We start from the raw sequence: 256,517 nt of genomic DNA on the forward strand, positions 1-256,517 counted from the left end.
GTGTAATACTTTAGTTTTAACAGAACTCGCGTAGAGCTCTGGGGTTAGCAGAGATAATGTTCCAGTTAGCAGTGCCCACCACTGTACGAATGAAAGTGACGTGGGCGTCCCGTCAGCCTGTCAGTTTCCGAAACTACGCAAAAAACTAAAAACTTCATAAAAGCGCACACAGGGTCAGTGCGGCCTGCCAGGACCATGCAGAGGGTAAAAAGCTTACGGAGTCCAATGAACCCCATCTGTTAGGACTGCGGGAAGTTTAACTGAGTGATACTGATATGGTGACTAACATCGGCTGGTTACAGGCACACAACCAAAATCTCCTTATACCAGTTTGTTGGTAAGAGCCCTGGCTCCTAACCAATGCCGTCATCTTATTTAGCTAGTCCAATAGGTTTTCTAGAGGATTTAGGTCTGAGAACTGAAAGCATAGAAGAAGCTCCTCCATCTTACCCAATAGAGTCAAGAGGGTCCTTTCCACACAATCACGGGGAAACCACTTGGAGTGGTTATAGCCAAAGAAGCTCAGCCTTAGTCTTATCTGACCAAAGGATTCCAGTTAGTCTTTGTAACATTTAAACTCCACGTGTTTGCATTTGTGGGCTGGTATTTAGATGATGGTTGTTATGGAGACCTGGTGAGGCCAAGATGTCACGCTTTGCTGCAGGAGTCTAAACACTGAACGTTGGAGGATTATTCCACTCCCTTACAGTCCTGCTCACTTGTGGCGTAGATGAATAATCATCCCGATTAGCGGCCAGCGGCTAAAAGAAACAGGCCTCTGAGTCACATCATATTTAAACCCCACAAACACAGAACATCGTTCATTTCTAATCAGAAGAAAAACTCTCATCCAGTTCAAAAAGTGAAGTAAAACTACACAAAATGCTTCAGCTACATACATCAAAATTATTACTCAAAATGGCAAAAAAACAACAACAACAACAACTAAGGAATAAAACAACAACAAAAAACTATATATGTATATGTATTTATTTCTTTATTGGGTTTTACATTTATACCATTATTGAAGAACATGCTTATGTGTGGCTGAGTGAAATTTACGTGATTATCTGGGGTGCCCAACATTTTCCAGGGGTGGCCGTGGGCCCCTCTGGCCCCCCATATGGAGACACCACTGGTGGAATAAGGCTTTTTTTCCCCCCTCCCAGACTTTGACGCAGGCTTCACTTTGGGTGCCAACAGATTTGTCCAAGCCAGTATCGACATGCGAGTTGAAGCTGACTAGAGGTGAAATTGACAATAAATGCAGCAGCACTGAAATAAAATGACAGAATAAAAAAATCTAAAGAAAAAAAGCACTTAGAGTAAATTATGATATATATAATATTCTGGACTGTTTCAGGAGCTAACTACTCTTCATTATTATTATTATTATTATGAGCCCCATTAGAGATGTTTTTCTTGGTTCTTAATTTTAGCCTGTTAAATATAGCCATGATTACCTCAGACCACAGTGGCACCATCCAGACATTGGTTGCAGGTTCAAATGCGTCTGGATTCAAACCCAAAGAGAAAAAAAAAAAAAAAAAAAGGAGACAAAAAGGTTGTGGAGCAGGAGCCGGGTTCCAGTGGCCCTGCCAAGGTCAGCATTCCTCTCTGAGCTGTTGCCGGGCGGAACTTTTGTTTCTCTGTTTGGTGTAAACCTCCGAGGCCGAGACAGCAGCTACATATTTACCCCGGAGCAAAGACACGCAGGACGTTTGGATGTTTAAACGCAAGAATTTCCGGCGCCACATTTTGCTTCTTTTTTTAAAATTCATGCTTCCAAAAAAAAGGAAAAAAGGATTTTGGAGGATATCAAATATCAACCATGAAAAGTTCTTAAAAATTTGAATCGAGCACATTAGTTTTTTTTTAACGTAATGTTCATTAATGTGTAAACACTACCAATATTAGCTACTTTATTCTGGTAACAGGCCCAACCTAAACATTTTGGTTGGATATTAGCATTTAATGTGGATAAATCTGAGGCTGATATGTTTATGTGGGTTGTGTTATGAATTAATATGTCAACTTAGAAGTAAAGGACTTGTGTTTGAGAAAGTTTCTGGGTTGGGACAAGAATCCGCGTTTTAACGATGGCTTTTGGGTCAAGCTTGCCAGCAAGTTGGAAAGAAACAAAAAACAATAATTGCCTCATGATTAAGCCATTAAATAGTTACAAACCTTTTTATTTTTTATAAAGTTTATAGCTTTTCAGAAAGTCCTCATTTTCAGTGACGACCACAGCCGAGTTGGAGGTTCACAACATTTCAGGGACATTTTCTGACACAAACCATAGAAACTTTTCAGTTAGTTCAGTAAGTACTTTTTTTTTTACTTTTCTTTTCTTTTTTTTACACAAAAATATTCATTCAAATCTACACCAAATAAATTGCATGCGTTCTTCTAAAATCAGTTTCAGTGAATCAGTTCCAAAAATGAGTTTGATCCAATTTGTTCCTGGCCAAAGAGTTACTGTACTGGTCTTGTCAGTTGCAGAAACAAAACAAAACGACAAAAAGTGGCGCAGTTGGCAAACAAACGGTCAATACAAACACGCAGAAAACGAGACTAACAGAAAAAATAATAATAAATAATAATAATAGTAGTAAAAAAAAAAATTGAAGAAGGAAGTTTGCGATCGGTGCGTAAACCAGAGTTCCAGAATGAGGTCAGACATGCGCCACGTCTCTCCAGCTTCTTCTTTTTTTTTTTATCGTTGTGCTTTTGGAATAACAAAAAGACGAAATGCTGGATCGCCTCGTTTCAAAACGAGAAACTGCGGCTCGTGGCGGGCAGCAACATGGCGGGCCGCACACAGAGCTCATTAGGAGCGCAAAGGCGCGAGCCAGCTTGTTTTCTCCCACAGAGGCCCCGCAGCTGCAGGCCGCACACTGCAGCGGAAAGGGAAGGCCCCACGCCCTCACACACACACACACACACACATTAATATTTACTAACCTAAATTATTCATTGCGTCTCGTAAAAATAGCTGCAAATCAGAGCAGCCGAGAGCAACGAAATACCTGGACTGCAGCAAACGCATTCAGATAAACAGCTGTGAAAATGACCGGAAGTCTGAGTCCTAAAATAAATCAAGTGAATATTTCGTATTAGAAAATACTAACTTTTTTTTTTTTCGCCACAGAATCGAACTGTATAATTTTTATTTTATTTTATTAAATCAGTTGTGTTTTTATGTGTGTTTTTTATACTTCATGCCCAAACAAAGTGTTAGGGTGGCGTTGTGGTGTTTTTTTTTTTTTGAGGCATCAAAAATATAGTCATGAAATTGTGTTTCTAAATATGTTTACTGTCATTTGTTAGGCTCATATGTTGTTAAAATTATATTGGAAACAAAAAACAACAACAACAAAAAAACCCCTGCTTGGAATCAGCTTCAAACATTTAGGTTTGCCATATAAAGATGAATAAAAAAACGCCATTAAATAATTTATTAGTAATTTGTTGATATTAATAATACAAAACCTGTTTTATGTTTCATGTTCATGCATACATGCTGTTTGGTATACAAATAAATCATATGCTTGACAATATTTATTTATTTATATAACGTTTGCAAAGAAAAATATATTTTTATTTCTTTATGTTCAGTTTTATTTAGCTGTTTCAGTAAACCTGGCGGCAGCAGGAATCCACTTTACTCGTCACTGTTGCTATGTGACGTCGGCGGTTGCGCACGTGCGTAAAAAGTGCTGTATTTTCCATAAAAGGTAAAGGGAGAAGAAAAAAAACAAACCCAATGCTTCGATTTAGGTGATTTATTCATGCATACAGCATGGACGGTAGCTTTATCTCTGCGGAAATTCTTCCTGATTTCCCCAGCTACTTTTTTTTTTTTTTTTTTGGCTATTTGTGATGAATTAATATCGTGTTTTACCAGAGGCGCTGTTCTCCTGCCAGGAGTCGCGCACCTGCGCATACGCCAGCATATTTGCGCCTCTTAACTTCTTGCCCAGACTGCTCGCTTTATTCGTGACCAAATGAAACACATGGTTGGAACGAGGCGGGGCTGTTTGGTTCGGATTTAGCTCGGATGGACTCTTGGGCCCCGCAGTGTGACTTTGCAGGGTTGGCTGCAAAAAAAAAAAAAAAAAAAAAAAAGCCTACATGAATCAAAAAAAAAAAAAAAACATTTTTAAATAAACGCTCAAATTATTAAAATATGTTATATAATCAAGTCAGCTGAATGTGCTTTTTTTTTTTTTTTCTTGCCAAGGTTAAGCAAATGACCGGAAATGTGCAAAACTCCACCTGTAAAACGTTCAATTATCGATGAAGATGCGCGTTATCTGCGCTGAAAAATACATTTTGGAAGGTGTTAACGTTTCCCAGTACAATAATAATAATAAAAAAAATGATTCAGGCACATTAGTACACGTAGTGGTGTGGTTCAGTTCAAACGACGATGATTTAATCTTGCTAACAAATCCAGCCAGGATGTTTGTTGGTTCGGCCCAGTTTAGCTTACGGTGTCCGCTAGGGGGCTAAAGTCAAAACTTGCTAGCAAGCCGTTTCATCCTTTCATATCAAACGAAACAAAAATAAAGAACTGGTTTATGGTTAAAAAGGTTAATAATTTAGCAACAAACATTTTAACCTCATTCTACAAAGGAGGTATGTTGGTCGTAACCCTGACAACCACCGCTAAAACCTGCTTGTTAGCAGGTCAGAGTTGATCGTTTGGGGGGGAAATGATGACCAACAGTCACGTGGCTCTTCTTAGCGACGCTATTTTTGATGTACTAATTTATTATAATATCAGCCACATAAACATATCAGCCTGGCCGATCTGCTGTTGGGCGTCGTGTATCGTGCACCGTAGAACAGCCGCTAATTGGCTAATGAAAAATGTCAGGTGAGTTTTGTTCCAAAAACAAGCTAATGTGGGACTTGAATAATTCAATACGTTAATATTTAATATTCTCCAAATTTCATTTTTATGGTATAAGCATCTCAACCCTGCAGGGGAAAATGTTGAATGAAGAATTTATTTTAAAAAAATAAACATTTCATCGAGGTTTGGTAAAAAAAATAAAAAATTCCATTTCAAAAATCCGTAAAATTTGACTGATTTAGTTGAATGAGTAAAAAAGTATATATATAGATACTTGGAATTTTGCGTGTTTTAGCTGTGAACTTCACATTTCCACCCACATTTATTGAACAAAACCGACAAATAAATGAAATAAATGCTTCTTTTTTTTCCCACAGCAGTTTTATTGGTTAAATTAACAGCTGGTTTTATCAGCGTGTTTCAGCTCAGCGGCTCTTTATGTTAGAAGTTAGTTTGCTCAGGTTTGCAAAAGAAAACCATTTCTCCGACAACCTGCGACTCCCCTCCGCTCCCTCCCTCCCCCCGCCGTCGAGCCCCGAGCTGCCCCTACACTGTAGCCGGTGAGAGCCTCTAATCCCCTGCGTCCACGGTTTACTCTGAGCCCGTATTTAATTCCTCTAAACCCCCAGCTGCCGCCCTGCTTACTCACTGAACGCGACAGACTGCGGACCGCTGCGGTTATTAATAATTCACCAGCCTCCTCTCCTCTGCTCTCCTCCACGCGCGCAGCGCCGCTCCGCTCCTCCGGCCGCGGCCGCGGGACATACCGCAACGCTCCCTCTTTCCTTCCCCCTGGTTGGCTGCGTGCGTGCAGCCGCGCCGTGTTTCCCCCCCCTCCTCTACCTCCCCCCCCCCATACTTTCCTGCACTTTGTTTACTCGATTTCAGCTGCTCGGTGTCACTCACACGCCGCGGTCACGTCTCCGTCGACTGGTAACAGGCTCCGCTCCGATGTCTACGATTTCGGGACGGGGAGTTCGGTCTGCGCGCGGACTCTGAGGGAACAGGTGGAGGAAGAACTGCACGCTTTCAGATCAGCGCGCGCACGCGCACACACAGACACAAAAAGGAAGGAAAAAGCCGAGGGATCGAGTCCGTGCATGAAGGGAGAGAAAAGCGTCCGAATCTGCAGGAGCAACAGCTGATCGAGTGAGCGCGGAAAGAGAGAGAGAGAGAGAGAGAGAGAAGGCTACTTACTGTCCGCCTCCACCGCCTCGGGGCTCGTCACGGCGGCCGGGTCGGCGGTCGCTGCTTTCCGCTGCCGGGGGACCGACGGAGGTTCGATCATCGAGCTCAGCTGGGAGTTGGAATGTGATAGGAAAACAGAGGAGCTGAAAGCGAGCAGAAAGAAACTCTCCGGACGAAGAAAGCCGGTTCGGATAAGTAACGAGAGGAGGAGGAGGGGGGGGAAGTTGACCCGCAGACTCCCCCAGCATTGTAGAATGTTTACCGGGCAGCAGGCCGAGCATTAGGCCTGGTCAACAGCACAACAAGAACCAGGCACGTTTCTATCTCCCACCTTTTTTTCCCCCCCCCTCTTTTTTTTTTCTGGAAGCTGAACTTTGGAAAGTGGAAAATGGCTCTTTGAGAGTGTTGGCACATTTCCCCACACCACAATGGTACGTGCTGTGTAAACTAATAATCTGCTAATTTTTCTGCACTTTATTGTACTTTTACAATTTTGAAATATAAAAACCCAGATCATTCCTGTGTGCCAAGCCCCCGGCCCTCCACCCCCAGCAGCATCATCATCATCATGCAAAACTGAATGTTTTTTTTTATGATTTCCGAACTTTTTCCCAAATCAGTGTCCAAGCAGCCCACCCAGAGCTGCTTCATCCACACTGAGAACCTGACTCCTCTCATTAGAGGAGTCCTAGAAGCGAGGCAGCCTGCGCTATTTATAGCCATACATACATATGAAGCGCACTATTGCGTGTCATGCAGAGTGAGGAAAGATGGGCTTAGGTTACAATGATAAAAGATGGGCTATTCTGCCCTGCGCCAGTTTGACTTGCGCGTAATTACGCACAGCGCTTGGGACATGTTTTTTTTTTTTTTTTTTTTTTTGTACCTGTCAGAGACCGGCACCTGGTATAATGGTTTTTATTTTTATTTATTTATGTATTTATTTATGTCATACATTTCGAAAACTTACTTAAGATTCATGCACAGTAAAGTTCACACAGCCTGAACTTCTATTTTTATCAATTCAATAAAATGAGTTTTAATTGGGAATAGACTGACACACAGTAGTGGATAATTGTGAAATGTAAGGAAAACAAAGGCTTTGCAAATTTTTTGATTTCACCAATAAAAATCATAATCAGTCACAGCTGCAGGTCTGTAGCGCTGAGACTTAGTTGTAAAAAATCATTAAAGTTCAGTCAGTTTGGATAGAAAGCGCCTACAAACATCAACTTCCCCGTCTTGCAAACAGATTCTTAATCAAATTTAGGTCTGGACTTTGACTGGGACACTCTAACTCAGGGGTGGGCACTCCTGGTCCTCGAGGGCCGGTGTCCTGCAACTTTTAGATGCATCTCTACTTCAACACACCTGAGTCAAATAATGAGGTAGTTAGCAGGACTCTGGAGAACTTGACTGCACTTAGGAGGTGATTCAGCTGTTGGATTCAGGTGTGTTGGACCAGGGAGACATCTAAGAGTTGCAGGACACCGGCCCTCGAGGACCAGGATTGCCCACCCCTGCTCTAACTCATAAATATACTTTGCTCTAAGCCATTGCTGTATGTTTCAGGTTGGTTGCCTTGCGGTAAATGGAGCTTCCTGGTCTTGGGTGATGATTTTATCAAACAGGTTTTCAGCCAAAACTTCCCATCAACTCTGACCGGCTTTCCTGTCCGTGCTGAGGAAAATCTTTGTTTCTGCCATTACCGTGTTCCACTATGGGGATTGTGTGTTCAGGATGATGTTTGTTGCTAGTTCTCTTCCACAGCGTTTTGCGTGAAGGCCAGAATGTTCTGTGTTGGTCATCTTATTATTATTACTCATCCATAAGGGGCCAGGTTTCAACAATTGTCCTGTGGTTTAGGAAGGCGACTGATTGTGTCTCTTGCCATTTTTCCGACATCGAACTGAACAGAGTTTTCTTAGATGTTCAAAGCAGATATAGTTTTATACCCTAACCCCACATACGCCATCATGTTACCTGTCTGTTGCGTTTCTTGCTCCTCATATTGCTGTTTGTTCCCTCATTCTCTCTAACAAACATTGATTCAAGTAACACACGTACGCTAGGCTAGTTTGTTCACTGGGTTCCTTTCAAGGGTATCAGAGTGATATTTTAAAAGGTCAGTATTATTTAAAATCAGCGTTTTTTTTTTAGATTTACGTCATGTTATAATGTTATTCCCTCATCAAGAACGCCTGTTACTTTGATTCTGCCACGCATGTTTGAGAAATCCTTTTAATCTCCTGTGGCAACCATTCAGACTTGTTGAAGCTAGCTACGCCGTTAAGGCGAAGCTACTCCTTGGAGCTGCAGCTTCCCAGCCGCTCGCCAACAACTCACCCGCTCAGCTCCTTCAGACTAGCCAGCAGCAATTAGCAAACACCCGGTGGAACAGCGCACCTGCTGAGCTCGTTATGCTAGCTACTTCTCGGTGCAACGCTGGTAAAAAATAAAAACGTTATTAAAGGGTTAACCGAGGCGCGATGCTTTGGTGACTTCCTGATGGCGGAGTTTCAGACCAGGAGTTTTTAAAGAGACAGAGGCCCAATTTCATGGCTTTAAAGTACGAGGTAAAATTTGTTTTCACATCTTATTTGATATATGCAGAATATTATATCAACTGAAGGTAAGATAATTACTTGATTGTGGTATAAAATTGCACTATGTGCCTATACTGCCTCTTTAAAATAATGCGTCCCTAGCAATGTCTGAAAAAAGACAAATAATACTATGTTGTGTGGTCTATCACATATAATACATTAAAGTTTATAATTGGAATGTGACAAAAAATAAACTATTTAAAGGGTGTTTTATAAAATAGTTTTCTTCTTAATATTCTGTTTTATATTCTGTGAGCAGATATTCAAATATTCAGAGAACGTCCTTTTTGCTTTTCCATTTATTAGTAAAAAAAAAAAAAAAAAAAACTCTGCTCAGGCAAAACTCTCATATCTGGCCAGAACATATCCTTGACCCTCAGACGGACTCGTTCCTGGCATGAAATGAGTCGAGTCAGGCAGTAGTTAGAGGAACCTCCCACATACAACCTTGAAGCCGCTGCGATACCAGGGAGGGATCTTATTTGCACATGAATATGGAAGATTATTAGGATGAATAATTATTTGTTTATGAGCATCCTCGCTTGGCGTGGCAGTCGCCCAAGAAAGCTCATCAGTTAAAAACGATACAGAATTCAGGACAGGCCTCACATGGGATTATCTCCACTTGTTGTTCTCCTACTTCCAGCTCCTCTTTATTTAGTTATTTTATTATTATATATATATATATATTTTTTGCAGACACCCTGCGTGGTGAAGTTGTGCCAAAACATTCCAGCTGTACGTCGGTTTAGTCAGAGATGCGCTGGAGGAAACCTGTCAGTCGGTGTCGAGATGAATCCGTTTTCCCCCTGATGACGAAGGTCCGACCCATGTCTGCAAACGGGATCGTTATCTGAGACATTAGCAAGTTCTCCATGTTGTCTTTGTAATTGCCGCAAGGTAAACAGAGAGTGGTTTCTGTAAACCATCAGAGGGAGTTATGATCTTTTAAGTCGCAAATGTACATAAATTAGACCTTGGATTTGGTTTATTCTCTTTTAAACATCGAGGTAAATGACGCGCCTATGTTGAGTTTGCCTTTAATACAAGATAAAACAGAAAAATACATAACTAATCCTGTAGGGTTCTTGAAAAGTGATATTCAATGTGCGTGTGTGTGTTCGTGGGGGTGGGCGTGTGTGTGTGTGTGTGTGTGGATAGTGGTCCATATGATGCTCAGGCTGGAGGTTTTTTTCAGTCATGTGTGTCTCGGTTTTGGCCGTTTTGCTGCCTGTGATGTCATCCCTCACTGTATATACAGAATATGATGCCGTTCTGTTTGTCCTGGCCCCGACGTCTCCTTGGAAAAATAAATAAGGCCCAAAGCCGGCTGGAATAGCTTATGTGGCGTGTAGCTTAAAGATGGAAAGTCTGATATAAGCTCAAACGGCACAAATCTCAGGATGGTGAGATCAGACCGCCTTGTAAGGCTGATTGGTTTTGAGATAATCAACTGGGTTTTTTTTGGATTTCATTTGGAAGTCACCCTTGATGAAGTTTATAGGTTAATACGATGACAAAATTCCTATGAAGCTTGCAAAGCAATCTCTAGTTGTTGGATTGGACAGGATTCATGAGGGGTATTTTAGAGAGCCACAAGTTGTTTGTCTTATTTGTGACTTGGCCTGAAAGAATTCAGTGAAGTTTTGTTCACTTGAATGTAATTATTTGACGAAATCAAGCCCAGAGATTTTACTTATCAATTCAGTTCCATTCAAAAATACTTTTTTGATCCCAAAGGAAAAAATTACATATGTTGTTGTTACAAAGAGTTGTTGTAGACGCTGATAGCTGTCAGTGAGAAGGTTCTCCTGTAGCAGGTCTTTCTAGAAAAACAGAATCTTCTGTTTTTCTACACAGTCTCAAGAAGATGCTCGGGATTGTCTATAATTGTTTTGATTTTATGTAAAATTCTCCAGAGGTTCCACAGTCGTCCCCAGAACAGAACCAGCCTTCTTTATCGGGTGGATGAGCCTTTTTATGTCCCTGGTTCTGATGCTGCTGCCCCAACAGATGACGGACGAAGAGGTGACGCTCTCAACAACAGACTTACAGAAGATCTTCAGCATCTTGCTGCAAACCTTAAATGATCTTAGCTTCCTCAGGTAGTACAGTCTGCTCTGTCCCTTCTTATAAACGGCTTCACTGTTGCGTCTCCAGTCCAGTCTGTTGTCCAGACGAACACTGAGGTATTTATATTCCTCAGCCACCTCCACTTCTTCTCCCGTGATGGAAGTAGGCTTTGATCTAACCCTTCTTTTGAAATCGACAATCATCTCCTTTGTTTTGCTTACATTCAAAATGAGATGATTGTTCCCACACCCATGACACAAAGCGCTCCACCAGATCCCTGCACTCAGCCTCTTGTCCATCTCTGATTCACCCGACAGCTGCAGAGTCATCTGAGTATTTCTGCAGATGACAGGAGTCTGTTTTGTCCCAGAAGTCTGAAAGTGTACGAAATGACGAGTCACAGTAAGAGGACAGCCCCATGTGGTGCTCCGGTGTTACTGACCACCTGGTTAGACCCACAGTCCTTCAGCCTCACAAACTGTGGTCTGTTTGTGAGGCAGTCATAGATCCAGGTGATTGTTGAGGCGTCCGCCTGTGTCTTCTGGAGTTTCTGACAAAGCGAATCAGGCTGAATTGTATTAAATGCACTGATGAAATCAAAGGAGATGATCCTCACAGTGCTGCCTGCTTAGTCCAGATGACGGTGGGTTTGTAGAAGGAAGTCATCTTGAACTTCAACTCCACATGAGCAAACTGCAGGGCGTCCTGAGATGTGCCCGTTTCTTACCCAGGCGATCTCTCCAGGACCTGCTGTGGCGTTTTAATGTTACAGATAGGAGATCTTGTTAAAGCCATAATGTGTACGAACTGAAAGACAGGCAGAACATTTTTGGTTTGAATCTAGGTGCTGTAGCAATCCTACACTTTTAGTAAATGAAACATTTAGTCTTATTTTATATGGCTCAAACTCAGTCCAATCACACGACATCTTAACCTTTTTAATATTACTTTTGATTATGCTTCATTCTTGTTATTCATTTCTCAGATGAATTGGTTAAGGCGCATTTGACTGCATTCTGCTGTGTGTTAACGTTGTCAACTTAATTTGTGAAGGTGTTGGTGTCTTCTTACATAAAACCGGGTTGAAAAATCACAACAACACGTGCATTTCCTCCGTTTGCTCTCCTCTTTTTAGGCTTTAATTAGGAAGGAGAGCCGATAGCATTATTCATTAAACAGAGCTTGCCAGCTATTTATCGCTGGGCAAAAAAAACCCCTCTAAACATTAGCATATTTGTTCCATTTTCAGCTGTTTTCCGAGCATTCGGAACCGGGTTTAGCATTCTTAATAACACAGCAGCGAATGGATCGTACCAACCCGAATGCTGGAAAAAGAAACAACCGGTGGCGAGCCCCGAAAACCTACAAACAGATCCGTGTGAAGCACGCACACACACACACACACACTCTTCTAATTACTGCACCCGCAGCCCCACCCCTCCCACCATGTCTCCTCATATTCTGCACCTCCTGAGATGCAGGTGTAAAATATCACATTTTTCCAGCATTTCTCCCTGAGGTGACGCTGGCTTGGACTCACACAACGTAAATTTCCCCTTTCATATTCTCCAGCACATTTTTTTTCTTCTACAAACAAGTCCTTCCTCCCGCCCCCACCACCCTCCCCAGCCCTCCTACTCTTTGATGTGCCTGCCACATCTGCACAGGTCTGTTAGCTCGTTACCAGGTGAAAAACGAGGATACAATTAAGGGCTGAATGTAACGGGACTCGGGTCGGTTATCTTCCTCGGCGGAGGAAAGCCTCTGATGCTCTAGAAACCGTCGGTCGTGTCGATGCTGCTAATGGTTAGGATGGTACGGCGGAGTGATGAGAAGGCTGTTAATCAGCGACTGTGAAGATACCCGCCTCTCCTGCACGCATCAGAAATGTGGAGACCCAGGTGGTTTCTGTCCTTGTGTTTCGGTGCGGAGAAGACAATAAGCGAGACAGGGAAAGGCGGGAATTATGTATATGTGTTCCAATTAATCCATTTGAAAGCGAGCCAGCCCTCGGCACCGAGCCCTCCTCTCCAGATCTGACTTATTGTGTTTCTGGTTGTCGGAGGAAAACCGAACAGGCACTGTTGAGAAAAGGTGCTGTGCAGGTCAGTTTCTTATTCAAAAAAAAAATCCCTCCTACAGTCGCCACAGGCTATTGAGAAATAACTCGTTTTGACTTGATTTGATTCCTCAACCTGCAGAATCCCAACAAATTCCGTGGCAATGTCCTAAAATACAGCTGCTTTCTAAAGCTTTCACAGCCCTTGAACTCTTCTTGTTGTTCTGTGAAGACTTCAGAGGTTTCTTAGGGTGTGTTTACATGAGACCGCTGCCTGGAAACTGCTGGTATTTTCGGATGTTGTTTGGGGAAGAGTTCCACTTTCAGACGGCACCACTAAGACACCTTGAGTCAGTTATAGACGTCGTGTCAAGCCAGATGGCGCTGTGATTTTAGCATGTCATTGAGCGCTAATGCGCTTTTGACCCTTAGCTTCTACCACATTGTAAATACAACAGGCACCAATTCCCCAATTAGCTTTAGAATGCTAATGTCGTTCATTGGAGATTAGCACTCCGATGAGCAAAGTGCTAATGTGACACATACATTACTTAGCAGAAGTTGTTTTAAAACAAACAGGTTAAGTAGCACAATGTAGGACAATCCGCCATTGTTTTATAGTTATCTGCAGACGTAGAATAAACCCAACAGTCATGTGTCCTGCACATGTGCGCTTTCGTTCCTGTGAAGTACTTCACACTCTTGAGACCTGATTTCAAAATCTGCCGGTGTGAGAGACTCCGGTCACTTCTGTCGTGTAAACGAGCGGCTGGATTGCAACAAGTTGTGGAGTCTCGACTCCAAAATAACAACCCTCAATTTGAGCATATTACAAGAAGCTGTTGTTCCATGGTCCGGAAATGGAAACGCTACGGAAAAACACGAGCTACCTCAGGAGGTCCTGCAGAGATCAACAGCTCAGGTTCGAGAATCTGTCAACTGGACAACTAGTGGTCGTCTGCTCAACAAACCTGGTCACTATTCAAGAATGGAGATGTGTTGAAGAAAAGCAATGCTGCGTATCGTTCTGAACACACCATCTGTGGCTGTGGCATCATGACTCTATTTGGATACTTTTCTTCCACAGGGATGAGGAAGCTGGTCAGAGTTGATCAGAAGATTGATGGAGCTAAATACAGGGCAATCCTAAAAGAAAACCTGCCAGCAAAAGACTTCAGACTGGAGAAGATTGTCACCTACTATCAGGACGTTGACCCTACACACGCAGCCAGAGCTACAATTGCATGGTTTAGGTCAGCGGCCTCAAGCTGCATTGCTCATGGACTAGCATCCTTCAACTTTTAGGTGTTACTTATCCTACAAGCTTGAATTAAATGGCATCACATATTCAAGTGTTGGAATTGCCAACTGACAGTCCAGACATAAATCTAATTGGGAATCCATTGCATGACCGGAAAATTGGTGTTTGCAAAATGCTCACTGTCCATTTTGACTGTGTTTGGGCTACTTTGGAAGGAAGAACCGGCAAAAGTTTCAGCATGTAAATCCCCACACAATAAATCAAAAGTTTGTGGTTGGAATGTGACAGAATGGGGAAAATGTTTAGGAATAGTTTTGCGAGCCATCGCGGCTCTTGCCAATAGTTGCGTGTTTCAACATGTGTTCAGAGTAAGGTGTACCTCTCTTGTTTTCTGAGGTTAGCGTTTATCTTTTGCAAAGTCTGTATTAAGTAATGATTTATCTCTGGATCAAGTTTTAAAATGTGGAGTTACATTAGATTTCATGCATGATTTGCTTTGGAGCTATTTTTTTTATGGATCCTTCCAGTGCTTATTCTTCTCTTCTCCGACATGCTGAATGAAAGGTCAGAGCCAGTCAAGCTGAAAAATCTACTGATTCTGTTCACCATAAAACTTCTTGGTGCACCTTAGTCATTTTGCTTTGTCCTCTGCCTTTTTCGTGAATAAGGAAATGACCATATTTGGAAGATGGAGGGAATGCTAACTGATGGTACAGCTTCCTCGATTAGAAAGATAAATCTGCCAATGGAAATTTAATTGTAGAAGTTTTTTTGTTTTTATTTTGCTCACAGTTCCTTTAAGCGACAAATGAAAGTCAAGAAAGTCAGGCAGAAAAACTGGTAGACTGAGGCCTCAAGGTTTGAAATCCTAACCAGTATCAGTCGCCTCATTTTAATTAGATATACCATTGGACGACCCTTTGAGGTACCATTATCATTTTTATCCAAATCCAAATGATCTTGTTACCAAAAGTGTTATTTTTGTGTGCACAGACAAAACACGTAAAAACGTAGGAACTCTGGGAGTCCTGAAGGAGCAATAATAATTTGATTTCTCACAGTGAATTGACAACTAAGGCTACGTTAGTTCTGTCCATTTCAAATTTTGCTGAAATCTTTTTTTTTTTTTGAATACCTAGAAGAAGAAGATTGACGTCACACAGCAGCACTCGGTTTACGGAAATAACAGGATCGACTTTAAAAGTTATTCAGCAACTGTGGCCGATCTTGAGACGAGATGAAGGAGGCTAATAAAAAGACAGCAGAAGTGAGAGCGACGGCCCTTGTAGCGTTGATGACAATTTCTGTAGCGCAGTCTGTTTGGATGCACAGCCAGAGCCGAGAGTGATGGAGTTCTCGTGTGATTCACTTCAGTAAAACAGACTCCATTCACAACTTTAAATTTTTTAAGCCGTTGTTTCTGCCTGCTCTGGCTTCTGCTGGTGCAGAACGACGATGCTCGTCTCCAGTCAGTGACGTAAAAGTCGGATTAAATGCATCATAACCGTTCAGACTTCAGACGTTTGGAAACATCTGCAGAAATATACATTTGCAATTTAGTTCCAAATATGGAAGTGGTTCAAGTCAGATTTTATTTTTATTTTATTTTATTTTTTGGTGGAAAAAAATCTGGATTGGGTCGTCCCGTCAATACTGCCATGGAAAAGTCCAATATGGGTCGCACAAGGGCATAAAAATCCGATTTGGTCACATTGGCCTGCTATGTGAACGTAGATTAAGTCTCAAAGTACCAAATTAGCCAAATTCATCTTATTAATCAAATCATGGAGGGCTCCACATGTTGAATATCTCATCTGTTCATAAACCTTATTAGCTTGGAGGATTAGGTTAGATTTTTTTTTGTCTACTCCTTAATTATGTTGCCAGGTTTTAGTGAGGTGATTCCTTTATTCTGTGGGTCAGGCAGTAAACAGGGCTCTGGGTATGGATGAGAAAATTCAGCCAAAAGTAATCCTGTAATTCAGCAACGTTCCCTGATGATTTAATAAGGACAGATACTTTTCTCCTACTAAATCAAATCCACATGTAAAAAAAATAAAATTAGTTTGGTAGTCTAAACATTTACCAATGTGAAAAATAAATAAATAGGAGAAATCTGTAAAGGAGCAAATACGGTTTTGGGGGCTCAGTTTGTGAATTGTAAATTGTAAAATGACAGAGAGGGGAAATAAAGTATTTTTGAAATATTCAACCTCCAACAACACTGCGGTGTGGAGAAAGACTCCCCGTGTTTCATCCTGTCATTTTTTTCCCGGGGTGTTTTAGCCACACCGATCCGGCGCAGGTCATTTTTCATCTTCAAATGACTGAAACGTGCCAGAAAACACGAGGCGGGCGAGGACTACCGTCGTGCCACATTTTGTGCTGCTCTGTTATTATCAGCAGAGTAAAATATATCCCTCAGCTGGACTGGGTCGTTTTAAGAGCTTAACAGAAAACCCCGAAGAGCTTGACAAGGGCACCATTTAGTGGGACAAATGGTTTTCCTCCGGTGTTTCCTCGCGTATTAGCCGTGACATCGCCAGAAAGTTTTGGGCGCTGAGGCCGAATGCGACGCCTGGGGCTGGGGGGGTGTTTTCCCAGATTATCGGACGGCTCCACTTCTAACTTTCTTCGTGCTAAACTCTGGGCTACGTGAAATCTGTGTTATTCTTATGCTAATCAGCCCGCCTGAAACCTTTGGCCACAAACTCAGAGTGAAATCACACGCGCACATTGTCCTTCCTTTTGCTACAGTAAAAGGAAAAGGACTCGAGCTGTAACCTCTCATTCTGAAGGATATGAATAGCCTGTGTCTGCAGCCGCAGCTCGGTTAGCCCAAGTCTGGGACTTATTATAGTGCTGTGTTTATGCATGTGTCTCTGCATGTATTTGTTCAAGGGCAATCCCGTGTCACACCCGCGCGCGAGCGTATTTGTGTGCATATGTTAATGCTTAAGCAAGCTAATGTCTGTTTGAGTTCCCTCCGAATTGTTTATCGCACATGCCAGTTTCAATAAGTTTACATTTTTTTCTTGCCGGCTACGAGCAAAGTTTGTTCCTGTTTTTTTTTTTTTTTTTTGTTTTTTTTTTTTTTGGAGGGAGGGTGTGCACGTTCGCTCCAGCTCAAGGTAACGCTAGGAAAGTTCTGGAAAACAGGATTATTTCCCCCTGTGTTCCTCTTTCCGGTAAGTCGCAGAGTAAAACTTAGCGAGTGAAGATTGTCGCCTCCAGCTGATTGAGTTATTTTCATTTCCCTGCAGATTTTTAGCCTCAGCCTAACAGTTTTTTTTTTTTTTTTGTTTACTCGATTCCAAGGATTTAAATTTGCTCACTTTGTACCAGTTTAGATGCAAAGCTAATACCTGGTGGTTTGTGAGCCAGGCAGAACTCTCACCCTGACCCAGATTTCCCTGCTTTCAGGTTCCCGGCCTTCCATGTTGTCTGGCCTGCCTGCTTCAATTGACTTCAGAACCGCCCTGGTTGCTCGTTCAGAGCCTCCGCCGGTGCATCCCGGTGCATACAAATGAACTGCGCTGAATAGGAACAAACGCTGGATATAAACACTTTAGCTATGCAACACAGAGGCCGTAGTGTGGCCGGGCTGCGTCTGGATGGCAGATGCGTGGTCCCCGCTGCACACCAAGTTGTGAAAATTTGCAAAGTTGATTATCTGTCATTTTATTTCTCATAGCACGCCTGTTGGTTTATGACTCTGTATTATAACATGCACTTTGGAAATTAGCTCAAGCTTAGTCAGATTGGGTGGAGAGTGTCTGTAATCATCAGGTTTTTTCAAGTCTTGCCACAGGTTCTCAGTTTGGATTTGGGTCTGGACTTTTGACTGGGCCATTTTTCATCACTGTTTGCTGTGTTCCTTAAGTCTTCGTGATGCTCTTTGTTCACAAATATTCATCCATCCATCCATTTCTGTCCACCCTTTGTCCCTAATGGGGTATGGAGGGTTGCTGGTGCCTATCTCCAGCTACGTTCCGGGCGAGAGGCGGGGTTCACCCTGGACAGGTCGCCAGTCTGTCGCAGTGTTCGCAAATATTCTCTAACAATTCTCTGAAGCCTTTGTAGAATAACTTTATTCATACTTAAATACAGTCCACATGTAGGTGGATATCTGGGAAAGTAAATGCTTTTTTTAAAACGTTTTGGCCTTTCATCCACACAAAATTTTTTGTTTTATATTACTAAAAACGATTATTTATGGACCCTCAAACTGAAGTGGAATAATTTAGCAAAGAACTGTATATATGGCTTTCTGCTGAGTTTGTGTAATATCAGACTGTGTGTGTGAATGTTTTTTTGCTGAATCAGTGCGCAGCAACAGAAAAGTGACGAGGCAGGTGAAATGGCATTGAGACAGGAAATGCCGTTGTGTCTGAGCATTATGCGAGTTGTGCCAAAGCGAGACACTTTTCTCCTCATTATACAGCAAGAGTTGACGGCTGGCGGGGCGAGGCCTCGGAACGGCACCGCTCCGCTCCGCACACGGGCACGGCCGGGCAGCGCGCTCTACCTGTGCAACACGTCCGGACTGCAACAATGAAAAGATTGTCTGCTGGTGGGACTTGGAGAAACGGGGATGGAAGGATCGGGGGGCCGGGGGGGAGCTGTGGTGGGTTATATAGGTCAAGAAGGATGAGGAGGATTTTTACAAAATCTGATTCTGCAGCATTGCAAGTAGCTTTTCTGTGTCTTTTTTTTAAAGTTGCGTGATTGTAAATGCCTTGTCACTGTGAGTGAGTGAATGACCGCTGTGTTATGTTTCAGGCAACGGAGTCCTTTCTGTTGAACGAAGAACCCTCCAGAGCTCCTGGGATGCCTGAGTGCTATGTAGTGTCAGATTCATACAGGGTATGCATCTATTATTATTATTATTATTATTATTATTATTATTATTGCCATTAACATTATTTGTGGAATTATTACCATCATCACTTTTGCATTTGTGTATGTGTGGATCTTTGTTTTGATGTTAATTAGGGGTGTAACGAGGTCCTATATTAAAATCTTAGGATATTTCTAATCAAGATGAGGTCTGTCTCACAAAGTGCTATGTAATTGCTTCAAGCTAGTAGTTCTCACTTTCATTAGCATCAAAGAACAATAATTTTGGCTTTCACATTAAACACTTTTGGTAGGATACATAGATATATAAAGCAACATTGAGAATGTGAAAGACGAGATACAATATATGAAGGCTTTTATAACACAACTGCCAAACCTTTAGCTGCTAACAACACTGGAGTTTTCAGCCGTTATCAGCTGTGACCGGCTAGCTGCTAGCTGCTAACAATGCTTAAGTTGACATCTGTTTTTTAGCTTCTTATTAGCACAAAATTAAGAACTCTTTCACGTGGGGTGCATTCACACCAGTCCTGTTTAGATTGCTTTTATTAAACTCTAGTTTGTTGCTTACAAAGTCCGGTTCATTTGGGGAGGTGTGAATGCAAATTCTGATGCGGACCAAAAAAGTGAACTATGGTCCGCCTGCAAACCGCGCTCTCAGTTCGATTGAAGTGAACTCTGGTGTGGTTCAAATGCATATATGAATGTCAATCAGACCGGAGACTGCTCCGAAAGCTGGAAGTAAACCATAGAGCGTAGCGCATTCTGGGTAAATACAACTAAAACAGGCATGTGTATCTGGGCCCAGTGGGGAAAAATGGGTCGTGGTCTTAAGCCAAAAACGAAAGAGAAATTCTATAACTGCTAAAATCTGAGGCCGCTCCATTTTTGTTTACATTTGGTGAAGAAGGACGCTGTGCTCGGTGTCTTCTTCAGAGGTTTTGCCCTTGTTTTCTTCGGTGGTTCTTGGTGCAGCGCCACCACAGGCGAGGGAGGTGAACTGTTTTTTCACAGTATTCGTTTGACACAGGAGCTGAAAATGTAATAAATGTTGCAATTTTGGTCCCCAGTCGAGCCAAATCTACCAAACTATCAGGTGTGAAAATAACGTTAGTCGCTTACTTGATCAACACGGATACTTTTGAAAATTGCTCTTCTCTGTTTTGTTGCAGTTTTCATGAAACTGTGGTGTCTTAAAGATGAGGAAAACTAATATTTTCAAAAAGCTTAATGCAGCCATTTATGTTTTTATTTATTTATTTTTTTGGTAATCAGTCTTACTTTATCATGACAAATGTGGGCTGGAAAGGTTACTAACACCACCAGAAAACATTAAAACTAGTCTGTGATTTGCATTTGCAAATTTTTCTTTTCACTGTGACTCAAAGTTATTCACATAAATTCTGCCTATTTGCAATTTTCTCTCTTGGAGCATATCTGAGTTATTTGGAAGAACATTTTGAATTCCAGCTTGTGAGGCTGCTACTTGACATGCTGTTAGCTGTGGTGGAAAAAAATCTGGACTGGGTCGTTTCGTCAATACTGCCATGGAAAAGTCCAACATGGGTTGCATAAGGGCATAAAAATCCGATTTGGGTCACATTTGCCTGCTATGTGAACGTAGATTACGTCTCAAAGTTTTCGAAAAAGCCAATCCAGGAGCTGCTTTTACTTTCCTCGGTGCTGATTGACTGAACATCCAGGTGCGGAAATAAGGAAGACAGCATCTGCGCTAGCAGCTTAAGCAGTTCCCACTGTGCTTATTAATGCATATTACAGTATATTTGGTCAAAATATGTCTAACTACTTATTTTTATAGTTCAGAATCTGAGGTAAAAGTTTTATTTTAAAACCACAATGTAAGGAAGAGTTAACGTTGGACCAAAATATTCTACACTAAAAACCAAAGTGGTTCGACAAACCTTTCCACTTTTTGAAAGGCAAAACTGGGAATCTTAATTTACCCCTACAGTTTTACTAAAAATCCCTGTTACTTTGTGAGCCTGTAGTATCACGTATTGTTTCATCTCGTGAATTGGATGTTTCGTTACACCTCTAGTATTAAATGTGTTCAAGTCATTACTCTGAACTCTGTCCGTCTGTTTTCGAGCTCTTCGTAATTACACTACAATCATAATGTCATTCACAGCTCCCTCCACTCATCTGCAAACCATTACCATTATTATTTCCACACACACACACACACACGCCCACACACCCCCACACGCACACACACACCCACACCCAACCACGCACACACACACCCACACACACAGGCGCGTAAGAGAAAGAGAGGAAGAAAAGGGGAGCCTTTGCAATTTTGCCCAGGCTTCTTTGCCCCTATGGGTTAAAAATCTAGAATCTTAATGTGCAACTTGCCCTGTTATGTGAAAGGAATTAAAAAGTTTAAGGCAGCAAGTGGTTTCTGTAGAAAAAAAAAAACAAGTACAGAATTTCCCTGGTGGAATCGTGATCTGAGACACATTTTCTACGGCTGTTCTCGCTTTGTTAAACACTTTGCTTGTCCCGAGTTAAACACCAGCGGCGAGTGCTGCGCCACGTTGTGTGCTTCAGCGTACAGAAAAGCACATTTCTAGGTCGGAAGCCGTGCGACACTATTAATTTTCCTGCGTGAAACTCGTACCGAGACTGGAACACGTAAAGCGTTTAGATTTTTTTAGGTAGCAGACCTTTTTTTTTTTAAAAAAAGTAAAAACTATAAAATGCTGTGCTCTTGAACTGCTTTATCCTCATTGCTTTTTACAGTGCTATCCGTTAGCTGCTGCTTCGCAGCTAACAGATAGCCGACAATATTTTCAGCGGCATTGCACAAAAGAGCCATTTTAGTTTTCTTTTAAGTTCGGGTTGCATTTAACCACCTCTAGTTCTAAATATTCTTCCTTACATGTTCCTTCTTTTTAATTGTTTTTTTGTTGTTAAAACGGGACTTTAAAGGCTCCGGCTGCACGGGTAACTAAATTTAAAAGTTCTTAGCCGGGGATTCCCCTTCGGTTGACAGCCACCACTTTAAGCAGAAGCCCTGCATGTGCGAGGTGTGTAAACAACGGGCTGGCGGAGCTCACATCTGCTCAGCCAAACAAGCCCACCGCACTTTTGCTTATCTCCACTTTCTGCTGTTATCCCATCTCCTTCTACACCCCAACGCACAGGTGTGGTGTCGGCTGCGCGATACTGTGTGTGTGGATGAGCTGTTTATGCAAATGTTAGGTCGGTTACCTTGAATAACCTGTTTCACGCACCAAAACTGCCTCTTTATTAGACAGTATTGCAAAATGTGCTCACGCCTATTGAACTCATTCCCATTTTGTCACCAAAACTCCACAGCGTCAGTGGATTTTATGTTATAAACCATGAAAAAGGATGTAGGATGTCTTTTTTTTTTTAGCAATTAAAAATCTAAAAAGCACGCCGTGGATTGGGTCCCCTTTATTTTGATCCCTTGCAGCGAGCTGACTTCTGAATCTTTCATCTTCCCACAAACTCAGATTGGCTCTCTTACCTCTGTTGAGGAAAAGCAAACATACAGCATCATACTTTCCCTGCCATGCTTCATCATGAGGTTTAGTCTGTGCAGAGTTCGCTGTACTTATACTGAGGTAGCGTAAGATGTTATGGGCAGGATTTTTCTTTTTTAGCAGCTGGGCCAGACTTTAGAAAGGGTTTACAAGCGCACTAGCCCAGGGCTCCAATTTTCTTGTGGGCGCCCTCCAATGTTTAATTTCTTCTCTATTTTTTAATGAATGCATGTTTTTCAGCCATTGTACTTTTAGAAACGTTAGAAAGGGTTTATAGGGGCACTAGCCCAGGGCTCCAGTTTGTTTGGGGGTGCGCTCACAGATTTTTTTTTTCTTTTAAATAAATTCATGTTTTGCAGACATTGTACTTCTTATTAGTCATATCAGGTGAGTTGTAATAATTTTTGGGGGGGATTTTAAAAAAATAAAAATAAACAATTCTCAAGTATTTGATTAGAGTATTTGTAATTTACTTCAAGAACAACATGGAGCTGTTGGCCAAGGGGTATATTAATCCTACCATCATCAGTTCATACCAAATTATGCATAGAACCATGCACAGCTGTACTGTAATCTGCATTAGCAAAATAATTGTTCTCAGTGGATAGGGCACCAAAACGGTTTCCAGCTCAGGCCGCATCCTCGTAAATCCGGCCCTGGGTATAACATTAAACAAAATGTCACATTTTTTTGCAAATCCTTCACTTTTCAGTTAACTGTGCTGCGTGTTTAAGAGGTCCGAACACTTTCGGACGGCAGTGTACGAAGAGGACGGCTCTCTGAAAGGTTTTTTTTTTTTCTTAAATAAAAAAGCTTCAGATGTGACTTTCCCATACAGCAGCACCAAGCTGGTGGGTGAAGCTGTTACTGGGCTGGCTGCTCTGGAGCAGTGGTAAATATGTATATTCGAAGCGTGTGAAAACGCAGAGCCACAGCAGACCCACCAACCGAAGCATATGGCTCTACCATGTGTTACTTAATGAGAGATTTACTCACACAGACCACTAAATGCGTGGCTCATTTAAGGAGCCGCAGCAGAGGAGTGTTATTGCGTAAAGCGGAGCGGAGGGCTGCGAGGACGCGCTCTAACCTTTTGCACTCTCGCGTTTCGGATGACAGCTGCGAAAGTTAGCCGAGAAACAAAGGGGAAAAAAAACCCCTGAAAAGTTAGAGGGAGTTCTTAGGAAGTCAGTGCACCTCCATGAAAAGACACCAAAAAGAAAAAAGTATCTGTGTGTGTGTGTGTGTGTGTTATTGGGTGTGTCTGTGCATGTGCTTTTCATATTAGTAATCGTATTCGCAGAGAGGAATGCCGGCGTTCTAACCTCACCGGTGAGGACATGAGGTTGGGGTTCTTGCGGCGGTCGTGTTGCTCACTCCTGCGTCCTGATTCCCCCCTGGTCCCCCTCCTCCGCCTGTTTCTGGCTCGCGTCTCTGGCCTCGTGCGGTAATTGGCCACACAGAGCCCAGATCCCTTTGTTTCGCCTGCAGAGGCTTGTGGTGGAAAACGCACAAGCGGCAGGCCCCTCGTAAATCTGCGGGACTCCGATTGTCAGACCCAAAAAAAATTTCAGCTCCGTGTTATCTTTGATTTTATTTTTAGTACATATATTTTTAATTGTCAGGTCCTACCTTCATTCACAGCAGAAAATGTTTTACTTCACAAACCCCACTCGCCCCAGCGTACGGAGTTCCACTGCAGCTCAGAGACTGTGATTATACGTCCGTCCTCGCCGTGTGCTACTTTTCTTCTCCAGTGAATGCTGCAGTCGCTGTTTGGCTTGGACTTGCCCTGCTGGTTTCTGAGCCTCCAGACTGGGTCAAACAGGGTTCAGCAAACAAACAGACTTAACCCTGCGTGCCGCGATGAGGAGACGCATTTATTCAGATGCCTGCGAATAAATTCGAGTGCCTAATCCAATGTAAACCGGGGGCAGGAGGGGGCATCCTCGCGATCTGAAACGGAATATTTCAGAGGCTGAGCGCTCTAACCTGGCCGTGACCACAACAAGCGTTAACAAAGTCATTTTTTCTAATTAGAAGCCTCAGCATGTTCAGAGGTTTGCACCAGTCCTCATAATGCAAGCCTTAAACTTTTTCCCACCCGCCCAGAGCCGGCCCAAGGCAGAAGCAGGATATGGCCAGGGCTTCCCCCAGAAAACTTGCTAAGCCCGACGGTATTGGCCCCAGGGCAATCATCCAGCGGACTGCCGAGGTTTTGAGTTAAAAAAATGGTCAAAGTTGACAGGAAATTTGAAACAATCATTAGGTGTTGTTGGAAGACGTTATTAACAATACCTAAACACCAGCTATCAATCTTAAAAAAGGCAAACACTAAAAGAAAATAACAAAAGAAAAAAACAATGCTTAGCCTAGATGGTGGGCAAGTAAAGCCTGGTGGCCTGCCAGGCTGATAATACACCAAGGGAAACCCTGATGGGGCAGCGCACAGCCCATCAGATCGCTTTAAATTTCACTGGAGACGTTGAAAAATGTGCCACATAAATAGAGATGCACCGATCAGACTCTCTTTCGGACCGATACCAATTTCAAATCCTTTTGACTGATTTAGATTCCATTTCCTTTTTTTTTTTTTCACGCCAAGAACTAAAAAGGGAAAACACAAAGTGTACTGAAAGTTCTTAGAATGAAGTGGTGTTTTTGAATACAACAGAAAATGAAGAAATCACAACATTATTCCTTATATATGCATCCACACATTTATCCCTAAGCAACTTATGCAAAACGTAAAGTGCATCAAAGTACATTGAAAATAGTTTTAATGCAACTTTTCTGATCAACAGTCAGAATAGATCAGGGAAAAATCGTGCTATTCCGATTTTGGTCTTAGTAAGATCAGTGCATACCTTGTTTTTTTTTTTTGCTTTTTTTTTAATGATCAGCAGACCATCTGACATCTTTTAGACGTTCCGGACTCATAAACTATTAGTTTGCTTGCAAGTCCAAACAAACTGCTCCAATGTCAGTGCCAACCTGGGCCGGAGTTAAAAGGAGTTTAGTGTTTAAGTGTTGTTCTCAAGGATTAAAGCTTGAATCAACGTCATCACGCTTCCTTTACAGTTAAATACCAATTTTTCCACAATCTTCATGTTGAGAATTATTTTTGTAAATCCCCCCCCCCGCCCCCCCCAAAAGAAAACAATTTTTTTTTAAAAGCAGTTGGTTATTTTGCTTCTTTGCCACTTTGAACGTTTAATTTCTTAATTTTCTATATTTTGTACTCTACTGTAGAGAAGTGTAGTTAACTGCTCAAAATAAATTTAAAAACCTACCAGCAGAAAGTTTCTGAGAGTAATTTTGATTTGATCGGAGGTTATAGTCAGGAGGTATGAGAACCGAAATAAATGATAACCTAGTGTAAGATCATGTTACATAAGAACACAAAGTCTGAGGGAGATGTTAGAATTTTCCACACAATTTATTTTCAGAATTCATGACAATATTACCCTAAAACTAAAGATAAACTTCAAACGGAGTGATTAAAGTGAATGGGGATGAAATTGCTTGTGTTCAAGTCGAAATGGATAAAATGGCAAAGTGTGCAAACAGAATAGGGGTTAAAATTTGTGAGCTGACCTGCACATTATGAATAGTTTTAAATAGTTCATTAGCTGTTAGCTTGTCTTCAATTTTCTACAAACCCAGTGGGACGTCACAACTTTCTAATGCAAGCGAGGGAACTGTTGGTAACAACTTCACCAACACCTCACTTTCAAAAAATGTGAGCTATCCCTTTAACTGCATGTGGTATTGGGGGGCCAGCAGGGGCCCCCCAAATCAAATTCTGCCGAGGGCTCTGTGAAACCTCGGGTCGGCTCTGTTCCCACCTCAAACAGTAACTAAAGACGAGCAGAGCGACTGTTCACCCCGTGCACACATGAAGGCGACGCCGAATGCACGGGTCAGTGAACGCAACGTTAAGAGACGGAGGAGGAAAGCGCGTGCGCTGCCGTGAAGGGCGTCGCGCGCCGACCACGAATTAATAACAAAAATTATCTTTTTTCTTTAAATAAAGCTTGGATTTACACAGCCTTATATATTGCCGCGAAATCTGCGAGCGCGCGCGCGCTCGGTAAAAGCAAATCATCTTTCCGGAGAATTCAAAGGAAAGCGGTTAAAAGTCCTGCTAGAAGGAAAGAGGAGAGCAGAGGGGAGGGAGGCGAAGTTTTTTCCCTGAAAAGTTTGTGCAAGCTTTCACTTTCTAGGCGGGGTTACTGTAAGCTGCTGCAGCAGCAGCAGCAGCATGGAGTGAGAGAAACAGGACGGCGAGCGACTGCCATGCAGCACCATATACCGAGCTTCCATCCAACTTAAATAAGCTCTCCAATCCTTCCCGCTAAAAATAACCATGTACTCGCCGTACTGCTTAACACAGGTAAACTCGCTTCTCTTATTTCATTGTTTGGGGACCTACTATGCTCTCTCTCGGTGTGTGTGTGCGTGTTATGCGTGTGTGTGTGTGTGTATGCGTTTTAAAAGCGCTGCCTCTGTCTATTATTTTCCACACGTCTGTTAGTTTTTGTCAGAGCTTGTTTCTGTTCGTCTGACTCACTCCGAAACTTCGTCCCGGCTCGTCGCGCTTCCATGCCGCAGGAAACTTTCCTGAGCACCGCGGGGCTTTTTCTTCTTCTTTTTTTCTTAAAAGAAGAAAATGGCGTTTCTTCTTCTTATGTGTGTTTTATATGCTAAAAACAGTATTAATGATTGAAGAAGATAAGTCCGAATAAGGAGGGAAAGACGGGAAAGAACGTAGAGAGAGAGAGAAAAAAAATTGCAGTCGAGTTATTTATTTTTTTCCCCAGGCGTCGAGGCGGGTCTAGATTTTGACCGGTGAGAGGAGTGTGAGCGCGGGGGAGCGGGGCGCACAACGCCCGGCCCGACCCGGCCCACCGGGCTCCGTGCGTGGGGCACTTTCTTCTGAGACTGGGATGTTGACCGTGAGACTGAGGAACTTGTGTGGGCGTGTGTGTGTGTGTGTGTAAAATAATAAACGGTCCCTTGCGATTGTGTTTTCTTTCCCTTATCTGCTGCAGTGCTCAGTTTTCCAAGTGCTTGCACTTGAATGCAACACGTGCACACTTGCAGTTACACGTTAACTACAATAAGGCACCTGGACGTCATATTGTGACCATTCAGTGACTGTAGGATTCTTTTTAAAAAAACTTTTTTCATACACATTTTTTAAGTTAAACATCTAATATTACCTGCTTTTCATATTTTTGCCTAAGCGTAAGATGGCCCTCATGTTCCACGCCTTTCATTTTTAATCCTCACGTTTCCTTATTTAGAAACAGAACAGTGATATGTAAGATATCTGGTCATTTTTTTGTGACTGTTGTCGCTTGTTGCTTTTTTTTTCAGTTATTTTTAATACTAAGATCCATCTGAGTTGCAGCAAATGCCAGATTAACGTTTTTCCTTCCTACTGTCTTTGTATCTCGTCTCATTTTCAGGGATAATAGCTCTTTCTCTTGAACCAGTGTCTGATTTATCTGTAAAAGTTTTTTTTTTTAAATATTAGGAATTTTCAGGGTGAGACAAAGTGACCGTATTTTAGTTGACTATAAATCTTGTTAAATTATTTGTGCTTTCCTCTGTTTTTTTTATTTTTTTATTTTTTTTTTTAGAACACTACACCAAAAAATGAACATTGGAGGATATTGAATATTAGCCAAAAAATAATTTGTTTTAAATCAAATATATTGCATATTTTAAAGGTAATGTTAAATGCCGGATTAGCATTTAAATTCAAATTTAAATGAAGATGTCAGTTCAGCGATTCCCTTTCGGAGCAAAGAATGGTCATTTTTATCTTTTATATTTGGGTTGTGTTATGAATAAATAGATGAACTGAAAAAAGTAATGTAATATAACTATGGTTGACAATGTTTCTGTGTTGCTTTGAGCATTTAGCTAGTTTACCAGCAGCATTAATGCTACTGCTAACATCCTTTTTAACCTTGAGGCATTCACCCCAATGATCCTACCTGTGGTTGTCAGGGAAGCGGTTTACCTGCCTCTTTGTAAGTTTATTACAAGTTCAACACTGTTTTACACCCTAATTACAAACTTAGTTTTAGTTTCTTTTTAGCTAATAAGCTTAATGCTCTTAGTAACTAATTTTATTCAGGCAGTTAGTTGGTCATGATTACCTCTTTAACCTTGGTAAAAACAACCAACCAAACAAAGTGCATGGAAATCATTATAGAGATTATTTGAGCAAAATCTCTTACAATTTGCTTTGTCGGTGTAAATTCCAGACCCCTAAACTTTACCCCCATCAAGGTTTTAAAGATCTCGCTGCTTTTACTGTGGCCTTCTCGTGTTCTGCAGCTGCTGCAGGTCTTCTTCCAATAAAGCCGACTTGTTTATCCCCAGTTGGCTTCTCCTGACAGCGGACCGCCGGGGCCCTCCGTTTGATGCCGTAATTCATCCCCTGCCTTTTACTGTGGCTTTATTAAAGAAAAAAAAAGAGGAGCTTTTCCTCCCCGTCTCCGCAACGACTCGGCCGAGGGGTCCGCCGCCGTTCCTCGGCTCCTCTCGTGCGGGCGCGAGTCGCCGTCTGGTTTTCATTTGAGAACACTCGCGGCGCTGCGATCATAATGTTCGTCCTCTTTCTGATTGTTTCCACTTTAATTCTTCCCTTTATTGAAGAAGCTGTTAAAAGGCCGCGTAATGTGCTGACTTTAAGAGCCCAAAAGGGGTGAAGCGTCGACGGCAGTGGAAAGAAAATAGAAGCTTCCATGGAGCCTTCGTGTTTGTCTTTTCTTATGGGTTATGATTTGCTCTGAGGTTGTTTACTTTTAAAATATGGCTTTTGCTTGAGTGTCTGCCTGTTCTAAATAGGCCTTTTAAACGAGACTTTATCTGATTTAAAACTTGCCACGGCCAAACAAAAGCCCTTTTCAGCAACATAAATTCCCCTTAATTAAAATTAATTGGCAGCAGATTCACATAAGGGCTAATCTAGCACATATGTTGCACAGAACCTTCAGAAATGTCACTGACTGGGCATGGAAGGGTTTCATATTTTGTCTTTTAAAAAAAGGAAAGTTGAAGGGATTTCTTTTTTATGTACGGCATTAAATCAGAAAAAAAACAGCCATATAGAAATTCTTCGCAGCTCTCCGCAGAGAATACCCAAATTGTGATAGATCAAACTCTGGCTTTTAAAAGCTATTTAGACAAATTGAAGTTTCATCGATCGTTTGTTGGCAACACGCTATGAAGACATAAGAAGTGTGTGTTACCTTGTTTACAGTAATGCTAGGTGGGATGACATTGAAGCGCTCATGAACTGATGATTCACTTAGAAACTGTATAGGAGTGTCAAACTCGTTTTTTTTTTTTTTTTTTACATTAATGTAATTTGGCACTATACAAATAAAAATTGGCTTGATTTATTTGACTGATAAAACCACAACTGTTTCTGTGGTCTTGAGGGCCACAGAAATAGCTATAGCCGGCCGAATTTGGCCCACAGGCCTCGAGTTTGACACACATGCTGCATGCTGTATGGTAGCAAATATATTAAGTATTCACTGTGGAATAACACAATTTAAACCAACAATTTCTATATTAGACGTTGCTCAAAACTGTGTCCAGGATTGCTGCTTAAATGTTCTAACATATTGTTACTATAGCTACAATAATACATAACTTACACAGACACACATAGTCACAGTGAGAAAATGTTCACAGTGTCTGTTTAAAGAATCAGCCATTTCACAGAGCTAGGAAATGGTTCTCATGAGATTTTAAGTCAGTCTCAATCATAAAGATAAAATTTAAGGTCAACGTTAGCCAAAATCCGAGAGAGCTAGCAGCGTGTTTGCTGGTCGGACCGCCCGGTGATGGAAGACCTGAGCGAAACCGAAATTAAAACCCAGCTAAGAATCTTCTAAAGTAAACAAGTTTATTAAACTGAGTTTTTAATGAGCAGTAATTAGCTAGCTTGGTAGCCAGGTCACCTGCTACCAGAACCACGCTGCTGTAGGCTGTTTATTTTACCGACACTGTAGCGCTTGTAAATTGTTGCTAATTTTAGTTTTTAAAACCGTTACCTAAAAAAAGGAATGAGCTCAACACTCCTTTTGGCGTCTGAGTCATGGCTGTCCGTGTATTTTCCTGACTGAAATTATTTCCAAACAGCTTTTTTTTTTTTTTTAGCTAAGCCAAAATGAGAAAAAAAAGATAATTTTCTTCAGCTAGCTAGCTGGCTGATAGCAACAGAATTGATTTTCTAAGTTAATGAAAGAAATGATCTATAAATCAGTACAGGCGTTTTTAGAGAAGCTAAGTTGTATTCGTTAATATATGTGTTTGCAAATGTACTGGGGTCATTGTTATCTATGCGTAATTACAGCAGAGCAGTTTGAACTTTCACCTGTTTGAGATTTTGTGTTTCTAACCCATGTCCATCTAAAGGTCATTGTTATACTTTTGCATTAATAATCCATATTTTTATTTCTGTGTAACACACTAACCTTATACCCACCGCTCTGTGTGTCATTCCTTCATGTGTGTCGACGCTAATGTTGTCATCTGAGTCTGTTTTCACTGCTGCGACATTTTAACTTATTCCTTCCCTCTACCCCCCCCCACCCCGACCCCCAACCCCTCCCCGCCGCATCTCTCTGCCTGCCTGGACGCTGACCCCTGCTCTCCTCGCCTCTTAACACCCTCTCAACTCTAAAGTATTACCCCACTCACCTTCTAAACAATGCCTTAGTGGTAAGTCCCGTTGAGTCACTTTTTTTATTCAACGTCAGGTGTTTGTGTCTTTATTTTACTTCTTTTTTTCTTTTTTTTTTGCTTTATTTATCCATATTTTTGCACCTATATTCCATACTGAGATTTTGTTGTATTTTTTTTCTTACTCCACACACAAATCGATATGCTTCAGCTTAAGCAGAGAACATGGCGCAAAGCGGCAGAGAGAAACAAAAGCAAGAAATACTGAAAGCGTTAAAACGTCATGAGTGTTGCTGCTAAATCTTCATACTTTGTAAAAAAATTCAGCCGTATTAAACTCACTTTTCCTCTCTCTGTCTTTTACTGGTTAGGCCTTGTTCTTGGGCTGGTCGTTTTAGTTGGAAAGATTTTGAGGCCCCCTGTTTTCTTAAACGTTCCCCTTCGTGACATTTTGGCTTCTGCGCTCAGCTGGACCCTTCGCTGTTTTTCCGCTTGCTTTACGAATGTTTTAGATTTAGACGCCGTACCTCACCGCTTGCCGTTATCTGGCGTTATAAGGGTGCAGCGCTCTGAATGAAAACATAAAAAATTAAATAAATACTTCGTGTGGAGCGGGAAAGCACAGCTTAGTTTCTTTTCTGTTAAGACCTTATTCAGTCTATGTGATTATTATCTGGACTTACTGCGCTGCATTAAATGTACGTTTCTGCAGTTCCGTCTTCATCTATCTCTTCCCATGGCTTGAGTTGGAACAGCTGTTGAAAGGATTAAACAAAATCTGGTGGAAATATTTTTATATGCGTGTGCTCGTGTGTAACTATTCCATAATTTTTTTTATTTTACAACCACAAAATTCTATGCGTTTGATTGGAATTTTCTGCGGTCGTACGCTGTGGGAATGCTTTTTTTTCCCCCCCAGCTGGGGCAGGAAGGATGTAAAATCTGAAAAGTGTGACGTGCATCTGTACCACACTTCACTCCAATCCCACTAAGTAGAATTTAATGATGCCTCAAAAGGTCACCTATTTAGTTTATAAAGGCCACTTGTTTGGAATTAAGGGTGCGTTCACACCAGCCCTGTTTAGTCCGCTTTAATTGAACTGTAGTTCGTTTGCGAACTCTGGTCCTCCTAAAAAACCTAGGTCTCGGTTCGGTTGGAGTGAACTCTGGTGCGGTTTAATGAATATGTGAACGCCAAGCGGACCAGAGACTGTTCCAGAAGCAGGTCGTGCTCTATTGGCGAGAGGATTCTGGGTAGAAACAAGCGCACATGTGTAGCGCTAGCAAGGCTCATGGTTTTTTTTTTATTGAAGACGAAAGAGAAATCTCACAACCACTAAAATTTTAGGGTATTTTTAGTGAAGAAGGAATTTGCACTCGTGTCTTTTTCTGACATGAGTGTATTTTGTTCTGCAGTTGTTCTTGATGCGGCGCCACTACAGGTGGTTTGTCCGCAGTCAAACCAAGTTCATCGATATCTGTGCTCAAGATAAATACATCAATTTAGACACACAATCACGTTCACCTTTGAGGAACCACCCTAAACATACAGCATGGTTTAAATCAAATGCATACATAACATGAAACAATCATGTGTTGTCTCTAGTCTAAATGTGCAGCCCGGCCTGTTAGGCATCTGAACAATTCGTTCTTTGTAGTTGTTGAGTCGAAAGCTCTGAACGTCTTATAGGTCTGTTAGATATACTAAACAATCAAATCCCTGCAAGTTCTGGTTCGACTGGATTGCCTTTCATGGCTTGACATATGCGGTCACAGTTTTAAGTAGGCAAACGGCTAAACCACATCAGCTCTTGTGAATATTTTGAGCGAGAGAAACTGATTCAGCAGCCAGTAAAGCTTTTTGCTTCTGGACTTTCCCCGAGAGATTCAGTTTTATCGGACATTCTGTCGACATGCGGGTCTAATCTATTGTGCGTGAATACAGTTTTTACCTCCATCTGAGGCCACCAAGAGGTCAGGATGCATAAAATAAAGCATATGGATTTGAATAAACCACTAAGCTGTTAAGTTTCCCAATTTTCTGACACCATGAGGAGGCACTCCTCTGCTTCCAATATGAGCATTTTTCTTTGTTTTTGCTGCTTCTAAATTGGTAGCATGTTGTGACTTCTCTGCATTAAACTCGCGACTGAAAGGCTTATGAAGGTTTTTGTAATTAGCGTCTTTGTCAGTCATAAATTCTCTATGTTTATTGTCAGCTGGTGACTGCAGGCCACCATGTGTCAGCAGTAGGAAATTTACTGTCGTTTTTCAGTTTTTTTTTTTTGTTTTTTTGTTTTTTTTACTTTGCAAAGACATCGGGAGCTCTCCACAGCGGCAGAGACAAAGATGGGGATGAGCCGGGCGCGCGTTGGCAGCCGGCGATATAGATTTGAATTAAGTAGCATGTAGTTTGTTTTTTGTTTTTTGTGTGTGTGTGTGTGTGTGTGTATTATTATTATTTTTTTTTTATCTGGAGCCGCATGCGGAGAGATAGAGAGGCAGAGCCCACTGTGTCCCATTCAGTATCAGCACAGCTGTCCCAGCGTCCGTGGAGAATGGATTCCTGCTGCCACTGCCACGGGAGGCTCCAGCCAAGAAGAATGGGAGGATATCCACTGTGTGCGCTGGTGTGGCTTAAAAGGAAGGCGAGGAGCGAGAGGAGAGAAGGGGAGACGGATATGCTTTTCTTTTCTCTTCTGCTTTTTTTTTCTCCTCTCCTTTACGTGTGTGCGTCTCCGCGTTGTCTCCGCCTGCTTCGGTCTTCCATCGCTCATGTCACCTCTGGCACGGATTAGTTTTTTTGGCACGACCGCGGCTGCACCCGCGGCCTTGCTGCGACTCTGCGGTTTCCCGATATGTTGTGCCGTTGCCATGGCTGCTTGAAACACACGCACATGGGTGCTAAATTACATAATTGAGCTAGAATATTCAGGGTAGCAAAAAAATATAAATAAATACTGTGCCTCGCAGAAATATTCACTCTTTGAACTTTCCCTACATTCATCGTATCGTTTTATCATTTATCGTGGTAAATGACTAATGATAAGAACTTAGATTTAGCGTTTGAACAATAAATTCCATGTTTAAACTCTCCCAAAAGTGTCCGTATCCACAGTTTGTTCAATGAGAACATCAATAAATATCAGCACATTTTAAAATATGATTAAATACATTTACTGTGATAGAAATCACCGTTGTACGTTTTCTGCTGTGCCAATCAGTCATAGCCATACAATTGCCTAATAAAGGTCTAATAAATAGTTTTTATCTCCACTTTTATTATTATCACGACTTTAAGTTCATATTGCTCACCCCTACCCACCAAGTTCAGTGTATTTTGGGGGGTTTGGTGTTTGACACATAGAAACCTGTTTGTTTTAAACCCCATCAAAAGACAACTTAATCGATCCACTGTTTCCTACAATTGAATCTGAAAGTCTTGTGTGGAATTTCGTAGCAAAATTTCAAGTCATGCAGATTTTCAATTAGTTTTCAGGCCTCGATGTTGACTGGGCCATTCTAACACATGTATGTGCTAGCGGTGCACATACATGTGCAGTTTTCTAGGCAATTACTGATCTTTAAAAAGCCTGAATTGCCAATACCGATTTATTTTTTTTGTTATTCTGAAAAGTTGCTAAATATAGCCACAGAGTTGCTAATTTGGCAACATTGAAGTGACTGTTGTTAACCACGAATGTGCAGATGTGACCTGGTGGTTATACAATTGATCCCCATTTATCGGTGCACCAGTAATATGTGCTTTGGTCTAAACTGCTGGCTTTGGTTGAATCAAAGGATGGTACAGAAACATTTTTATACGTTATAGGGTTGTCACAATGTTTTAGTATAGTTAATGCTAAAGGTAGTATTTTTGTCGATGCTCATTTATATCAAAACCAAAACTTTGGTAAACAGTTTTGCAAAGCATCACTGTAGACATAAATGAGTGTTAAGCAAAAAGACGAAAGCAAACCAACAGGAAAAATCAAAGGCTGTTGATGAAGCCTGAGTATGAGTCTACCTGCAGAGCGGCGAGTACAAAGGCAATCAACTACAAGCTAGGCTGATCGAATATTTAGGGAATTTCCAGACAAAGAACATAAGTGTGGGCCAAAATCAAAATCGGCATGTCAGAGCTTTTTAAAAAATTGGTGAATCGGCCAGAAAACGACAATCGATGCAAACATGACATTAGCATAAGTCACATTTATTCATTGAAATTTTAGCACCTTGCCAATAGCAGTAAAGTAGTAAAACATCTGATTAATGTCTGTTCATTTTAAACTTAGCCTTTTGTTTATATGTGGTGCACATTTCAATGGTAATGAACAGCTTTAAGTCAGGTGATTTAAGGGTTTTCTTTTTTAAACCAAACCTGTCAAGTAGAAACAAGTCAGAAACCATGGCAACATAACCCACTGACTGCTTGACCACCCAACAAAATGTGATATAAAAATGTTAATGATCATGAATACATTTGGCTGGAGCAGTTAAGAAACTTTGTTTGCAAAAAATTGTTCAGTAACCTGCGGTTTTTCCACGTACCTTAAGCTTTCTCTTTTTGTTTCCTATCAACAAAGCTGCTGAGTTGCCCACTGCTCCACGGTGCCTGATTGGGTCCTGAAATTTGGGAGCCGATTTAGAAAAGTGGCAAACACAGCCCCATCACCACCATGTCATTTGCCCACCAGCACCATCAAGAAAAAGTCCCATCAAATAAAATTTATGAGATTCTCTGTTTGATGGATGTGATTCCCCCACATTAACCAAATATTTAACAGCTAATAAATCAACGCTTGTGGAGTCAACGGTTAACAGGTTATAATGTTTCACGTGGCGGCATCGAGGTTTACACCGCCGCCTCTACGGCTCCACGGGTCCAAACTTCAAAGTTTGTTTAGTTTCCCTTTTTTTTTCTTTCTTTTTTCGTCTGCTGTGTTGGTAATACGTTGGTTACGTTTAAAGATTTTACATATCGATTAGTTAAAAAAAAGAAAAGCGTTTTCTTTTTGGAAACCCAGCCTGATGTTGGCAAAAGTAGACCAGAAACCACGGCAACCAAACCCACCGACTCTGTTTGACCGTAAAGCAAAACGAGATGCAAAAATGACACGGACGTGGAATGAATTTGGACTGACCAGGTAAATGTTTACAGTGCTACAGAGCTTTGTTTATAACTAGTTGTTCAGTAATCAGATCTGATGTACTTCGTCATGAATATTAACACCGTTGCTGCTCCCGAAGCATTTTTTCTTTCTGTTTTTATCAAGATTGCTGCTGATTTATTGACGGCCCCTGGGGGCCTCAGTATGTTATAAAAATGGGGAGCAGTTTTAGAGAACTATCATACCATCAACACCATGTCATTTCCCCCCCCCCCAAAAAAACATCCCATAAAATTAATATAATTTTCTGTTTGATAAATTTGTGATTGCGTCACCCAGATATTAACCAGAAATGTAACCGCCGACAAATCAACATTTGTGGACTCAACTGTTAACATCTTAAGGTTTTTTACTCCTTTTTTTTTTTCTTTTACTCCGCTGTGTTGATTATATGCTGGATAAGTTCCTTAATAAACTTTATGTATAGTTTATTACAAAAACTAATAGGATACTGTTTCTACGGACACATTTCTACTTCACTTTACCAGATTTGTAATGTGTGATGCATTTAAAAATGGATGATCAGAAACATAAGTTTGTTTCTTCACTTTTAAAATGAGGGGGAGTTGTTGGTTCACTTGCTTCATCATTTAGTTTCCTGCTCTTTGCTTTACTGGGCAGGAGCCCAGAGCAACAATTTTTTTTGGGGGGGGCACCCAAAATGTTTCATTTTTTAAAATATTTTTTTTATGAATGTGTGTTTTGCAATCAGTGTATCAGATGAGTTAAAGCAGTATATTGGAATTAATAGGAAAATGTACTACTGTCAAGTATTTGAAAATCACTGCGTTGTAGTTAGGCTTGTCGTAATAAGCAATAAATCCATTAATTGCATTGCAAATGAAAACAAGATAGATTTTTCTTGTGCCTTTTTCTCTTTCTGTCAAGGACTGGATGACTAAAGTCTGCGTTGGTCTCAATTAGCCCCGTTTTTGAAGAGCAATTTTGTCTAGAGACACTTCAGGAGCCATTTTATTTGTTGTTTTGGCTGCTTTGTTTATTTGTCTTGTGTATTTAAAATGTCTTCCACTTCCAATGTTAAACTTCTGTTAGGAATTAAAAGTTTATTGATTTTTTAGAGGGTGTGCTTGCATTATTATGCCCATTACATGAAAATGGTCTCAAAACCACCATGTATCGCCATAATTTCTGGGACAATTTATCTTCCAGCAAAACTTGTTATTGTGACAGGCTTAGTTGTAAGCAATGAAACGCTTGTATAGGATTACCTATGGATTGGGCACCACAACTATGAATTGGATAAATATCAGTTACAACAGCAATATTGATATCGGATGTGAATATCGACCCAAATTTTCAAACCTGTGCATTCTTAGTTTTAACTTGACAAACTGGGAAAACGTTCAGGCGGTAGGAATACTTTTGCAAGGCCCTCTGTGTGCAGTGAACCACGAGAACAGGACTCAGCACAGGGGAGGAAGAAGGTAATGAGTGTATATGTGTGCGTGTGCGTGTGTGTGTGTGTGTGTGAACGGAAGAAAGGAGAAACCACCATAACAAAGTTTGATTTCACCAGAATGAACCACAAGCAGATCAACTCGTGAATATTTAAGAGCTCTGTCATTTTTGGGTTTCGAGCACAGCATGTTCTGTCCCCAGATTTTGGGCCATAAAAGCGAATAAGATCATGTGGTTACTCCTAATTTTGCAAAGCAAGAATTCGAGAGGTTGGTTGTGGAAGAGGAAAAGGTTGCTGGAGCGCACACAAAGTACATGCGAAGAAGGGGGTATAGGCAAAGGGTGCGGCTCCCGGGATTTTTATACAGATACAGTGTGAGACAATCGGCAATTTATAGTTCCGTCTCCGAGTTCGCTCTCAGTTTCACGTCATCAAGCCTCTCGAAGCCGAGGTATCGTTTCCGATTGATGAACTGTTAGCAGTAACGTAAACCTCCGCTGGGATTATGCGAGGACATAAAAATTCCTAAAAACTGCAATTACCGCCCCTCCCCTGACATCGCACCTGAAGCTCAGAGGTTAGACGGAATGTCACATAATCAGACCTATATGATATAAACGCTGATTTTTATCGGGTGAACGGGAACAGATCAGCCGGAAACCTAAGCAGGCTCAGGGTTTTTTTCGGCGTGGCGTTTTTAAAATAATTGAAAAAGAGAACTGGCAGAACCTTTGTAGTCTCAGCCGAACATCATCTGTTACTAGGCGGGTCCTCGAAAATGTTTTCACACTCTTAAACCTCAGTGGAATTTCATGGGATAGATCGACACAAAGGAGCACAGAGTTGTGAAGTGAAAGGAGAACGGTAAACGGTTTCCAAAAATCTTGAAAGGTGCGGCCATCTTTACTCTGCTACCCTTTAATTAAATTAACAAACGGCCTCTTGAAGCCCAAGGAACAGATCGTACAAGTCTGTGATAAAGTTGTGGAGAAGTTTTACAGCGGGGTTAGGTTGTAAAAAGAAACAAAAAACAATAGCCATAAAACATGGCAGTGGCCAAATTATGCTGTGGGGAAGCTTTTCTTCTGCTTTTCACGACCTTCAGTGGAATCTGTTGGGATATTGTGTGAAAGAAAATGTTAAAAGTTGATAAGAAATTTCACTAGGTAATGATGCGTTATTGGAAGACATTTTTAGAAATACTTAAACACCAACTACTGAATTTTTAAAAAAAAAATCCATCTAAACTATAGTTATTTTGCACTTCAGTTAAATTCTAGTTTAGTAATCATCCAGTGGATCTTAAAACAAGCTATATAATGCTAATCACTTTTAAAAGTTAAATTAAAAGAAGTATTATCTAGAATGGACAATGATCAGTAAGCATATTCATGTGTTTTACTAAACATTTTTGTAAGTTTTCTTGCGTTTTTCCTAAATCCACCCGTTTTGCTTCGCAATATTTTGCTTTGCTGGTTGTGATTGGCTGTTTATCCAAACCAATCCAGTATTTGCAGGGAAGACTCTGGATGCAAAAGACCTGTCTGTGCTTGGCTGGTAGTGCGGTTCATTTAGATTAACTTTATCAAGTTGCAGTCACAGACCAAGAGTCAAACACGTGCCAGAACATGTATTGCGCCAGCGTGTGTGAGGTGTAAACACAGACGCCACGTTATTTTTTTGTTCACCATGTGTATGAGCTCACATCAGGCTTCCGGCACGGTCCACCCAAACCTCTAATAGTGCCATTACAGTTCTTTTAAAGGTCAGCTTTGAATGCACTCTAGATGATGGTTTATGTAGAGAAACTGCTCATTACCTTAAATTAATATTTAGCATTAAACTTTTATCATCGGAGCAAGACCTAGAAAAACTCCTGTTGGTTTACAAATCTAGAACAAACTTAGAAAATACCATCCACTTTATAGGATCAAACATGAAGAACTGACATTTAGTTTTAACAGAATAAGAATCCAGAGAAACCCCTACAAGTGTTTAAATTGCGTGATACTTATTCTTATTAAACATGGGGAACCAATATGTAGTTTTTACCTTTTAGACTTTCTTTTCATTTGTTGTTTTGTTTGTATTTCCTTCTAATTCATGTGAAGCACTTTGAACTGCCGTGTTGCTGTTTCCTTACCTTACCTAAATATTTATAGTTGATGCCATTACAGGCACTGGAAACCAGCTTAACAGTTTTATACACTGTTACTGGTGTATAAAAATTATGGCTAGCCTGGAGGATGAGGCAAGTAAAGCCTGGCAGCCCACCAGGCTTATGATACGCTGGGGGACTCTAAACATCCAATGACAGCTACAATGAAACATTCTAGATCACAGTGTCTTCATGTGTTTGAATGGCCCAATCAAAGTCCAGACCTAAATCCAATCATTAATCCGTGTCAAGACTTTATTGACGTTCACAGAAGAAACTGTCATACTTTCCTTCCTCTTGATGAATTGAAGCTACCTTTTGAAGACTCTGTATGGAGTATACCAAGTTGTTGCATCTTCTTAAGACTAGTTTACGTGATTCTAGTCGCTTAAAATGTCAGCGTTGCAGCAGATCTGTGGACGCAAAGTCATGCTGCACCTTGTAAAGTAATGAAGAAAAAAGAAAATCACATTTCCTCATGTTTGCTTAGTCTTATTTCATGTCTAGACCCACAGAGGACCGGGCGAGAAATGTTTCTGAGCTCGCTTTGTTCCTGTAACGGAGTACATTTGAACGATCGCCAGCGTCAACAGTCGTGGCGATCGTTGACAGCAAGTCATTCTCCGCTCTCTCGTTTTAACCAAACAACCGTCGATGCCGTAGCAGACACACGGCGATGATGTTGAACTGTCATTGCGAAATCCACAGTTTATGATTATGTCCCACACTAAGCCACCGAATCCGTCTGCCAGAGAGCCACAGAAAACAGATAGAGAGTTGTTGTTGCGGATCATCGGCGGCCCACTCAAGGTCACTTTCGTGTGGGCAATCTGGCCGTGCCGTTTGGCCTGCTCTGCCTTGTTGTGTGTCTGACCCACATCTCACTGCGCTTGCTAAATATATACAGTAGACCTCTCATTACAAAGCATCCGGATTAATCTAGATGAAATCTGAGCTTACCTCAGCCTGCAGCTTGCCATCATATATGTCCGCACACGCTCAGTCACTCATGAAAATAAAAGCAGAGAATTGCAAATACAGATTTCTACATAAATTGCAGTAAAACCCCCCAAAAAGAGCTATATTGTTTGTATTTTTTTTCCCTGAAACAATCTGTCTCCACACTTGCAGGAAAGGTGTGCATGGTCTCAGTTTTAGCTACGGTTTGTGTCCCTTCATGCATAACGCACCTGCACATGTTCAATCGCATGAGGCACAGGTGTGCATTCTTTCAGGAAAACAAATCATACTCATTATGACTGCCTTAGAGCAGAAAACAGTGTGTGTTCTGAATGCGATGTGTTCTGACAACTCTGTCAGACGAACGTTATCATGAAACGCAAGAATGTTACTTTCCAGTGTTGCTGAAAAGAGGTCGGAAATTCTGATACTATCTCTTGTAAAGTATAGCACAACTAGCCTTTGTTGTATAATGCTGATTATTTAATCGCCGTTTCCTTTTTAATGAGATCTTATGCCATGATATCTTCTGACACTGAAAAGCAGTGATAATTCTTTTATTTTGTAGTAGAAAATGAAGTAGTTTTTGAGTAGCTCTATTTTGTTGTAAAAGTTGTGTAAGGTTATGTTTAGACAGTGCAAAAGTGATCCAAATCAGATTTTTTTTTTTTTCTCTGTGTGACCCATATTTTTCATGACTAAATTCTTTCATATGTGGCTCTAAAGTTTATATGCGTCTTATGTTTTTCAAAACGACGTCTTTGCGACAACTGCAACACGTGAGGTCAGGCGACATTAAAGCTTCTTTTGCGCGTGCACTACTTTCCGGACCGTAGTCTGTTCATACAGCATCCTGATGGATGTTATGTTTAAATTATAATGTGAGAAACCGGTTAAAAAAGTTTTTCACCTTCCCTTCCATATTCCATATCTTGAGCCAGCCAAACTTTGGCATCAGCTTAAAACATTTTGGCTAACTGTTTAGCCGAAACAGTTAGGGGGTTTGTAAGTGGGAAATTCAAGCGCAAATGATGTATGGAACAAGCTGGACAGACACCGTTGATGAAGACGGTTTTTAAGTTTGTCGGCACAGATTGTACAAGAATTTCGTTAAAACCTGAGGCCACCATGACGCTGAGGCTTCTTTTGCGCATGCGGTACCTTCCGGACCGCAGACTGCTCATACGGCAATCTGTTGGATGTCATCAATATCGATATCTTTGACTAGCCAAACTTTAGCATCAGCTTTCACCTTTCTAGCTAACTGTTTAGCTAAAGAAACTACCTAAACTCTATAGCTAACTGTTTAGCTTAAACAGTTAGCGAAAGCAGGTAGCTAAACCTTGACTTTGTGGAATTAAAATAAGGTTTATTTGCCTAAGTATATCACCACAATACACTCTGCTGTACCTACTAGAGGTTACATTAAATTGATGTCCTTAGACGTCTATCTTTATTGGTTGCTATAGCTACGAGAGCAAACATTTAGATTTCAGCCACCAAGCCTCCAAGCTGAGACACATCTGGAATTGCATTCGGAGGCACCACCAAATGCGGTTTGGATTTAATTTTTGAATATTGGATTTCCAGCTGAAGTTCTCCATCCAGTCCTTGTCAAATCCACCTGGATCCATTCTAGAAATGTCAAAGAAAAAAAAAAATTCAATTTGGCTGAAGCTCTTAACAAGGCCTTAGTATTCAGGTGTTACTGCGGACTCAATACGCCGATTTTATTCAAATGTCTTATTTTCTCAAATTAGTACAGCTACTCTGCATTCTTTCCATGTGCCTCTTGGCAACGGCAAACGTACCCCCAGGCATAAGTACCCCTGGATGATAATCACTATTATAGGAAGCCAGCAACACAAACACTCAGCTGGTAATCTATGGTTTTTCACGTGTTCTATCCATCCATACTTTTCAGCCACAAAGAAAGAAAAAAAAAGATGCAACTCCATTTACCTCGCGAAGGCCAGGGAGGAAATTACCATCATTTGTTCTCAAGGGACAAAGATCACCGTTTATGTGGAAGTGCTGATGGCGGACGGGGAATGACATCTCGCCGTGATGTCATATCAATCTGCCGTTTTAAGCCATTTCTTTTGGCTTCGGTGGGATAAAGAGGCATTGTTTGGCTCGTTGATTGAACCTCAAATAACCCGGGGCTTTCTTTCATCATCTCGCCCGCATTACCTCATACTGTAGAAGCGACCAAATAATCAAGCCCTGTGTATGTCAATTCAGTGACCATGCAGGAGTGTAATTTAGCTTCAGCTATTTAACAACTGCAGTTCTATGCCCAGCGTTGATTGGAACCTTGATTGAGCGTCAACATTTGAGCTAGACATTTCTTCTCTCTCTCTCTCTCCCTCAGCAGACACGGCCTGAAGGTTGCGATGGGGCTCTAGTAGGCAGTTATTGGGTTAATGTTGGAGGGAAAATCTTTTCCTGTCTTGGGGGTGGGTGGAGGAACGTTGACACTTGGAGCCTCATGAACCCGCAAGCCAAACAGGAATGAAAACAGTTGTGACCTGATTTCACGAAGTGGGAGAAAACACAGTGAAGGATTTGAAGATACAGACAATAAACTGAAGATAACTTTAGTGTCAGTTGATAAAGCTCTTTTGTTTTCAGACCTAAACATGCCTTCTCTTTTTGTCTCTTTACTTTCTGCTGGAATAATTTTCCCTCTTTTCTTAGTCATTTCTGTGTTTCTCCTTCAGCCACCGTGCCCTGTAAAGTATAGCTGTCACCCAGGGGAACAAAGTGCTGGAGCCTTTTTTTTCCCCTCTTCTCCTTCAGAGCAGGAAGTTGGCACGGGACCAAGGGTGGAAAATCCATACTCGGTTGCATAATATAGCATATCTTTACCTCGCATGAACTCTGAGGAGGCTTGGCAGCTGTGAGCGAGCGGCGCTGGAGGGCGGGAGTTTGGGTTGTTATTAACCGACTGTGTTTGCGTGGACGTGTCTGTGTTTGGTGTGAGAGCGAGGCCTGTGTGTCTTGTAGCCTGCACATACCGGACCCTGGGGCTGTTTGAGACTGCCCTTGGTAGAGGGGCTACAGTACAGTAGAGTCACACAGACCCCTGACAACAAGAAAGGGTGGTGGGGGGGGAGAACAAGGATCAGAGAAGAGTTGAGGAGCAGAGGTCGAGGCCCAGCGGAGGTTAGAGGTTAGACGACTGTGTGGGCTTTCTTTTTGGCTTCGTCAACTTACAGAGTCAGGATTACAGGGTTCCTACGCAGTCGGGACTCGTATGGAATTTGATTTTAGTATTATTATGTAATGTGTATTTCCAGTAGTGCTCTCAGTCAAATAAAAAAGAATTTAATCAGATTAAATTGATTAGTAGTGATTATTACTCATTTATTTATGAATCGTGACTAATCACGATTAATAAGGCCATGGATTAATCGTGATTAATCGCCATGTTAAAATGCTCGTTTTCTGAAATGATCAATAAAATGTTTCATTTTCCTCAAACCAAACATCATTTGTTATTTAACGTGAAATTTGCCACTGAACTCACCGGTCTGACTCTCCTCTGCATTGTTGACCGCAGTACAAGACCATGTAGCACTCTGCTTTGAACTAAGTAACACTCCTTGGGAGAGAGGCTTGTAGGTCAAAGTAGGAAATGAGATTAATCTGCAATATTTAATATTAACAAACTTTATTCCCTGTCAGATTTAGTCATATTTATTTGTGGTCTTAAGTCCTCTCTTTCTTGTTGCTCTCCTTTGTGTCCTTCCTTGCATACATCCTCTCCTTCTTTCATTCTGTGCTTCTACAGCTGCACATATCACAATTAGCATCACAATATTTCAGGTGCCATTCATTTCACTTTCATGGTCCTCGATGCTTGATGTATGTCTGTTGTGACTGTGATGCTAAAGCTCAAACAATAGTTGGATGAGAAAGAGAGTCAGGAAAATGTGACTCAATCTTCCTGCCTTGAGTCCTACCTGCCTTTCTTTCTGCTCTTCATTTTGGTCTTCGCTTCCTTGTTTCCTCCCTTTCTTTCCTTCTTGTGTCTGACCGCACGGTTAGGAAGCGGGGAAGAGAGGCGCTGGAATCCATTATTATTGATGGAGGAAAGAGTTTGAGCTTCCTCCTCAACTCCTCCTGGATTTGGGGTGGTAGTTGGTGTGCAATTGGAGAATTTGCGATGCTAATCAGCTTCTCCAACACGTTGCCACATTGAGCGGTGCAATTTCTTTCCTTTCTTTTGTCCCACTTCAATCCCCTCCTTGTTTCCTTATTTCCTTCCTTCCCTTGCTTGTGTACTTTCTTCCTTCCTTTCTTTCCTTTCTCATGCCCCAATGCTCTTCCTTGTGCCCTTTGTCCTTCATTTTTGCCTTTCCTTCTTTCCTTCTTCGTGTCCTCCCTCGACCTTCCTTCTTCCATGATTATTTGTTTTACAGCTTCATTACTCAGAGGCCACACACTACTGAACGATCAACCATAAATTAAAAGCGAACTTTAGCTTTATTGTATTTCAAAATGGACGTGAATGGCTGAGATCACTGGAAAGCTGAGCGGTTTGGAAAAGTGAGGAATATTTGCTTGGAAAATGTGTAGAAACCCTTGGATTAGTGTGTGACACACTGTAAAGTTGTAATACTTGGCTGAAAAATTCAGTACGGGATGAAGATTTTGTGTCACTGCCTCAGTTTAAAACACGGACTAGCCGGAGTTATCAAAAGTTACGATTTTCCTCCGTACTGGAGTTAAAGTTTTCTACTATACCAAGCTTAATGTCCTTTTAATGAGATGCCAGGAAATTTACAAAACTTGCTGTGATATAACACTTCCCCCTGATGTTCCAGACACAAATGTTTATTGACGGAGTAGACGCCTAAAACTCTGATTGGTCAGATACTATTTTGCTTTAGTGTCGCAGCATGCGCCCGTATATAATTTTTTTATATTTAAAACCAGTTTAATACAACCCCTAATTTATTCAAGACTAACCTTGTTACAACGTTAGTCAGGACCAGAGGGGAATATTTTGCGAGATCACTGTTACGTTAACTGTCGGCATTTCTTGGCATCAGTGAGACGTCGCTACAGTACGCTTATTTTTTTAAATTCTTTAAACGGTTTTATTGTTCTTTGTGACGATATAAAAAAGTTATTACTTTAAAAAGTCTTTTTTTTTTTTTTTTTTACAATTTTTGTAATGACTTCTCAGTCAAAAATGGAACAATAATGAAAATCTTGTAAAGTCTTAAAATGTGCTTTATTTCCTATGTAAAAGAGGATATTCTCTAGGTTGGCAAAGCTTCATAAAATGGTGTTACATTCAGTATTGTAATTTTTTCCAAACCACAACTGTCCATGTTCTGTGTGACTGTAACTGTGTTGAATTAAAATTATCTTTCTTGCATAAGGAAAAACTATAGTGGTGTTAGTAGATAAAGTCATGCAGCCAGAGAAAATGGTGGTCACTTCAACTCTTTTTTGTGGCATCTGATTAAATTCAGTGGTTTCTAATCATAACATGTTATCAGTACAGTGAATCTCGGTTTATTCACGGTTCATTATTCATGAATTCACAACCTTCACAAGTTTGTGTATTTTTCTGTGAAATGTAGCTCCAAATTATTTGCGGACAACTCGACTATTTGCTGTTTGTTTTGTAGAGCATTTCTAAAACATTTGGAAGACATTACAGATTGAGAAGCTGAAATACCTGGACGTATTCATGCATATTAAGATATATTTGGTGGTTCAACTATCAAAATAAGCAGTATTTGGGATTTTAGCTAGTGGCTGTGGCCCTTAAACCCATGCAAACGTCATGGATTCAGTGACACCCCTGCACTGTGTAAAAACAGTGACAGTTGTTTCCTATTTTACTTCGGAAAGAATATAGAAAGGAAAGGAAGAGAACAGAGAGGATCAAAGTGTGGGAAACTGGGAGGAAAATAAACTGTATTCTGCTCATTGTACATACGGTACACTTGGAATCATTCTGTCCTTTTATTTTCTATCGCAGCACGCTGGTTTGTTTGATTCAGTCCATATCAATCAGCAGTGTGTACATTTAAACCAACCTGAAGCATTTCTGAGAAAGCTTTCTTTATAGCCTTGGCTGTTTGTATTCCCATTTTCTTTCCTTGGAAGCAAACCGTGATTAAAACAGATGATATAGGCATATTATATTTCCTAGGGGACTGGAAGGAATTCAAATGCATCATAACCATATTATACTAGTTAGAAACAGCGTGCGTTGCCAAGCCAATGGATACAGGAGAGGGTATACACACGTTGTCTGAAGAGATCTTGGTCTCTAAAACGAGTCAGAATCCCACAACTGCAACAACAGGAGAGGATATTTGACACCACTGGACTGGATTTGACATTTCATTGGATATACAGCACTAAGAGCTCCGCATTAAAATACAGATTTTTCTCTCTGCGAAAAAAAAAGAAAGAAAGAAAAAAAAAAACCAACAGAAGAGGCCCCGGAAAAAAAATCTGTCTACATGTGCGTGGAGCGTCTCAGACAGTCCGTTTGGGCATTTTTGTTGTGAGGGGAAGCATGTTGCTGGTGGGACTTTGGCCCGCACAATCCCTTCTCTGTTAAAACAATGCGCCAGTTGTCCTCCCTAACCTAATTACTCCCTCCAGGGGGAGAAAGGCAACAGCACCAAATCCCATAGTTAGGAGCTCTGATCTGGGCCCTGCTGTAAGAAAAGGCCACATTCATTTCTTTCCCTCCGTCCACGGCACACGCACGGACACACATGCACAAGTCCTCGCTCTTGTTTTTCAGTTCGGGTTCGGCCTGATAGAAGCTAATTGCTAGCGTATGGATGACATTTCTCTTGATGTGTGTTTTTCTTAGTGTTGAAACATTATGCAGTTCAGCATGGCTCAGTTTCCAGAATTAAGATATGCTCACGTTTTTAAAAAAAATGACACAAGATCATTGCGTTTTTATGTGTTAAAGTAATTTTAATGAGAATCCAGAGAAAGGGACTGGAGGTTTCTCTAGCTACACGGAGCACAGAGTTAAAGGTTTCCCCGTACTTCATCCAAAGCGGTGAAATTGGCGCTCACTGGTGTAGTTGGGTGATAAAAACTGCGTCGTCTTTTCTGTTGACTGTTTTGCTCTGTTGTGTGACTGTTGTGTGATTGGTCAGAAGTTTGTGGGCGTGTCTTATGAAGAAACGCATGCAGACAGCAAAAGGTTGACATTCCGTTTCAACTAGTCCGCTTCCAGTATCCGGTTTTTGTATCCGCAGGCAACGTGAATCCTTTTGAGGAATTACGTACATTTGTATGATTCTTTTCAAAATACCTACAATGATTGTCAAATGGCTGAAACTCCTGAATTGAAATGGCAAAGTCCTTGTCCCAGGAGGAGACTGTGTGCAGAGGGGTGTGGTGCTCTCTCTGTGACTGTTTCATGAAAGCAGAACCTGAGCGGGAGAGGTGTCCCCAAGTGGTCTCTGCTGTGTGTGTGCCAACACGAACGTCACGCAACTACGTGACCACACGCCAACTGTCGAATGAAGTATGGGAGAGTCTTTAATAAAGCACCAGACCGCCCTCATTTAGTCCGGCTCGCTAGTGGTCAAGTGTCTGAAAGTACGAAAATGCACTTCTTCTGGCTTTGAGATCGTCTTAGTAAAAAACTTACTTTTTTTACTAAAAGTAATTTTAGTAAAAAAAGTAAGTAAGTTTACTAAAAGTAAAAAAAGTAAGTTTTTTTTTACTTTACCTCCCCCAATTGTACAATTGAGGGAGGGGAACCCAAAATGTTGTCGTGCCTTTTGTCACTGGCACTGCTAGGTGATTATAATGTCTGGTTTGGTCTGTCGCAGAAACCTTCAAACGGGAAATTCACTCAGAAGTGGTGGGTAGCATTGTGTATGTGTGTTTGTGTTGTGTTGTTTATCAAGTAGACTAACAGCTTTTGTAAAATCATAATTTCCCCACAACCAACCTGTTTGGCTTCGTTCATTTGCCCATGCTCTCTTAGGAAGGTGACAGACGCCGTAATGTGTCAGTTTGAGAAATAAGGCTTTGAGGTTTGATGTATTTGGAGTATACATCAAACGCATTGTGTCAATGCGCTGTTGGTTCAAACTGCTTGGGGTTTGGATGTCTCTGTTCATGTGGCTGGAATTCCATTTGACACTTCGAAATGAAAGATTCTTACTGCAAGAGACACATGTTGAACCAAGTATAGCACCAAATTTTTTTTAACTTTATTTAGCTTCTTGTAGTTTCAATAAAAGTGAGATATTTCCAAAGTTATAGTGTGGTAGCTATTTTTCAGATGTTAATTTTCTTCATAGAGGCACAGATAACCCCAGTCACTGTTCTTTGAGTATCTTACTCTTTTAAACATTTTTATTAAACTGCTTTTCTTAATAAACAGTAGAAAACAAACCAGCAAATTGACAGACAAGATACAACTTGATTTGAAGGCGGCTGGCTAATTGTTAGTTACTACACAGCTAACAGTTAGCTTTGCAACTCCATGTCTGTGTTAATCTAGTTCTATGACCATTTTATGACTAGTTTGGGATCACTCTTAATCATCTTTATATCAAGAGTAAAAATCATCAGACCTTACCTGGATAGTTCTACGCTAAATACCTACGTTGAAATGCAATTCGAATGCGTATCTGATTGGAGATTGGTCCAAAGGCAGGAAGTGGAATAAAGTGGGGCCAGTCTGCATAAAAAAACCAAACCAAACTAATGCGCACCTAGCGGGAGAAATGGCTTGTGGTTGTTTGCCAAAGACAAAAGTGAAATCTTACAACTGCTAAAATAGGACGCCATTCCATTTTTGGTTAGAGTTTATGACGAAAGAAGTTGTGATCAGTGTCTTCTTCAGAGGTTTTCATGTTGTTTTCTTCAGTGGTTCTTGGTGCAGCGCCACCACAGGTGGGGTGGGTGGGGGGAGGCAGGTTTTTCTAACTTTGTTTGACAAAGTGCAGTGTAGAAGCGAACCGCAACATCTGAAAATAGAACAAACGTTACAATTTTGTTCCCCAATCAAACTGAGTCTACCGGACTGTGAGGTGTGAAAACACCCTTAAAGACACAGATTGATATTTGTGGAAACGTTACACTACTTTTTTTTTAAATATAAAAGGGAGCATCTTTCATATGTTTTTTTTTTGGCAAACTTAGTGGGAAGTCTTATAAACTTTTGTAAGGGTAGGCTGTTTAAAAAAAGTTCATCATTTTTAAACCTTCACTGTTGTTAGAAAAAATAAGAGGATTGTTTTAGTAGAAATGCTGCTTGAATCTGGACCTGTTCTTCTAAACCAAATATTGTCTTGTCTCGGAGCAGGATGATTAATACATATGATGACGTAGACATTTTAATAAAAGTGAAAAACAAACATATAATTTGGGAACCTATTGTTCTGTCCATGGCTCTTGTACAATTTCCCCACCCACCCCCTCTTGTGTTTTGTCTTTATTCTACTGTTTTTGCCAGGAAATATTCTTCTCTGTCCAACCTCAACCTCACTCACCATCAACAATCTACCTATGGTTCGAGCTTTTATCTTTGGTTTAGGCGACCGTCCGTTTAATGTTGAGGGTCAAAGCTCACTTTAGACGTAGTAGTTGGAAGAATATATAGGCAGCAACAAGGGATGTGTGCGCAGACCTGCAGGCTGAGACAGTGGGGGTTGTGTGCTAGGAATGGTGGCAAAGCATTTGCATAAAGGGCAGGGCAGCATGCCCAGTGGTGGAAAAGGTTGGCATCACGCCTTTCAGACTGGCAGATAGGGAGGACTGGAGAGAGAAGGAGACACAGAGAAAGAGGGGGTGTAGTCAATAGTGCATCCCTTGTTCAGAAAGAGGAGGTCCCTAGCTGTTGGCAGGAGAGCAGGCCAAATCTCCAGTTTGATTGTGTGCTAGATTGGCCCTTTATTTGTCTGATTGCAAAGCATTCAACACTGCTTTAGAAGTGGGCTTTACTTCTCTGTAGAATTTATTCAGGCGAGAGGTTTTTTTTTTTTTTTTTGTTGTCTGTTTTAGCCTGTTTTGTGATTGTCTCCTCACATATGTCCCAGAGTTGGGATTGAATGTAATCCTGGCATCAGGCACTTTGGGAAAGTTGTCTGACCTGTCTGATTTTTTTATTTTTTTTCCCTTTTTGTCAAGCACGTAGCCTGTGGCCCCACAGCCACAGCGTGTCATTTCGGGGATAAACACAGAGTCCCGGGAGGCGGCCAGCCGCTGTCCGTCTCGTACTCGCCGTCTAACTCCATGTGTCTCAGAGTCACCGCGCCGCTGTTGTCCTCGCCGCTGCCTGAGGTTCCTGCAGTGTGATGGCAAGCTGGGAGTGAAAGAGACAATTATTCATGTGGACATGTTGTTTCTGTGCTTCAGTCCATAAATAACGTGAATAGAGACTTGCTGTCCACATCGCTTGCTGCCGGCTGTCATTACGACCACTGGGAGGGTGAAGGTTCCTAACTCGCGGTGCCCGAAAACATTCAGACTTTTACTTTTTTTTTTTAGTCACCGCTGCGAGGATACTGGCTAAGTAGACAGAACGTGACACTATGATTTGATCTTGTAAAGTTGTTTTTCTTCAACTCTTTAATCAAAGACATCTTTTCTTCCTGAACAGATCAGCAGATAGTGAACAAAATTGTTGAAAAAAATAAAATAAAATCCATGTTTCTGATAAGACCTTGAGTGGAAAATGGCTTTAGATGGTATGCAGACATCTCAATCATAGGTTAAGGCCAAAAGCCGTTCAAACAAAGCACAGAGTCTGGGACGTTCTCCTGAGGCTAAATTTGAAACATTAACTAAATACTGAACGGGACATTATGTTTTTTTGTGGGCTTGCTGTTGTGCATATTTTAGCTAGCTGACTAGCATTGTTTAGCAACACATGGAGAAGTGGTGGGGCTTTGTCGGTTTGTTCTCCATATGTATAAATCCAGTATCTATGTTTCCGTCCAGATGTGAGTTTTTAAAATGTTACAAAAAGAAGGTAAGAAAAAAGAAAGTTTTAATTAGCTGTGTTTCCTTCTGCTAGTTTGGAGCGAATCAAAACGGATACGCAAAACGCCATTTTGTCAGACATCAATGTTACCTATGGCTGTAATAAAAAGGAACTGAAGGTTGCAGGCTAGCATAGACCGTACGTCTCAGAAAAATGGAGAGAGGTTTTCAGGAATGTGCTGCTATAGAGAAAGTTGTAATTGTTCTGGTTCTGTCATGTCAACAAGTATTGGGGATGCTACATGCCTCCCAAAGACGTAGCAAAAGAAACGCAATTTATTCTTTTTTTTTTTTTTTGGAAAAGCCTAAAAACTCATTAAGCGAGCTTATAAATACTATTGCAAAACTGAGGAAATTCTTTCAAATATAGCTATTTCCATCAGCGGTACTTCAAAATGCGCATTAAAAAAACATGCTAACGGAAACACGGCGAGCGAGTCCGGCACTATAGTTGATATTACATTAAGAGGACTTTAAGTTATGAATTATGTCAAATTTTGTCGTTTTGAATGCATAGATTTAAAAATGTTGACCAGCATTGTTACCGTAGCCATTTCATGTCTCCCATCAGACATTCCCACTTCAGAAGCTTTCCAGTACCAATATTAGTTCATTGTTTCTCAAAGACTATAATTAATAGCATTCAAAATATTCCGTCCTACCCTAGGGCTGTCATTAATTATGAAACAGCATTATGAGCCATGGCAGCGCTACACCATATGTGTGCGAGAACAGTCCCAGTTTTAACAGAAAGAAAAAATGACTCCAGAGTTAATAGTAGTGGTCGGCACAATTAGCACTACTGGTGGTTAGCAGCAGTCTACGTGTTTATTCCTTAGAAAACGTAGATTCTTACCTTAACTCTGAGATGTCCAAAAGGCTGCCAACATTTCCAAATCCAGCATGTTCTATGACACACCAAGCTTCTGAAAGCTTCTGATGGTAGCTACTTCACGTACGCAGAAAAGTTGGCTACGAAACCACCGAAATCTGAAAAAGTGCAAAATGGCGAAGAAGCGAAATGACCTGCTCCCACAGATGTTCAGCTGTCTTCCTCATCCTTCCTCTTATGGTCTTGTGGTCGGTGCGGCGTGAGAACGCTTACATGTTGTGTTCTTTTCCAAATAGCTCCTGAAAACATTCCCAACTTGTGTAAATGTACAATTTTTTTTCCTCCTTTGATCTTCTCTCAGTTGTTCAGACCTTCAAGTTGTTCTGAGAATCAGTTGTACAAGCACCATCAAACAAAATATTTCCTGCGCCACTCAAATCGAGAAGTCAAAATACCGTCTAGTACTTTCCTCACCACCTGACAACTGTTAGTTACAGTACATGTGTATATTTGTATGTTTAATGTAGACCCTGTGGAGATGAATAATTTTCTTCTTGTGCGCCCAGTCCATCTGTTAATCATTGAAGTTGTGTAGTCAGTTCAATCACTTATGAGATTTACAAAAGCTGTTTTTGGGGTTCAGCTAAATCTAGCTAAATTATTTCCACGGTTTTAGTGTAAAAAGATTTTTGGTTTTTACTACCACACAAGTATTTTTCTGATTGATAAGTTTTTTGTTTTCTAAACCTAACTGAAAAAATGCATTCCAGATTAAAATAATTATCTCTTTTAATAGAGTTTAAAAATAGAAACTCATTCTGTGAACATGTTCAAAGTAAAACAAGATTAAAAAAATTTTGGATTTTTCCTCTGGAGATGTAAAGAATAGATCTTTTTTTTTGTTGCAGTAATTAAAAATGAAAAGGAACCACGTTTAGGTTGGAAAGCTGTTTTTCTTCAGGATCAAGTAGATTAGAATATAATCCGACTCCAGCCAGGGGCTTTCAGGTGCACTTGCTGTCGGTCGTAAATCTCTGCGAACCTAAACGATGTTCGACGGAGAGAATCAAGGGTTGGAGGTGCACAAACCAAACCTGCTGCGCTGCAGCTCTTCCAGTGTCACCAAGCTGTTATTTGCAGTCGGGTGTTAGCCTTTAAACGGGCGACAGACGCCGCCCTCTCAGGCTCGAAAACACACCCGTGTTGTTCCAGCTCACGTCTTCCTGCCCGGCAGCGTGCGAAGTAGCTGACTCGGGCATTTCGCTCTCATCTCTTTGAAAAGAGGAGAAAAGCCCCACAGCTCTGCTGAGCAGCAAGTTAACACATGAACCTCAAGATCCTTTTCCAATCTGGGTCGTGTCGAAATTCTGATTTCAAATGCAAAAAAAAAGCAAAAAAAAAAAAGCGTGTTGAGTAACATCCGTCTGCTGTGAGCGTGCTGATAAATCAGGGAATCTCTGTGATGTACGTTGAAGGGGACGCTGTTCACCGGATGAGATGCTTCACCTGATAAAACACATCCGACAGGGTCATAAAAAATAAAAAAAACAGTTTGCTGAAAATCTCTTTTTTTCTTTCCTTATTTTGCAAGATACAAATGACAAATGCTTTATCGAAGAGAAAGGACTTTCTTTGTTGTGGGCCACGAGGGTTTACTGATTACAGGGCGGCTTTTTAAGGCAGACGGGAAAACGACGATCCACCAGCAGCCAAGCTCTCTCCTCTGACAGATGTTTGATGAAGTTGTTGGAAGTGAGCTGATTTCTTTTCTGTGGTCATGAACTGTTTTGTTTACAGAGAAGCTGCCTCAAGTCTGTCAGTGCTTCCCTAAAAAAGTGTTGCAGAATTTCTCGGAGGGGAAAGACGACGGTACACAGCTCTCAAATAATAAAAAAGAAAAGAAATCTGGTTTCACGGGAATCCAGTGAAAACAAATCGCCTTCAGAAGTCGCCATGTAAGCAAATATTTGGGGTGCACTGATTGCAGTTTCTGGCCGATCGCCGATCTTTAAAAAGTCTGACCTGGTGATTAAAGTTTTGGGCCCAATTTAATTTTTTTTAAATAATTGTTTTCTTTTTTACTACAGAACAAAGGAACAACGGAGCAGCACTTATAAAAATAAAATTAAAAAAACCTCAAAGAAAGGGCCAGGAATAATCTATGTACTCAAAAAACAAATATCACACACACCAAATCCTAAACAGTCTCACTCATCAGCCAAATAATCATGCAATTTTCGCCAACGTTTCTCTGCCAAATCTTTATGAAGTCAAATTGAATAAGTCATTTGCCCTGGTACATGCAATTGTTTTACCACGTTGACTAAAATATCGGTAGTCGGGTCATTTTTCTGTAGCCGACATTTTGTGATGGCCTTTGTGCTTGCAGCCAGCAGCACCCTACAAACATAAATGCCACTTTTACTCAAGCCATTTGGCGTGATTCCAAGACAGAGTTGTGGACAATGTGCTGACAATGCAACAAAGGACCTTTGAAGTGAAATTATTTTTGCCACTCGATTCAGATTTTTTTGTTTTGTTTTAAATGTAGCGACAAAGTTGCTAAATTGACAACAATTGTTAACTGCTGCGTCCAAACAGTGTAACTCTTGCAAATGTAGTGCTTTCTAAACAACTACTGCACATGTGCTTCAACACAGCATCCCCAATGTGAAATATGGTAGTGGCAGGATCATGCTGCGGGGTTGTATTTCTTCTGGTCAGATTGTCCCAGAAATTGCAGAAGTAATTTCACCTTCCAGCATCACAAACCTAAACATGAAGCCAAAGCTACATTGGTTTGGTTCAAATTATAGTCATCTGACTTAGTCAAAGTTTATATTTGAATCCAAATTGGGAATCTGTGGGAAGAGCTCAACTTTCATTCAGGGAAAGGATTTCCATCGACTTCTATGTGACAAATAATAATAGAGTTGAGATAGTAAAACCTTTTGGACAAAGTATCAGGTGTGTGAACAACAGACATGAGAAAACACCACCAGTCCTGCCGAGGTGCTGAGTGGAACTACGTCTTCAAAGTTCTTTGTTTCTCAGGTCACAGTGACATCACCAGCATCCCTGTAGACACCTATTGCCATCACACCCCAATGATACAGCAGCGGGTTCCCAGCGGTGTGATCATCAATGCGATTGTCATCCAGCTGCGTCTGCAAGTCTCTGCATGTGGCATTCCACCTCAAGCACAAGCAAATATTGTTCTATAAAACCGCTAAAACAAAATAGCCTGGAGCCAAACTTCGGTCTGACGTCTTCGTTGGTTCCCAGCCCTCCAGGATGGGATAATTCAGAGTGATCAAACAGAAGGCCGGCGGATTGTTCTTACTTGAACGTGTTTTTACGTCGTACACAAAAGGCCTTTTCAGGTCTGACTAGGCTGGGAGTTTAAGGCCCCACGTCCTGCCTGGCCCGTTTTCAACTGGGCTGATCCAAGAACGTCTTCATCCTCTTTGTTTAAATGATCCATCCAGAACGTTTTGGGGAGTGTTTGGAATCCTTCTTGACAGCGGCATAGCTTTAGCTTATGTGGTGCACAGATAAATCGGCTGGCCAATAAATCGGGTCGATATCCTAAATTTTGGGACATCAGCAGTCGGTCTATACTTCCATGTGGAACTGGTCTTATCCACTCATCTTATCTGCCTTGACTGACAGACACATCAGGTCACATCTACGCATGCAATAGTCACCCTACTGTTGCCAACTTAACTGTTGTGGGAATCTTTTATTCGCCAGCAATGTTTAGCAACTTTTCAGACAAAATTTTAAAGTTTAGGCCGCACACAATTGAGGCTAATGACAGCTAGCTGCTAATATACGCTCGCAAGCTAGCTACCTGGCTAGGTTCACAAATTTTTATATGCTTGATTGTAATGCGGCAAGCCCCCCAACCATTTATAGTTTTTTCTCTTAAATTGAATGTTGGTGGCTTTAAACAGGTCTTAAAAAGTCTGAAATTTGACTTGCTGAAAGTTACAGATACTCTATCAGTGCTGAAATCTAATGTTTTTAAAGGTATTTAAGCCGTTTTAAATCTTAAATTTCATTCAGGGTGGCATTAAAAAGCTCTTAAATTTGACTGCAGGCCACCTGGTATCAGTGGAACTGAGATTAAATGTTTTTTAAAGATGTTTTGTGTTGGTTTTAATATCCTGAGCACTTATTTTATTTTCTTATGCCATGGGCTAACTGTAGAGAATAAAGGGGACTTTCGGGTGGGAAACGGCCTGATGAAGGCGATATCCCATCTCTTCACCCTCTTAGATCTTGTTCCTTTTAATTGTTCCCTCAGATGATCTGCTTTTTCTTAGATTTCTCTGTACGCTGCTGTTTTTAAAAGGGAGATGTTCTCATGTTTTGCCCCTTCTTCAAATTTCATCGTTTTAAGTCGAGATGAGAGCCACAGCGGTCAGGGAAGGCCCCCCCCCCCCCAACCCCGCCATACCCCCCCAGACCGTATCGGAATGCATGGTGCGTGCCTCTTCCTCGGCCCACCCCGCACAGCCACCCACTCTGGGCACTTTAGCACGCAGTCGCCACAAATTGCTTACAGACTTTTCACACATAGTAACGTGCCGCTTTATAAACTGGGATAAGTGCAACCAGCGCAGGACGCCGAGCTCCGTGGATATTTGCACGGTAGGGCAACGGAAAGGGTGGGTCAGTGGGGTGAGGGGGGGGGGATTCTTAGTCACTGTCTCCCCTCCTTTATTATTTAAGCTGTAGTGCCTGTTTCTGATTATGGACAGGAGCAGTAACAGGGGGACAATCCAACGGCAGAGACAAAAATCACATCAGGAATCAGCTTTTTTTTTGATCCAACGGAGAAAGATGAGCGTGTTTCTGTGAGGTTCAACTCTATTCCTCAAAGTCCAAGCAAGTAAAAAAAAAAAGGAAATTGATAAGAATCCAGATGCAGCCTGTGAAAGCCGGCCCCCCCTTCCTCATCTGATGGCGTCCCGATCCGTGGGCCTGGCTGGGTGTCAGCAGCCTGCGCCGGGTTGAGGGGCAGGTCGGGGGAGCCGGTGTCAGGGACACTCAGCTGGGGAAGGAGAGGACAACAGGGGCTGCGCTAATGAAGGGCCCGGCAGCTGGGAGGCCCCCGGGTTATGCGGACCACCACTCTAATTGGCCTGATGAGATGCGGCGCATTCGCGGCGAGGTCAGGCGCCGCAGGACGGAAGATTGGCCGCCGCCGGGTCAGAGGGAGCCACAAAGTTTGGAATTTCTCTGAGCTTTGATTGGCTGTTCTGAACAAACGGTGGTGATTTTTAGGTCCACTTAGAGGGATTAAAATGATTTATTTGAAACAATATTGTGTTTTTCAGAACAAAGTAGAATAAACGTGAGATTTATCTTGGAAAACAAATGCGTATATTAATTAATCTGGCCGATCCACAAAGATGTGGCCCCCTGGTGCCCCATCAAATAAAGAAAAATTCTTATGTTAATACAAACTACAGAAAATTAATAGGTAGTTCAATACATAATTAGGTATGAAGTGATGATACCAACAGATAATCAGAGGTTTAATCTCTTGGCCAGTAGCTCCACGCTGTTCCCCCCAAAATTATTATAACTTCATAATTTTAAAATACTTATATTAATTGAAATACCTAAATATTATTACAACTAACCTGACATGGGCTTATGACTCTTATATAAGAACAACATCTGCAAAACATACATAAAATGAATAAATAAAATTCTTTGGCGCTCCCAATCAATTGGAGCCCTGGGCTAGTGCCCATGTAAGCACTTTGTAAAGTCTGGCCCAGAATGCATTTCTTTTTCTTTTAAATTACAGTAACAGGTAGTTTCTGTACATCAGCAGGTATTAATTGATGTGTGGTGTGTTTAATACGACCTCCAGCCAATAACTGCATGTTGTTCCCAAAGACATTGACTGTAACGTAATAACTTTCCAATACTTGAAAATTATTAAACAATTGCTTATGTTCTGAAAATGTTGATATTTGGGCCTGTGAGTTTTATATAAAGTACAATGTTTGCCAAACACACATTTGTTAAAATAAATAAATAAAATAAAACCTATTGCCCGTCAAAGTCTGGCCCTGGCTATAAGTCCACACGTGTCAAAAATAAGGACAAACACATGTATTTGACAATGTTTGAAAATGAAAATTCTTAAAAACCGTGATCAAAATGAAAACTGTACTAATAAAGTGTTTGTGTATTTCAAATTTAAGTATATGTCTGGTTCATACATTCTTCTTTTACATTTTCAATCAGCTTATTTGAAAGCAGTTTTCTTCAGATTCCATCTGAACTTTACACAAAGAAGGTGCATTTTTACATGGATTACTGAGGTAATAATTGTCCAAATGTAATATAGTCTTCATTGTATTCATCCAAATTAATGGAAATGCTGATAGAAATTAATTAGCTGGGAGGGGAAAAATAAAACACGATTCCTTTTGATTGTTCATAAATTGAGCTGGAAATGATGGAGCTGTGTTTTTTTTTTTTTTTTTTTTTCGTTTTGTCTTGTTCCCACAGTAAAGAGCCTTTCCTCTCCTCTTTTCTCTGAAAGAGTTAATCTGAAGTTGGCAGCCAACTCCTGCAGTCTCGGTCGGACGTGCGGAGAATCGCAAAATAAACGCACGTTTATTTTTGTCCTTTAATGGTCGGATCAATTTAGGAACTTTAAGTTGGGAGGAAAAGAAGGGCGGGTCGGTGGGGTGGCATGTTTCTTCTTATGTGATCTCTGATGCATCCATAACACAAGATAATGTCATTTAGCATATTAAAAGATTGTGTTTATTTTATTTTTTTGTATTTGTTAGAATAAATCGGGAGGGTTTAGGAGGAGGAGAAAATGCGCAGGGATTTCCAGATGTGGCGCTGGAATGATCCCCGGTGTTTCGGGGCCTTGTTCCCGTTTCAGTCCCAACATTTGAACCGTCTGCTCGCTGCCTCTCCCCTCCCGATGTCAACTCTGCCTCCTTTTAGACGGCTAAACGTGCCGTTTGCAGAAATTCCCGATTCCTGGCAGAGTTCATCTTTTTTTTTGCCTCTTTCTTCTCGACCATCCATATTTAAAGCGCCCTCGGAGAAGAAGAAAAAGAAGGCGCATTTTTAATTGTTTTGGCTGTGATTTTTATTTTCTTAGTTATTACCGGGGGTCTGGGTGATCTAATTTTTTTTTTTTTTTTTTTTTTATGTTTGGAAAATAATCAATGGCTTTAATTGGGAGCATATCGGCCTGCTAGTAAAAGCCGCTTCGGGACTGTTTGTCTCTTTCTGGTGACCCCTTAACGCATCACAGGGCCCAGAGAGAGAGAGAGCACGAGCCGTGTAGACGGAAACTATCGCGCGACAGATTTGGTTCCTGATAAATAACAAGCCCGTGTTATTGAGCGCGAGGCCACCCGCGTTTTGAGCAATTTTAATTCGAGTTGAGGAGGAATGAATGAATGAATGAATGAATGAATGAATGAGCGGCGGAGTGTTTAACACGCAGCTGCGCTGGCCTGTTTGCGCCACGCGGCAGACAGCGCAACGGGCAGCAGCCTGCGCCAGAAATCACCTGAGGGTTTCATCACAATGAACTGTTAGAATTTAACAAAAAATAGATATGGTTGCATTTTTATTTTAGGTCACAGGAATACGTTTGGTTTTCTGTCATTTCCAAATGAAATTCTAACTCAGAAAAGTATTCATTCAACTGTGATTATTAATTTTTAATAATATAACCAATCTGGTTCTATAAAAATGAACAAAAATAGGAATTGGTTTGTGATTAAGGCGCGATAGAGATTATTGAAACAATAATATAAAAAAAAAAACCCAAATTCTCACAAGGCAGTTTATAAGTAAAGCATTTCCATGGCAACCACTGAATCAGTGCAGCTTTCTAAGAAACTGACTTGGTTGAATAGTTAAAGCTTAAACTTTTGCTCAAACGCAGGGATGTTCTCATCCACAAGTGTTAAAATGTAACTTTTAAGTGTTTGATGTTTATGCACTATAAAAAGACATTTTAGATAGTGCTAAACTGTAAATGTTATTAGTTACCAGTTATTGTTACCTGTGCTTGACAAAAAGCTTCTTTAACCAGTTCAGTGATAGCGCTAATGCTAAACGAAACTTGTTAGCTAGTTGAGCTACCTCTGCAGTCGTCACTAACAATGAACCAAAGGCCTTAGGCAGAATACATTTGATTAGTTTTGGTTGTTTTTACAGTCTTGCCTACATTTTACGCCCTGATCACAGTTTTTCTTAACATGAAATCGAGCGGTGTGATCTTAGTACTTACTTTGATTTTAAGAGTAAAGACATCATAAAATCAGAAACTTTAGCTGCTGCCGTCCCAAAACGGCGCGACGCTTTCACACTGCATGCCATCCCTTCACCTTCACTTGTTAAATTTAAATCACACTTTTAAAAAAAAAAGTAACTTTTACTCTGGCCTTCACACCAGAACCATAAATGCTGTTGCACTATTTTTGTTCTGTTCTTATAATTCAAGTTTTTTTTTTATTTCTCTCTTTTCAACTTTTGCAGCTCTTTTCTGTATTTCTGTATTTCACTCTTTCTAAGCAGAGCTGTTTATGTTCAGCTTTGTCTTTCAGCACTTTGGTCAACTTTAAGTCCTTTGAAATAAGTCAAATATCGCACCACGCTAATTTATTTGCAAGTGCTTGTTAGTTATTTAACTTATATAATTTCTTTTCCAAAACTTCCAGTTCTACACATATAAAATATTTGTTGTTTTACTCTAAAATTGGCTGATAACTGAAGTTAAACGAAAATGCTTAGGATGGATTTGCAATCAAAAGAAAACATTAACTGTTGTTGAAATCCAACTATTATTGAAGCTAATATTAACAAGCAGATATTTATTTTTTAAACTAATTATCTAACACCCTCAGAAATTCTTTTTTTACAGTGCCTGTTCCTGCAGATTTGTCATCTTTAAAGACTCCAGTTATTTATAGGAAACAAACATGACTGTCTCTGTTTGTGGGAGGCTTAGAGAAATGACTCGAACCTCCTTGCAGTCGAATTCTGCTGACATCTGAATGGCGGCGCATTTGCATTTTGGCAGCAGAGAGGTGAACCCGGCGAGCTCTAATTCATCGTGAAAAGCAGAGACACGGCAAATCACATTCAAGTGCCAGTTATCTTCTCTCGCTGCGGCGCGAGCCATAAGCTCCTGCAGGTGCAGCCCAGCGCAGACACGTCGGACTCGGATGCGTGCTCTTATCTGACCCCGGATCGGACTCCGGCTGCGGTCAGACAGGCTGGAGGCGTGCGGACCCGGGCCGCTGCTCTTTAACGAAGGCTGTGATGGTGTGTGTCAGAGACTTTTTGCATTTAGGGTTTATTTTTTTTGCAGTTGAAGGAGAAGGGAGGGAAATGGAAGGATCCTCAATTTAAGATGTAAACTCGTCGAAACAGAAATGTTTTTTTTTTTTATCTCTTATTGTACGCTTTTTATTTTTGTGCTGCATCAACTGCGGATGTTATTCCCAAATAACGAACAAAAACACTCGCTCGGATTTGACTTTTTGCCTCAGTTAAAGGTTGTTCCGTGCTTTCTTTAGTCCACAAATGATTCTAAAAATAAAATGAGTCCATAAAATTTAGATGAGTTTAAATAAGGGACAGTGTGTTATGAATATTTTTATTGTACTCACTTCTATTCCATTGTGAGTTGGATGTCAAAAACACTCATAGCACCCCCCCCCCCCCCCCCCCCCTGCCTGTACGGAGTGTGTGAGTTTATTGATTTATTTTTCTTCAGCATCTATAAAAAACATTGTTTTTGTTTTTGGACTCAAATTTTCCAAATTGTTGTGAAATCTGTGAAAATGTCTCCTTCTTGTTCCACTTTCAGCCTGCTGGAAAATATTTGTTTTATATGGCTAATTAAAGAAATGTTGGGGGGGAAAACCCAACAACCAACAGCCGAACTGTTAACCCATGAATGACCTTTAAACTGGCCTCCAGGCACAACATGTCACATTCAAGACTTTTCAATTGAAATAAGTCAGCACACAGATAAAGTTACATTTTTTTCTTTGCAGCTAATTTTAGCATTAGCATTCCGCTGTTTTACATATAAAATGACAGATTATGGTGAACAACATTCCTAGAATCCTCGACCTTCACTATTCATTTCAATCATAGACTTGGAGTGTATTTCACCAGTTAAAGCGATAGCCATCTGTTTTTGTTAGCCTCCAGCTTATTTCCCAGCTAACAGAATAGCCATCTTTATGCTAACCTGAGCGAGCTAAGATATCACAGTACCCAGGTTACCTGAGGTTACCCAGGTAACATCTGTACTGAACATGGAGAACATTAGCTACTTTAGCCCAGCAAAGATGGCAGATTACAGGACCTTTGACCTTTCTTGTATGACACATAATTTAAAATGAAACCAAATGTTACAAAACCCCAAAGGAATCACCGCCTGAAGCTTTAGCCGATAGCCTCAGAGTAAATTCCACTTAAACTGGAAACGGAAACCCAAGATGGACACTGGCCCGTTTTTTTTTTTCTCTCATAATTAAATGTTTACTGTAAATTAAATGGCCGAAAGATTCAAATTTTCCCAGATCACATTTGCAAATCTACATTAATGTGCTGTAAGCAGATCATGTCGTAGCAACCTGCTGGGAATATAGTAGTTTTACTGTGGAAAACAGTTATTAGTTTACTGCTTTGAAGAATTGTTGTGAATGAAATAGTTTCACTGGTATAACAACTTATAGTGTAACTTTTAAATTTGAAATTTGTTGCTGATGACACTACCATTTACTTTTGCATTTGTTGGTAACACCTGGACTTTATCAATTGAGACTGAAAAAAAGTATATACTGTATATATATAATTATGTAAAGGGGTTGGAAGTTGTAACTTGAACATTTCATAATAGCATTTTCTCTGTTGGAGGCTTGACAGTCATTTCTAAATATCTCCGGCTTTTGTGACGCTTTGTTCACTGAAGCTCCTCCTGTTCTCTTTGTTTCTTCAAAAATGGATGAAAAGATGATCAAATACAATCCAGATTTTTTTTTTTTTAAACAATTGCCCTCAAAATGAATCTCATGAATGCACCCATCGATCAGCCACCCCCTACCAGAATGGCATCCTGGATGGTGAGCCACATGTAAAAAAAAAATAAATAAAAAATCAACTGCTAGACATGTTGAATATCACATATAATAATATGCTTGTCTTGGTCCTTTTGTTTAGATTTCCATGAAATTTTAATATTTGTCAATGAAATATCCAGTCATTAATAAATAATGAGTTGAGATTAAGTTTATTGGAGTTTTTATAATTTGATCAGGGGTCACAATATGTAATATTTCAGAATTGGCTGGCCTATTTGAGGAGCAGCTCCATGATAAAGATTTTTTTTTTAAAATACATATGACAATTTGTATCATATATATAATTCAAGAAAATGCTACGCTACAAAGCAAACCAAAGCCGTATTCAGTTGGTTATAATTTTCACCCTCGGCTTTCATTTACTACACATAAACAAACCATTTCGCATCCATGTACTGAGATCCTTGTGTCAGTTTTGCATGTAATTTAGCATTTCAATGGAATATCCAGATAAACTGTCATAAAATGCTTATCGAAATGTTTTCCAGTATTTGTTGAGTTGTGGTGTTTGAGGGCAGTTGAGACCAACACACACCAAGTATTGCCCCTCCACCCTCCGTCCATATGCAGCCTTGGCCCATCTCTGGCTGCCATGCACATGTGCCGGAGCAGGTGCAGCCTTCGAAGTGGCCTCAACGCTGCATCCTTCCCTCCTTCCTTCCTTTCTTCCTTGCTTCCTTCCTCGAGGAAGCAATATTTTGTTCGGGTCCTAGAGTTGATTGCTTTGCTGTCTTTAAGCAGCCCACCTCTCACCCTTGTAAACATTAGCATGTTCTCTCCATCCTTCACTCTTGTTTGCACAGACAGAGGAGAGTGTGGCTCGTTCCCTCTCCCCCCCCCTTCCTCTTTTGTTTGTTGCGCTGAACCCCGGAGCAGCTGCCGGCTGTGGCGGCGGCGGTGGTGGTGGTGGTGGGGTCTGGAGGGACTCTGGAGCTGCGTGTCCTCTCTTTGCCATCCTCTGCCAAGGTGGCATTATGCAAGCAGAGAGAGAGGGAGCGAGCGAGAGAGAGAGGGGGATAGCAGCGGCCATAGTAAAGATGGAGGAGGGTGCGCGCGAGGACTTTTAGGCTTCTTCTCCTGAACTTTCCCGCCGTGTCAGGGTTGGAAGTTGTCGTTTTGGCTCGCGCACACCCTCACCTGCTCCTCTCTACCAAACTAACCTGCCCTCCCCTCCCTCTCGCTACCATTTCTCTCTCTCTCTCTCTCCTTCCTCTCTCTCTCTCCTACCCTCCCTCTCGGCTCTGGAAGCGAACGCATTGGCTGGGCTGCGGGCATCTCGTTGCCAAATAGGTGGGCCTTCTCATCGCGCTGGCAGAGGCTCAAGCGATGGTTAGGGAGAGAACGCGGAGAGGACGAGAGACGGCCAGCGAGACCCAGAAAGAGAGAAAGAGGGAGAGGGAGAGAAAAGGAGAAAAAAGGAGAGGCAGCACTCGGCTTTGCCAGCGGTCCTGTGCGCTCGTCCAACATTGATTCGGCTCTCGGTTTTTTTTTTCTTCCCCTCTTCGATTCTGCGCGCGTGTGTAGGGGAGAGAGAGAGAGTGTGTGTGTTTTTTGTGAGTGTTTGTGCGTGCGCGCGTGTGTGTGTGTGTGTGAGGCGGGCCAAGGGATCAGAACAGACACCGCTACCAATTAGGGTGCACTTTGCCAAGGATTTTTTTTCCCCTCGAGGTTTTTATTTTTTGTGCTTTTTTAAAAAAATGATTTTTCTAACAGTTCAAAACTGTTATTTTTATTAAATATTCTCTTTATATTTTTGAATATTTCCTAGAATATGCTGCTGGCTATTTAATTTCCCCCATTTTTTAAATTATTATTATTCTCAACTTTTTAAAGCAGCTAATTATTATTATTTTTTTTCAGTTGACAATCCGCTTCCAAGTGTTTTTTTTTTCTTCTTCTTCTCCATCTCCTAATTCTCCTCTCCTTGCCAAACCAGCTCTGGCTTTACATTGGGGAGCGCAAAAGAGAGAAAAAAAAATTAAAAAAAATAACTGGTGCAAGAGGGTTTTTTTTTTCTTTCTTTCTTTTTTCACTTTAAACGCCGTGCCAAATTTATGATGAGAGTGCAAAATGGTAACTACCAGGCCGTCTGTCTTCCTCTTGCAGTGTGGCTATCTGTGGTGATTTGTGTCTGCTTTCAGTTTGTTGTGGAAATGTGACTCTGGTTGGAGCTCCCCTTGATTTGTTTTTGTTTGTTTTTTTAGTTGTTGGGCTTTTTTTTTTTATTATTATTATTCCTCCCCTGCATGGTGTGTGTACAGCGCTGATAGGGAATGCTATGGCTGAGCTTTTAGCGGCGCATTTCAGCGGCGGGCTTGTGGCGGCAAAGCTTGGCGGCGGTGAGCGGCCGGTGTGTGGCAACCCTGGCACGGGAGCGCTGTGGCGAGATCTGGGCTTTGTTGCCCAGAGATATGTAGTGAAGGTATTAGAATACCTCGTGCCACCTTTTTTTTTTTTTTTTTTTCCCCCTTCCCTTGTCCAAACAGCAGAGAACCGGGAGTGTATGTTGGCTCAGCTTTTCTTCTGCTTTTGGATTTATGCGTCTTGATTTTTTTATTTTTTTTGTGTTGATTGTTTGTTGTTTGTCTTTGCTGAAACGAGCAGGGTGATTTGTTGCGTTATTGTACCTTATTAAGATTCACTTGTCTGTGTGTTTGCATGTTGTGCGTGATTTTATGTGACGGGGAAATTAGAAACAAACGTTTTAACGTTTCAGATGTAATACTTTGATGGTTATTTAAATTTTGAGATAGGCTGTAATAATAAACAGGTGAAGCAATTTAACATATTTTATTTTGGATAGATTGTAATTGATTTTCAACTAAATAAATGTGTTAAATTGTAACCAAAATCTAAAATGACTAAATTACTTAAATTGACACTATAGTGTTTCTTCTCATGTTAAAAGAAACAATATATATATATATATATATATATATATATATATATATATATATATATATATATATTTGCGAGTAAAGCATGAAATCATTACTGAAAAAGTAATTTTTCATTCATTCTAACAAGGATGCATCTTTTCCTTGATAGCCAAAGCTATTATGTGCTGGTTTTTTGGCAGCTACTGCCTAAAGATTAGGAAGCTTGTATTAAACTAAAAGGAATTTTGGAAAGTATTCAATATTAGCCAATAAAATTGTTTTCATTTTAATCAAGCACCTTGGTTTCCCAATAGTGAATTTCTGAGATCATGCGCTGCTTCATTTTGGTAACAAATTTTGCCTGAGCCATTTGTTGGGGATTTAACCGATGACGTTTTCAGTCATCTTTTAGCTATTGTCGTTCTCGTAGCGTGGTGTCCACTGGTTGGAACAAGCTGATATGTTCATAGCCTGTGGGATGCACTGTGAATACCTACAGCAGCTCAGTAAAAGACAAGCACCGTCTGAGGACTTGTGGTTGAAAAGGTTTCTGTTTTATAGTGAGAATTTAAGTTTTAGCTTGTTTAGCTGCAGCGCTAAACAACTTGCTAGCAAACTAGTCGTCCCCTCAGGTTACAAAAGCAACAAAAAAAAACAACAGAAGAATTGAACCGTGGTAAGGTATAAATACTCGTATAGAAACAAACAGGGAGAGTTTTCTCTCATAATCATGGCTAATGTGTCATTCGTTAGCTACTTCTCTGCCTTAGTGTTAGCTAGCAAGCTTGACGTTAGCATTAGTGCTGTTGCTAAAGCAGTTAAATTTGGATATGAATTGTAATTGTTGCTTCAACAATAGAAACGTTCAGCCCGAAAAAGCTTTATAACAAACAATGAGACTATACTCTCATAACCATCGTTAGCGTGTCGCTTGTTAACTGCCTTAGTGTTAGCTAGCAAGCTTGACTTTGGCATTAGCGCTATTGCTAAAGTAGTTAAGTTTGGGTAACAAATTTGATTGTTGCTACAAACTGTAGAAACGTTCCCAAACAAAGATCTTGTAACCGTTATTAATCTTACTGAGTTTTTACACTTTACACTTTATTAGCCTAAATATTCTCACACAGGGAACGACACAAACCTAACACTTGACTTAGCAAATGTTTCCAGTTAAATTCAATGGGTTTTGTTACCAAAACTGAATAGAATTGAACAATTACTGAAAACCGGAATGCTATCAATGTGTAAAATGTGTTAGGCTACTATCTAAAATAGATTTTCTGTGAATAATTTCAGAATACAAAATGTTTAGTTCCACTTTTTAAATCAAATCTCCGTTCTATAGCTGCTTAACATTTTTCCCGTTCTGTCCTCAGGATGAATTTCACCCCTTCATCGAGGCCCTCCTGCCCCATGTCCGTGCCTTCTCCTACACCTGGTTCAACCTGCAGGCCCGCAAGCGCAAGTACTTCAAGAAGCACGAGAAGAGGATGAGCAAGGACGAGGAGCGCGCCGTGAAGGACGAGCTGCTGGGCGAGAAGCCGGAGATCAAGCAGAAGTGGGCCTCGCGCCTGCTGGCCAAGCTCCGCAAGGACATCCGGCCGGAGTTCCGCGAGGACTTCGTGCTCACCATCACGGGCAAGAAGCCCCCCTGCTGCGTGCTGTCCAACCCCGACCAGAAGGGGAAGATCCGCCGCATCGACTGCCTCCGCCAGGCCGACAAGGTGTGGCGGCTGGACCTGGTGATGGTCATCCTGTTCAAGGGCAGCCCCCTGGAGAGCACGGACGGAGAGCGGCTGGTCAAGTCGCCCCAGTGCTCCAACCACGGCCTGTGCGTCCAGCCGCACCACATCGGGGTGACGGTAAAGGAGCTGGATCTCTACCTGGCCTACTTCGTCCACACACCAGGTATGTGTTACCGATATGTTACAGAGCCGGGGGTTTTTATTTTTGTCGAGAGCACCCTTAGCAGACGCAGAGGTCAGGTTCGGATTTAGCCTCCCACTCTGGAATCTGTGCCAAATGTCCTCGATGCCAAGACAAATGCCACATCTAAATATTTAAAGGGACAGTGTGCGGACTACAGTTCCCCACACCGAAAGAAAATGTTAGCAAAAAAAAACAACAAACGTCTTCTTTGCTGAGAGTTGTTTCTTTTTGCTTTAAAGCGTTTCCGACAGTTTTGAAAGTCCGGGCTTAGAATCTGTGTTTGCTAAGAGATATGTTTGCGTTGGTACATTTGTAGAAGCATTTGTGTGCAAATTTGACTAAATCCAAACGTGCATGTTTTGCGGCGCCGTCGGTAAACAAAAGCATCTGCAAGCGGGTTTATCCCCGGCGAGCGCGCGCACGGCTCCGCGTGCGTGCACGTGAGAGGCAGTTTGTCATGTGTCTATAATCCCTTTCCAACGGGAGAATGGTGTTTGCTTGCTTGTGTGCGTGCGTGCGTGTATGTGTGTGTGTGTGGTGGTCTGGAGAGTGCAGTGACAGCTGGCCCAGTCCCAGGTAGTTTAGGAGGCAGCCAGTCTGCAGCGCCCCCGACCCCATCCCCGATCGCCTCAGCCTATCTGCACTCTCTGCATAAACACACACACACACATTTGCGCACCCCTGCACCCCGCGCACTAACACCCGGATGCTCCGCGCGCTACTCTCCGGATCGTACAGATCAAAGACTTCTCGTTGTTTACGCTTTTTTTTTTTCCAGATCCATCCGGGAAGCCGATCGAATATACAAACCAGCATGAAATAATTTAAATGAACACCGCACCACAGTTAATATTTTTCAATTTATTGTTTATATTTTTTGTTTTGATTTTTTTTTTTATACACACTTCAAAACTGAACTAAAATTGTAAAGCCAAACCATAAAGACATGAAATGACATAAAAAACAATTGAATTGGCAACTGTAAAAAAAAAAGAAAAAAAAAGAAATAAAATTACACGAGGTAACAGGATCAATTAATTATTCAAATAATTATCATATCTCAACTGAGCTGCTTCGTTTTTCCAAATAAAGCCAGTCTGTACTAGGGGTGGGAATTTATTGCATCGTTTAACATTTATCAGGAAACATTTCTTATTGCGATAGGAATTTTGATTCTCTGTTGTCTCGATAAATTTCAACTGATGTAAAAAAAAAAAAAACTGACAGTGTTATCGGAAATATAGATTTTTTCTCAACTGTTCCACGAGAGCATCGATACATATCAGTAAATTTGAAAATATGATTAGATGCAGTCACTGTGTGCAGCTTGGTGATATAAATCACTCCTGTTTCTTAAATGAAGAAGCTGAAATGAGAATATTTTTCAGGAGCAGAATCCGTGTCTGTGGACATTCAGACAGCCATACAGTCGCCTCAAACAATATTAAAAAGTCATCTTTTTATTTATTTTATTGTCATCACAAAATATTGCGATGAAATTCTAAGCCCACATCGCCCACCACTAGCCTGAACCGGCTTTCTCTGAATTTAGAAGAAAACGTATCCAATTGTCGGTACGTTGGCTGGCACGTACGGGAGCAGCTCCTCCGCTGCAGTCATCGCTCCACTCTAGCGTCGCTCCAGCTGTCGAGCAGAAGGTCAGGTGTGAATCCTCAACGTCGCGGCGCTGCTTTTATGGACGCCGGGAGGTTTTCATTCCTTCCCCCCCTGTTGGCGGGGAGGTGGGGAGCTCCCCGCCAGCCCCACGGCCTCCCTCCGACCCCAGGCTCCTTTCAGGCCGGCGCGTAACTCCGTTTGAGTTCGCGCTGCCTTTCTAAAGCGTCCCTTCCTGTTCCACAATGCACCGTGGCGAAGCGGTGCTCAGATCAGTACCGAGCGCAGCCTGGTGCCTCCTTCGAGGAAAGCCTTATTTATTTTTTTTTTCATTTAATTCCCACCCCCTCCTCTCCCTCTGTTCTGAGCCAGTATCCACTGGCTCCCAACAACACGCCAGCTCTCTTTACATTGTTACTTCTTCGGCACATAAATAAAGCATCTCGCAAATGTCTTGTTCGGGTTCGAAACTTCAATCGCGAAGCGTATTTGCGCGTACGACCGGACCTGAACACGGTACCAGAGAGCAGGGTGTAAGTCGGGACTTAGCGAGCCGCAGAGTCTCAGAGGCTCGGCGGGGTTAAACAGAGTTTAAAGAGGATGGGTAGACAGTGGCTCCACTCTGACCTTTTGGGTGGCAGTGTTACAGTTTTATTCTTAGCTCTCCTTTCCAGGGTGTCTGACTGTGTTTGGCGGAAGCTGTCAGTTACCATGGGCCCAACGATTGGACCGCAGCCGCCTCACCTGCCGCTCTGCTCCTGTCCTCGTTTCTTTTTTTTCTTTTTTTTTTTTTCCACCCGCTGAAGTCACTGTTGCCACCGATCAGAGGTCAGGAACAGATCAGGAGACACACTTCCTCTCCTGCCTCTGTCTCTGCTTTGTGCAGTTATAGATTTCAACGCCTTCTAGGAGGCTCAGGCTTGCACGAGATTTATGTGGTATGAGAGCCTTCGCTAGAAATCCCACGATATCGTGGTAGTCTATAAAGATTTACAGCAAAAACTTACACCGTGATCTAAATGGAGTTAAAAGAGAAAATAAGTACTGGGGATGCACCGATTGCAGGTTTTGAAACACCAATATTTAAAAACCATGACCTGCCGATTCCAATTTTGGCCACTAATGATTCTTTTTTTTTTGACTGAAAAGTTGCTACGCATAGCGACAAAGTTGATAAATCTATCAACTTGGTTTGCTCTACCACGGCAGAGCAAAAGGAAACTGTGGATGATTTACAAGACATTTGTGCATGTAGATAAAATTGGTAGATAATGTTGGTTTCTCGTGTATGAATCATTCGATCACACAAAGCGAAGATAATTTCCTCCAATTTATTGATGCAGTCCTTATAAACAGTTTCACTCTGGCTATAGTGCATCTTTACCGTTCTAATTTCCATAACATAAACATCGTCTGTGTTCAAGTTACGCTAAAGGGCAGAATATTCTACCTTTTTCGTTTCGTTCTTTATAAAGTAATCTGCCTGCTGTGGTAATACAGTAGCTTTTAAACAGCATTACTTGGATGAAAGCATGTGTTTTTTCCACGCCATTATGGAGGTTTCTTCCAGTTAAAGGTTTATTTTTCCCTCTTCAGTGTCGCTGCATGCATTCTCAGTCAACTATACAATGCCAGCGATTCTCTGCTGTTTCTAAGTTCTTGCTTCCGTGACAAAAACGCTAACGTCAATCAAACAAGATTTTACAATTGTAGTGTTTCCATTAAATAAAAAAATAAAAAACACAATTAAAGTCACCCATGTGAACAAGGTCAAAATTGGCTTGTTTCCATTTATTTAGTCAAACTGTGCAATTATATGGTAAATGGAAACGCAGCCACAGACTCAATGCAGTCTGGTGGGTTTCCTTAAAACTTTTAAACTTACTTTGAAGAATTAGCTGAACTTATTGCACTGTTTGATAACTGGTATTAATTGGAATGTATCTGTGATTGAATTGAAATTATTATATTTTTTTGTAAAGTACCTCGAGACGACATTTGTTGGAAATTAGTGCCATAGAAATAAACTGAACTGAACTGACGGTTTATTTTCTGCAAGCCCTTTTCAATTCGCCAAACCTCTGCGTTTGGCGAATTGAAGCCTCCTGACCAGCAGTGTGCAGCTATGGGATTTGGGGAGACAGACCTGCACTACTCTGTGTCTTCTCAAAGACACGATGTGAAACGTTAGCGGGTTTTGAAGCCAAACTTCCTCTTAAACCTCCGTGGAACTCGTTGCAAATTAGCATCAGGCCTGTTTTATTTCATCGAGTCTCCTAATAGTTCAGGTTTGTGGAGACGTACAGGGGATCAAGCCTGACATCATGTTGCCTTGGGTTCCCCCCCTTCGCTCCGTATTTGTCTGCACTGATAAAGCCGCACGGTTCCAGCATTAGTCATGTTTGGAGTGCGGTCCGCCTCATGCGGCTTTCATTACTTGGGATGGTGGGTGGGGGAGCTGCAAGGATGAAAAGCTGTTTCTGAGAGCCTCCGTGTTTGCTCTCGGCGCTGGAGACAGACGGGCCACGTAGGTTGCCCGGGCCAGGTCCGAAAGCCAACCGTGCGCGCCGTCTCTCCACGCGCTCATTTACCCGTCGGGGTGTCTTTGTGCGTGGTGCCGACATTACAAATGACCAAGGGAATCTCTTTTTAAAAGAGACAAACAAAGGGAGGGGACTTGGAAGCGGACAGCGAGACCGATAGACTTAGCGCCTTCTCGCGTCACGCTAATCCATCAAACGCGTCTTATCGCCATTGCCCAATATCCTGAGCTTCAAAATGGAGATACCATTATCAGGTCTGTGGTTACATAATGAAAAAAAGATTTGAGGCTCTCCCCCCCCACCCCCCACACGAAGCTCCTCGTGTTCCCTGGTTAAAACTAGAGAAGAAGAAAACAGAAATCAGCTCTGCGGAAGGTGCTTTTTTTGTTTTTCGTCCCCCGTGATTGTGCTGTGAAGAGCAGCGCTCCATATGTCCTCTACGTAGAGGCACATGGAGGCCTCGGTCAGCCTCTGTTGGCTCTTTCTCGGAGTCCTCAGTTTCCTTCAGTTACGTGTGTGTGTGAGTGTGTAAGAAAAGACATGTATGGAGCTGAGATTCTGTGTGAATCGGTAAAAGGACTCGGTCGCTCCTCAGTCGGTTCCGCTGACCGTTCGTCCAGAACTATCCATCGCTCTCTGGATCCATGGGCTGATCTCGGGCTTGGGACCCGGCCAGCCTGCTTCTTATTCACTGTAATTATCCAGTTTAGTGACTAACGTTGAGGGAGAAAAGAAAAAAACCCCATAAGACTAAAGCGATTGATTGAATTAGGTTGAATTTTCAAACAAAAGTCTCCGTTTCGGAAATTGAAAAATTCTTTGTAGCAGAAAGTGTTTGACGGAGGCAGATTTATTTCCTAATTTCACTGTACACTGACTTTTAATTATTTCTGCAATTAAGAGTAATAATTAATTTTTTGTCTCTGTAGCAGCTCAACTAATTTAGCTTTTTAAACTAATCTGAAAGTATGAAACAAATTGTATCTATTTAAGACGATTGCAGCTCAAAAGAGCAAATAAATGTGAATCAAAAATTTTCCTTCCCTCTTAAATTAGCAAGCCTGTCATTTTTCTCTATCTATTCCCCTCTTCGTATTATTATTATCTTTTTTTTTTTTTTTTACTGTTCTAACACTGTTAAATCTCTCTGCAGCCGCTCCTCTGTACAGGCGCCAGGCCTGAAATCTGTCTGTCCGCTAAAAACATACGTACAGGAGGGGCGGCTTGGCTCTCCGAGCCGCCTGAGCCGAGGGGCAGAGAGCAGCAGGAGCGGAGAGGTGAGGTGAGCCGACGAGCCGAGAAGGAGGGAAGAGGAACGGATTTAAAGAAAAAAAGATTCTGTATTTATATAAAAAAAAAAAAAATTTCTGGGCAGTTTCCAGCGAGATCCCGACCGGCTTCGTTCCCGCGGTCTGGCGACGTGAACCCACGCAGCTGGCACACCGGAACCAGCCGGAGCCTTTTTGTAGGCTTTAAAAAAACAAAACAAAACAAAAAAAACCCCAACATCTGCATTTAAAGCAGACAATTAGACACAAATAAAAATCCTCTTTGATAAAAAAAAAAAAAAAGAACCAAAGTGAAACCTCTAATAAATGAATCGGTCGCTTTCGTTTTCGGCTTCGCTTTATTTCGGTTCGCGTTCGGCCGTCTTGAACGCTGCTGGGACGATGCTGAGCGCTGATATAAAGTAAAAAAGAAAAGCGTAGAATAAAGATAATGCAAAATGCCATGCAGGAAACAAAGACGGAGGGAGGGCACACATTCAGGCTAGCGGGGCTGCTTGGCAGCGCTTGGCACCCGGAGCTGCGGCTCTGTTTAGAAGGTGCCAGCTTTTCAAACCGACACACAGACCCTGCCAACTTCTCCTCTTCTCCTCCTTTCCTCCCTCACTCATTTTCACATTTTCTTCCCCTCAACATCCTTGGTTTTCCTTAGCGCTGCACGCGTCCTCTCGCGCTCCTGCGGGTGCCGCGGACCCCCTTCGGCGTCTCTTATATCCAGAACATGCACAGATATTTTCTTTCATATATATAAGACTGAATAAAACGGCTATCACGTTACCATGATCCCTTTTCTTTTCCTTCCAAAGTCTTTTCCCAGCAAATTTTTAGCGGAGCGAATATTGTTACTCGCTGTGATGGTGGATCCAGGTCCAAAAAAACAAAATGGAGGATAAAGCACGGCTCCTCTCCAATCAGAGCAAAGAACGCTTCCACATGTGGATAAGAAACGTTCAGCACAGCTAAGCGGGGTTCGGATTCGTTTCTCCCTGTTTTTTGGGGGGGTTTTGTGTCTTTTTTTAAACCTTGTTTTGACTTCGGCCAAACGGTTTCGGGAAACACTCGGTTTAATTCCGGCGGAATGAGAAGTGGACAAGGCGAGGACGCGCGGCGCTGTGAGTGACGGGAGAAAGCGTTAAACGCTGGGCGTGGGGGTGGATGGAATTACCCAATAATGATCAGAAAATTAGAGCCATTATTAAGGGAGAGTAAACAGGCCTCTCTAAGTGTGAAAGGCCTCTATTCAGCCAGGACCTGGAGCAGGACTCCTTTTTTTCTTTCACGGATCCACCCACGGCCTCGAGAGCCCCTCCTTTTGTTCCCTGGAATAACAGCGCGAATATATGGGGGGCTGCCGAAGTGGGGGTCCCGCTTCTTCCCCCGTGTCATGAGCGCAGTATGAAATATGGCCCCTGACTGCACTTCACTAGCGTGACTCCCTACTTATTTCACCTACAAAACAAGCTGGCTTTTTTTTTTTTTTTTTCCCCTCCTCACTTTCATTCACTCTAACTCGCCTAATTAGCTGTTTGATGTGCTTACATGAGATGCCGTCGCTCAGCTCGGAAACGCTGGCAGCGGGTTTTAAAGTGTTTCTGCGAGAGCACCTGGGCGTCCGTCTTTTTTTTTTTTTTTCTTCTACTTCTTCCATTATCGGCACTTAAAGCGCTCCTTTTCTTTCTTCTCCGCATCCGGAGAGTCGGCAGTCGGGGTGTTGGTTGGGGGTGCGGGGGGTGCAAACTGGGTGCTAACGCGATGGCGCCGGCTTCCGTGCTCGTCGGCGCAAACGTCCTACTTAGCGGCAAACAAAAAAAAAAACAAATAAAGTTGTCTCTGAGCAACTGAAACGGCAAAGAAACGAAGAGGGATTTACACTTCACAAGCCGGTCGAGGGAGTAAAGAGGCTGTTCCTCTTTTTCTTCCTTCCTTTTTTCCCCCTTCCTCACATCCCACCCAAGCACTGACCTCCTTTTGGATTAATACTGCGACACAGCACCAATCTCTACAGTTTTTGTTTGTGGCTTGGTTTGTTTTCATGACTGGTTTAACATTCTTTCCTAACATGTCATCACTAACTTGGTTTAGCAGGTGTCCCATCCTCTTTCTGGGTTGGACAGAAGCCCAGGATTATTTTGTAGCCTATCTGCACTTTAAACTCCTCTACAAGTTCCTCCCTAACTTGTCTACCTGGTTCCTTTGTGTTCACAAAGCTGTTTATTCTCTAACAAACCTCAGAGTCGTTCACAGAAATTCACTAATAAGGTGACATTTAAGGCAGTGGGTTTTATTGAGGGGTGTCAGCAGGGCCAGATTCAGAAAGATAAAGGTTCCTGGGCTAGAGCCATGTCTGGTGCTCTCTCCAAAAAAGAAAAAAGGCTTTTTATTTATGCAAATTATAGTACATTAATAGATAGACCTGTAACTCGGCATGTTTAAGATGTGCCATGTGAGATGGCTCCATGTTGGTCTTGTGAAGATACACCAGAAGTTCACTATTTTTAAATAGTTGTGTATTCTTTACACTAACAGAAATGTGACAGTAGTAAAATACTATACTTCATACGAGGTTTCTATAAGGTTCAATGTTTGTAAAACATGCATTCATTACAAAAACTCTCTAAATCTTTGGACGCCCCTTTTTCCCCAAAAACTCTGTACCCTGGGCTACTGCCCCTGTTGGCCCTTTCTAAACATGATCTGTCAGTGGAAAGAGACGGGTGTCTTGTACGCTTCGGGTAAAAAATGACATTCAAAGCTGACAGAGACTGACAATGCAGAAGTCTAACTGTAAAACTACAAAAACACAAAATCTTACCAAGCATTTTAATCTGAAATAAGACAAACTAGTTTACGAGGAACTTTTCTGAAAGATAATGCAGCTCGTTTTGAGCCAATGACTGCTAAAAATTTCTGTTCCACCGACAGATCATAGGAAAAATCTGCAAGTGGACCTAGTCATTTTAATCTGTATTCAAGAATTATTAACTTAAAACAAGCTTCTAAATCTCGCAGAAAAGTTCCTTTTAAGTTAGTCTTATCTTATTTCACATGTACAGAGAGATTTTCACTAGAAACTAGTCAAAAGACTTTAAGATTTTGTGTTTTTCCCAGTGCAGTTTTGACCTCTCCTTGTGTCCCATAAGGACATTCACCAGGACAGGTTAGTGTCCCCTTGGGAAAAACAACACACACCAAATCCCCTCTTTTTTTCCCCCACCCTGCCTGATTTTTTCTCCCTCCATCCCCATTTCACTTGGACGGTTCTCATTCTCGCCGGCCGTCTGTTTTTAAATCCTTCTGCCAGTTTCATTTGTATTCTCTTTCGCAGCTTCAGGGCATGAATTTTGTAAGATGGTGGGGAAAATTCCCGCTCTTTTTTCACCCTTTTTCCCGATGAGTAAGAAACAAGGAGAAGGTTAGACAAAAAAAAAAAAGAAAAATAGTTTTTGAAATGACATGGTTTGGATTTTTCCTTACTTATCAGAAGGTTAAGGATGAAATGTTAATACTTGGATGAAGTTCTTTCTTTATGTACATTCAGAAGGTGCAAGTGAATGGCGTTTCCATGGCCACACTGCTTCCCCTCCTCCCCTTCTCGGTGCACCTTTCCTGGGATCCGTCCAAGGAGTGTCAGCCACTGGCCTGCTTGGCACAGTCGGCGGCCTTGCAGTGCTGGGCTGTTTCCGTGGCCACCGTGTGGCTCTGCCAGAGGAATCCACTCAGATCATTTTCACTCTATAGAGGGCATCCCCCGCATGCGAACGGATAACCCGACGCCTATACAGTCGAGTTAGACAGAGGCTGCAAAAGCAACAGTCATCACACGCGATAAAGACGCTTTTCTTTATCCTTGGAGAGAAAGGGCAGATACAATGATACTCTGATGCTATGGTATTTCTGAACAACTTAAACACTTGTCGTTGGACGTTTATCAAGTGAGACGCGTAAAAATGTCACGGTAATTTTAGCACCAAAATGTTATTCGCACATTCCAGTGTGCTCGGCGTGGCCCAGCAGGTTTTTTTTTTATTCCTCTAAGATGCTAGAAGTGGCTTCTGACATGGCGGCTCGGATAGAGTTTCCCTTCAGCAAGTAGAAAATACAGAGCTGCTTTAACCTTACGTTGGCTTAACCCCCTTCCACCTCCCCGTTGGGATGTCCAGCTGGTATATGTCGAAATAATATCTGCGAATTGAACCTTTTTCTTTGTTTGGGTTCGTAAAAATGTTACTATGCCGTAAACTACCGAAGTCGTAACTTTTCCCTTTCCTATTGTCAGTTTCGCCTCAATGTCGCGCTTCGTTAATCGTAAACCTAAAGTGGTTTGCATGTAGAGGGAGGATTTGGGCGCTCTCGAAATGCATAAATCAGGATTTTACACCAATTTGGGAAATATTTCCTGCTTAATGTGTGGTGATAAATTTTTACAGGAAAACATGCGTGCCTTTCCTCTGCCGGAGGGTCAATTACAGACAAATAAAAATGCTGTCTTTTATGAAGACAGATCTTTGTGGTCAGTTACTCTATCCAGCTTTTATGTATACATACATATCTAAATATCTATATTTATAAATACATATAAACTCCAAGTGTATGAAAATACTCTCCATTTAACCACATTTCATGCAGTTCAGCATAGCTGCAAAACTATTTACACCTCTCTGACTTTTAAGTATTTTCTCACATTAAAAAGTGCAAATCTCAATGTATTTTGGGGATTGTTTGTGTTACGCCAACTCAAAGCAAAACGTTATTTTGAAATGGGAGGAAAATGTTACATGGTTTTCAACATTTTTGCAAATAAAAAAATAAAAACCAGTGTAGCTCAGTTATACATGGTGAATTGGCTTAAAATAATCTAGAGCTCATCATTTCTGCCAACTTTGAAGGTCAATGTATGTTGCGGCATATATTTTAATCCCTTGAGCACACATTGATTGCCTCAAAACAGATTTGTGGATTTTCGCTTACTGCAGTTATCCAGTTATGCCATTAGGTGGCAAAGCCTACTGCAAGAGACAAGGAAAGCCATAAGAAGTTCATTATGCAAATGTCTTGGACAACTTCAAAATGTTAACTTAGGATTCCTTCGTTGTGTCTCCATTAAACAAGATTTCTCACCAGAACTTCTCAATGGCAGAAGAAACCATGAGACAATATCTTTTTGCCATTTATTATGGGTCATATTTAGATATATTTTGAAGTCAAAATTGCAATCCCTCCTTATTCAATTTGAAAGTTTTATCCCACCAGAAACAAAAGAAAAACTACCAAGGCCTTTATGTTTCACTCAGTCGCGTCGACGCCACAATCCTGAGTAGTGTCTGTTTGAAAAGGTTTGCTTGGATTGTCGGCCGGCGACTAAACGCTAAATGTATTGTACTGCAGAAACAATAATTAAGGTTTTTTTTTTTTTTTTTTGATGCGTCGATGTGCGTCGCAGTTTACTAAAACATAACCTTTTATGGGCAGTTACAGTTACTGCATAGATTTTAAGTGTAAAATAAGTGTTTTCTGACAAAGAAAACTCTGTCTTTTTGCAACTTGGTTGACATCGCTGCAGTGGGAGGAGCTACAACTCGGGGTATGGCCTTATGTGTGTGACTCCACACACATAAGGCCACATAAGGTAAATGTGTGGCAAATGTGTGTTTTTGGAGCACAGCGGAAGTGCTCCAAAAACAAAAGTTCCTGGAAATAAGTTTCTGAGTTTCAACATCAGAACATGCCTTTGAGCTGAGGTTCGTGTTCCAACAAGATAACGTTATCCCAAACTACAACTGAATGATTTAGATTACAGTATTACAATGTCCCAGTCAAAGTCAAGAGCAAAATCCCATTCATTCTGGCTGAATGGCAAACTATTTAAGAAAAGCTCAGTACTCACTGTATTGTCATAGTCTTAACGCCATTGGTGGGAAGCACATTTTCGTGTAGCCTGATTTTCACTTTTAAAAGATTAAGCTCAGATCCCCAGAGGCTCCGTAGCTCATAGAGGTGAAGTGTGTGAGGAACCCTTTCAAGTGTTTGCATATGCTCTCAAACGGAGTGCGTGCGGATCCTCAGTTGTGCAAGTAAAAACTGGGGTGAGTGACAACAAACGGGAATGTTAGAGAGCCCTCACCGGACGGGCCGAGCACCTGAGACCCCCCCTTCGCACCTGATGCCAAACACATAAAAAGGGGAAAGGATCCGCGGAATCACATACACAACAATGTGACCCAGCTGGAGACTGGGCTCGAGACCGACTGGGAGGGTTTGGAAACAAACCAGACTCAACTGGGCCCGCGCTCACTGGTCTTCAACTGGGTGCAATCTGTCACCGCAGCGCTGGAAAGTCTTAAAGCCACACAATCTCCTGATAAATTCACCCAGAGGGAAGCAATCTGCAAATGACTCCAAGGTGCAGAGTATTAAAAATTCTGCTTATTATTCAGGATTTGAACATCTCTTATATCACGGGGGCTGATCCGCTCTGTTATTGTCCCCTTTGTGCGGTTACGTTTGATTGGTGTATTATTAGGCTGAGACCACCCGGTTTCTGAGCCCCCACTTTGAGTTTCCATTCTTCTGCTGCTTGGCTAAAATGTCGGGCGTTCCTCCAGAAAGCCAAACATACAGGAGAGCTCGCATTAAGGGCGAACGCAAAGAGAGCAACGGCGCAGTCGCTGCCATCACCGCTGGGCATTCAGCAGAATGGCGATTCGGTTTATTTTCAAGAGCTGATGATCTGGAGATGACTTTTAAAGCAGAGGGCAAACAATTTAAGAGCAGTAAATCTGAAAAGAGGAGTGGGTGGATGCGGAGGGATCTTGCTTCTCGGTCTTCAGACAACAGTGAATAAGAGCAATCTGGCCTTGATTCTGCGGTTAGATTTCTATCTGCGGTTTTGGCCCTGGGAGCATCTCTGCTCCATTTTTCCCCCCCTCCCTGTCTGCTCTTTTATTGTTGTTTCTGCTCCTTTCATTTGGGTTTACATTCCCCTCAGGCCGGGCCGTAAAACAGACCTTAACAAGATACGGCTCACACCAAATGGCATCGCAAGGAGTTCTGTTCACACCACTGAGACAAACACGAACACAAGTGTGGTTACTGTAAGGTCTGTACAAGCTTTGCTCTGTCACATGAACTAAAGGGATTGGAGTTTGTTTGTTTCTTTTGGCATAGACACAAATGACACATCATCAAAAGCTTTTCCACTTTGAAGATGAGATTATGTTTTAAACATTAAGCTAAACATGTCTCCAGTAGGGACTATGATACAACTTTATTGCCTCTAGGCTTGGGAGAGATTTGCCTTTGCTGCCATACACCTTGAACTTTTTCATATTTAACTCTAGAGGTCAGAAGTTTAGACGGTAGATTGTAATGACACAATAACTATTAGTCATGCACTCTAAAATTGTCTAGAAGAGGCTATGATGAAAAGAAAGAGAGGAAGAAACAAGGAAAGAAAGGAAGATTACACCAAAATGAACCTTTTTGAATAGTAAGCCAACAATGCACATAAATTGGAGTACACCGTCCCTACAGTGAATCATGGTGGTGGATTTTCACAAATGGAAAAAAGACCAAAATAAAGTTACAATTAGCATTAACCCAGCCACAACCTTCACTCTGAGATTTCCAAAAGGCTGCCAACATTTCCAAATGTAGCATGAAGCATAAGGGAGAGAGGTTAAAAGTTCAAATGCCCCTTTTGCTATTTTTATGAAACATCCTCAAGGTATAGATGGGACGAACTGACTTCTAGTGGCAGAAAATGTCATGCAGAAAATGATGTAAAACTTTCAAAAGTAGAAACCGAATTTCTGTTGTATCATCCAGGACGTGGATGTAATTCCATAGAAATATATTTTCCATTTAAAAAACTTGCTGCAACTTTTTCTTCTTTTCTTCTTTCTTCTTTTTCTGACTTCATTTGTAAAAACATCACTTACACTCAAAATAGCCAAGTCTTCTTCTAATAGTAAGCGCGAACGATGAGCATTGTCCTTTCACTTGTCAATCGGATTTGATTTCTGAGTCACTCAAGACTTTTGCCACGTATAAGCAAACCAATTCTGGTCACCAGACAGTTTTTCTGTGCATATTTCCCTTGCATACTGGGCAGTTGTATAATACAACCATCCTCTTTTATATAAACACAAAGATTTAGACCCTTTCATGCTCTTTAAGTGCAAGTAAAGCCAAGTAATCTGCCTACACAGTGTCCTCTGTGTGGTGGTGCTTTTTGACTGACTCTTGCTCTACCAACTGCCTGATTATCAATTCACTTGTAGTGAAAATACTTATCGGTGTCCATCATAAGGGGGAATGCAGCCTTCTTTCTCTACAGTGATACTCTGGAAGTTATTTTGGGGGGCTCTTCAGGCTGTCCCAATGCAAGTTCTTCGTTTTCCTCATCGTTTCCTTCCTACCTGAACCACCTTAACTGGCTCCTCTCGATGCCAAGCGCAGTTGAGCTCCTCAATCATGTCTTTGACTGAGTCCACCCGGCAATGGATGAAGCTCAGCCACTTGAATCTGAGATTTCACTCCTCCTTTCAATCTCTTTACCCATTAAATCAAGAGCTTCTTTGTAACTCAACTCTTTCGTCACATGCTCCCAATCAGTCTATTTGTCTTCTGCTGTAGCCTTCCATCAATCCTGAACTGGATACCTGGATACAAGATACTTGAACTTCTTCACTCTAGGTAGAGACTGACCTGGAGAGTCTACCCTTTTATGGTTGAGAACGGTGGCCTCAGACGTATGGGAAGTGATGGCCACTCATTGAAGCCACTTCACATTCAGTTGTGAAACACAGCAGAACCACGTCGTCTGCATAAAACAAAGATGCAACCTTGAATTTCCAAAGCCAGACGATCACCTCTTCACGACAATGCCGTGGAGATTCAATACATGATCTTTACAGAAGCAGTACTGGTGACAAGATTCAGAAGAATAATCCTGGTTTTGTGGCAAGATTGTGGACACGGCTCTTGCTTCAGGGATTCAAGGCCGAATCAACTCTTAAAAGTCTCTCCTCCAACAATCACCACAAAATACCATAAGGCACATGAAACATATGGGATTGGGCAACTCCCTCATCAGTTCTAGGAGAGAAAATATCTGATCCGCTGTTTAACAGCCTTTACTAAAACCACACCGCTCTTCCTGAATCTGTGGTCTGACAGTCGTTCAGAGTTTCCTTTCCAACACCTAGAGCAACCACTCGAACTGGGGTTTGTCAATAATTTCATTGCCCGATCCCCTTTCCTAACAACTTGGACCACCGCTGCAATCTTCCAAATAATTTTGGACAATGGACTCTTTGTAGACTTTTACAAATAAGAACTAGTGTTCCACAGGTATTGTTTAGCCCTACAGTGAAAATAAATGGTGGTGAGTTTGAGTGTATTTGGGTTTGTGCTTCAAAAAAGCTAAATTACCATTTCTGTACATCATCATCTGCCTGTCACGTAGGTTACCGTCACTGTTAACTGATGTTGATTTTTAGGGCTGCAACAGAATGCTGACGTACTTATTTTCGCTGTACCATGCCGGCACCATCATCCCTCTTTAAAGACGGATTTGAAACGTTACCCAAAACAGAACTGTGGTTCCCCTTAGCTTCTAGCCTCCATCCCATCTCTGTTTCATCGCTCCTTAGATGTGTGATGAGGAAATTCCAACATATTCTGTATCCTAATGAAAAACAAACAGAGCCAAATTACACACATTCTTCCCCATTAGTGATTCGGCTCAGTTTTTCTCTCTCTTTCCATCTACATGTGCTCTGAGCAGACTACCCTGGGTAGAGCTCAGAAATAAAATAGCTCCAAGCACAGAACTCATTTTGTGGTCAGCCCCCTTTTTTTCCCCTCATGTGTGTGTGAAAAAGAACCAGGCTTTCTCTCCCAGGCTCCGGACGTAACATGGTTCCACTCTTTTGGTCCAGGTTTGGCTTGGTTAACACTCCTTACATTGTGTAACACAGAGGGGAAATTTGCAGTGGATATAAAAAGTCTTGACACTCGTCTTAAAAATATCAGGCTTGACAATGTCAAGATAAATATATATTTTTTTAAATGACAAACATTCAAATCTGTCATAGGTAAAATTATGAGAAATTACAAAGGATCAAAATGATCTTTTGTACAAAGGTATCAGTCAGAGGAAGGCTTTTAAAATCCCATCTGTGGTAATAGTAGTCATTAATTGGAGAAAATCAGTGGTGGGCAGTGCTAGCTAAAAAAGTTAGTTGTGTTAACCCTAAAGCACTAATCATAAGCATCAGGTCCACTAACTCTAAAGTGCAACACCAACACTGTATTTAGCAGAAGCTAAGGCTAAAGTGCTAACAAATTTTATCTGCCTTTGAAAGACTACAACGCTCAAGCAACAATTTAATTTTGACAATATACATGTTATATAATGCCCTTGTGCATTGTAGTTATGTCTGGAACTTGTTCTCTATTGTCTGTGTTTGATTTTGTTCCTTTATGTTTCTTCTTTGAAATCAAGTTTAAAAAGTTTGAAAGTTTGAAATTGCTGAGACAATTGAATCATGGGATGCACATAATTTCCCCCATGATTCTATTTGGAAAGTGTGATATTCTAGAACACTTTTAAAAAAAAGAATTATAATGAAAAAGGTTGATTAAACAAAATCTCCTAATTCAGTACCAAAGCCTACTATGTATCTCAGTAGTTAACAGAATACAGAAGTAATGGCGTCACTAAAAAGTCTTCACTAAAAAAAGAGAAAATTAGATAATTTCTCTTGAGATAACATTAACGCTCACAGGTGCTCCTAGCTAAGCACTCATCAAGTGTGGGGTTATTAGGAAGTGATTCTTGAACACTGCTCATGCGTTTTACTCATGAGTCAAGTGGAATTCCACAGCAATGAGAAACATTTCTAAAGAGGCCTTTTCCTGCATCCCCATTGGTTTCATTTAGCCTGCTTTTTATTTAGAAGATTAACCTGTTACTAACGTTAAGAGGAAAGCATTACAGCGTAAATAGGGCCAGTGGCTATGCTAAAACCAGCTGTTAAGAAAGGCTAAAATTAGATTGAGGTTAGTAACAACTCTGAAATGCATTATTTTTGATTAAGCTAAACGACTCGTCAGCTAGCTAAACTCAATAATCTGTAAATGTCTGTTTAAGTAGATATTGAGTATTAAATATTAATCACAGATTTTTTTATTTGTGTTACATAATTCAGAAACTGTATCACATACTGTATATTCACACAGTAAAGGGCTTGACATGCATTGCTTCTTTTGCACTTGCCTCATCCATGCTAATTTTAACTCAATGGCAGATTAAGCGGCCGTTCTGGATGTAGAGCAAAGTTTAAATTATAAGTGTATAAAAATCTGGCGGTCAGATTTTAATATAATTTTGTAGAAACAATATGTATTTAATGAACTCATTCATTTAACAAATTAAAAAAGATGAAATGAATTAAAGGCTCTGCAAAATTTCAAAGCTTTTTGCTAGCTTGTGCTTGGCGTGTTGTTTTTCTTCTTTTTGTGTGAGCTGACTCCCTTCTTTCCTCTTCATTAGCGCCACCCTTTGAGAGAAGTGTTATTGCTGCTATTTGCATAAACTCACAAAATTGAAGGCTGCATGTGGACGTCTGTAGTGAGTCCTATTAGGTTCAAATGGGTGGGAACTTAACAGCTTCCAGCTTCTAACAGGCTATTCTAGCATTTAGCTTTTCTAACCTTTTACTTAACTTTCAGTAATTTTTGCGTCATCCCTCAAGAAAAGCATCTATATAGCGTGATGCTATATAGATAGAACAGACAAAATTTTTACATTACAGAAAGACTATTTGTCAAGTTGTCTTGTAAAAAAAACAAACAAAAAAAGCAAAAACGCTAGCTTATGTGAGCTAGCTAGCTGGCCCAAATGCTAGCTTACATTGTTAGACCAAAGATATAGACGTAGCTAGGAATTAGGAAACAAAATTGAGCGTTTGGCAAAAATGAAACCTATATAAAGGTATATTTAGATATACACATATATACAAAGACTACTAGCAGTGAATATATCCTATTTTAAGTGACCTGTGTCAAAAGCCCATCACTTAATGGTCAACTGCTAATAGCTGTCCTAGTAATTTATGCCGTATTTATACAAATGCTTTGTGGGATATATGATGTACCCCCACAAAGCTATCACAGCATGCAAGTGTGCATGCTGTGATAGCTATTACTCGGTTAACCAAGAAAAGGGCACACACACTCACACACGCACGCACACGCCCCCGCAGGCACACATGCACAGTGCACAGCCTGTCATCACAGACGCCTTGATGTGGTCACTGGGTGGCACTGAGGCCTCCTATTATTGTTGTTTTATGACAACTTTCACTCTCTCCCCCTTTGGTTTTCCCTCCCTCCGCTGGTCTTGTTTAGCCCGCCTTTCTGCCTCTATCCCTCCGTTTTTCATCTCCAAAACCCACATGTATTCCTCTGGCTGTTGCAATGGGATGCCTGTTTGTTTTAAGAGTGTAAACCGTTTTGGCACACGTCCACCGGGGCCAAAGAGCGGCGATGGGAATATTTGCAGTCGAGGCGGCGGGGACGGCGGACGCTTCGGCCCCCTAACTGCAAAGTTTTGAATTTCACTGTTTCAAAACTTTGCAGTTTGTAGTCAGTTTTCCCAACATTATTTATTTATTTCTTTTGAATGAAGGTTTTGGTTTTTCCTGTCACATAGTCTTTGCATACGTATTCTAAAAGCCTATCTCTGGGTTAATTTGTCATTTACTAACATGTCTTCATTTTTACCTCTAAACCCCTCTTCCCTCCATCTGCCACTTTCCTGTTTTACTTTCATAATTGACAATCTCCTGATTTGTTTAACCGTCGGTTGTACCGTAATTTATTATTCTACTGACTCAGGTTGAGTAAGCTAAAGTGATTAAACATCCAGCATGTCTTGTCAGGCAGGAGGCTGCTTTATGGGGCCCGCTCCTGTCACAGAGACATCTCTGTTAGAGTGAAATTGAAACATTTACGTTTGCGAATGTTTAGGAAATCAACGCTGTGTTTACATGAGAAACTGATTCGAGGTGACAGAGTCCCATAATTCCGCAGAAAAAAATTGAAATACTTTCCACACTGACTGAATCAAGATTGTGGGGTGTGTGTGTGTTTGTGTGTGTGTGTGTATATCCACTCTGCCACACTTGCACACAAAGCAAACACACATACAGTCAGAGCGTCTTGCCTGTCTGCACCTTAATTAACGAGGTCTTTAGGGGTTTAGGGCCTGCAGCGGTGTTGGGTAAATGAGTGAAGCGAGTCACCTCGGGACAGCAACAAGTAAATCCTGTTTAGATCAGCCCCAAGGTGCCACTTGTTCCCTAATTTGGCTCTGAACACACTCTTTCCTCCCCTCTCTCACCTTAATCACCCCGGCACCTCGCTGTAATCTGAGTGTGCACCCGCTCCCCGTTTTGGGACCGGCTACATCCCGCCTTTATCTCAGAATGCTGCTTATCGCATATGTGGCTCCATAAGAGATACATTTTTCTCAAACACCTCCACAAATTCCCAACTGGACTTAGATCTGGGCTTGGACTGGACCGTTCTACGGACCCATTCATTAAATTAGAATATTATTGGAAACTCCATTTATTTTAGTAACTTTATCACTAAGTGAAAGCTCATTGTATAGATAACGACACACAGATGGATGTTTGAAAGCGTTCGTTTCTGTTATATGGAATGATTTTTCCACTTACAATTAATGAAAACATTTTAAATTAGAATATTACACCAGGCTACTAAAAAAAACAGCTCAACAAAACAGAAATGTGGGCCTAATGAAAAGTATGTTTAATACATAGGCCTCTCATGATAAGAAATGTTGCTGGATGACAAATTGTCCCAGAAGTTAAGATAAACAATAATATATTGTCACCTTCCTAAAATAACACCCTTAGTATATTTTTCCAAAAGTGATTAAAGAAAACATCACCTTTAATTAATTAATTAATTAATTAATTTATTTATTTGGCAAAAGATAGTTTAGATAAGAAAAAATCACTTTTGGCAAAAAATTACTTAAACCTTTTATTTTAGGAAGATGACGATATGTGAGCCATTCAGTCACTTTCTTAAACTTTGTTAGCATTTAGTATAAAATTCATAATATTTTTCACATTACATAACAAAATGGGAAAACACTGAAGGGGAAATGAATATGTTCAAGCAATATCTGTACAAATGTGGGTTAAATGAAAAAGTCTTTTTCTGTATCAATCAGCACAGGTCTGTAATTAGCACCGCTAATCTTGTTAGGGCTGCTAATTTCATTTTCAGTGCTAAACCCATGACCAGCCTGGCTAACGTTACGTTGCAGTCAAAGATACTGCTGTCCAGAACCCTGCAGCCTTCGACCTGCTCCTCCTTTTAAATCTTGGTTGGAGAACTCGTGGACTAAAAGTCAGCCTTAATGTCAGCTGGATACCGTCTCGTTTCTGAAACTGCATTTCTAAGAAACAAAGCGGCTACCAAGAAAAGCTGGTTAAAATGTCTTCCACTTCAGACTACAGCAGACTTTTTATTTTTTTATTTTTTTTCCCCAAAGAGGCAGATGTCAGTGATCAGAACATTTACAGGAATATTCGCCGCATATGTCTGTGTGGCTGTGGGAGCTGGTGTTTTTCCCAGTATTTCTCATTACAAGCGTATTTATAACGCCGCTCCGAACCAATAGGACTCCGGCATTCCTTGCTGATCCATCTGTGCTCCTGCTGTGCGGATAACTTACAGTAGCATGGAGGGTCTCCTGAGGTCAGGAAGCTGAAAATCACAAAGACATGTGGAATGCTGAAAGTTGGCCAATGCAAACAGGCAGGCCTGGCTTTCCATCCATGCAGAGCTCAATAACCATCAAACTAGCCCACTACTGTCTTTTTACAAGGCCAGAAAGCAACAAAAATAAAGCTGCATAGCGAAAAGGTTGGCCATAAAATAAAAATATCAATGTATATCTTTGTTTGTTTGCCTTCACCTCTTGACTAATAGAACAGCAGAAAAGCGAAGCTAGCATGTAGGTCAGAGATTCCAGTTAGGTAATTCAAATGATCTGGTTGAGAAAGAACAAAAATAAGTAGCACCTTACCTTGATGAAAAGGTTGGAAAAGTTTCACACCACCAAAAGCGGCAATTGTCCATTAAATCAGAAGTTATTAAGGCAGTGCTTGTAGAATAAGGACAGCCCAGCTGATAAATACCACTCAGACTAACCCCTGGCACCAAGTTGAACAGCCAGAAGTAATCATCTTATTTGGGCATAATTCGGTGCACATGCAGACCAGTCATCTGTATGCAAATGATTAGATGTGTTCCATCCATCACAGTGGTGCAAGGAGAATGACCAGCATGCTGGCTAATTACCTAGCCTAGCCTCATACAAACAAATTACCTGAGTCTACAAGGCTTCTCCTATGGCTAATAATGTTCACTGCTATTCTCGTGGACCCAGTTGTCAATATTGGCACCGATAACTTACATTCATGCTGAGGATATTTGTCTAAAAGGCTTACTCAACCTTGTCTAAAGGTGCTACCACATTAGCCTCTGATTATATGGATATTTGTGAGCTGGTTGCTAAACTCATCTAAGCGATCGACAAACCTAAAACAACAGACGAAATTATGAAATATAGGAATGTTGCCATCAAGAACTCCTATTGATGGCAAGTACATTGATTTCTGGGTTCTGTCTGCCTTGTTTTTGCGAGTGGGTGTATTTCTAAGAATGATTTTGCTCTTTTCTTGCTTATTTTCCTTCACTTTGCTGATGAACATGTACTGCAGTTGGAGAGTTAGCCTAACCTATAAACAGTAAGGCTAACTCTGGGCACCGCCAACTAAAATGTTAGTTGCACTAACCATGAAGCGCTAATCATAAACTTTAGTTTATCTTAATTACATTAAGCTAGTTAAAGCATTAAATGAAAAAAATTAGCTCCTCTGTTGGCACATTAGTAGATTAGCAGAAGTGTGCCCTCCGCTGCCCATTGCCAGTTTTTTTGATCACATCCTTGAAGGTTCAGTGTTACTTTCTAGTAAATCCAAATGGATGTTACCGTCCTAATTCTGGTTAATTTGCCCTTTCGCTTTCGTGTGGCTTTCTGGTTTTGGTTGTTTTGTATTCAACTTTGTAGGGTTTGCCTTGTGCCACTGTTCCTTACTCATTGTGTTTATACTCTCCGGGCGAACGGATTGTACCCACTTTGACAATCAGCGACATTTCTATAGTCTAGTCATGGTCTAGAAAACAAAAATCTATGACTTCAGTAAAAAAAAAAAAAATTAATAAAAATAAGCATTCTGAATGACACCCTCAGGGATCATAACCAAAATAAACAGAAATAGAGTTAAGATACGTTTTTGGATAATAATTCACAACTGCACACAATATTTAGACTTTTTTAAGACCATTTATCTCTATAATTGGACATTGTCTGCAAAATGGGTTCTTCATAAGGTCTTGTGGTACAGCTTACAGTATTAAAAGGCTGCACAATTTCTTGCTAAACTGTAAGGCTAACCAGTTACTCTCAGCATGTGACTTAGTCCTGTGAAGCTTTTTAGTTATGAGCGAAAGATATGATGATGTGGCCTTAGAGTTTGAAACCTTGAGATTCCTATTCTCAAGTAAAACAGGAAGTAGTTCTTGAATTGACCTCCTGTGCCAATATATTTTGAACGCACTGCAACTGGCAAAACTGTTGGTTGAAAATTATGCTAAAATTAGCGTTCAGTCAAGAGGATCATTTTAAATTTGATCAGGTTAAGTTTAAAATCAGTCATTTAGGCCGAACAATTCTACGCCTCAAATAAAGGCCATTGTTAGAAGGAACAGGTTAGCATGGATTTTTTTTTTTTTACAAAAGTCCCATTGTTATTTTGGGGAGTTTAGGTTTCAGACTGCTACATTTCCCCCTTTTTATATAAAAGACAACAGAATTTAGCAACAAAATCTGTCTAAAAGAGAAGCTGACTTCGTTTTCTTTTCCCCTTAAGAACTTCACCTTCAGTGCAGTCTCTCTTGGAGGCTCAGTTTCTCTCTGGGCGCACATTCATAACAATAGAGGGCATTTTGGTCCAACTGAGCTCGAAATAAAGGGAGCAGTTAGAGTTTCACTTCCAGAGTCAGAGAAAGTGAGCAAAGGAGGGAGAGACAGTCGCAGGGAGAAAACAAACTCGCAGGGCTCGTTGAATTATGGGTAAAGACAGCTGAGGCTAACCAGGTTTGGTTTCCACGGTGCAGTGGGGGGCTTATTGGAAAACAGAAAGTCTATGACTCAGACCCGCTTTCAAGGAGACTGTCAGCCAGTCGACTCTCTCTCTCTCACACTCTGTCTTTTTCTCTCTCTCACCTCAGAAATTCAACAAAACACATGCCATTGAATATGAAGGAGAACACCTTCAAAAACATAAAACCCAAGGGTTCAATATGGTCGTGAAAATGTTCCACGTATTCTTCGCTTTTAAAGCCAAAAGGGGAGGCGGCTGGAGCGTAGAGGAGCGAGAGGAGGGATTTGTCCTCACATTTGCTATCAATTTAGGGCACTGAAAATAAGCACCAGGTTTCACTGGAGCTGAGCAGAACACCAGGAATGTTTTTCTATATAAAACCAAGGGGAGGGGTAGGAGGAGAGAGAGAGAAAGAGAGAAAATCTCAATATGTTTAATAAGTTAGGTTCAAATGGTTTGACAAATCGGAAAAACAAAAATATCCAGAGAGGAGCTGTGTGGCTAGTTTACAACAGCACCTTGGCACCAGATGTAAAGCGGCTGAAGTTTGACAGCTCATGGGCCAAAAGCAAAGCAGATTGTGAGTCACGATGACCGCATGACCCTTTTTCAAAGGGACAGACAGTTTGACAACCGGGTTCCTGAGCTGGAAGTGGGTTTCGAGTGTAATCAGGGTAGTTCAGGGTCACACATATGTAAAGTGGAGGAGAAAAAAAACTCAACACGTGCATTTTGCACACATCTGCGGAGGAACAGCAATCACCTGCATGTAGTTGTCAGGGGTTTTCATAACATGCTCTGCATACTTGACGCTCCACTTGGGTGTGTGTAATGGTGTAAGTGGGCTTGGTGGAGACCGGAGACTCCCAAAGCGGGCTGACTAGGCACAACGGATGAGAAAGGGCGGGGGTTATCTTTTGGGAAAATAATCAATAGCTCTAAATTTGAGCAGCAACTCAGCCCTTTCACTGTCTGGGACATGGATTTAACAGCACTAGTTAGATCTGTGCTACTTTAAACTTACAACTTGAGAAATTGTGGAACTTAAAAAAAAGCCATGTTCACTTAGCCTTGTTATGGGTTGTTTTATTTTATGACATTAACAGTAGTGTTTAACAGTGGAGTTTAAGGAAAATTTTATGTTGGTGAACAAGCAGCATCATGAAGACCAAGGAACAAGGAGAAATATATGGAGACGTTCAAAGCATAGTTGGGTCACAAAACAGTATCGCAAACATTGAACATTTCCTTCAGTACTGTCATTTGAAAATGGAAACAATATGACCCAACTGCAAATCTATCACGATATGGTCATTCACCTATTGACCCTTCGCAACTACGTCAATCATGTTGAGGTGCCATGCCAGACGAGAGGCATGGCAGTATTAAACATAGCAGGTGCGATTGTTCAAGTTCAGCTAAGTTGTCTGTGGAAGTAGCATACCTAGTTGCAGCGCACAGACAACTCTATTTACAAAAGTTTGAAATAGCTAGCTTAAAACCGACCCATGCCTTTTCCCTCCTGATTTTTCTTGATCTGATAAAATCATAGACTTTGCCTGAATTCATGCCACATGATTTATACCACTATCATAAACAATGTTTCCTCTTACACCGGCCATAAAAGTTACTAAAAATCTACATGCTAAGCAATATTTTTTGCATATGGTATGACTATGGGATCTTTTCTCTGTGGTTACCAATAATTAGACGCGTACCTTCTCCATAATACGATATCTGACTGCATCTTACTAATCTTACTTGAAGCATATGTAGTTAATATTCATATCTTGTAAAAGGGTTTGCTGCAAATTTGTGAATACACAGTGGGCTACCAGTCTTTGTGATTGACAGCTGTTATCCATCGCCGTCCTCTTTTCTCAACAAAAGGTTTACGATAAAATCACAAGTTTGGTTTGATTGTGAAATCAACTGAATAAAAGCGATATCAGGCTACCAAGTGTCTGTTTTACAGAAGTTAGCATGACCATAGGTTGTTTGGACGTTTGTCATGGTGAAGTGGAACGCTCTCTGGAGACTGTGATGTCACCTGCAAAGGGCCAATACTAACAGGTCAAGCAAGGAGAGAATTACTCAGAGAAGCAGCCAAACTCTGGAGGCACGACAGGACAACATTGAGAAATCTGGCCTGAAGAAGAAAGGAGACGACCCATTTGTAGTATCCCACAAGCCATGAAAAATTCACAGCAAACACCTCACTAGGGACATATCCCTAAAGACCCTTAGCTGTAATGGCAATGAAAGAGCGTCCAACAGAGGACTAGCTCAAAGAGCTTAATACAGATGCTTGCTACACTTGAAGATTTTTCTTCTATTTTGGAAGTTTTCCTTCCCCTTTACAGCTACTAACTACTTTTTTTTGAACTGTCACATCAAATCCCAATGAATACCATTGACGTTTGTTGTTGTACCGAGACAAAATGTTCAAAGTTCTAACAGAGTTGAAAGTTCCTGAAACACCAAAGATGTCACTGCGGTCCTTCACGGAAGACTGGATTAACTTGTTGAGTCAAGTGGCTAACAAAGCTCCTCTACACTGGTCTTTTCGTTCACAATGTAATGTTCCTTTGTCGATAGAAAGTTGGGGTCGAAACAAGTCGAGAGTTGAGGAGAAAGAAAACCAGAGAGCAGTAAAGGGGGGAGTTGAGAGACAGACCAGATGTGTCTTTTGTTTAGATTTGAACTAAGCGGAAAGGAAGGGTGTAGGAGTCAGGAGGCGAGCTTTGCAGGGAGGAGAAGGAGTGGGAGTGAGGGAGCTTCTCTTCTTTTTTCTTTAATTCGGGTAGGACGGTGCTGAAACCAAAGCTTTCAAAGCAGAGCGCCTGTAGGCTGGGGCGAGAGGGGGCTGCCCCATACAGTATGTGATTACCTACCAGCAAAACCACATTCATTATACTAATTGCTACAATGGTCCCAGTGGTTGGGGGGCTGAAAAAGGGGGATGACGGCAGGAGGGGGCTGCATTGTTAACATTTGTTAGGCTCATTGACTCCAGAATTCATGGTGTCTGTCATTATAGGTTGCTGGGATATTCTCCAGGGTCTGCACTTACAGAGAAACTGATAATCTGGAGGTCGAGCTGAAGCCCCGCTTCCTCTAAATCTCATGGAACCCACAGCCCCCCACCCCCACCCCACCCCCCCTCACATACCCAGCAGACTAAGCAAACGTGGTGCAAGTGCACATGTTTAGCATGTGGTATGCATTTAGCTCCTGCCGCCCTCCTTCCCAGAGACTCGTATTAACCATAACATAACCATAGCGGAAAAGATTGAAAAGATTGGAAGACGAGGCCTTTCTGGCATCTTGCTGCACAAAACAGGCCTGTTTCCAGCAGCTTGTGTCAATATTTCACTCGGTGGATGTGCGTGCCCGGTGTACGGTAGAGAGCTCTGAGCAGATGACTGATATGACAGTTAGAACATGTGCGATGATGAGCACACAGAGATTCACACAGCTCAGTCTGCTAAGTGTCGAGAGCCCACATCAACCCAGCTGGAGCAAGGGGAGGGAAGTGGCACTTACCAGTTGTGATTACCAATATGGCCGACAGTTGTTTGTGAAGCATTTGCAGCACATCACTGAATTCTTAAGTACACCGTTGCAAGAAATGAAGAACAGAGTGATGAAACCTCCTTTCTTCTTGGAGTGTGTCTGCCTCTGTTGGCCAGGTCTCAACTTTATCAGCCTAAAGAAGCAGAGATCCTGCTTCATTGGTTGTGGATGTATTTTTACCCTTTGTCTGAATAAGCAGATTTCAATCTCAGTGTTGGAGCCAAAGAAAGTCACAGATTTCAGTTCCACAAAATCAAGGGAAATAAATGGTCCCAAACACTTTAGTTTGTGGTTTGAAATCCTGTCATGTCACAATGTGACAAGAAGAATCTCATTGTCCGCCAAAATCTTGAACACATTGTACCCACTGTTTTAACATGTGGGGATTGAGATCCTGAGGTCCAGATGTCCTGTTGAAGTCAGGCGTAAAATCCCTTCAGGGTCAGTCTGGACTTAAAGTATTCACTTGATCAAATTTTGTCACGTTACAACTACTCAAGTAAAAACCAGTCCCTTTTACTAGGCTTTGTTTTGTACAGATGGTCTCAACCCTTGGCTTTTGAGAAACGATTGCTTGGTAGAGTCGTGGACTCTGTTGAAGTTTTAAACATTTGGATCTGATTTTATCCAATCGTTAACGTTTGGCTGTTATGTACATAATGCTTCAGCTCCATGAAGCTTGCCGGAAGTTGAGTGCGCTGTAAACAACCCTGCAAGGAGTAGAGCCACGACATCTTTGCCATCAATAAAATGTCTTGGAACATTCCTCTTTCTCTGACTTTGTTTGCTGAATATTTGGAAGCGTGGCCAACACAGACTGAATGGCTTTGTTCGCTTCCACCGTCACCATTGCCAAACTACAACCCTACACAGGCAGAAAACAGCATAGAAAATTTACATCATCGTTCACAACTCGCTGATTGTCCCGGTTTAAATTGAACATGAGAAATCAAACTCAATGGGAGGAAATCTCATTGAGGCACTGAATGGAGATGAGAATCAAGTGAAATTGTATAAGAAGGAAATGCCCAGGCTAGGTCCCAACTGTTGACTTCAAGGTTTTTCATTTAGATTTGATGTGGTAGACCAATACACCGTGGCTCATAGTTATACAGTGGAAGTGGAAATATAGTTTTCCACTTCCACTATAATTTTTCACCGTTTTCAAAGTGTTTTTCTGAGTCACCATTTTGTAGAACCACCATTTGGTTTTATTAAAACTGTTACTTTTTGCGCGTCCATGTTTGTTAAAGACTCAACTGCAGTGAGATTTGATGGAGAGCATGTTTTAAAGCTTACAACAGATTCTTAATTGAATTCAGTCTTTTGGACTTTGACTGGACCATTCTTATTCATAAGAATAAGAAGCTGGGTGTTAGTTTTCTGACAAGTACACAAGTTGGTACAATTTTATAACTCTTTGCTGTTCTGTCAAAACAAGAACTCTCAGTCTTTGGTGAGAAAGGTCTGATAGTTCTACCAGACCGTTATGTTCTGGTAGAACTATCACTGAGTAGTAAGGGTCAATACAGAACTTTTTAAGCTTTGGAGGAGAAGTGTAATCAGAAAAGGCTTCAGCTATGTTTTGATCCATGACATTTCTTGTTGTTGGTCAAGACTGAAACTCACTGCTGTACACTTTGACACTGTAAAACACACTGTCATGTACTCACAGTTGTTGGAAATATGTAGAAAAAAATGTCGTTTTTGCAGCCTAATCCTCATTGTCTGGTTTGTAAGACATCAATTCATCCATCCTGATACTTACTGGTTTCTCCAGACATTAGATAACTGACAACAGTACAGATGATTCAATAAAACGTTATTTCTAGTGTCATTCTCCATAGACTACATTATTTATGACACATTCTCAAGTTGAAATGTAATACAGGAGCTATAGTGAAGGATTCCGGTAGGTTGTTCTTCCCCTTGTCTTCACCTCCCTGCCTTTGTTGAAGTTACAACTCTTGGGACGAGCAGAGACCCAGGAAGAGTGAGTCTGGCCAAGATGGCTGCTCCCTGCTCTCCTTGCCAAAGTAAATGAGCAACTCCAACCCACTCTCTTGGAATAGTTATCTGATGCAGTCGCAGGCCAAAGTTGGAAGGGAATTCCTTCGTTTTTTGCTGGGTTAAGGTCACGCTCGCTGCTCTTGAGTTACCTGCGGTTATTCTTTTGCACAAGTTTTGGGCGTGCACGCGCAACCCGTCAACATGGCCGATGACAGATTCTTGTCAACTGCGTCGGCGGGGTCAGAAATAGACACCGGGTTATGGGAAGAACTGAGGGATCAAGTGTGGTAGAATAAGGCTGGTATAATAAAAGTGCCATGGGCCAGCTTGCTGACTGGAGGCTGACAACCTCCAGATGATATTACATTTCCTTATCCAGGCACATCACGCTCGTCAAACTGCAGCAACCTCCTCACCCCCCACCTCAAACTTCCATCCACCCATGCAGGCCTGCCTGGGTGAATACTCCCAGGGTCAAAACTAAACCGCAGGAGCCTGAGTAATCGGACCACACGCAAATGGAGAGGAGGAAAGCGGTTAATACAGCACTGTAACACTGTAGGGCAGCAAGGAGGACAGGAGAGCTGAGCCGAGGTCCCGGGTGAGAGTGCTTGGCGCATGGACGGAAATCTTTGCGATCCGGGAGGAGAAATAAAAATAGAGCTGGAGGAAGAGAGCGACATAACAAGACCAATGGGGCTAATTAGGACGATGAATTCTAGGAAAGAGCTCAGCAGGAGACCTTCAATGGAAAATATCCTGTAAAACCCCTTTGACCGGTAGAATGTGATCAAAAATGGTGGAAAACCAAACGTTCCTCCGAATACAGACCCCGAGGCTGGAGAAACTTTACACAACCAAAGAAAAGTCTATAACATATTGTACACTGAATCCGTTTACTCTTTCTGGCTCCAATGTCCGACTTCCTAAGCAGACGGCCAGGCAGAGATTTGAAGGGGAGCGTCAAAAGCAAATGAGGTGGATTAGGAGAGCTGCCAACAGCAGATGGAATATCATCTCTCCTGCCCCAACACTGACCTGCTAGCATGACTTGACACAAGAGGTGCACAGATAAATCGGCCTGCTGATAAATCGTCCACAATTTTCTTAATTTTGAGAGATCGGCGATCGACTGTTACTTAAATAAGAAACTGATCTCATCCACAAATGTGTGAAAAGCCAGAAGGGTGGGGTGACGTCAATATCAGCTAGAGTGAGCAGGTCACACTTTTTAAAGACGGTGATCAGCCAGAAAACTGCAATCAGTGCACAACTACATGAAGCTCATGCTTGACACCCATGAGACTGTCATACACAATAATCTTCAGTCAGAGTCTTCTTCAGATTGCAAGACTGACTGCTAATGGAGATCCTTCCTGCCCATGGCCGTTCAGAATGGCTCCAATACTTGGAGGATACGAGCTACAAACGTTTTTAATTCCCCTTGAGATAAATATGGCATTTTTCAAACTGAATTGAACTGAATATTTAGAGATGCATCCAATTTAAAAAGGTCCATTACTTTGTTTTCACCAGTAGCTGTGCTTCCATTACGAATGTCAATATCCCACTAATTTGAAAAAAAAACAACACAGTTTTGCAATTGCGGTGTTTGCATTAAATAAGAAACACAGCTAAAATCCCGCATGAACATGTTTGTTTACGCAGTAAGTTGTTGAAAAAACAACATCCTCCTACCACTTCCTGTCGTCTTCTTTATCCTTTCTGCCAGCGTGACGCGAAAAAAGTGTTTCCATTGCAGTTTTGCGAAATACACCCCATGGTAGCACAAAAACCTTTTAGCGAAAGACATGAGTTTTTTTTTTCAAAATTGCCATACTTTCATAGCAATTTTGGATTTTCAATTTACGCAATTATATGATCAATGGAAACACAGTTTATGACATAAATCATTAATAAAGTTTGTAAAAGTTTGTTGTTGGTATGAATAAACATGAGTTTGAACAATCTGTACAACAAGTGGAAAGTTTAAAAAATACAAATCAATTTCCTTTATTTTCTTTCTTACCTGTGTATTCATAGTCACACTTATCGTTTTCTGGTAGCCATGCAACAGTAAAGTAAGTCTGAGTATGTTGTCTTCTAAGCTACACACGAATCTTGCTTGTCGGGCAGAAAAACGTAACCCGTCGCTCCATTCATGGTGATCATGAGCCCAGAAACAGATGCAGAGTTCTCCTGTAGTGTTTGTAAGTCTTAGCGTACGTGCCGCTTTGTGTCAGCGATGACAGCGGTGACTTGTCCCCCTCTTCCCGACCAGCCCTCCTGTTCCACGCTCCTCAGATCCTTTTATATTTTTGTGTGGCACGAGGGGCTTCCATGCGGGGTGCATTTGAAGTGGCTTCTGGGAGGCCCCGGAGCGTGCTGCGGGGGTCAGGGGTTACAACAACTGGGCCTCCCAGGAACACCTCCCCAAACCTCTGAAATCTTGTTAACCCACACGCTCACTTCTGTTTTCATCACTGCAGATCACTTCCAGACACCCCCTCTCCTCCACCCCAACCCCAAACAGACATCTTCACTTTTAAACTCTAAACCATCATCATCATCATCATCATCATCCTCATCGTTTGTCATTGCACACCCGTGGTCCTTGAATGGGCCTTTGTGTTTCCTGTCGCATTGTGTTTTGTTTTTTGTTCTCCTCCCCTCTAACACACGCGGATCTGTCACTCTCTCAGCGAGGTGTGAAATTACACCGCCATCCACTTCACCTAGCAGAGGCCGGCCGAGTGATTCAGATCCTCGGAAACGCTCACTGAATGCGATTATCCGCGACACACTGTGCGCCCGTTTCGTCGCCACTCAGCAGATCCCTATCTGGGTTTACAGCGTCGCCCCTCCAGCCCTTCCCGCTCCGAGTTCAACATCTGTTTCCAGTGAGGGGCCAAAAAGAAAAAGGGAATGTTGAACTCTTAAAATTAATTAGCGCATTACCAAATGCTTGAGTTAGAGTCCCCCCACCACACACACTAACCCGGTTAGCCTGCCTCACTGAGCCCCTCCTTCACTCCCCTCGTTGCGTCTTGCAGGCCCACAGCTCTCCACCTCCCTGGGGACCGGTTTATCACCCAGGACCAATTAGAGCAGGAAGTGAGTTCACTGACCCACCGTCAGGCCTCATGAGCTCCCTGTAACATGACAGGGCCCATGCCACCACCACAGAGAATCTACATTGGCCGGGGGAAGGAGCATGAAGGTGGGGCCCCGAGGTTCAATGCTCTGTTGCTGTTTGAAGACAGAAAATACTGATTTCCTCAAGTCTTCATCAGTCAGTCCATCAATCCAATCCTCCATTCATCCATCCAACCCTGTTTCTGTCCAAACATCCATCCATTCATTGATCCGTCTAGGTAGATGGTAAAGCTATCGTCTATCCAGTGCTATGTATGCCTCTGATAAAGCGCCATACAATTACAGAACATTTACCATTTACCATTCATTTAATCACCCATACAGGTTCCAAATTTAAAACCCTCGCCATTGTAGAAAAATATCTAAAATAAAGTTGCAATTTTCACTTTAAAATACCCTAAAAAGAACAGCAATCTTTGGAAATGTGACTGTGGAAAGGGAATTTAAATTCTTGCATGCAAAATGTGGAGGAACCCTACCGTTATGATTTTGTCTGTCTTCTGGTGGTGTTCCTCTTGGAACCTTTCTCGGACAAACATATTCAGGGAAATCACATTTTTGGTTTCTCTAATCAGAATTAATTTTGGTATCTCTTTGACTGCAATCTAATGCCTGCCTACTTTTTCCTTCAATTTTAATAAACCAACGAAGCAATATGCAGAATTGCAATAAGAACATATGGCTATAATTATCACAAATTGTTTTTTATTAACCTTCCTTTCAATTTATGCAGCGTATTGAACACAGTGTAAAAAAAAAAGGAACCAGGGACCAGCCAGAGCAAAGAGTAAGAGGAAAGCCAAAGACTGTAAACCTATGATGGGAATAGGGACTGTGAACCAACCCCGCTGACTCACATACCTACAGGGCTAAAGTCAACACTGTCAGACTGTCAAAATCTAATTTAGCAGGAAGGTTAAAACTTTGACTGCCTGGTGGTTCTCTATAGAATCCGTCCTGTGCTCACCAAGCCCTGTTAGTTCTACCAGGAACGGCCTGGACCGAAAGTGAAACCTGAGAGGCTGGAAGCACTTTGTGGTGTGGCCTCTGTGGTCTTACACTAACACACAGCCTCTTGTAAACTTAGTCACATTTCTATTTATCATTCAGCCATTGTCAACCATTTCAATTATCTCCACGGTAAACTCAGAGGAGTTACTCTCACCTGACAGATCTCACTTCAGCTGGGACTTCATTAAATTGTTTTGCACGTATTTTTACATGGACATAGAAATTTCTGCGGATTTTTGATGACTTTCTGAGCGTGAATACAAGCTTGTTGTTGATTGTAACTCATATGATGTAAAAAAAAAAAAAAAAAAAAAAAAATTCTGTTGCAGTTTTGTGAAATAAACCAATTTTTAAGAAAACCACCTCATCTAGCGCCAAAAGTTTTTATCAAAAAACAAGATTTTTTTTAAATTGTCATGTTTCTATTAAGTGAATAGAGTTTCAAAAATTCAAAATAATATTAAAATCCACGATACGATTTATCGGTAACGTTTTGTCTCGTTAAGGTCCATCTTGTTTCTGTCAGTATGTGCGAACTGTTAGTTGCTAACAATGCTAACATTTAGTCTGCTTTGTAGCTTCCTTTAGTGGCTAAACTAAAGGGCTATTTCAACTTTTTTTTTTTTTTTACTTGTGCAGATTAAGCCTGAAATGTTGAAAACAAAATTTTCAACTGTATTTCCAAAGCTTTTACTTGGCACTGTCTGATGTTTTTGTCAGTTTTGTTTGCACCAAAGGGTACAATGTGATAGTCATGAGAGACTTGCTAATTTTACAGTTTTACCTGACAGGAACAAAGTGCTGTGTATGCCCCACAATTTTAATGGTTTCCCTTTTTCTTTTCTTTCACGCCTGCTTCTGCTGACCCACCGTTGTCTCAACAATAGGTAAGATTTTTCTGTTCAAATAAATCTGCTTGTTTTTTGTTTTGTTTTTAAAAACATTTCAGTTTTCTCCTGAGTAAATTAGCTAGTGACTCAAGTCTATGTCGTAAAACAAATTGCGTGTACTGTGTGTTTTTGCGGCCAGCGCTTCCCTTAAAGGAAATGACATTTACTCGTTTTATTGTTGTCCGAACATAATTCTCATGTTGATATAGTTTGGAACTTAAAAAGTTTAATTTTATAGCTAACTTTATAATTACATTTTCTAACTAAGTTGTGGTAACGCAATAAAGTAGCTTAAGTGTTACAAAGGTTGTGGCCATGTTGGTTTGTGATTGGGTGGATTCTGTTTGTGACTTTTCCTGTGGATCATAGTCTATATAAATAACAATGTCCATAAGGAGGAGAATGTCTGGCATTCATTAAGTCATGGTTGTTGGTACCAAACCGTCCTCAGTATGTGACAGAGGATACATCTCTTTCCAGCCTATTTCCCTTGATTGGTCAGAGGATTTCTTTACTTCGTACAAAGATGAGACATTTGCCATAAACTATATCTTGGTTTATCCCCAGTGAGAAGTGGGAAACAAGCTGAATGCTTGTTGACCTCTGGGGTCCATTTATTATCCCTCTGTCGTGGCCGAAGACTTAATTCTCAGTCCCACCCACAAGGACTACTTGCCTGGTAGAATCTTACTCTACAAGCGTTGTCGGAGGTTCCTACTGGGTTTCCATCCAGTCAACTTCTCTCCATTGTTCTTATTCGGGTCAAGACACTAGAGCTTTCTTCCTGACCCCCAAGGAAATTTAATGAATCGTATTCGAGAACGGTGTTCTGTGGAAGACTTGGAAAAAGTCGGGTTCAAATTGACCTAAACTACGCAATATTAAAAATTATATTTAAAAAAAAAGGACTGGACCAGACAATTTGTCGATTGCCTGATGACATCTGTTCCCTAAACCAGATTTCTAATTTCAAATTAGCTGCCTTACAGTCCTTGACTGTTTTATAAAACATATCAACAGAGGGAGAAACTATACATCAGAGTGCATGTAATGTGCAAAATTTCTGTTATTCACAGGAATTAGGTCATTTATAGAGGCACGAACATTTGTCCCTCCCGTTCTCGAATGGGGGCTCGAATTACGATCTAGTAGCCAATCACAAACAGATTCGTCTCAGAAAATTTGACACAGCGTCACACGGGAGAGTCACATTCTGTTGACTTTCTTCGTCCACATGTGGAAGCGAAAACAATGGCTGAAACCTTTGAGTCTTCCTCCTCCCTCAGTAACAACTTGCACTCTGAAGAGGGTCTGAATGTGCTTGTAGCACTTCGACATGATGCGTTCACTGATTGGAAAAAGATAAATCATTTTGTTTTTATCACTTAAGGAGTTTCGTAACGTTTAGCAGGCAGATCTTCATAGCTTAGAGATGCAATAACCCACTTTCTATGAAACTCTGTCATTGTCCTGTACTCTGTGGTCCAAACTCACTCCTTCTCTCCTTCTGTTAAGTCTTGACAGAGGCCCCTTAATTTACTATCACTTCATATTTTTATCACCTCTCTCTCTCCACCTCCTCTTCGGACCTTTTCTGCATCCACGTTTTCTGCCCTTTTTTCCCCCCGCTTCTCTTTAGCTCTCATGACTCCTCCTCTGTTACATTTGCTTAATCTCTGCTCTCAGGATCTCTGCTTCTTTTCTCCTCCCTCTACACCTCCCCTCACCTCCTCCACCCCGCTCTTCCTCCCAGCCCAGTTCTGTTTGGGCCTGTTTACCTCGATCGTTCCACCAGATGGTTTGTGTTAAAACTCAACGTTTGACAGCTTGGCTTTTTTTTTTTTTTCCTTGCTTTTTTTCCCTGATATTATTTTAATGTCGGCGAATTGCTCAGACCTGGGAGAACACAGATGAAGGACAAGCAGGGGGTATAAAGGAAATTAAAATATGAAAAACCCTGATGTATTGAAAGCAATTATTCTGTCAAGCGAGGGGGCAGCAGTCGTCATTGGGCCCGTTCTGGTTTGGTTCCCTGTGATTTTTGTTTTTTCTTTCCCTTTAATATAGGCATATATAATGTAATATTGATTCGAATCACATCTGTTTGGGTGATTTCATCGCCCCCCCCCCCCCACTCCCTCTGCTCCATGTCTTTTGGAAGGGAGTACGGCCCCTGCCTGCCAGAAATAATTGCTTGTTTTGCTGGTATTTACTAAAATCTGTCAAAGATGGAGACAGCAAATGAATAAGATCTTGAAAAGAAAAAAGTGAGGAAAAAGAAAGATGAGAGCATGTGACTCCATCTGGCGGGTGGAATTCATCATCGTGAGCTCTGGAAGTGAAGGTGCCATCCTGTTGTCTCCGGGTTTCAGGCTTGTGTCCTGAAGTAAAGAAAGGAAGCAGTTTCTCAGTTTAAGGAAATTGCAATATGTATTGTTTTTTTTTTTTGTTGTTAAATATTTAAATTCTTACTTTGAGAATACTAGTGGACATCCACTGTAAGATATAAGTAGTAGAGTTTTTGAGATACAAACATTTCAAACTTCATACCGATACTAGGAAAAATACTTTTCAGGTCCGCGACATGAATACTCTGCTAGGCCCGGGAAAATCCACAACATCACTTTTGCTATGATAAAACTTTTTGAAATTAGATATTTTCTTTATGATTCGGAATCAAAACAAAATGTCAGCAAATTAGCACTATTGGGGAGAAAAGGAAAAGAAACAAAGTTTAATGATACTTTCAGTGAGAGCTTCTTTTACGAGCTGCTCTGCTGACAGTTGGGCTGACCAACAAAACTCAGTTACGAAAGTATTGAAGTACTTAGTAGAAAAAGGAAGCAGTGGCCTCTGAGGCTGTATTAGAGCTGAGATTAGATTGCACACAGGTAGACTCTGTTTAGTCATTGGCAACCGTCAGGCAACTTCCGAGGGCAATTGGTTGCACTCAGAGAAAGCAGGTTGAATACTTTTGCTCACCTCATTTTTCAGTTTTTTGTTTGTAAGAATGTTTTTGAATCACTTATCATTTTCTTTCTACTTCACAATTGCATACTGCTTTGTGTTTCACATAAAACACAATGAAAATTCACATAAAATTCCAATGAAATATATTTTTGTTTCTGGTTGCAATGGGACAAAATATGGGAAAATTCAAGTGGTATGAATACTTTTGCAAAGATATGTATTGTTTATTCTATGCAGATTTCCTTACAGTTAATAACAAGTAGAGTTTACAATATTATACTAAGTATAATATATATATATATATATATATATATATATATTACACATTATCTATCTATCTATCTATCTATCTATCTATCTATCTATCTATCTATCTATCTATCTATCTATCTATATAAATATATACAGTATATATTAAGTGGTTGGGTTGTCAAAGCCTGTACAAAATGTCCTACTGTTGGCTACATATTGAAGCTCGGTCCTATGAAACAGATGTTCCACATGCCCGGTTCCTGAATCCAATAAATTTGACTACTAAATGTCCAAAACTGCCAAGGGAGGAAATGACCAGCACCCAAAACAGGTATCTTTAGCTTAAACTATTTGTGTGTCTCCATCAATGCCAAATAATTTCTCTTGGGATTGTGTGCTTCACTTGTTGATTTGTACCCCTCACTGTATTTGGAATGGCTTGCACTTCATTTTTCTGTCAGAGACAGTTCTTCTGAGAGATAAAACTGCTTAGGGACGTGGAGTTTAGTCTGTAAAAGACCGGAGCTTGCAGGTTTGACCGCCTTCTCGCAGAGTATTTAATCATGCGCCGTTGCCGTTTGATTCGCAGTGTGTTGACTGTCTCCTGAGCAGCATTAGCCTGATTATCTCGCCGCTTGTTTGTCAGGGAGGCTCCGTTCTGCGGCCCGGCGCTCTGGCCTCTGCCTGTGCACATTTCCCACCGTCTGCCTCCTCCTCCTCTTCTTCTCCTCCACTCGTCCTGTTTCCTTTCCCTCCTTTTGCTCGGTTAGTTCCCTCCCTGAAGAACCGCAAACAATAAACCCTCTGTTACGCCGAACCTCCTCACGTGTTCCCCCCTCTCCCTCCTTCTCTCAGCTTCTCTTCCCACCCCTCCCCGGTTCTGTCTCTTACTCACTTGTTGCTTGCTCTATCTCCCTCCTGGCTGTTTGGGTTCCGTCTTCGGTCTGTTGCTCATGTCCCTTGGGTGATTTGGGACTTGTTTTGTGGGCTTGGACGGTGCACTAGCACGACGATGACACACACACGCAAAGTTGGTCAGGCTGCTTCCACTCCAAGCCAATGACAGTGGTGCTTAGTATCGTGACACACTTGTCAGACTGTGTGGACGGAGGGTGTGTTTGCGTGCGTGTTTAACTGGTACAGTTCGCCACTCGTCGCAGCACCACAAGCAGCGGCAGCAACAGCAGCGTCGGGACAGAAAACAGATGTTGGCCTAATCTTCCCCCTAATGAGATTGGTCCCTCATTCCTACCATTTTATGGAAGCTGCAAGCTGGCAGCTCTTTATGAGGGAACAACCAGTAAGACAGAGTGCAGCCTGAGACAAGTGTAGCGGCGTAGAGGAAGGGTTTTATTTGCAGACGGTTCGTCAGACAGTTAAACGAGCCGGTAGACCAAGCATTAAGTGGGCACTAGCTGGTAATGAGGAGATAGGATCACGAAAGACGTGCGGGATGCAGAAGGCGAAGAGTCCGTCGCCGGTCAATTCGATTTGTGCACCGTCCATCGAAGTTGGCTCAATTCTCCAGATTAAAGTCATGGCTGGTTTCTCGGACCACTAAACCGCTTCACTTTTCCAATCTGGTGAAATTCATTACACGCTATCCAGGCTTCGCCACGGCCGATTGTCTTCCATGGCAACAAATTAAGCGTTGGTGAAAGCATCCATGACAGTAACGTTGTTTTGTTGATTGTCTAGATTATCTTGCCGCTCACAGATTTCACACTGTGATCTCTAAGGCAAAACTTAGAGATCACAATATGATCAGACACGCTAAATGTTTGACCTGGTGATATTGATTTTAGTTGAATTTATTCAGATTTCTCTATAGCAATAAAAGCTGACAGTGTTGTTATGTACATCTGAGGAGCAGAGGCGACGTCACACTGTGTGTACAAGAGCAGTTGTTGTAAAAAAAAAAAAAAACAAGAAACAAAGGCAAACTGATTGCTAGTTGACTTTTTAAGTGATTAGCATAATTTGCCAGGTTAGCATCGTATCTCTACACACAAGTCTCTGTGTTTAAACACTTGAGAAAGCAGAACCCGATCTTAAAATGGATTAGTCCAAAAGGCGGTCAGCATTTCCAAATGACTGAGTTTTGAATCGTAAAAGAATAAGATGTTGCAACCTTTCTGTAAAACGTTTAACCTTCTTGCCATTCACTGACGTAAGCTTGTGGTCAATTTAATGCTTTGCTAGTTCAATAAATTGTACCCAGGGTAGATACAAATTGACAGCATCTCGTTGATAGGTATGAAATGACCACAACCGCAAAAGTACAACTTGAACCCACTAAAATCTCTTTCTGTTGTAACAACCTGTATGAACACTCATCATACCTCCCCTGAAAATACCGATATGTTTTCAGATCGATTGCTAAAGCTTTTGTTCCCTCTTGACTTTCTTTTTAAACGCCTCGCTGATGATAAAAATGGCGATCATTGAGGCTTCTTCCCAAAATAACAACGTCCACACCAAAGAGGATTACAGAGTGTGCGTGTGTGTGTGTTCACTGATTGAAAAAGAGAATAGAATTGTTGGGTTTCTGACAAGTCATGCTTAAAATTGGATAACTGCGGTCAGTGATTTCTCGGTGCATCTCAAAGCCATTAGCTACGTTTCCAGTCAATTGTCAAGCAACTTTTGAGCGAATGTTTAAAATTTGGGGGGAAAAAAGAAGAAGAAAATGGGAATTGGGCGTGCTCGGTTGGTTTGGGTTGAATCAACCTGGCTATGTAAAGTGTAATTACGTCAGACGTTAACGTTACTTATGACTGTAATAAAGAAGGAAACGTTCGCTACGTCAGAACTTATCCAGAAAACGTTTTTCCCTCTCCACTTTATCGTGTCAGTGAGCGTAATCACTACTTTGAGAAATCGAGGATGGTATTTTCATTTTTGCCGTTTCCATTAACCTTTTTTCCAATGCGATACTTTAAAAACCCAAAAAATCGTTGATGGAAACACGACCGCTGCTGTTCTCTGAAGACACTGTCGTCTTCACTTTAAGGTGCTGTACTTCAGCCTCGCAGCTCCGGAAACGTAATTCGGTCTAGGCGGCACGTTGTCCGTCCCGTATTTTTGTTTTACCCTCGTTTCTGTTACCCTTCATCTTTCTCCAGCGGGAACACACACATTCAGTAATAATAGACGGGTTAGAGTGCAGGGCCAACCACTGGACAGTTTGTACAGAACGCTAGCATATGTCAAAGCTGGCTTATTGAACTTGGACCGCAGCTTGAAACAGCCCACTGCTAAGCACAGAGCAGCACAGAACTTGCTCCGGGGTTTGAGCAAGAAAAACAGACATATTTATACACTGCCATGCAGGCTCAGGCATATACCATATATCAAGATATATACGCTCAGATACATATGCAAAAGCATACACGCAGGGAAGGGTTACTCGGTGCGTTCTGCGAAAAGAATGACCTCATTTGAGCCATTTGGAGGCTGCAGGCTGAATGAAAAGCAGACAGGCAGAGAGAGGGATGATGGGAGGAGAAAGGCAAAATGTCACATGAGAGTTTGTCACGCATATTAATTTCCCTGTAAGCTGATAGGATCGCTGATGATCAGCTTTCATCTTGTGTACAATAATGACCTTAGTAAACGTACTTACCACATGGTGTCACACATGATTGCACAGGCCAGGGGACTCTGTCTTTTTTTTTTTTTTGCATTTGTGTTTACCGAAGGCTGAACGTCTGATCGAGTTTTTTTTTTTTTCTCCAGTCAATGTCTCAAGTTACAACAAAACACTTTTTTTTTCTAAATAACCTTTGGGTAGAAGATTAGTTTTAAGCAAGAGGGGGGAGTGTGTAGCACTAGTTTAAATCTGCCACGTGTAACTGTGCATATGTGCGCTTTTTCATTTTGCATCTGCGCATGGTCTAAAATATGGTCAGTCCGTCCTGATTGGGCCCTTTCACATTCCGAAAATATCGAGCGGATCATTTCAGTAATTCAACTTTTGGGAAATAAAGCTAAATTCAAGGCCTGAAGTTTGATCTGCCAGGTCAGTAAGACCTGGAGTTTGTGCTGCCAGACGTCCACTGAGGATACATGCTTCAACAATGGGGGGAAAAAATATGATCAATTGTTTAATCCTGAGCTGAATGAGACAGCTGGGTATTCCATAGCAATCCAAGTTCACAGTCTTGTGTTCATTATCCTTGGAGAATGCTGCCGTTTGGACATTTTCTTTTTGTTTTACTTTCTTTTAAGCATTCAGTCTTTGCTACTAACTTGTCATCTTCTGAAATCAGAGAACAATCAGATAGAAAGTGTATACAAGCATAGCTGAGAAGAATATTTATTTTGCAGTTCAGTCAGGGCGTTCCTCTTTTCTTTAGCTATGCACGTAAAGGGAAAAAGCAATCTTGCCTACCCCAAGTTAACTCCTGGTTGAGTTTTTTTTTTTGTTTGTTTGTAATACTTATTCTAAATTAGATCAATTTAGATGGTTCAATAACAGAATTGAGTTCTCTTTGGTTGCATTCACATCGTTTAGTCTGTTTTATTGAAACTATAGTTTATTTGTCTAGAAAGTCTGGTTTGTTTGGAGAGATTTGAACGTGCAGTTAAACTGATAAGGACTAAAAGAGCTAACTCTGGTCCACCTAACACCTACGTTTTGGTTCAGCTAAAGTGAACTTTGCTGTGGTTCCAATATATACAGTACAGACCAAAAGTTTGGACACACTTTCTCATTGAATTCAATGAGAAAGTGTGTCCAAACCTTTGGTCTGAACTGAGTACAGACCAAAAGTTTGGACACACAGTTGTGTCCAAACTTTTGGTGTGTACTGTATGTGAATACCAAGCGGACCAGAGGCTGCTCCAAATGCAGGAAGCAGACCATAGCGCAGGAGATTCTGGGTAAATACAACCAAAACAAACCGGCTAGTCTAGCACTAGCCAAAGAAATGGTTTATAGTTTTTGCAATAAGCTTTGTAAGTGTTTACTGTTGTTGTAAAGATCACACCGTCATCTGGTGGTCACGTTCCTGAATAAAGAAAACAGACATGGCCCGAGGACCAAACCTTGAGGGACACCAGTTGAGAACATGTTGAAATCAAGTAGCTTAGAAAGAAATGTAATGATTTACAGTGCAGGTCCACTAGAGCTTGGAAAATCATCCCAAAAATGATTTTCCATAATACTTTAAATGGACGCGTTCGGCGCGTCCTCCTTATTCTGTCCTGGTCTGAGTTATAAACGATGAGATCCATTATTCATTCAGAATGGATGACAAACAGAGCCAGGCCTGTTACCGTAACAACCGTTATTCAGTTTTATGTTGTTTTTAGAGTCCAAAATGATCCTTAACAGAAACTCAGTGCCCCACAATCTGTGAACTAGCTTCAGATGATTTTCAGCTGCTTTTTTTCCCCCTTTCTTTTAAGTCACACATATCAGGGTGAGAGGGGAAATGTTTCCGTGGAAACGGATGGACCATCACTCAAATAAAACCCTTAACTCAGTCATGTGCCATTCAAGTCTAGACAGTCCAGCTGGCATTAAAACATTCAAGACAACACCGACTTTAAAAAAAAACCCTTCTTGGAAAGCGTCTCTCCAGGATGATACATCACCACCTCCGTCCTTTTCCCTTTTTCCGCTTAATTTATCTCCTTCTTTTCCGTCGTCGCTCGATCTCCAACATTCCCCTGGTTCCTGTCTACCCGTCACATTGTGTCTTAAATCTCTTTTCTTGTGAGATTTGTCTCGTGGATGAAAACAGACTTTCTATAGACCAAAGAGGCTGTGTAGAATCAACACATCAGACTATCTTCCTGCTTCGCTCCACAAATTCTCTCTGACGCACACATGTGGCTAAAACTGAAAGACAAATCCGTTGCATTAGGAGATGTTGCCTGTAGGAGGGGGAGTGTGCTAACAAGTAAGGAAGTGAATAGCACTACGGCTTCAAACCACAACATGGATGACGATTTCTGTCCTTTATGGCCTAAATAAATCTTTCGGGCATAAATTTTTTCTTCTTATGTGTTTTCATGTGTTTTGATGTAAACTAAAGATGCATCAGTGGTAATACTAACATCGTTGTCGAAAGACAGAGGGGGGAAAAAGCTTGGACTTTAAACACGAGTAATTTGATAAAACGTCTAAAAAACCAAGACTCCGCAGTTCAAGCAGTTTTCTCAAACAGCAACAACCAACTTTGCAGCTCTTGCAGGAAAAAAACCAAAACACAACAATAAAACACGCAGGCTCTTACCCAGTATATTTGTCTTGTCGACCAGCCATTTCCCTTTGTTGATAATTTGAGATTTTTGATGTCCTCTCTGTGTTTTGGAGCCGAGCTATGAGAGTCCAATCCGCCACCACATTATTGCATGAAGTTGGCTTCCGATTTGGGAAATGGCTAAAGGACGATTCTACCTGAATTTTCACAACTTAGACATATTTTGAATCTGTTTTAGTTTGAAAACTAAGATGCTTAAACCCTTAATATCTATTATCCTACAATACATACCGTAAATTTAAAACCAAGTCTATTTTTTTTGTGTGTGAAACCTTTACTAAAAGTAGGTAATTAGTTGTAAATTAATAATTAAAAAAAACAATTTAAAAGTTAATTCTGAGGAGTGAATTGACATTTATTAGTACTAATGTCAGTAAGTACTTGTATTCATTCTTAAAAGTCTGGTATCATCGCATTCGTAAAATAAACAGAAAGATCCTCAAGTTTACCACAGAGTCAGCGAGCATGTATGCAGCTAGCTAGCTAGCACACATACCCGGACACACATGCGCAGCTCGCCGTGGTGTCTTGAGCCTGTGTGGCCCAGTGCTGGGATGCAGAGTGAAGCAGGAAATGTGTGAGCCATGAAGGCATGTGTTTATGCTGGCTGCAGCCGCCCAGCGCCAGCCAGAGGGAAAACAGACACCAGCGTCGCTCCGTTTGCTCTCCAGCTCGCCGCGTCTCCTCCAAAAACCTTCGGCCTCGACGTGATCTCTTCTCACCTCGGCCTCCGCGGGATTTGATTCCCTCCCCCCCCACACGTCTCCCGTTTAATTTATTACGTTTCTGAACGTTTATTAATAATAACTGGCTGGAAACTGCAAACACGAGACAAAGAAAGTCACTAAAAATCCTTTACTTTTAACTTCCCACAGCTGCAGAAGTTCCCTCCCCGGTTGACACTTTTTATGGACTAATAGAGATAGAAAGTTTAGGTGATTACACATAAAATTGCATATATATTGAGGCGTCGTTGACAAAAATAATAACAATAATAATAACCTTTGGTCCTAACAGAAAAATAAATTAAGGCAGGTTTGTCTAACTTGGCTGGCTTCAGCTCTGAATCAACAGTTTTCTCGCATCAGGGCAATTTTTCCTCACGCTTTGGACAGTGAAAACTCCCGTCATTCTGTTGAAATGCTGTCAGTATTTCACAGCTTGTAAGACAGCTACATTAGCTTAATCATTGCCTTATGGTTCCTGTATATGTGTGTGTGTGTGGGGGTGTGTGTGGGTGTGTGTGTGTGTGAGGTGGCCCACAACAGCAATGTTTGACTGGGATCGGCCCTCCATTCACAGTGTGCGGCTGGCGCATAGTGTTGAGGGATAGCGAATAATTTTGTGAATAATTTCAGAAAATGTATTACACCCTGAACACATCTCCCTCACCGGGAAGGGAAGGGTGGTGGTGGCAGCATCATGACAGAATCTTATTCGTGTTTCTGTACTAACTAATCTCATTATGTTTTCACCAAGAATTTATGAAAAAGGGAAAAAAAGTAGTTTCTGTCTAATCCTGTGGCAATAAACAACTAATCAGCTAATCACATTATGAATGAAATTGAACATTTCCATTCTGTTTGTTATTTTTTTGAAGAGCAGTCTTGTTTACAGAGACATAATCCATTTCATTTATGGTTTTGGTTGTATGTGTTTTATTTTGGATATTTAAAATATCTTCCACTTCCAGTGTCAAATGTTTTTTTTTTTTTTTTCTTTTACAAAATTAAAGTTTGTTGAAGTTTGTTCACCTTCAGAGGGTGAACTTTGATTATTTTCCAATTATCAATATATTACTTAAAAATGGACTCAAAACAACAATATTATTGTTTATCTCAATAATTTGTGGGAAAATTTATCGTATATTGTGACAGGCATATTTGTGTCTTTCCAAAATGTGGCTCTATGTCATTATTCAGCCAGTTGAGTATTATTTTGGATATTTCCATTAGGTGTGTGACCAACTGATAAATCAGCCCTGAGTACCATAATTTTGGGTTATCTTTGATTGGCCGATACCGACACATAGAACTGATATCTGAAGATCAACCACTTGTTAACAATACTCACCCCCACTGCTGCTAATTTAGCAATGTACTCTGCGAGTTTTCAGACACAAAAATAATCGGTGTCAGCCAAAATCAGAATCGGCAAGTCAGACTTTTTAATGATCGGCAATCGGCCAGGAAACCGCAATCAGTGCACCCTTAATTTCTATCTCATATGCAGGAAATCGAGATGACGGAGGGGGAAAAAACTGAGGAGGAGAAATTCAACAAACATCTGAAATCAAACTTAAACCAGGGATGTCGGGGTTTAGTCATTTCCTTTTGAAATTGCCATAAAGTAATAGAAACTTTACTTTCCAGGATGAAACCTTCCATCTGGACAAAGTTTAAGCAGATTTTACGTGCCCAATCATAAAACTATAAGGCCTCGTGAAAACTGACCTGCTCACAGGCCACTTTTTCAACTAACACTTCCTCCATCTTCAAGCCTCTTGCTGTTCAGACTGGGCTTTTCAGACATCTCGTTTTTTGTTCATTTGCCCCAGAGGGGCCAAAACTGTCGAGTTAAAAGTAGCCACATTTTCAACAATTAGAACACAAAATCAATAAAAACAATTTGTTTGCTTGTTTTTCCTACTCAAATACACAAATAAAATGCGGAGTATTTGTATATTTTTTTCTGGAAAAATGATCTGTAACTCATTGGAAAACTGAAACATAAAAGTGGTTTTGCATAGTTGCCCTGTTTTTTTTTTTTCTTCAGTAACAAGTACAGGAAACGGGCCACTCTTTCTTCAGAAGTTTGTGCTTCATTTAACCTAGTTTAATAACTGGGTGCGTCAAGCCTGCTTTTGAGTAAGGGTGCATCCACACCATCCCTCTTTAGTCCACTTTAGTCCAACTTTGCCTTGAACGTCTGGTCCGTTAGGGGAGGTGTGAACACACAATCAAACTCCGATGGGGACCAAAAACGTGAACTCTGGTCTACCTAAAACCTTTGTTGACCTTTATTGAACTATGGTGCTGTTCGAACGCATAGATGGGCCACCGACCACTCCAAAAGCAGGAAGCGAACTATAGCACAGGGCATTCTGGGTAAATACAACCAAAATTTACCCAGACGCTAGCGGCAGAAGTGACGTGCTCTTTTACCAACAACAAAAGAGAAATCTTAAAACCGCTGAAATGTGACAGTTCTCCATTTGTTTACATTCCGTGAAGAACGAAGTTGTGCTCAGTGTCTTCTTCAGAGGTTTTAGTGTTGTTTCCGTCAGTGGTTCTTGATGTAGTGCCCCCACAGGCAGGGAACTGAACAGCTTTTTGAAAGGGATTGGTTGGTTTGACACGATGCACTGAGGAAGTGAAATGCAGCAGCTAAAAATGGACAAATGTTGCAAACTTTGGTTCCCAGATTAACCGAATCTACTGGACTATGAGGTGGGAGGACATCCTAAAAGTCACAGGCAGTTTGGAATCTTATTTACTATCAAATTAAAGTCAAAGCAAGAATTGTAGTAAATGAAAAAATAGTTTGAGCTTTCCTTCTCAGGAAACGTTTGTGTATTTTCTGTTATTTTTACATGGTAGGAATATGCTCTGAAGGGTCACTAGTATATAAAATTTACTTTTTTGAGCTTTACATCATGTTGTAATCTCCATGACCACCGTTCTGTGCAAAATGTTGGTTGGAACCGAAAAACGTTGTTAAAGGATTAATAAAGGAGCCATGTTGTGATGACTTCCTGAAGGCAGAGTTTCAGAAAGAGCAAGAGCTTCTTAAAGATTTCAAGACATTTACAAAGTCAAATTTCTTTTAAGTCATATTTGATAGAGCATTTTTCTAACAACTGAAGGCAACTTGATGGTCCTATAAAACGACTCCATATGGCTGGAAGACATGCGTTTGATATTGTGGTCCACCTCAAGTTGCTTTTGGTGCAGAAATCGTGGCTCAGCGCGGTCGTACAGAGAAACAGGATCAGCAGCAGCAGCTGCGCGGGTCAGCTTGAGAGCAGATAGATTTATCGGCCCAGCCCCGGTCAATGTCAGGGGGATCTGGGAGGCTAAGTCCCAGAGAGCGTGTGGATCTCGGTGATTGACTGATTGAGCGCTTAGTGTTTTGAGCTTGCGGACAGCCCAAACAAGTTAATCCCCGCCCCCACCACCGCGAACCTCCCCGCCACATCCTTTCTGCTAATTCCAGAGTAAGAGGAAATGTGGCAAATTTAGTGGAGAGGGTTTTAGTTGGGCTTGTCAATAAAAGCTTCTTAATGATTTAATCAGCAGAGATATTTATTTGCCGTAATGCTCTTTCTCTCGAGATGCTCGGCGAGGGCCGGAGAGGGCGGGGCCGATGCAGAGTAGTGATTATGGGGCTGGATTAAAAAAGACGAGGTTGTGCTTTTTTTTGATTGGGCACAGAATGGGAGCCAGGGGTTAGGCAGGCCTGTTGGCATCTGATGATCCTTCATGGAATCGACTTACAGACATGCAGCTGCTTGTTCACACAGACCAACGGAGGCCTGGATATGAAACCCCGACATCTAATTCACATCTTTGGATTATTTACTTATGGGTCGTAATGTTTTAGCAACCATATCACCATTCACACATTCTTCATTTTCTCCATCGTTACCCCCCCCCTTTTTTTTCCTGACCTCTTTTCTTCCTTCTTTCTCTTTATCTTCCATTCCTTTCCTTCTATTCATTCTATCTTTCCTTCTTTCTATTCTTCCTTTGCTCTCTTTCCTTCTTTCTCTCTTCTTCCACATTTCTTTCCTTTCTTCCCTCTATTTTCCTGTCCTTCTTTCCTTCATTCCTTTCTTTCCTTCCTCTTCCTTTCTTTGTCTTTTTTCTTTCCTTCTTTCTCTCTTTTTTCTTTCATTTGTTCTTTCTTTCTTTCAATCCCTCTGTTCCTCCCTTCTTCTGTTATTCCTTCATTCTACTTTTCTTTCTGTCCTTTCCTCCCTCGCTCCTTTCAGTTTGTGGGTTCTTATGTATTTTTAAAGCTCAGTAGTAAAAAAAATTGATTACTCTGGAATTCTGACTGTGGAAAAATCTGGAATTTTTTACATGATGAATATGTTGCATCCCTGTTCATTTGTTTTGTTATTTCAGCATCATGTCACTTTCCCACCTTAAAAACAAAGCGCTTGGATCACATAGTACATATTAGTCTGAAACGTTGGTTGCAAACATTGTATCTACTCCGTACCTCACAACGGCGCCTTCCTATACGTTCCCTTACCCAGACTCATGCCATAAGTCAGCCCCTGTGTTCACAGTGCTCCAAGAACAAAAGCCCACCCTCACACACACACCCCCACACACACACACACCCACAGCGTAGGAAGGTGAGCGGGCCTTGCTGCTGCACAGGCGGCCGTGAAAGGATCATATAGCTGGCGAATAATCCGTCTAAGTCACTGCGTCCTCTCTTCCTGTAGCCAGTCTTTATGTGCTGCTAAGCGAGCTTATCTCGTCTCTTTCAGCTGTAAATCCATAGGTCTTAAAGGTGCTCATGACTCAGAGGCCCTCAGAACCTGCTGCTGCACCGCAACCTCTATAGGGTGTTAAACCGGACTGGATGTGTGTAGAAATACATTCATACATATGAACTTTCAGCAGATGAGACACTGCACCTTGAACGATAATCTAGTTGGATGCACAAGAAGATGACAACGACTACTGCAGCAGGCTCACCCCATTGGCTTTTGGCTAAGTAAGCAGCACATTAAGTACAAAGGAGGATCTGATGTGGAAAGTCTGGCAGGCAGTGGTCATGAAATTACCACCTGCATTTCTTCACTGACATTGATCTTGGCTCGGCTGCGTTCATTTAGAAACTCTGCTGACTTAACGTTTTGACTGGAACAACCTGAGGCCTTCCCTCAACGCTAACGTTGTTTTCAGTTCTCAACTCACTGCTTCGATTGCCATGGTCTGCCGAATGAAGAAGATAGAAGCGTTTAAAGACAGAAAACAGGCTGCAGGCTCCCTGTAGGTTGAAGGATGAAAAGGAGTAGAAGGGAAAAGAAACACCAGGGCGAAGCGGGAAAGATCCAGCTTCTAAGTTCGCACCAATTACAGCAACGTTTGGGGGCCAGGTTCTGCAGAAGACATTAGCAATCATTCCACAGTCATCTTCCATTTTTCTTTTTTCTTTTTTTGGCTAGCTTTATACTTTTCTTTCTGTCCTCTTTTTTCCCATTTTGTGTTATGATACCAGAGGGGTTACTCTTGGTGAGGTACTTCCTGCAATAGGTTTTCCTTCAGTGTTTCAGTTCTCTCTCACACAAAACTGTGATTTAGAACTGAAGCATTCAGACTTCAGCTTTTAAAAATAATTCAGATTTTATCAGCAACGCAGCTTTATTTTTGTGGCGAACATTTTTATCCTCTGCACGCCATCAATCATTTGTCTTGTGAGATAATATAGTATGATGACTTAGGTAAATACTTAGGACTTAGTTTGTATTCCTATAGCACTTTACCAAGTCCATAGAACCCCAAAGCACTTTACACTACATTCAGTCATTTACCCATTCACACACATTCACACACTGACGGTGGCAAGCTACTGGATAGTAGCCACAGCTGCCCTACAACCAGCAACCCACAGATTGATGTACAAACTCCTATCACCCTTTGCCACCATCGTCCTGGATGTTGTAGAAAAAGTGTCGTAGTCTACTAAGACATACACATTACTGTTCATGCAAGTACTACTCAGATGTTGCTGGGTTGACTAAATGACATTACACAGTCTCATACTACGTTAGGCAGATGCTCTGAAAAAGTTTCACTCACATCAGCATTCTAAATGCTCAAAGTGGCGCCGAGTGACTATTTTCTGATACACATGGCTGATAATTGTTTGGAACATTTTGACATTTTAAGGGTACTTTTTATTCTCTTCATATTCAGACCCACATAAAAATCATGTTTATATATGCCAACAGATCTGGCAAGATAAACAGTGTGACATCAAATTTATTGTACTGAGAATTTTTTTGTTTTTTTTCAATACAGAAAGTCCATGTTTAAAGGTATTTCCTTCTGCATTCTGTTTCTCCTCCATTTTCATGGACTCAGGCAGAGTGATGGCAGCAAATCCAGCTGAGAGGTTTTGGGTTCTGAAACTTGTCACCTCTGGCAGAAATGCAATGGATTTACATTGTTGGGATTACCCCTAACAACAAGAAGATAGATTGCAGGTGTTAAAACTTGATTGCTATTTTTTAATTAAATCAAAATGATCCTCTCAATAGCCCATTTAAAAGACTTGGAAGAATAGGATTGAAAAGCTTTGTACAAGCTGAGGAGTGTTTAAAAATGAGCAACAACCAACCCTTGGTGGAATTCTACTTTTAGCCTGGAGTCAAGTTAAAGTTATGGTTGCTTGTTCTAACTCAATGATCTGAGGATCTTTTTCATGTATATAAAAAATTATGTGTATAAGAAACTTTATTTGAGGGCACTCTACTGTGTCCAAGTGAGCAAAACGTCTTGAACACACAAAGAAAAGTTGATGTTCTGTTTGTTCAAAAAAAAAGGTAAGAAATTGGGGTTGAATTATAAAAGGGGAAATTATGTCTAAAGTAGTAAGGGTGATCAAACAGGCTAAATAAGCCTGACTTTCAACATTTTTGCTCAGGTTACTTTTGGACGGGACCTACTGTATGTACTAACCAGGTCAAAGTGCTCAAAACGTTTTTCTAAGTTAAATAAAAACAAAATTTTGGTGCAAGGATGAAGTAGTTTTTCGGCTGTATCAAAATTGGTTTATTTTGCAAAACTGCAATGGAAACACTTTTCACATCACACATGATCAACAATCGGATGTTGCTACTGGCGCAAACCGCGAAGACGAATGCAACAGAAAGTAGTTGGACGATCATTTATCACAAACTTATCACTTGTGATTTTAACTGCATTTCTTATTCAATGGAAACACCAAAATTGTGATTTTTATTTATTTTTTTCCAACATTGGCATATTGCTGACATTTTTAAGCATGTTTGTAATGGAAACACAGCTAGTGGTAACCCAGTGTTTGGAGGGTGGGCCCTTGGATCTCTAGAAGGCCTGTCTGGATAGTCATTCAACATTTCCTTCAAAGGTCCAAGTCCTTAAATCTCGGAAAAGATCCATAGTACCAGTTGAAAAGACTGAAGAGAGAATGAGGATTTTCCAATGACAATGACCACTACCACCGACCCACTTTGGGGGGTTCTGAGAAAACGGCAGTTGTTGGGACCAAGACGACAGACATGTTAGTGTTAGCTCTCAAGTGCCAAACTGGCTGTGCTGGCTCAGCATGTTTGCATGCACATCTGGGAGTACTACATCTGCAGTGGCCATAGAGGTGCTGATTAACTCTGATGACTTAATTTGTGACTTGGGGGATGTGTAGTAACATAAGACAAGTTTTACTGCAGCCATTCGGGCTTAAAAGGTTTATACGAGCAAAGTTAGTGGGATGAGGGGAAAGCCCGTCTCCTGCTTGTGATCTGCTCAGTACCGGTCCAGTTAATGACTCCAGCAGACACAGTCCTTGTCTTAAAGAGAGATTAGAAAAATAACACCATGAAATAGACAAAAGCTTCTCTTCATTTTACAGGAAAATTAGAGAAGAGTTTCTTTTTTTTGTTTTACTTTTCTTCAGTGCTGCCAAGTTACCAATTTCTCTTTGTCGGGCCCAAACGTTTTTATGTAGGTGTGGTTAGCAGCCCACATCTGGATTTTTCCCTCTCGTCTTTTTGGGTAGCGGAATTTGAGACTAAAGTAAAATATACAGGTTCTTTCATCAAGCCCTGTCAGAGCAACGAAGGAGAGGAGGAAAAGAGGTAGAGACAGGGAGATGACCATTAGTCTGTTCCTCTCTGCTCTAATTTCTCTCCGAGATAAGTGAAATCACATGTTGGCAGCCATTCCAGGAGAAAATATACAGCAGAAGAGGAGCAATAAGAGAGTAAAGGAAGTTCCAGGCAGAACAAAACAGAGCAGAGAAAAGTTATACAAAATAAAAGCTGGCATTTGAATTTAGGAAGTAAATGAGACAGTTATTTAAGAGTATCTTTATTAAGTTTGTGGGCTTTGGTAGTTTAGTTTGTTTCTTCAGTGGCCAAAACTTTGGTTATCCAGTTTTTTTTGTTTTTGTTTTTGCTAATACAGTATGTAGCAATTATTTTTCTCAACAGATCATTTTAATTAGCATGGTTATCTTTTTTGCGCTCAGGCTTCGGTGGCAAGCTCCAGGTAAATTTAAACAGCCTTTTGTCACTTTTTAACAACAGTGCTAGCCCAACATTTCCAAGGCAAGTTTCAGTTAAGTCTTTCATCACTCTTAATGTGTATGACAGGTCCAAGCTTTCATGGCTAGGTTTAGTTACACTTATGGAGTTGTCGCTTTTTAATGTGTGCTAGCACAATGGTTTCATGGCTAGCTACAGGTGAACTTACACCATCCTTTTTATGACCTTTTAATATCAGTGTTGGCACAACTCTTTGATCACTAGCTACGGTTAAATTTAGAGAGATTTGTCAGTGTTTAACGTGTGCTAGCACAACACTTTACTGGCTAGCCGGAGGTGAACTTACATTGTCCTGTGTCACTTTTTAACATAAGTGCTAGCACAATGTGTCTATGGCTAGCTTCAGTTAAACTTGGAAAGTCTTTCCTCACTTTATAAGTTGTATTCTAGCATAACTCCTCCATGGCTAGCTTCAGGGAAAAAAGTGTCACATTTTCTTCATGATTGATTTGTAAAAAGCAATAGAGGGTGGATGCTTATCTGCATTGCAGCTGTCCAACTGTCATAAAACACAATTTTGGTGCTAAAAATAATTCGCTTCTTAAGTTTTCACTCCATCATTGACCGGAATTTTTCTTTCTCCTTGTAATGTAATACATTTTTTTTCAGCCAGTTGGTAGGCAGTGCAAAGTGACAATTGGGAAATCTAGAAGAAAGTCTGCTCTTCTCTATAAAGACATGTTAAACTATAGCAACAATATGTAAAATGTTTTGAAATTGTATTTTTTTTCCCATTCCTTCTGTGTAGAAAATCCACTCATAAAAAATGATCGCTTTTTCTGCTGCTTTATTTTGAAGCACAAAGTTTCTGTTGAACTAGGTTCCTCCAGCCACCACACGGTAAGGGATGCATCCACGCCACATCCTGAGCTGATGTTTGCCTCCACATATTGCATGTACGTTCAACGTTTATGGGGAAATTCTGCGTTGGCTTGTCATTTTCTCAGCCAACTGAGGGAATTCAGCATAGTGATCAGCCTGCCATTACTCATCCCTTAGACATTTTACAGCAGCCTGTCTGCTGTCGGCTTGTCCTCAGCTGTAACTGCGGCATCTAACAGAAACCTCCATTGATCTTCCAACTTCTGCGCTGCTGAAACACAACCCTGCAGCTCATTCTACCTGACAGACCCAGCCAGCGCACATTGCAATCTCCCCTCTTTTCAGAGCGCCTTTGTTGCTCTCCTCTTGGACGGCAGCCAAACGACACACAGTGCAAGTGATCTACGTGAGCGGCATTTTGTTTCCCCTCCTTTAACCTTATTCCTCACTCACTCACTTTTACCCTTCCTTGAGTTAGCACCCCCAACGGGACTCTAATCCACAGCGAGGTATAATCCAGTCCCTGGTGCCGGTGATAATGCGGGCTTAATTTCATTATGGTGTTTAATGGGCATAGCAGCAGACTGGGTTACATGGCGGTGATGGTGTGTGGGTCCCGCTTTCAGGCAGGTTCCCAGTGGGTTTCTCTCAGCCTTCAACCAATATTTACCCCTTCCTTTTAAGACGTGTTGTTCCAGCTGTGGCCTTCATTTTTGCACCATGTGCCCAGTTTATTGGTCTCCCCCTACTTTGAATGACATCAACGAAAAATGTATTTTTAGGAGCTTGAGCTCAATTGTTGTTTAATGCTAAAGGAGCGAGATGCAGAGAAAGGACCCTTCCATTGAAATCAGATCAACATTTCAGCAATAAACGGACAATATGTGCTATTAGGTGATCTTAAAAACAACTCTCTTTAGGGTGGATGCTGGTACTGAGTGAAGAATCCTCAGAGTTAGTGTTAAATAAGAATCTAGATGTCTCTCTGGTTATGGAAGTAATAATGAATTTGAAGTTATTCAGCAATGGGAGCTGAGAATATTGTTACAAGATCATAACAAGAAAAATGAAGCTAAGAAAAAGAAAACTCAACTGATAGCGATGGGTTTTTTTAATGGAGTGTTGACGGCACAACACTCGACAAAAAACCATAAGTCCGTTTGGATATGTAGTCATTACCACGAGTGGTGGGATAGTGATATGGTGTGCTTCACTGGCTCAGACTTCTTTTGTAATTTCATAATTATAATTTTCATATAAAATGTAACCTGACCGTTCAGATTACAGACACTTTGGAAAAAATCAGGTAATATCCAACTTAGTTCCACATATGGAAGTGTTGCCAATCATACCTTTAGAGGGGTGAGAAACGGCATTGGGCCGGTCAGACTGCTCTGAAAAAGTTGGTCACGTATGAACAAAAAGATGAATTTCTTTTGCCCGTAGCCTGCTGTGTGAATGTAACCTTACAGTGAAGGTCAGCGTCTACGCTACATGGCTTTTAGTCTTGCTAATAAAACATGCTAAAGACTGGTTTATGCTTACTGTAAAATGCAGTGTCAGTATTGACTTCCAGACATTTTTAAAGTTCCTTTCATTGGTTGTTCGGTCAAACAAAATCAACTTCTATCTCTAAAGTTACATTAAATGACCTATTTGGTCAATTGATGTTTTTTAAGAGTTTAAATTAAAAGTCTAGTACTTCAACTTGACTCAACATTACCTTTTGACTTGATTTCAGTCTTTCCCATCTTTACTTGGGGCTTGTATCAAGACTTGGGTAGAAAGACTTCACATTTACCTGTGACTTGCAACAAGACATCCAGAAAGGTTATTCGACTTGATTTTAACCCTGTAATGCGTACAAACATCATTCGGTACTTCCTTGTGTCACTCTCGACCTTTCTTCAACCTTGGCTCAGTCTTACAAGTAATATTGTTAGCATGTTTTTCACATATTCTAAGTCTACCGTTTTTTATGTTATTAGATGTGAGTAACACTCGAAGCTGATTTTGCAGAGTTAAATATTGGCGCATTATTCAACCCAGAACATCTGCAGATGTTGGAACCCAAACAGTTTTTTTTTTCTTTTGCTATACAGCAACTCCTCAGAGGGACTCTGAACCCCGCTTACGTCTTCAGACAAAAGATTGCATCATGGAGGATCATCATGATGCTAACTGTCCTAGCCTCCTCCAGTACTCTGTACTTAAAAATGCATGTATTCAGTGAGGATCTCTCACTAAGCACACCGCAACACAAAAATACAGTTTTTGCAATGGAGAAGTTTGTACACATAGTGTTTTTTCCTCTTTTAATTCTTGAGCTGACATATGTGTTTCTGTTTTTATCAGCCCCTCAGATGAATGCTGTAAGATGGACAAATGATTTATGCAGACTGTCTTTTATTGGGTCAGAATTTTGGACATTGCTCGTTATTTTCTTTCCAGCCATCTCCTGAAAGGGACAAGTGTCAGAGAAAAAGGAGATTGAAGGCACCTGGTGTATCAAAGCAGAACTCATCAGATCAGAACCCGATTCCATTTCCCCTCCCCCCTTCAATAACTTCATCCATCCTGTCACACCTCCCTCATTTCTTTTCTTTTTCCATTTTTTCCAACCCTCCACAAGCCCCCAAAGTCCCCTTTTTCTCCACATTTCTTCACCCCACCCTACCCTGTGTTTTCTCTCCCTCTTTTTCTCTCCCTTTCTCTTTCTCTCCCTCCTTTCCTCTTTTCATTTGCAATTACAGTAATATGTAACATCAGGCGTGGTGAGCTTTAGGGCTTTACCTTACATAACCCTAGGATTTAGCTGCAGGGTTTTAAGGCTTCTCTGAGCCGCTGAGCTGGGGGCAATCGGGCCTCTTTAAAATATTTTCAAATAGCTGAAATCCCCAAAGGGCCAATGAGCATGTAGGGATAGGAAGGCTTTGACGGCCTTGATAAAGCACAAGCATCATCATTATTTTTGTATTAACGTGAAGCCTGATCCATTTAAAAACACCAGCCTCGTCTTTTTTCTGTCGGGTGGAGATGTGTAAATAGAAGTAGGTCAAAATGCACTTATACACACACAAACACGCGGACACACACGAGCAACTTCCTCTGGACGTTTCGGCTGTGCCTTTAAAAAAAACCCCAAAAAACTCATTGGTTATAACCACAAACTTGAAGAGAATTTATGTAACTAACACAAAGTAGGTAGTAGTTGTGAGGTGGAAAACTAATGCTTCAGTTTTAAACTTTGTTTTTTTTTTAAACAAATGAAAATCTGAAAAGTGTGGCTTGCTTCTGTTGTATGCAGCCCTCTTGAGTCAGTGTTTTGTAGAACTGCCTTTAACCTCAGCTTTCAGACAGCAGCTGCGTTTCCATCACAAATGTGCGCAAAACCTTTTCGATGCTATGCACATTTTTGCAGCTGTTGTCTTTATAAAAAAAAATTGCAATTAGAAGCACACATGAATTAGCTTGTTCACATGAGGCCAGTACTGACAATGAACCGTTTTCTGCTGTAGACAAAATGGTGTAATTCATAAAAAAGTGTTTCCATTGCATTTATGTGAAATACCAGCCTGACAATTAACTTTCTGTACAGTTACACTGTACACGCTCATCTGCCTTCAATGCTCTGTCTGGGCTTTCTCCCATTAATAAGGATTTCTCCGACAGAATTTCAACCGGGCCAATCAGCAAACAGAAGAAGAAGTTGTGAACGACGACATCAATTTTCTATGCTTTTTGAATTTCAGCCTGTCTGCAGTTTTAACAGAGGAAGTCGAAGAAGCGTTTTGGCTTCACTTCCAAATATTGGATCGCCTTGTTCAGCCTGGCACTTTTCTTTTTGCCGTGGAAGATGGTTATTAACACACAGGAAATTTTCAGTAAGCTTCATTGCGTCAAACTGGCGCATGACATGCATCATGGACAAACGCTTGCAATTGGATCAAATTTAAAACTTCGGGAAGGAATCGTTTCTCAATAACCAAGAGTTTAGACCCTCTCTATGAAACAAAACACAGAGCCAGGGGCCGGTTCTTACCCGGCTTGCGAAACACACACATTTATTTCTTGTGATCTGGCTGAAAAATCTTCTCACCCCACTGCAAAGACGTTTTAGTGAAAAACATTCATTTTTCTTGTCGACATTTCGGTGTTTCCATTAAGCAAATTTATTTTCGGATTTCCAATTTGCAGTCGACAATCTTAGCTGTTGTCACATGTACTTTCTGAAATGTTTGCCAGTAGCTTCTTGGAAAAATAGCTCCAACTGATTCAGACTGAACGTTCGCGTACATCGGTTATCAAATCTTGCCACAGATTCGGAACATGTTTCCTGCTGTCCTGCCACCCACACACGGCACTTAATGCTGTAAAAAAAAATTTGGGGTTGGTCTTGTAAGACGCTGCATGTATGTTTGTGCTTATTATTTTTCCACTGTATCCTACTTGCCAAATTCAGTTATTTCCTCCAAAGAGGGCAAAGAGCCGTTAAACGTTGCAGGCCTTTCCATGTTTATGCACCAACTTGAGCTGTGTGTATTTCTTTTTTTTAATTATTATTATTATTATTTTTTGTGTATTTTTTTCTTTTGGCACTAGGAGTACGTTTTAAAAATGGAGTGTAATTATGATGCGACTTTATATTAAACTGTAAAAACGGTAAAAGGGGAGGTTTGGATTCGTTCCATGCCGACCAAAGCCTGATTTTTTTATTTTTTTATTTTTATCCTTTTTTACTCCTCCTCAAGCCAGGCCAAGCGGACAGGCCGTAAATTTGAAATAATGAAGTGCCTTGGCTGGACTTGGCGGGTCGAGCGGTGAGGGAGGTGAGTTGTGGGGACGGGCCGGGTACGGCCTGACGTCTGGAGAGAGAACAGCCTTGACGGATAACCGGAGCGAACGAAGAGCGGCGGAGGGTGTCATCCCAGGACAGCGGAGGAGCAGAAAGTCCTCCTTCCTTTTTACCATGTGTACATTGGGAGACCGGCTCCTTGAGCCTCTCGAGGCAGGGTTTTTAATTTGTCCCCAGTGCAGACGCTTAGCAGCAGTTGCACGGAAGAGGGGGAGAGTTTTAAAATGTAAAGCTGCAGGGATTAGGGCCCGAATGAGCGAATGAGGGAATGAGGCTTGGACAGCCTACGACTGACCGGGTAGCCTGTCGCTATGCCCCCCCTTTTTTTTTTCCCTATTTTTTCTTTCAGGCAGTCCAGAAGAGACTTTGCGGGATGAAGTGAAGATAAGTTGGAGATTAAAGTGTAGGACGGATGCGAAGGCTGATGAAGTTTGGGTTAAACGTTCTTAAGTCAGAGCGAACTCGTAAAGTTCCGGTTGAATCTGTGAGCATTTTCAGCGTCTCACTTTTGTAATTGCTGCTATTTTTTTTTTCAACTTTTTTTTTTCAATCCTTTTATTACTGCTCTCCCTGTGCTTTAACAGGCTTTTATAAACCGGCCACAGCTGCATAAAAGAGTAACGTTGGGAAAGGGGTATTTAGAGAGGGCGGGAAAAAAGGAAGGAGTGGGAACTGAATCATGAAATGAGGACCATATTTCCATATTGCGCTGAAACGTGGTCCTTCCATTTTTGGGTTCCTCTCTCTCTCCTTCCTCTCCTCCTTTGTACCGCTGAAGTGCACTTTGCAGCTGTTCATCAGTAGTTGTCTGTTTGTTTGTCTCTGCCCATCCCCATCATCCCACCCCTCCACCGCTCTCTAAGCTTCTAGCTCATGTAAACGTTGTTTTTTCATCACACTCTTTCCACCGCGGGGCGCCTCTGCTTTTGATTAAAGTTCGAAAAAGCAGCAGACCTGGCTCTCACCCGCTCTCCACTGTAACTAACTGAGACGCCATTTCATTTTTCTCCCCCAACTCCCTTCTCCTCCCTTTTTTTTTTTAAACTTTTTTTTTATCCTGCTTTCTGCAGCTGTTTGTTTAGGCCACGCGGCTCTGGAAAAACTCCCCTTCAACTGTTTGTTGAGCTTTCCGGCAGGAGCATCTTGAACTCATGCTGCTCTCCTCCTGGTCTCTGACCGCTACAAAGGGAATCTTTCTCTTCAGCGTGAAAGCCGGCTACAGGGTAAACCCCGGCCTGAATCCCACAGTGCCATGCGCCGTGGCTCAGGCAGGAATGCACTGACAAAACAAACTGTTAGAATTTGACCAATAAAACGGGTGCTTGTTTTGGGTTGATTTTATTCAATGATTCTAAGTTGAATTTATCCAAGTTTAACACCTAAATACATTTTTTTTATGGTTTCACTGGAGGTGAACCGATTGCGGTATTCTGGCAGATCTTTAAAATCCTGGCTTCCCAATTTCGGTTTTGTCCGATACCGATTTTTTTTTTTTTTGATCGGAAAAGTGGTTAAGTTGGCAACAGTGGGGTGAGTGTGGTCAATCGCAATGTGGCAGAGCAAAAGGGGACAGTGGCTGATATATCGACTTTGTGTTGTGTTGGTAAAGAAGATCGGCCGATGTCCCAAAATGAAGGAAATCGTGCCCAATTTATCAGTGTGACTCTGGTTTTTACGAATACAAATTCTCAATACATTTTAATTAACTTGATTGCCTGGTTTGTCCACTATAGAAAGTGAGACTGTTGGTAATTAAGGCATAAAATGTCACTGAAATCAAAATAAACATTTTAAATCATTAGGCGTTAAATGTGTTTAAGAAAGCATTCAGTTTGTATGCACCACAAATCTGGAACAAACTTCCAGAAAACTGCAAAACAGCTGAAACACTGAATTCCTTTAAATCAAGGCTAAAAACCCACCTGTTTAGAGCTTCCTCTGATTCATAATATCTGGAACATTGATCAGTATATTTGATGTGATTATTCCTGATGATTCTGATGACAGCAAGCTAAAGCGTAGCAAGCTAAGACTTAAGTTCAGTTCAAGTTTATTCAATCCAGGACAGCTCAGTAAACAATTGTACTGGATGAAAATAGGCAACCATTGTTTTGTATGAAGATTTTGTAACCACAGGCTAATTTGCAAATCCAACTTTAGTGTTAGCTTTGTCGCTAATGTAGTTGATGCTAACTGCAAACTGAAATTTTGGCTGCATTGTTACCAAAATAAAGTAACGGTTCCCTGTTTCATGATAAAAACAGGCCACTGCTGCTTTGTACGAAGGTTTTCTAGCCACAGGTAATTTTGCAAACCCAGGTTTAGCGTTAGCTTTGTGCCTAATGTAGTTGAAGCTGAATACAACCTTAAATTCCAGCTCCATTTGTTACCAAAGTAAATTAACAGTTTCCTGTTGCATGAAAAAAACAGGCATCTGCTGTTTTGTACGAAGGTTTTCTATCCACAGGTTTCTTTTCAAACCCGTTTTCAACATTAGCTTTGTCACTAAAGTACTTGAAGGTGGCTACGAATCTAATCTTAGCTCCATTTGCTACCAAAATAAAGCGGTGTTTGACTTGAAGCGCTGTTGAACATTACATTTCCAAACAGACATTCTTGATACAGATGAGTTATTTTAATGTCTAAAATTTGCCGCTCTCCCAAATCGCTTTTTATAGTGTAAGTAAACAACTCCGACTCGTGTTCTTGCAGATTTTTGCCACAGTCTGTTCCCACTCTTCTGCCTCTGACCTCAGCATCACTTGAGATTTCTCCCTCTCGTCCCCGCTGCCGCCGCCACCTCAGCCAGACACGCTGCAGCTGAGTGGGCCGCAAGCATCTGTTTACAGTGCTCCTTCTGCAGTGTGAGATAATGATGGCCAGATACAGCCCACAGTTAAATAAACACTTTGCCACCTCCCTCCTGCAGGCCCAAATTCGCACACAGCCTCGCTGCGGAGGGTCTAGCAGCCGCTCCAAATATGTTCCCTCGACTGTCGTTATTGGACGAGCGTGGGTCGGCGGGCTCACGTGATGCAAGCCCGAGCCATATTACGTGGATGTAAAGCGACTGGCGCGAGGTCGTGCGCAGACATAAAGATGCTCTGACCTGCTTCAGATACCAGATGGATGGGGGATTACTGCATCCGCTTTGGGTCAAGAAGGTTCACAGGAAACCAAAACAAATTGCATGTGAGATTCTTTCCAGCGGTTGTCTAATCGGTTTGGTATTGCAGTTTATGCTCCAAAGGTTCTAAAACTCATTTATCTTCAGAACCCAACAGTTTTGTCTGTTTTCTTTGGGGGGGTGGAGGGAGGATAGTGGAGAGGAAGAGGGCAAGTCAGAGGAAGAACACCATTTAAAGTAATTTTTTCTAACCTTCTTGTTGTAGAGCTCACTAATCAATATGTTAGTGTTGTCGGAGAGGTCATACCACATGTGAAAAAAGGTTTTGATAAAGTAATAATATGTTCAAATTATTTTCTTGGTTTGCAAAACGTTGCTTGTGTACATTCCTGAGAAAATATGGTTTTTTTTTTCTTCACTCAGATTTTCTAAAAGCTGTTAGCATTTCCAAATCCAACAAGTTTCACGAGGGCTTAAAAAGTTAAAACACAGCAACTTTGCTACATTCTGTTTATCCTTCCTGTTATCTGTTGAAAATGTAACTTTTTTTCACTCTGTCATAGCTCACTGTATCATAAAAAATAATTTCCTGTTGAATAGCTTTTGCCACATTTGCTAGAAAATAAGGCCAAACATTGCATGCTAACTATTTAGCTAATAGCTCAATTGGGTTCACTGTATCAGAGCTGAAATAAATCCCTGTCAAAGTTGCTTTATTTTAATAAATTAAATTAGATAAATGTTAACAAAAAGTTTCACAGTGCCAAGCTGTTATATATTTGACTTGATATTGGTTCTCTACATAGTTGTCCATAATATGTCCCCACATCAATAAATTATCTTTTAATTTAGGTGTTTTTTAATTCTACTGATTTGCTTGTCAAGTTTAGCCCACCTTGGGTTAGCTATCCATTAGCATTAGCATCCAGGAACAACTAATTGAACAAAACAGGGATGCTAACAAGGTTAACTAATGCAATTAGATAACCAACTTAATCTCTGAATTATCCATTTAGGTAAAAATAAATAAATAAATCTTACAGTCTTTGGTTAGCAGCTAACTGGGATCACCTTGTTGAAGCTAAAGTTACATTTTATTTTATTTCAAAGTTTTTATACATAAAATGTACCAAAAAAATAAACATTTCTAAATATTTAGCAAAGTAGCCTAACAAACTATAAGCAAACATTTTTGCAAGGACGGGATTAAAAGTGAGGAAGGGAGCTGGAAAAATTGAAGAAAAAACCCCCAAAACTTCAAAAGACATCAAGAAAACCTAGGAATCGTTTGAACTCAGCTTCTTTTAAATATCTTATCTTAAGGTAGTTTAATTTAACTCCGGACCTAATTACTTTTGTAAAATAAAACCCTTTAAATCACCTTTTATGTCCTGTTTCTGCTCCCAAAGAAACAACCTTCTAAATGTACAATAAATTCCCAGAAGCCATGTTTCTGGTCAACCTGCTGGACAAAGATAAAATTGCTCAGATCGGTGTGAATGTGGTTGTGTTTTGAAACCTTGTGTTCTGGGTATAACTTGTAGTATTTTCTCTCAGTGAAGCAGAGATGGAGACCAAACGTCAGTGGAAGTCCAGACGCAGTGGAGGCAGGAGCGACTGTCGCGTCTTAATCCGGCCACTTCGCTTTAAAACTTGCATGCAGAGTCACGCCGCGTCGCAGTTAAAGCTTCTTCAAACTCATTTATAAACAGGTTTGCCCCTTGGCCGGAGGGTGCCGTTTAAAAGCGCTTAAACTTGTTCTCGCACCTGCTCTTCACCTGAATCCGCTCGCAGATCCAAGCCCCCGAGGGCCCCGAGGCTCCTCGGGGGCGTCAGGAGAACCCTCGCTCGGCAGTCACAAAAACAGGCGCTGCTGTCGGAGTGGAAAACATCACATCATCATCTCAAACGGCTCCCTTTTTTCATTTCAGCTGTCCAAACTCCCCCTCTCTGCTATATCTCTCTCTGTCTTCTCATGTCATCCAGCTCATCTTTCTTTCCCCCCCGAAGCCCGCCCCCAGTTTTTTGGCGCTTTTCTTTTTTCCCTCCTCTGTCCTCCTTTCCCCTCGTTCTCTCTGTTTTTCATAAACCCCTAGCTGGGCCGGAGCCAGCGATCCCACAGGCGTGTGGGTGAAACGCTAGACATTTCTGAGCTCCGGCCAGACAGATGCAGGCTCATCTGGCCTTCCCCCTTAACGTGAAACATCTTCTCCGCTTTGTGCCACGGAGCCGTACGCAGCGGGGCAGCCACCCATGTTTCACGACTTTGGCAGAAACATTTGACAGCGTTCGTTTAGCCGAACATCGTCACTGACGTTACCACAAAAATATCTCAGTCGTTCCGTCACCCTGTGATTTATGCTCAGAGCGTTGATTTGAATCATTCCACTTTAGTTCTGTGTGTATGTTTCTGATTGTTGTCCTACAGGAAGTCACGCTTTCGGTCTTTTCAGTACCTCCAGAATGTTGCGATGGTTTGTGGTAGCGGTGCCCCGATTGCAGTTTTCTGGATGTTCACCAATCTTTAAAGAGACAGATTTTTACCTGCACCAACTTTCTTTTGTCTGAAATGTCACTAAATATAGCAATAAGGTCACTGATTTGGCAACAGTGACTATTGCTAACTGCAAGCATGCAGACATGACCTGGTGAGCGAGTCTATCATATCAATCACCAGTCTCCCAAAAACTAAGGAAAGTGGGACCAGTATCGGTTGGCGAATTTATCTTTGCACCCCTGGTTTACGGTGAATGTTACTGCTTAAAATTACTGATTTTGCGTCTCTTTTTTCAAAAGTTAGTCAGAGTGGCAATTTTTTATTGCTTTATTTCTGTTATGACATAGTCTTACAAAACTGTTGACGTCGCTGCACATAACCTTCAGCAAAAAAAGACAGAATTTTAACAAAGCTCATGTTTAAAGTGATTATAATATTTTCAAGTACCTTATTTGAAATAGCACTTCTAATATAACTAATTTTATGTTCTGAGGAGTTGTCAAAGTGCAAAAGAAGAATTCCATATTTGTGGTTCAAGTTAACATGAACTGCATTAACTGTATTAAAGGAAATTCCACAGAACATCTCAAAATATTATGAAGAACTTTGAATTAACGAGAGTTACAACAACATTTAATTTCCCTTTGCGATCAATTAAGTGTTTTTGAATTGAACTGAATTAAAAATGTTTTTTGCAAACAGAAAAGCAAACGCTGATGTTATCATTTACCATTTAGTTCGGCTTTCAAGAGACGTCTTGAAACAGGAAGTGACGTCAGAAGGGATTTATGGGGATTGGTCAAAATCCAGCTGAGTTGCAGAGATTGGTCCGAAAAGAAGGAAATGCAGAAAACGCTGAGTCATGATTACTTGTATAGCACATCAGCAAGAAGGCAGTTCAAAGTGCTTTACACCATAAAAATATAATACAGTAACAAATTATGAAACAAGCAATAACCATTACATTTTGTCAATAACCATCTTCAAGCAAATACACATAAAATATGTCGGTCAATGTCCCACTTACTACTAATCAAGGGAAACTCTAAACAGGTCGACTTTCAACCTTAATTTGTAGAAATGCAGTGTTTCCGCATCTTTGCAGTTTTCCGGAAGTTTGTTCTACAAATCGAATGCTGCTTCTCGTTAAAGCGATCGGTCAGATTTGCGGAAAAGTTGCGATGACTGGTGAAAACCACAAAATTTGCGATCGATGAGGGAATTTGCGTCTATGCGTTCAATCGCGCCTTCCTGGTGGAACGGTGTCTTTCTGCTTCCTGGATTCATCCGCTTGTTTGCACTGGCACTTCTGAACAGCCACGTCACATCTGTCTGATGAAACGCATTGGAGTTTGTGGGCTGTAATGTGATTAAAATGTGGGAAAACTCTAAAAGTGCTTCACTTTTAAATAATGACCCTGAAGTCAGCGGTGTTTATCGATGAGGATGCTTTTGGCTTAAGTGGATTTTTGCCCAGTTTAATCTCACTTGATCAAGTCGATTCTATTTGTAGGACGGAAAGAGGGTTTTATTGCCATTATCTGGGTTAATAACTTAATATATGGATTGATAGATGTTACAAATAAATCTCCAATTATCAGCTTTGCTGAAGTAGGGCCTGAGTGGAGCCGTAAGCTGTCTGAATTGGGGCTAATCCTCTGTGACTGAAATGTATGGGCAAGCCTTTAGATGCTGATCTGAGCGGGGTAATGCATGCACAGTACATTCATGTTACACACTAGGCTTTTCCTTCTTCCGACGGTTGGAGAGTTACTATCTCCACCATATTTGTGGAGCCTGCGCGGTGAGTCCTTTGTCATAGCGCCCATGATGCCGGTGAAGGCAGGAGGCTGGTGTGTTTATCAGCCAGCATGTCAAAGAAAGGAAGAGCGGGGCCGCTGTTTGCTCACCTTATCAGCCCGACAGATAAAGCCCAGCTTTGACACAGACGGCAGCCCGAACGCTCGGTCAAGCGCACAAACACTGTAAAACTCATTAGTTAAACTGTGCGCAAGACGGCAGCCGCCTGGCTGTGCGCGCGCAGGAACAGGGGCCGCCCGTGCACGTTCCCGCTCGAAGCCGCTGACCCCCGGGTCGGTTCATCCGGGGACACAGACTGACAAATGCGGCTGGCCAGTGACTCCCAGACAGCTGGTGGTCAAAGGTTCTCTTGCTATCTTTGCCCTCATTGAGCTGATTGTTTTTTCTCAGGCATCATCTGCTTCTTTTCGTCTGCCCATCTCTTCTTCCTCGTCTTCTCTCTCTTTTTCTCTCTCGCTGCTGAGAAAATAAATCTTCATTTCATTCCGTCGGCATGCAAATCCTGCTGTTAATTCTCAAGAAACACAAATTTGTATGTTTTTGTACACTTGGCAAAAGCCAAAGCAACCTTTGGAGGATGTGCGCAAACAACTGTTGCAGTCTGTTCAAGAGCTTGTTCACATACAAACCTTTTCCAACACACACAGACATTTAAAAGGGATAGTTCAAGTTTTCTACAATGTGGTAGTCTGGAGAATGGTCAGTGTCATGCATTAGACAGCTGTCAGAGCAGTTTCACGTAGGATAATCAGGAAGAGGCTTTCATGGTGGAATCAAGCTAACTGCAGATACATGTTTTAGAGGCAGCTGTTTTCACAGTGTTTTCATTTGTTCATGCATTGCCAACTGTATGCTCTGTACACAGGGCAGATTCAGCCGCCTCTATGAGTTCAACTATGCAAAAATAATTTTGGTTTGTTGACAATATGAAATAAAGATGAGCCCATTAGACTTTGGTAGCTGATGTCCAATCACTTTTTGGAAAGACTTGATCTGCTGATATACAAACATTGACTGATTCTAATTTGTTTCTAAGAATTATAAAATGTGGCATACAAGCCTCACTGAAGAATAGACAATGTCTAACCACCTGTGAGAGAGCAGCTGCTGTAAAATAGGATTTCTAAAACTTTAAGTCAGACAACATGTTACACAAGATTAACCACGATAGCACTACAGTTAAAAACACAAAACAATGAAATAAGTCAACCTGCTTGTTAATCTCTCGCTTTTTCTTGCTAGTTAGTGCCAACACATCTCAAAAGACACAAAAATGTTGAGAAAACACAACTATGAAGTTTAGCAACTTTTATTGGTGTAGTCACCAAGATTAGCCCAACTAGCATTACAAAATAAAATGTAGCAGACGAGCTGAAAATGTACAAAAACAGAACCGTGAAGTATAGCATATTTTATTAGTTGCTAGCAAGATTAGCCCAAATAGCATTACAAAAGAGTGGTTAAAAGCTCAAAGCAATGAAACAAGTAAACTTTACTGTCCTATTTTCAACCTTCCCGTTAGATGCTTCTGTTCTTACTCTCTTGCTTTCTCTCACTACTTGGTGCCAACCAAGCTGAAAATTCCCAAACATTTTAGAGAAAGGATGATTATGAAATTTTGCATCTTTCATTAGTGGCTAGCAAGATTAGCCCAACTAGCATTACAAAATAGAGGTTAAGGGCTGGTAAAATGTTTAGCATCTTCTATAAGTTATATTTGCACAATGAACTTAAACAGGAGGCTATGTGCACTGCTGGGCAGGTTAAACACAAAACAAAACAGTTTTCTTGTTTTATGTTGTGTTGTACTACAGTACAACACAAGCTACAAGCTTCCTGTTGTAGCTTGGATGAATCGCAGGCATTCTTTGACTTGACTTCTTTTGTGACAGCTTTAATCCTTTACTTTTCTTTTCTTTTTATCCGTCAGCAACAATCAGTGAAGAGTATTGCTCCATTTGCTATCAGCTGCTCGCCAGGCGAGGTGGATCAAGCTGAAAATCAGCCGGTTCCATTCCCCATCTGATTTGCATTTGATATAAAAACGGTTTCTGCAAATTAGTAGTTTATTTGAGAGCCATGCGTATGCAGAGCTTTGTAAAGCTTGAGAAAAGAACACAAATGCACATTTTGATCTTTATATGTACATAAAGGTTTAAGCATAAAACTCTGGTTTTATTCACTTGCCCCCTGGTGCTTCGGCGTGTATGTGTGTGTGGGGGTGTGTGCGTGCGGGTGTGTGTGGTTACTTGGGGGTCTAAAGGGTAAAGATAAGCACCCTCATGTGGTGCTACTGAAATGACCACAGACATAAGCAGAATTTGCTGCAATACACCACAGTGCAAAAAAGAAAAGGGAAAAAAAAAATAAAATAAACACACATATTCAGCCAATTCACAAATCATCCACAGCATACAGTAAGCCGGCGCTGGCCTCATCCAGGGAGGATGTGGAGTTTTACGCAGCCATTCATCGCTTGCCCCTAATTCATTAGCCCAAATGAGCAGTTTTGCAGAGCACACATTATTTTTACAGGCATGCTTTTATGTGTTTGTGTGGAGTTTTACTGCCCTCATAAAACACGTTCTCCAAGCCCCGGATAGTTTTGGGAGCATTTATTTGCATAGTTCACAAACCCCAAAAAAGCTTCAATGTTTTCTGGCCTGCGCTACATCAGACTGAGGGCCTGTTTGTGTAAATCATCTGGTCATTTTCGATCCTGTTCTATTCGTCTCGTGTTAGAGTGTTAGCGGAATGTCCTTTATGTGAGGTTTAAAAGACTGAACACTGGCCTCGGGGCAAGATTGTAATGTTCCACAGCTCAGGCGTCGTAGTTAGGTTGGTTAAATGTCAATAAATTATCATTTGCGTGGCATTTCGGGGATGGAACTTGGTTTATGACTTTTGAAATTGGTTTTGGTTAGTTCTAAAACGAATCTGCTTCATCAAAGGTGGGACAATAAGAGAGTTGTCTTGCTCTGGCCAAAGATATCAACCCATCCTAAAGTCTTAGCAGATTCTATTTGTCAACAAATAAGCGAAGTGGTAAACTGTATTACCATGGAAAATACTAATGTAATTTTTCCCATTTTGTCATTTTACAACCAAACTTTTCAATGGGTTTACTAATACTAATACATGCAATGTATTTCACCCCACTTTACGCTGATAAACCGTAATAAACTCTAGTACATCCAGGTGGCTTTAGAAGCCACCCAATTAGTAAATAAAATCCACCTGTGAAGGATTTGATCCCTCTATAAATCCAGCTGTTCTTGTTAGAGAACATTAGTGAATAAATAACATCATGAAGACCCAGGAACACAGCAGACAGAAATTTAACGCAGCAACCCGAGCTTTAAGTGCCTCACAGAGCTTTCTGTTCAGGCCATCATCTGAATATGATAAAAGTATCATCTGAGCAGTAGAGGAGTTATCAGAGAAGCAGCCGGGAGTCCCTAGGTTACTCTGGAGGAGCTGCGGTACTCCACAGCTCAGGTGGGAGGATCTATCTACAGAAAAATGATTAGTCTTGATGCATTATTTCGATTTTTCTTTTTTTTTCTGGAGTTATTCATACCAATCAACTTCTGCGTGGACGACTTACCACCCCAAATCACTGAAGAAGAACGTAGACGTCACACAGCATCGCACCGTTTTTAGATGTAATAATGGACACCGCCGTCTATGGACTGAGCTTGAAGTTCTTCACAAACGGGAGCCAGCAGGATTGTCACAAGATCATAACACAAAGGACGCTAATAAAAAGAAAGCAGAACTAATTGCAACGGCCATTTGTGGAGAATTGACTGTAGCTTTGGTAGAGAAGTTTGTTTGGACTCATAGTTGGATCCAAGAGTGGTTGGATTGTGGCATGGTTCGCTTTATTTATAAAGTCATAATTTCCAGTGATTGTTTGCGTCCACTCTGGCTTCTTCTGGTGCATTGACGCATGTCTCACTTCAATGTCTAAACATCGGATAAAATACGATGTGACCGGTCAGACTGCAGTCGCTTCACACGTCCAATTAGGTACTGCATGTGGAAGCTGCAAAGATCCATTTTTGTTGCCGTTGAAAATATTAGAATTGTTCCGTTCAGACTGCCATGGAAAAGCCGGATCACAAGGCCTGAACTCACCAGTCTAATAGTGAAACGTGATAGTGGCACCAGTACACTGCCAAAATACAATATCGTGCCAAGTATTTTTGACTAGTTTCTGGTGCTAATCTCTTTGTACATTTGAAATAAGACAAGACCAACTTACAATAAACTTATTGCCAAGGCATAGGAGCTTGTTTTAAGTCAATAATTCAAGAGTATTAATTTAAAAAAATCTAGTTCTACTGGCAGATTATTTCAAATGTCTTGTCATAAGTGAAAAATCTGCCAGTGGAAAAAGTCATTTTTATCATTATTCAGGTATTATTGTCTTAAAACAGGCATCTATATTTCACAGAAAAGTTCCCTGCAGGCTAGTTTTGTCTTATTTCAAGTGTACAAATGGATTTCACTAAAACTAGCCAAAAACACTTGCTGTGGGGAGGCTTTTCTACGGCTGGGTCAGGGATGCTGGTCAGGATGGATGTGACAACAGGGAAATCCTGGGACAAGAAACGTTGTGTCATTTTCCTTTGCTACATGCATTAAAGTTGTGGATTAAACATAAGAAAGTGAAAAGTTCAAGTTTTTACACATTTTATATCTATCTTACAACCCTAGCCTAGGTACAACACTTCAGACAGGTCATTGATATTGATATTCACATGTTTCAGTCAGTTTGCAGTAAGTCATGCTGGTCTCTTTGTGGACATCCAGGTCATCTGGCTTGTCTGGCATGGCTTCTTTCTTAAGCTGTCTGAACTGTTTCCAATGTGGCTTCACTGACTTCATCCTCAAGGATTCTGGCACAATGGGGGATGAGCACAAAGTGCCAAGTCAGCAGTTCATAAGGTCACGCTTTCTCCTTCCACTACACCTGCTGCCTCTCACACATCCAGGACCTGAGGTAAGAGTGGCAGGTAAGAAGGAGGTCTCAGCCGAGTGAAGGTGCGTTCAGAAGACAAGTGACAAATCATTTTGGATTTACAGGGAGGCTAGTTTTGCACTATTGACCTTTTGGCGGAGCAATGGATCTGCCCGGCGGTGGCCATGGCCGTGGCGTGTGTTTGCTTCTTCCAGCCTTCCCCTTCCCGGCAGGGTGGGGGGTTTTGATCATGTCCGCTCCCTGCCTGGTGCCCCCTTTTGTGCCCTCTTCTGCTCTGCCAACAACTCCCTCTTTTTCTCTCTGTCTGTCGTTTCTCCTTTTATTATCTCCGCTCACGTCTTTCTCGGCGAGGCAAAACGTTCCCACAGCTCTCACAAACACCCCCGCACAGTCATCTCCACTTTATCCCCCGCCCCCATTTCTCTCTTTCATTCAGGTCCTTTTTTTTCTTGTCTTGTCTTAACTTCTCTCCTCCCTTCCTTTTATTTTGGCCTGTGCATCCATCTCCCCACCTCCTCCTTGCACTTGTGTGTCCCACACTCCCCTCCAATCCCCTAGATTCCCTGGCAGAGAGTGGCATCACATGATCCACTAAATTCCCACTTGTGCCCAGACCCTGCTGCTCAGACACACACACAGACATACACACATTCATGTACGTATACAACAACACAGGAGTGCAGCTGGGTGGCTCTTTCATCCACAGCTCTATACGTTAGCATGAAACTCAATGGAAGCATCAACGGCTAAGGTTTTCTGCTGGAATTCGAAGATCTTCAAATTTTCCACTTTCCATCCCATCTGGTTGAATCCCCTTGCTGAAATCTTTTTTCCCCCCAATGAGAGGCAGATTTCTTTAACATGTGTTGCCGCTGTGATAGTCCCCAGTACCTCCCCACATTCCGGCTGCCAAAAAGCGACACCTGCAGGCCAAAAGGAAGAACAGCACCTCCTCGTGAGCATTCGTTTTAGATCAAACATGCAAAGAGGGAATTTCAAATCCAAGTAATATTTTCTAATAAATAAGCAGTCGAAGCTTTGAAAGTTTTATCTCGGTTGTACCCCGCGAGCCCCTCCTACCCTCCCTCCCAAACCTCCTGAACATCACAGCTCATCAGCATAGCTAGAGATAAAAGAAAGAAGGCAGAGGGAGAGAGGAGGGGTTGCTGGGTACGCATGGGCAGCCAGCCAGCTCCTCCATCCTTCTACCCCCTGCCCTCCAGTCTCTCCCATGGTTTATTCCCTTTAGCCGCCCCCCTCCCCCATCCACTCACCCCTTCTCACCCCCTGGCTCCCCAGCTCTGTGCAGCGTTGGCACGGATAGGGCGCAGGCGGCACACAGACGGCCACGCAGATGGGCAACGGGCAATGCAGGGCTGGCTCCCCACACCTGCTCCTTGCTGGCACAGGGCTTGGGCCAGTCTGCCACGCAGCACACACACACAGACACACCCCCACAAACACACAAACACAGATGTGGATCCGACGCAGATTTATCTCTCTCAATTTACTGAACTTTCCCACATATAGACCAAATTTAGGAGAATTGGTGGGGGGAGGAGGGGAATGTGGGTGGGACTACACATGCAAATACTCCCACAGACCACTATAGATGCTGCACATGCTTATGTGTTTTAATAAAACACCATACTCCCTCCCACACTGCGCTGCTCAGCCTGTCAGTCACAGATGTTTACACGCTTATCTCCAACTGGGGCTCAACATGTGCTCTCCAGAAACATTTTTTCACAGAGACGATCAGAAACATATACACATATTTATAAATATATATATATAATACACAATCACACATCCACGGCCGACTGAGTGATGTATTTATAGACAGGCACCCACACTTTCACACTTCAGGACTACTAGCACAGAAACACATTTCACAATTAATCACGTCGCTCCGTGCTGGGCTGTCATATGGAGTTACATGCCAGACATTCACGGAGCGACGCCGAAATGCGCCATTGTCGCGTTTTTACCACCGAATGTGGGCACAAGGATTGATTCACGGGTACGCGGAAAGGCGCTGAAGCGCATCCGAGGGGGAAAAACAAAAAGAGGGAGGGGAGGAAAGGAAGAGAAACCATGAGGGTCCGCTCGCCCGTAACTGCCTCGTTGTTGAGGGCTGCCGCCGCCACCGTGTCGGAGAAAGTGCCAGGTTTTTCCGGAGCTGCCGGTTTTAATAGGTAGGGTGTGGAGAGGGAAGCCAAATAAACTTCCCAGGAAGGCGCCAAAAATAGCTGAAAGGAAAATCCATTTTAAAAAAGAAAAGCCTTGGTGTTATTCCTTCCATTTCTGAGAGCTTGGCATCAGTTTGGGAGGAAAAATCAGGCGCTTTGCAGTAAGGGGAAATGGACCACCGCTCCAGTCATCAACAGTGGAACTCTGGGAGTCTTTTGTTAGAAATTCAACCGTTATAAATGATCAAACATGATCCCTATCTTTCTTTCTTTTTTTCATCAGATGTCAATTTTGTAATTTGTACCTTTTAAGGGCCTTCTCAATTTGTCTTTAAGTACTTTTGTGAAAAGTTGTGATTGAGCAGTACTTCTTCTTGTACTAACCTGTAATGCCAAATTGTCTGCGTAAGGAGACATCTGCCTCCCAATCACTGGACTTTGGTGAATCAAGAGTATACTGTTGCAATATTTTGGCTCCTGGACATGCAGGTGATAGGCTTTAAAGCGAAAGTTTGAATCTTTTCACGTAATGTCCTGTGACATTACCAGTGATAAGTAGGAGTGCACCAATCTGTTTTCTTGCCAATCACTGTTCTTTAAAAAGCCTGACCTGCCAATTCCAATTTTCCAAGATAAGGTTGCTAAATTGACAACGGTGGGGTGACTAGTGTTAACCGGGCAGGTAGACAAGATCATTTACTCATGGGATTATCGGCTGATCTCCAATCTCCCAAACTGAAGGACATCGAGGCCAATTTGTCTGTGCATCCCTAGTAATTGGTCTTTTACCTGTTGTAGAAATATGTATTTATGCTGCAAATATGTAGAAAACAGTGGTTTGAAGCCAACAGTCCGTTTTCTCGTTTTAGAGGATTTTAGACGACTCAGACTGAAAATGTTCATGCATATGAGGTGTGAGATCTAAATATCAAAACAACTCCAAAGTGATTTAAACTTTTTTTTATTCTCAAATGTCTCAACAGTCTTATTAAAAACATCCTAAATAACAACAGTGACTATTTTCAAGTGGTGTCGTTACTGATGCAAACTAAAAACTTACTGAACTGTGACTTTAAAATCGAAGTACGCATAAATTGTAATTTTTCTGTGCCATCATCATTGCAGAGATCTGTAGTCAAGAAACTGGGGTAGATACTGGATAGGTCTCTAGTCCATCACAGAGTCGACACAGAGAGTAACAATCACCGACATGATTACTCATTGGGGTCAACTTAGAATTTCGATGAATACCCAAACATGCATGTTTTTGACTGTGAGGGGAAAACGGAGCACAAGCCAGGCATGCACAGTGAAAACAAGCAGACTTTGTACAGAAAGATCCGAGCCTGTGTGGAAAATTATTCAAAAATAGAGGGTTGAATCATCTTAATGAAAGTTCCAAAACACAGTCTCTCAAGCACAGTTATACAGAACCGTATACTACCACAGAGGATGACTCAGTGTGTAGAGGCTTAAGTGGCTGTTCCAGATGTCCAACTAGCTCAGCAGGAATAACCACAATGGTCTCCCCGTCCCTGTTATTATCTTGTTACACTTAACTGGGCATTATCTAATGACACAAATTCCCATGAAACATCCAGGGCCACTGGAACAGAAGTGGTCACACACCATCACCACACACACTCTTGTATTTATTACATTGTAAGGACAATGTGTTGGTAACACATATGTTGTTGGGACACAGTGTTTCTGTGGGGACCAAAGGAGAAATTCTGTTTTTGGGTCAGAGTAAGACTCTGAATTGGGAATACATGCAGTAATTAAAATAAATGAAAGTCCTCGAACTTAGATCATAGAATTACAAGGATGTTTGTGTATGTATTATGTCTCTCCATCTTTGTGAGGACTTTGCACTGACTTCCTTTCTGGTTTTTATAGCCAAGCCCAATTAATCAATCAAGTTTATTTGTCTAGCACATTTCAGCAACTAGGCAGTTCAAAGTGCTTCACATTATGAAACATCAATACACATCAAATATGCTGGTCAGTGTTTCAGACATTTTCCCCAACTATTACCAAAACATTCACATCATACCTTTACACCTAGCTAGTAGAGCACAGTAGAACTCAGAAAAAAGTAAGGAAAATGTCCTCGCTTTCCATAAATTACCTCCTTTTATTGGTGAATATGGTCCTCTATATGTAATGTATAAGTACACACAATCGCATGCAGACACACCAGAGTTTTAGAGCTACAGCATTCAATAAGGACCCCCTGTGACTTAAAGACCAGGCCTCTCATCAAGATTTACTAGTAGAAGATTGAAAGGGGAGGAGCTTGATGGCTGAGTAATCGGATGTAGTTTTCTGAAAAAGAATTGCTAAACGCAGGGAGGCGGGGAGGAAGAGCTTGAAATAAAGTCCAATAAAAGAGCCGGGTGAACATCTGTGTGGGATAGCCGTGGGGATTAGGAGGGTTAGGAACATTTTAAGCGCATTAAAGATGAAAAAAAAGGTCAGAATGTTTAGCAACATACCGATAAACCTCTTAAGTGAAACCCAATTGGGGAGGCTGTTTGGTTTCTTTATCCAGAGGCTGCTGGATGGGTGTAGGTGCGGGTGGAAGGAAGAGATCCTTATGTACACTTAAACTCAGACACACTTATCAGAAAGTGCGGGCTCCTTTCTGCTGAACACCTGTCTGAGATCAAAAGACGGAGTGTGACTTTTCTCATGATCTGTAGTATTTCAAGGCATGAGATTTTAGAGAGGTTAGAATTTTGCAAATGTTACGGTTTTCTGACTCATTGTTCCTATGGTGTGAAGTTTTTTCAGTGCAAGAGAAAGTGATTGTAGTTTTTACAGTTTGAAGGGAGAATAGAATAAGGTAGCGAATCCTACCATATGTGAATGTCAAGTGGACAGGAGAGCTCTCCAACAGCAGGAAGCAGACTATAGGGCAGTGTATTTTGGGTAAAGAAAACCAAAACAATCACGTGTGTCTAGTGCTAGCAGGAGAAATGGATCATGGCCTTTTGCCAAAGACAAAATAGAAATTTTACAACCTCTAAAATCTGATGCCACAATTTTTGTTTACATTTCATGAAGAAGGAAGTTGTGCTCTGTTTTTTTCACAGGCATTTGTGTCGTTTCCTTCAGTGGCTCTTGATACAGCGCCACCACTGGGGAGGAGGGGAACAGACTTTTCCAGGGACTTTGTTTTATTTGACAAAAGTGAATCACACCAGTTGAAAATGTTACAAATGTTGCGTTTTGTAACATTTTGTATGTTGTAACAACAAATATTTGCTTACCGGAGTTAATACCGGACTGTCAGGTGGAAAAACAGCCTTTACCGCAAAGATATATATTGGATATATGAAAATATTTCTGTTAAATTTGATGGTTCTTTATTTAAAATCAAAAATAATAATTCACGTTATAACTTAAAATGATCAGATATATTTTTTGTTTCTTGTATGTTTCATTATTTTAACAATTGCAACAATATTTATCTCTTTTTTTTATTTAAATAGAATCAATAAGATCTTGTTAGATATTTTTGATTTAAATTTTCGTATCAGTGCTACGAAATATCTGGTATCTTTTTGAAGGCTACAATACTGTGAGAATCTCACAACGGCTCATGCCTATTTTTATGCCTCTCCAATGATGACTGGGTGGAGATGAATGTAACACCTCAGCCGCATTCCCACTTTAACCCCGAGCCTGAGGTCATCGGTTCCCACATACGACACAAGGAATGGCAGGGTTGGACCTGAATGCCGCTTTTCATACAAGAAACAGAAGAGATGGAGGAGGAGAAGGCAAAAGCAGGCGACAAAGCTGAAGGTTACAGCTCTCGAGTCAGAAGCGAGATGGAGATGAAGGAGAGAGAGAACAGTGGTAGATCTGTATGCCGACCTCTAGAGCAGTCACTGGAAGAGGCCCCCTATCATTTGACTGTGAACTGAACCGTGTCTGGAGGAGCTATCCTTAAATGACACCACAGACGGAGGGTGGAGACACAGCGCGAGTCCAAAGGGTCACCAGCTGGAGGCTGCAAGTATATTACCCATCGAATCTGTGCAAGATGTACTCATTCTTTTTCTTTTTTGTTCTTTCTTCTTTTTTTTTTTTTTTTTTACAAAACTTCTGGATTGTTGACATCCTACATAAAATAGAAACATGAAAGACTTTTGAAGCCCTAAAACTCTAATTTTAAAAAGCCATTCGCATGTGTTCGTCCTGTTTCGATTGAAGTTGGTTTCTATTTCAAAAGGCTTGCCTCCCCCATGAGACTTATGCCAAGCCAGGAAGCTGTAATAAATCACCAACCTCTCACATTCCAACTAGAAAGTGGTGAGAAATGCAGGGAGAATATTGAGTGCATTTGTAAATTTGTTCTTCATTAAGCTTATCGACAAATGAGCTTGTAGTTCAGAAACAGCACATATTGCTACTGTATTTAAACATCAAAAACACTGCATTAATCTTGACCAGACAGTGGCTTTTGTAGATTTTATTTACCTCAGAGGTCATGTTCGTGTCATATTCAGAAGCAATATTGAGGCCAAATTTGTGTCCATCTAGCATAGATTTCTTTAACAACTACATCGTAAAACTTCAGGTCACTGTTGGATGAGTTATTTCTGTCATATAAAAGCCGATTCATACCTCAACAGATGTGATGTAAAAAAATTTCTGTTCCTGCTCGCTAGATCCCAGATGTTCATGACTGCTCAGATGATGAATGAAGACAGGATTGTTACTACTCCTATCCAAAGGGTGGCACCAAACAAACAGCAGAAAATTAAAAACAATAGGTTAGATCACCAACAGAAGACCGACACTGGTACTTATTTTTAAGAAATACAGAGCACAGATACAAACAATCAAAACTGTAAACCTAGAAAATGACCTGCTGACACACTTTGGGGGGAAAATGAATTTTCTTCACACAGTAACAACTACCACACTGAAGAGTGCTGTTTACTTTTATAGTGGATGTTGGCAGTTCAGATTCACTTATCCGCAGATTTTTTTTTTCTGAACTTAACTCCAAATTATTTGTGGAAAATTCACCAATTTCTACAAGCATATTTTGCACATTAAGGTATAGTTGGTTTTGGACTATTAAAATAGTTGAAACAGTTATAAGAATTTTTAGAAGGCATCTTAAGTATTTTGTAGATTTCAACAGGCTGTTGTCTTCCCTGGCTGCCATAAATATCTCAACCTCATCTTGATTTATTCATGCAACTTTCACAAAGTTGTGTGCAAGCAGTAGCCATATTTGATTTTGTGCTTGATGTTGGTGACGAACATTAGATCTTGAAAATTGAGAGAGCGTTACATTTCTTTATTGTAACAAAAACACATTCTCTTTGCTTCAGACTGTTTCCAGCTTTGAGAAAACCATTGAAACTCATTGTAGTTTCCAAGCTAATTACTGTTTGTTGATCTCTGCGTACTTAGCTCCTCTAAATTTATTACTTCCTAAACAACATTTAAATCCATAAGTCATCTACTTTATTAAACTGAAGCAATCTATTAAACAGACCGATCCCCCTCTGTCGTTCATCTGCCATCACACACAAACACACACACACACACTGATAGAAACGCACGCATGACTCATAGATGTTTTTGCTACATCTGGACAGCTGCTCCATGTATTTTATGCACCTTCTGTCCTTGCTAAAAATACCATCTTTCAGATTGTTTTTGTTTTTTTTTTGTTGTTGCATTAATCTGAGTAGGGGAAGGGGGAGTCATGTGGTATTTTACCAAAGGCCCCAAGTGAATTACAGAAAAATAAAGTAGATTCTGACTGAACAGAATGATTGTGATAGACGCTAGCGTTAGCCAATTGTGAAAAACACTTCTTCGGTCATTTCTGCTGTCAAGTTCCACATCAAAAGCTGCTATGGTTAAATCTTCCGTCCTACAACGGAAAAAGGGGATTTTTATACCCCCTTTTCCCGGGGATAAGGAAAAAGGGCCCCTCTGTCTTTGTTCACATTAAATTACACGCTGCTTGTTTGCTCACCTTGCGATGCCCAAACAAACACTCCAGACTGCTCGGTAAATTAGCAAAACTTGTACTTTGCGCTCTCATACGTGAGCGTGAGCGCACACACAGGCGGCAAACCGTTCCATTAGCTCGCCGGTGGCGCTCTGAGTGTGTGTGTGATTTTTACATTGAAGTGTCTCATAATGATTGACGCCAGTGTAAACACGGATTCGTTTGAGCGTCCTTTCGCTCACGTGCGTTAGCTGAGAGCGGAGTGATTGCGTAACTTTTGACTTTCGAGTGTGTGTACATTATCCCTCGGTGTGAGTTATTGGCCTCCGTCTGCATCCTCAGTGTGATAAATGTGTGCACAGTCCTGGACTATATCAGTAGTTACTGTATAGTATATTGACCAGGCACTGAAATGAACTCACATTGTGTATGTGTGTGTGATTAGAGAGACTGGGTAGTGTATTTGATGGTGTGTGTGGTGCATTATCTCTGATGGGGCATGTGCAGGGGGCCTTGGGGCGACTGTGCGCAGGAGATAAGGGTGATTCATCTGTATTTGAACATTTTGTGTGTGTGTGTGTGTGCGTGTGTGCTCAGCGCGAGCACTTGGACGTTAAATAAATGTGGTTACACACTTCTTAGCCGGTGTCAGGCGTGCGCTGTCGGTGTGGGCGCGCACAAAGGGGCTTTTGGGGATTGAGGCCTGCTGGCAGTGATTTCTTCCAGCAGGTGGTCTATAGAGCATATATAATAATATAATAATACACCGCTTCTCTATTGTTTGCCCTGAGAGTGAAGCATCTCCATTTATTGGAACCGTCATGCTCCGTGCTCACAATTACTGTTATATAGGCACCTTTTGAGCTCAGCCACAATATATATTTATTTATTTGTAACTGTGCCAAGGACTAACACAGAAAATGTTTCATACGCATATGGAAGTAGGAAGGAGTATCATTAGGAAGAGGAAAAAAGAGTAAGCTTAAGCAGACAGAAGTTTACATACACTTAGATCATTAAACGATTTGAAAAAAGCACAGATGATGAGGTCATGGCTTTTTAAGCTTTCACAGGTTCAGCCTTAAAATCTTGATTAAGTGGAGGCAGAGCTGTGGATGTAGTTTAGAGAATTGTGAACATCCGCAAGTCTGGTTCATCCTTGGTTACGATTTGCAGATGTCTGAAGGAGCCACATTCATCTGTGGGATATCATTTTGTGGGGGAGATTGGGTAACATTGATGGCATAAAAAAAAATTATATTTTTGCTGAAATATTGAAGCAGCATCTCCGTACATCAGCCATGACATTGAAGGTTGAGGAAAATGGACTTCCAAATGGATAATGACCCTCAGCATACCAATTAGTCAGGTATGAAGTAAGCTAAGGACAACAGCTTCCCAAGATGCATTTTGTTTTGAATTTTTCTATTCTCTACAATAAAGTTGTGCGAATAGACAGGTTTTCTGGGAATCATTTTGAGCCACATTTTATAGATATCCACCAATGTTGAACCATGAAAATGCAGTCAGTCAGAAAGTAAAAGGCTTATTTATTTTTCTTTTCTTTTTTTTAAGCTATGATTGTAATCAGATTATAGTAATTGTAAAATAAATGTTTATTTTCCACTTTTTGGCAAAATAGGACTGCAAGATTTCCCCCAGAAAATTTGCTAAGCCCGGTGGCTAGGTGCTAGGTCAGTCATTCATCCAGCAGCCCGTTGTGTTTTGGAGGGTTTTTTTAAAGTTGACTGTAAATTTGAAAATATCTCTTGATAATCATGTGTTATTGAAAGATTGGAAGATGAACACCTGAACACCAACTATAAAGTCTTAAAAATGCAAACATTTTAAAAAGACTTAAAATGTCTTTAAGTTGAATCTGTTGCATCATTTTATCCATTTAATTGATTAGTTTTATAATTAAGTCGATACTTTTTTCTTTTTTTACTTTGTATTGCCATTAGTGTATGCAATGCTTAGCCTGGTGGGAGCGCAAGTACAGCCTGGTGACCTGCCAGGCTTATAATACACTGGGACCCTGGGACTGGCTTATAAAAAGTTAAAGAAAATGACATCAGTACATTCATGAGTACAGAAATTTAGCAATATTTTTTATGGAAAACTAAAATTCTACTTTTTTTTTGTCTCTGAACCGCTTATGTGATCTTTCTCTTTTTGGTATGACTGCTCAAGAGTTTGCACAGAGAAAATTTAGATTTTGTGTCTGACCATGTAAGATGTAAGGATTAACTCGTCTGTCCGTCCACTTTACCCAGCAGTCAATGAGGTAGAGGTGGAGTACAGCCAGAATAGGGTGATTTCTGTGGAAATCCTCCAACCAGTCTGGGTTTAACTGTTCTTTTAGTTGGACCTGGTCAGGGCCTGGTCAAGGTCCAACTAAAAGAACAGAAACATACTTTTGGAAGGCATGTTGTAGCAATGTCACTACTAACTTGGAAAAAATACAACTCAGGTACTGTGTGTTGCTCCCCTCAGGTTTAAAGCTGTCTTGAACAGTACATCATTCCTACATCCCAACAGTACTTCCCCTCCCATTTTTATCTTCAAAACCCTTACAAAACTTTAGAAGTTTACACATACTCAACTGAAGACTTGTGGTGTTGATTTGCTCATTATGTCCAATAAAAGTCGATTTAAAGAAAATAGCTCTAAAGATTTGTTGGACAATAGGTGCTGTAATCCTGTAATATTTTGATTGAAGTGTCACAGATATATTTTCTCTTGTAAAGAAAACACATTTTCTAAAATTTCCCCCCTTATATGTCTTTTGAATAGATTCAGTACATGGTCCAAAATCAGGTACCACTCTTCTATAGTATTGAAGAGAACTAGGACTCATATTTTATCCTGCAACATAACAGTTTAAGTTACATATCTGGATCTCATTACTGCCGTAAAACCCTCCAGGTGATTTAATTACCATATGCCTCGTTTCCATTGAACGGTACAGCATGGGTCGGTGCGGTTCGGCACACTATTTTATGGTTTGGTGTATGCAGGAGAGCCTATCCATCGCCAGTTGGACTCTCTCGAGTACAACGACATAAGTGACACACTAGTACGTCTCGTACTTGTCCCAAGCTGTGATGTTTTCTGTCCCTCAGTCAATGGACTGTGTTGTGTGACATTAATAGTTCTATTGCTGTACTGTACCACAGTCCTATGGACTTAAAATTGAACGGTTGGGTAACAAACCACAATTACCCGTGCCGTACCTCTCAGCGGAAACAAGGCAGTAGTCAATTGAGACTGGGTCAAGCAATTCTGTTCTTCTAAGATCCAGGATGCTTTAAAGCCCATCGACAAAATTCAAGTTTTGAATATTCAAATGGTAAGTGATTTGCATTGTTGGACGAACCAAGAGAAAGACTCAAACTGTGATACAACATTTCTCAAACATCAGCTAATATATACATTTGTCTTACAATCCCCCTTAAGCACATGTATCTTATAGTCTTCAGGTTGCCAAGGGAGGTAGAGAAGTTCATACAGCCGTGTTAGGGTCTTTGATTTACACCACGAGCAGTTTTAAGACCCTCAAATGGAAAACAACTCATATAGTAATAAAATCAGCCCTGTGATAGTGTAGCACACAGAGCTCCTGGTCTGCTTGCTGCCAAGAGATCTTAAACAAAACAACACGCTGAGCTCGTGCCAGAAAGCTATATTATTATCTCCATTTCGACTAATTGCGAGGCCAAACAGTGACACATATGCACACACAGGCTTCAACAACCACTCATCATTAGGGACTTTAAATGTACAGTGCCATCTGAGTTGTCATGACAACTGGGCACTGAATTTTGGCTTGGGAGCTGTCACAAAGTGTAAGGGCGATAGCTTGAGAGCCTTGGGGTTTCGAAGGTTTTAACAGATTCCGTTGCGGAAAGAAGCATCATCTTTCTCCTGTTCAAGTAGGTCTGGTTGCTCTGCTCAACTTGACTGCCATCTATGACAGTCTGTAAGTGCATAGGACTCTCACAGGACTGCAGAGAAACTTCCCAGCGGTTATATCCTTAGTCCATTAGCATTGCATATCCTCTGTAGGTCTTTTTATCTTTAAGACCATTGGGGCTGTGTGCAAGAGAGAGCGAGCTAAGCGTCTGCGTGTGTTTTTGTGTGTATGAGTGGGTGTGCCGTCAGCTAGCAGGAATGCACGGGTACCGCCAAACCTAAAATGGCTGCCAAACCCCAAAATGGCTGCCAGGATTCCACGGAGGGACAGTGCGGGAGAGACACAGGATCAGAGACACAACGACTTTGAGAGACGTTGTGGGAGAAAGACCTGAAGTTGGACTCTTGCTACCGTAGAATGAAACAGGAGTGTTTTGTGTTAGAAAAAAAGAAAGAAGAAACCCCATCCTCAAGCCGTTCTCCTTCTTTTTTTTTTGTTTGGCCAACGGACGATGCAGTGATTTTGTGTCTCCTTTTGTTTTCTTAGTTTTGGCAACGGGCAGATGGCCTGAATGGGGCAGCAGTTTGCTGGCATGTGCTGCTGCCACCCAAGATCAGGGCTCCAATTTAGGCTTAGGAGATGTTGAGATTGAGGGGCCTGACGCTGGCTGGAAGGGAGGTCACGCTCTGCCTAAGAAGTGTTGGCTCAAGGCGCTCTTAAAAACTAAGCGCTGCAGGATAATTGGCCTAAATAGCATATATGATACGACCATAAAACTCAACAAGGCTGCATTACACATCTGAGGAAGAATGGCAACCCTCGGGGGCCAAGGAAAACTCGCTGAAGTAGGCAATTCATGCACTCCTCCATGCCTCGATGGACGCTGAGGTCGACTCAAACACGAGACTCAATCCAAGTTAGACACAAAATTTAAAAATGCATGCTTCACAAGTCGACAGCGCAACTACGTTTTCCCGTAGTGGAAAAAGTTTGTCAGAGCCACAGAATGTAACAATGTTCAATCTTATTAAATTATAAAGGTAAAGTGAGTGAAAAAAGCGTCTTTGTCTAATCACAAAAAGAAAACACAGGGGGTCGTCATAACTTTGACTCAAAATTATCTTCTCCCAAACAAATTTTCATTGAACGGAGATAGAAAAGACAAAATTATTGTTGTCTAAACATCCATAGAACAATGTCTGTTGATGCCTGAATGTGAGTGGAACTGATCCAGTATCCTAACCAGGCCTGGTGTTTAACATCTTTGTTAATTTGGGCAGGTCTAAAAAGGGAAATTTTCAAAATATTTTTGTCAACTCAAATAGCCATGAAGAAGATTACCACAGCCATAAGCATCTAAGTATATAAGTAATGACAACAGGTCATTTTAGCAGATTTCTAACAAAATGGCCGATGGTTAAAAGGTGATTAGGCATCAAAGTATATCCTCTTTTCTCTGTTTTCTACAAATAGTAAATGTTCAAAAACCACTATCATTTAAGATTCCTCATAACTTTACATTAAGGTAAAGGTATTACCTTACTGTAACACAGAACATCTTGCTTCTGTAACCATGGAATAAACAAACTTTATTTAGCAGGTGTCTATAAAGCATGTCGAGCTTTGACCTCAGCAGGTTGTGGAGAATTTACGACTCTAGACAAATTTACTGCGTCCAAGTGGAAAAATGGCTGTAAGGATTGTAAAGGTTGCTGACCCCTGCTCTAAGCAAGACCCAGAATGTGCGCGGCATTTCTTTAAAGAGGCCAATGCTGAGGGCGTAGGTCAAACCCACCCAAAACCCCCCACAGATCCATCAACATCCATGTAAAAACTTATCGCAGTCTCACATTTTTTAAGCATTTCGTCCCTCCTACACAGGACCGAAACTGAGATGGTGTGTGTCTATATTTTCGTAGGTGTTTTTTCTCCCCTACAACGTGAGAAAAGTGCGATTAAACACTTCTATAAAAACTCAAACTTCTGTTCCGCTTAGACGGAGTCCAGAAGGAGAGACTGACATTGTTTTGGCATCTATTGGCTTCGAGCTGAATTTCAGCTCAGGTGGAGATCTGCTTCTGGCTTTAAGCTATTTTTTATCAAAGTCTTTAAAGAGAACCTTTAACCTTGGTAGCGACCAACGAAGTAACCCGTTTTCTCTCTCTCTTTCTTTGTCTTTTCCAGAACAATCAGGACAATCAGACAGTTCAAACCAGCAAGGAGACACAGACGTCAAACCCCCAGCAAACGGTAAGCGTACTGTGCTTTAATCTCACACAAGCAATCTTGACAAAACTATTCTGATGCTGAAAAGAGGCGAGCACATGTTCACACACCTCTCCACTACCACCACGCAGTCTTCCCCGTGTGTTAGTGTGTTTGGGCAGATTTGGGGCTACGTTTATTATGGCAAGGAAAGTTGACGGTACTGTACCGTGGAGGGGGTCGGGCTCGGCTTGCGGTGGGCCGCTCATAAATCACACTGACGTTATTGGAAGATGGGAACCACATGGTCGACGTTGAGCCGAGCACTGACCTCATGCGTTGCCCCTGCTGCGGTTAACCTGCGGACGAGGTAGCGAGAGAGGGAGGATGAGGAGAGGAGAACGGAGGAAGTGAATAGAAAATGAAAAGAGGGGAGAGAGCGCGTGATGGACAGAAGTGATGGATGAAATGTAGAAGAAGAGAATTAGTCACTGAATTAGTCCTGTGATTTAATCTAGTTTGTGATTTAATTCACTGCTAGAGAATTTTAGTGAACAAACAAAATCATAAAGACCAACGAGGGTTAGAGTTTGGAACAACTTTAGACTTCCGAAGCAGAGCGTTAAATAGTCAAGGGGCCTTTGGAAACTCTGCAGAGACCCACACCTCAGGCAGAAGAAGTTAGTTTTTTTGGAAGAGAGGGTCAAAGAAAGCACTTGTTGAAGGAAGGAATAAGCAGTCCAGTTTGCCAAAAGGCACACAGGCAATGGAGCAAGCATGTGGAACAAGGTGTTCTAGTTGGGGTAAAATCTGACAAGAAAAGTGGTTGGTGCATTTGTCACTTTTTTCATCTTTTACGTCTTCCTGAAAAAATTATGGCCGAAATCTAGACTCCCAGTCCTAATGTTTTGGCATTCATCTTGATTTTGGAGTAACCAAAGCTACAAATATTGACCTGCTTTGACTCAAAAGCAAATCTTGCAACCTGAATAAAGAATCAACCCAAAAAAATGTCGAATTTCTGGGCCTGTCTTGTGCTTGTTTATGTTTTGTATTTACAATGACTTACTGTTCCGTTTTCTACTATTTGTGACAGCGCTGCTCTAGGCAGATGAGACCAAAGTAGACCTGTTTGGCCTAGACACAATGTTAATAAAAACTAACTTCACTCTGAATACAAAACCCCAAATGTGAAACACGAACAGGAGAAAGATGATGTGGTGAAATAAGATGGTCATGTGGTGGGAATGCTCTCTTCAGTAGAAAATGGGTAAAATAGGGAACTTATCATGCAGGAGGGGGGCCCAAATTCCTGTAGAAGATTATGAAAACTTTTTTAAGTGTGAGGAAAATTAGCTGGGATTTAGATTAAAACGACCAGCTGGGTCAGACCGGACAGAACTTCAGCAGGAAACTAAACAACTTACCTCACACCAAAAGGAGCAGAGAGAAGATGGCTTCCTCAGTGCATATGGTTCCCAGTCTATGTATGTTGATAATGACGTGTGTTAATGGAGTATCTATTTAGAGCACCAACCAACTACGTCACACGATGGATTATGCTACATATCAGTAATGAATGTATTTCGGGCAGGAAGTAACTTTTTAATCCCGCTTGATGTCATTCTAAGATATCAGGGCCGTTTCCAGCCGGGAACTGGTCATCGTTTAGAGATGGACCACCCGCCTTGATGTTCCTAGTAAAAGTGCGGAGAGGAATCAGCCAACTCGTGTCTCGTTCAACAAAACAAACGCATAAAAGCTTTTGAAACTTTGACTACTGACTGTTAAAGTTTTAAAGAGCCACCATTTTGTGTCTATTTTGAGGTTTAAAATAAAAACGGAAACAACAAAAAAAAAACTTTAAAAAAAAAGAAGATGGATACATTTTCATCCATTGGGTATTGATATTTGTGACAAAGCGCATTGTTTTCAAATTTTTGACAAGAAATTTAGAACAAAAATAAATATTGGTACTTCTGTTGTAATTCTGTTGTGAAATTTCAACAAGATTATTGAATGAAAATGCCGGAAAAAAGTGCTAAAACTAGGAACTTCTGAAAATTCTAGGTATTTTACGTAATTTTTTTTACCTGGGAGCATCAAGTATCGAGTATACTTGTTAACAGTTTCAGTTTGCAACAATCATGTCTTATCTCAATGTGTGTACAAAGTAAAACGTTATTATTTTGATGAGTAATAAATCATCAAAATGTATCATGCAGGAGAGGCAATATAAATGTGTTTCATAAATTACAACATTCACAGTGAAAGAGTGACTGTATTGGCCGCTGCAGCTCCTCCTTATGTTCACAAGCCACATTTATTATTATATCTACAATTAAAGGCATTAGTTGCTTCTTTATCACGTTCAGTCAAAGTTCTATAGTATGAAACTCCATTAAAATCTACTGGGGTTTGTGGTTGAAATGAGGCCAAAAATGAAGGGCTTTGGAAGGCAATGTACATGAAGAAGTCATTACACAATGTGTCACGCAGCATATAGATGTACATTTGGAGATTATACCCACCTATTGGACCTGATTAGATGTGCGTGTTAGAATGTCAACATTCAGGAACGTTGGAACCTCTAACTTTATAGAAAACACATTTTACCAAATTGGGTTAGAGCAAAAAAAAAAAAAAAAAAAAAAGCAGCCTGTCCGCCGTTTCCTTTTCTGCCGCCGTCGTCTCAAATGTCCCTGAAACTTCATCCATGTTTGGTGTTTTTGCATCCAGCAGACGAGCCGCACTGACGATGCACACGTGTTTCTCCCGTCTTTCACGCAGGCCACTTGAGTTTCCAGGACTGCTTCGTGACTTCAGGGGTGTGGAACGTGGCCGAGCTGGTCCGCGTGTCGCAGAGTGAGTCATCGCTGTGATTTCTGCTATCAGCCGCCGTCTCTGTTTCTGATCAGAACCTGCTCCGAAACCTCCAGCGTCTTAATGTCAAACCTGTGTATGGGAACTGGGTGCAGTTGAGGAAAAGCAGGTTGCAAAAAAAAGCAGCTCCAGAAATGAACATACACTGTTAGAGAATTGACAGAGTAAGAAAAATATTTGCAACAATCGGCCTTTGTGATTCAGAGAGTACATGTGTTTCCCCTGTGACATCTTTAAAGGAATAATTCAAACCTTTTCAAGGTGGAGTTCTGCAGAGAGGTTACAAGCTGTTAGTATCTTTCCTGCACAAGGTATCTCTTAGTTACTTAGTACTTTTATTTTTAAAAGAAAATGCTGTTTAGCTGTTCCCAACAGCTAAAAGTAACAGAGAAGATGCAAAACTATAACAATCCTAACCATGCTCCCAGAGCTACCATGGAATAGCTTGGACCAAAGCTTATTCATGTGTCAAAATGGTCCAATCAAAGTCTAGATGACTGGGAATCTGTGGCAAGACTTGGAAAAAAAATGTTTTGAGGACATTTCAAAAGAAGGAAAAAATATAATTGAGGGAAGAGAAATATGTGTTTATCAAAAATTTATCATTTCATATTGTTATTAAGAGCAGGGAAGATATTGACTGCACATAATCTCCTCACAGAACCATAAACTCAGGCTTCCTTAAAGGCAGGTTTCCAAAATTACAGAAGAAGTTTTATCTGTCTGAACTGTAGTAGGGCTGAAGCAATTAATCAGATTGATTTAAGTAATCGTCATCAATCGATTATTGAAGTAATTGTCAACTATTTTAGCGATCGAGTAATCGTCAGCTGGAGTAAACAGACTCCAGAAGAAGCCATTTTACTGATAGAACGACACAGTCAGAGCAGTAAATAACTCAAAGCTGTAGAAATATAAATACATTTTCCATTGAAGATAAAGAAAAAACTTATTTGTCTGTAAATATCTTCTACCCAGAATTGCTCAAGTGGTAGTTTTAGCATCACTTGGTTCAAATTCTGTAAAAAAAATAAAAAAAATCTCCTATTAAACACCTTTTGATATCCAAAAACGGAAACGTGGATGTTTGAAGTATTTTTTTAGCTGGAGATTTTTCCTTTGCTGTATATGATGAAGTGTTCACTAAAGAAATGCTGTTATTACATTTTATTCAATAAAATGTTTTCTTTAAATTAAAAAAGGAATTAAATTATGTTTATTTGCATTTTTTTGTATCCTTAACATTGTGTCAGATAAGTATAAGTGGTTAAATGGAAAATCTGCAGAAAATGGCAATTTTTAAATCGGCTTAATCGTCAGAATGCTCGACTGATAAAATAATCATTAGCCACAGCGCTAAGCTGTAGAGAAGGTCATCTACTTGCTTGTGCATATAAAACCCTACCTAAATATATCTTTTTTTAGAGTAAAGTTTAGAATGTGTGTGATGGACTCCTGTGTTTGCATGTCTCAGCTCCAGTAGCCACGGCGACAGGCCCCAACTTCTCTCTGGCAGACCTGGACAGCCCAGGTTACTACAACATCAACCAGGTCACTCTGGGACGCCGTTCCATCACCTCCACCCCCTCCACCAGGTACGGCCATCTGCAAAACACTCCTGCTCACTAAGAGCAGCACTCAAATGTTTGTTTTTTAATCTAGATTTTCTGGTAAAGACAAAATGAACACCGAGGCGACATTTTCTTTAGTTAGTGCGGCTAACATGGTTGTAGATCCATGCTGCTTAAAGGGGCAGTATTATTTATTTTCCAGGCACACAGTGCCATTTTATAGCACAGTCAAGCAACTATGTTACCATCAGTTGTTATAAAAATGGTGTATATAAAAAATATAGCTTAAAAGAAATTTGACTTTGTAATTTAACGCCTTGAAATTGGGCCTCTGTCTCTTTAAAAACTCCCGCTCTTTCCATCACAACATGGCTCCTCTATTAACTATTTAGAAACGTTTTTATCAGCGTTGCTCTGAGAAGTAGCTCCTATAATGAGCTCAGCAGATGCCCAGTTCCACCAGATGTTTGCAAATTGCAGCTGGCTGGTCTGAAGGGGCTGAGTGAGGGAGGAATGCTCTGTGAGGCGGAGGCTCTCAGGAGGAGCTTCGTCCTCGAAGGCGGAGCTAGGTCCGCCTGGGAGGTTTTGCACAGGTAAATGGTTGCCATGGGAGATTAAAGAATTTCTCAAACATTCATGAAAGAATCAAATCAACACTCCAGGTTTGTTTTTAATGAGGGAATAACATTGTAACATGACATAAAATTCAAAAACGGTAGTTATACATAGTACTGCCGCTTTAACTCTGAGATTTTACCAAAATGTTGCCAGGATTTTTAGCGACTTTTAAAATCCAAAGAATCGGTCTCGGCAGATTAGGCTTTTTAAAGATCGGTGATCGGCCAGAAAATTGCACTCGGTGCGTCCCTACTCCGTAACGCATCGAATCACAATATGAATGTGTGCAGATTGTAGAAAAGACTGCTTGGAAAGAGAACATATGGGATTCTTGAGTTTCCAACCAGCCTGTCGGATGCCTCTAGCTGATGTCTTGGTGTGTCTCTAGCACTAACATCATCAGGTTCTTTAGTAGCTTCTCAGTACTTTTCCTGCTCTGCTTCTGATTGTGGTCTTTCTTTCCCGTTCTCCTTCCTTCCTTCCTTACTAATTTCAACTCATTGCCTCTCCTTTTCCCTCGCCAACCTGTCTGCTGGCCCGTCTGTGTTTGTGTCTGTTTTTACTTCTCGCTCTCTTCTGCTTTCTCCTCCCGTTCGCCTTACGCTGCAGGACTGAAATGGAGCTTTATGCAAGTCTCCCACGGAGGTAGTTACACTCTCTGCAGAGAACTCTTCCCCCGATACTAATGTAACACAGATCCCTCCATCGCACTCGAGCAAAACGCAACAACACGCACGCCGTCACTCATACATCTGCATGCTGTACATTCACAACCCCGCCCCCTCCCCTCATACTCCAACACTCCCCGTTATTTTATTGGTCACAGATGTATAAGAAGCCGCCAACTCGCACAACAATACATTTCAGGCTCAACCACTTGTGTGTTTTCTAATGGGACGCCGCTTTGGGCCTGCATATTATTAATATTCTAGCCCTGTTCTTGTCACACTGTCTCCTGCTGACTTTCTCTGCCCCCCCTCTCTCTCCCCAAACCCCCCCAGCTGTAACATAATATTAAAACAACACACTAAACACAAATCTTGACACAGGGACTTTTTATTGTTCTTGATTTTTATGTAGACCCCCGTTCTAACGCCAAGGGACTTACGCAGCCACGTCAGCCCTCCACGGTTCCGGGAATAATGCATGAACATTTATTAGAATCTCAAACACAATGCCTCGCAGAAAGCATTCGCCTGCCTTTTATGGCAGTACAGTCACCAACTGGATGTTTTTATCGGGATTTTATTAAATGGACCAGCTTACAGGAGTGAATGATTTTGAAGTGGAGAGGGAAAAAAAACTACGCCAGAGTTTCGAAACAACTGAAGACGCACCGACCCGATATTAATATCTGTATTGGTCCCGATATTGAAAAAAAAATCTAAATGTAACAATGTCCCCGATCCATAAGGGCAGATCTATTCGGTTTAATTCTGTGCTTTGTGCTCTGAGTGACGTCATGCTTTGTTATTTTACAATACATTTACAATTCCTAATTCCACTTTCTGAACCGTTTCAAAGAAGAAGAAGAAGGTTTGTTGCAGTTTATTTTTTACATGTTGGACCAAGGTAGTCAACCTTTTGTTTTTGTCAGTTTCAGTTCGTTTGTTATTTATTTTACTTTGACTCCTAATACTCCAAATTGCACCGACTGAACAAATTAAAATTGTTTTTGCATGTTTAACTAAGTTTGTGAAACTGTTGGTATATTAAAGTGCTTTGTACTGGTGCAGAGTTACCAAATAAATTTGTAATTCAGTAAATTTATGTTTTTAGTTCATTTCAACTGTTTTTCTGTTTCTTATCGGTTGATACTAAACCTCAGATATAGATATCGGTATCAGTATCAGAAGTTAAAAAAGTGGATCGGTGCGTCCCTAAAAGTTGGGTGTGGATTACTCTGAGACTCTTAGATAGAAATGGAAAAAGTCAACAAGTTGTCTTTAGAGGTTTGTTGGAAAACAGTAGAGGACAAACAGCAGGGCGAGGCTATAGAACAATATCCCAAGCTTTGAGCATCTATAAATTAAGCTTGGACGATATATTGATTTTATCGAACAATCCATGAAGTTTTAAATTTTAGAAAAGCTGGATTTTTCCCCCACCATTGCGCTCCTGGATTAGAGTCACTGGGAAAGAAAATCTGACTTTAATCTTAGAATTCAAACTTCTTTTTTTTTTTCCAAATTCAGTTTTTTTCTTTTGTCTCCAAATTCTCCCTTTTTTTTTTTAAGAGTTCTGACTTCTTTTTTCTTTCACAATTCTTACTTTTTTCCTCAGAAAATGAAGAAGTTTTACTTTTGTGTAACCAGGTTGTTGCAGGTTTCTGCCCAGGACCCTCTTAAAAATGAGATTTGAATCTCAATGGGGTTTTGCCTGGTTAAATAAAGGAAATAAAAAAAAAAGAATTCTGACTTTAATTTTCAGAGAAAAAAAGTCAGAATTCCTTTTTTCTTTTTCTTTTCTTCCCCAGCGGTCCTAATCCTCTTCCGTAGATGCCAGTCATGATTTGGTGCTGTATGCCACACATTTCAGATTTTAATTGCTAAAAAAAAAAAAAAAGAGACGTTTCTCCTTACGTTTCACACATGCTGTGCTGGTCTATCATATAAAAACCCGATTGTGGGTTTGAATGTGACAGTGGGGCGTGAATACTTTTGCGAGGCATCGTGTGCAGCAATGCACAGTGACATCACACACAGACATAGCACCTTTACCTGGTTCCCCTCTTGAACACTTTGAAAGCGGTCTGTAGTCACGTTCGTCTCTGTCTCTTTCAGCTCCAACAAGCGTAAGTCCATCGACGACAGTGAGATGGAGAGCCCTGTGGACGATGTGTTTTACTCGGGCCGCTCCCCGGCCGCCGGCAGCAGCTCCCAGTCCAGCGGCTGGCCCAATGACGTGGATGCAGGTATTGGTCCTGGACGTTTGCTATGCTGAGCGCCTCCTAAGGCCTCGACGGGAGAGTTAGCTCCCCTCGTCATTTTGTTTCAAGCTCAGAGGGGTTTTCTTTTGGACTGAAAGGAATAGTTTGACATTTTTGGAGATTTGATTTTTTTCCCGTTTGCGATTACCATGCTCTGTAAATTCTCAAAAAATATATATTTTAGTAACGGAAACAGTGATTCTGGGTGAGCCACTAATCCGAAAATTACAAAGTTTATAGTAAAATTCACGCTTACAAGCAGTTGTTGAAGAGAGCACACAACTGAAATGATTTTTAATATGTAGACTTTATTGAGGATTGTTTTCAATCCACATGAGAGGACAATTTTAATATATACACTTCATTTAATATTTGTTAACTTTACTTTAACCACAGCTTTTCTTGCCACTGACAAGCTTCCAGGATTATTCTGACTGGATATTTAACTTCTTCTCTTGACAGAGTTTATTTTAGCAAATCAAACTTTTAAGTGTATTCAAAAAAGTTTTTAGTAAGTGCTAACAGATTAAAAAGCGCTAAATATATTTGTTGTTGACCTCAGATCTATATTTACAATTAATAGCAAAAAGGGTTTTTTGAATTGAACGTGTTATTTATTTTTGTCAATATGTACTTTCTAATTAAAATGTGATTAATTACAATTAACTCTGTTAAACATTTTAATCTGGTCCCACTATTAATGATACGTTTGAGTCAGGATGTGGGATTTTGATCTTGTGTGTTATGTAGTTATTCCATCCTTTAGAAAGTGTAGCTCTGATAAATGATCATAATAAAAATTACATTAGCGACATTAACATCCTTAGCGAGTGTATGTATACTTTTGGCCACGTCTGCTTTGTTTTTACGTCTTATAGTAACTTGTAATCCTCTTTTATGGGAAGGAGAATCTTCCAGAAATGTCAAATGCTTCCTTAAATCTCAGTAGAAAGATTTTCTTTATATGTTTCAATCCTAAAGCAGAAACCACATCTCACCTTCTGCCATAGAAAAAAAACTTGTTTTGTTGTGTTTGTGTTGCATTGCCCCCCACTCTTTCTACCTTTACTTCCCCGTCATTCCCATTCTCTACCTCCAAACCACTAAACCTTCTATCAAAGAGCCTCCAGAGCCAGAGGATCAGTCTGTTTGCCACAGTTTCCCCCACTGACATATCCAGCTGCAGGTGCTTAGCCTTCGTGGTGCGGATATTTCGGGAAATGTTTTGAACAAATCGATTTTGTCAGCTGAGAGGTATGCCACAATTCTAATGAAGCAAAAGTTAGATCTTCAAAAGTCGCTGCAATATCTGGAAATGTGTCCAATGTGACATTTTATATAATCACACAGTTTGTTATCCAAGATCTCCATTAACTAAAAGCAAAGTGATTTTTATCTTGCAACAGTTCGGCAGAGTGGGTTTGACTTTTAATTGTCTTCTGTATATTTTTCATGGGTAAGAAATATACAGTTTTCTTCAGTTATTGCTCTTAGATTTGCCAAAAAAGAACTTAAGGATCCCTGAGACCTTTCAGAAAAACAACAAAGTGAAAATTTTGTAAAGGCCTAGTCAAAGCTACGACTTAAATCTGATATTGACTCTGTGGAATGACCTTAAAGAGCTGGAGAAATCAGTCGCTAAATTTGAACAGTTCTACTATTGGGGTTTGTCAAAATGTCTCCACAGCAATGTAAAATACAATGTAAAATATATTGCCAGTTGCCAAATCTTGACAACAGTTGTTGCTGCAAAGGGTGGAAGAACCAATTATTAGGTTTGGTGGGAAGTTACTTTTGCACATTGGGCTGGGTTAGTTTGATTAGGTTTTTTTTCTTTCTTTCACCTTAATAAACTAATGAAATGCTTAACATCTCTTTCTGAAACAGTAAATCAAAAACAGTAGAAACCCATCGGGGGGGGAAATAGTTTTATACTGTGTAGTAAACTGCAGAACTAACACTAGGTCTCATTGTGTTGAATTCTTTTCCCTAAGTTTTTTCCATGTAATAAAACAACTGTGAAGTCTGTAGCTTACATCCAAAACTAACATAGTTACCCAAGTTAGTTAACTTTTAAGTACAGGAAGTGACGTTAAACGGCTGGGTTGAAACGAATGTTTTCCCTCGGTGGAACTTCACTTTAGCTTAAAATTTCAGGCGAGTAATAAATTTTAGTAAGCTTTTTTCTTTTCAAAACAAATATGTGGTTATAACGTCCCGTTTCCAGTCACGGTAAGCTAGCAAAACTTTCTTGGCGGTAGACGCTAATGAATAATAAATGGGCCTACTCTCTATAGCTTTAAATCTTAATCAGCAAACTGCAAAGTCTTACCCATCAATTAAATGCTCTAAAATGTGGAAAGAAAATCTTTATAAGTGTATAAGGCATTACTTAAAGAATATTTTTAATCTCAGCAGCTAGCATAGCTAAGTTAGCATGCTTAGTACAAACACTGAAAGTGATGTGAATGAGAAATTTTCTCTCCTCCACATACATGAGATGCAGCATAATTGTTACATTCTGTAACTCCAGTGGCAAAAAATGCAACCATTTGATTCTCTACACAATAAACAAGCTATGTTTTGTTGCCATGCTAAGCTAGCAGGTGGTAAAAGGAGCCAACTCCACAAAATAAGCAAGGCTGTTCATATCTGGGTTTCCTTAACTTAATACTCTTTAAATCTCTCTAAGACATTTATTCCACAATATTAGCAAGTATTGCTAATATCTTTGCTAATGCCAGCAAAGATATTAGCAAGGATCGACTGAGGTTTTATATTTAAATAACCTTGAGGGAAAATAGGATGGTTTTATAAAATATTTAAAATAAAAAAATAAAAAACTTTATTTTTTTTTTCATTAATATAACATACCACATCTATTTTGATGTTAATACATTTCTATTTAAAAATTTTTTAAAAAAAAAACAAAGAAAGAAAAAGAAACGCACAACATGATTGAATTGCTGCTGGTTTATTTATGAAGTTTAAATGTATAAAAAGCAACAATTATTGCACTGCTAATTTATCTGTTATATGAATTATTTAAGCTTTGATACATAGACGTTAGCAACATGTAACCGTTTTCTCTGCAGAGGTGCACCAGCAATAGCAGGATGTTCTGTATCATATAAAAACATATATTAGCTATTTATTAAAATCTTGGGAAGTAGCTATTCTTCATTATTAATCATAATTTCCACATAAACCCGTAATCAGCTCTATCATAACTCCCTCTCACTGCTCTAGACGCCCTCTGAGTCTCACCATTCATGTCCGTCTCCTTTCTCCAGCCTCCCACCGAAGCAACACCGGTTTAACTCTAAACTTTTGTGCAAAGCTCTAACCTTTCCTTCTTTTTGCTCACAGCACTCTCAACCATCACAGTGGCTATCTCATCAAATGTATTTACAATGTGACTTCATTGGTGTAGCTTTTGACTGAAGGGATTCGCTTCAGGAAACTCCCTCTGCTTCCTTTGTGATACTGCCAGCAGTCGTGATGTAACCATTTTACAGACGTTTGCTGCGCTCTATAGCATTAAAATCCCATTTTGCTCATTATTTAACCAGCCCTGTTTCTTTCCACCTCTCTCTTTCTGTGTGTCTGTCATTATCTCTCCTCCCCTCTTCCATTGTTAACTCTTCCCTTTCTCCCCTGTTTGGCCTTTCAGTGCAGCACCATTTGGCCAGTGTGCAGGAGAGGAAGATTAAGCATGAGAGCGATGGAGTGCAGTTTCCTTACCATGGTTAGAACATTAAACATTCTACTGTGTACATGTATACGTTGCTCTCCTTCCGCTCACAACACCCTGAGCTTGTGTATGCACCTCTGTCTGTTTGCCTTTGTCTGCGAGCTCTCTGAGCTCCCCTGTGCTCTTCCATCCCGTCTTTCCCCTTCTATTTTCCGCTCCTCTTCCTCTCCCTGCTTTTATGGGTCCTGTTCTCTGGCTCTGTTGCTGCTGGGTGGGGTTGTGTTTCTACCAGATGTCTGCTGCTGTCCATTGTGGGTTCACCAAACGTCTTTTTGGTAGCCCAGTAGCTCCATAACGTCCACCACCTGTCCGCCTCAGAGACGTCGCTGTGATTGTGTGGGAAAGAAATCAAACGTGCGCTGGATGCACATGTATCTCCAGCACATTTCCAACATATGTGAATGCTCTGGTGTTTCTGCAAGCGTGATTTTTATTGGTATTTGTTTCATTGTGTCCAAACAGCACATTGTTATCACACCACATGCTTCTGAAGTAAAGTTTCCCAGAACATTTGACTCAGTGGTTTAGTATTTTTTTATCATTTTATAAAATTAGAGAACAGTTTCCACGTTTTGTCACGTTACAACCACAACTTCAACGTGTTTGATTTGGATTTTACATGACAAACCAACACAAACCAGTGAAATGTTTTTGACAAGTCGAAGAAAAATAATACATAGAATGAGTTTATTTGTTTGTCCTTACTTTGAAAAACAGAAGCCTTCGGTGTAATTACAGCTCCAAGTTATTTGGCGTTTGTGTCTACCAGCTTGACACTTTTACAGACTAAGATTTTTGCCCGTTCATTTCAACAAAATAACTTAAGTCGAGTCGGATGGCATGGAGAGTCTCTCTGAAAATCAAAGTATTGCCATAGATTCTGAATTTGGATTATTGCCCCAGCTTTGATCTAGATCATCACTGATATAGTTGTCACTGTATGTCTAGGGTCATTGTCCAGCTGGAAGGTGAACCTTCGTCCCAGTCTCTTGTCTTCTGCGGCCTCTAACTTGTTTGCTTCCAGTGCTGCTCTGTTTAGCTTCATCCATCTTCTCATTACATCTGACTGGCTCTGTTGCTGCTAAAGAAAAGCCTCCTCACAGCGTCATGCATTCATCTCAGTGTTTCCCCTTGATGATGGTTTATTCAGATTAATGTGCAGTGTTAGTTTTCTATTGTGTTTTGTATGTAAAACGTCTCAGTTGACCAGGATATCTTCTTCCACATGCTGTGTATACTACACAGTGTTGGACTTTCATAAAGGCCAGAATTGTGGAGTTTGTGACTAATTGTCGTCCCGTCAACAGATTCACCCGCCTGAGGTGTGGATTTCTGCAGCTCCTCCAGAGTGACCACAGGCCTCTTGGCTACTTCTTTGTTTAACTTCTTCTCCCTGACCTGTCGGATGTGTTCTTTGACCTCGGCTGTTTGTTCACTAACGTTCTCTGAAGCCCTTTCTCCTCCATTGTCAAGTCTCACTCTGGCCGGTTAGTGTTTGATTTGGTTTTAGCCAAATTGGCTGTGTCTGCATTGGTAGTGAGCTCCTCTCAGTGGGTGTGAATGTGGGCCGGAGCCTGGGAGGAATGTGGGAAACTTGGAGGAGCTGTGGTCAAAACTCCACTCCTTGTGGAGTCATTTACCCCTGGGTAGATGCTCAAAATGTCTACCAATAGATTTCTCTGAAATTTCTTTGAAATCTCTTAGTATATTTGTTCGTTGTCCCGTCCACTTGACTCTGGATGTGCTCTTCTGCCACAATTGATAGAAAGATTTGGACCACAAGGTTTCACCATGGAATTATGAATTTATACCTCGCCACCCTGCCCAACTACTACAGTCTTGATGTAGATTGACAATGGTGGTCGAGATGTTGCTGACGTAAATCTACCGGCCAAATCATCGATTGCAGTCTGCCGCCAATCAATGTACCTTTGAGTGGCCAGTTTCTCTTCAATCTCTCCTTATATTTGCTCGTTGCTGATCGCCCCGTCCAGTCGTTTAATCCACAGGCCATTAAACGGATGTAGTCTGCTCCCAATCAAACCGCTTGCGCACAACTCTCAGGTAGATCCGGCATGGATGAACTGCTCAGGATCTGCAAGTGGAGACGAATCTGGTTGTCACTGAGTGGGGAAGAACTGGTTATAAGCACATTAGAGAAGAGGCTAAACAAACCTCTGCAGCTTTTAGAGAACTAATTGATTACTACTCAGGCAGACTATTTACTAAGATTTCTGAAGGCGATTCAGAGTCCTGGGTTTCAGATAGGGTTGTCAGAATAAAGGGAAAACAAAAATGCACAGAAAATAAAACCGAAACCTACACTGAAGTTTGTGGTTGTAACACGAGGAGACGTGAGAAAGCCCGAGCGCCCTGCAAGAGATGTCGGCGAGGTAGCGGGGATGTGAGTGAAGTTTCTTCGGCACCTCATCCAGCTGGTTGTTTAGACAGAGCTGTTTGGGGGCTGCGGCCACCTGCCCCCGGCCTGCCTCATCTGTCTGTGAAAGGCAGCACAGAACAAAACAACACAAGATCCAAACAAACCAAAACCAAAGGTACTCAGGTGTGTCATCAGTCCACAAGGCACCTTCTGTCTCCGAGCCATGCTTACTCACCGACGCACGCGGACACACACATGCTCACACAGAAAAGAACTATATTAGAGCTCTTTAACTGATTTACATTCTCACACACATACAAACACACACACCCCACACCAGTCTGGAGAGGAACAGCGTTCCGGTCCAGATGGCAACTCCATGTGTCTACAGCAAAGGGAGTTACTGGGTTACAGCAGACATCTGTTCTGGAGATGGTGGTGGTGGTGTTGGGAGTGAGAGATGTGGAAAAAGGAGAAGAAGGGAGGAGGGCAGAAGAAGGAGGGAAGAGGAGGGCCTCTGCCTCTGCCTGCTCCGGAGGTGAATCTCTACCTGAATGAAAGGCTCTGAGGCATAGCAGGTGATCATGTAATTCATCATGAAGTCTGTTGTGTCCCGCTCAGCTCTGCTCCGCTTCTCCTTCTGCCTCGCTCGCTCTCTCGCTCTCGCTGCTCTGTGGTGGGGAAAGACGGAGTGTTTGGGTAAAGAGGGAGTGGCTCAGGTTCCCCCGTGCATTTGTGATGTTGACAGAGTCGGAGCAAATATGTCTTTTGCAGAAAACATGATGCTTCAATAACTGTACTGCTGTCCTAATCTTCTCGCCTGCTAACAAAAGCCACGAGGGAACGGCAGTTGTCCAACATACACAGTTGCTTTTATTCACCTGAAGCTTATTTGTTTTTGCTGTTTCTCTCTGAGCGCGCGCGCTCGCTAGCCGACCGGTTCAGCGGCGGTTTGTGTGGCCGCTAGCTTGTTAGCGTGGCAAGACTGCAGGGTCATGGGAGCAATTGGCTGCCAGGCTGGCTGTGCAGTGTGCCAGGAGCAGGACACAGAAATAATGAAGAACAAACAACTGTTTTGTATGTGTGTACAGACACACTGACATACACACTGCGAGAGAGAGAGAGATCAGAGTAACTTCTGTTAGCTTTATTAGACAAAGCTTTCACTGGGCATCTGGGCCTCATTTGCTGTTCCTCGCTGATATACCACCAGATATTTCATCAACATAGTGACTAATTAGGAATTATCACAGGGTCTAAAAACAGTATGTATAATTTAAAGTTATTTATGAATAATGGGCTGCTTATAATTGGCGCTGGCACGCGGAAACCTGCAGTCGCAGAGGAACTGAAAGCTAGCGGGTAATTCTTTTGGGTGCGTGGGATTTTTGTTTTTCCCTCCTTTGTTTGATCAAAGTTCTACATGCGAGTGGAAACTTCTTTCATTTTATTATTCTTGCATGATTCTGTGTGATGTTGGTTGTTTGAAAGCAAGTTGAAATTATAGCATATTTAGTATTTAGGATGTCTAGTTTGGCATGAGCTGCATAAACACTGTATCTTACATTTCCCATGATGCAACGGTATAATCCTCACTCCTCCAGTTGGAGAAGATTGTTTTGTTTTTTCCCCCCCCCTCTCAAATCCAAGCTCAGCCAACCATGATGGCATCACTTTTACATCATCAGCGTTTACGTACTTTTGCAAATGTCTCCCTCGGGCCCCTGAATGCATCACACAGCAGACGAGGGATTTCACAATGAACTGGAATGGAGATAGCCGTGGCGTTTAAAATAAATAAATAGATACTGATCAATCAATCAAATTTTATTTGTATAGCACATTTCAGCAGCCAGGCATTTCAAAGTGCTTTACATCATATCAAACACAGAAACACAATGCAACATAGAATCAACAATCAAAACACGACATTAAGTCAAGTTCCATCGATAAATCTGATTTCTGCTAAAGGTATGCAAAAGTAAAATCAAATTTGTTTGCTTACACTTTGTGTTTTTCTTTTTCTATCTCAGATCTCGTTTTGTTCATCTTTCATATGCCTATGCCAGCAGATTCAAAATTCGTTTTAGAATCAGAACCTGAGCAGAGATAAGAACAGGGTTGAGACTTTTTGACCCGTCGTCCCAGGATGTGACATCACACCATGTCAGAGAGTAAATGCCACAAAAGAGTACGGACTAAGAGAAAGACCAAATGATGATGGAGCTGCACATGTAGCTGATGCAGAAGGACGCTTTTTTGTAATCTTTTATTAGCACATTTTAATTATAAAGATACAGTATATTATTTTAAATAGAAAATGTGCAGTAAAACACAAGCCATGTTTTTTTTTTTTTCTCATTTAAACACCATTGTAAGTTTGGTTACAAACATACAGCAACATTTTACTACTAAACAGAAACTAAACCAGTGTGTTAAACCTGCACAGGTCTTCAGAGATCCCCCTTCCTGTTGTTGGGAACAGACTAAAAACATTTTGCAGACCAACAAACAGAAAACATTCCATCCAAAAAATTAGGAAACTTTTACTACAGCAAGTGTTGAATACCTTTACAATAAATTGTTCCTTTCTGCTTTGTTCCAGTCAAATGTTGCACTTTATTTTACTGCTGGGTAGGCAAAAGGAAAATAATTTCCTTTAAGATGATTTTTGAATTGGAGAAAAAAAATAATAATAATAATTTTCAATTTGCCGATTTTTACCTGGGTGTGTAGACCATTAGTGGGCTGTAGCTTTCTTCTGACTGAAAGGGCAACAGGACAAAGTTTCCCAGTCATGTGGCGTCTCATCATAAAAATATTTCAAATGTGCAGCGTTACGTTATACAGCACCCAATTCATTCATTAATTCATTAGTGGTTTGCAAGTAAAGTACATTTTGCTTTTTACTCGTTTCATCGTCTTCATTTGTCGTTCCTCGTTCTGATTCTAGCTCACTCCGTGCCACCAACGCTCTTTTTACTTTCCATCTTTTTAACACCGGTGTCCCAGTCCACTGACCTGCTACGTCAGTGTGACAGGAGCTGTCTCGGTCCAAACTCGGCCCGTTTCCATCTGACCCTGAAAGCTGTTCGGGCATTCTGCTCATACAGGTGGGCGTCTTGAGGTCAAAAAGTTCAAAAGCATCACTAAAAGTCCTGAAACGATTTGACACCTGAAGCACAAAGGCAAACCTTTGACCAGAGCTCTCGTCTCGGTTGGCGTTTTTACCAGTATAATAAACTTGTTTTTCCTACTTATGCAAACTTCCCACATTTCCCTTCACACGTTGCTTTTTAAAAAAGTTATTCTCACGCTGTCATCACACTGTTCGTTACATAACGTGCTAATATGACACAGACTAAAATAAAATATTCCAACTAGATGGATGTCACCTTATTATTTTTTTTTACGTGTGTCTAAGTCTGATCACAGCTTTTTTTTCTTTTTCTGTTGTTTTATCATGTTACCAGTGAACAAGATGTATAATCTGCGTCTGCACCTCCCTCCTACATGTGGAGATAACCGCGTGGCCTAACATAAGTGCCGGCGCCCACCTTTTTTTTTCTCTCTCCTTGATCCTCGGTGCCCACACAAGAACAGCTGCGCCTGCGCCGCGTCCCAACGCTCTGGGTAAACGGCGACCAGCGTTTCCCAGCGCAGCGTTTAAAAAAAGCTCCAGCTTTACAGAACTCTGCTGTTAGACTTTATACGCTCTGCTCGTAAAGTCTATTTCCACATCTCTTTGGGCCATGTTGGAGTTGCCCGCCGTCTTTATTTGACACTGTTTGTTTTATATGTGTGAATATTGTGCCGTTTAGTAGTTTATGGGCCTCTCGCTTCTCTGTTTATCACTGTATTCTTTCGAGTGAATACGAAGCAACATGAGCTCAGCATGTTTCACGGAGAAAGTTGATTTTTTTTTTTCTTTTCTTTCGATGTCGCTGATGGACTTTTTTTTTTTTTGTATTTTCCTAAATATTCCCAGTGTAAGGGATCGCTCTTGTTTTGGGGCTTTTATGACAGCGTATATTAAACATTGTGGTTCGAAATACACCATTTGGAGCTCCTTCTTAAACCCAGAAAGTCTAAATTGTGCCCTTGGTTTGCCATACATCAAAATAAATTCCCTCAGCATGGACCACACCAGCCCTTCATCACAGAAGAGAACCTCTTTCATCTGCGGCGCTCACACTTACGGCCATGTTTCTGGTCCGACGATAAGCCAAGCCTGTACTTCAGTGTGCCCATTTATATATATATATATGTATATATATATATATATATATATATATATATATTTTTTTTTTTTTTTTACACAGCCTTTTAGCCTCTCTGACATTTATAGATGCCCAGGGACACTTTATTGTGTTCATCAATGTGTGCCATCACTCCTCTTTTCCCACTTAACTTCTTCCATTTTTCTCCGGCTCCCCCACAAAGCGTTCGCTGGAAGCGTGCCCAGCGCTCGCCACTCCACCTGAGCGACGTGTGTGTGTGTGGGGGGGGGTGCGCAATAGAGGGGGAAAAAAAGAGCTGGAGCACTTTTAATGAAATACAACATGTCTCGAGGCGGCTGCGTACAATGCCTGACAGTCAGAGCTGCATCAGAGGATCAGTCGGTGTGTGTTTTGGCAGGCTCCTCTGCAGCTATATGTAGCTGCACAGGTTGTGCTGGCATCAGACGGAAAACGCAGCCTGCCCCAGATATGAGGCCGTTCAGGATCCCATTCATTTCTAAAGAGTTGCAGTGAACTGGCTGGTCGGGCATGTTTGTTTTGACTCGGGCTCCTGAGGTTCTCTGTAGCAACGCTGCGGTTTGCTGTGCCTTGCAAAAAGAGATTCACATCCCTTTAACTTTACCCCCCATTTTTTTCATCTTATGACCAGAAACCTTAAAGTGTGTTATTAGCAATTTTTTTATTGGATATAAACACAAAGTAGGGAATAATTTTGAGGTGACGATTATTCATGGTTCTCACTGCTTCTTACTGTTAAAACTCAGAAAAGTGTTTTGTATATTTATGTTCAGCACACCTCTAAAACTCCTAGGCCCCAAAATAAAACCGCCTTCTAAATGCAGCTATCTGTGATTTTAATCTCACTAAAAACAGAGCGACCTAAACTCACTATCCACATTGTAAAATATGGCGGGGGCTGCGTCATGCTGTGGGGATGAGTGTTTTCAGCACAAACAGAAGATGGCTCTTTGTTTGTAGCCTTAAGTAGAATTGAGACCGTAACCATGGAATGATATGCTAGGATGGGCTAGTTAAAGTACAGACAACAATCCTTTTGCAAATTTGTGTCAACACTTAAAAACTGATGTTCACGGGGGTGCTGTGGTGGCGCACGGGCAAAGCATGACCTACGTATTGAGGCATTAGTCCTCGTGGTGGTAGTCGCAGGTTCGATTCCTGACCTGGCGAGATTTGACGCATGTCCTCCCCCTCTCTCACTGCCCTCTTTCCTGTCGGACTACTTTCAAATAAAGGCCACTAGAGCTAACAAAACCTTTAAAAAAATCTGATGTCCAACGATGATCTTCATCCAATCTGGTTGAACTTGAAATATTTTGCTCAGAAGAAAGAAAAAATCTTCAGTTTCCATCCGTTTAAAGCTGGCAGCCATCTATCCTAAAAGACCTGCAGTAGAACTGGGCGATATGGACTTAAGGTTTTATCACCATATTTTCAGGAACTATTGTGATAACGATAAAAGTTGCACTAAAACCTATTTATTACTTATTTCTTAAGTAATTTTATATCTGCGACTGCATGGCACAGCAGTCATAGCCCCACAAAACATACAAAAGTGTGATTTGTATCATTATCATTGTACTTGATTATATTTATAAACGTATTGATATTTATCGACACGCCATTGAACAAACAGTGGATATTAAAAAAAACAGACCCGACAATAAGAACACTTTTGGGGGGTTTCAAACATCACTGATTGAAATTTATCATGGGAACAATAAATCAAAATTCTTATGAGAAATTTATCATAATAAACAATAAGTGATACGATACATGCTGGGCGATACGGCTTGAAAATGAAAAACGTGCTAATTTGTCAATCGCTCCTTCTGCAGGTTGGCTTGAATTCAGAGTCGAAATAAAAACAGGCGGTAAAACACTCTTGTCGAGTAAGACAAGATGGCTGACATCAGTTTAAACTGTGGAAGCCTAAGAAGTGCATTGGTGTGAAAAAAATCCCATTTTCCACAAACTCTAATCTTCATAAACAGAAAAGTTTATAAATCTATAAAATCCATTTATCGCCCACAAAATTGCGATAAAATTGTTGTATCGCCCAACCCCAAACTGCAGCTATTAGTTCAACCAAAGCTCTCAAAGTATTACAGGCGGGCTGAATGCCGACATTCTTTGAAAAGCAGTCATGATTTTTCATTTCACTTAACAACTATTCACTACTTTGTGTTGGTCTCTCATTTGATAGCATTGACATTTGTAGCTGTAACATGAAGAATAAGTGTGAAAAAGTTCTAGGTGGTGTGAAAACCTTTGCAAGGCTCTCTATCTGTGAGCTAGTTTGATTATTATTATTTTTTTACCAGTTACCAGTGTGAGGATAGAAACACGATACTTAGATGTTGTGTTATTGAGTCCCGTATCGGTGGGCATCTTCCAGCTCTCCTCTGTCCTGAAGCTAAGCCCCTGGCCTCTTGACCTCCATTTCCCCCAAACCCAAACCTTCCTCCCCTCTCTCCCGTCACCTTCTTTCACGCTGCTGCTTTAAAACATGCCCTCTCACCGGACCCTCACCCCACTCCCCCTCCTCCGTCTGGTACGGTCCACTGACTGAACACCAACGGACGGAGAACCAACCTAAAGGAAGCCCTATGTATGTCAAGATGGACGTCGGAATCAATGAGCAAGCCAATCAGTCAATCAATCAGTCCGTTGATTACAATCGTAATTATTTGCTTCTTTTCATCAAATTGAGGAAATCTGATCCAGTAGTTGATTTTTTTTTTCTATCTTTGACTTGATCTGAGTTTTCTTGAGTAGAGTCGAAGTAAACAAAAAGCAGCCATGTTTGATTAAAACCTCGTCTCTGTTCTGCCATTCTGTTGATCCCCTTTTCGCCAGGACTCTCGTCGCCTGGTTCTCATAAGAAGCTGGGGAAATTCGATTTCAGCGCCCTGTCCTCCCAGACGAGGTCCCCCCGCATGGCGTTCACCCACCACCCACTGCCAATGCTGGCAGGAGTGAGACCAGGTGAGACCAACCCAACCAAACCAACAAACCCCCCCAGCTCCCTGATCGCCAACCCCCTCCAACCCCTTCCTCTTCACCATCTCCTCCTACCCCACACTTTTTTCCAGGCCCTCCCCACCCTCCTACCCCTTCACACCCATCCCTCCCCCTCCTTACTGCGGTTTAGAGGTGGGGGGGCATGAGAGCGATTGGGAATCTGAAGCCGGCACGTTGCTCTGTCGTGTGCGGGTGGTGGTGTTGGTGGTGGAGCTTCTGGGGTCTCTGGGTGTGGTTTTGTTTGGACCTTTTCTGGGCCTGGCTATTGGTGGACGGTTGCTGGTGGAATATCTGTACTGCTCGGCGTATTTCTTAGAGCATTGACGTGGTTCTGGATGTCTTTTTTTTTCATCTCTCTACTCTTCTTTTGAAACTTGAACTTTACATCTGTTTCAGATTCGATTGCAGTGCCACGCAGAAGTTTTCACGCTTCAGCTTTTTTGAATTCTTTACAACCACAAACCTCTGTGTGTTCTGTTAAGATTTTAAAGGGGGCAGTATTATGTGCTTTCCAGGCACATTGTGTCATTTTATTGCACAATCACATAACTGTTAACCCTAGTTGTTATGAAAATGTTATATATATCAAATACTGTATGACTTAAGAGAAATTTGACTTTGCAATTTAGCGCCTTGAAATTGGGGCTCTGTCTCTTTAAGAAACTCCTGCTCTTTCTGAAACTCCACCTTCAGGAAGTCATCACATGATGGCTCCTCTATTAAACAATAAGCAACAGTTTTACCAGCGTTTCACTGAGAAGTAGCTCCTGTAATGAACTCAGCAGTTCTACATTTCCACCAGGTGTTTGCTAACCGCTGCTGACTAGTCTGAAGGAGCTGAGTGGAGGTACTGTGGGGGGGAGCTGCTCTGTGTGGCGGAAGCCTATAAACTGCACCTCCGAGGAGGAGCTTCACCTCAAAGGCGGGGCTAGATCTACCCAGCTCAATCTTTGCCATGAAGATTAAATTATTTCTCAAACATGCAAGAGAAATGATGTTATTCTTGGTGAGGGAATAACATTGCATAACATGATATAGAGCTCAAAAAAGTCCATATTACCGAATTCTGCCCCTTTAAGCGCTGAACCAGTAAAGGGAAAATCCAGCATTTTTAACATCTTCACTGTGAAACATGGTGGTGGCAGCATCATGCTGTGGGGATCATTTTCTTCAGCACAGACAGAGGAGCTGGTTAGAGTTGAGGAAAATATTAATTTTGTCCAAGAAAACTTGGGGGCAGGGGAACTTTCCCTCCCAAAGGGTTGTTGCTTTAATTGCTGCTAATTGGAGAGTAGAAGGAAAAATAAACAGTTTTCAACAATTCTTACAGTTCCATCTCTAAAAATGTAATTTCAGGCGTGAGTCGATTAAGCCTGCTCAGGCCGCCCCTTGTTGAAGCACCAGCAAAATTCAAGTCCTGCCCCCGACTCTCTACCAGATTTCCGTCTTCTAGACTTTGACTAGGCCATTCTAGCACACACTTCTATAGGTTTGTTTTCAAAATTGCCCCATTTCTAGCTCTGTCCATCTTCCAATCAACTCTAACCAGTCTCTTTGGGCGAGAATCATGTCATCATGATGCTGCCACCACCGTGCTTCGGTGTGAAGATGCTGCATTAGAGCAGAATTCATCAGCAGTCTAACAGACACAGTATAATGTAACCACATTGGAATTCTTCTGCTTTTCTTTGGAAACTAAAGCTAAAACTTAGAAAGAAATAGACAATTTAAAAAAATATACATATAGATATTATAATAAATGCAGGTGTTTATTATTTTTTCAGACTTTTAATGGAATAATTGCACCAAATTTGAACAATAGAAATATTTGTATCTGTTTTTCTAGCCATTAGACTGGAACTACATACTTTTTTTTTTTTTTTACATAATTTTCCACAAACATCAAGATCCCATAGAAAAAAATCCATCCCATTTTTGCTAAAGTCTTTACTCATAAAACCTAAAAGAAGAAATAAAATGGCGGTTCTTTTAAAATATCAACACACTTCAGTTGGTAGATGCTTATCAAATGCTCTAAGTTGACTTGTTTTTTTTTTGTTGTTTTTTTTAAGTAACATTTGCAGCTATAAAAGAGTTTTAATGACCTGAAAATAAAAATAGCTCTTGGGATTGCAACGTTTGCAGAACTCCTTCCTTCTTTTCCTAAAAAAAAGGAAGAAAAAAAAACTGGACAAGTTTGAGAGGTTTCCATGGCGCCGTCTTTGATTGGTTGAGCAGATTTTTGCAGTTTGATAGAATTAGTGTTTTATTCTAATACTTTACTTGAGTAGGAGAAAATTTCTGTAAATTCTCCACTTATTGTACTACAGCAGCGTTTCAAACTGTGAGCACTTTTTTTCTTCCGTAGAACAGATGTGTTCTACACGTCGGGCTTTTTTTCACAAGCGCTTCCCAAAATTGAAACAAAATAGCCCAGATGATGTCATAATTATTCCGTCATCCTGTCAGCCGGAGCTTGACATCTTAAATTGTTAGCAGAAAGTTTGCATGACTAAACGGATGAACAGGGATTTTAAAGAGAGAAACATTTGGGTTGAACCGAACCCGAAGACGTCCCGGCCTTTGGAGAGAGCCTTGCTTTACAGTACGAAACAAAAAGTCAGAACATTTCATCTTCTGCTGCTTCTATTTACTCTGTTCACTTTTAATTAGTCCTCTGTGAATCCTGCGTATTTATTTTCACATAATCTCTGAGGCTCCCCCCTTCACTGGTGCCAATATTCTAGCAAAAAAAAAAAAAACAACCCAAAAAACATCCAAAGTGATTGTTTGCCAAAGACCACAGTTCTCCAAATTCATTATCAGCAGCCCAACTGCGAGCGTGCTAATACGAGTTAATGCAGTTTTGTCTGATTCCTGCGTCGAAACGCCTCCGATTCCGACCTGCAAAGAAGTTACAGGCATAAATCATCTCTCCCCTGTTTTTATTAATTTATTCAAACCACAGCGCAGACCAACAAGGAGACTTTCTCTGCTTTTCTTTTGTAAACTCACCCAATGAAGGCGCTCATTGTAGATAATTACACATGTGCTTTAGTTCTGCAGCGGAGCTTCAAAGCATTTTTAAGCCATGGAGCAGATGTGAGGCGATGAGGTTGACCACTGTGTCATTATTCCCTCCCCTGCGGTTGCTCACGTTGCCCCGCCGCCTCTCCAGACGCGGCGAATCTGATCTCGGCGTCGTTGCGTGCGGACGGACGGACGCCCGTTCACACCTCACCACGACGCTGTTGTGGTGAACTGCAGTCTGTTTTGTTTTTCTTGCTTTTTTATTATTATTTATTTTATATACAGTTATGATTACTTTCCAGACAAACTTCAACATTGCGTTTGGTGCCTCGCTTTGGTGTGAAAGTGCTCACCACATCATAAGCGCTGTTGTTGTTCTGCATGTCAGTCGGGGTCCGCAGGAATTCGGTGGCAGGCGGATTGGGATCGTGCAAAAAAAAAAAATGCTGCAGGGAAGGAACGTGTTGCTGTCACGGCGCCGCAATCAGGAACCTCATTTAAAGGAACGGCTCTTCACCTTTCTGGGACTTTTTTTTTTTAACCACTAATATTGCAACACACCCCTGAATCTTCTTGCACAGAATGAATCTTTCTGAAATGCTTGTTTTCAAGAAGTCATTGAATAATAACTGTATTTATTTGCCAAATTATTAAAGACCATGTGTAGCAGAGTTTTAGAACTGTATGGTCTCATCCCATTAGCAAGGCCACAATGACTATAAATATTGGTAAGGAGCGCTTTTTGTGTATATATAAGTATGTGTGTGTGTGTGTGTGTGTGTGTAATTTATTATAGCCTGTCCCTGAGTGATACATTTGTAGAATGAGATCCATTTGATCCTGAAGCTCTGCATTGTTGCGGTTTTCCTTTTTTGCTGCTGTTTTTAAATAAATACATTTCCTTGAATAATGCAACATAAATGTCACATTACAGCATTTCCTCCAGTGTATTATTAGCCTAATGGGCCACCGGACTGTACCTGCTCCCCTACCAGTTTGTTCATTTTAAACTGGGTTTTTGTACACCAGTAACATTGACAGTAAAGACGGATTAAGTTAGGTTTGCTGGCTGGTCTCAATGTTTTAACATTTTTCAATACAAAAACACGGTGTGTTGGTGGACTGCCTTAGCGTCCCCTACCACCAGGCTTAGTAGGTTTTTGTTGGGAAAGTTTGCGTTATATGGGGAAAAAATGGTTTGCAATGATTTATGAAACCTTTCATTCGTTTCGCATCACAAGAACCTGGCATTTTAACGGGGTGGTGGACACTTTTGAGAGTCGTGGAGAAAAGTGATGGGTAAGTACAGATGAGTTGGTTCTCGGTGCCCAAGGTGGCACGAACATGAACAAAGTTCCTGCTATCAAGGACACTTTATAGTTTACAAGAACTAAAGTACAGAACTCCTTAGAAGAAGCTAGAAGAACTTCCCTAAGCAGAGCTGTAAGAACAAAATGATGTCATTATGTAAAGCAGGTTTGCTCGATACGTCGATCGCAGGAAGGTTTTGAGTTGATCTCGGCAGTAAGAGACAAACTGAACGCCGCCAGGACGCCGAGATCAGCACTTCCTCTTCTGACAGGCTTATCAAAATATTAACTAAGATCCTAAAAAAAAAATCAACAAAACATGTTAAAATTAATATTCTCAGTAATTATTGTTTCAACAAAGTGTTGCGCAATTCACTGCCTTTCGGTTTCATTAACCAAAAAAACAAGGCGACTCAAAGACCGACTGACCAGCAGAGCAGGAGTTTAAATGAGCCAATCAACCGTCGCTGTGTTCAGGGGAGGCTTATTAATAATCGAGAAATAAATATCAAGCCTGGAAACTTGATATCGTAACAGACTGAATGTTATGTTTTTAACGTAATCTTTGCTCGGCTTGCGGGGCGCAGGCGGTTGCCACGGCAACAGGTGTAAAAAGGTACGAGTGGTTATTTTACCTTTGTTTACCTTTTACAACTGCTGTAGTTTCTAAACATTCAATAAACGACAAACTTAGACTAATTACTTCGTTCGTTTGTGAGTTTACGTCATTCACAACAAACATCAAATAAGACAAATATATTTCAGTAAATTTTAACAAACAAATGGCTTCTACCACGATAATTATGTGAAATTAAATTAATTATATCCCAGCTTCAGAAGATTTGCCTTTACCTTTACAGAGCTCTTTGGTTCCTCCTATCAGTCTGTAGCTTCTCATATTGAGGTCAAAGTTCAGATCTACCATAACTGACTGACACCTGCTGGCCTCAGGTTTGCAACCAGCTTGTGACTGAGAAACCAGTAACCTCCTCCCAGTGTCAGAATCTCACTGAGGAAGAAACGGCATTAGGTTTTTTATCACTTTAATATTTCTGCTATAACTGATGTATATTCGCATATAAAATAAGTCAGTAGAGTTTAATTTACAATTTTTATGTCTTCGTGTCATGAGGTGGATCTCAGTCGGCTGGTGAGAGAAAAAGTAGATCTTGGTCTCAAAACGTTTGGGCAGCCCTGATGTAAAGTATGTATCGACCTTTAGATGTTGATAAAAAAGAAGTAGTAGAAGGAGTGTGATGTTGGTGGAAATATTTAGCATAAACTTCAAGTAGCTAGCTACTGTTACACCTGGAATAAATGCATAAGTATCCCTCCCAATTCTGGACAACCATGGATGTTTTTACGGCTGTTTAAGATTTGCCTTTTCTTTTCTGTATTTAGCCCAGAAAAATGCATCGACTTTGATTAACTCTGACCACCTTTCAGTCACATTCAGTGAACATATGTGTTCTTTATAGATATCTTGTCATCTTTTACTTTTAAGTCATATTTTTACATTGTTTCGACAAAAGGCAGAGTTGTCTTTTACACGTTTGTGTGGCTAAATTGTTCTTTAGGGGGGAAAAATCATGTTGAATAGCTGCAAGAACTTCTGGTGAGTTGTTCTTAAATATAAACGTTTTAACCAAATGTTAACATTCAAATGTTCACCTACAAATAAATGTCATATTTAAACGTTTTGTGGTAAAAAACATTGCAACTAAGCTACGAAGCTCCAAGTTTGGGATACATGCTCAAAACTTCTAACTTTCACCTAAAGGCATAATTAATGCTATTATTTAGCCAATATTAGATTACACATTGATTATAAATGTTACAATAGCTACGTAATCGAAAACAAACAAAAAACATTTTCTCTATATTTACTTTAAGGACAGATCTGAGCTTTCTGGGTTAACAAGGAAGTAAGAGCTAACTATCATTAGCTACACTGTGAAATAGCACTAATGGCCAAATAATTTAACTGGTTATCTAACTATGGTCAAAGTAGTCAAAAATAAAGCCAAAGTGTACAAAAAAATTATAATTTATAAATGTTATTGTCACTCACTAACATTTCAGGTGAATAGTGAACTAGTCATGAGTAGTTAGCTAAAACTACAGCAGAATACACAAACACTGCTGGTTCTTCTTTAATTTTACTAGCGGTTGGCAAACAGCTTCCAGTGTGCTTTATCGCCACCTACTGCATTGGAGTGTGAGCCAGAATTGAAACCTCAAGTTCTGATTATACAAGAAACTGAAAAAACGTCTCACTTCAAATGTGATTTCCATTTAAGCGACATAACTCGACTAAATAAAATTGTACTTTTTGCTCGTGACGTCAGTTTTGAAGAACACCTCTCCCTCTGTGATATTGTATCTGATCCATAAGTACATGTTCACCTGTCTACCGTGATTAGCCACAGTCACAACCTCCTGTACGATGTTCTCCTATTCTTTTTCGATTAGAATTTTAAAAAGTATGGCCGAATCAAAGTCTTGATAAAATATCCTCTCCTCCTCCTTGATGTTTTCCCTCATCTTGCCCACAATTTTTAGAATGGAATAAAAATGTCTCCCTTTCCGCTACTTATTCTATTCCTCCTGCCATTTCTTTTTAATTTCTTCCTTCACACTAGATTCTTGTTCTGATTAGCTGTATGAGACTGATAAAGTTATTTCTGTCTTTTTAACGCTGCTGGTTTAAATGTACAAGAACTCATAAATAAAGCATTCCCATTTTGTGATAGTTGGGGGGTTTTGGGGAAGGAGGAGATTAGGAGGAAAGTCACAGAGGGAGATAAGAGCTGTATCCTTTCTGTCCCAACCATTCCTCTCCTCCTGTTTTGAACCCACCCACATACCCCCTACACTTGGCCTTCTCCCAGTTTGTAAAGGGATTAGTATGGTAGACTAAAGGAGCAGGAAGATGACTTCACGTTGGAGCAGGCAGCCTGGAACAAGGTGCTGGTTGGCTTGTATGGGCTGGAGGGGGGTTTAATACAAATCAGGTTTACTGATAGATATAGGCCTTATGTCGAGGAGTCCCGAATCAACCAACTCCTGGCACATTGTAGATCACACACACATTCAAAGTACAGTGTTTTGTTGAAATTTTTTTTTTAAGATCCTAAAAAAAAAGAGGTTTTCATTAAATATATTTAGCAACTACGGTACTTTTCTCAACGTACTTTTCCAACAATGATGCGGTGAATTACATTTAGATATTCTAACAGATATTCTAACAGATTACTTATCCCCCATAATTGTTTTTTTTTTCTTTTTTAAATGTTTTTTTTTTTTTTTACACCAGTAACAGAGACGATAGATAGATAGATAGATAGATAGATAGATAGATAGATAGATAGATAGATAGATAGATCTTTATTGTCATTGTCACAAGAACAACGAAATTTAAAACGTGCCATCAGTCAATGCATATGCTTAAAACAAAAAAATAACTGTCTCACAATTCACACACAATGTAAGAAATAACAAATAACTGGTAAAAAAAACAACAACAAAAAATAAATAAATAAGAACAGCCACATTCTCACATACATCATTCATGATGATTAATGGTTGTTTTAGATTATAGACGGACTAAGGTAGGTTCATAGTTGACGCATTGAACTGAGTGGTCCCTGAACCGCCCTGTGGGCGTCACGCGCTACCATTACCAAATCATGAAGCCTGATTTTGCTCCTCTGAGTTTTTGTAACTTTTACGAATCTTTTTACAAAAAAGTCTTTATCCAGATTTTTTCTAGTTGATTGTAATGAAGTGTGTGTGCTGAAGTCACTCTTGGATCAACTGGAATGTGAAATGTGTTGCTTTAAGCACACCGTAACGCTCTCTAAATATCGTCTTGTTTATGTTTAGGAGATTGATATACTTTCATACGTCCCACTGGAAAAAAAACACATCTGTAACAGTTTGTGTCATTCTTGCTGTCACTCATTCATCACCTAATCTTTGTGTTTCATTTTAACGGGTGCATCTGTCTCTCGCATCTTTACTTTATCCTTCCCGGCCTTTGTCTGACTAATGCCAATTTCTGTGTTCGCAGGGAGTCCCCGTGCTTCAGCCTCGGCCCTACACTTCCCGTCCCCCTCCATCATCCAGCAGTCTAGCCCCTACTTCACCCACCCCACCATACGATACCACCACCACCCCGGACAGGACCCCCTGAAGGAATTTGTGCAGTTCGTCTGTGCCGATGGCTCAGGGCAGGCCTCCGGACAGGTAAGGCAGGAGGGACGCTGCCACCTGCAGCAGCTGCCTGAAACACAGAAAAGCACGCAGGCAGGTTGATGGCAAAACAAAGATACCACCAATTACCTCTCACATCATGAGGACTCACACCACCAGAGACACATCCACAAACACAATACACCAGACACTGGTTCAGTCAGCTGGTCTAGAAATCTTCGTATTGTCTTGTCGGTGTCATTTTTGCCGTTTCCTGTTCCGGACCCCAACGTCTTCCCCACTCTTCCTCTTGTCCATTTCTTTCTTTTGCTCCACCCAATCCCCCCCACCCCCCTCAGAAGCTTACAACCATCAGCACGAGAGGGACTCAGTCACGGCACGCTTCAAGTCGAGCACACCAGTCCTGTGTTGTCATCGTGTTACTGTCTTCATCTCTAGCTGTTCCGATTTTAGTTTCCGTTTGGTTGATTGGGATTTGGTACCGTTGGTTGGTGGTGTTGTGATTGTGTAGACGAGTGTTCTCCCATGCTTTTGATTTCTTGCCATCTGATGGATGAGCCCAGTCAAAGAGTTCTCTCACTGCCTCCACAACCTCCTTCACCCAACACGGACCGCCTCGGCGGAACCTGGTCCCGCACCAAATCACTTCTTGTGGTGGCTATTATTTTCCACACCCTCATTAAAGGTGGCGTCCGCATACCTCATTCCCTTAGTTTTTGTTTTTTTGTTTTTTTTCCCCCCCATCTCTTCCTCCTTCCGTCATGAATTTGTTTATATTTTGGGCCCGGCCTTCTTGAGCCGCTCCCCTTTTCCATTCCGTGTCTGCGGGTTGTCGCATGCCGCCCTCTTGACCCTATTTGTGTTGTCCGCAGCCGAACGGGAGCGGCCAGAGCAAAATGCCAGGCTCCTTCTTGCTGCCTCCACCTCCCCCAGTGGCCCGCCCAGTGCCCCTCCCCATGCCCGACTCTAAACCCAACAGCACGCCCCCTGACGGCGGACTCTCCTCGCCCGCATCTCCGTGTAAGTGACCCCGCAGAGACCGTTTGCAAAGTAACACGAGAAAAAAGAAAAGAAAAGAGAGAAACCTCCCTCTAGTGACAAAAGACCAGTGTCGTGTTGTTCCTCCTCCGACCTCGTGCCGTAATTGTGTTTCCAGCATCTCACTTTCCCCTTCCTTCCAGAAGAATTTGGAAACCAGCAGAGAAAATAAGGTGTAGTCCCAGGCCCTCAGAGGTTTTGACTATGTGTCATTACAGACATGTGTGGCACTCCACATGGCTTTTTATTAGGCCCCTTGAGTTGTGGTGGCACCACAAGTTGAAGCCACTCCACGTGTCATGCTACGAAAGCGTCATTGCTGCTCTGTTTCCTCTTTTCCTCCCAAAAAGGACTCATCGGCAAACTGTCAGATTTCGAGTGTTGACTTACTGTCTCCAGAGGGGCACAAATTTAGGGCAGTTATGTTTTATGGACTCCAAAGCAGAAACTGGGACGTTAGTGGAATTTTTGTGGATCCCTTTGCTTGATGAGTGTGAAACAGGAAGAATAAGTCAAGCTTTTAAGGTAAGGGAGTGATGACAGAAATATGTCTGCCAGTCTTACGGTAGAGGGGCACTGGATGGAGCACCTTTTTTTTTTTATTTTCTAACTTTTAGCTCTTCTTCAAAGCTAGCGTTTTCCTCCCCGCCCTCACCCCCAGTCAGCGTCTGCAAGTCTTTAATGTCTTTTGTATGTTATTTCAATTCTTAGAAACACATGGATGTATACTGTACCTTCCTTCCTGTGTCTCTCATTGCTGTCCTTCCTCCCTTTCCTGCACACAAACAGACCACACAAAGTCTGCACACAGCTTCTCGGAGTCCTTCAGTAAGTTTAGGTCTCTGGAGTCCGTGGGGGAACCTCAAACTGCCCTAAATTTGTCAGAGACGTTGATGCCAGTTGGTTTTAAATATCCCCGACTGATCCTCAGCGTCAGGATTCAGCTGTGTTTCATCTCTCAGCGCAGAGTTTGTCACCCAGGGAGATCTGCGTTTGCATATCAGATTATGACAAACATTTCCATTGGGTTTCACTGACCTCAATGATATGCGTAGCAGTACTTCATTAAAACCAAGTTCACTGGTGTTATTGGTCTCATTTATTTTTTTATTTAGCTTATTTATTAACTAGTAAAATACCCTAAGTAGTCAATAAATACCAGTTACGGTTTTTAACAGATGTTGTTTTCGGTTTATTTCTAAAGTCATATTTGTGACATATGTGAAGCTGCAATCTGTAACTTTTATAAAACTCTGATCTACATAGTAAGACCTTAGACTCCAGAGATTAACTCTTTGTCAATCATCTGCAAGTGTGTTTGTACCGGTTGAATATTGGAAAGGCTTCTCTCAGGACGGTACGAAATGTTGACAGAAATGTGTAAAATGAGATGCTAAAATTAGAAGTGGGTCGGTTACCGTCGTCAAGGTGTTTCAAAGTTTCAAAAAGTTGTGGTTTGAAAATTGCTAAATTTTTCCATCATAACAACCCAACAGTTCAGAGTGTTTTTTATCAGATGGACATTAAAAATACTGGAGTGACCTGGGTTGTCTCTGGTTCTGTGTAACATTGTAACATTATGTGGTGCCCCTCTCCCACTTGTTGCTGTACAGTAACCCTCAGCTGGCTGAAACTGCCACTAGACATTGCCCTTGTTTACCAGAAAAGATACATTTGTAGGTTTGGAAATATTTCTGAGCAAGAAAAACACAGACAGTCATGGTGAGGACGCCAAAGACATTTTTACAACACTTTTTTAAAACAAAACTATGAGAAATGCCAAATGTCTGCCCACCAACCGGCTGCAGACCTGAGCAGGTAGACTGACTAACTAACCCCTTCTAGGCTAGTCCTACAAATTTGCCTCAAGCCACTTCCTGTTTTAATGCCACTGAGTTTACGAAAAAGTGCAAGTTTTACGTTTTCTATGCATACCAAGGATGGATGCGCTTCAGTTCATTGGTTGGAGTTATGCTCACTTATGCCTAATTTAGCTAATTTGCATACTCAATACAAAATTTATGGTGCGCTATATTTTTGCCTCCACCTTTCTACCAAAATCCAAATTTATAGATAACAATTTTATAAGTCAATTAACTATTTTAGAAAGACATAGTTTTATTGATTTGCCCACCTTAAAAACAGAGGCTAGAAATATTATAGTTTTAAAAAGAGCAGGAAAAGCTTGGAGACGTTTGTCTCCATATGTGGGATCTTTTTTTTATATATCTACAGCGATCTAAAAGGTAAAATGCAGGAGTGCACAGAAGACCGCAGCTTTAGAGTTATTCTAAGAAGTGTCAGAGAGAAAGAAGGGGCCAAGAATTTGGAGAAATAGTGTCCGTCAGAGTGAAATAAATTTGTGGTGTGTGGAGAATAAATGGAGAACTGTGCAATTTGCTGATGACTTCCAGATGTTGGCTAATGGCTGCTAACGCTGCGTCCGCAGAGCTGTAAAGTTTGCCACGGTGTATCTGAGTATAAAGAAACAAAAGCAGAGATGACATTTTATGACTGGAGCACTAAATGGACACCAGATTTCTCAGCAAAAGGATCAGCTGGTGGGCTGTTAGTTGTATCGCACACTGTATAATAAGGCAATTCTGGGTTTTATGGTGCCAGAGTCATCAGAGAACGAGAGAGGGTAAATAAAAAAGATAAATAAAAGATTACCATTTGAATTCATTAAAAAGGAAGACTGTATCGCTCAGGTTTCTTCTCTGGCAGGCTAATAGAGAAGTCCTGACAACCCGAATGCTAATAGAGGTATTCACATAAAAACCATCTGCTATGAATTTTGACTGGCTGCAACATACATCTTGAATACTGTTAATTCTCACAACACTTAATGCTCGAGTAAAATGAACACTACAAACAGAAAGGTTTGTTATTTTGTGCACTGAAATCTCAATGGCCCTATGATAAAGGCTAAAGGCAGGAAAGCTAGCAAGTAGCTTAGGGATCAAAGATGACAGCAGAATGCAGCAAGTAGGGAACATTTTCATTTCTAAATAAAATAAAAGTTGAAATTGTACAGCTACTAGATGTTTTTTTTTTAATTAATTTCGATTTTTTTAGATCATTTTCTAATCTTGGTTTACGTAGTCCTAGCATTAGCATTATAACATACAGACAAGAAAATAGTCTTGCTAAGACTTTTACCAAGTAAGCAGCATTCCTACAGGCAGAAACAGACTGCATACCTTTACATAAAACTATTTTAATAAAACTATTTTATTACACAACCACCAGTTTTATTCTGACCTCAACAGTCAGTCTGTAACTAACAGTTCTGCTAAGGTATGAAAGCTAGCTGAGACGGTTCAGCTAGCAGCCTGTGTTCAGAAATTTCTAGAAATGGGTGGAAAAAGGGGCAAGACAAGAGAAGAACACATTGTGTGCAAGACGGCATTTAAAACCTCTCAAATAAAACAATACATTTACATTTATCCATAGGATTTTTTTCCTTTCAATAGAATCTTGTTGCATATTTTAAGCTTCGTAGTAAGGATGCACATTTGGTTAGATAAATGTTTGTGTTGAGATGAAAAAAAAAGGATTAAATTTGTAAGTTTTCTTTCTGCTAATTGTGTTTTTCTGATTAACTTTTGATTTCTTTTCTTGTCATTAAGCTAAATTAGTTTTACAATGCCGTAGCATTAGCATTAGCATTAGCAGTAGCAGTAGCATTACCATGAGCAAACATCGCCCTCTCACACATTCAAGAAAGCATGGTTCCTACGCATTCTCAAATAGTCTGGAAAAATGCAACATTTGTATTTAGTGTTCAGGCTCGGATAGCTCTAGAAAAATATTACAGAGTAATGAAACATATGTATTTGCAGTTTTTAAAAATATATCTTAAACATCCAGAACATCTTTGACACAGATTCTATGTAAAGATTTGGACAAAATCGCCTTCACCTTTGGGTTTTTTGTTTGTGTCTTAAATCAATAGTTTTTTGACAATAAACTCATTAAGATAAACCCCCTCAATGTCTGGGTTTTTTTTAAAAACCTGTTTTCATCTAGCATATTTAGTGCCACACTGATCTGATTGTAACTGCTTGCGATTCGAAATAATCTTTTGTAGTTATATGCTAAAATAGGAAGGAAAATTAGCTGTAAAAGTGGTACATTTGAGTCGAGTAAGTTTTCTAACTATCTACTGATCTTATGCGTAACATTATTTATTTTTGCCCCTACAAATGTAGTTGTTAAACTTATGTTACTCTCCAAATTTTCATCTCAACACGTGATCAGTGTATCATTTTTGACTCTGTAAGTTAAAGTACAACTTGTTAATGCTTGTCCTAATCTGATGCGTAAAAAAGATATTGTGGACAGAAGACTGGGCAGGATAGATAGCAGATTTCTAAGGCTGCCCAGGAATCTTGGAGTGAAAAAGGTTTAAGTGAATCAGTTTAGCTAGTAAAGTGTAAAGTGTTGCTTTAGTCAATCCATTGGCATTTGGCATTACATGATGAACGGACGTTTATTATCCAGTCTTATAATTAAGGTCAAATTGTGCTAGATGTAGTTGGATCTGACTGTGGCTGTGATTGTATAGTCAGGATTCTTACGGTACGTACAGCGATTCTGGCCTGTTTTTGTAAAGTGCCTGGAGATAACATCTGTTGTAACTCGGCTCTGTATAAATACACCAGATTGGACAGAATTGAACTTGACGTTGCGGGGCCAGTTGCTTGAAAGGTCACTTATGTCCAGCGTGGTGTGTGCTCTGTTTCCACAGCATACTCCACGCCAGGCGCCACAGCTCCCAACAGGTTTGTCGGCATCGGATCACGGGACAACAACTTTCTGAACATCCCGCAGCAGACACAGGTAAGACGGTGAGGCACGTCCACTCCCAGAGCCGCTCTCCGTGTTGAAACCGTAAGAGGAAGCTCATATGCCTCGACTGTAATTACTGGTGAAACTCAGGAAACTTATTAAGTGAGTGGATGTGAGCCAGAGTTCCTTACTCCCTCACTCTGTGAAACCTGCTGCAGGGTTTCCTCCACCTCTCCAGTTACACCAACCCACAGCGCACCAGCAGAGTGTGTATTTGTACATCTGTATTTTACTGTACATGTGTGGTTTACCATATGTGCTCTACTGTTTATTTGGCATGTTCTCAAGGCAGACGGCCCTTTTTCCCCTCACTGCCCTTTTTTTCTCTTTCTCTCTCTCTCTACCTTTCCCTTTCCCTGCTCCACCCAATCCCCCACTTTTCCACTTCACCTACTTCATTCCTCAAACTTTGCTCGCTCATATTTAATTCTCTTCTTTTTACTGTTCGCCTCTTTCACCTTCCACGCTTTCTTCCCATCGCCGCTCCGCATCCCCCCCCTTCCTTGTGCCTCCACCATTACCACCAGTACTTTTCTCATTAGTGTCTAACCACACCCGCCTGGAGCCAGCTCAGCCCCGCACCTCGACACATGGAAACCATCTCAGGATTCCCTCCCTTATTTCTCTGCCCTTCGTTCTCTCGCTTTGTCTTGCTTTTCGTTTCTGCTCCTCTTAGTTTCTCTTCTCTGTGCCATTTTCACTCATTTGCCCCATCAGTATTTTTTTTTACCCTACTGTTACTGAAATTTTCTTGCACGTCCTGAACGTCTTCAAATATTCCACACGTCTTTAGCACGGGAAGCTGGGATAATTTGCAATCTGGATAAAGCAGGATAAAAACTCAGGTCTCCACAAAACAGCAGAAAGGTTTGGGGCGAAAGTGTCTACGTGGTGACTAGAGGTCAGGCTGCACTGAAAGCTTCAGCTACCAGCTGTGGCCTTCTTATGCCCTCTAGTGGCAAATGTGTTGCTTTACAACCAGCAGAGAAAAGAAACAAGAACCCAAACAGTGCAGACAAAATGATATGCTGAGGTTCCCAAGCCATGGCCCCCAAAGAGCATTAACCTCTGACTGGGGACAATGATACAAAATATGTAAAGAACCATACATTTTTATAATTTTTTTTTTTTTTGTCATTGTTCAATAATTATTACAGTCATTTAGCAGAAATGCTGCCTTGTATGATCTGATTTTAGATGACCATGGGACATTTTACCAGATAATAAACATTTTTCATCACAATTCCCTCTTTTTGATCATAAGAAAACAGGTGTTATTTTATATTAATCACATAATTTTTTAATTTTATTCCCACAGTTTCGGTGGTTTTTACAGCAGTCTCCTTATTGGAAACTTTTCCATTTCTTGTGAGCTACAGTAGAAAACGAGCGTCAGAAATAACATTTAAATCAATTATTCTTACTTACACTTTGGTTAGATTTTAAAAAAAAGATTGACAGAAAAAAATTATTCTAAAAAATGTAAGATTACAGTATGGATTTATTTTTGCGTTTTATTTTTCACATCTTCCCTCCGACTTTCGGAGGTCCTCACAGCGCTCCCGGGCGGGCCCCCCGAGTTTCAGCCCGCTTCAAAGTCACGTCTCGGCCGTCTCGTTACCCCGGGTGACCAGACATGATGTCATAGCCGGTTGATCTGGAATTTGAGACGGGCTTTGCTAGAGAGGGATGCGGGGAAAGAAAAGAGGGTGATCACTGTCTGCTGCCAAGGATTTAGAGGCGATGCTTGCAAGAGATAGATGGGTGGAAGGCAGAGTAACTGAGAAGGGAGAAGTTACAATGCCATGGGCCCGCTGGGGCCCGCTGTGCCCCCACCGCCCCGGGCAGTGTGCTAGCTGAGAAGGGCAGAGGGGGAAGGGGTTGCATTCATGCGACCTGTTAGAGTCAAACAAAACAAAAGGGCCGCTTTCCCGGAGGAGCGGAGGAGTTTCCAAGGCTTGACTTTTAGAATGTTGGCACTTGAGCCGTCGGTGGCAGATCCCACAGCCCAAGCAGGGCAGCCAACTTCAGCAGCAGTGACCCAGTTCTGCCCCCTGCTCACGCCGACCGGGAGACACCCGACATGAAGATGGTGTGAGTGACACAGAGGATCAGGGTGCTGCAACCCTGCTGCTGCTGCTGCATGCTCGCAGTAAGCCAGAACAACACCAACTGGACTTCTACCCTCAAATCCAGCATACTGTCAGCAAATGTTCAGCACTTGGAAAAGAACTGGATTGAAATGATAAATAGCTTGCAACATTTTTTGAAGATAAAATCTAAAAACATACGCACTCATTGGGATTTAGCTCTCTCTAAATAAAATCCATTGCAAGCACTGTGGTTAATGTAGCCCACTTTGCTGTACTCTGCTTAGCCTTCCTGTTATCAGCTTAAAGTCTCGTTCTCTGTCACAGCTTGAATGAATAATAAACCCGTCTCAACGCGTCAGAGATAATTCAGTTCCCTTTTAAAGAATATTTCCACACTCTCATTTCTATGATTTAGCTTTTAGATCCTTCACTAGCCAGACTTGCATCCATCTTTTTATATACAGTATGACATATCGCATTAAAAAAGGTTGACTATTTCCTAAGTTTTGCAAAAATGTTTTTATACTCCCTTAAAGTGGTTTTGGGGTTTTCCAAAAAGGAGTTAATGCTGTCAAGACCAAATAAGTTCACACTTAACAAAATGTTCCTAGTCCAAACCTCCATCACAGAGAGAAGGACTATGTGTGGTCCATGATAGTTAGTCTTCCCCCATCTCTCTCTTTTTTTTTGTGGCATTTTAAAAGTTTGCTCAAAATTTACTGCAGTACAACTACTGAAACAAAAATGATTCTAACCTTTGAATTGTCTTTATTGAGTAACAACATCCACACTAATGAAAATGATTGGACTTTTGAGGTTTTAATTGGCTGGAAATTGCAAGAACCCCGGGATCTTGATGCATCCCTAGTAGACTACTGTTCACCTAAAACCATCACCCAGCAGTAAGACGTATGTATACCACTACGGTCTGTTGATGCATATTCTACACATACCAAAGATCGTATTGGAAGCATTTTGATGCCATCTAGCAGTCAGGGTTGTGCCCCTAAATTGATGCTTAATTTGTTGTATGTCCAAAATTTGTAATCTGCTTGACAACAAAAAACATTTTCACTAACTATTAAATCAATTCATTCAGTGGTTAAGGTGTTTCACCTTGTTTTTACATTTACAAAAGCATTTAAGACAAAACTAACTGCATCTCCTCTCTCCCTTTCCCTTTTTTCCCTCCTCCAGTCTTGGTTCCTCTGACAAGATCTGTGCACAAACCAGCAAATAGATATCTTTCTTTACAATTCAAAATGAGAAAAAAAAAAGAACAGAGAAACAACCTGCAGGACGACAGTAATTGTCTTACCAACCCGCCGACCAGCCCTGACAGTACGTCTCATCTGATACGAAATATAACCAAGCAACGCAGGAAATTACAGTCGCATGACGCTTCTAGTGGAACCCTGGACATATTCAGTCAGAGGGGGAGGACCTGATTTGGGTGAAGAGGGAAAGACGAACGGATGGACTCGAAGGAGGCTGGGAGGAAGATGGAGCTGAGGAGGACGCGGTACCCAGGCCTCCTCACGCCCAGGAACCACAGCAGCGATGCGGAAGCAACAAGCGGACGTGGGGCAGCGGTCGGCTTCTCCTGCTTTCCAAGGACGCATTGTGAAACAAATGGCTACGGAAAAAACAAATCAACAGTCCAGCAAGCTACAAAAACTTCACCCACAACGAACCCAGGACCCAAATGAGACGATGAGCGTCCAGTCAGAACAGTGGCCCAGGCTCCTGCGATCTCGTCATCGCCCAGAGCGAAACCCGATTGGCTCCTCTTGCCCGGCCAACAAATTAGCAAGCGACCATGCCAAACCGTATCTTGATTTAAAGTTGCACTACAAGCTGAATCAGTCAACACTAACCCTTAACGATGTGCACTATTTACCTACGAGGCATGGGAGGTGAACCACACTCGCCGAGATGATTTTTACGTTCTACGAAAAGGAAACGCACCACAAGGTACAAGAAGCCTCCAGGCGTCCTCCACCCGGCATGGTTCCATTCAGCCAATCACCGGTCTCCCCTTTGCTCACAACGTTGTCGGTCTGTGTGCCATGACTGCAGGATTTCCCACCTTTCAGTTCATGATATTTCTATATGTATATGTAAAAGCTTTCCTTCCTTTTTTTGGTTTTACCCGATAATCTCAGTAAATTCCCTCCACACACGATGCGCTGAGAAATTTCACCGCCATTGGCAGCAGCTACGAGTTTCGCCCCCAATCGTCCCCTTTTTGTAACATAGATAAACGCTGACTAATTCTTTTTCCCTCGCGTGTTTTTTTTTTTCTTAGTTGAATTGACTCCTTTTTGGATTTGTACTATTTTCTAATTGTTTTTGTATTTGAATGGCAGCACCTTAAAGCGAGAGAAGAAGAAGCGATATGTCGGGGGGCAAAGAACACGGAGCGGCTGGCTAACCCGGAGAAAAATAGTGCTTGTAAGAACTTGGGGAATATGCCCACCTGCTGTTTTAGATGTGGAGATTGGTATGAAACCCATGGGGAGCTACAGTGAGCAGCTGGTTAGACAGCAGTTAAATCAAAACAGTGTCAAGAGACGGACACGGCCATGTTAACTTTAAATCTCTTGAGTATTTACTAAGAAGTGACTGTATCAGACATGATGGCGGAAACGGAGAATGATTTTGGAGCTAGGTTGAACAAAAACGTGAGGTTTTAGTTCGTTTTTTTTATTATTCTTAAGAATCCCTGGAAAATGATGACAATCACTTGCTTGAGAAGAAGGGAGTCAAACGGTAAATATGTTTGACCTACCATTTGTCAGTACTTGACTGATTAAAGTCTGAGGTTGTTAGGAAAAAGCACCTAGTGGCTACAGGTGTTATTGCACTTTAATTCACTTAGCATTTACTTGACACTTTGACTGACTGTGTGGTCCGTTTCCACTTGGAAGGCAGAATTTGAGACAAAAGCAGGACAAATGAACTGGATCCTCACCCAGCCCAATCTCAGAATCCAAAATGGCTGATGTGCGTGTCACATGTAGTGATGGTTAGAGCGCTAAACTGTTTATCCGCACTTCCGACGGTACGTGTCGCCTGTTAATGGACGTGTTGCTAGTGCTAATGATTAGCCTCAAAGTGGATTGTGATAATTAACACTTAAAGAATAATTCTGTTGAAAATCTGTCAGCAGGTAGTGAGTGTCTTACCTGGAGTTGGTAGCTTTTTAAATGCAGATGCGTTAGCCCCAGAGGCTGAAGCTAGCAGCTAATCCATGGTCAAACATTTTTTTCAATCCGAAGAGTTTTTATTTTCTTTCTTGCTTGATTCTACCAAATGTTTCAAGATAAAAATTATTAAATATTTTTGACCAAATTAAAACTCTTAAAGAGGGGAAAAACACATTTTCTGAATGAAACCAGTGGCTATTTACGGAAACTTTAACACAACAGATGTTTATCTGTGGTCTTTTTAGGCTTCATTCACACAAATGTTACCCAAATTGACTCGATTTTGGGCTCGGATGCAACCTGCATCCAGCTTTTTCACATCAGTCTGAACGGCCTGATTCCAATCTTTTCACTCAAAAAAAAAATAATCAAGCAGATATTTATTCAAACAGGAAATGGAAGTAAGAGGTGGTGCGCCATCGATAATCCTGCGACAAACGATGCACCAATATATCCATACCATATCCCAGTTGAGATGATCTTGTGTCTTATTAAGTTTAGACTCCAATATGATTTTTAAAAGTAGTTTAACCCATTTATGAACCTTCTGGCGCCATGTTTAATTCCTAACAGGAAGCCGTGGTTGTTTTGACGGACTCTGGTTGGCTGGCGTAGTTTTGAGCTTTGCGCTACACTGCCCCCTGTGTGTTTGGCATGTTTAAAACAACGCTCACTGGCGTGTCTGTGGGATTTGGTGTGGATGAAAGGTTTTCTGAAAACGATCCAGTGTCTACGATATTTTTAAAACAAATGTGGTGGAGATATTCATTTTTATAAAAATCTAACTCCCCCCCTCCCAAACGTGTTAGCTTCAGCCTCTGGAACAAGTGAAGATGTCAACACAGGATGTCACTTAAAAAAAATCATATCCTCTAATTTGGATTTGAGTTCATTTTCAAAAGTTAAAGCTTCATCTTTCGTGTGTGATTGAGAAAACGGGTTCACATACAACTGATCTAACAGCTGTCAGCTGTAGCTTCCTATTAATGTTATCAGTTTCCTCATCCAGCAATCAAAGAAGCATATTATCCCAAATAATTGTTTTATTGACATGATTTAATTGTTCTTCTACCAGAAGGCCCTTTACTGTAGGAAAAAGGAAAAATCGGGTGGGGTTTTGACAATCACGGGATTTATTTTATTTGTATTATTCCTGGATACAGACAAGCTGAACCGGTTAGACAACAGAAACACCTGCGCCGAGATCTCGATCTAGTCGACTATATTTTTTAAAGAATTACAATTTGTAAGTTTATCCTGTTGTTTACACTCCCAGATAGGCTGCTGCTCCAAGAGCTGAGGGGGCCACACTGCGGAGAAAAATGATTGTCACTTTTTTTTTTTGAACGGAGGCCTACGAGGTCAAGGGTCAAATGTGTGTGCCAGTTTGTCTGTCAACGCCCTGTGACAGTAAAATTTTATAGTTGTCACGGTTACGCCCCACAGCAAATGCATGCACTCACTCACACCAGCACCCCCACCCCACCCCCCCACTCCACCCAAAAGCCATTTTAAATGGAAGAGCCCTTATAGATCAAATAACTGCACTGATACAATCATGCCAGCCAATCGTATAAGTCAAAAAAAAAATTTTGTAAGCATGACAGTAGATGGATCACTACTTAGCGTGTCACATTTTAAATAGACTCATGACAACCGTTCAGTATTAATCACATAAATCCTCCCGACGCCACGCGACAGATTTCAAAGGGAAGTCTTAAATCGAGACAATCTGTGGAGGCCTTTACGCTTCGTCACGTTGTTTGTTTGTTTGTTTGTTTTTTTTCCCTTTTTCTACATATAAACCCCCCCTGCCCCCTTCCCGCCTCCCGCCGCGCTTGCGTTCTCCCACGTTGAGTCCGGACGCCCATTCAACCTCACAAAATAACTGGACTGCCTGGCCGTGTTCCTTCGCCGCAGGGAAAGCAGTCGTAGTCGGCCGAGCTGACCGGCGACCTCTCGCCCGCTTCGTAGAGAGGACTGGGTCGGCTGGACGAAGGCGGTAGGCTGATTTCTTTTCGAATCAAAAGGAAGTGCCTCTGTATTCCCATTATGCAATTTGTCAAACATGAATTCAGGTTGTTTTGTTTTTTTTTCCTCACATATAAGCTATAAGTGAATGGTAATTAAAATAAAAAAAAGAATTAAAAAAAAAATGTCAGGAGGGAATGGAGAGAAAAAAAACAAAAAAAAAACAATGACAGCTCACTAGATAATCTCAAGCATCTTGATATATAATACACTTTTATATATATTTATAGATATATACGGTTTTTTTTTTTTCTTTTTTTTTCTAGTTTGCAAGATAAGCTCTGTGGCAGTCTAGTTATTTTTTGAAGCATGGCATACATCGCACAGTCATAGGATGCATCTGGAAACCGCTAATCGGAGCAGAGTCGAAGCCCACGACCGCCGGAAACCCCATCGGTAGAGACGTAGCGTGTCGGCTACCGTAGCCCAGGATTAAAAATTAAACGAACAGATTTGTTTTTTCTTTATTGTTTCGATGGGAAGTGTTGTTCTTGAAACTAAATGATGTATGTTGATTGAGCCATGTGCAATGCCTTGGTAGAGGAATTGTGTTTGTTAGAGAATGTTTGAGGGTGTCACACAAAAAAAAAAAAGAAAAAAAAAAAAAGGAGGGAAACCCTCTTAAGATTTTTTTTTTTTTTTTTTTTTCCCCTGTTTGTTCGTTTGTTTTTCAAGTCCACGTGCTCCGGGACTCTAAATACACGAGCGGTGAGATTAAAAAAAAAAAAAAATGAGAAAGAAAAAAAAAAAAAGTTTGGGGGACATTGTTTTAGTTTTCCTTTTTTTTTTTTTTTCGTTGTTTCCTTTTATCACTTTTTCAAGAAAAGAAATTCATTTTTATTGACGGGAGTTAAAGGAACAATTTCGCAGCTCGTAAAAATATATATCATTATGAAAACTGGTGCTTTCGTAAAAGAATAAAGTACATTCAGTCTCTATTATACATAAATAATAATAAACAAAATTAAGTGTTATCATAAAAACAAATTTTTAGGAAATCATGCATTTCTCTATTTCTTTGTATTTACCGGGGAGAGGGGAGGGGGGTGTTCATTGGACGGAAAGGTTGTTGTAACAAAAGGCATTTTTCTCTCCCAAACCTTTACAACACAGCAGAAAGAAGAATCACATCCTCTTGTAAAAAAAAACAAACAGAAACAAACAAAAAAAACTTGTAAAAATTGTCATTTGTTTTTTCCTGCGGACTCTATCCTACCCACCCGAGATCCTAACGTGGAACAGAGACGAGATCTTCCCAATGTTCCGGGAGACGCACAAGTCTGGATTCCTGTTCCTGAACGACAACAAGATAAAAAAAAACAAAACAACAACATGCTGTAAATGACGACGTCTTCATTTGTGACTCGCTTTCCAGGGTTTCCTCCGTCTTCGGCCAGCGGGGTTCTAGTCATCCGAGTCAGCGGCAACTCGAACCCTGTTTCCCCCCCCCACCTGAAAGCCCCTCCGAGTCCCCCTCCCCCGAACACCCACCAGCTGTAAATGATGATAAATATTTGTTTGGTGACGTAGTGTTATAGACTCAGAGCATCTTTTAAAGGTTGTCCCTAAAAAGTGCCTTTTGTTCACAGATTCCATCTTGTATTCCTGAGTGCCCGTCTCAAAAGAAAAGAAGTCCCTCCCTCATATTTCTATATCTTTCTTCTTCTTCTTCTTCTTGAAGCTTTTTCAAGCAGTATACATAGTACTAAAGGAAATTGGTGTGATTTAGTTGCTCTTTTTATTGTTCAATACTATAGAAAAGCTGAAAAAAAAAAGTTTAAAAAAAAATAATCTCCGTCTTGCTTCTCTTCCTCTGTATCTTGTCGTCTGTTTATCTTGGACACTGGAGTAGTCTGTAGCTGCGTATCCTTCTCTCTCTCTCTCCCCTCAACTTTCTTTCCTCCCTATTCTCTCTACAGCGCGGTTTAAAAAAAGAAAAACGTAAAAAAAAAAAAATTACGCAAAGATTTTTTTGGTTTTGTTTTGTTTTTGTCTGAGCAGAATGCAATTAGCTCACATGTTATCCTTGTCTGTACGCTTCACATTGTATTACCATACCCACCTTCTCCAGCTTCTCCATTCAACAGCTAATGTAAGTGAACAAGTTGCACCACGAGGCTCTGGGCTGGGCCGGGGGCATGGGCGGGGTTGGGGCCGACGAGAGGGGGCCGTTTCCGGTTGGAGGGGTAAGAACACACGGCTGAGATAACCAGCGGGACTGCTATCATAGATAGCATACATTTTTTTGGGGGGGGGGGTTCTTGGTTTTTGTTTCTGCCTATCGTGGAGAAATCGTTAGAATAATGTGTGTGAGACCAGATATTTGAAAGGAAAGGATAAAGGCTCTGCCCACATGAACGCAAATATTTTACTAGTATTTTTTTTCCATTAATGATTGGAAAGTTATGATTTGTAGACACATTTCCAAGTGCAATAGAGACTTGGCCAACAAATACTTGAAAAGCTAAGGACAGAACAGCTTAATTTGCACGTGACGAGAGACAATGGCAACAAACAGCCGTGATTATTAGTTTTCTACATTTATCTCAGCATTAAAAAGAAAAGAAGAAAACTTAACTAAGGAGCTGAAATGGCAACACGCTCCAATAAAAACAATGTCTTACAATTATTAGGGAATAGCAGAGTGTCGTGATTTGGGTTTTTGGAAATTGTCTGTATTGTGAAGTCAGATTTTCTGACTCTAAATTTTGAAATACATTAATGCCTCTAGAAGTAGAAAAGTGTGAGATCTTGAGTCCAACGCTGCACAAAAGTTAAATGTATTTAAAGTTTGAGATTTGAAGTATTAGAGCATCTCACAATGTCTGGTTAAACCAGTAGAATGTCGATTTGTGATCCAGTTTTTGAAACGCAATAATATAAAACAGCATTTCTTACTGGCTGTAGTATTACAACAATCAGGAAAAAGCTCTGGCTTTCTAGAATTTTACCAACTTCGATTAGAGTCCAACTCTGGAAGAGAAGCAAAGTGTTTCTAGTCCTGCCACTTATTTCTATTTCAGCATTTCTTCAGAAGAGCGCGAACAGCAGATGTTTCGCTGCAGCTTAACTGAAGAAGATCCTAGAAAAACATCACAACTGATGAAGTCAGAGCCTGAAAGGTTCACATTCAGACTTATCAGCTGGGAGTTTTCTGGTTTCTGGCACTTTGTGATTTTTTTTTTTTGCAATCAATTTAATGAAACAATCAACCATGCTGTCACAAGAAGCCATTTCAGAGAGAGACTCATATTGCAGAGAGCCGTGTGTGTGTGTTTTTTTTTTTAAGGAGTGTGTCTGGAGAATCTGCCTCTGCGCCAGCCGTAACCATCTTTATTGTTTTTACACACCTTGTTTCCAACATGTTCTGTTGGGCTCAGATTAGCGGTCCAGTGACTCCAACCCGCCTGGTTATCCTTTCACTTCTTACCCAGTTCCAGCAGAGAGCGCCCCTCTCTTCTCCCCCATCCTTTCTACAGAGCAGCATCCCATCCTCACAGGCCCCCCTCCCAGAGCCCGTGGTGAAATGCATGTGTTAATTACAGTTTCTTTTCCATAATAATAATAAAACGCAGTTTGAAAAGAGCAATGCCTTTACCTGATTGAATAAAAGGATGTTCTTGACTGTAATCCCTGGTCTACTGGCTCTTTACTCTGTCTGGAGCAGCGATGGAAAGATTTCCTGATGATGGGCACCAGAATGAAGCCGAGTTTTTTTTTTTTTTAAAGCACCTCACACACACGGTTGCATCAAGTTCCTTCATTCTTGGAGCGTTCCAACAAATCACCCAACTAAACTACCTTCTTTAAAGACAAGAATGGTAGACAACTTTTATTCAGTTTAAAAAGTGAAATCACTTTCACCAAACATGGCATGTAACTTTTAACCTAGCATAGCTTAACCCATGCTATTGCTGTAACTGGTGTATTAAATAAGCCTTTTAAAGTAAATCATGCCAAGCCTGAAGGCCCACCATGCTAGTATCTGGTTATTCTTAATTCTTGAGGTTTATCAATATGCCGTTTTTAGATCATGTGAGATGGGTCTTTGTTGTTTTGGGTCAGCAGTGGTTGATTTCTGCCCAGCATCTCTTTCCTACAGTTAAAATATGATCTCTGATCTTAACCTAGACCTGCAGAGATTGAGATATTCTGGGTGGTTTAGTTGACCTCCTGGTCGGAGGGTCGATGCGCTCTTGGAATAACATCGGATCACCGTCTTCATGGGAATGTTCACCAGGGCTGCATCCTTCCTCCAGATAACGATGGCTCTCACCTTGGTTTGATGGCGTCCCAAAACCTTAGAACTCCCTTCATAACCACAGTCGTGTCACGTCCACGCCACACCGCACTGATGCAGTAATTCACCCAAAAGGATCCCTGAGTGTACACACCAACTGTTCAAACTGTTTGCCACGAGAACCAAAATCATTGAGATGAAAGCAGATGGGGAGCAAAACAAAAATATTTAAAAAAAAAACTTTTTGTGCCTTTTTTATTTTATCTGCTCAAAAACAAAGTAATCTTTTACATTGTTGTAGATACATACGTAAAGGTTTTGCATGATGGTGTTATAAGAGGTTTTTAACTTCTTGTGGTGGATAATTTCCTCAACTGGCCTGAACGCTCTCGGTTCGGGTAAAAGTAGGTCGATGTTTGTGGTTCTAATTACTCCAAAGCTAAACAAAGATATTTATCTGTAAAAAGGTCTTGCTGTCCTAAATGAAAAGATGTCCATCTGTGTCCAACCTACACAGTAAAAACCCTTGAAGGTTTTATTATCAATTCTAATTTCCAGTGGTTAAATTTTGGCTTCCCAGTTGTGAAACAATCAGAATGTACGCAATTAAGATATTTTTATTGCGTTGCAAATTTAAATAGTTTCCCTTTCACAACTGAATTAGTGAAATAAACCCAAGCTGGATGAAGTCCTGACTGAGCTGCAGCTGTTTGATCAGTGAGACGCAGATGACAATGATGTGAAGGCACAGAGTCAGGGAGCTGAAAGACTGCTGATATTTAATGTAGCACAGCACAGTCTAAGATCATGTTGATGCTGTAGGACAACAATCAGTACAGGCTGCCTTCACACACACACACACGCGCGCATACACACACAGAGAGACAGAGAGAGAATGCACTTGTGTTACCGGTAACAGCATCTATTCTTGAACCCCATAAAACAAACCAGGGCCTTGTCCTTCATGCTTATATATCTACAATAAGAACTTTAGCGTGAATATTTCATGTTCTGAAAAAGAAAAAAAAAGGGGGGGTTCCAAGTCCTAAGTCGCTCACTGATGTTCGGGTTAGGATCGGACCTTGAATGGAAATCCCATGGGTGAGAAGTCTTCAAAAATAAAAATTGAAATATCATCCGTTTCTTAAGGCTCAGTGGAAGAACGGAACCCGGGTCGCCTCGAGGTTCTCCAAACCTTCACGGTGGAGCGACAGAGAGCGTTCCTGCACTAATCCCACTTTCAGTGATCCGGGTCAAAAATAAAAACCACAACATTTTAAAGAGTACAGCTGAAACAGTCAGTGGGGAGTTACGCAATACCTTCGGTCCAAAGCCTGGAGGAAGGGGTCATCCTACACTGGCCAATGGTTCTCTTTAGGGAACACTTCATGTGGTCAAACTGGGCACAGGCCGTTAGAATCAAGGCTGAAAACAAAACAACAAAAAGGTTCATTATGCTTTTCTATAATTTAAAGCTTACTGCAAAGAGCTAGTAAGGTGGCTGAAGAAATGCCTGGATGAAAACATGGACATGGCCTGGAGTCAAAGGTCATCCATCACTCTTGTTCAGGTAAAGCTTTTTGTATTATTACTACCACAGTTGCAGACTAAGATCAGCTGAATGCAGCCTAATTATCCAGCCAATCTTAGCATGTTTGGCGCTAAATCCTGAATAAAAAGACCATCATCGGGTGATGGTTTTCCCTGTAGAAAACCTGCCAGTTTTCTACACCGCTGATTAAATGCAGCTTAGAAACAAGCGGCAAGTTCTTGAGATATAGAACTAAAAGTTAGATCAACATTAGAGCCATCAATACGAATATTTAAATTTTGCAATTCCTTCTTTTGCATTCAAATATTCTGGATCATATTTGTTTCCGTTAGTCTGTAGGGGGAAAAAATAAAAATCAGGATCAGACTGAAATCGGCCTGATCGGTGCATTCCCAATAAGATCTGAATACGAGTGGATGTTCATAAATCTATTGCAATAAGTTCAATTTGACAAATTATTGTGTTTTATTTTAATCACAAGCCGTTTTCTATAACGGTGATCATGATGAGTCTTGATGATTCGGCCCATGCCCCGCTGAGACATGCAGAGCTGTTCCATTTCTGACCAAATGTCCGTTTTTGGATCAAGTTGCCGTCATTAATAATGTTTGATCATAACGTTATGCTCAGAATGAAACCGCAGCTGTTGGAGGAGAGCAGCGTGTGCAGTCAGTATTTAATAAGTAGTGTCATAAGAAACCAGGAACAGAAACCAGAGTTTTAGATGTGATGAAGAGGCAGGCACTGTGTGTGTGTGTGTGTGTGTGTGTGGGGGTGTGTGGGCGTGTGTTGGTGTGTGTGTGGGTGTGTTTGGGTGTGTGTGTATGTGTGTGTGTTGGGACAGAGAGATGTAAAAAAAAAAAAAAAAGGGCAGCACAGTCCAGTCTGTCACTTCTTCTAATTTCAATGTCGGACGTGATGCTTACAGAGGTACACACAAAGCAGTTTGTTTGTTATTTGTTGTTTTTTTTTTTCCTTTTTTTTTTTACACACACGCTGATGATGCGCGTTCAACCGACTGACCGACTGAGCTACAGCATTAACGACCTTAGAGGATGCCAGCTTGATTACGTTGTTGTTGGGTTTTTTCTTCTTCTTCTTCAGCCTAACTGTGTCGCATCCATCTTGCACAGGCATACACAGACAAGTACTCTCACACACGCAGACATGAGCACGCAACCCCACAGCCCCCCCACCACCACCGCCGCCCCTCCCCCTCCCTAATGTTCACGAAGCGCACCTAAAGTCAAATTACAGATCTCCCCTAAGCTGACCCCACTCATTCCATTGGAATTCACGTGGATTTCATCATCCTTCCACACTTTTCTCCCCCCTCCCCCCCACTACTCCCATAATCTGACCTTCCTGCACTTAACCCTCCACCCCCCAACCGGCCCCTCCTCCCCCTCCTGTCTGCTTGAGCTGAGGTCGTACAGTAAGATCAGGGGGTGCAGTCTTTATGTTGAGCTGAGGAAGGGGGGAGCAGTGGGATGGGTGGGGCAGGAGGGGGGTGGTGGTGTTGGGGGTGGGAGGGGGCAGAGCTCTGCTCCCGTTCAGTCGTCTTCCAGTCCCTGGTTGAGGAGAAAGTTGGCCGCCAGGTTCTCGTTCTTCTCGCAGGCGAAGTAGGCCTGGATGACCAGCGCCTCGGGGAAACCCAGAGCTTTTAACTGGAGGGGGGAGGAGACAGAGGAGGAGGCGGGGTTAGCACCAGGAAGCAGCAGTGCAATATGGGATTTGGTGTTTGCACCATGAAGACCGATTTCCTTCATTTTAGAAAATTGGTGGACACTGGCGTGTGAAACGATTTTCTCCACCTCTGTGAAGGTCTGATGCCAACTGTGACGTCTCAGACAGAAAGAAAAAAAGTAAAGAAATAAAAACTGGTATTGGCCAAAACTGGAACTGAATGGTCAGGCTTTTTAAAGATTGGTTATCGGTAGGCCTGTTGCAATAAGCAATAAATGGTTTATTGTTTTTCTCTTTTCTCACTTTCGACTAAAAACTGGACGACCAAAGTCTTCAGTCTGGTGCTTTGGCCTCAACTGGCCCTTCTTCTGGAGGACAATTTCAACTTCAGAACTCATTTAATCTGTTGTTCCTGTTGTTCTGTTTATTTTGGATGTTTAAAATGTCTTCCAGTTCCAGTGTCGAATGTTCACCAGAATTTAAAGTTCACTGACCTTCGAGAATGTGTTCTACAGTAGATTACTTTAAAATGGCTTCAAAACAACAACATTATCGTTTATTCTGGTACAATTTATCATCCGGAAACATTGGTGACGTAGTGATCGGCCAGTGGCCTACAGTCGGTGCGTTCCTAGTTTTCCCCATCAGACTCACCCTTTCGATGGCTTCCTTCTCCTGCGGTGTGACCTGGATGTAGTTGACGGGCGCGCCCTCTTCGCCCGCCGCCCCCATCTCGCCGACCTCCGGGGCGTCGCCTCCTTCTCCCACCGGCTCGTTCAGCATCTGGATGAACAGCTCCTGGTGTTGGCTGATTTGCTGCAGACAGAAAGAGGCGGAGTTGCTTCCAATTTCGTTTGAGTCCTTTTGTTTTTCTACTTGATCACCACGTGGATTTTGAGTGGAATTCTAAAATGCCGCCAAAACGAAAAAGCACGTCGAGCAAAAGTAAAGACTTTGAGAAATTTAAGTTAATTTGATTTTTTTGGGGGGCTTTAGGAGATATTTAAAATGATTTTTATTGTAGGGCATCAATATAAAAGCAGCATGTGCATGAGGGGGTTACCTGTAGAAGCTGTGGGTTCTCTCGGCCCAGTTGCTGCAGGAGTGCTGGGAGCAGAGCCGGGTTCTGCTGGATGGCCTGCCTCATGTGCAGGAACTGCGGCTGGGTTCTCAGGAATGCTAGTGGGTTCTCACCTGCTGGGCCACACACACACACACAACACAACCAAGCAACCGCTGAGAAACGTCAAAACAGAAAATATGAACGATCCAACAGTCCTGGACAACAAGGATGAGTAGGTCACACTCTGCCAGGGTTGCCATGCCGACATTCTTTGAAAAAGCAAAAACATTTTTCTGTATAGTACTGGTCAATACTCAAAGCTAAAAATATCTGGATCAGTAGTGAAAATAGACTGGAACTCTTCTAGTCCTTAAAATGTAACAAATTCAAGGCCACACACCTAATTCAGCTTCGCTGCAGAGTTTAAAGGAACAAAATGAAGAAATGTATCTTGCTGACAGTAGTTACCATGGCCACCACGCAAAACAAGTCAGAAATCTCCATGGAGTTGGAGCGTTGCCAGTTTATTTTTAATGTCATTCCCAGATCCAGGTTCTGACTTCATATCAGCAAATGGAGCAGCTCAGGAAGAGACCAACACTTCATCATAAATCACTTTTATTATTAGTATTATATCTATTTTCTACTTCTGATTTTTCTAGTATTTACGTGTTCTCCTTTTTATGGTTTGGCGTTGCATTTGTAAATTTACTTGATTCCTCTAAAGTGTTTAGAAAAGTGTTATAATAATAAAATGTATCATTATTACTGTAAGATATTTCTGATGGATCAGGACGCTTAGCTGGTGCATAAACTGCCTCTTTTAGACCCAATAAAGTCTAAATTATTATTAGTGTGTTGAAGTTTACAGGATTTACCAGATAAATCCCCAGGACGTGAACAGAAACACACACACACACACACGTTTTCTAACAGGGTTTCCTATAAACCCAGAGCTTTCCTCATCAGAACTCTTTGGTTCTTGTTGTATTAAACATGCTCAGCAGCTTCCTCCATCGTTTAAAGCAAACTGATGGGCTTCCTAAGGGTTTCCTGGAAAACCAAGCAGAGCATTGAGCATTATAAGCTCACACCTAAAGGCTGACTCTCACATTTCTACTTGAAATGTGAGATTCTTTTGAAATATGTTTTTTTTTATCCCACCATACAGACAAACCAACAGAAATGAGTTTGTTTTCTCAGTCAGAAGACAAAGAGCTGCATCGTACCTTCTGCTAGAGACGGAGGCTCCGTGGGGCCAGATGTGGGGGCCTGGGCCGGTGGGTTGCTCTCCTGAACTGGGCTGCTGGGGATACCCTGGGAACCAAATGATGCACATCACACACACACGCACACACAACCCTGCACACTTCCTGGATTCTGGTTGTAAACACTCAAACACCCGACGTTAAATTAGAACAAAGAGGTCAGAGTCCACAGTCCTGATCGATTCTGACCTCTGGACTGATTACACGGCCAGAAAAAAACTCATTTCAGACCAATCTGGAGTTCTTCCTAAAATGGTTAGTTCAGTGTGTGTGTGTGTGTGAGACGTACAGTGAGGAGGTACTCCACCGCTCTGTGAGGGTTGTTGAAGCTGGCCCGTAGTGCAGCTACCACTCGCTCCCTCTCGTAGCCCATAGACATGATCTCTGTCAGCATGGCCTCGTACTCGGCTCCAGTCACTGCAGACACAACGGCAGCAGGAAGGAACTGCTCTGTTTTATTGGCATCAACTAGAGCAGCAGGCATGAGTCAGCAAAAACTGTTGACTGACATCAGAAAAAACAACTGCTTTAAAAATATATGAACTCCACCTAAACTTTGCTGTTTACATCTTAGACTTCAAAGTTTAATGGGTTTTTTTTTTTTTTTAAGTTTTCTTTGAATAAAATAAAATGCACACACACACACACCAGGAAATTCACAAGTGGGAATTATTGATTTCATATTTCTAGATATGAACTGGATGATTTGTTCATCTATTGAGCGAGTTCAGAGTCACCTGATGACATTAATATACAGCTGTGTATCATCGGCGTAGCTATGGTAACTTGGTTATGGTAGCTTGTTATAATTTGAGCTAAATGCAGAGCGTAGATATTAAATCAAAGGGGCCCCAGGTGGAACCCTGTGGGGCCCCGTATGAAACTCCTGTCAGCTCTGATGAAAAGTCACCTATTGACACAAAGAGGTTTGTTTCATGACACAACTAATACTTTAGCAAGAAATCATACAGCTGCAGATATTTTCTTTTTAAAAGATTAAAGGATGACATATAGAAGAACTGGAAACTGACAACATTTTAACTTAGCGAAGAACTGAAATGCTAAACAATGACATAACCAAATTAAAGCAAAAGCTTTTCTGAGAAATGAAAAGGAATAATTTTGATGTTTGATTTTTTTCAACAAACTACAGATCTGTTGTTGACAGAAGTTGTTTCTCATCACAGGAAAGTCAGATGCTTTGGTTTTCACTCAGTTCTACAGCAAACAGATTTTTTTTCTAAATGTCTACCTCAGCACTTTTCAAAACTCCTATTTGCCTTCAGACGTTGCAAAAGCAGCAACACAGTCAGGTGTGATTGTCAATCTGAAGCTGAAAATGTTGCATTTACAAGCTGCATTCACAGCAAAGATGGTTGGAGAACAACTGTTAGTCTGAGGCTAAGTTTACCCGGGCTTTAAATAGACCATCATACAAAACATACGCAATGCAAAGAAGAATTTTATTCACTTTACGTATTTAAGGTTTATATCAGTCAATCTACGAGAACACCACTTCTAAAACGTAACGGAAAACTCCATGTCAAGTCCTCCGCAGCATAATGTGGGCCGGCAGCGTGACGGACTCCGCTTCCCCTCTCTGTCTGAGGGTGAGACGGGAATCCCCCTCATCACTCTCTGTGACGCCGCAACAAGGAAGGGCTCGCTGTGGTCAGCCTCTAAACATAGGAGCGGCATGCGACGCAGCGCAGCCTGTAAAGTCCCCCGACTGACGGCAGCAGCAGCTGCTGGCCGACAATGTGGAAAGAAAAACGCAGCAGCGCGACAATACCTTCAATAACAAGGTCAGAAAACTGTCGGGCTCAACAAGCGGTGGCGGCTGCTGCGCGCAGCGTGGCGTTAGAGCGGCGTGGTACCTACCGAGCGTTGAGGAGGCGTCCAGGCCCTGACTGACACCACTGGAGCTGCATGACACCAACAAACATCAGACTTTAGAGGGAGAGTTGAGCTTAATGCCTGAAAGAAGATTCTAACTTTGTCATCTCTTGCAAAGAGTGACAAAGTAGGATTTTCTTTTTCAAAAAGAACAAATGAAATTATTTGTGCAACTTAAAGTTGATTTTTTATTGCATAGCATATTTAAATGATGTTATGTCTGTGAAAAGCGGTTTAGAAATAAACTTTATTAAAACTAACTTTAGCAAGAGAATTGATTCAAATAATTCAGCAAATTCAAACGTTTTAAACAGAAACAGAGAAGAATGGGCTTTTTTTTTAAATAAAAAAACTCCTAAGCTTGTTAAATAAATATAAGAAAATATATTTCAGTTCAGCAGATTAAAAATAAAATACCACAATGTTTGACTAGAGAAAAAACCAGAATAAAGAAAACATTTAACTAAAGCAGGCTGCAGTTACCGTCTGAATGAGGCTGGTAAAAAGTCAACTTTGATTTGATTAAAATAAAACTGTTCCTGTAGATCCGTTCCCTCTCGCATTCTTTCCCTTCACATACACAACACATGTTCACCTCTTTTTTAGCACATGGAGAACAAGTAAAAGTTTCACTTCAGCAGAAAACTATTGATTTAAACCGGTTTGCTCCAGGATGTAGAGACTTTTCAGACCAATTTATCAGCTGAGCTGCGCAGAGACCTGAACTGCTGCAGCCTTTTATATCAAACATGAGTGGAACGGTAACATGGTAGGAACCAATATTGTTGTCAGAACGACATAGAAACTGAATTAGTTCTTTTAATAATGAAATGAAATTTGAAATGGTTCCTGTTTCTCTTCCACATCAGCTCTACCTGGCAGGCTGCTGGGGTTCTGTGGCTGCCGTGTTGGGCTCCGGTTTGGCCTCCTCTGAAGAAATGGGGACAGCTGCGGGGGTCGGGGCCGGAGCCGGGGCGGGGGCCGGAGCGGGGTTTGTAGCCGGGGCGGGGGTGGAGGTGGAGCCAGAGTCTTGTACAGGCGGCTTGGGGGCTTCTGAGACTGGCGGTGAGGCTGGAGCCGCAGGTTTAGTCTTTCATGAAGTCAAAAACAGTCAAAAGAGAAAAATATTAGAAAACTAAATCGAAACAAAAAGAAAACATTTCAACTCACGAGAGCGATAAGAGTTCTGGTAACAGGGTTCTTACAGAATTTCCAGCACAGAATCAAAACGTTTTCCACAATTTTCCATGTTTGTTTGCACATTCTACCTTTAATGTGTTTGAATTGTAGTTTTACCTGTTGGTTCCCTAAACAAACAAACAGATTTCTACAACCTGTACACTGTGTGCACAATTATCAGCCAGGTGAGGATTTGACCATGTCATCATCTTCAGGCACATTTTCTAACTCCAACAGGGATAAACGTCATTGATATAAGGTGACCTATTAACCTATTATGCAAGATTTACATTTTGCTCATTTTCATTTGCTTTTTTTATTTCCACTTGGTGTTTCTGTTGCTTCTAAAAACAAACACCCAGCTGTTTTTTGGCAGTAAGTCTACATGGTGTGTGGAAAATGAGCCATTTAAAAACAACTCCTGATTGTTGGAGCTGTAGCTCCAAGTGGAGCTACAGCTGGTTTTACTGCTCTACAATGGCTGCTGGAAAAGACAAGTGTTATTTGCCGACTTGCCATCCAGAAACCAATTGCTGCTGGTTGTGCAGAAGGCTCCACTTCTGCTTTTGAAAGATGTCCGCTTATATAATTTGTTTGCAGTCATTTTCACGAGCGAGTGTAAATACTGGGTTAGGGAACAGGGGGGCGTGGCCAGCAGCAGCAGCTTATTTGGCTTTAACGTGACAAGACACTCTAAAACATCTTATTCTGAAAGGAGCTCAGAATAGGCAGAACTAAGAGTAAATTATTATTATTATTATTGTGCAAAAAAAATGTCATGAAGTTGTTTTGCACAGCCCATATGTCTATACTAACCGGTTAAAGGAAGTATAATGGGTCAGCTTGAGCATAGAAGGTAATAAGTATCTGTGTAAGAAGGGAGGGTTTGGTCTAAATAAGTCAACATCATATATCAATGTGTGTATAATTATTAAGGTTCTTTTTTTTGCCAAAATGGGCCAATAGAGATTAAGCCGAGTCTAAAAATGCAAAATAAAATAAAAATTTTAAAAAAAGTCTCTCGGAGGGATGCAGCAGTGTGATCACAGAACCGTCAAACGTTTTGTTGCAAACAGACGCAGGAAAGAAAACCCGCAAATTAATTGTCATGGATTTGAGCAGAATCAACGTGAAGCTACCAGGAAGTCATTACGTTTGAGTTCAGTCATTTTCCATAAACTTCTACCTGGAAGAAGAACAGCATATTCAGAGACATGGGCACTGTGGGGACGGCTGAGACCGTTCTGCTGTCTGGTGACAACATTTTGGATTAACCAAGAGCACTGGCTGCTGATTAATAAAATAAAAAAAACAGACTTGCCTAATAACTGAAGGGATGGAGGATTTTAAAAGACAAAATGCTGATTCCTTAAAAGCAATGTGTTGAATATTGATGACTGCATCAAAAAATAGATTTTTTTCCCCCCAAAGTTCAAAATCTTCCAGACCCAGTTTAAGAACCACAGATTCATTTCACAATCTGATTTTTCTATAAGCACACTTTCAGTCAGTACTTGAAAAAAACAAACAGAATATTGATTAAAATATTCAAATCAAGGTGTGATGCAACATCAGACAGAAGTAAGAAAGTCAATTTGAACATAAATCTCACTGTGAAAAACGACTGCATTACAAAAAAATAAATAAATAAACTTTGAAAAATCCACAAAATTTCCAAAAGCCAATTCTCATTTACCCATTATCATCAAAATCCAGAGAATAAATAGAGCTATATTTCATAATTTCAGATAATACAGGAACGCTGTGCTAAAACAGCCGTTTAGTCCAGAAAATCCATGTTCCTTTCTAAACATCGTAAGAAGCGTGAAATGAACAATCGGCCTTGAATTAATCCCTAACCTCACCTTGGACACCATCACTACGACAAAATTCTTCTCGTCGATCTTGTAGTCTTTAATAGGCGTGTCATCTTGCAAGATTTTCCCGGCATAAATCAGCTTCTGCCCAGAAACGGGGAAGTTGTCCTTTCCCCGTTCAGCCTCGATCTTCTCCTTCAAGGCCTTCACCTGACGAAAGAGAGCGGACGAGATGCATGACCACAGACTCAAAATCTTCTGTCCACTCAGAACATCTGACCTGTAGTTCATTCTGTCACGTTTCAAACACTTTCATGGAGCTTCACTCTGGTTATGTGCGAGTAGAAGAAAACAGATACATGCTTTGCTCAACTGCAGAATTTTTTTTTTTTTACGCATTTGTATGACGCCCATTCAATCAATACCTTCCTAATTGTAATTTAGGTCTGGACTTTGACTGGGCCGTTCTAACATAAATATGCCGTCGTGCAGGAAAGTCAACCTCCGCCCTCATCTCAAGTCCTTTCCAGCCTCTGACAGACCGTCATGTACCTGGCTCCAGCCGTCGTCCCTGCCCATGATCCCGTCACCACCATGCGCCAATATTGTGTTCTACAACTTCCACACGTGTCTTTGCTTCAGCGCACAAGAACCAATCAGTTGTAAGTCATTCAGTAACTTATGTAAAAGTTGCAGAACAAAAGCTCATGAGGATTGGCATTAAATTGGTAAGTTGTTAAGTTTTGTAAAAATGTTTTTCTGTGGTTCTAGTGGCCTTTATTTTTTAGTATTCAGCCAGGAAATAACTGGCTGAACTGGCTGAGTCGACGCCTAGTTAGCCCACATGTGGCGCCCGCTCTACCTCTGCACCCCGTCCCAACCCGGCATTGTTAGTTTGAGTCACGCAATGTTTCTCATCCAAAAAGACTTTTAACCTGGTCAATTAAACTGAGCTTTGGATTTCTGCTGCTCCTCCAGAGTTACCATGAGCCTCTTGGATAAACGCTTTCCTCAAACTAGTGTGTTAGTTGAGGTTTGCAGTCACAGCTTGGCAGATTTGCAGTTGTGTCAGACCATTTCTATTTTTGGATGATGGATTGAACCGCAATTTATGAGTTGTTCAAAACTTAACATACTGTTTCATGCTCTATGTGTGCTAACGTACTCCATGTTTTGCACGATGACGTTTGTCCTCTAACAAACTTGCAAGGCTTCACAGAACGGCTGGTTTTATACTGAGATTAAAATAAATCATTCTGAACACAAAGTTTGACATAGATGTATCAGAATAAATACAAATATAAAAACGTTCCACTCATTTGCTTATGAAGACATTGAAAACTAAAAAAAACTTTTCCTCCCACTGTAGAGTTATGCACTAATTTGCCTTGGTCTCTCACATAAAATTGAATTAAATTACACTCACTGGATTATAACGTGGAAAAAGTAGAAACGCTTTTGATTACAAGGCACTCTGTTTAGTGCCGAAATACTTCAAACAAGAGAACTGAAAAGCAGCTAAAGCCTCATTCAAAACAGCCCAACTACATTTCTGAAATGACTGAGCAGTGACTGACTCTCTAACCCCCCCAATAAAAACTTTAGTTTTGAGTCCTAGCTTTGCATTTCTGTGCGTCTCATTCTATAAAGTTCAAATACAGGAATAACTCTCAGTAATACCACAGTAAAGAAGCCGACTGGTCGTTTAGCATTTGACTCGCACGATACACCCCACATTCGAGAGCATGTTAAACTGAGCCAGCTTCCCACTGTGCTAGCTGTACAGCTAATCATAATTGGCAGAGTCATAAGCATTAGCATTAGCGTCCCCCTTGTTCATGTTGTAAGTATTGGGCTTTCAGGGTAAAAAACTACGTCAAGTCGTGGCATAAAATGAGCAACGACCACCTCATAGCCAGGCGACAAACTTAGAATGTCAAATAAGTTATTAATGGCTGCGTCGGAGGGACTTTGTTGGTATGCTGTCAAGCTAACGGTAGCAACATTAGCCTGCTAAAGTTAGCCCGTAATGGATTTGAGGTGTCGCGTTGTTTCGGAATTTAAGGAGGGCTGCCACTGTGCGGTAAATACGCCCCACTTTTGCCGAAATTACGCGAATATACAAACCACTCAAAGCTGCACGGTCCACCGCAAACTAAAACACAGGCAACACAGCTAGCAGTGTTAGTTGCGCTAGTTAGCAAATAGCCACTCACCGTTTGTTCGGGGTCTATCTCAATCTGAATAGTCTGCTGCTGCAGTGTTTTCAGCGTGATCTGCATGGCGGCGACTGCTGACGTCCTGTCAGATTTCCTTCCGATGGAGAAACAGTTGCTTCGCTAAGCAGTTAGTTAGTTTTTAAAGTTGGCGTTTCGGGTGCGATAGGAGCTAACCGACAAATGTGTGTATCCATGAGCACTCAGCAAATCGCCATCTTTGGTGACAAGTTGGTGGAGCAGTGAGGGAGGCAGAGCTGGTAGCCACGAGATCTCGTTGCAGAGCGACGCGATTACGAACCGGGACTGTGGAGGCAACGCTATATGGAAGGTGAAGAAGACACAACACGTGTAGAACAAAACTTAACTTTATTTATTTATTTATTGTCCTTTATGTCATTTTAATTTTAAGGTTTAATGTGGTTTATCTTGTCTGGCTGTTGTTTTCAAAGATTTTGTTGATCGTATATTTACATATGCAATGTAATTTGAATTTATTAATTTTAGACAGTTTTCTGTATCTTGATAGGAACATATTGTGTGAAAGCATAGCTCTGGGGAGGGATACCAAAAACGATTCACCCTCTGAATGGCTCTCTGGTCTCCATTATTTGGAAATGAAGGAAGTTGGGAACCACCAGAACTATCCACTGATGGTGATTAAAGAAGGTCTTAATGGTCAGAGAGGTGACCAGGAATCCAATAGTCAATAAAACTGTTTCAGTCTTTCTTTGTGCACATAAAAAACAAAAACATCCAAAAGGTCAGTCAAGGAAAAATTGGATGTGAAAGTGTTTATGGACATATTTGGATCCCATATTTGGACTGAAATGCATGACTGCACTGGGCAAGAGATTTCGACCTAAATATGAAAGTTTTGATTTTCATCTTTGAGTATTATTCCTGTTCTTCTAAATGTTTTTTTTTTCGGACATTTTTTTATGCATGGTCAAAATAAATACAGACTTCTTTTCAGACTTCAGTGCCCAATATCCACTCATGACTCTGTTTGAAGCCCTCTCATAAATTTCTCAAAGTTTTCTTAAAGAGATGACGCATATTTAGAAAATCCAAAAGCTCAAGAAACTTTAGTTACCTTTCAGACAGGAGGAGCTTTTAATAAAGTTGAATCTTTAATCGGCTAAACATAATCTGAATCTTCCTTTTCAATTTCCCGCAGAATTTCCATCTGAAGGAAATGTTTCTGCTCTTTAGAGGACAACGCTCACACTTTCTTGCAATAATACCAGATTTCTCAGCAATCAAGCTGTTTTATTGAAGAAAGCCAAAGAGACAGAACAACAGACATTAATTTTTCTGCTCTAAATCTAAGGAATTTAGAAGAAAACGGCATCACTTAGATATCAGATTAAAGAAGAAACACAAGCAGTTTGTGTTGAAGGTGATTCTCACAGTAAGAGGTCAGACAGACTAAACAGGACTTGATGGCTTTCAGTTTTCTTCCAGTGCAGAAATCACAGGTCACATCTTCAGGTCCAGCATAACAGTGGTCAGCAGCAGCAGCTTGGAGTCCAGTCTTCTTCAGCTGCTCCACTAGAGCTGCTAGCATGGTGTTCTTCTTTAGCACAGGCCTCGGTGTGAATGTCTCCCTGCACTGAGGGCAGCTGTGGATTTGTTCCTGATCACACCCTTTGAACTTTTCCATGATTTGTAACATTACACCCATAAACATAAATATATTTCATTGGAATTTAATGTGAAAGATCAAAACAAAAGTTATGAAATACCTTTGATTCATGTACAACAGTATTCAACCTTCTTGTCTCTGAGAGCAACCAGTTGCCCTGAGAAGTTGCCTGATGATTGCAACTGACTGAACAAAGTCCACCTGTGTGTAATCTAATCTCAGTTCAAAGTTCCACAGGACAACAATCAGTTATCACCGCACTAATGTGAAAGTCTGGATGATGAATGAATGAATGAATGAATGAATGAATGAATGAAGAAGAGAGTCTGCTTGTCCTCTGTTCATCATTCATAGAACAACAAGATGAAGTAATGAAGAAAAAGCAACAATGTTAGCATAAACATTTTCCAGAAACACAGTGACTCCCAGAGACTTCACACTCTTTGAACTTTTCCATAATTTGTCAGTTTACACCCACAAATATAAAAATTTTTATTTGGATTTTAACATGAAAGACAAACAGAGAGTGGCATAAAATTGTGAAGTAGAAAGAAAGCTGTTCATGATTAATGTGCAAAAGTTTTCAACCCCCTTTTCTCCAATCAATTGCCCTCAGAAGTTGCCTGATGGATGCTGCTGACTGAACAGAACTTCATCTGAGTGTCATCTAATCTCAGAATAAATCCAGCAGCTCTGCGACGCCTCAGAGATTATCGGGGCTCAAACAGCATCATGAAGTCCAAGGAACACAGCAGACGGGTCAGAGAGAAAAACCAGGAGAAGTTTAAAGCAGATAAATATTTCCCAAGATTTGAACTTTTCAATCCATCATCTGGAAATAGAAAGAGCATGGAACAACGTTAAGCCTACCAAGACAAGTCCTAGTCAAAGTCCAACTAACCTTCCAGGCTGAACAAGGAGAGCTCTGATCAGAGATGCAGCCAAGAGGCTCATGGTGACTCTTTAGTGAGACAAAATATGGAAAAAGAATATTTTTTTAAGCCTCTGTAACAGGATGTCAGGGAGAGTGGAACATGAAATTAATGTTTTTTTTCTCAGGGATGAAAGCCAGCATGTCTGCTGGATGTTTGACCAAGTCAGCAATTTATTTGTTTCTTTGGAGCTTAGGAACATTGTGACGGAGCTGCCACCAGAGGGCGATAGAGGGTCTCAGGAAACTGAAGGGAAGATTGTGAGGAGAAAAAACCCCACAATAATAGTAACAACAATAATCTAATAGAAATTCACGGTAAATGTGTAATCATATTTTTAATAATCAGAACATCTAATCTTTTTTCAATCATTATCATAAAATATAAGTTACAATAACGCTTTTTTGCTGTGCTCATCTTGAATTCATCAAGCTGCTTTGCTCCTCTAGTTAGCGTAGCGATCATGAACTAGAGCAGTTTTAGTCCAGATAAAGACTGAAGGAACCGTCCAGCAGCTCTGACTTCTTTCTTGCTGCTCTTAAACCGTTTCATTGGAGCTCTGGATGGATGTTTGGATCTCTGTCCTGCTGGAAGCTGAAAATCCATCAAAGCATCAAGGCTTCTGAAGACTAAGAGCCAATAGTTGGTGAAGAAAAGCATCCCCACAGCATGATGCTGCCACCACCAGGTTTCACAGTGAGTAATGTGTGCAGGTGAATGTGTCTGTTTCTGTTCAACTTACTATTAAGAAACGACTTTGATTTGATATGTCTTTGTAAATTCATTTTTTTAAGTGTTTGTTGTCATGACAACTGATTCTGGTTCCCGGAGCAGAACCAGGACCAGAACCTGATCTTAAAGCTAAATGTAATCCACTTTAACTCAGGTCAGATTGTTGCTCCTGTAAACATCAGGTTGAATCTGATCTTCTGTAGCATCTGAAGGAAACGTTTCTACACTTTAGACCAAAAAACTCAATATTTGTTGTAATAATGAAGAGAAAAAAATACCAAAATTGTCTGTAATCTAGTTGTTTTATTAAATAATGCCAAACAGAACAACAGACATTTATTTCTCTGATCTAAATCTAAAGAATAGAGAAGAAAACAGCATCAGTTTAAAGGCAAATTTAGTTTCAGTTTTTTCTTTGGATCACAATAAAGAAAACAGAAGAAAATTAATTTCACATCAAAATCAACTGATTTAAACAACATTTGTTCTGCAGATCAGTTCTGTGTCATACAAGAATGAAAGAAAACATCAGCAGAAATCATTAATGGTTCCTGGAGCAAAGAGACTGAGAAGAACTACATTTAAAGCAGAGAAATAAAGAAGAACAGAACAGCAGAACCATGAAGCCTGATCAGTAATCAGAGAGAAGAGAGGAAATCTAGTTGGGTTTAATGAACTCTGCAGAGGATACAAACCCAAAAAAATTCCCAGTCCCAAATCCAGCCAGTAGCGGCTGAGTGAATGTGGTCTGGACTCTGTGGAGGAGAGTCATGGTTTCAGAGACGCTGTAGAAGGACAGAAGACCTGCTGTGTGATCCAGGTAAACTCCTAGTCTGGAGGAAACTGGACCTGAGATGGAGGTCCAGATGTTGTTGTGACCAAATTTAGAACCACTGCAATCTAAAGCCCAAGATTTGTCATTATATCCAAATCCACATTCATTGCCACTTCCTGCTCTGCTGATATTCTTGTATGCGACTGATACAGAAACATAAATTTTCCACTCCACCTCCCAGTAACAACGTCCAGTCAGACTCTCTCTACTCAGAACTTGGGATCTATTAGTGAATCTGTCTGGATGATTAGAATAAGACTGATGTTTATTCATCCATGTCACCTTCCTGTTTCCCTCTGATAGAACCAGCCGTGTGTTTGTTGTGTTTGGATCCAGTGTAATTTCACATGAATATTTCAAGAACTCAGCTCTGGTCTTTGGTTCTGGTTCTGACAGCAGAACATCCACCTCAGTGACCATCAGTGAGATGTTTGTCCACGAGTCTCTCAGGACGTCCTGTAGTTTCTCTCTGAGCTCTGACACAGCTGCTGTCACGTCCTCAAAGTGTCTCAGAGGACGGATGTTGATGCTGGATGAGTGTGTAGACTCACTGAGTGCTGGCAGTGAGGGGTAGTTGAGGAGAAACTGGTTGTGATCCTCTGTGTGTGAGAGCTGCTCCAGCTCAGCGTCTTTCCTCTTCAGCTCAGTGATCTCCTGCTCCAGCTTCTCCTGAACATCTTTGACTCGACTCACTTCAGTTTCCTGCTGGGATCTGATCTGCTGCTTCACCTCAGAGCTTCTTTTCTGGAGGAGACGGATCAGCTGGGTGAAGATCTTCTCACTGTCCTCCACTGTTTTATCAGCAGAGCGACTGATGGCCTCCACCTCCTGTTGAAGCAGCTTCACATCTTCCTCTCTGTCCTGGATTCTCTGCTGGATGTTTCCTCGTCTCTCCTCCAGCTCTCTCTGCCTCTCAGTCCTTTCTGTTGCAGCTGACACTGTGTCATGACCTTTATGTTCCTCCATTAAACAAATGAGACAGACGCACTTCTGATCAGTTCGGCAGAACATCTTCATCACCTCATCATGACGAGAGCAGATGTTCTCCTGCAGGTTCTTGGTCGGCTCCACCAGCTTGTGTTTCTTCATTCCAGGGACATCAAGGTGAGGTTGGAGGTGATTCTTACAGTAGGAAACCAGACAGAATAAACAGGACTTGATGGCTTTCAATTTTCTTCCTGTGCAGAAATCACAGGCCACATCTTCAGGTCCAGCATAGCAGTGGTCAGCAGCAGCAGCAGCAGCAGCTTGGAGTCCAGTCTTCTTCAGCTGCTCCACTAGAGCTGCTAGCATGGTGTTCTTCTTTAGCACAGGCCTCGGTGTGAATGTCTCCCTGCACTGAGGGCAGCTGTGGTTTCCCTTCTGATCCTCTTCATCCCACTGGGTTTTAATACACTTCATACAGTAGCTGTGTCCACAGGAAGTGGTCACCGGATCCTTCAGTAGATCCAGACAGATGGAACAGGAGAAAGTTTCTGGGTCCAGCTGATTCTGCTCCATTTCTGCTCTCGGTCACAGTGACTGTGTGAGTTTCATTTCCTGAACACAGAAACTGGGTTGAGCTTTGACCTGTGAGTCACATGTCAGAGCAGTGAGGCAGCAGCCAATCAGCTTTCACCTTCAGCAGCCGTTGGATCCACCCAGATTGAAGGCGTGTTTGAGCAGGAAGAAGAGAGAGAAATATGAGGCTTAGAGAGAAAGACTGGAAGATGATGAACTGAATGAGTGGAAGAAGAAGAGAGTCTGGTTGTCCTCTGTTATTTATTAATAGAAAAATTAAATTGCACTGAAGTTGTGACTGTTATCTGACAGTAGATGAAATAGTTAAACCTTTCAGAAATAATATACAGTATTTACAATAAATTGTTTAGATAAAATAATCAGAGCTCAGAACAAACATTAACTCAAGAGTTATGGCTATTTATTTAGAAAACTATTCAAAATAAATATCATCCAGGAGGAGCTAGAAGGCCTCAGGATGATGGAGGTAAGATGAGAACAAAAAGAAATAAATAAATTATTCTAATGAAGCTTTATTTATGTATTTATTTTGATCATGATAGCAGTATAAAATAGCAAACACAAACATGGAATACAAGATATACATATTTTTTGTGATCTTAACATGTTTGAAAATGAATAGGAAGAATTAAACAACTTATAAACTCAAACCCCATAAACTCATATTATGTTTTCAGATGGACCCTCATTATTAGATCACAAAAAGGAAAATCTTAACATATTTAAAAGTTACTCAAATTAATAGTAAGAATTTGATATAGTTGATATATCTGAATCTAAATAAAGTAGTAAATAGAGCAAATGTGAACATTATTCTGAGTCCCTATATTCATCTATGCATAAATACAAACATTATTGACTATATAGATTTATGTCCAGCCTTGAATAATCTTATTCATTACAAGCATTCTGACTCATAGATATTTTTATACACATTAAATCACATATAAATCTATATTAACACATAAACCTAAAGAACCTGAACACTCATCAAAATCAAGGTTAATTCATTTGAATTTAATTTCTGTTTCTTTGCCATGAACTCACCAAAACACACACATGCCTCAATATAAACACACACACTCATACGCTCTCACCTCAGTTTACACATTTGTACTAAATATCTCTCACTAATATTTCTGTATTTTGTGAAAATGACCTCCTTATGTTTCATTTTAAATTGTATTAAATTTCCACATTGTTTGAACTCCTCATTTAACTTGTTCCATCATTTTACACTGTTAACTAAATGACAAAAGCTCTTTCTTGTTGTGTATCTTATCAATCTTTAAGCTTCAATAACCCCTGATGTTTCATCCTCCTTCTTTTTCAGGAAACATTCTGCATGAGCTCAGGTTACAGTTTATTTGATGCCTTAAACATCATTTAAACCATTTGAAATTCCACCAAACTTCAAATGGAAGAACTTTAGATTTTAAGAATAATGTGTTTGTTTTCTCATCAAAACTGACGTCATGGATGATTCTAATAACTCAGTGGCTGTAAAGAGTTTTAGTAATTAAGTTCACACTTCTGAATAATATGTGAAATATGACAAAAACAGCCAGTTATAAAGAATATGAAGTGATTTATTATTCAGAATATGTTCAGCTTCAGCCAGGACTGATTTATTTCTACATAGTTTATTCTGTCAATGTTTAATGTGAGGTTTCCAACTCATTTTGCCATCAATTATTACACAGAGGAATTTATTGTCCTATAGTCTTTCTAGAGTTGGACTTGAATTTGAGTTTATTTTTTTGTATCAGTTTCCAACAAATCATGTTTTTAGTCTTGTTCAAATTTAGGTCTAATTCAATTTTAACAGTTAAATTTACTGATTTCTGAGGTGATTACAGGTAGAAGTTGTCGTTCAACAGAAACCAGAAAGTTTGCGTCGTCAGCAAATAAGACAAATTTTACTACATTAGACACTTTGCTAATGTGGTTTATATACCAGTGACAGAATACTGACCCCAGCACTGACCCTTGAGGAACCCCAAATCTCCAGACAGTCAGATTCAGTTTCTCCCATCTTCACAAATCGTTGTCTGCTCTTTAAATAGATTCTCATCCTGTTTAAAACTATCCACTGAATTTCATAATGATCTAATTTTTAATTAAGATAAAATGATTTACTGGCGACCTGTCCAGGGTGACCCCGCCTCTCGCCCTTTGACCCCTGGAGATAGGCACCGTTACCCCTCCTGACCCCAGTGGGAAAAAGGTTGTAAATAAAATGGATGGATGGACATCATGACTTATTGTATCAAATGTTTCTTTGGATCTATGAATTCCTCTCTAGGTCATTTCTCACTCTCTGTTTCCTTGGTCATTTCTCCTATGAGCTCAGCTACGGCTGGTGATGTTGACCGATTTGCTCTGAATCCACATCGACTGCTGTTGAGTAACGTGTGTTTATGTTGAACACAACATGTTTTTTTATTTTTTATCATTGTTATGAAATAGAAGTTAAAGTAACTTATTGAAATCTTATTTGCTGTGCTCATCTTTCTGACTGACTGCCAGTCAAAGCCATGGAGCTGATTTTGAATATTTTTTCCAAAGTCGCATCAATCGACCTCCGTTAACAAATTAACATCCAAAATGTGCGACGAGTCACAAAATCTGGAGGGAGACGATAGATTATATGTGAAGGAGAAATGGGAGAAGGAAGGAAACCATCAGATTCACATTGGTAATCTGTCTGGATTATTATAACAAACTGAAAAATATGACAAACTGGAAAGACAACTGTAAGAGATTGTATCACTCTTTGTGAGCAGATGAAACACACTTTCTACATGTTGATTCTGAATAAATTAAAAATTTGAATTGAAAAAAAAAGATTCATCAAGCTGCTTTGCTCCTCTAGTTAGCGTAGCGATCATGAATTAAAGCAGTTTTAGTCCAGATAAAGACTGAAGGAACCGTCCAGCAGCTCTGACTTCTTTCTTGCTGCTCTTAAACCGTTTCATTGGAGCTCTGGATGGATGTTTGGATCTCTGTCCTGCTGGAAGCTGAAACTCCATCAAAGCATCAAGGCTTCTGAAGACTAAGAGCCAATAGTTGGTGAAGAAAAGCATCCCCACAGCATGATGCTGCCACCACCAGGTTTCACAGTGAGCAATGTGTGCAGGTGAATGTGTCTGTTTCTGTTAAACTTACTATTAAAAACGACTTCGATTTGATATGTCTTTGTAAATACAAGTTTTTTAAGTGTTTGTTGTCATGACAACTGAATCTGGTTCCCGGAGCAGAACCAGGACCAGAACCTGATCTTAAAGCTAAATGTAATCCACTTTAACTCAGGTCAGATTGTTGCTCCTGTAAACATCAGGTTGAATCTGATCTTCTGTAGCATCTGAAGGAAACGTTTCTACACTTTAGACCAAAAAACTCAATATTTGTTGTAATAATGAAGAGAAAAAAATACCAAAATTGTCTGTAATCCAGTTGTTTTATTAAATAATGCCAAACAGAACAACAGACATTTATTTCTCTGATCTAAATCTAAAGAATAGAGAAGAAAACAGCATCAGTTTAAAGGCAAATTTAGTTTCAGTTTTTTCTTTGGATCACAATAAAGAAAACAGAAGAAAATTAATTTCACATCAAACTCAACTGATTTAAACAACATTTGTTCTGCAGATCAGTTCTGTGTCATAAAAGAATGAAAGAAAACATCAGCAGAAATCATTAATGGTTCCTGGAGCAAAGACACTGAGAAGAACTACATTTAAAGCAGAGAAATAAAGAAGAACAGAACAGCAGAACCATGAAGCCTGATCAGCAATCAGAGAGAAGAGAGGAAATCTAGTTGAGTTTAATGAACTTTGCAGAGGATCCAGACCCAAAAATATTCCACACCCAAACTCCAGCCAGTAGCGGCTGAGTGAATGTGGTCTGGACTCTGTGGAGGAGAGTCATGGTTTCAGAGACGCTGTAGAAGGACAGAAGACCTGCTGTGTGATCCAGGTAAACTCCTAGTCTGGAGGAAACTGGACCTGAGATGGAGGTCCAGATGTTGTTGTGACCAAATTTAGAACCACTACAATTTAAAGCCCAAGATTTGTCATTATATCCAAATACACATTCATTGAAACTTCCTGCTCTGCTGATATTCTTGTATGCGACTGATACAGAAACATTCCCTTTCCACTCCACCTCCCAGTAACAACGTCCAGTCAGACTCTCTCTACTCAGAACTTGGGATTTATTAGTGAATCTGTCTGGATGATTAGAATAAGACTGATGTTTATTCATCCATGTCACCTTCCTGTTTCCCTCTGATAGAACCAGCCGTGTGTTTGTTGTGTTTGGATCCATTGTAATTTCACATGAATATTTCAAGAACTCAGCTCTGGTCTTTGGTTCTGGTTCTGACAGCAGAACATCCACCTCAGTGACCATCAGTGAGATGTTTGTCCATGAGTCTCTCAGGACGTCCTGTAGTTTCTCTCTGAGCTCTGACACAGCTGCTGTCACGTCCTCAAAGTGTCTCAGAGGACGGATGTTGATGCTGGATGAGTGTGTAGACTCACTGAGTGCTGGCAGTGAGGGGTAGTTGAGGAGAAACTGGTTGTGATCCTCTGTGTGTGAGAGCTGCTCCAGCTCAGCGTCTTTCCTCTTCAGCTCACTGATCTCCTGCTCCAGCTTCTCCTGAACATCTTTGACTCGACTCACTTCAGTTTCCTGCTGGGATCTGATCTGCTGCTTCACCTCAGAGCTTCTTTTCTGGAGGAGACGGATCAGCTGGGTGAAGATCTTCTCACTGTCCTCCACTGTTTTATCAGCAGAGCGACTGATGGCCTCCACCTCCTGTTGAAGCAGCTTCACATCTTCCTCTCTGTCCTGGATTCTCTGCTGGATGTTTCCTCGTCTCTCCTCCAGCTCTCTCTGCCTCTCAGTCCTTTCTGCTGCAGCTGACACTGTGTCATGACCTTTATGTTCATCCACAGAGCAGAGATAACAGACGCACTTCTGATCAGTACGACAGAACATCTTCATCACCTCATGATGACGAGAGCAGATGTTCTCCTGCAGGTTCTTGGTCGGCTCCACCAGCTTGTGTTTCTTCATTCCAGGAACATCAAGGTGAGGTTGGAGGTGATTCTTACAGTAGGAAACCAGACAGAATAAACAGGACTTGATGGCTTTCAGTTTTCTTCCAGTGCAGAAATCACAGGCCACATCTTCAGGTCCAGCATAGCAGTGGTCAGCAGTAGCAGCAGCAGCTTGGAGTCCAGTCTTCTTCAGCTGCTCCACTAGAGCTGCTAGCATGGTGTTCTTCTTTAGCACAGGCCTCGGTGTGAATGTCTCCCTGCACTGAGGGCAGCTGTGGATTCCCTTCTGATCCTCTTCATCCCACTGGGTTTTAATGCACTTCATACAGTAGCTGTGTCCACAGGAAGTGGTCACCGGATCCTTCAGTAGATCCAGACAGATGGAACAGGAGAAAGTTTCTGGGTCCAGCTGATTCTGCTCCATTTCTGCTCTCGGTCACAGTGACTGTGTGAGTTTCATTTCCTGAAAACAGAAACTGGGTTGAGCTTTGACCTGTGAGTCACATGTCAGAGCAGAGAGGCAGCAGCCAATCAGCTTTCACCTTCAGCAGCCGTTGGATCCACCCAGATTGAAGGCGTGTTTGAGCAGGAAGAAGAGAGAGAAATATGAGGCTTAGAGAGAAAGACTGGAAGATGATGAACTGAATGAGTGGAAGAAGAAGAGAGTCTGGTTGTCCTCTGTTATTTATTAAAAGAAAAATTAAATTGCACTTAAGTTGTGACTGTTATCTGACAGTAGATGAAATAGTTAAACCTTTCAGAAATAATATACAGTATTTACAATAAATTGTTTGCAAAAGACAAAATAATCAGAGCTCAGAACAAACATTAACTCAAGAGTTATGACTATTTATTTAGAAAACTATTCAAAATAAATATCATCCAGGAGGAGCTAGAAGGCCTCAGGATGATGGAGGTAAGATGAGAACAAAAAGAAATAAATAAATTATTCTAATGAAGCTTTATTTATGTATTTATTTTGATAATGATAGCAGTATAAAATAGCAAACACAAACATGGAATACAAGATATACATATTTTTTGTGATCTTAACATGTTTGAAAATGAGTAGGAAGAATTAAACAACTTATAAACTCAAACCCCATAAACTCATATTATGTTTTCAGATGGACCCTCATTATTAGATCATAAAAAGGAAAATCTTAACATATTTAAGATTCACCCTGAGCGGTTTGTTCCACTTCTCTGGAGTCTATTTGGTTTATTTTTCATTCTATCAGGGGTCTCAAACTCCAGTCCTCTAGGGCCGCAGTCCTGCAGTTTTTAGATGTGCCACAGGTACAAAACACTGGAATGAAATGGCTTAATGACCTCCTCTTTGTGTAGATCAGTTTTCCAGAGCCTTAATGACCTAATTATTTTGTTCAGGTGTGGTGAGAGGCAGATCTAAAACTTGCAGGACTGCGGCCCTGCAGGACTGGAGTTTGACCAAAATTAATTTTAAATTATTCCTCCTTAATAGACCCCTGATAAGTTAACAAGCTGTAGGGTTATTTTATAGCAACCCGACACCATGCCTAATCCTAAAACAGCCAAATCTTCCGCTTATAAACCAACTGAAGAGCCAACAAGGAAGAATATTCTAACTAGCAAAGAAGCTAATCAGGGAGCTCAACAGCACGAGCTGCTTGCTAGCTGCTCTGACGCTCTCGCCGCAGATATTTCTCAATCTGTCACTGAGAAGATTTCAGCTCTGATGGATATGAAATTTAAGGAGTTTGCCACCACTTTGAGTAACATCTCTGCTAAATTAGAAGCCAACACGGAGCGCATCACGGATGCAGAGCACCGCATTTCAGCGGTGGAGGATGACGTGTCGGCGATGGGACCCAGGCTGGAGGAGCTGGAGTCGAAAGTGCGCATTCTGACAGAGAAGTGTATCGACCTGGAGGGACGGAGCCGCAGGGATAATATCTTGATTTACAACCTCAAAGAAGGCACGGAAGGCCGACAACCAGTGTCATTTTTTGAGAGGCTCCCAACTCTTCTTGGCTTGGAGTCTAAGCGGGGCGTCATTAAGATCCGCGGGCTCACCGGAGCCTTGGACCGCCGAGACCTGACCAGCCGCGCGCTGTGATTGTTAAGCCGCATCATTCCAGAGATACATCCAGGATCCTGGCGGCTCCGCTCACATACGATCAAGGCCAAACGATCTTTATCAGACAGACTATGACGGCTGCTGTCAAGGAGATGCGCCGTGCGTTTAACTGGGTGTGAGAACTTCTTATCAAGAAGGAGGTGAGATTCTCCATGCTATACCCGGCTGTTCTGTCTTTTACGCACGGAGGGAAAACCCGATCGTTTCGTTCACCCAAGGATGCACTTACTCTCCTGGACGAACTGAACTGAGATCATCTTACGGAATGATTGGATGACCACGTTGGACCTGACCTGGAGGTTGATGCTCTACTTTTTCTTTCCTTTTCTTTTCGGTGCAGAACTCTGTTGCAAAGGTATGTGGCTAACTGTTGGACAGATACTTCGCGATTTGGACTTTTGTTTATTTTGTGCCTCGTACGGATAAACAATATATGATAAAAAATATATGCTGGTTGCTAAAATTTATCACTTATACAGTTAAATTTGCTATGGCTCGGGCTGGGGGTGGGGGGCTTAGCTTTAGGGAGGATGGATGGTCTTCTTTTCTCGGCGGCGACTCTTCTCGGATTCATGTGCCCCAGTTTTCGTTCTCTTACTGCGGTTGGCGTTCTGGAGCCGCACAGGGGAGAGGAGAGCAGGGTGGGGGGGTTGGAGTTTGTATGGGGACCATCGTTTGGGGATGGTTGTTCTTTCGTTCACGAAGGTTTTTTTTTCTCGTTACTGTTTACGCCAATGTACAATGTAAGCTAGCTATTTTTCATGTCACCAAACTGCCGATTTTTCAATTACTTTTTGTAAACTCATGGAGGTCTACTACAGCTCCTGGCACTTTCTCTCTCACAGATTGTCAAGCTTTCATCAGCTTTACTATGAGTGATCTCAAAATAGTCTCCCTTAATGTTAAGAGAATAAATAATGTGATAAAAAGACAAAAGACCCTAACATTCTGGAAAAAGGAAAACACAAAAATAGCGTTATTATCAGAAACCCACTTAACTGACAATGAGCCCCTTAAACTGAGGAGGAATTGGGTGGGCCAGGTATTTTACTCGTCACATAACTCTAAGAGTAGAGGAGCTGCCATTCTAATCCATCGCAGTCTTCCTTTTACATTGGAGAAAACTATGAGCGACAATGATGGCCGATATGCTCTCATCTCAGGTTATCTTTATGGAGAACACATTTTAATAGGTTGCATATATGGTCCAAATATATATGAGGCTACTTTCTTCCCAAAACTTTTGTCGGATATTGCTTCGGTACACACACCGTATATTGTATTGGGGGGGATTTTAATTGCATTCATGACCCATGTGTTGACCAGTCTCCTCCTAGATCTACTACAACATCAAGAAAAAGTCTGAGATTGTATGGCAAGCCGTTTTAACATAAATTCGGTTGTACCGCCCTTACATTCAAGATATCTCAAATTGTCTTATGACTAGACTTTTTAGCGATTTAAGATATCTCTAATTACATTCTGACTAGTCGAAATGACGTCAGATTTACCATTGACTTGTATGGAGACTTCAATTCAAGATATCTACAATGAATTACTGACTATCTGAAATACACATTTCAGATATCTACAATTAAACTACAACTAGTCATAAAGTGAATTCAAGATATCTCAATTTTAGTTTTGACTAGTCATAATTCTAATTAAAAATATCTCAAATGACACCATAATTCAAGATATCTTAAATGTATTTTTGGATAGGAGAAATGTAGTTTTGACTAGTGAAAACTAAATTATAGATATCTTAAAAGCAAATAATGACTAGACAAAATTCCTTCTAAGATATCTCTTTTTTCTTCTTGTTTTTCTCCGAAGAGTTTTTACGGCGCTAGTGGCTCGTATTTTTTTTTCCACAGTAGGCTGACAGGAAACAGGGAAGGAGAGGGGGGAAGACATGCGGCAAAGTTCGTCGGGACCGGGAGTCGAACCCGCGACGTCCGCATCGAGGACTAGGGCCTCCAAACGTGGGGCGTGCTAACCCCCTGCGCCATCACAGCATGCCCCCTTTTAAGATATCTCTAAATGAATTAGAGATATCTTGAATTATTCAGCTTTTCCATTTAAGATATCTTAAATTGACATTCTGACTAGTCAAAATGACATTATTGATATCTTGAATTAGCATTCTGTCTAGTCAAAACGTCACAGATTTACGTAGCATTTTGGCGGACAGGCATTCTGGCCTTAGGCTACTTTATTGCGCTGGTCCGTGGTCCACAATGAGAGGTCAGTCCAGCTCAAATGCTCGTGTTTTCAACACAATATTCAGCGCTGCAGCTCGTGCTCGACATAAATTAAGAAATACGGATAATTTATTCTCTGCAACAGTAAGACTTTTTCGACGTCAAGGTAAGTGGATGTTCAGATGTCGGTTCGTATAACTGTAGCTTACCAGGCTACGTTAGCTTCGTGCTAGTGGAATAATGAAATTTTAATTGGGAAAATTTAAGTAGCCTATTTAGTTAGCACTAGAGTTGCTATTCGCCCTATAAAATACGGAATAGTCCAGTATTTTGCGTCCCGTATTGAAGCGATATGGGAAGCGATTTGTTGTGTATATGATTTGTTCTCATCTCGCACCAGCAGCGGGCGAGAGGCGGGTACACCTGGACAGGTAGCCAGTCCATCACAGTCTTTGTTCATTATGAGAAATTAAATTATTGGCTTTCACATTTTCATTTCACAATTTTCATAATCTACATGAGAAGCCATGGTGGGCGTTCCTTATTGAAACTTATGAAAGGTGGCAACCCCTTTTTTAATTTAGACACTAATTCAGTAACGGAAAATACTAAAACGTTGAGTCGCTGCGAATCCTCATATTTGGTTCAGAAATAAAGCCAAGTTATCAAATAATTTAAAACTATAGAGGCTTTTCAAACCTCAGGAATGACAAACTGGCCGGCGATCAGCAGCGCTCCCAGCAAGTTGTCTCTAATCAGCTAGAAAATAAGAAACAAAATACAAATAAACTAAATAATCTAAATTCTAAGATTTAACTGAAAATGGTGAAATACCTCCTACAATGTCTTTAAGAGTACATGCTGGATACCTTATAACAAAGATACAGAGCAATAAAAACCAGGAAAAATCGCCTAAAAAACAGTTTTTACCCGATGGCAATCATGGCACTAAATTCAAAGGCATAAGAACTTCTGCTCTTGACACCACTTTGTTAAAAATGTAAATTCTGTTGCGACACCTCCAGGAGCTGCAACCATCTTCTGATGTCTATTTATTTCTCATTTTGTACTATTTATTTCTTTATCTTTGTATATTATGTATATACACATAACCTGCATCTTAACTTGAGTCGAGCAAATCTCAATCTCTTTGTAATCTGTTGATGACAATGACAAATAAATCTTATCTCATCTCATCTCATGAGCTCAGGTTACAGTTTATTTGATGCCTTAAACATCATTTAAACCATTTGAAATTCCAACAAACTTCATATTGAAGAACTTTAGATTTTAAGAATAATGTGTTTGTTTTCTCATCAAAACTGACATCATGGATGATTTTAATAACTCAGTGGCTGTAAAGAGTTTTAGTAATTAAGTTCACACTTCTGAATAATATGTGAAATATGACAGAAACAGCCAGTTATAAAGAATATTAAGTGATTTATTATTCAGAATATGTTCAGCTTCAGCCAGGACTGATTTATTTCTACATAGTTTATTCTGTCAATGTTTAATGTGAGGTTTCCAACTAATTTTGTCATCAATTATTACACAGAGGAATTTATTGTCCTATAGTCTTTCTAGAGTTGGACTTGAATTTGAGGGTTTTTTTGTATCAGTTTCCAACAAATCGTGTTTTTAGTCTTGTTCAAATTTAGGTCTAATTCAATTTTAACAGTTAAATTTACTGATTTCTGAGGTGATTGCAGGTAGAAGTTGTCGTTCAACAGAAACCAGAAAGTTTGCGTCGTCAGCAAATAAGACAAATTTTACTACATTAGACACTTTGCTAATGTGGTTTATATACCAGTGACAGAATACTGACCCCAGCACTGACCCTTGAGGAACCCCAAATCTCCAGACAGTCAGATTCAGTTTCTCCCATCTTCACAAATCGTTGTCTGCTCTTTAAATAGATTCTCATCCTGTTTAAAACTATCCACTGAATTCCATAATGATCTAATTTTTAATTAAGATAAAATGATTTACTGGCGACCTGTCCAGGGTGACCCCGCCTCTCGCCCTTTGACCCCTGGAGATCAGCACCGTTACACCTCCTGACCCCAGTGGGAAAAGGTTGTAAATAAAATGGATGGATGGACATCATGACTTATTGTATCAAATGTTTCTTTGGATCTATGAATTCCTCTCTAGGTCATTTCTCACTCTCTGTTTCCTTGGTCATTTCTCCTATGAGCTCAGCTACGGCTGGTGATGTTGACCGATTTGCTCTGAATCCACATCGACTGCTGTTGAGTAACGTGTGTTTATGTTGAACACAACATGTTTTTGTTCAATCAAAACATCTTAATTTGTTTTATTAATATTTTATCATTGTTATGAAATAGAAGTTAAAGTAACTTATTGAAATCTTATTTGCTGTGCTCATCTTTCTGACTGACTGCCAGTCAAAGCCATGGAGCTGATTTTGAATATTTTTTCCAAAGTCGCATCAATCGACCTCCGTTAACAAATTAACATCCAAAATGTGCGACGAGTCACAAAATCTGGAGGGAGACGAAAGATTATATGTGAAGGAGAAATGGGAGAAGGAAGAAAACCATCAGATTCACATTGGTAATCTGTCTGGATTATTATAACAAACTGAAAAATATGACAAGCTGGAAAGACGACAGTAAGAGATTGTATCACACTTTGTGAGCAGATGAAACACACTTTCTTCATGTTGTTTCTAAATAAATTAAAAATTTGAATTGGAAAAAAAAGATTCATCAAGCTGCTTTGCTCCTCTAGTTAGCGTAGCGATCATGAACTAGAGCAGTTTTAGTCCAGATAAAGACTGAAGGAACCGTCCAGCAGCTCTGACTTCTTTCTTGCTGCTCTTAAACCGTTTCATTGGAGCTCTGGATGGATGTTTGGATCTCTGTCCTGCTGGAAGCTGAAACTCCATCAAAGCATCAAGGCTTCTGAAGACTAAGAGCCAATAGTTGGTGAAGAAAAGCATCCCCACAGCATGCTGCTGCCACCACCAGGTTTCACACTGAGTAATGTGTGCAGGTGAATGTGTCTGTTTTCTGTTCAACTTACTATTAAGAAACGACTTTGATTTCATATGTCTTTGTAAATACAAGTTTTTTAACAGTTTGTTGTCATGACAACTGATTCTGGTTCCCGGAGCAGAACCAGGACCAGAACCTGATCTTAAAGCTAAATGTAATCCACTTTAACTCAGGTCAGATTGTTGCTCCTGTAAACATCAGGTTGAATCTGATCTTCTGTAGCATCTGAAGGAAACGTTTCTACACTTTAGACCAAAAAACTCAATATTTGTTGTAATAATGAAGAGAAAAAAATACCAAAATTGTCTGTAATCCAGTTGTTTTATTAAATAATGCCAAACAGAACAACAGACATTTATTTCTCTGATCTAAATCTAAAGAATAGAGAAGAAAACAGCATCAGTTTAAAGGCAAATTTAGTTTCAGTTTTTTCTTTGGATCACAATAAGGAAAACAGAAGAAAATTAATTTCACATCAAAATCAACTGATTTAAACAACATTTGTTCTGCAGATCAGTTCTGTGTCATAAAAGAATGAAAGAAAACATCAGCAGAAATCATTAATGGTTCCTGGAGCAAAGAGACTGAGAAGAACTACATTTAAAGCAGAGAAATAAAGAAGAACAGAACAGCAGAACCATGAAGCCTGATCAGTGATCAGAGAGAAGAGAGGAAATCTAGTTGAGTTTAATGAACTTTGCAGAGGATCCATACGCAGAATAATTCCACACCCTAAATCCAGCCAGTAGCGGCTGAGTGAATGTGGTCTGGACTCTGTGGAGGAGAGTCATGGTTTCAGAGACGCTGTAGAAGGACAGAAGACCTGCTGTGTGATCCAGGTAAACTCCTAGTCTGGAGGAAACTGGACCTGAGATGGAGGTCCAGATGTTGTTGTGACCAAATTTAGAATGTTTACAATCTAAAGCCCAAGATTTGTCATTATATCCAAATCTACATTCATTGCCACTTCCTGCTCTGCTGATATTCTTGTATGCGACTGATACAGAAACATTCCCTTTCCACTCCACCTCCCAGTAACAACGTCCAGTCAGATTCTCTCTACTCAGAACTTGGTGTTTATCAGTGGATCTGTCTGGATGATTAGAATAAGACTGACGTTCTTTCCTCAGTCTCACCTTCCTGTTTCCCTCTGATAGAACCAGCCATGTGTTTGCTGTGTTTGGATCCAGTGTAATTTCACATGAATATTTCAAGAACTGAGCTCTGGTCTTTGGTTCTGGTTCTGGTTCTGACAGCAGAACATCCACCTCAGTGACCATCAGTGAGATGTTTGTCCATGAGTCTCTCAGGACGTCCTGTAGTTTCTCTCTGAGCTCTGACACAGCTGCTGTCACGTCCTCAAAGTGTCTCAGAGGACGGATGTTGATGCTGGATGAGTGTGTCGACTCACTGAGTGCTGGCAGTGAGGGGTAGTTGAGGAGAAACTGGTTGTGATCCTCTGTGTGTGAGAGCTGCTCCAGCTCAGCGTCTTTCCTCTTCAGCTCACTGATCTCCTGCTCCAGCTTCTCCTGAACATCTTTGACTCGACTCACTTCAGTTTCCTGCTGGGATCTGATCTGCTGCTTCACCTCAGAGCTTCTTTTCTGGAGGAGACGGATCAGCTGGGTGAAGATCTTCTCACTGTCCTCCACTGTTTTATCAGCAGAGCGACTGATGGCCTCCACCTCCTGTTGAAGCAGCTTCACATCTTCCTCTCTGTCCTGGATTCTCTGCTGGATGTTTCCTCGTCTCTCCTCCAGCTCTCTCTGCCTCTCAGTCCTTTCTGTTGCAGCTGACACTGTGTCATGACCTTTATGTTCCTCCATTAAACAGATGAGACAGACGCACTTCTGATCAGTACGACAGAACATCTTCATCACCTCATCATGACGAGAGCAGATGTTCTCCTGCAGGTTCTTGGTCGGCTCCACCAGCTTGTGTTTCTTAAATGTAGCTGAATCATAATGAGGCTGAAGGTGTTTCTCACAGTAAGATGCCAGACAGACTAAACAGGACTTGATGGCTTTCAGTTTTCTTCCAGTGCAGAAATCACAGGCCACATCTTCAGGTCCAGCATAGCAGTGGTCAGCAGCAGCAGCTTGGAGTCCAGTCTTCTTCAGCTGCTCCACTAGAGCTGCTAGCATGGTGTTCTTCTTTAGCACAGGCCTCGGTGTGAATGTCTCCCTGCACTGAGGGCAGCTGTGGATTCCCTTCTGATCCTCTTCATCCCACTGGGTTTTAATACACTTCATACAGTAGCTGTGTCCACAGGGAATAGTCACCGGATCCTTCAGTAGATCCATACAGATGGAACAGGAGAAAGTTTCTGGGTCCAGCTGATTCTGCTCCATTTCTGCTCTCGGTCACAGTGACTGTGTGAGTTTCATTTCCGGAAAAAAGAAACTGGGTTGATTGTTGACCTGTGAGTCACATGTCAGAGCAGTGAGGCAGCAGCCAATCAGCTTTCACCTTCGGCAGCCGTTGGATCCACCCAGATTGAAGGCGTGTTTGAGCAGGAAGAAGAGAGAGAAATATGAGGCTTAGAGAGAAAGACTGGAAGATGATGAACTGAATGAGTGGAAGAAGAAGAAGAGAGTCTGGTTGTCCTCTGTTATTTATTAATAGAAAAATTAAATTGCACTGAAGTTGTGACTGTTATCTGACAGTAGATGAAATAGTTAAACCTTTCAGAAATAATATACAGAATTTACAATAAATTGTTTGCAAAAGACAAAATAATCAGAGCTCAGAATAAACATTAACTCAAGAGTTATGGCTATTTATTTAGAAAACTATTCAAAAATAAATATCATCCAGGAGGAGCTAGAAGGCCTCAGGATGATGGAGGTAAGATGAGAACAAAAAGAAATAAATAAATTATTCTATTGAAGCTTTATTTATGTATTTATTTTGATAATGATAGCAGTATAAAATAGCAAACACAAACATGGAATACAAGATATACATATTTTTTGTGATCTTAACATGTTTGAAAATGAGTCGGAAGAATTAAACAACTTATTAACGCAAACCCCATAAACTCATATTATGTTTTCAGATGGACCCTCATTATTAGATCACAAAAAGGAAAATCTTAACATATTTAAAAGTTACTCAAATTAATAGTAAGAATTTTAATGTAGTTGATATATCTGAATCTAAATAAAGTAGTAAATAGAGCAAATGTGAACATTATTCTGAGTCCCTATATTCATCTATGCATAAATACAAACATTATTGACTATATAGATTTATGTCCAGCCTTGAATAATCTTATTCATTACAAGCATTCTGACTCATAGATATTTTTATACACATTAAATCACATATAAATCTATATTAACACATAAACCTAAAGAACCTGAACACTCATCAAAATCAAGGTTAATTCATTTTAATTTAATTTCTGTTTCTTTGCCACGAACTCAACAAAACACACACATGCCTCAATATAAACACACACACTCATACGCTCTCACCTCAGTTTACACATTTGTACTAAAAATCTCTCACTAATATTTCTGTATTTTGTGAAAATGACCTCCTTATGTTTCATTTTAAATTGTATTAAATTTCCACTTTGTTTGAACTCCTCATTTAACTTGTTCCATCATTTTACACTGTTAACTAAATGACAAAAGCTCTTTCTTGTTGTGTATCTTATCAATCTTTAAGCTTCAATAACCCCTGATGTTTCATCCTCCTTCTTTTTCAGGAAACATTCTGCATGAGCTCAGGTTACAGTTTATTTGATGCCTTAAACATCATTTAAACCATTTGAAATTCCACCAAACTTCATATTGAAGAACTTTAGATTTTAAGAATAATGTGTTTGTTTTCTCATCAAAACTGACATCATGGATGATTCTAATAACTCAGTGGCTGTAAAGAGTTTTACTAATTAAATTCACACTTCTGAATAATATGTGAAATATGACAAAAACAGCCAGTTATAAAGAATATTAAGTGATTTATTATTCAGAATATGTTCAGCTTCAGCCAGGACTGATTTATTTCTACATAGTTTATTCTGTCAATGTTTAATGTGAGGTTTCCAACTCATTTTGTCATCAATTATTACACAGAGGAATTTATTGTCCTATAGTCTTTCTAGAGTTGGACTTGAATTTGAGTTTGTTGTTTTTTTGTATCAGTTTCCAACAAATCATGTTTTTAGTCTTGTTCAAATTTAGGTCTAATTCAATTTTAACAGTTAAATTTACTGATTTCTGAGGTGATTACAGGTAGAAGTTGTCGTTCAAGAGAAACCAGAAAGTTTGCGTCGTCAGCAAATAAGACAAATTTTACTACATTAGACACTTTGCTAATGTGGTTTATATACCAGTGACAGAATACTGACCCCAGCACTGACCCTTGAGGAACCCCAAATCTCCAGACAGTCAGATTCAGTTTCTCCCATCTTCACAAATCGTTGTCTGCTCTTTAAATAGATTCTCATCATGTTCAAAACTATCCACTGAATTCCATAATGATCTAATTTTTAATTATGATGAAATGATTTACTGGCGACCTGTCCAGGGTGACCCCGCCTCTCGCCCTTTGACCCCTGGAGATCGGCACCGTTACCCCTCCTGACCCCAGTGGGAAAAAGGTTGTAAATAAAATGGATGGATGGACATCATGACTTATTGTATCAAATGTTTCTTTGGATCTATGAATTCCTCTCTAGGTCATTTCTCACTCTCTGTTTCCTTGGTCATTTCTCCTATGAGCTCAGCTACGGCTGGTGATGTTGACCGATTTGCTCTGAATCCACATCGACTGCTGTTGAGTAACGTGTGTTTATGTTGAACACAACATGTTTTTGTTCAATCAAAACAATTTAATTTGTTTTTTTATTTTTTATCATTGTTATGAAATAGAAGTTAAAGTAACTTATTGAAATCTTATTTGCTGTGCTCATCTTTCTGACTGACTGCCAGTCAAAGCCATGGAGCTGATTTTGAATATTTTTTTTCAAAAGTCGCATCAATCGACCTCCGTTAACAAATTAACATCCAAAATGTGCAACGAGTCACAAAATCTGGAGGGAGACGATAGATTATATGTGAAGGAGAAATGGGAGAAGGAAGGAAACCATCAGATTCACATTGGTAATCTGTCTGGATTATTATAACAAACTGAAAAATATGACAAGCTGGAAAGACGACAGTAAAAGATTGTATCACTCTTTGTGAGCAGATGAAACACACTTTCTTCATGTTGATTCTGAATAAATTAAAAGTTTGAACGGAAAATAAAAAGATTCATCAAGCTGCTTTGCTCCTCTAGTTAGCGTAGCGATCATGAACTAGAGCAGTTTTAGTCCAGATAAAGACTGAAGGAACCGTCCAGCAGCTCTGACTTCTTTCTTGCTGCTCTTAAACCGTTTCATTGGAGCTCTGGATGGATGTTTGGATCTCTGTCCTGCTGGAAGCTGAAACTCCATCAAAGCATCAAGGCTTCTGAAGACTAAGAGCCAATAGTTGGTGAAGAAAAGCATCCCCACAGCATGCTGCTGCCACCACCAGGTTTCACACTGAGTAATGTGTGCAGGTGAATGTGTCTGTTTTCTGTTAAACTTACTATTAAAAACGACTTCGATTTGATATGTCTTTGTAAATACAAGTTTTTTAAATGTTTGTTGTCATGACAACTGATTCTGGTTCCCGGAGCAGAACCAGGACCAGAACCTGATCTTAAAGCTAAATGTAATCCACTTTAACTCAGGTCAGATTGTTGCTCCTGTAAACATCAGGTTGAATCTGATCTTCTGTAGCATCTGAAGGAAACGTTTCTACACTTTAGACCAAAAAACTCAATATTTGTTGTAATAATGAAGAGAAATAAAATACCAAAATTGTCTGTAATCCAGTTGTTTTATTAAATAATGCCAAACAGAACAACAGACATTTATTTCTCTGATCTAAATCTAAAGAATAGAGAAGAAAACAGCATCAGTTTAAAGGCAAATTTAGTTTCAGTTTTTTCGTTGGATCACAATAAAGAAAACAGAAGAAAATTAATTTCACATCAAAATCAACTGATTTAAACAACATTTGTTCTGCAGATCAGTTCTGTGTCATAAAAGAATGAAAGAAAACATCAGCAGAAATTATTAATGGTTCCTGGAGCAAAGAGACTGAGAAGAACTACATTTAAAGCAGAGAAATAAAGAAGAACAGAACAGCAGAACCATGAAGCCTGATCAGTAATCAGAGAGAAGAGAGGAAATCTAGTTGAGTTTAATGAACTCTGCAGAGGATACAAACCACAAACTATTCCCAATCCCAACTCCAGCCAGTAGCGGCTGAGTGAATGTGGTCTGGACTCTGTGGAGGAGAGTCATGGTTTCAGAGACGCTGTAGAAGGACAGAAGACCTGCTGTGTGATCCAGGTAAACTCCTAGTCTGGAGGAAACTGGACCTGAGATGGAGGTCCAGATGTTGTTGTGACCAAATTTAGAACCTTTACAATCTAAAGCCCAAGATTTGTCATTATATCCAAATCCACATTCATTGCCACTTCCTGCTCTGCTGATATTCTTGTATACGACTGATACGGAAACATAAATTTTCCACTCCACCTCCCAGTAACAACGTCCAGTCAGACTCTCTCTACTCAGAACTTGGTATTTATCAGTGAATCTGTCTGGATGATTAGAATAAGACTGAAGTTCTTTCATCCATGTCACCTTCCTGTTTCCCTTTGATAGAACCATCCGTGTGTTTGCTGTGTTTGGATCCAGTGTAATTTCACATGAATATTTCAAGAACCCAGCTCTGGTCTTTGGTTCTGGTCCTGACAGCAGAACATCCACCTCAGTGACCATCAGTGAGATGTTTGTCCATGAGTCTCTCAGGACGTCCTGTAGTTTCTCTCTGAGCTCTGACACAGCTGCTGTCACGTCCTCAAAGTGTCTCAGAGGACGGATGTTGATGCTGGATGAGTGTGTAGACTCACTGAGTGCTGGCAGTGAGGGGTAGTTGAGGAGAAACTGGTTGTGATCCTCTGTGTGTGAGAGCTGCTCCAGCTCAGCGTCTTTCCTCTTCAGCTCAGTGATCTCCTGCTCCAGCTTCTCCTGAACATCTTTGACTCGACTCACTTCAGTTTCCTGCTGGGATCTGATCTGCTGCTTCACCTCAGAGCTTCTTTTCTGGAGGAGACGGATCAGCTGGGTGAAGATCTTCTCACTGTCCTCCACTGTTTTATCAGCAGAGCGACTGATGGCCTCCACCTCCTGTTGAAGCAGCTTCACATCTTCCTCTCTGTCCTGGATTCTCTGCTGGATGTTTCCTCGTCTCTCCTCCAGCTCTCTCTGCCTCTCAGTCCTTTCTGTTGCAGCTGACACTGTGTCATGACCTTTATGTTCATCAACGGAGCAGAGATAACAGATAGACTTCTGATCAGTACGACAGAACATCTTCATCACCTCATCATGACGAGAGCAGATGTTCTCCTGCAGGTTCTTGGTCGGCTCCACCAGCTTGTGTTTCTTAAATGTAGCTGAATCATAATGAGGCTGAAGGTGTTTCTCACAGTAAGATGCCAGACAGACTAAACAGGACTTGATGGCTTTCAGTTTTCTTCCAGTGCAGAAATCACAGGCCACATCTTCAGGTCCAGCATAGCAGTGGTCAGCAGCAGCAGCAGCTTGGAGTCCAGTCTTCTTCAGCTGCTCCACTAGAGCTGCTAGCATGGTGTTCTTCTTTAGCACAGGCCTCGGTGTGAATGTCTCCCTGCACTGAGGGCAGCTGTGGATTCCCTTCTGATCCTCTTCATCCCACTGGGTTTTAATACACTTCATACAGTAACTGTGTCCACAGGGAATCGCCACCGGATCCTTCAGTAAATCCAGACAGATGGAACAGGAGAAAGTTTCTGGGTCCAGCTGATTCTGCTCCATTTCTGCTCTCGGTCAAAGTGACTGTGTGAGTTTCATTTCCTGAAAACAGAAACTGGTTTGAGCTATGAGCTGTGAGTCACATGTCAGAGCAGAGAGGCAGCAGCCAATCAGCTTTCACCTTCAGCAGCCGTTGGATCCACCCAGATTGAAGGCGTGTTTGAGCAGGAAGAAGAGAGAGAAATATGAGGCTTAGAGAGAAAGACTGGAAGATGATGAACTGAATGAGTGGAAGAAGAAGAGAGTCTGGTTGTCCTCTGTTATTTATTAATAGAACAGGAAGTAATGAAGAAAATGCAACAACGTTAATGGATATATTTTCCAAAATACATAAATAATATGTTCATACAATAGAGGCAACTTTTTATTTTAAGAAAATGAGGAAATAATATAAGATAGTGTCATTAAAATGTATTTTTTTAATCGTTGAGTTCAGATGTGGTTTGAGGAAAGTTAAAATGTCAACTCCAGGAAATTATCAAATCTGTAATATGATAAATGAACTCAGTGAATATCCATAGTGAATCTTATTGGACTTGTTTAACAATGTATGGGAATGAAAACCATTACGTTACATTAGTAAAAGTTACTAAAGACGTTATAGTAGTACTAAAACCAAAATCTTGGAAAAATTATAAACATTCATATTTCAATCCGTTTTGTCATCAACTTGCTGGAACAATATTCACATGACAGGTCTGATCAGACACAATATGCTGTCAGCATAACAAATTACGTATCATGCAGGTCTGTCATATAAAATCCCAATAGATTGAACTGAAGTTGGTGGCTGTTGTCTGATAATAGATAAAACAGTTAAACATTTTAAAAATAATATACTGTATTTTATAGTAATGTTGGGAACACTCCCAGATAAAACATAAAGAAAATAAAAAATATACTGTATATTACAGTAATTCCTTATAAAATAGTATAAAAATAATAAGAGCTAAAAACAAACATTAACTCAAAAGTTAAGGCTATTTATTTGAATATCTGGAAACTTTACTATTCCTCGTCGGTGCAGCTTTCTAAAGCTGTCAGCAGGGGGCAGAGTCACACCGCCGCACAGAGAGTGCGACAGGGTTCCAGGGACCCTGGAAAAATTAAGATGAATTTTTCTCAGTGATGAGAGCCAGCCTGTCTGTGGATGTGTTTGTCTGTGTCAGCTCCGTTCATTCGGAGCTGTGGAAGAGGAGAGAACATTGCGTCTGCATCCAGGGGGGTTAGATTCCATCAGAGAGGCGAGTGGGTGGACTCAGTGAAACTTATGCAACAGAGAAGTGGACAGGAAACAGATCTGGTTTCTCACACTATATATCTGTATATGTATACTGTATGCAGACGGACTCTTTTTAAAGCTCTCCACAGTCGTTGCCACGCTAATCTGGTTTAATCCAAGGAAACCTATTCCTGTTTGCATGATTTTGTTCGGCCTCTTTCTCGTTGAAAGCCATTTAGTAAATTACATATTCATGCACACACTCACACAATACCTAGCGCACACACTGCGCCTTCTGTTAGCACCAGTCAAACCTCCCAGCCATAAATTTTTCATGGAATCATCCTCTGATCCATCACACGTTGCCAGATTTGCAGCCTCCCTCGACGTTGGTCCTTTTCTTCCAGCTACTAATTTCGTTTCTGTTATTTTATGTCCAATCCAGGTTATTGTTTTTGTTGTTACACCTCCAAGTTCAACTTGCCCTATTGATATAGTTTCTCATGAAAATAAAAGAATATATTTTCACCCTGACAGATTTTTTCTTGGTTTTGTTTTTGCGTCACGCTTAAATGTTTCACATCATCGAACCAATGTTAACTCCAAACAAATGTAACCCGAATAATTACAGTCTGTAGATGCCCCCAAACCTCCCTGGTTCGGCCCGGTTGGCAGTAGCAGCTGCCAGGAAGTTCTTACAATAACTTTAAACGCGTCTTCCACATCATTCTTCTTTCCAAAATTGTTTTAAATCAGTTACGCTTCAAGGCTTTCCTGCATAAACGGCCTGACTGAGGTAATGAAACTGCATCTCAATCGGGACTTTGACTAGGTGGTTCCAATCAATTACATCTAGATAAATCCAGAGTCCATCACTCTACCACCCCCATGTCAAAGTTATATTTATATTCTTTTTATGAAATCCTGGATTAGCTTTCTGTCAGCCATAACAGGAGACACGCCTATTTATTTTTTGCCAGCAGTTTTATTCTCTATCAAACTCTTCTATTGTTGCCATTTCTATCTATCCTGATCTTGAACTCTGACCTTAGCTAAAATGGCGAGCCTCGCCCTGCTCTAGCTGTCGTCCTGAAGCCTTCTGTGACCTCCTGGATGGATCGCTGATGCACTCTTGGAGCAACGTCTGGGCATGATGTGTTCTTTTTTTTAAGATACTCGCATCACGTTGCCAGACATGGTTCTGTTTATCTGGTTCCTTCACTCTACTGGTCAGGCAAGTGAAACAAATAAAAGGAGATAGAAATGTGGTTAATCAAAGTTATTAACTGATTCAACATAAGACTAGGTTGGCTTTGATAGATTTTTTTTTTTTTTACTTTTACAAACAAGAACATCACTTGAAATTAGCATTTTGCACCAGGCTGTCTTTGTCTAAAATGGAGGTTATTTTGGACCTGAAACATTTAAAAGTGTCAAAGCAAAATTAGGCGATTAGATTCAAGTGTGTTCAGATACACCATATATTGAATTGCTGCTAAATACATCTTGTGTTCGATTGTACCATGTACTTGTCAGTGATGTTGCAGTTGTTATTATTACTATATACTTTGTTTCTTTTCTCTATTTCTGCAGACTTCTAGGGTAATGTCTTGTATTCTCTATTCTTATTTCCCTTCTCTACTCTTTCTCCTCCTAAACATTTTCCTCACCTTTCTTCCCATTTTTGCCATCTCCACGTCCATGTTTATTTGAAATAAAGCTAAGTTGCGTATATTTGTCAAGTGGAACGTCATGAAGAAAACCGCAATGCTCCACTTGTGAAAGTAAATCAGTTGAGCCTCACCTTGGATCTCTGACAACAATTCTGAGCGCCACACTGCCAGATAACGTTAAAAAATTTAAAAAATTGAAGAAATCTGTAAGTGAGGAAATACTTTTGTCCACTGAAATCCAGTTTGTTTGTTTTTCTGGCTGAATGTGAGCAAGAGTGAGGATGGTGCCCTAAATGTGTGTTCATGTGGGTTAATTCTAAAGGACAGAACTATTAAAGATTAACAACAGAGCACCATGTTTTATTGAGAAGAGCCACATTCACAGGCATATGGCTCAAAACACAGACCTACTTAAATATTCGCTCTCGTGTGCAGGCTTTATTTCCGCCTGGCAAAAAGAACCTATTTTCTTTAGAAACAGCTTTTTGCTGCAGTGTTGCAATACTGAAAAGAAGAAAATCTTGAACAAGAGTGTTTAAAATTTTTCTTTACGCTTTTATTTGACATGATTTCGTCTATTGTCTTTGAATTTGTGCTTCTTAAAGAAGGTGCAGTCGCTTCTTTTTGGTACTATCTCACTGCCCAGGAGCTAGCGTAACACAGGAGCTCCAGTATCGTCAAAGCTCCAAACAGCTATGAGGGGAATCTGAACTAAATGCTTAATGCTGTATGCAACCTACTGCCAAAGCAAAAAGCTCCGACATATGCATGTGTGCAGGACCCCTGGGGGCGTTTCAGAGCGCGGTAGAGAAACACCGTGGAGACTTTGGATTCTGGTTCTGATAGTAAGGAGGCTCCTGGAGGGTTATTTTCAAGATGCTTTGTGAGTTGCTAAGATTTTAAATTGTGCTTGTTCCAAGATATCGTAAAGAATTTGATCAGATCTGGCATCATGCTTTCTCACCAATGCACCACAAACCACTCAACATAGACAAGAAAAAAACAGTAATAAGCAACAAAGGTAGCAAAACTGAACAACAATAAAACGGAGTGATAAGCTTGTTCCAAATAATCACTTCACAAAGTGTATAAATAGGCATGTAATAACAAACGTGACTCTTGAGGATGATATAGCATTTTAATGCATGTTTTGCCATTGACATATGGTGGAAGCATAGCTAACGTTAGCTACTGCCAAAGCAGCTAACGTTAGCTACTTCAGCAGTAGTCACGCTGCTAATGCTCCTAAAGTTATCATTAGCTAACTTAGCATTAGCCTCTATTAAATACTGTGTTGACATAGAGCTTAAGTTTGAGCAAAGCTAATATCTATATTTAGTACTTTAAGGTTAGCGCAGCTAACTTCTTTAGCTAGCGCTGCCCAACACTGTTCAGAGGTTTGTTAGAGACCAAACAGACTTTGTTTTGATTTCTTTGTATGTGTGGAATACTTGGGATGTTACCAACATCCAGTATGAATTTTATGTTCAATACTTGTTTTATTCGCTGCACCCACAATGAAGGAACGACCAGGACATGCAAGAGAGATTGTATCTGCTGGCCGGCTTGAACTATCTTGATCTTCTCTTACATAGAGAAGATCGAGAAGGTCAGTGAGGAATTTGGCCAAGGAGCTGAGACCATGACTTTGTCCACATTAGCAGTAGAAGATGAAATGTAACGTCACCAGGGAAAATGAAAACTTTGATGTGTTAATTGAAATATTGGGGAAATATACTCATAAACACGCTCTGTAGAAGAGAAGGAGAAAGCCTGTTTTTAAAATCGTTTTTAACTGGGGAGTAACTGGCAGAGGAGCTGCTGACTGTGTCACTCCTCCTCCTCTTTTCCTTTGTGTCTGTGTCCTCTGAGAGAAATCCTTCTACTCTTCTGCAGGTTTACACCCACACAGCAAGCTATCATCTGCATAGCCATGGTATGCCACGCTGCTCTGGGCGTGCAAAATGCACCCTGTTGCTGTCACTGGTACAATGAGTGGATCATATACACAACCCGGTGGGGTTCTAGTTCTTGACGTGAGACTTTGAGAGCTCCAAAGCCGTCAGCGCTCCTGTTTCCTCTGAGTGGAAATAATATCAACGGTTTGAGTTCTGAGTCTGATGGAGAATCTGTGGAGGGGGCAAAAACTTAGGGTGATGGAAACAAGCAAAAAGCTGGTTATAAGAAGAGGCTGATTGTTGAAATGCTAACAGAGATTTCTTTTATTGATTAAATAGGAATGTTATCAAAAGTATAGCATGCCATTTTTGATAAATCTGACATTTTAACCTCATTTTACTGTCAGAAACAAATTTCTTCTTTGGGTGAAAATGGTTATCAAAAATCAATCTCTGTTTTGAATCAGCATTTTGCTGTGCTACATCAAAGTGTTGCTTTTTGAATGTAACAAACTACATTTTGATGATGTAATAATTATCAAAATTGATTCTAAACATGATCGCTCCTGTGTTTCTGAAGGCCAAAATAAACAGCTACAAACAGCAACTTTGAGAAATCAGACTCCGTCTCCGTGGAAATCAGGATGCGCCGTCTCGGCTATAAGTACCATTGATTTTGTTACAAAAATCAAAAATATATCATGTTAATGCCAGAACTGTCAGATGACTTCACTACCCTGTTAAAATAAGTCAAGCACAGTCCAAATACTTTGGACTATGTTTCTTTCCTTGTGGAAAGTTTCTGTTTACATCTAAGAAGGAATGGAGAGAGATGGAAGTAAACTGAGTAATTTTGCGAAGTAACGCAAAAAAAGAAAAGAAAATCCCCCATGTCCTCTAGGGGGCTCCGTAGTCCGCCAGCAGTTCCAACTCATAATGGCTACAGAGTAAATACAGAACTTCTGAACAAGTTACTGTAATTTACATGCAACCATCAAGCTAATTGTCTCATATCGAGTCAGAGCTTTAATATCTCAGGCATCAAACTCAACTTTGTGAAGCTGCAGCCTAAACAGGGAATGTTTACCAAAAAAACGCCCCAAAATGTGAATTACTGCAGCCAAAAACAAACTTCTGAGCATCCATCTAAACAACCTGAACGCAAACAGTGCATCTGTTGGTTGCCATGGTGATTATGGATGCGCGACTCCCACAGTGACAGCTCAGAGACCATGCTGTGTAAACACAGGCTCCCCTGAGAGTGGGACAACCGGTAATGACGCCCTCGGAGGGGGGGAAAAAAAAAAACATATCTACAAACACACACATTAAAGCCACCAGAGACACGGGCGCTTGATTTGTTAACGACTCCTGCATGGCTGCCTCCCTCCCACTTTCACCCTCTGGTTTTCTCACTTCTATCTATACCTGTCCTTTGCAACCCCTGCCTCTTCATCCGGCCTACAGTATTCTCCCTTATTCAGCCAAAACTGGGCCACTGAGTGCAGCCCAGCTACACTCACGGGAAAGCACATACACACACGTGCGTGGGCTCACATACCCGCGCACGGAGCGAGTCAATGCTAATTATCTCCACAAACAGGCCTCGGCTTGCTCTGCAGCGTGTGTGCGTGTTTGGGGTGAGAGCGGGGCAGGGTGCTGTTAACTAACCGGCGTGTCAGGATTTCTTTTTCTGTCCTCATTTACGGAAATGAAGTTTGCCCCCTGAGCGACCCACATCTCCCGACGCACTGGTGGCAAGAGACGAGGGGGAAGGGAGGCGGAAACTATATGGAAGGGCCACATCCGTTAATTTATACATGAGGAACGTCAGGACGGGCAGAGGAGGACGAGGGACTGCGACAAAGTGAGGCTGGGGAGGGAGAGAGAGAGAGAGAGACGCAGAACTGAGAGAGAGATTATGAGCGATGAGTGCTCCGAGCAAGTCAGAGTTGAACTTTACCATGTAAGGGAAAGAGATGAGGCCAATTGCAGACCGTCAGTGCTGGTGTCGGATCATTAATGAAGATCTTCATGCAGCAGGTCCTTGATCTCCTCTCCATAAACTGCAATACTTCCAGGAGAGCTGTGAAACTGCTAGTGATTCTTCCTCAAGTTAGTGTCTATCCTGAGTCCTCTATTCTAACCTACACTAATAGATCTACGTCAATAAGCACAGTGAGAGAACCAGGTCAACCGACCTCTCTAATAGGCCGAACCAGGTTGGACTCGCTTTTTCCTATTAAGAATGCCTTAAATGGCAGAGACTGAAAAAGGGTGCTGGAAACATTCTTCAGATATTTTGGTCTATATTCACATAATGGCATCATGGTTTATTCAGATTTGTCATCTGTACATTATCCATTCCAAAGGTGCTCTGTTGGATTGACGTGGTCTCATCTACACAAGGCCGTTCACCTAAGCTTAGTCCCGCTTCTCAATGGTAAATTAAGGGTGCGTTCACTCTATTCCACTTTAATCAAACTCGTTCATTTGCCCTAGACAGTCCAGTTCGTTTGGGGAAATGCGTAATTTAACTCTGATGTGGACCAGAAAAGCAAACACTGGTCGGCCTAAAAGCCAAGGTCTCTCTGTTCAGTTGACATGAACTCTGGTGTGGTTTGAATGCATACGTGAAGGCTAAGTGGACAGAAGACCGCTCCGAAAGCACAAAGTGAAGTATAGCACAGGGAATTCTGGGTAAATGCAACCAAAACAAGGGCATGTATCTAGAGCTAGTGGGAGAAATGACTCATGGTCGTTTCCAAAGACAAAAGAGAAATCCTTCCACCGCTAAAACCTCACTCCATTTTTGTTGGAGGAAGTCGCACTCGGTGTCTTCTTCAGAGGTTTTTGTGTCATTCCCTTCAGTGGCTCTTGGTGCAGCACCCCCACAGTCGAGGGGGGGAAACTGGTTTCTCAAAGTGTTTGGTTTGTTTGACACAGTGCAGTATGAAAGCGAACCGTACCAGCAGAAAATGTAAGAAATGTCGCAGTCTTGGTCCCCAATCACCACTTGACCGAACTCTAAGGTGTAAAAACACCTTAACTTTGTTTTGTCGAAGCATAAATGCTTTTGCTTATAGATGTACAATAACATCTATCAGAAAATGGGACTGTCTGTCTTTCAGCCCAGGTTCTTAAAGGACATCCTCGTCTTATGGACACAAAAGTTGGCGTTAAAAGCAAAAACTGACTAATCGGTACATCAGTCCACACCTCCAGAGTTTCAAAAGTCCTACAGTCGAGTAGTGATGTGTGAGTAGCTGAGCGTGCTTTGAGAGAGTTAAGTGTATTCTTGTCATCCCAGTGTTTTTTTGGGGATGGTCACCGTGGGTTGACTGTCTCTCACAAGAGTACTTGTCTGCTCCGAATAGCAAGTTGTTTATTTCACATTGCTACTAATTTCCTCTCTTGTATCAACTTTAAACACCTGGCAAAATTTCAAAAGAAGTTCACGAAGCTTGCTTTACGTGAGATTAAAATAACATGTCCTGGTCAAAGATCATGCCAAGTGTATTTACATTTGTTCTGGAGGTCAATTACTATAACCCCATCAAGAGAAGTAGCAGGATGCATCCAGTACCTCAAGTCTAAATACAACCACCTCTGTTTTTTCTGAATTTTAAAGCAGAACAAACTTTTATATCTCTGCATCTTACTGATAATATAATTGACTGGTTGGATTTATTAGGATTTATAAATATATGAATGTCTCTGTATCATTAGCACAACAATGGAAGTTATCCAATGCCGGCCAGTGTTTCATGAAGGCATGTATACAGTGAACCCTCGTTTTTCACAGGTTTGCGTTCCGAAAAGAACCCGTGATAGACGAAATCTGTGAAGTAGTTTTTTTACAATTATTATACAGCATAATTAAATACTCAACATTGAATCCAAAGAACAAAACCTGTTTTCAGGCCCAAGCATTCTTTTAAATAGAACGCTTTCTTACAAATAACTACAGTAAAATAATCATTTTAGTCATCAATACGAAGTACAGTAGGACAAATTGTGACTCGCGTATTTCTCTGTTCCTCTGACTGTGACGCTGCGGCCTCACTCCGCTCTTCTTTTTCTTCTGAAGCCTGTGGTGCAGGTGTGTTTTTTCGAGAGAACATAGTTATCTCTAGCTGTTGTCGCTCTTTTTTCTTCTGGGCAAAAATATTTGCCAAAATTTGCCAAGCTGTATTAAGTATATTTAAATACCGTAACGTTATTGGCACACAGGTAGAGAAGAAGCACGGAGACTGTTTAACCAATCAGGACGCAGAACACAATGCACTGTGAAAAAAAACTCCGCGAAGCAGCGAGGAGGTGAAAGGTCAACCGCGTTATAGCGAGGGTTCGCTGTACAGCAAAAAGTACTGACCCAAGCACTGAGCCCTGTGGAACTCCATGACTACAAGACTTTACAAATTTCAAATTTACAAAAATTACATTTGAATGCTAAATGCTAAATTCTGCTAATATAATTGATTTGTTACAAGATTTTTAAGAGATATTCAAAAAAGGATATTTTGCTGACTTTTTAGGTGCTTTGTAGGTAAAAATATATCTAATTAGAAATACACCTTAGAATAATGTAGGGGGGAAAAAAACTTAAGATATGCAACCTTTATTTACTTCTCCCAAGAAGCATAAAAAAGTAAATTTACACTGCTTAACAAACATGAGAGTGATAAAATGTTGGCACATATAGGGGATAGAGTGAGATGTTAAGAGGAATGGCCAGTCAACACCAGCTAAAAAAATAATTGGATAATAAGACACATTTAGTCTTCATTCCTTGTACCATCTTGTTTTCTCCTCGTGTCTTAGAACATCTGAGCAATATGTGAGGCTACAGCAGATACAGGGACAGAGAATTTAATGCTGCAAGCATTTATCAACATTAGACTTCCTTGTTTCCGGGTCTGCATTTTAAATAACGAGTTACTCAGCTGCATCATATCCCTTGCTTTTTTTTTTTTTTTTTGGTTCTTTGCATCATCATGATTGTATTATCCTTGTCCGATGGGACATAGGTAATTATATCATGGCATCTTTAAAAAAAAAAACAACATTCTGGTTATAAAGTGATAATACATTTTTACCCTCCAGAACACAACTGGAGGGTTTGTCTGGAGAAAGCCTCATCTGTGCGCATTATAGTTTTTTTTCCTGAGAACGCTTGTGTCAACAGAGGACAGTAGACCTTTAAACCAACCCAATTAGTCGCTTTCTAACCCAGATGATCTTAGTAGAGGCAGACATGGATGGCTGTGAAATTTATCAGGATTATCCTCTGTGAGGAACAGCACTTCTACATGGATTAACCACGTATAAATGCTGACATGTCTGTCCTTTGGCAAATCTTCAATACAGCATCAACCCACCATGTTCTATTTTCACTGAGGACGATGATGCACGAAGCAGCGCAATGCACCAAAGATTCGGATACTTTTCTTGTGAATCTCCGGTTTGTTCAATTTCTAGACCAAAAAAAAAAAAGGTTTGGGTTCTCCTGAACATAATGAATTCACATACATTTCCAAAATACAGAACAAAGAATGATCACAGTAATCTAGCACGCCCTGGCCATCCATAAATAATGATGTTCTCTGAGCACTAAACTGACCTCACGCCTCATCTGAACCGAACAAACAAGTTGTTTAAGGAAAATGATTGACCTTGTAGAGCTCAAATGGGATTATTACTGGGTTAATTTATAAGAGTTAGTTATTAATTTATACTAACCATTGAAACTTTATTAGATGATATCTACATAAGGAGCTTTGTGCCTTCCTCAGATGCTGACTTTTCAGGTTAATCTTTGCCTAAGCGGTCTAGGCCAGAGAGGTTCTCCATGTTTCAGGAACTAGCTTTTCCTCTATGCCTAAAGTGAACTTGTCCAGGTAGATGGTTGTGTTTTGTTGCTACTTTCTGCTGGAGATCTGTTCCTGTTGGAAGTTTTTTTTTTCTTCACTGTCGCCATATGCCTGTTCAGGATGTGAGTTCAATAGGCAAACTGGGGGAAACGGTAATATTGTGGTCAAGACCACATAATCCAAGACCAAGTCGAGACAAAGACCAGATTGGTAACGTCAGCTAGCTAACAGAGCGTAACAAGACCGAGACAAGACCAGAACATTAGTTGCTGAGACCGAGTCAAGGCCAACACTAGATTGGTAACGTTAGTTAGCTAACAGAGCAAATCGAGACAAGACCAAGACTATTGGGCCTGTCAAGACAAAGACCAGAATAGTGACATTAGCTGGCTGAGCTAAACTAACTGAGTGTATGGAGACCAAGACGAGACCAAGACTTTAGGGGCTGAGACCAAGACGAGACCAAGACTTTAGGGGCTGAGAGCAAGTCGAGACCAAGACCAGATTGGTAAGGTCAGCTAGCTAACAGAGAAGCATAGAGACTTAGTTAGACATGACCAAGGATATAGGAGCTGAGGCTGAGTAAAGATCAAGACCAGATTAGTGATGTTAGTAAGCTAACAGTGCTTATCGAGATTGAGATAAGACCAAGACTTTTGGGGACCAAGTTGAGATTAATGCTAAGGGAGGTGGAGACTGAGTCAAATCCCCACAGAGCAGTGAGGGAACAAGCCAGGGCGATGCTTAGAAGGTAAAAGACACGTCAGGAAGTCAGACATGGAAGGCTGTGATAAGGATGATGAGGTTGGAGCAATCAGGATCAGGATTCAGCAGCTAGCAGGGTTGGCTACTGAATCCTGTGCAAAGGAGCAGCATGTGTCATGACAGGAACAAGAAAATTATGACAATTTCCAACTATCATCAATGTATGATGGCAGTGGTTACAACCAGTTTCATTTAGTTTTAAGGGACAAATACTTTTCACATACATTTACACTTAAGATACTGAAATCAGTCTAAGCTTGTCTGATTTTTAAAATGTACTTGAGGATCTGAAACATCAAAGTATGAACAAAAAAAAGTATGAACAAAAAAAAGTGTTGAGGACATGTGGCAAATACCTTTTCACTCAATATATACCAGGTTTGGTGTTAAAACAGCAGGATCTTCAGTGCCCTTGCTATGAAAAAACCCTGAATTTTGTGGTTATGTTAACAGGAACTTGAAAGCACTCACTTTCCATTCTCAGGTCTCATGTACTGTGTTAATTTAGGAAAGTTCTAGCTTGGTCTCCACAAACCAGGAAGTATGGGGTTGTGAAATGCCACTTATCATCCACCAGCCCTTTCTATGTTTGCGGGCCATCTGGTGTGGCTGAACATTACACTGCACTTTGAGAGCAGTGAGAGGGAACGACGACAGAAGAGCTGTGGGCCAAGCAACTGGGCAGTGAGTTAATATTCATGAGTTTCCTGTAAGTTCATCACTGCATATCATCGTCTTAAAGCTTTGCTCCCAAATGAATGTTTTCAGACTGTATGTCTGCAGCCCCTTTGTCCAAGAGCATTAAAGTCAACCAAGAAAGGAGAAAATCGTCTCTCTTTCTCTGCTCGCCAGAACCTCGCTGCCGTTTGAGGTGTCAGCCACTGAAGCTGCCCCGAGCTGGCGCAGACTTTCCAAAATGTTAGCGCGTCTCGACTGCTCCGTCTGGATACAGCAGAGTGTTTTGTGGAAGTCTGAGCTGTAGCTCTCGAGGATTAACCCTTGATGCGGTGCGGTCTCCACCTGAAGGCCGGAGAGTCCGTCGCTGCAGCAGATCAGCTCGGTAATCTCTGAGACCTGGCATCCGGACAGATCCTCTGGGAGATGTGAGGCGGAGAAAGATGGAAAATATTTTGTGTAAAGGGGGCAAGAGCGGAGAGAAGACGGACTGCTTCGATGGCCAAAAATAGCCAACCTGAGAGAGGAAACACAAACAGACCTCTGTAGCTCTGCTCTGTAGAGCTCTGACTCACAAACTTACCTATAAAAGGTAAGGCACCATTGAGATGCTGCTGGTGTTCCTTATTTTAGATTACGAAGTTAATATAATTACTGCATAAATACTCCAAACTTATTCAAAAAATGATCCGAGGGCAGGTTTTTTTTTGGGGGGGACATGAATCTTAAACACATTAAAGGAAACATTTAAACATAATCATTACCTGAGCATCATTCTGAAATAGAACCAGGTGCATCTTGCTTTAACTGATCCTTCTTGAGATGTCACTCCTCCTCTGCCCCCTTTGGTAAATCCAGATGACTGAACATGATTCGGAATGTAACACACTTGTCTATTTAAGGCCCTGTGGTTGCCAGTGTGTATTAGTGCAGAAACCAAGCAATGAAGTCATGGGGACGGTTATTAGACCTGTGAGACCAGAATGCGTCAGAGCAAAGATCTGGGGAAGGACACAAGCAATAATGTGGCAGATTTAAACATCCCAGAATGCATTGTGGTCTCCGTTAGTATAAAATATTAGAATCTGGGAACCACTAGGACCCTACCTAGATCTGACCAAGTGAGATCAGTGAAGGTGACCAAGAACCCAGTGGTTACTAAGGCGATAGTCTAGTGTTCCCTTGAGGAGCTAGGAGAAGCATCCAGAAGGTCTGTGCACTCTACCAATGCCACTTTGCATTTATCGTAAAGTGGCCAAATGGAGGACGTTAATTTCTCTCAGAGATTGTCAGACTAGGACTAACAACAATCTTTGGTCTGATGAAACAAAACAGGACATTTTCATACTAACCTAAAACAGGACAAACTACTCAACAACTGACTAAAACAATCCAGGTCCTGAAACCCAACTGTGGCAACATCGTACAGCGGAGACGTTCTTCTGAACAACTTGTCTTTTATTATCGATAAGTGTTTTGAACCTACAGCTTAAGATATTTTCTGTTTTGGTTTCTCTGCTGCTTTATTATATCTTGCCATTTTACTTTATCTCATCTGTTAGTTTAGTTATTTGGACTGTTTGCGATTTTCGGTTTTGTTCTGTTAGATTCAGGATTAATTTCTGTTACTGTTCAGGTTTCCTTTCCTCTTTCGTCTTCTATGTTTTTGCCTTGCCTTCCATTTTGCTCCCCTTTCCAGCTGTTAATCGCCTCCTCATTTACCCCTACATGTTCCCTTCCCCACCTGCATTCGTTTGCATCTGATTAGCTCTTCTGGTTCCCCACTACTTCCTCAGAGTACTTAGCCTTGTTTATCTCACTGTTCTCCTCTGGTTCCTCCATCTTACTTCCTGGTTTCCATGTTTTGCAGATCTCTATGCCTCATGTGTCTTTCTACCAGATTCTCCCTGTAAATTATTCATCTCCATCTATTAAACTTACATTACGAGACTCAACATGTCTTGAGCTTCGGTCCAGTTCCTGCACCACACCTGATCAGTCGTGGAGAAATCGCCTGGAAGTGTATTTTGTTTGTGTGGTTGTGTGTGGCAGAGACAGAGATTATTACCAACAGCTGAATTTGCATTAGCGATTGCTTCTCATTTTTCATTCTTTGTATGCTGACGTGTGTGTGTGCGCGCGTGTGTGTGTGTAGGGGTACTGCAGGTGGACTGTTAATCCTAATCCACTCGTGAAGGGTTGTGTAGAGCACCAGCAGGCCATTAGTGACTCTGTTGTAAGTGTGTGTGTGGGGGTGTGCATCCATGTGTGTAAGTCTACTCATGGACCAGAATGTGCACTCGCAAATCCATTGGTGCACGCATTTGTGTGTGTGGGGGGGGGGCATGCAAGAGTGTAATCTGAGAGTGGAGAGGGGGTTAGAGGGCCATTAACCCATGCATTAGCGCTGACTGCAGACAGAATAGGGAAACGGACTGAGGATGAATCTGGTGTGCGGGGGTGTGCGTGTGTATGTGTGTAGGAGATGTGATGGCTTCAGGATTTTAGGGGAAAGGGACAATCAGGGTTAGGATTTAGCACTGAGGTTGATGGGGGGGTTGAGTGCATTAGGGAGTGTGTGGTGTGTGTGTGTGTGTGGGTGTGTGTGGAAGGGATTGAGGGGATCTGACCCATTAAAAGCAGACAGACACATCCTGCGTTAGAGTCAACCGTCCCACCATAAAGGAATCTAGATGTCTTCCTCAGACCTACAAAAGGATTTCTGTGCAGTTTGTTGTAAATCTTTTTTTAGATCTATATTTCATACAGCATATATCTTCCCAAGTACATCCTGATAGAGGGTAGTGGAAGGAAGACACTAGAAAACATATGAGCAGTCTCCTTTTACTGTGTTTATTGCCAATGTAGGTATAAAAATTAATTTGTTTAGAGTTGGCTTTGATTAATAAATAACTGGAACACAGATTAATTTTAGAATGCTTTATAACTTTCCTTTGTTTCTCTTTATTTTGCCACTGTTATGTAATGATTTTTTTTTCTGTTTGTTCTGTTATGTTTTTTATCTTTGAACTGCCTTGAACACATAAGCTTTCACAAACTTCACGTTGCTGTATATTTACTCTCTTTTAAATCAGTCGTTTCTGCGCCGTCATTGTTAGCCGCCATTCAAAACGCGGGCAGGAACTTTCAAAACTAATTTGGATGAAATTTGGATGAACAGCCTGTTCAAATTTGTTTAGGCAAACTTGCAACTAATCAGATTGACAAAATACTCTCAGTCTTTGCTCATCTGGCAATGAAAACAATATGGCGTTGATTATTTGGATGCAAATACAAACAGCCGGACGTACTTTCTCTCTCTCTGAGCCCTGATCCGTCTGGGAGTGCAGATCCGAACTCTGCATTTTCAGGCTGGACTGGTCATACAATCAACTTCTTTCAAAGTTTGAATTTATTATGGACTTTCAAGAATTCACACAAGGTCAAAATGATACATTCAGGCTCAAGACAAGAACCGGGAAAACCTCTGATATGTGTCTAGGCTGCAGTTCAAAAGCAGACAAGCCCAAAACACACACATTAAAGCTCGACTAAAATTATCACAAGCTAAATTCGACTCATTTCAAAAATACTTTATTGGTCCCAAAAGGAAATTAAATGTTGTTGTAACTCATATCGTCCATATCGTCGATCGTCATATCGTACCTTTAAATAGTCGTCGTGGATGGTGATGCTGTGGAGTGGAGGGATACATGGCAGCAGTCAGTCTTGCAACAAATCTGAAAAGGCCTCTGACTGAAGACTTTTATTGCATGACAGCAAATGTCATACGTGACCATCATCACTTGCTAACAGCTCATTTTCCAGACAGTAGAAACAACATTTCACAGCATCATGCAATGGATGACACCATCAGTTGTTAGCGAGCACTGCTAGTCCGCCTCGTTAGCTTTCGCTGCTCCTCTTTAAATCTGTTTGGTCAGAAAGCCGAGCAGAGTCACGCTTAAGCCTGGAAACCTGAGCTAATGCATTGAGTTTACACAGATTTGCATATGCAGTTTTAAGCAAATGCAGTCAAGACTCATCTTTGCAAAAAAAAAAAAAAAAAAAGCTAGTACAGTCACTCTACTGTAGCAGACTTCACCTGCAGGTTTCAGGAGTCAGTGTGAAGCAGACCTAAACATGCAGGCAGGAATCTGATAGCAGATGCTAGCTTATCTGAATTCTGAGAGTTGATCCACTAACATTTAGCAAGTCACTGGAGAACACTTCATGTAGAAAAAAGTTGATCAAGTTGGACAAAATTAACTTTGATTTTTTTTTAAGTAGAGAACAATGAATATGCTATAAAGAAATTCGATTTTAACCTACTGAACAAATAGCTAATTTGGTATCAGATGGTCTTACACAACAGAGCAGAAAACCTGGTTGGTAACATGAGGTTTAACTGGCTCTTTAAAAAGTCAAATTCAGTCAAATTACAAGCCAAATACATTGTCTTTCGGCGACCTTTCGCCTGAACAATGGTGCATCTCAAAAGAACGTTCAAGGAGAGAAAGCTTCATCAAAATTAGATGTGAAATTAATTACATATTTCAAACTATTACACGCATTTTTTTTGTTATAGAGATGAGTAATTATATTTTGCTACATCCATTCATATTTTAAAATCCACTGACACTGAGTAAAGAGTCGGGTTGGACAGAAATAGAGAGACCAAAAAGTTCTGACAGGAGGTGAAAGTCTTCCCGTATATTCCGTTCTTTATTATTCATGATTCATGATTATTCATATCAGAGGTTTTCCCGGTTCTTGTGTAGAGCGGAGGAAGTCTTTGCGTTGTCTTTTTCTTTGTGGTCTGTTCTACTGCCCAGCATTCTGTTTTTCAGCAGACATGAGTCGAAATTTGATCCACTATGGTAAAAAATAAGGTTAACACATTCATTTAAATAATTATTGTTAGAAAAACAGACGGCGGCAGTAGATGAGGAAATCTTGCAGATCAGTTGCAATAAATCTGTATTTTCCTCAGCCGCCTCGTTTTTCCCCGTCATTCCAACAGTCTGTGACCTTTTCGTGT

General features: G+C 41.0%; 5 protein-coding genes and 2 long non-coding RNA genes across 24 annotated transcripts; 1 reads left to right on the forward strand and 6 right to left on the reverse strand.

The window, feature by feature from the left end:
* Positions 1–6,070: 6,070 nt before the first annotated feature.
* nfixb (nuclear factor I/Xb) lies at positions 6,071–200,100 on the forward strand. Of its 17 annotated transcripts, XM_032586884.1 has the most exons (15): positions 6,071–6,480; positions 18,831–18,914; positions 31,163–31,198; positions 68,125–68,656; positions 153,252–153,317; positions 156,063–156,137; positions 157,630–157,750; positions 158,954–158,989; positions 161,128–161,258; positions 164,947–165,021; positions 174,526–174,654; positions 183,103–183,278; positions 184,118–184,265; positions 189,037–189,128; positions 192,428–200,100. In XM_032586884.1, the coding sequence occupies exons 1-15, from the start codon at positions 6,478–6,480 to the stop codon at positions 192,440–192,442; spliced, it is 1,719 nt and encodes a 572-aa protein (XP_032442775.1). In that variant the 5' UTR covers positions 6,071–6,477; the 3' UTR covers positions 192,443–200,100. The 17 variants fall into 17 exon arrangements, with proteins under 17 accessions (XP_032442775.1, XP_032442777.1, XP_032442786.1 ...); XM_032586886.1 differs by lacking the exon at positions 31,163–31,198 and having other exon boundaries at positions 6,072–6,480; XM_032586889.1 differs by lacking the exons at positions 6,071–6,480; positions 18,831–18,914 and adding an exon at positions 26,502–26,840.
* Positions 165,534–168,991, reverse strand: LOC116735201 (uncharacterized). Its single transcript, XR_004342345.1, has 3 exons — positions 167,958–168,991; positions 167,351–167,525; positions 165,534–167,122 (listed from the first exon to the last, which is right to left on the reverse strand). It is a non-coding gene; the product is annotated as an uncharacterized LOC116735201 (long non-coding RNA).
* A 3,041-nt stretch (positions 200,101–203,141) lies between the features above and the next one.
* rad23aa (RAD23 homolog A, nucleotide excision repair protein a) lies at positions 203,142–213,651 on the reverse strand. The gene is made up of 9 exons (XM_032586906.1): positions 213,388–213,651; positions 211,220–211,381; positions 209,051–209,265; positions 208,161–208,204; positions 206,569–206,696; positions 206,241–206,328; positions 205,012–205,142; positions 204,603–204,764; positions 203,142–203,929 (listed from the first exon to the last, which is right to left on the reverse strand). Exons 1-9 carry the CDS (start codon positions 213,451–213,453, stop codon positions 203,816–203,818), a joined length of 1,110 nt encoding a protein of 369 aa, XP_032442797.1. The 5' UTR covers positions 213,454–213,651; the 3' UTR covers positions 203,142–203,815.
* Positions 205,656–206,234, reverse strand: LOC116735203 (uncharacterized). Its single transcript, XR_004342346.1, has 2 exons — positions 206,132–206,234; positions 205,656–205,992 (listed from the first exon to the last, which is right to left on the reverse strand). It is a non-coding gene; the product is annotated as an uncharacterized LOC116735203 (long non-coding RNA).
* Positions 213,652–216,745: 3,094 nt separating the features above from the next.
* On the reverse strand, positions 216,746–224,621 carry LOC116735197 (tripartite motif-containing protein 16-like). Of its 2 annotated transcripts, none has more exons than XM_032586903.1 (2): positions 223,999–224,621; positions 216,746–218,484 (listed from the first exon to the last, which is right to left on the reverse strand). In XM_032586903.1, exons 1-2 carry the CDS (start codon positions 224,543–224,545, stop codon positions 217,358–217,360), a joined length of 1,674 nt encoding a protein of 557 aa, XP_032442794.1. In that variant the 5' UTR covers positions 224,546–224,621; the 3' UTR covers positions 216,746–217,357. The 2 variants fall into 2 exon arrangements, with proteins under 2 accessions (XP_032442794.1, XP_032442793.1); XM_032586902.1 differs by having other exon boundaries at positions 216,746–218,490; positions 224,005–224,620.
* A 7,144-nt stretch (positions 224,622–231,765) lies between these two features.
* Positions 231,766–233,849, reverse strand: LOC116735198 (tripartite motif-containing protein 16-like). The gene has a single exon (XM_032586904.1). The coding sequence runs from the start codon at positions 233,816–233,818 to the stop codon at positions 232,145–232,147; it is 1,674 nt and encodes a 557-aa protein (XP_032442795.1). The 5' UTR covers positions 233,819–233,849; the 3' UTR covers positions 231,766–232,144.
* Positions 233,850–237,323: 3,474 nt separating this feature from the next.
* On the reverse strand, positions 237,324–239,403 carry LOC116735199 (tripartite motif-containing protein 16-like). The gene has a single exon (XM_032586905.1). The coding sequence runs from the start codon at positions 239,371–239,373 to the stop codon at positions 237,703–237,705; it is 1,671 nt and encodes a 556-aa protein (XP_032442796.1). The 5' UTR covers positions 239,374–239,403; the 3' UTR covers positions 237,324–237,702.
* Positions 239,404–256,517: the final 17,114 nt, after the last annotated feature.

Source organism: Xiphophorus hellerii, chromosome 16 (assembly GCF_003331165.1).
Source record: "Xiphophorus hellerii strain 12219 chromosome 16, Xiphophorus_hellerii-4.1, whole genome shotgun sequence".
In the NCBI taxonomy this organism is placed as follows: domain Eukaryota; kingdom Metazoa; phylum Chordata; class Actinopteri; order Cyprinodontiformes; family Poeciliidae; genus Xiphophorus; species Xiphophorus hellerii.

What these genes read in the sequence shown, in the direction of transcription:
- nfixb (XM_032586883.1), top strand. Translation starts at nt 66,148, where the DNA reads ATGGCTGAGCTTTTAGCGGCGCATTTCAGCGGCGGGCTTGTGGCGGCA. An exon ending in CCCAGAGATATGTAGTGAAG is followed by an intron (nt 66,292 to 68,124) that starts GTATTAGAATAC and finishes TTCTGTCCTCAG; the next exon opens with GATGAATTTCACCCCTTCAT. An exon ending in TATGCAAGTCTCCCACGGAG is followed by an intron (nt 158,990 to 161,127) that starts GTAGTTACACTC and finishes TGTCTCTTTCAG; the next exon opens with CTCCAACAAGCGTAAGTCCA.
- rad23aa (XM_032586906.1), bottom strand. Translation starts at nt 213,453, where the DNA reads ATGCAGATCACGCTGAAAACACTGCAGCAGCAGACTATTCAGATTGAG. An exon ending in AGATAGACCCCGAACAAACG is followed by an intron (nt 211,382 to 213,387) that starts GTGAGTGGCTAT and finishes CTCTTTCGTCAG; the next exon opens with GTGAAGGCCTTGAAGGAGAA. An exon ending in GAACCCCAGCAGCCTGCCAG is followed by an intron (nt 208,205 to 209,050) that starts GTAGAGCTGATG and finishes GGTGTCATGCAG; the next exon opens with CTCCAGTGGTGTCAGTCAGG.
- LOC116735197 (XM_032586903.1), bottom strand. Translation starts at nt 224,545, where the DNA reads ATGGAGCAGAATCAGCTGGACCCAGAAACTTTCTCCTGTTCCATCTGT. An exon ending in CTCTGTGGATGAACATAAAG is followed by an intron (nt 218,485 to 223,998) that starts GTCATGACACAG and finishes AGGAACATAAAG; the next exon opens with GTCATGACACAGTGTCAGCT.
- LOC116735198 (XM_032586904.1), bottom strand. Translation starts at nt 233,818, where the DNA reads ATGGAGCAGAATCAGCTGGACCCAGAAACTTTCTCCTGTTCCATCTGT.
- LOC116735199 (XM_032586905.1), bottom strand. Translation starts at nt 239,373, where the DNA reads ATGGAGCAGAATCAGCTGGACCCAGAAACTTTCTCCTGTTCCATCTGT.